The sequence below is a fragment of the Molothrus aeneus genome, chromosome 1 (assembly GCF_037042795.1).
Source record: "Molothrus aeneus isolate 106 chromosome 1, BPBGC_Maene_1.0, whole genome shotgun sequence".
Classification (NCBI taxonomy): domain Eukaryota; kingdom Metazoa; phylum Chordata; class Aves; order Passeriformes; family Icteridae; genus Molothrus; species Molothrus aeneus.
In genome coordinates, this window is record NC_089646.1 from 23,857,680 (window position 1) to 24,132,886 (window position 275,207).

The 275,207-nt window shown below is 38.9% G+C and overlaps 5 protein-coding genes across 7 annotated transcripts; 1 reads left to right on the plus strand and 4 right to left on the minus strand.

The window, feature by feature from the left end:
• Positions 1-321: 321 nt before the first annotated feature.
• On the minus strand, positions 322-24,050 carry PEX1 (peroxisomal biogenesis factor 1). Its single transcript, XM_066553346.1, has 24 exons — positions 23,923-24,050; positions 22,194-22,337; positions 20,116-20,199; positions 19,762-19,876; positions 18,900-19,672; positions 17,424-17,543; positions 16,582-16,705; positions 16,216-16,325; positions 14,921-15,021; positions 14,181-14,313; positions 13,506-13,602; positions 12,255-12,425; positions 10,833-10,987; positions 9,339-9,528; positions 8,979-9,145; positions 8,060-8,194; positions 7,407-7,471; positions 6,454-6,596; positions 6,273-6,376; positions 5,168-5,344; positions 3,402-3,632; positions 1,755-1,952; positions 1,275-1,405; positions 322-614 (listed from the first exon to the last, which is right to left on the minus strand). Exons 1-24 carry the CDS (start codon positions 24,040-24,042, stop codon positions 530-532), a joined length of 3,873 nt encoding a protein of 1,290 aa, XP_066409443.1. The 5' UTR covers positions 24,043-24,050; the 3' UTR covers positions 322-529.
• Positions 24,051-24,295: 245 nt separating this feature from the next.
• Positions 24,296-30,798, plus strand: RBM48 (RNA binding motif protein 48). Its single transcript, XM_066553360.1, has 5 exons — positions 24,296-24,409; positions 26,289-26,479; positions 26,611-26,756; positions 29,101-29,636; positions 30,606-30,798. Exons 1-5 carry the CDS (start codon positions 24,296-24,298, stop codon positions 30,687-30,689), a joined length of 1,071 nt encoding a protein of 356 aa, XP_066409457.1. The 3' UTR covers positions 30,690-30,798.
• A 146-nt stretch (positions 30,799-30,944) lies between these two features.
• Positions 30,945-35,930, minus strand: CLXN (calaxin). The gene is made up of 6 exons (XM_066553372.1): positions 35,802-35,930; positions 35,415-35,570; positions 33,843-33,947; positions 32,723-32,874; positions 31,811-31,915; positions 30,945-31,237 (listed from the first exon to the last, which is right to left on the minus strand). The coding sequence occupies exons 1-6, from the start codon at positions 35,857-35,859 to the stop codon at positions 31,190-31,192; spliced, it is 624 nt and encodes a 207-aa protein (XP_066409469.1). The 5' UTR covers positions 35,860-35,930; the 3' UTR covers positions 30,945-31,189.
• A 2,424-nt stretch (positions 35,931-38,354) lies between these two features.
• Positions 38,355-51,728, minus strand: FAM133B (family with sequence similarity 133 member B). The gene is made up of 11 exons (XM_066553385.1): positions 51,562-51,728; positions 47,861-47,958; positions 47,077-47,155; positions 44,798-44,872; positions 44,558-44,590; positions 44,095-44,163; positions 43,403-43,498; positions 42,152-42,199; positions 40,409-40,504; positions 40,080-40,124; positions 38,355-38,568 (listed from the first exon to the last, which is right to left on the minus strand). The coding sequence occupies exons 1-11, from the start codon at positions 51,583-51,585 to the stop codon at positions 38,482-38,484; spliced, it is 750 nt and encodes a 249-aa protein (XP_066409482.1). The 5' UTR covers positions 51,586-51,728; the 3' UTR covers positions 38,355-38,481.
• A 17,380-nt stretch (positions 51,729-69,108) lies between these two features.
• Positions 69,109-194,559, minus strand: CDK6 (cyclin dependent kinase 6). 3 transcript variants are annotated; one of them, XM_066563166.1, is made up of 8 exons: positions 194,475-194,559; positions 191,961-192,447; positions 163,135-163,270; positions 137,175-137,342; positions 100,115-100,224; positions 76,736-76,786; positions 72,742-72,877; positions 69,109-71,084 (listed from the first exon to the last, which is right to left on the minus strand). In XM_066563166.1, the coding sequence occupies exons 2-8, from the start codon at positions 192,191-192,193 to the stop codon at positions 70,938-70,940; spliced, it is 981 nt and encodes a 326-aa protein (XP_066419263.1). In that variant the 5' UTR covers positions 192,194-192,447; positions 194,475-194,559; the 3' UTR covers positions 69,109-70,937. The 3 variants fall into 3 exon arrangements, with proteins under 3 accessions (XP_066419263.1, XP_066419338.1, XP_066419421.1); XM_066563241.1 differs by lacking the exon at positions 194,475-194,559 and adding an exon at positions 193,468-193,577; XM_066563324.1 differs by lacking the exon at positions 76,736-76,786.
• Between the last annotated feature and the right edge of the window lie 80,648 nt (positions 194,560-275,207).

Here is a 275,207-nt window from a genome sequence, read left to right on the forward strand (position 1 = left end):
TGATTAACAAACAGTGGCAGAAAACAAGATGCAAGTATCTTGGTCTGGTTTTCCTGCTATATTCTGGAAATATTAGTCTAGTTGCTTGCTAATATACATATGAAGTACCACCCTCCTCTAAGCCCTCCAAAGGCCCTTGGAGAATGGCTTTATAGACTATTTTAAAAACATATCCCCCATTAATATTACAGTCTATTTGACCAGTTTCCATTTGTTGTGAGGGAGTAAGCAGGGACAGGAAATCATTGCTAGATTGTTGCAAGTAAATGATAAAAAACAAAATTTAAAAGTTTATATGATAAACAAGTGGACAGAACATAATCAATGTTCTCTCAAAAAATTTAATATCAATCTAAAGGAGGACAATTTTCTTCAAAATAAAATGTGACATAATTTTACAGCATATTAGTTTAAAAGAAACTTATCTTCAACTGCTGCATTAATAAATCTATATGAATATAAATAATCTGATTTAATCACATCTGTCATTTCCAGTTACAGTTTAGCAATTACAAGCAAATACAAATCACTAAGCTAGAGTAATTTTTTGTCCTGGTCTGAATGTTGCGCCAATCTGTACTTTCCTCTTCTTGGGATTCTGAAAATTATCATACCTGGAAACAAAAAAAAGACATTAGCAAATTCTTCTGAAATGTGGGTTTTTGTCTCTGCCTCTTCAGATGCATATTAATGCACCACAGAACTCCAGATGTTCAAGTAAATGAAAAATACCTGTCTCCTCAGACCTGGGGACCTGGAGAGTTATCACCCACACACCTAATTCAGAGAACTCTCTGCCCTGCTTCCTTTGGTTTTTTTCCCAGCTTTTGGTCTCCAAGTCCAAGGAGACACATTCTCCTTTTTAGTATGTTTATACTTCTACAGTTTATTGCCTTTCCCAAACATAGCAGCTACAAAGATCACTACAGAGGGCCAAACTCCAGCCATTTGAAAATACAAGGAGCTACTACTAAGTGGAAGCAGGAAAGACCTAGAACCTAAAGATCCTCTTTGTACTGTTATAGCTCTTAACATAATATTAGGGAGTCCTGGTCTGTTATTTCTAGGTCCTACAAGAATAAGACAATTCACTGGTAAAATAGTTTCTCTTTCTCACTATGTAACTTAGTATTTCTTAAAAAACTGCTGTCAAAAGCTATCAGCTATCTGCTGCCAGTCCCCACATTTATTTTAAACTATTGTGTTTCTGATGTATAAGGAATGTGGTAAGACCACATCTCCACTGAATTCAAAATTAACAAGAAAATACTTACAATTCAGTAAAATGCTTCCAGTCGTCCTGACTAATGGATGGTCTCATACCCTGCAGAGCAGCCATCAGGTGAGACTGGGTGACAGTTACAGTGGTCTTGGGAAGCACTGACTGATTAAGGGTGCTGTCCTCCTTGAAAAGAGCCATGAGCAGACAATGAAACATTTCTACAGAAACACAGTGCCATCAATATCATTAACTATGGAACCTCCCATTACATGTACAGGCAAATGCATTAAAAAACAGTCACAACTTTCCCCCCTCCATATTAATAAATAACAGAAATAACTGTTGAATTACATGAATGCTAACATCTGGCTTATTTTCCTCAAATTAAGTATCACTTATCTTTGCTACTTTCATTACACAGTATTTAATATTATTGCAGAAGTTATTTACTGAAATACCAAGAAGTGTGGAAAAACAACAGAAAAGCATTAAAAGCATTAAGACTAAATAATAATTTTTAAAAGTGCCATACTCCATTCTTGCTTCTGTAATTGGCCTTGCTAGCATTGATTTCTGTCCTCAGGTGCTCTGCTTGCTGCTCCTGGTTCTCCAGGGAGCCTTCTTGAGAAGCTGTTCTAAGCATTGCAGGCTGTGAGGATGCAACATCTCTCTGAGTGATGCTGGTGAAGTCGTAAGTCATGGAGTTTGGACCAGACAAACACAAAGAGCTCTAAATTAATCACAAGAGGAAATACATTAACTCATTATGGACCCAAAGGAGCAACTCCATTATTAGGAATTAGCCTACAATTCAATATAAGCTTGCCTCCACTGGAAAAAAGAGTGCTTTCTCTTTAAAATATATTACATATGAAATTTTTTGAACAGAAAGATTTAAGTTAATATGCCAAAGTGTTTGGGCAAAAGGCCAAATTTGAAAATGAAGTGCTTCACATCTGGAAAATATGTAACTGTTTTTGCAATCTGAAAAAGAATAAAAGTCTGCAAAGTCCATTGCTTTAATTACTTAGGAAAATCAGTGGTTCTGAAATCTGGACGAGTAGCTTTGGAATTTAAATATTCACCACCTCCAAATTCCCTGTGCATTTGATAAGTAAGTCCCTTTCTAATTCAACAACTTCAAGAGGTCAAAGTCCTTGTGTAGAATCCTTGCTGAAGAATTTTCACAGTCAGAGGAAAACTAAGTCTTTAAAGTTACATTAATCGAACACTATCACCCATAACGCAAGATAAAACGTACCAAAGCACCTTAGCAGTCAGTAGTTCTCTAATGTCAAAGTTATTTTTGGCTTTAAGAATCAATGCAAGACAGTTTTGAAAACAAGAGACTAAGAACTTTGATTACTACTTGTAGTGACAGTTCTACAACAGATTGAAGTTAATTTTGATAATAAGTTTCCTACAGATCACACACAAACTCTGAAATTGTGTGCTTACTGTAAGGAGCTCAGAGGCAGCAAACCCTGTTCTGCTGACTTGCCGGCCAAGAGATGAGCTGATCACTGTGCAGGTGCTGGGCAGCCAACCTGCACATCCCTACCTGCAAACTGGCCAGAGAACATGCTGCTTTATGTGCAACATGATGCAACATCAGGAATTCTGCTTAAAGACAATGATAGAAGTTAAGGTTTAGTTCTGTTCTTTTTCACAATTCCATGGTCTGACTATTCTATTAATACACGTTTTGTTGGGAACCGAAAAAGGTTCATTGATTCTTGAGACTGTAACTTAATTCTTGAAAGCTGGGTTGTCACTCTTTAGCAATAAAACTAAGTTAAAGAAAAAACAAGCAAACCAACCACCAAAAAGTCGAGAACTTATTTTAGTGTTTGGAAGAACTCCGGAAGGGAGCAAGGCACTTGACCAGAGAGTAAAATCTAACATGAAAGTAATTTGCTTAATTATAGGGTATTAAGCAGTATTTTGTGATTTTGACTTTAAACTCCTCCAAGGTTGCAGAGAAGTCCATATTGTATTTTCTCAGATCATGTCCTTCCATCCCCTTCCTCACTGTGGACTACTAAGTATAATCTGAAGACAGTCTGAAGGTCAAAGCAATATAATTGTATTTATAAACAGAACCAGGCAAATGGTATGTTTTTTCTGCTTCTCAACTAATAATATTTAGAAAATTCAAAACTTTAAGTGAGAAATTTACCAATTCTGAAGGAGTTCCATTCCCCAGGTCTGATTCATAAGAGCTTCCAAAATAAAGACGATACATGTTGGACCTTGGATCTTCAGGAAGCAAATCAGACATATCTAAAGAAATAAGAGAGTGCTCTAGCCCTGCTTCTCCATCTGTTGCTGAATCATCTGAGCCACTGCTGTGATTTAGAAAAACCATGGAAGAGAGACTGAAGTCACTATCAGAACTAGATCCAAAATCCTGTAACAAAAACCAGAACATTACAAGAGTTAACTCATAACAAACTACAATCAGAAATACATTAAAAGATTTGATATACAGTGCAAATGAGAGCATCAATTTACATTTGACTCTAGTAGTAATCTGTCTTTCTCTAGGAGTATATTTCTAAATATTTTGCTGAGAAAATCTAATACCTTTAAGAACTTTCTGTCTTCATGCTAGAAAAATAGTTTCAGGAGGTAATTTTAAGGTTTTATTGTTTCCACTGCCTCACACTCTCAGTAACAGCAAGCATTGGGAAACTTCATGCATGTGCTGTGTTATAGAACTGCACCACTTCTGTCTCTACTTTACCTGCCAAGCAAATTAGTATCTTGTGTAAAATGCTCTGGGAGGCTGAAGTGAGTCTACTTTTATAGTGCCGAACTGCTGTACTAATTTTTAGTCTATAGCCAATACACTTTAAATACCGATGTGGAAATCAGAGCTGCTGCTTTAAACTGGTGTCTGCAAACCTCTCTGATGGTCTCTATCAGTCAAAAATTTCTGAGCACACTCTACCAAGCAAATGGGTATTATGTGTAAATTATACATGTACCACTGAAGCTCTAATATTTTCCTCCTGCACATCAATGGACTGCCTTGTGCTTTCTCTGGGGTGTGTGCACACCACTCTGGACACCATTGCTTGAGACAACAACCTCTTCCTATAATGGATAATCATGAGGTATCAACTACTTACTGATGCTACAAGTGAAGGGAGTGTTAAGGAAGACACTCTCAATACTAAGAGTCACATCTTCAGAGCCCAATTCCTTGGTAACAGCTAGGGCAAAAAGAATTCAAGAGGGTCTCCTTCATTGTGCACCCCTGACCCAACCCTTCCCTTTGGCCACATAGTAGTGGAATCCATGCCTGCTCCTTTCCAGCTAGAACCAGAGGCATTAAAAATGTGAGCAGAGGTGGCTGAACAGAGGCTAAAAGAGGAAGGATCTGCCAGTGAGTCACATGAGGGTGGAAACCAAGGGTGGAATCCTGTACTTTGGAAGTTCAAGTACCAGTTGTTACCTGGAAGATGAGGCAGAGTTGGCCATTTCAGTATTGCCATCCTCTTGCCACTTCTCTCCTGACCTCAGTCAAACCCAATCTGCTGGAACAACTCCCCCAAATCCACAAATTTCCCATTTCCTCCATCATCTAAAATGTGCCATCTCAAAACTGAATTTGCTACCTGCTCCTAAGAAATTCAGTGTGGGATCCCTCCTGTCAATCCCTCCTCACAACAGTGATGAACACATTTGGGCTTACATATATCTATTTAACAATAAATACCTATCATTAAATGAGAACAACCTCGTGTTTAAGAAGTATTTAAACCAATTCATTACATTATTCTTGTATTTTTCTGCAAACATTTTAAAATGTTAATGCTCTGTATAAAAATATAAGAAAATATAATTTAGCTAAAAATCCCCATTGATACAATTAACTCTTTCAAACATATCAACATAAAAATAAACAGGAGAGACTTCTTTTATATTAGTTTTATTTACCTGTGTTAAACCTAAATTTAAATTAGTATGGATTGCCTCTAATTGGGCATTGTACAATAAAGCTTTTAGGTCAGCCCCGGTGAACTGTTCTGTTTTTGCTGCCAAATCCTGAAAGTCCACATCATTTGCCAAAGACAGGGAATGACCGAGAGCTTTTAAGATTTCATAGCGTGAATTCTGGAAAAAAGGAAAAAAAAGCCAGTAAAGCAACCTGTTTTCTTCCTTGTCCTGACTGCTAGATGGTGCTTTAGCCCTGTCACCAGCCACTTCCTCTCTGAGGGAGGGAGGATCTTTTTTCAAGAAGATACTGCCCTAATACTAGAAAGATACTGCCTTAACCAAATGTAGTATACAGAGAATATACTTCTCTAATATATTGAGTCAATATCTGGGATTTTATATATGAAATACATAAAAATATGAAGGTGAGCTCTGCTTCTCATATGTCCTTTTGTAAAGAAAAGTATGATGAAAGTGAAATGCTTCAGTTTATCTGAATGATCTTACTCTAAACCAGAACTTTAAAATAGAAAAAAAAGGGGGAAAAAAAAGAAAAAAAAAAAGAAAAAAAGAAAAAAAAAGGAAAAAAAAGAAGGTGGCACAGGATGATCATATGTGTTTCAGAATGAAATGATGTGGTATTTATTAAATGTATGAAATAATCTGAAAATAAGTAGTGCTAATATTTTCTCATAAAATGGGGAATTGGCAACACACATTGTACAACCTCTGAGGACTGGATATGGTTTAAGCAAATGGCAAATCCACTGGATTGATACTTCAAAGTAAGGTGGAAAACATTATACACACTACACTGCATCCAGTTTCTTTCTGCAAATTAGTTGCCTATTTTTTTTAAAATCAGCTAGATCCACAGGATATGACTTGATCCAGAAGACTGTGCTAAACACCTTTTCTTTCCCTAGTTTTATGCGAACACACTGACATTAAAATCAGTGAATTTATACTGTTGTATAACTGGAGCTGGGAAATCAAGTCCACTTTTTCCAAGTTTGAAATGCTACTACATATAAAGAAAAGGAGAATAAAACCCCTTAGTCTGTTTTTTTCCTTGCCTCTCACATGAAATTATTTGTTTCCTCACCTGATCAGGAGGTGGACAGTACAGGCATTTATCCAGTCGACCTGGCCTTAACAAAGCAGGATCAATCAAATCCGGGCGACTGGTAGCAGCTAGCACATAAACTCCTTAGGAAAGTGCAGAAAAATGCCATTAGCATCTGCTTAACTTCTGCATAAACAGGAAGACACAGGTGAATTGGTACCTTGCAGGCCTTCCACACCATCTAACTGAGTCAACAGCTGGTTAACCACTCGGTCGGTGACTCCTGTGTTGTCGTGGCCTCGGCGAGGAGCAATAGAATCAAACTCATCAAAGAAAACAATACAAGGCTTAGCTGCCTGAGCTCTAAAATGGAAAAAAAATGAGCAATACTTATTTTTCTGTCAAAGTTTCATTCAATGGTAGAATTGCTTAGAAATATTGAAGGTAGTTGCTTTTTGCTTCAGAGAACAGTTGTATTTAATGACAGAATAGAAAATCTGCTTTCTGTAAAATTTAGGAGGTTCTGAAAACTGGGCTGCAGTAGAATCACTGCTCATTTTTATGACATACTTAGCACTCACTTTATCATTTCTAAGTGCTCAACTGTCATATTAATATACATGAAAGCTCTAAAATTCAGTCACTGCAGATGAGTTCTTGGCTTACAGACAGCTAACAAAAAGACTGCTACGTGATAAGTTGAGAAGCAGAGGCTATGTAGGATATGTTGGCATTAGGGAGCACTGAGGGCCAGCAAGAGCACATCTGTAAAAAATAACTACTGGTATTGAGGACTTCAATACCCAGTTTAATATGACCCTAGGTATTGAGTGTGCATTACTACATGGAGTACAGTCAACTGGAGTACTATCTTCTGGAAACATCTGAAAGGAATTCAGGATGTGTTTTCCAAGATAATTCTATGATGTGAACCAATGCACTGTAGCTGGAGAGAACTGGGAGTTCAGCTTCAAAAGCACAGTCCTCACTGGAGCCAAAATGGGCAGTTCTTTAACAATGATGGCCAGGTTGAATCTGCCAAGATACACCCATCTGGTTCAGCACAACTGATTATTTCAGATGCTCTTATCTGATGCCTCCTCAGACAACAAAATTATTTATTTCTGCTTCAACCAGTGAAATGTATAGATCACAAATCTTTACAAAACAAACCTGTTAAATATATCTCGAACTGCTTGTTCACTTGCTCCAATGTATTTGCTGAGCAGTTCTGGTCCCTAAAAAGATATAATCAGAAAACAATACTCATGACATGTTTCTTAGTTTTAATGTGTAATCCAACATCAGCATATACTTTGTGTACTAGACTGAATTTTCTTGCAACCAAGACAGTGTCATCTCTGAACAGAAGAGCCAAGGGGTCTAGATAATCCAGAATTTTTCAAGGATTTCAACTTATTTTAAAGTAATAATTTCCACTGTTGTACCGTAACAGAACACGTGTTACATTATCTCAAGGCAAAGGTTTACACTGTATTTTAAAAATGTTTAAAATATATTGCTCAATTTCACTGTCCAGTGGAATCAAAATCTGGGATCTTTTCACAAAAAAAAAAAAAAGAGAAACTAAGAACACCTAATTAAATTTTGTAATTCTGCCTAATGAATAAGTATACAAAAAAAATCTCAGTAATAAAACTGTGAAGTTCCAGGAATCAGATATCCAGAGGTATATCCAGAGACTCACTTATATGTGAGTTTCTTATTGTACTATTTTGCCCTCACAAGCACATAGTTTCAGGCATTATGTAAAGTGATTTCATTCAATTAATAAAATGAATCAATTAAGCTTAAACTGTTGCTACCTTGATGCTGATGAAATTCATTCCACTCTCTCTTGCAACCACTCCTGCCAACAGTGTTTTTCCTGTTCCAGGTGCTCCATACAGCAAAACCCCTGATCTCTGCCGTATGGGTAGGTTTGCAAATAATTCTGGATACTGGAAAAGAGTTTCAATGTGATATATTCTAAAATAAGCAAGTATTCTGTAACGTACTGGAACATCACTGACTAGTGATAATTTTTGTCTAAAGAGAATGCATCTGATTTATTATATTCCCAGTATTATCCCAAGAGCTCATTTGGACTGCTTTTAGTTTACCTGGGCCTGAACTAGATTCCTAGGTGTAAGAGGTACCTAAAATACAAACAAAGGGGATTTTCTACCAAGAGGAAACAGGCCGGAATAGGGATGGACTAGAGCTTTATATTCTCCATACACTAGTAGCTCTAAATTCCTGTTTTAATTGCTGAATGATATGATCAAATATACCATTCAGTCATTTCTCTGAAGAGTCAATGCTCAGTGACTCATCTCAACATTAAAGTTTTAAGCAAGGCAGAAAGGCCAAAGTAAAATGAGACTGATGGATTGGCATTCATCTGAAAGAAAATACTCCTCTAGCAAAAGCACTGTAGAAAACAGATGGAAATGTTGTCTTTACAGAGCCTAATCACAAGCCCTGCAAGCAAGTATGGCAATACTCCAATATTGTAGAGCAACACTTGCTCTGTAGCAAAGCTCAGCCATTGCCTTTTGTATTTGGAAGAGAGAAGGGGAAGGAGAAAGTGTTTTCTAGTAGCTGAAGACAGTTGAAGTTTGGAAAGCTACAAAATCATGCCTGTCATCTTTCTATCCAACACTTTCCAAACCTTAAAAAATAATTCTTCCCTACTAACATTATGTGCAAAATTCAAGTAACTAATTTAAAGGAACTTAGTACCTTTGCAGGTAACAGGATGGTATCCCTGAGCATTTGCTTCACATCTTTTAAGCCACCAATCCTGTCCCAGCCAAGGTCTTTAGGTTTATGAAGGTTGACATTTCTCAGAGCTAATGGAGTAAAATCTTTTAGAGCTGTTTGAAAATCCACAGTTGACAGGTTCAAATCTGCTTAAAAAAAAAACAAAGAAAAAAAATCCTGAAAAAAACCCCAAATAAACAGGCTGCCAGTAACAAACTTCTTACAATACTCAACAATTAAAGAAACTTTAAACATAAAATATAAAACCTGGGGGTTTCCTTCTGCATTCTGGATAACAGAAGTAAGATTATGAATGAAGAGATTTTGTTGTCAACATACCACCATTATCTGATGCATTCTGGTTAGCAGCACAGGTATGAATGGCACGATCCACCAGCATAGTAAAATCTCTAGCAACAAAACCTTCTGTTTCCTTTGCAATACACTGGAGGTCAAGATCAGAGAAGTCCTTTGGATCAGAATTCAGTTTCTTCTTTATTATGGAATACAGCACTTCATATCTTTGCTTCTGAAAAACAGAATTGTGCAGCAAATGTGTATTGAGTTTACTATATGGAGTTTTTATATGGAGTTTTTTATTGAGTTTTTATATGGAATTCAGGAATTCAAAAAGTAAAACAGGTATGACTTACTAAAATTTCCTTAAATATTTGTACAACACCAACCCTTTAAATAACCAAACCTAAGAAATATAAACAAATGCTAGTGCTTCAGGTGCACTTCAATAAATTCACCCATTTTATAACTTTAAATATTCACCTCACCAGAGCTACTTTAAATTCAACATTAATAATGAAACATCCATCTCTCCCCAGATTCTACTGTTTTACATCCTTTTTTTCTGTTTCACAGGAAAAAGAACACATTTATTTTTGTCACCATGAGCAAAGAATATGTTTGAGATGCAATGTATTGTGCTAGATAAAAAAACTTCAAGTAATAGGGTATCTTTTGAGATCTTGACTCATCCTTAATTTCAGTATTAGTATTAAAAACAATAAAAGCAGACTTGCAGGAAGTGGGAGAAAGTTAAACTGCATCTAACACAGCATCCCCTCCTGAGTGGCTTTTAACAGCTGGCCTGTGACTGAAGACACACAGACAGCAACAACTCATGCTAAATACAAATAAGTCATTGGGGGATGAGGGTTTCAAAGTATCTGCTTTCTCCTGCATGAAAGTTAATACTGTTCATTCTTCTCTTTATCCATTTTTTTTTCAAACTGGACTATGTTCAAAAGTAGAGGAATAGTATTAATATGGAAACAAACCTAAAATTGTCCCATCAAATTAACATTTAGTTTTAATAACAATTTTAAAATGCATGTGCTAGGGACATACTTATTTCACCCAATTTTAAAATGCATGTACTAGGGACATACTTATTTCACTGAGCTGTGAAAAACCACACATTTAACTTCATTTCTCTAACTGGATGACTTACATGTTTTACAAAGCTGCTCCTTCAGCATCCCCTTGGAGGTAACAAGGAGACATGCATATCTCACCTGTGTTAGAGAACCTGACTTGTTTCATGTTGAACTGAAACGCCCTCTGAATACACCCTTCTCTTACCAGTGAAGAGTGGGGCCAACTGTGCCAACTCTGAGTTTTTACTGGATTACTCTTACTTTTTTTAACTTTATAATGACAGATTCTGAGGTACTTAAGTATCATGAAAGAACTTCTAAGATTTCCAGATTTTTTTTCTCATCTTCAGGTATAACCTACTATTTTTGCAGCTGTTCCAGCATCGTATTTGAGGCTGCTGAGAAGGCAAACAACATTTTAAGCATTTTTATTTGAATTTACCTGATCTGGAGATCGGATACATTTGAAGCACTGAAATACATGAGTTCCTTGTGCTGAAACCAGGGAACGATGAAGGGAATGTTCAGACTGACTCGTGGCAATTAATGCAATCAAACTCCCCATGGAAATAACTTCTTTCATCAGATCTTTCAAAACTAAACACAGAAGATATTGCTCCATGAATTGCAAAAGAACAAAAATAACCCTAACCTGGAGAGCAGCATTAGTGCACACAAAATACAACGGCTTTGTAACGTATTATTTTTATTCCCATGTTTACAGTTGTTTTTTTAAACGAAAAAATAAAAAAGAAAAAGTGATTCTCTCTAGGACAGCATATTCCATTAAGAAAATGCCATCAGAAGTGCTTTTTAAAAGCTGATTTTGTAATGTCACCGATGGCATCTACTTTTGTGTGCTATTACTCCCTCCATGCAAATGAAAAAAAAAAAAAAGTTATAGGAAAAAAACCCAGATCTTAAGCCTAGAAAATAAGCACTCCAGGAGAAAGGTATTACATAAAAGTTAAAAAAAAAAAATTAAGGATGCAAGGTAGATCATCAAGAAAAAATCTTTAAAACTCTAAAGCTCTGTTGTATGCATTATACCTTTAAGTAAAAGTAGTAAGAAAACCAAACAATTCTGCATGCAACTTAGCACATTTTTTAGAAAGAAATTATAGTAAGATTTTCTGATTTTCAGAAGTATTTCAGTAAAAATTATTCTAACTCCCTCAAACTGTGCTAAGGAATGGAAGGCTATGGCTTTATTAATCTTGGTTATTTAGATTTAATTTGCAACTTAGCATTGTCTAGACTTTCAGGAATAAAAGGGAACCATATACAGGATGTCAAACTACAGCTGATCATCTTGTTTTTAACATTTGTGATTTGTTACATTGTAAAACAGAAGTTCTACAAGGTATACTAAGTAGGATGATAAAGAAGATGGTACTCATCTAAAATGAGCTGGTTCTCAACATCAGTAAGTATCAAATTGATGTATCACTGTAATTATAAATAATAATTACGGAAAACAAAAAATCAGTTTATCAGAAATGATCAGTTAAAGGTTTAGCTGCAGTTTGTACTCAATTGCAACTACTTGGCTGTATAAGTAATAAGAAAAAGAACACAGAAGCCTCAAGCACTGGCAGTGGTACTGACAACAGGCATTACCAGCAGCAGTGGTGGATGCACATTGGCAAGGACTACTCCAAGATCCAGAGTGCATTGTTTTGATTCAGCTAGGGATCAACAAATGCCTACATACCATAATTTGTGAGTCCCTGCCTGAATATCACATGGTCCAGAGGCAATAATGATACAGACAGAATTGTTCAGGTAGGACAGTACAACTCAAGTGGTAAGAAATTCTAAGTTGCATTATATTTCTATCTAGACAAAGGCAGAACAGTATTACCATAAGCAAGTCTATTGCTCTGAACAGTTTCAGGGCTGTTCTCATGCTCTGGTGTAGAAGGTACTCCGACAATGTGATCAAGATCATCCATCACAAGAATGGATGGTTGTCTCCATGCTGCCTCTAAAAAAGCTTCTTCCACATGTTTCCTTATGTTTACTAATCTTTTTCCTAAAACAAAATACTATTAGAATGACACAAAATATCAGGAAAAAAATCAGAGTGACTACATCTTGTTCAATGTTTTATTTTGTCTATTTTGACTTCACATCTATAAATCCAGATACCAAGATTAAACCAGAATCAACAAGCACTAAAGAAGAGAGTCCACACCTTCAATCAAAAAAGTACTAGAAGGCTCCACACAATCTAAAATGAGATTAATCATCTTTTACTAACCACTATAGAAGCCTACAAGTCTAATTTCCAGACAGTTAAAACCAGAGAAATATTAGCAGCATTCTAAAATAGCTACTAAAGAATTCTGCAATTGGAAGAATTTTCCAGAGCAAAGGACCTAGTTCATCATCAATCTTTCCCCTTTTCTCTGGTGCAAGGAGCTCCAGCTTAAGCAGTGATTTAAGCAAAAAGAGTAGGTGAGGAAATATAAGGGCTCTGTAAGAAAACAGTTGAGTATTTTCTGCCCTTGTAACAGCAAGACTATTTAGAAAACCCAGTGAAATGCAAGAGCAGAAAAATGTCTCCTTTGTGCTCTTCCATCCTTGCGTAAAATATTTTGAACTCACAAAGCCTAAGGAGTCATCTCATCATCTCTAATCACGAGTGTTAGATGCCTAATGCCAAATACACTAGGTTAGTAAACATGCCACCATAAATCAGGTTTCAGTTGGTCATTTGATCCTTTTTTGGTGCCTGTGTTATCCTCTCACTGAGTACAGGTATCCTTTAAGACTTACGGTTTGTTAACAAAACATTTGTTCCAGCTAGCACAGCTGAAAAAACAGTTCAATTTTTGCAACTTCTTCCTATTTTGTAACAATTAGAAATTAGCATGGCAAGCATGGTTTGAATTGCTGGTGGTATGTGGGACAGAAACTGATGGAAATGTGAAATAAACTTACAGTAGCTGTATTTTCATCAGACTGTTGAAGATAGTAATTGTGGGGCATCAAACATCATTGTGAAAACAGCAAAAACGCTAAAAAAATTATTCAGACCAAATACAGTACTTCATAACTGTGCCTCTACTGTACAGCAAAGATTTGAGATTAAAATAAACTATTGTCATACCTCTTAAAGCTTTACAATCAATTACTTCTACATGAGCATCCAGTCTAGTGAAAGCTTCTTTGCAGATGGCCTTTGCTAATGTTGACTTTCCACTTCCCTACAAAAATAAATGTGAGCTAAAGTAAATTGACAGAGGCAATGTGTTTCTGTGTTTTTGTCACAGTATGCACCAGTCAACAAGCTGGGGAAGCTGTACACACACTGGGTTTATTCCTCAGGTTCAGTGGCATATGGTATTAAATGGATCACTGTAAGAGGCAACAGCCAAATAACAGTATCAACCCCACTGCCATTTGATGTTAGAACACAAGAGAAATTACATGCTTATTTTCCTTTAAATACTTCAAGGACAAGAGGTGTTTATCATAATATAAAGTAGATTAATCCCCTATTAAAACTGCATTGGTACCAATCTTCAATACCTATGCATGTATATATACACACACACACATACGTTTGAAGATTGCACACATTGTGTGTGTGTGTGTGTGTGTGTGAGATAATATTTTACTGAATTATCTCTGTTCAGTTAACTGCTCTTTTTTTCAGCTTGCTCTTTATTCTTCAGAACAAAGTATCTTCAGCGCAAAGTATGAAAAGAAAACTAGTGTCAACCAGTTTGCAACCATGGAAAACAATGTGCAAGGGTTTGCAGGTGAAAGCAGAAGTGAGTACCTTTCCTCCTGTGAGAAGCACTCCTCCACTTCGCAGTCCCACAGCATTAGCAGCCAGCTTTTGAGATAAAGGACGCCCCAGAAGACTGTGGCTTATGTGTTCAAATAAAGATGTGCCTAATTTTTCCACTCCTCTGTAGGGGAAAGGAAACAGTAAATGACCTAGGGGTAGCATCAGTGCACACTCTGTAGGCAGTAAATCTTGCACTATGGGGGAGTTAGAATGCTGACAGACTGCATTCTCAGCTGCCTTTCCCAGCACTGACAGCACGCTATCACAACACTCCAAGCCTCTCATGTCTCCTCTGCCCCATCCCTTCACATTAGCTACACAGTACTGCTGTTTTCCCTTGTACTTATGACCACAGCACTCTGCATTTCTCTCCTCAGCTGATGATAGCAACAAAACTTTTAGGAACTACAGTTCTTTGAGATCCTTACTATTAAATGTAGCTGAACAAGTAAATAGGTGGAAGTTACTGGAGGGCATGCATTGGCAGACTGCAACTTAAAAATTTTGTATATTTGAACACCCCAGCTAAAACCACCCCACTGTCCCTTGCTGCTATGTAGAAGTCTGTTCATGCTACTTAGAATAGCAAAAACTGACACAAGCCAAAAGATGCACAGTTTTGCTTAGATCTGGCATAGTTTCCAAAAAGTCTGCTTTCCCACCAATGCTATTTTTTCCTAATTCTCATTCCCATTCCCTCCCATGTTTTTCCTACAAAAATGTCTCACCCTAAATCACTTAGTTTGTGATATGGAAGGTTCTTGTCTCTATCAGGCATAGGTGGCTGCTTGTCATCATCAGCTTTTCTACTTAGAGGATGTAAAAGAACCTACAACAAAGGAGAGTTAGGACTTTAGATGAAATATAACCACAGGAGAAGGCTATGGAGTGACCAGCCATTTCTGGACTTGTGCAAAGATAACACTGCATGTATGCTTTGCTGTGCTTGAAACAAAGTGCATTGTAGAAATGGAAGAGATACAACTACTTTCAAAATACAATCTAGTGTTGACAGTAATTTAATAATGTAAGATTAGATTCTGGGCCAAGTGCTGTTTATAACAGACTGTGCAGCCCACTATCTCCTCCCCTACCTGCAGCTCTCCCCGTCCTGCTGGCAGGAGAGCTCATGAGGCAGAATAGTGAAATTGATCAGGAATCTGACTGGGTGAAAAGTAACTTGACAATGCACCTGGCATGAATTTTTCCCTCTTGCTCACCAGGGAGCTAGTATGGAAAGCTGGGCAGGCAAACAGGGGTTGCAGAGGGTCACAGGTAAGAACAGGCAAGTTGACACAGCTCTTAAGAAATGCATTTTACTCTTTCATCTTCGTTTCAGTCACTTGAACAATTTCTAGAAGCCTTCTTATAGTTTAGTACTAGTAAAAAAAAGCTCATTTTATTATTTTCTTAACAGCAATTATAAATTTTGCAGGTAAGTTATATTTGAAATTGCCTTTAATTCTCCACTAAAATTCACTGCATATTTAAAAATGAAGAAAACATTATCCTACTCCTATAATCATAACCCTAAAGCAATGGTCAGTGGGTCAACTGGAATTACTAATGGAAGCAGTAATTCTCATATTAAATAGAAATATTTATTCTCCTGAGAAATGAAATATGGAAGAAACAGAAGGCACACAAACTATACTAGAGAAAAGGCAGGCTGAGTGTGGTAGGTAGTTACCAAGGGAGAGAACAACTACGTATAAGGATGGTACATATACAAGTAAGTGTAAGAATGTTCAAACATGGACAGTACTGATTCTCCTCTCTTCTAACTGATTTTTCTGAGAGTTTGATGTGCAAACTCTATGACACTCAGTGACAAGCATGGCATGCCTAGAATTTCAGCAGGCCCTCAAACTACAAAATGACATAGAGGATGCAGATATAACTTTATTAATAGACTGACATTATTTACTTTAAAAGGGAAACTGAAATATATACAAAATGCAATACATTTTAAACAAGTATAACAATTTAAATTACTTGATACCTGATACTATGTGATATTTACTTGTATATTTGTCTTTTGCAGCAAACTGGGACTCAGTATAAAAATATTCTCAGACTTATTTTCTTCAATGTGCACGGGATGCGCTGCACTAAGGACAAACTCCTCTATTCCTGTAAAAACACAATGAACAACTATTAAAACTCCAAATACATTGAGCTTTTGTTCCTCACAAGAGAAGACAGATTAGAATATTGCTACAATATAATCCAAAATGAAAGACTAAAAAAGATTAATCATTATTAAGGGGTAACTCAAGCTTACACTTTCAGTGTGAAGAGGTATCAGTTATGTTAAAAGGTGTATACAGAAATTAACTGGATACTGGCTAAGTAAATTTCACAGTAGACAGGACAGTATTATCCTTGCCTTCTTTAACAGACAGATGTACACAGTCTGTGCTTGTCATTATCCATGGGTGATCATCAGTAGTGGAATCCTGCAGCCAAGAACTGAATGCACATTTAACATCATCTTCGCATATATCTTTATGCTAAATAGGAAAAAGGAAGCAGGTAAATAAAAAAAAAACAGGTATTTGTAAGTAAAAATGTTTTTTCTTCCAATGCATGAGGCATTTGTTTCTCTTACAGCAGCAGAGAGATGGAAGTAGGAGTTTTCTTGATTTAGAAAACAGCATTTTGCCCACAAACGCCATTTCTATCAACTGCTCTAGGGAAAACATCTGTGCAGCCCCTGCTATGGCCACAGCTGAGTGTTAGACCACCTCTAAAGACTTTTCCTTCAGAACACTGATATGAGGGTGACAAAAAACTTCTATTTTTGTTTTACTTATCTGCCTTCCCAGATCCAAGGGCACTGCTCAGACTCAGGGTTTGAAGATATGCACTGATAATGACCTGAGACTTATCTCAGGTGCTCACTACATCCCTCTCTTTCTCATACACCCTTTCCCTAAAAAAAGAACCCTGTTCACAGTACATTAATCAAAATACAAATACTAGATAAGCTCTGTTTAAGTAGATCATAGCAATATATTAACTTAAATTTACATAGTCAAAAGAAAACACAAGAAATTATACCCTCCAAAAAATCCTTTGGAATTATTTCTATAGAGAACATCATCTAACAAATTAAAACAAATAAACACAATGCCCTCCTTCCCACCCCCCCCCCCCCCAGTTTGACCAGAGCAACATTATCAGTTTGCCAATATATGAACAAGTATGTTACCAATAATATCAACTCACTAAGTTCTGTTTGGGTTGCAGTATAAGAGATACAGGAATTTTAGGAATAGATTCAACTGACTTAATTCGGACTGTTGAATGTATTGCAATATTTAGTTTTTTCCTCAGGCCATCTGCAATCTGAAAAATTTAAAATAAAAGAAAAAAAAAGCATTAGAAAGTAAGCTAGTTATAACATTGCATATATAATACTACACCAATTTCTTCACTAATGGAACCTCAGGAGAATTATTGACAGTAATATCCAAATCTTACTCTTACATGCACACTTCTAGTTACCTTTCATCCTATTTGTAAAAGTGCTCAGTACAGCTGACCTTCTAACTTAATAAACTCAAAAGCTCAAAAAAGAAGTAGAAGAAATTCTTACAACATTGCAAGAATGCTCTTAGTATAGGAGAAAAATAACAATTTAATTTCATTTGTTGATTAAAATTATTTTACATGGGTAAGTAAATACACATAGAGCATTACAGAGACCAAAACTAAGCACCCCTGCAGCAGAGAGACAGAAAATGCAGCGTCCCTAAATCATACTAGTCAGTTTGCCCTTTTAAGGAAACTCCTTTTCAATCTATGTTATTTTAAAACTTACACCAATTTGAAAACATGTCATAAATATTTCTTAACTGTGAGAGACTTTATGATAGCTGGCATTCAGAAAATTTTTACATCTGTCAAAAGATTTCATGGCAAAGACCATTGCAGGCTCTTGTTCTCATTCTTAACACAGCAATGAGTGAATGGTGAGAATTGTATTATGTCAAAATAGTCAAATGGTGATTTGAAGCACATTTTGTTTGTTTTTGTTGATCCCACATGTGCTTCCAGGAAAGAAAGAACAGGCAGTAGTTCTATCAGAACAAGCTGAAACATCAGTATCTCCATATCCAGAATTATGCCACCTGGCAAAATGGCATATGAAAACTAGAACAGTTTAAATTATACAAGCTGGTTATTGGATATTCATCTTCAATATATATTTTAAAGACTGTATAAAAGGATTCACAAACATTATGCAGCACTAGGATACACCATCCCATTACTTTACCCTTTGATGACCCCTAGGTCAATGCACATTTCAAAGAGTTAACTGATGAAGAGCCACATAATAAAGTAGTGAATGTATGTAAATAGGTACTTTCACTTTCTCATTAATACAAAGGCTACCCACAGACTGTGAAGAAAGCATATATTCCCTTCAGAAATGCTGAAGCATTTTCCTCATTTGGTGTAAAAATGCTACAGAGTGCAGAAACCCAGAGTACACTGTACACCTTGGAGCATGATGGTAAGTAATATAGTCCAGAATGAGTACAAAACACAGCTCTAGCAAACAGTATTTGGTTCTAGTAAACTCAAGAGATTAGCATAAAGTCTACAGCCCAACACCACATGTTAAGTAGCCAGTTCACAACTATCCACTACAAAACATTATAAAATACATAGCCCAAAATATGGTGTACTCAAACTGACCCAAACTCTTCCAACATGCAGGGCTCCCCCATCATGGCCATACTCTATGACACTCTTTAGGTCTTCAAATCCATTCCAAACAATTTGAACAACAGATCCCTCACTGGATGCTTCGCCGCTAATAGAATTAGAAGGGTTTTTGTCTTGTGCACTAGTCAAATGATTTTGCTTTTCAAGTGGCAGATTTTGTTTTGCTTCTTGATGACGCTGTCTTGGGGAAAGCAGCTCATTAATTTTCCCATAAGATACTACAGGATTTGGATCCAAATCAATATATTCTAAATTCCATGGAAAAACGTGAACAGCATTGTGTTTCAGAAATTCATGAGTGGTGGATACATTCTGTACGCTGGGAGGCTGGGACTGGCATACTCTAAAAATGGAATCCATGTGAATTAAGTTCAGCAGCTTGTCTTTGAAGATGCTCATTTCATCGTTATCACATGAAGTCTTCTGTTTCTGCTCAGATGTATTAGCAAAAATGTTCCCTATGAAATTCCATATATTTGGAAGAACATTTGAGCCAAATGTCATGTTTGCATCAGTCTTACTCTGCTCAAGGGCTCCAGGCTTTAAGTAAGGTTGTTTGGCAAAAGGATCCTTTAATGTTTCTTCTTGTTCCATGTTATTTTTCACAAAATTTTTGAGCAAGATGTCACTTTCTGTGGCAGGTGTGCTGGTGATATTCTCCTCAGGTCCATGTGTTTTGGGACATACCAGAAGCTCCGTGCATGGCTCTAATCTCCCATATGGGGCTGCTGGCACAAGTGTACCTAAGTATGAGCAAAAGATGCCAATGAATGCATCTACCCCTGCAAAGCAGCTTCCTGGAGGTGCTCCGAGAGCCTTGAGCGCTGCTTACCGATTCTGATGTAAACATGGGTGTGCTGCTCAACCCAGACAGGAAAGATGGCTCCTGGAAACACCACTCGAATCTGGTCCAGAAGGTGTCTTTCAAGGGAGGAAGCGTGCAGTTCCTGGGGAAATGTGACACCATTATAAATTAAATACTGCATACCTTTTTAACATCTGTTTGAAGGAAAAAAACAGTATGTCTCTCTCTAATACACCATTTGAAATATAAAATACAACTAAACTCCACCACATTTAGTATTCCTTAGAGGCTGAAAGGAATGGGGCATTGTGCAAAAAACTGCTTGAGTCAGAATCTCTGCCATCTGCAAGACAAGAACATGAACAATGGAAGTTTTATTACCAGAATTTCCCAATCATCTGCTGTGAGTGGTTCCACTTCTACTTGCTGACAGGAGGACACATGGGAACAGGGTTCAAGAAACACCTGGCAAAAATAACACCAAAATATTTAACTCCTTATTTTTTATATAAAACCTCCATCTTTATTTCAACTAGAAAATTGACTTCTCCTTCACTGTATGTTTTCACTACTTGAAACACACACCATCCTGAAGACACCAGGTAATTCATAAGCAGATGAATGCTCAATGGATGGGAAATGGATTCCATTAGGCTCAGAGATATCAATAAGCAGTGAATATTAAAAGCACCAGGAGTTTATCAGGTGATAACAAACAATCCATTTTTAATACACCTTGATCACATCACCATCTTTCCATTTTTAAATCTTTAAGTCCCCAGGATTTTAGAAAGTTGGAAAAATTAATTCACTTGTGCATAAATTTAGAACCAGCTGAAAATAAGGAAAAAAGTACAATAGAAAAGCAAGCCCAACTCCTTAATGAATGGTTTCATAGGAAGCAGCCCCATCTCCACAGAACAATTTTAGTATCATGTGAATCAGGAGGAATGTTAAAGCTGTTGTGGCTTAGGTCTTTCAGAATGCATTAAATACAGACTTCAAAAGTCAATTTTTGCCAAAGGTTTCATTAGGTTTTATTTGACAAAAAAAAAAACAAAAACAAAAACAAAACAAAAAACAAAACAAAAAACAAAACAAAAAGCCAAAAAACAAAAACAAACAAAAAACAAAACAAAACAAAACAAAACAACAAAAAAACCTTTGCAATTAATTTTCAAAGAAACATTACTAATTTTTTTCCTGATATAAAACTAGTTACCTGTTCTCTGAGAGAATTACGTTAGGTCACCTTTTACAAAAGTAGCAATCTGTTTTGAAATCCTCTATGTCCTTAGTTTGAAGCAATAATTGAGAGGAATATCTTTTCCCCAGCCCAGCAAAAAGAAGATCATACAGCAAACATGTAATTCCTGAATCCAAAACGATGGTGAAACTATTTAATAATGTATTTATTTGACTGTACAGATGATTATTCCCAGCAATACCTGGCTGAGGTTTTCTTAGGTTTCCTTTGTCAATTGCTTTCCTGTTGAAGGCTATTAGTTGCTAGAAATAAAAACGGTAGATGCCTGGTTTCTCAACTACTGAACTGGAAATTTATGCAAACAGACACATAATTTCTAGAGAAAATATGTTTAAAAAGTAAACAAAGTAAGATAATACACTGCTCTGAGTCACACTCTTTGATGTCTTCTATGATGGTGAACAAAATTTTGTATACAAGAGAATAGGCAAATATGAATATACTACAAAATGACACTGTGTAAAGCAGTACTTTTTTATTCTTGTTTGGTTAAATGTCTTGTTTGGTTAATGCATTCTGAAAGACCTAGTAATAGAAAAAAAAAAAAAATCCTTTGATTTTGTGATTTTAGTAGTTCCATGTCAGAAAACTCTGTCTGCCTCTTGGGCATCTCTAACTTCTGCTCAATGAAAGAGTAATTTATGAGAATTTTAACAGTGTTCAGGAGTAAGAGATGAATGTACAAAGAGTAGACAGATAAACAGACAGACAGACAGATATATCCATAAGAGGTGAATACAATTATTCAAAGAGAAAGGGATATATGGTGAAGGGGTGAAAAAGGGATGAAAGTCTAAACCCCAAGTAGGTTAAACAAGAATATGCAGAAAGTCAATAGCTACTTTAAAATTACAAGAGTTCCAAATCAAATATTCCCATTCCAAGTTTTTCAATTGCTTAAAAGTGCATTTTCTGAAAATTAATGTCACTGAAGATAGTTGTTACAGCCCTGCAAAGACCTACCCAGAAGCCTATCCTAACATTGTTTAGGCAAATGTTAATGGTTTGATGAGCCAATCTTTTCATATTCGAGATATTTCATGATAGTAAACTTTTCTCATGAGCACAGGTAAATGAAGAAACTGTCTAAATACATGAAATAAGGTCATAGCTAACTCATGTAAAATTATCTTTTCACTTTTCTTCCAATATAATCTTTATTTAAATAGAAAACTAAGGTAGCACTTCAAACCTGTTCTCCATCTGTGATGCCAAGTTTCTCTGCCAAATGTCTGTTAATCTCTGCAATATTTTCACACTGGTGACCTCGATGCCTGGTTTCCATCCAGCTCAAAAATACTGGCTGATGACCACAGGATATTTTCACAGCTTGGCCCTATGAGTTTTAAGAAAAGAAAACAAATTGGTATAAAACCATCTAAGTGAGATGACTACTAGACAACCTAAACTGTATTTGATTAGAGAGATCAAAGGAATTAAGCTATTATCTGCATTTTACACCTTGTTTGCACAGCTCTCACCATAGAACTGAGTGCTGGTTTAAATTCTTAAACAGCTTTCCATTTTTATGGACTATTTTTAAGTAGGAAAATTAATTTTTTTTTCTTTCTTCTGCATGATGATATATCAAAAAATATTTTACAGAAATGTGTAACCGCATGTTTGCATTTCCCAAATTAGGTAAATAAATAAACGTACACTTTGATTTCATGAAAATTATAACATTTACATGGTCTCCAAGAGTGCTTCTGTGACATATTTAGAATAAGTCAAAAATCACATTAACTCAGACAAAAATGATTTAATCAATCTGTTTCAGAACTGCTCATGTATTTTGATGTCAAACTGAATAACTTTTCTAATATCTTCTGCAATTAGATTCAGCTTTTGGAATGGAATAATTTATCCACTTTTAAACATTTTTATTCATGAGATGTATTTAAGATACTATTTCTATCAAGTTTTCTGAGAGCCTATCTTTTCATTTAGCAGCTCAGGTTAAACAAAAGCAGGAGTCCACCATAACAAACAGTGAACAGAATGACACTGTAAGACTTCAAAGCAACTGCACTCCTTTCTTCTCTCTCTTGACAACAGACCTGTAAAACATTCAGAAACTGCAGCTGAAATGAAGCTCACATTTAATACCGCATTTCTTCCAATTCCACCAACCTCCTACGACTACTCCAAGGGTGAACGAGCAGGTTTTACACGCCTATGTTGTTCTCCTGTTGTGAAATGCCCTTTTTGGCCTTGAGAGCAGGAGGTTACCCACGCGAGGGAGGCCTGCTCGGCCCAGGGGGGCTGTGCCAGCTCTCCTGAGCTTTGCTCGCATCCTTCTGGGCTCATTCCTGCCCTTTTCCACCCTGTCCTGCTGGCACTCAGCTCTGCGAGCATGGCACAAGAGGCACACAGTGTCTCTGCTCCCGTTTCCACGTGTGAAATGTTATTTACGCTGTAAGGTGCACTCCCCGGAGCTGACCCCGCGTCTTCAGCAGGGCTCTGCATGACGGGAATGCCCTTCTATAGTGACATATTTTATTTGTGTACAGGAAAAAGGAGGATTCTGCATGGATTTGTCACCTCTTCTCCCACCTGAATTAAACATTTACACATTATTCGCTTAATGCTAGCAGGGTACGGGGAAAACTGGTATGAATTAGGGAGTGATGATGGAGACGCAGATGCCCACAGTGCCAGACCACGTTGGGGAAGAAAAATTCCCGCCTTTTATTAGGAATTGATGACGATACTGGGCCAGGCAGGAAGCGAGGGAAGGAGGGGTTCCCCGACGTCTCCCTGTGAGGGGTCCCGGTTGCGGGGGGGGGGCTGAGTCGTGAGGGAGGGGAGGAGGGCGCGGTATCGCCATGGTGACAGAATGCGGGAGTGCGCTCACGTAATCCTCCCTGCCTGCCTGAGGTGTCCCTGCGCCCGGGCCCCGAGCGGCGACGCCCCGGTACCTGCTGCAGGCGGAGGAGCGAGGCCAGCGCGGGCGGCAGGTGCAGGAAGCAGTCGCGGGTCCCGCTCAGGACAGTGGTAGCGGCGGCGGCGGCGCCACCGGGGTCGCCACAGCCCCACATGGCCGCCGCCACTGCCGGCCGGCCCTGCGCGCCCGCTCCGCCCGGGCACGGGCCCGCCTACCCGGAGCGGGCGCGGGGGTCAATGCTCCCGTCACCCCCGGGGCAGTGGTACAACCCACTGCCGGCCAATGCGGGCGCGGCATTTCTCCGATGCCCGCCTCTGATTGGCTCCTTGGCTGCGGACCGCGGCTCCTCCTCCCCGCCGCACGGAGCGAGCCAATGGGGGTTGTGCGTCGCGGGGGGCGATGGGAAGATGGCGGCCGGCAGCAGCGGTGGCCCGGGCGCTCCGTGCCGGCACCACGCGCAGCTGGGAGCCTGCGAGTCGCGCGCCAAGTACCGCGAAGGGTGGCGGCCGCGCGCCGTGAAGGTGCTGTGTCTGTGTGTGTCTGTCTTTGTGTGTCTGTCTGTGTGTGTCTGTCTCTGTCTCTGTCTCTGTCTGTGTCTGTTTCTGTGTCTGTGTGGGAGGGCGGTGTCGGGCGGAGCCGCTGCGGGTGAGGGGCTGGGGGGCGGCCGGGCCTACGCTGCGATCCCCGGGAGAGAGAGAGAGGGGCCCTGGGCTTCGTCTGCTGCGCGGCAGGAGCTTCTCGTTACTGCAGCGGAACTGCGAGCTTGGGGTATGTCTGTGTGCGCTCAGTGTGCAACGAGCTGTAGCGGCACCTTAAAGGGCTGGTGAGAAAGGAAGCGCTTAGTTTGGAAAAGACCTTTAAGATCATGAAGTCCAACCCGCATCTGTTTCCAGCCTCTCGTCAGGGAGTTGCAGAGAGCGATAAGGACTCCCTGAACCACCTGTTTTCCAAGGTGAGCCTTCGCAGCTCGCTGAGGGTGTTCCTCATCAGACCTGTGACCCTCCACCAGCTCTGCTGCCCTTCTCTGGACGTGCTCCGGCACCTCCGTGTCTTGGAGAGAGGCCCTGAGCTGAACCCAGCATTTGAGGTGTGGTCTCACCAGAGCCGGAACAATGGTTACTCTGTGCCCACGCACATAAGGCACATCTCTTTCACTACCACCACCTTCCTGTAGAATGTCAAACTCTCCGTACTTCATGAAGTCTCAAAGTCTTCATAAAGTTCTTTTATTCTTCCAAGTGTACACAGTGGGCCAGAGGACAGAGAGCCTTGTGCATCTACAGAGCTCTGGTCAGCACAGGCATCTACCCATCACTGGGCACTGGAGGATACATGCAGGAGAAACAGTATGGATGTCCCAAGTGTGGAAAAAACCTTATTTGAATCTTTTCTTCCCGGACGAGAAAGAGGTAGAAGGACAAACCTTCCAAAAAAAACAACAAAAAACTGCACAGTGAAAGAATCAGGTTTCTTCAATCCCTTGTTCCCAAAAGAATGTAGGTGGGAGTGTGCTGCTGCCACAAGAAAACTTATATGACCTGCCTGTGGAGACTTTTTTATAGCAGAAGTTTGAGAGCTGATTTCCCAAGCAGTTTCCGCTTTGTCCAGAATATGTTTTTTTAAGAAATATATGTAACTTGTGCAGTCTAAATGTTTGTGGCTTGGGTTGTTTTGTTTTTTTTTTTAACAAACTCAGAATAAATTTCCTTTGATCTCAGGGATAAGCTGTCTGGCTGCCTAATGTACATAGTGTGAGCCATTAGAGTCTGTTATGTGACAGTCACTACACAAAGCAGAAGAGAATGGTTGGTCTGGTTTTTAATCTGCTGGAAGAAGACCTTGTTTCTCTCAGCATCTAGATTGTATCTGTGTCATAAAAATGTATGCTGTTGGATCACCATGGCAAGGAGACAGCTCTGCACACACAGGATTTGCCCCAGGGAATTGTAATTGTTTTTTAACTCCCTGTGTGGAAAAAAGCAGTTTTCCTCATCTGCATGACTTCTTTGCCAGTGAAGAAGACCAATTTTTCAGGGTTTTTTTCTGTATTTTGGCAGTACCTCCTATGAACTGGTTACTAGTACATCTTGCATGGAAGTTGGCCAGAGACATAAGAGATTTTACTCAGCAATTGGCATTAGTACTCTTACCTTGTGCAGAAAAGCCAAGTCTCATCTGTGTTTTACTATGCATGAGAGGCACGAGTTCAGCTCTTGCTCAGTGATGAAGAGGTCCCAAATAACCATGCATTTTACTGTTCTGCAAAACAGAGTACATAGGGGTTTTCAGCATCCTGAGAGGATTTGGAGAAAAACAGAAAACATGGAGAAAATGTGTGCCTTTTGCAATAAAGCAAGAATGGGAATGTTTTTGAATAGTCTTTGTTTTTGTTTTTTTCAGGTTTACACTATCAACTTGGAATCTCGCTATATACTGATACAAGGAGTTCCTGCATTAGGTGTTATGAAGGAATTAGTGGAACAATTTGCATTATATGGTGCCATTGAGGAATATCATGCTCTAGATGAATATCCAGCAGAGCAGTTTACTGAAGTGTACCTTATAAAATTCAAAAAACTGCAATGTGCAAGGTATTGGACAGGGCAATATATGCCTCTTGCTGTCTTAATCTTTTACACCTTCTGTACTTGGCAACGTGTTACGTTTCTAGAGAGTTGGAGTAAAATCCTCAGTTTTGTTGACAGACTTTAATTCCCTTCAGGGTGGCCAAGAAAAAAATGGATGAACGAAGTTTCTTTGGTAGTTTGCTGCACGTGTGCTATGCTCCAGAATTTGAAACAGTCCAAGAAACTCGAGAGAAGTTGCAGGATAGAAGAAAGTATATAGCAAAAGCAACAAATCAAAGAGGTTTGTGGTTAAATTTCCTATAGAATCCTGACTGAATTTCCTGTACAATTTTAATGTTCTTCAGGACTGGGTGGGGTTTTGGCTAAAGTGCTCGTTAAAGAAAACACTTTTTACCTACGTCTTTTAAAGCTGCTATAGTGTGTTGATAGTGGCCAGATGCCAGGCACCCACCAAAGCTGCTCACTCATTGCCCTCCACAAACTGGACAGAGGAGAGAAAATTTAACAAATGGTTCATGGGTTGAGATAAGGTCCAGGATAGCGATCGCTCATCAAATACCATCAAGGCAAAACAGGCTCTACTTGGAGACATAAAGTGAATTTATTACTAACAAAATCAGAGCAGGATAATGAGAAGTAAAATAAGCCTTTATAAACACCTTCCTCCCTTCTCAGCTCTACCCCCTACCCCAGCAGTGCAAGGGGACAGGGAATGGGCTTTGTGGTCAGTTCATGATCCATGGCTTCTCCTGCTGCCCAGGGAGAGGAGTCATTCCCCTGCTGCACCGTGGGGTGGCACAGGAGACAGTTCTCTGTGAACCTCTCCAATGTGAGCTCATCTCACGAGCAGCAGCTCCCTCTGACTGCTGCAGTGTGAGTCCATCCCATGGGGAACAGCCCTCCCCAGGCTGCTGCAGTGTGAGTCCATCCCATGGGGAACAGCCCTCCCCAGGCTGCTGCAGTGTGAGTCCATCCCATGGGGAACAGTCCATCCCATGGGGAACAGCCCTCCCCAGGCTGCTGCAGTGTGAGTCCATCCCATGGGGAACAGCCCTCCCCAGGCTGCTGCAGTGTGGGTCCATCCCATGGGGAACAGTCCTCCCCAGGCTGCTGCAGTGTGAGTCCATCCCATGGGGAACAGTCCTCCCCAGGCTGCTGCAGTGTGAGTCCATCCCATGGGGAACAGCCCTCCCCAGGCTGCTGCAGTGTGAGTCCATCCCATGGGGAACAGTCCATCCCATGGGGAACAGCCCTCCCCAGGCTGCTGCAGTGTGGGTCCATCCCATGGGGAACAGTCCATCCCATGGGGAACAGCCCTCCCCAGGCTGCTGCAGTGTGGGTCACTCCTCCACGGGGTGCAGTCCTTCAAGGACAGGCTGCTCCAGCCTGGGAGCAGGCCCCTCTCCAGGAGTCTCCCACAGGATCACAGCCTCCTCCCAGGCATCCACGTGCTCCGGGCTGGGGCTCCTGCAGGGGCTGTGGTGGATCCCTGCATCCCCATGGCCTCCATGGGCTGCAGGGGCACAGCTGCTGCCCCCTGCCTGCCCCACGGCCTGAGGGGAATCTCGGCCCCGCGCCTGGAGCAGCTCCTGCCCCTCCTGCGCTGCCCTCGGTGTCTGCAGGGCTGCTCCTCTCACGGTCTCGCTCTGCTCTTCTCTGGCCATAGTTACAAATGTGCAACCACTCCTTGTTTATTTTCTTCCTTAAATCTGTTAGCACAGAGGTGTTGCCACCATTTCTAATTGGCCTGGCCTTGCCCAGCAGCACATCCATCTTTGGAGTCACCAGGGATTGGCTCTGCCAGACGTGGTGAAAGAGCCTGGCAGCTTCTCAAAAAAGCCAACCCTGTAGCCCCCCCACTACAAAAAAACAGGCCATGCAAACCCAATACAGATGCATTTTAAGTATGTTTACAGGGAGACATCTCTCAGAATGTAGAGAACTATATCCTTTTCAAAGTAATTTTTTGGCTTTGATTAAGACTAAAATAATGAAATTATTAAGCTTTAACAATTAAGTATTTCCTTAACTTTTTGTTTTCTTTCAAAATGTTACCAGAAATTTAAAGCACTGGGAGGAAATTTGACATTTCACCCTTGTTCCAGCCTCCTCAGGCATGCCAAAGGACAGTTTTGGAAGGAATATGACTATACCAAAACCTTCAAAAAAATTTCTCCAGCCCACATCTTTGCACTGGGAGAATGTTAAGAATGGACTGTGTTTAGAAAGGCTCCTGTACCACAGAGTTCCCAGTCAGCGCTGAAGGCTGGGCAAGCTGAGGAATAAGCAAATTGCTGAGCACAAGCTTCTCCTTTCTTGTGCTCACATACTTGGGTATCATTATTCATTGTCTGAGGATTTCTAAAGGGAGTAAACCCACTGATTTTTAACATCAAAACATCTGGGTTTTTTTAATGTTATAAACCAGCAAGGCACTAGACTGGGAAACTGATTTGAAAGTTGAATTTGTTATATTTGAAGCTTAAAAATAATCACAGAAGGGTAGTTGGGAATCAAATATCACTGGTATTGTTTCTGCATTTATATCAAAAGTTTTGTTCTTGGGTATTAGAACTAATAATTACATGAAATAGTGAAGGTGCTTCTTTTTTGTTGTTTTAAAGATTGCTTTATGTTAAAGAAAGTAGAAGGCCCTAAGAAGACAGCCTCAAATAACTCTGAGCATGACTGTCCATGGAGTACATCAGGATCAAGTATAGCCAGTAACTGGGATCCATCCTGCTTTACAAGTTCTCCTGGGGTATCCCACAACACAGCATATCCAGCTGGGAATCAGAATCAGAGCCTGTTAACACCTCCACACTATGATAACAATTGTGCTGAAATTTCTGGGTACTTTGGTCAAAACACATCTTTAACTCCAAGTGTACATCCAGGAGTGTGCACTCCACCAGCTTCCTTAATGCAGCACAGAAAGGTTCCAGCTTGCAATGGAATTGACAGGTTTATGCCTCGTACAACTCACCTACAAGAACGTAAGAGGAAGAGAGAAGAAGGTAACAAGTTTTCCCTCATTAGAACAAGTGAGGACAATACTGAAGTTGTTATTGGTCCACAACTACCAGAAATACCTAAAGTGGATATGGATGATGAGTCTTTAAATACTTCAGCTACATTAATTCGAAATAAACTGAAAGAGGTATGGGTTCTTAAAGTTCTGATAATTCAAACATAGGTGCTTGTTATACGTAAAAATAGTGACTATTTGATAGCTTTATTCAGCATTTACTCATTATCTGCCACTTAAAGCTAGTGCTCTTACTATTTAACTTCTCCACAATCTAGAATATTGCAGGCAATTCTACTCCAGACCTCTTACACTACACTTGAGAAAGTGCAAATGTCAGTGCATGTTCTTATGTGATTTTTCGTAAACCACTTTTTTTCCCACATGTGAAAGCATGGTAATTTTGCAGGTAGTCCTGCTCACTCCAGTGTGCTACTTGTATCTGGTTTCTGAAAGGAAAAGAATGGAAGTCAGAGTTCAGTGTAATTTTGCTCCAACATTTCTTATGCCATTAAAAGCTGTACAGAATCATTAATTCCATGCTGAGAAGCACATGTTATGTATCATTTTATGGAGAATATTAATCAATTAGCAGGTCAGACATTCCTGATACAACATTTCATTAAGATATGAAAAAGCTCCCTTGACTGACTAGATTGATTTGCAAGTACATATCTTATAAATTAGTACCCTTTATATTAAATACCTTCCTAAAATACATGTCAAAATGCAGGTTTCTGCTTTTCCTTTGTTTCCTGAAATACCTGAGTTTATAAAGCACATTAAAACTTGCTTAAAAACACCTGTTAGGAAGAAGGGAGATGACATATGTAATACTGTATCACTGACTATCTGAAATCAGTTTGTGTAGTTAAATACAAAAATGGTAGTGCTGAATCTTCTAAGTTTCACCTCTCTTGTGTTTAATGCTGCCTTTGGTGTTACTTTCTTCCTCTAGTCAGCAGGAAATTCAATACAAGTGTGATGATAGTAATAAATGGCTCCCAATACTCAAATCTTGGAGATATGGCCTTACTCTAAAATGAGCATAAAAAAAGTAATGGTTACAGGTTACTAAATTTTTTTCCCCCTCCAATTTAGGTAGCAGATTCTGTTTCAACATCTGTGGAAAAGCCAGAGAGCAGCTCAGCCAAACCAGTTGTAAAGCAGAGAAGAAGAATATAGATACTGCTGGCAGCATCTTCCAACAGTCCTTTTGTAAAGAATATAGTTTAAAATATGTATTTTTTTTATTTAAAAAATAAAACTTTCTTTATACTGTGTTTCCTAGTGATTCCCTGTTTAAAATGGTGTCATTTTGTTACTTGGAATGAAGAAACCAATATACTGTATTATTGTTGCAGTGTTGTCCTGCGTACCTCATATTGTAACATATTTTATAATATGAACAGAATATATGAATATAACAGAAGAACTCTATTTAGGTACAGTAACAGAAGTAAATTCATTTATTCAACAGCTTTAACAGCAAAGGAATACAGAAGCTTAGGAGCAAAGGTAGAGTTACAGAAGTAAATTCATTTATTCAACAGCTTTAACAGCAAAGGAATACTGAAGCTTAGGAGCAACTTGAAATATGACTGTTTTTACTATATGACGAAGAAATGGTGAAGACCACGACCCCTTTTAATAGTATTCAGCAGTGGAGCTACAATTTGGAGTTACTATTTAGGAGTTTCCCGGAAAATTTTCTGCTCAAATGCCATACTGCTCTGTTAAAAAAAAACAAAAACAAAACCTGCAAGTTAATTTTCAGTTAACTAAAGGATTTCTATTTAGTCAGAAAAGGTCCTGAACTGAAAGGTATGAACTGAAATGCGTATGCAGTGAAGACTGTCTCTTGCTTTTTAGCTTAGAAAAGGTAAATCCATAGCGTTAATGGTGTCATCACTAGCAGACCAGCCAGAATTCAAAGTTGTAGCTGGAGGAGAAATGAAAATTTTAACGGCTCAGCAGTAGGGGTGTGTCACCAAGGAATGATCTGGCATGGAGGGCAAGAAGGCCCAGCTGCAGAGTGGAATAAACTGGATGAAAACAGGAATGCTAGAGCCTGGGATGACAATGTACAGGACTGAAATTTCCCTTAGTGATGAGATTAATATCTGCAGTATTGTGTTGCAACAACCCTGGAGTAGGAGTGCTTAGGGGCCACCTTTGGATAGCAGAACTGGCACTGAGAGGATGAGCCCAAAATTGGCCTAAGATACTGTGACATTCACAGGATTGGTGCAAGTGTCTGTAAGGAATTGGCTTGTGCAGTTTTTTTGAACCCAAGTGTAATGTACCTTTATGTCTGGCAAACATGGTCCAAAGGCTTCTAAGAGAAGATTTTCATCTCTAACTGCTTTTTCAAAGTCCGTAAAAGAAAGTTTGCCATCATGATCATAGTCCTGCAAAAGGAAGGGAACACTTCAGTAAAGGATTATTACTTGTAGTTTTGTTTAACAGATGTTTAAAGAACATGGATTCTATTTTTAGTTAGATTTGCGAATTGGGGGTTATCAGTTTAAGCTCAGAAAAGATGAGAGTGACTTGCCTCTACTTAAGGCAAAAAGGGTGGGATTGAAAAATTGAAAAGATGGGCTTAAATAAAAGGAGTTGGGATGCAAGCCCTGGTTTGAAGTGAAAATTTTTGACCACCACCATGGAAGGGGAGAGTATATATCTCGATTTGATTAAAATATTGACAGACAGTCTCCGGCTGCTCTGATATTCTAGATTAAGCACTGTAAGACAAGCCTTACATTAATAACCTTGAGTTTAGTATTCTAATAGAATACATACAAACAAATTGGATAAAGACATTTCATGATCAGTTGATAAAACACAAATGTACTTAAAAATGAAGTTTCTGCAGATGCCTGTACTGATGGAATAAATGCAGCTTACACTTTTGAGTTTTCCACTTCTGACTGGGCTTTTGCTTTGACTGGGCATGCACAGATGTATATGCACATAAACACATGCCAGTTTATACATAAACTTTATAGTACATTCATGTACTAAATTAATGATTTCATATGAGAATACTGGGCTGGGATTTGTTAGACCTGGATTATATTTCTGGCTTTTCTCAGGAGACTTGAAGAATCCTACTTTAAACACGATATCTTATTTTGTTACCTCATAGAAAGGTTTTAAGTTTCAGTTAGTGAATGTTTGAAAGACTTCAAGTATCACAATAAGTAAGTACTTGCCATTTTCTTCAGTGCTATCTCTACCAAGTCCTTAACTCCCTCATCAGGCTCTTCATCTGCTGGTTGTATGAGAAGGCTGTGTTTCAGCATTTGAAACATTTCCTCTTTCGAAATGTATCCATCACCATTCAGGTCATAAATGGCAAAACAGTCTTTTGAAATACAAATAAATTTCAAGTTGATTACAAACTACAAACACATAGCATTCAAGCTGTTACCTACAGACAAAAAATGTGAACTGTACATTATCAACTGAGCCAAATTTATCATATATATGCTGAAACACTCCTGGCAAACACTTGTGACAGCACTGCATCACTATGCACTAGTATCTTCTGTGGTGCTTACAGCAGGAATGCCTATTTTACTGTTTGTGGTTTACTGACACACTGAATTACAACCTGGGTACACATCCTAATGGTGTGACACCCCTGACCACTTTCCAGATGAATTTATATAATGCTGTAGGATTGCTAATGCTGCAACCTAGGAGCTATGGAAACAACATGGTGTCATTCTCCTTTTTCTATTGTTTTTTTTTTTCACCCCACATGCCCTATTTCTTCCCCTGCTGCTTAAAATTCTAGAGTTCTTGCTATTTTTTCTCCTCTATCTTTCTCATTACTGTGGAGGCTCTCATTACCATCTTGCAGTTTTTCCATCTGTGCTTCCAACCTGAAGAACTGCTGGAGCTAATGCAACTGCTACTGTGTCCCCACTATGCCAGTAAATCAATGTTGGTACTGGTCTTGTTTGGCTCGAGACTATTAATTAGCCAAAACCACACTAGAGATTCATCTGCTTCTTTCTAATTTTGTTTGTGAATACAAAAACATGTATTTTGTTGAAAATGTATGCTGTAGAATAAACTTCAGTTTAAATGCAAGATTTTGTAAGCAACAAAAAAGGTGGTGGCTGTGGTAACAGCAGTTTACACAGAAAAAAACTTTCAGAGAAGCCATTTCAGAACTCAGTTTCATTGCATTAAACGATACAGAAGAAAAATTTTCCATTACCAAATACTTTGTAAGAGTAACTACTAAATTATAACAAAAGCAATGTGTTATTTGTTATGAATTCAATCATTACTACTAAATATTAGTATACAGATCAATCTTACATTTCATCTTCTCTTCCAGTGTCCCTCGAAGTAACACTGCTAAGCCTTCCACCCATTCCTCCACAGTGATGCAGCCAGTGTTGTCTCTATCAAAAGTGCTGAACACTAGGAAGTGTATCAGACACATTTCAAATTTATATGGTAGGGAAGCACAAAAAAGCAATGTTTTCTTAAATTCAGTGAAATTACAAATTATCTTTCTTCTTAAGATGATTGTCTTTCACCAAGGTAAGATTACCATTCTCGACTCTAAGATGTAACAATGAAAGGGATTCTGCCCCTCAGTTTACTGATCTTCCTCTCCAGAATCCTGCCTGGTAAGATTTGGTCTGATCTGTTGCCTTCCTGACTTAAACAACTACAGGAAGTATGCTTCCATGCAGATGTAAAGCAAATAATCTGATATCCCTCAAAATAAGGGATAATTCTGCATACAGATTAAGATTTAAATTACTAGGTTTTGTCTCGGGAAATCTTGGACAAAGTAAACCTAGAAACAATATATATTAAATCTACAAAGAAAAATAACCTCTTTTCTGTCATGTAACAAAATATTTTTTTTTCCCTTCCCTAAGCAACTTTCAATCTCACAGCTTCATTATTCATATAGCCTGTAATATAGTAATTCAAAACCAAGGATTTCAAAGCATCCACTAGCATTTGTAATAATTTGTATTTTAGAATATTAATTAGTAACTTGGCTGAAGGAACATCTCTCCATGCAGAGCCAAGCATTTTTGACTTAGAAGACAATAGGTTTGCTTTTGCAAACTGAAATCAGCTCCTTTGCATGTAAGCATTAAAATAATTTTTAAGAATATATAAGGTAATGCGAGGTATCTTCCAAGACACACTTACCATGCTGCATAAAATTGCAACAAGTTTTTATTTTATGGCATGTAAGTAGCTCTCCTGCTAGAGACATGGAGAAAGTTGAACCAAGGGCTGGCTCTTGGCAGCCCAAGACTGAAGGAAGGGCAGACTCATGCCTGCTCTGCATACTCCTCTAGACACCTCTCCATCAGAGATCATTCCTTCAACTTTCACAGTGACTCCAAATATGTCCCTTGTTACCAATCTGTCCAATCACTGTATCTTCAAGGGGTTATCTGGCTCATTACTCTCACCTCCTTGTACTATCTGCCCAGGCCCTTCAATGCTGTTCATAGAGCCTCCATTCCCAGAGTTACCCGCTGTTATCACAATGCCTTCCTGGGACTTCCAGGTCTGAGCTAGAGCTGTCGCCCAGCAGCGACCGCAGCTCCCACTGGGACCACCGGAGAAAAGAGGAAAGTGACACTGCCCTCCTCCGTCACGACCCTACAGAGACTGCGACAGAAACAGCCACAGGGCAGCACAACAGCCTCTGGCTGCTCTGCCTCGAACTAGAGCGTGAGCTCTCCTGACCTAAGGGGAAACTGTAACGCACAAAGAAAGAAAAGATGCCATTTTCCCAACAGCTCCTTTGCTGTCCTGGGACAAGACGGCGCTGTTTGGTACGGACACACTCGTCGGGTCGGCAGCGCCATCCCAACCCCTTGCCCTGCGCTCAGAGCTGCGTGCCCGCCTCACCTCGGTCCAGCACCACGTCATCCGTCATGCCAAAGGCGTTGTACAGCGTGTCTCGGAACACGGTACGGTCGAAGCCGACCCCAGCAAACTGGCTGCTGGCCTTGGCCACCAGCGTGTCGAAGAGCTTGATCAGACATTCCACTTCGCTTTTGGTAACTGCCCGGTCCAAACACAAGCAAACACAGGTTGTAAGTTAAGCTGGTAAAACACGAGGCAGGCACAGAACACGCCAGGGCCGTGACACCAATAGCACCCCTCGGCCCCAACCGCTGTTCCTAAGGGGGCGCCGGGAAAACGCCTCCCATGGGAGGCGAACAGGACGACGCAGGACGAGCACGGGAAGAACGGGGGGCGGCCGGGCGGCTCCTGCAGCCCGGGGAGACTCACAGTGCTTGGCGGATCGGGTCAGCGAGTCCACCAGGAGCTTTCTCCCCTTCCTGCTCATGGCGGCCCGGAGCCGCTCCCGCCGCCGCTGCCCTGGCAACGCGGGGGGGCGGCCGCGGCCTGGCGGTGCCGCTGGGCCGCACGGGCGGGTCGGACATAAACACACGCAGAGGCACAACAGAGATCGAGTGCTAACACGCATTCAAAAAAACCACAGTCGTAAAAAATAAAAGAACTGCATTTCAAATTTCTAAAAATATTTGTAGGGAAAAACAGCTAAAAGTTATAAATACAATAGTGCTTGTTCATCTTCTGTCAGAAGGCGAAAATATATTAAACCACTCTAAATGCGACATTGCTCGTTTTCTACTTTGTCCCTCTGCTGAAACTTGGAACGTGGGTGTAGATGCCACCCCAAACCCCCATCACTGTCTCACAACCTCGGTGTGGGCACATGGGGAAAGCTGAAAGGCTGAGACCATCCTCCACCTTTCCTTCAGGAAAAAGGGCATGCAAGACCCAACTCATCGTATTTGTTAATGTATTGCAAACTGAAGCAGTTCCCTTTCAGTACTAAAGCAGCTTTGTTGGGAACTGACAAAGCCCATAAGCCCCTTAAGCGGCTACACCCCTTCCCGAGCATGACAGCAGCACTCCAAGCCTACAGCTGAGCAGAACAGATAGTTACAGTCACACAAAATTACATACCAGCTTAGGTATTTGGAAGACTGGGTCTCATTTCCATTTTTATTTCTTTCTGTGGCAGGTGGTTGTGTAAAAGTCAAAAAAGGTATCACACAGGACAGAGCATTTATGCTATGGTTCATTACAGGTTCTTTTACCAAAACTGCAACACCACAACTTAAAACAACCCCAACAAAACTAAACACAAACCCCAAATCAAACCCCTCTGTTCACTGCATATCACCTTTATTTTAACCTCACTGACAAGAGTGTTTAGAATTGGTAACATCAAGCCCAAGAGTATAAAATAGTTGATGAAAATATTACTATTGTTTAGATGCACATTGCTGCAACTCAATGGTTGTATTCTCCCAAGAACTTGAAGACAATTTCTCTGTACAATGGCAATATGAAATCACCTTTCTCCCACAGGTTTTAGTTATGGTTTGCAGACTAATAATGTCTTGAAAGTCCTGAAATTCTTGGCAACACAACATTTGAAACATCATATGCAATAGAGGTAAGTTCTAAGTTAGCACCTGTGCAATGGAAAAAAGGGATAGATCAAAAATACAATCTATATTTGACTACCTGGGATGGATGGGCATTTGTTAAAGGCTAACAGAAGGCCCAGCAATCAGTATTTCAATGGAAGATGTAGTGAGAATTTCATGTAAACTAAAATCAAATGGTTGCTCATGTTTTCTTGTGGGCACATTTAATTTAAAAAAGCTTTTTTTCAGTTATCTAAAGCAACTAAACTAAAGTAAAACAGCTTTATGAGTTAGGTCAACATTCTGTAGCCCTCAAGTACAAAAATATAAATACAAACTGTTTAAACAGTATCTTTAATGAGATTCTGGCAGTAGTTTTTTTATCTAACAAGACACGTCACATAACAGATCTGCCACTGAACTTGCTCAGAGTAAAATCAGCTTCAATATGAAGCTGTTAAGGTATCAAAACCTTGCTTTTTACATGCTAAATAACTTCAGCAAGTGTGCACTTAAACACAGCAATGAACTTAACTATAACTAAATACATACATGAAAATCTGCATGTGAAATGTAATTCATAGAACTGGTTACAACAAATGATTACCTGCATTTTGTTAATTTAAAAATGGTACAAATCATGCAAAACAATTCTAAAGATAATGCAAAGAAAGCTACCAGTGTTTGCAAGAAGTTTTCAATTAAATCAAAATTACATTAAATGAAATATGCATATTTATTAGCAAAGGTCTATCGCTGTTTTGAAAAAGCAGAGGTAAAATTTTCAGGTTTTGACTGTCAGTTATACTGCAAAATGTCATTGCTCTTGCTTAATGCAGAAGCACATGCTTGGAAGCTCAAAACTGCTCATTCAGAAAAGTCTGCCGGCAATAGCTCTAGCTTCCCAGGAATGCAGAGATGCATGGATTAAAAGTAGCAAAGATTTGCAAGAATCAAAGGCAAAGGCACCCTATTCAGGTAACCAAGCATTCCCTTTCTCATAAGCATGGAGATGGTAATGGGGCAGATGATACACATTTCTACAAAGGCAGCCTTTTAAATGTTATCATTAATTTTCCATTAGCAGACACCAGCTTGTAGTTTATGCATAATATTAACCTGCAGGATGAACTTGGGATTTAATTTGTCCTGATTTACAAATAAAGACTTTGACTAATGCTTTAAAAGACTATTTTTACTATCTAAAAAGTTTAACTCTTATTTTCCAATATTTTACCCCTCAGGTGGCCTACCATCTCATATTGCCTCAAACATCTAACACTGCTTACTGGAATCTTATCAAAGTTGTACCTCGTGTATTAAGCAGCAGGCAATAACAATGGTCTTTCCCAGCACAGCTGCATCTGGCCGGCTACTGAGAGATTAGGAATATTTCTAAAACACAGGAAAACTCATGCAGTTTGGTAAAGTTTGCTGTCATTTCACAGTTTAAGTTTCCTTTAGTCATTGCACTTCTGTTGATAGTCTCCGGTTGTTTTAAAATATTATTCTGAATCTGAATTTGAACCAGCAGTCTTCTTTTTCTTCTTTTTACCATGTTTCTTGTGCTTCTTTCTCTTTTTTGTCTTATCCTAAAAAAAAAACCACAAACCAAAGTTATTGTATAATACAATTGCCATCTATTACATTCTGCTAATGCAAAATGAGAACCCAGAAAGGATATCTTTTGAAAGACATTTCAAAAGAGATTTCTACAGAAGCCTATTCAGAAATCACAAAAAGAAATACTTTACCTGGCAATTTGCACTATTATGAGCAGTCTTCAATTTAAATTTATCTCCACCATGGTATGGCTATTTTGATCACTCTGATCACTGTCACTATTACATTTCCTAATATTTTAAATTATTTTCAGAGCATTATAGATTACTGAGAAAGTAATAAGGAAGTGTTGACCAGTAGGGACAGATTTGGGAATAACCAGGATCTTTATAGATTTTAAAGTAAGTGCTTAAGTTCACTGTGTAAAATTAAATAGCTCAACTGCACTTGGCTAGACTATCACTTGTACCTTGTTTAAAATAAAACAATTATGATCTCAGCTGTAAATATACATACACTCAAATTAACCCTACTCTATTCAGTCCTAAAGGTAGTACGCTGATCACTGTAATATGGAAGTTCAAAGATGCAATCTTGTCTTTTTGAAAGCAGAATTTCAATTGAAATTCTCAAATAGGTGTGGCATTGCATAAGTGGAACAATCAGTATTAAAGCTTTGTTTTATACATATTCCTTACACATAAAAATCTTTTATGAAAAGACCAAAAGCAATCACTAAAAATGTTATGGCAAACAGTTCATTTGAGTCTGAAAAAACAAGCAAGTTCCATGGAAAAATGTGTACTGAGTATCACTGATACTCCTATGCCTGTATTTTTAGGTACTAATGTAGACCTTCCCTTTGCCCTACCTCATGTGGACAGCTGAGATGCCTGATAAAGAACACTGCTGCTGACAGGGGAGACAGATACAAAGACATCTCAAATGGGCATTTAGGATCCCAAACCCACTATACTCCTAACTGAGGAATGAACCTCAGGTACACGTGCTAAATCTGGATTCCATATAAATCACTGCTGAACCTTCCTCTCACTTTCACCAAAGGATACAAAGAAAAAATATTGAGAAAAGTAGCCAGTTGCTGGCAGCTTTTTTTCTGGTTGGGAGAAGAGTTATAATGACATAGATGCTGCAGCAGTTTTGTCCTAAGGCCCTTTCCATGGTGGCAGAGAAGGCTTAGCAAGGAATTACACACAATGCTAATGAAGGAACAGCCCTGATGTCTGTCTGTGTGGCAAACTGCTCCCCTACTTGATACCACACAGGTATTAGTAGTTCTAAGCCGCTGATACAGAATAAAATATGTTCTACAGCGCTCAAGTTGTATATAGGTAAAAGAGTGGCAAATTCTTCTTTAATTCAACAACAGAGAAAGTAAATAGAGAAACTTTTAATTTAGATGTAACAGTTGACTATTGCTATGAAACATTTGTATTTGTGAAAAATGTGAAACTGGAAATTGACCAAGTACAGAGTATTTATATCCTAAAACTACAGAATGAGTAAGAGGGATACTTGCTGTTTTCTCTTTTTCCTCATTGCTTTTCTTCTTTTTCGCTTGCACCTAAAGAAAATTAAACCAAATGTAGTATCCATAAAAAGTTGATTCTCAAGAAAATTAATTCAAAATTACTCTTAGGTGATAAAAGCTAGACTTCTAAACAATCCTTAGAAGTTTATTTTAAAAGGAAAAATACAAACAACTTTAAGTGTACTGCACTCTTCAATTCACTCGTACAGTGCAGAACAGTTGCAACAATGTATTAAATCTAAGCTAGTTCATTGATTTGCTCATGAATCACTAAGCTACAAACACTGTAACATCTGAAACTGAGGATTCACACTGACCTCCTCTGTCTGGTCTGATTCAGATACAGATTCTGACGATAAAGGTGCATCACCACGATCTGCCTTCTTCCTTTTCCTGTGGTGATTTTTACCTTCCTACACAAAATAATACATTTGTGAGTAAAGTGAGACTTTTCACATTTTATAAAACTTCTGCTTAAAATTTAAGATTGAAATATCACCTCTAAGTTGTGAAATATTTTAAAATATTAGTGACATTAAACTAATTCCATCACCATCATCAAATTACCATACCAAACTGTTAAAATCAACTTTTAGTGAAAATAATAATTTTCTGTATACTCCTTTTCCTTGTTACCAAGATACAGCAACTGTCTGAAAGCAAGAGGAATAATAACAGTCTCTTATTTTAAATAATAACACATGGAGGAGTAAGCATTGGAAAATAAAACATTTCACCACTTTTAAGTAATAGTAACTGAAGATGTCTCAATATATACATACAAACGCTTTAGCTTCAGACACTTGCTTTGTTCATGAAAGAAAAATTTACCTCTGTATTTGTGTTGAACCAGAACAAGCTGTCCCTGCCAGCTGTACTTTCAACACATCATATTTCACTCCAGTGCATTTAAAAGATAAGTTTTTTAAAATCCTGATGCTATGTGAGATTGTTCTGATGAGCTACTTATCTGCTCCCTGCAGTTCCTTTGCTCTGGACAAGGCAATGTGTTCCTAAGACTGAAGGTACTTTCACTCAGTTTCTAAGACTAGAAACTTCTGAAAAAATCTCATGACCAAGTACAGGATGCAGCCCATCTGACACATGGGGCATCTGCAGGTAGGGGAAGGAAAACCTCTAGTCCCCAAGTGCCCTTTCCTTTCAGGGGATGTGTGAAAGAAAGTAGGGCTACAGTAAGGGACCATGGTAGATACTTGGTATTCAAACAGAAGCCATTCAAAAAGATGAGATTGGAAATGAACACTGTAAAATAGAAGCAGGAGCAAGGGGGGAAATCAGTACCTTCGCCTTATGCAATGGAGAGTTTGTATATCAACATCAATACTATTCACCAGAGCAGGAGAGGCCAACGTGATAAGAAAGGTAACTGGAGAGAAAGACTAGGGTGGACTCTGAAAGCATTTTTGGTTTATCCACAGTGTACAAATAACTAAAACTGAAGTCAATTAGATTGTTAATATTAAAGATAATGGATGAGTGTACAAAATGGTGTGGTGGTGGGTAGGAGAGAGGATTTTCATGCTTAGAAAAATGGCAGAATAAGGTAATTTTTCTTAAGTTAATATATTTTTCTCCCCAATTCTTTGAAGCTGTAATAAGTATACTATCCATAATTATTACTACATTTAGATAAAGAGATTCTCTGCTTATATTTCTTAATTTACAATAGCAAGTCAATAACCTACCAGATGTGCCACTGAAAATATAATCACTCACATTTTTAGCTCCATGTGACAGCTAAAGGTAAGCCCCAAAACACTAAGGATGCAGCTGATCTGCTATAGCAGATTAGATACAGTTCCAATTTACCTTTGTAACAAGAACAGATCCAGTGGTTTTCATACAATAATTACTAAACCAGGAACTCAATCCAACTAAACCTCTACTTCAAATTGGGTGCACTGAATACCTTCTGACTGTGTGGGTTTGGACAGAAAATTTCCATAGATGTAAAGTGAGGCATTCAATATTAAAATAAGAAATATCTATTATGTATGCAATATGCAGTTCTGATTGAAGGATTTGAAGAATAAAAATACCTTCTCTTTTTCACAGTCTTCCTTTGACCTCTTCTTTTTTGTGCTATCCTAAATAGAAAGGAAAACAAACACAACAAAATCATTTAATGAAAAAGGAAGAAATCTCCAAACAGTCTGACCAATAGTCTTTTTATGTCTGTTGAAGGTAATTCAAGATTCTTTCTACCTTGCAGTTGACTGAAGAATAATAGAAAAAGCTGTAATTTTGATGCAGCTGCTAATCTCCTGATTCAGCAGCATGAGAAGGTCTGTATGGAATAAGGTAACAGCATCCTTGCAGAACACTTAGAGAAGCCTCTGGGAACCAGCTATCACTGCTGTACCCATATGTAACATGTAACAGTTGGGAATCTTTTTTCATTTTCCATGTCCATCTCTGTTGATCAGACCAGGTTAAACAGGTGTTTTCCCAGAGTTTTTTGCAGTAAGGGTATCTCTGGGTCCCTTTACGTAGCAGAAGTTTTAGCACAAATTAGCACAAATTCATTCAGGTGTCTGCAAACAGTCATTTGTTACAATTTATATCCCACCAAATTAAGTATTCCAGTAAATATATCCACCAAATTAAGTATTCCAGCCTGTGATTAAGTCTACACAAAGAATCTTAAAAACTCACTGTATTATTAATATTTAAGCAAGAAGTACACTAACTATACACTGTAAGACAGAAAAATGCTAACATAACAGAACAAGCTGCCTTGTATATCTTCACTTTTTTGTTCATTCAGTAAGCCCATGTACCTACATTGCTATACTTCAGAAAAGGAAAAAGACAACTTCAATTTAATATGCATTTGGGAAAGGCTCAGCTGTCCAACAGGAAAGTACTTAGATATTTAGAAAGGCAATGTTCTGGCCACTGCTATCCAGCAATACCTGCATTTTCAGATATGGTGTTCAATTACATTGCATATTCAGAAGACATTTTAAGTATTAATGAAATATAAAAACTAATTATTTGAGCAGCAAAAAAGCGGCATATGTCTGGATTCAGAAAAATGACTACAAATTGCTGGAATAAAGCCCGTTCATTTTCTAAAGATCCAATTACTTCCACTAGGCATGTGGCCAGTGGAGGCAGATTCCACACTGCATGTGGGAGATACAAGGGCAGCTCAAGCCCCGTGAGAACACACGGCTTATAAACGTGGAAGATGAAAATCCATATCAATATGTTAAAGTCAGAAATCTTTATGGTTTTATAACACCAACCAAGAAAACTTTCCAAGAGCAACACATCTGCATATTTACCTTGCTGTCTGACTCAGATTCTGAAGTTGTGCTTGCTGAAGATTTCCGTGAGGAGCGATACTTCTTCTTCCTTCTTTTCTTCCCTTGCTTTTTATCCTATCCATAAATATTGTAAAAAAAGAAGGAAAAACACGAAGTTGAATTTATTCTCACTAGAATTAAAGGTTTACATTAAATGTAAAGAAAAGGAAACATCAAATTCCTACATGTTACAATGTTCTCCTGAGGAATAAAGCACACTACAATTGATTCTTTTAGTGGAGGACCTTAATAACTCTTCTGCATTGAATAAATGTAAACTAATGAAAAATCCAGGTTTTCTAGATTCTGTTTATTATTGAGATGTATGCTGCAGAATCTGATTATCTGTAACAAAGATTTTTGCTAGAAAGTAAAAATGGTATTTTTGCATTTTATTGATTAGATAGGGGATTCTATTAGAAAAGCAATTCAGTGTTAAAATGGATCCAGTTTACAAGCCAGGATGCAAAAATCTGTAGTGTTCATACAGAAACTATTAACCAGATCCATATGTCTAAAATTCATTACTTTATTATAAATACCAAATTCATAAAAACTAAATGGTTTTATCCAAACCAGCCCCTCAAAATATTCTAAAACATATTATCAAAATTTATGTTAAATAAACCCCATGAACAACACATGATAGATTCCAGTAGGTTAGCCCTTACCTCATCTTCTGAATCAGATGAACTGCTGGAAGAATCAGAGCTTGATGAAGAAGAGGAAGATGAAGACAACTTGACCAAATACAACAAAAAGTGAAGCTTGTGAGATGCAGCATTTTGTCTGGCAAATACTCAAAAGCCTATTCAAACACTCCCTTTAAAATGTCTTCATTTTCAAAGCATAACCAATACAATTTTACTTCTGGGAAGCTGGTCTTACATAGATTTTTCTTAAATAAACATCTAAACCATTTCTATTATTTTTCTTTTAATAATATCTATTTAATGCCCTTTTTCTCCCTTTAATTTTCCTTATACAAAATATATGCAAACCCTTTTTAATAAAAGTTAATTTATCATCTAAAATAAAAATTACAGCTATACTTTCTCTTTCCAGGAAAACTTAAATGACATACAGGAACAACCCCAAAGCAAAAAAGCTCAGAAAACTGAAAATTTTGCTCACCCTATTAGACTTCTTCTTTTCCTTTTTCTTTTTCTTAAAAATAGAACAAAACAAATGTTACTTTAGCATATTTTTATTTTTTCATGTATTTAGGTTTATGAACTTTGATGCTGGCTTTTAAAATGTATTCATGAAATTCTGTGAATTTCAATTGGCAATTCAATTCTGTGAATTCAATCGGCAGCATTGGTGATAAATCCAGTCCCAAACACAGAATGTATACAACTGAAAACAACTTACCTCTTTTTTTTTGGAAGAGCTCTCATTTCCACCCAGTAATTTCTCCCTGTGTTTTTCCAGTTCTTTCCTCCAATTCTGAAAACAAAACCAAACAGAAACAGTAATGGGAGGGTCATTCTTGAGCAGTATTTTTTAAGCTCTCCTCTACCTGACATTATAATTTTAACAAAACCCGTTTTTTAACAAAAAAAAACCCCAAAACAATATATAATGTAAACTAAAGCTGTAATACACTTGATTTTTCAGAAGATTATTATTTAGCAAAATACAGTGTTAATGTTAACACAATGTTTAAGTTATTTGGCTTTAAGAGATTGCCATTTATCTTGAAGGTCATCAATTATGGAATTTTTGCTTTTGTATCACAGTCTTCTTGTTAGAGCACTTTAGAAAACCAGGGTACCCTACCAGAAAAACTATGATTTTGTATTAGTTCTAAAAATCACCTGAAACAAAACTTCATGACAACTTCTCCTGGCCCTTCTTTAACGTAGGGTGTCTCTAGTGTGTATTCTGGGCCTTGTTGGTGTCAGCAATAATTTTATCAAATTACTATACACATCTTCATAGAAACACTCTTATTTGTTAGGCCAAGCACACCAAATGAATGAATAAAAATCTCCTCATTCCTCCTCTTTTCAGTTCCCCACCTGGTCTCTAGGTTTACCTAAAACGTCCCCTCTTAAAGAGCTCTGAAATATCCAAATTGCCCCCATGAAATTCAAAGGCTGCTAGGTTCAATCTCACTGTCAGACACATCATGTGCTCCCTTCTTTATTATTCTGATCCTCACAATACAGCTGTATTGGTACTGTATTGGCAAAACAACGATGATCCACATGTTGTGCTGAGGGGACAGAAATATCAGGAGTCAAGTAACTTGTGCAATGCAGGATGATACATAGATCCCCACATCAGCACACTGTGAATTAGCTGAACAGAGCTGCTGAGGGACTGGCAGATGAGCCAGGGAGCAGTGCTGTGTGTAATGTGGTGTAATGTGCTTCCATGGACCAAGGCAGCATCTGTGGGTTGTGTACTTTGATATACCAGGTACCCAGAGCTCTCTGAGGGGGCTCTCACAACAGCCTGTGCTTCATCATTTTAAAGACTGCGCTAATGTTATGTTCTAAACAGAAATGTCTGACAGCTGTCAGACAACTCTCCCCAAATAGGGAGACAGCAGCTCATTCAGAGACTTGTGATCTTTTCAGGCATTCAGAGATTTGCTCTTATGAGCTTCAGGAATAACTCATGGCCATTTCATGATTCTGTGCATCCCATACTCAAAGTCTGGTAGCTTCTCTGCATGCCAGTTTCACTCATTTCACATTAAGCAAAGATAAAATCAGGAAAGGAATATTATAGAATACTAAACCAAACTCACCAAGCTAGAACTCAGTGCAAAACAACTGATCCTCCCAGAACAGCACCCCATGGCCCTCCACATCCTGGTACAACTTCTCAGGCAAAAAGGTACAACAAGTACTATGGGTACTATGCCCTTCCAGTAACAGAGGAGGAGTGTAATCTACTTCAACCAGAAACTTATACACAATGATGAAGAAGATTACTGAAGCTTATCTCAAGATACCAGGACCCAAGAAGGAACAGAAACAAAATAAATTCATTGTATACTAATTTCTCCCTTGTATACAACAGGAGTTACATGTGAAACTTTCTATACTGTGCTGATCTTCAGTAGGTAAATAACACAAACATCAGAACAGCTGCATTTATATCAGGAAACCAGCACATGTTGTAATCAGCTTAGGATGAGAGAAAAACAAGTGCTTCATAGTCCTATCTGACTGAAAGCCATTCTTTGTGCCTTCTCCCATAATAATATTACATGTATATTCCTTGCCAAAGACATCTGTTTCCAGTAATGCGCTTTTTTTCACTGTACTTGGATTCTGTGACCTTAAACAAGTGAATATTAGCACAACAGACTTTGGCTTATCATACCTGAAAATGCACTGTTTAATTTATTGATACAAGCACACGCATTTGTATAAATATATTTACATTTGGGACAAGGTCAGGTTTTATTCACCAGCAATCTAAAAAATGTTTTATATCGTTTTTTCTCTGAAGTGAAAGTAGCTCTTCACTGGTTAAGTTGTAAACGCAATTTCCAACATAAATGAAACAAAATAGTTACTCATTAGAAACTCAAGAGAAGTGAAATATTATGGCTACTTGATATTGTAAATAATAACAGAAGTAGCATGTTAGATAAAAAGAATCATGTATTAATAGCTAATAATATTACCAACCTCATTCATCTTTTCTTCAAACTCAGCCAAAGCCCTGGATCCTTTCTTTTTCTTTTCTAGTTGCTCTTTCACTTCTTCCCTGTATGAAAAAGATGAAGATCACGATTTTTAATTTAAAAATAAATTTTTAATTTTACAATTAGTAATACCTTTTAAAATGTCTAACTTTTCTGTAGTTTTTTTTGAAGTTTAGCCTTGGTTGAACTTCCAAGAGAAGAATGAAAGCATCTTAGATGTTACACATATGGTAACCTAACCCTAATAACTTAAGTACGGTTGTTAAATCCCTCCAAAAGATCTAAAGCTAACTTTGCAATTAGGTAAATTGTTCTCTAATGTCTCATGAGGGCAAGCAAAGGGATTGAACATAAAGTAAGTTGATAATATCTCAAAGTGATGGTTTTGTTGGGTAGGGTAGACTGGATTATAGGTAGATAAGAATATACCTGCAAAATGGTTCTTTTAGAGATTAATTTGTTTACAAATTAAATATATCTACAAGGTTTAGGTATTACAATTTGAGCAAGAGGTAAAATGACATTTTCCTCTTCTGAGAAACTGTTGCAAAAAATATAGACAAATGAGAAATATACATTTCAAAATTATATTCTATTGTTTTTAAAAGAGGAGATTGAATACGTGTTTAGAAAAAAAATAGCTTGGCCAGCACAAGAAATCTTTTAAAATCTATTACTGGATATTCTGGGAAAGATGTAGGCACCAGTAAGAAGGAACAAATCTTTTACTGAAGAGGTCAAAAAGGTAGACAGGCAGTCCTACTTACCATGTTGGTCTTGGCCTGTTCAAGTAGTCTTGTATTGTTGGTCCTGAATTTGGGGCAGGACCTCGTGCCCTGGCCATAGCTATGGGATTCATATAAGCCTTGAATATGAAACAACAAGAAGAAATACCAAATTTATCAGTTACACTATGATACCAAAATACCTTGTTCTTCACATAAACTTTCTATCACACCTTGAAAAAGAATTCTGACTTGTTTCTAAGAATATAAAAGATTTAGCTAAACTAAGTTTATTCAGTCTGGCAGAAAGACTTAGGTAAGTGCTTTCAGTTGGAGTCATACTGTGGCAGAAAGAACTGATCCCCAAAAAGACCATGTTCCTTCCAACAATTCCCTTCCTTAAGCAATGATTTTGTAAACAAGAATAGTATTGTGTTTTCTGAAATACTCTTCCTTAGGATATAGAAAATGTAATTAAATTTCAGCTCTCCCTCTCTGAGACAACTGATCTTATGCCTTTAAAGTTCTGTTCAAAATTGCTGACGGGAGTCACTAAATTCTGCATGAAATTTCTTGCACCAAAACAAGCAAGCAGTGGTGCTTTGATACAATTATACATGTATCAAAATTCTGTGAGGTATGGTTACTTAAAGGAGGAAAAAACTCAAAAAACCCAAACATACATAATCCCAATGTTATGAGGTATTCCATCTTTCAAACCTATGCATCCTCTCTGTGTTACAAAAGATTAAATTAAAATTTAGAATTCATAGTCTACCTCACCAGTTAATGGAAAAACTTCCATATTTTTTTATGTCAGTAATATTGTTTTCATGTGAAAAGGAGGTACATATACCCCCTTATCTCATTTATTTTTACCACTATGTCATCCCAACACTTTACTTCTGCAGAACATAACACACACTGTTATTACTGTTCAGTTTGGAGACGAGGAAAAAGATCAAATAGCCAAAAAAAAAGACTTGCTTTGGTTGCCCAACCTGAGACAATTTTTTAAAGAGTACATTTTGTATATCCAAAGCAAAGATTTGGCCATCTGTGTAGCTCTCACATGTCCAACACTGCTTTTTATCAGGCATTCAGAAGCCACCATGCACCCCAAGTGAGCATTTGTGAAAGCTGTCAGAAGCAGCAGCTGCTGCCTCCCCTCCTGCTGCTCCCACTGCAGCAGCAGTGACCACAGCAATGCTGAGTTTCTGGACTGGACTGCAAGCAGGCTGCTGGCCTTCAGCTCTTGGGGACGCGTTTGGTCCTGGAAGAGGCACTCCAGGCTCTGCCTGGGATGAGGCATCTGGCTGGAAGGAAGCACTGCCCACATAAATTTAGCTCAGATCCACCAGCTGGACCACTCTGAAGCAATTCAAGGACTCCGAATTTCAAGCAGAGCATTTTGAGACTCAACTTGACTTTGCAACTCTAAGGGGACATTTACTGCCATTTCTTGGGCCTTTGATTTGTTGCTTTAATTCACACAAAAAGGCTAACTAACATGGCAAATCAACAAGGAGGTGTGCCAATTGAAACAAGTAGCAGATGGAAGTATGCACTCAAGTAGTTACAACACTTAGAAAAGCATTTGCACGACAAATCTAAAAATGAATAATTGAGTTCAGCTTTGAGTGGAAAAGGAGCTCCTTTAGGAATGCAGGACAGCACTATCTGAACACTGTTCACTAAAGAAAATGAAAGTTTCAATGCATTAAATCCACTTGAAACTTAGTTTACTCCAGTGAGCACACTGACTTTTGGTTACCATTCGAAAATTTGTATCTGAGAGCTCTTCTTATGCAATTATTTTCCAAAAAAATGAGGTCTCTTGCTGCTCTTAAATAAAAATAAGCTACTTTCCTACCTGAGCTAACAAGTCATGAATACCTCACCACTTCCCAACAAAACTCTTTACCTGCAGAAGAGGCTACAGCTGTCAAATGCTGATTTTCTACTTGCTCAAACTGCCCCTGGATAACTGGCTAGGAATCATCCTCCTTTCATTGGCTTTCTTTAACTTTACCACAGCAAGTACTTAATGACTGTGTACTGCTCTATATTCCAGGATTAGGAAATTTATGTCTTAAGACATGTTCTTATGATTTCAGTCAGGTTTGTTTATGAAGAATTATTTCATCAATAGACATTTCTGAAAAGTATTTACACTACTTTGCCAAACTGCATGTCACTAGTCAGAAGGAGCATGGAAATGCACCCTCAATAAAGAAAGTGATTGTCTGTACATCAATTTTCGTCTTTTGGTAGTTTGCTCAAGCAGGTATTAACCAACGTATTTGCAGCATAGCTTTCTTGCTCATGGGAAAATGTAAGTCAGGCAGGGTTCTCTGGGCAAGCAGTACTATTGCTGCCTTGCAAGTACCCTGTAGATGTGCAAAAAGCATGTTTATTTTCCATCTCCAGAAAGTAAAAAATGATGGTGTATTTAAGAAGGGACATGGCAGAGAATAACAGCAGAAATCTCTATGATCATACATGAGGAGCAAAGGGTCCTATATTATAACTTGTCTGTAGTATGTATTATGCCATGATGGCATAATAAACCTTATATAGGAACATAAAGATTTGCTGGCATTGGTATATCCCAGGTGTCCCATTAAAAGAAAATTAAGAGTAAATAAATACACACCTGACAACATTACAGGACATTTCAACCATAGATCCACTCTTGAAGCGCAATACACTGTCAGCTCTTTCTTAGCAGACTCCATTTTTTTGATAGGTCAACAAAGCCATAAAAGGGACTTTGCCATGTATCTATACAATATCTGAGTCCTTCATGTCTATTACTATACTATTCCACCAAGGTTTGCAAAGATGTGAATGGATCTGAGTACGAACTCATAGCATATACAAGAAAGAAACAGAGAAAGGGAAAAAATTAAAAGTATTATGATTTGTGTTTAGTCTTAAAATTCAGCAGCAAACTTACAATGTGTAAGTGGTTATGAATAGGTGAAAGGCTAACTGGTACAAAAACATTTAAAGAAAAATAGAAGGATGAATATGTTTCGATTATGTATGAACTGAGGCTCTGCAGTCAGGTGTGTAGAAGTGCATTTTTTGCCTGCTGAACGCTGGCTCCCGAGGCAGCAGAGGGCTGTGTAAAGCTCAATTTCACATCTCTCAGGTACAGCTCAACGCCAAGTTTAAGGAAATGCGACTTAGATAGGATCAGAGCTACTTCAGTGACTGCTGCAACTCCCATTGGGAACATTTTATTTTTGTACGGACCAGGCCAGCATCTTAATCACCTTCCCTCGACAGATCACAAAGCAGGCGTCAGTCACGATGCTGCAGGATTTGACAAGGCCATCAGAGCTTCTGCCAGGGAGCCTCGAGCAAGTGCCGAGGGAGGGACAACCCACCCGCATGGGGCTCCGGCAGATCCCAGGGCGCCCCGGGCCGGGCGGGGCGAGGCGCAGGGCACGGCCCGCCTTTGTCGCCCCAAGCGCGGCCGGACCCCGGTCCCGGCGCCGCGTACCCAGCCGGCCCCCGGCAGCCTCCGGCCCGCCGCGGGCTGCCCCGCCGGCACCGGGCCGCTCCTGTCCCCCGCGGCGGCCCCTTCTGCCCCTCCCGACGATGGGAGCGCGGCGGCGGCCGGACGGGCCCGCCCGGGCCGAGGCAGCGCCCGGCTCCCCACGGCCTCCATGCCGGGGCCCGCCCGGAGGTACCGCGGCTGCGGCGGAGCCCAGCCGGGTTGCCGCGTTACTCACCACACGGTTATCCCGCTTCCCCATGGCGCCACCGTGACTTCGCGCCGCCGCCCGCCGCCGCCTTGGCCCAGCCCAGGGCCCTTCCCCGCGCCCAGGAAGCCGCGGCCCCTCTCGGCCCCTCTCGGCCCCTCTCGGCCGCGGAGCTGCGGGAGCGGCGGGAGCGGCGGGAGCGGCGATGGCGGCGGCCACACAGCGCCGCCTGCCGGGGCCGCGCGCCTCCGCGCCGGGCCGGCCCCTCGCTGCCAGCGCCCGCCCCGCTCCGCCCTGAGCTGCCCCGGCGGGGCCGCAGAGCGGGGACCCGGCGGGAGGAAGGGGATGGCAGCGGAGTTTTACTGCAGGGCTTCGGATGGCCCAGTGGCTGTGGAGGGGAGACACAGAATCACAAAATGGGACAGGTTGGAAGGGCCGCAGTGGGTCGTCTGGTCCAACCTCCCTCATTAAGCAGGGTCGTCTTAGAGCACATGACAGAGGATTGTGTCCAGACGGTTCTTGAATATCTCCAGTTAAGGGAGACACCACACCCTCTCTGGACAATGTGTTCCAGTGCTCGGTCACCTGCACAGGAAAGAAGTTCTTGCTCGTATTCAGGAGAAACTTCCTGCATCAGTTTCTGTCCATTGCCTCTTTTCCTATTGCTTGGCACCACTGAGAAGAGCCTGGATTCATCTTCTTGGCACCCCCGTCTCAGATATTTAAACACATTAATGAGGTCCCCTCTCAAGTATCTTCTTGAGGCTAAATAGGTCCAGCTCCCTCAGCCTTTTCTCCTAAGAGAGATGCTCTTGTCCCTTCACCACCTTTGTAGCCCTTTGCTGGACCCGCTCCAGGAGCTCCATGTCCCCCTTCTGCTGAGGAGCCGCCGGCGGGGCGAGCGCCGGGACAGCCTTGGAAAGGGGAGCCCTGAAGTGTAAACGCTCAATTGTATCCCGGGGCTCTCGTCTGGAATCTGCCTCCCAGGAGAGGGCAGGATTTCGTAGCGAGAGGTTTGTCTCTTGATCCATCTGGTGGTCAGTTACAGAGGGAACCGCAGTGTTCGCTTTTCCGTTTGCCTTCCGTAGATGCATAGACTAAGGTGTTATGAAATAGCAGCCCGTCCTGACATAGGATGGGACTCTTATTTCGGCGGGAGGGGGCAAATAAGAAAAAGAGAGGAAAACCAAAGTGTGTACTCATCCCTCGCTAGCCATCTGCACTGCAAAAGAAAGCATTGTAATATCGGCAGGGTTAATATTACATTAGGTTAACGGAAGTGCTAAGACAAGCCCGGGAGTTATTGGGATCTGTTAACTCAGAATTTCAAATGTCCTTTTCTCAAAGCATTACCATTAAACATTACTGCACATTAGTCACAGCTTTGTAAAAATGGAGGAAAGTAATCACATGTTAATATGTTAATCATAGCAAGCACAAATGAGTTTTGTTACTGAAATAGCTTTGCTGTCTTCATACTTGGGAAGAGCTGGAAAAATTGGTGAGCCCACAGGAATTTGTGATACAAAATTGCTTAGTAAAACCAAGAGCAGCCTGTGAGGAACTAGAAGAAAACTAAGAAAGTGACTATACTTGATTTGCAAGTAAAATTTGTTCAGTTTCAAATTAAATTTAGTGCTCAAAATTGCAATGTAGTGCATAAGGGAAATTTTATCCCTCAGAAAACAGCTGGCATGTTCTAAAACAAGGATGGCTACTTTGGAAACACACCAGGCAGAAATTCTCCCTGAGCTGCCTTGCAATGCTGGAGAAATGCATTGAAAACGAAAAAAATTAATTGCATTAAAATGCACAGAAGATGAGGAGTATTACTAAATCTATTATAATATCCTTTTTTGTGAAGCATGGAGAAGTCCTTGCCCCAAATGCATGTTCAGATTTGGACCATTCTGGAGTTACCCGTTTCAGGTGGCTGGCCCATGGCACTGCACACGTGTAGGCTGTCCCAGTGCTGTGGCAGCCGTGGGAGGCTCAAGAATGGCCCAGGTTTGGAGCAGAGCTGTCTGTCTGTCCCCATACTGGCACAGCGGTCAGGCTCTGGGACTCTGGGAGCTTCGGCTCAGCTGAAGCAGGGGAGGTAATGCCTGGGCTGCATCAAATCTGCCATGACAGAATGACTCTTCAGACATGTTTTGACCAAAGTTGAGCTAAGAGAGTTTATTCATGCCACACTTTGTGCTGTGAGGCTTTGAGCCTGGTGCCTGGGAAATAGAAAGATTTGCCATGGCAGGAAAGCAGGGGTGCAAGGTCCCTCCCTATGCAGGCACTGGGGAGGAGGAAGTCCTCTGCTAGGCACTCCACAGTATTTTAATTAGACCCCAATTAGCTTTTCTTCCCTGGGCTGGGAAGGCTTGAAAGTCCAGCCAGACAAACCAGATTTCTAAAAATGGATGAAAATACTTAGGGAAAGGACTTCTGTGTGCTAGGAGACTAAAAGATGATCTTGTTTATCAAAGGGATGGGAGGTGGAGGAGCAACACAACTGATGAGTTCAAAATGAGAACTCACACAGATACTGTAAAAATCTTACTTTCCCTTTTCAGTAAATGGCAGGCAAATGATAGACAAAGACAATGCATTTAAAATTATTTTTAAATGAACATTTGTTTCTATGGTGCTATCAGATGTGACACCTAGTGTCATTAGATAATTTTGAGGCAAAGAGTGAAATAACTTTTATGTGGGTAATGGGAAGAGTAACATTTATACTTTTTCCTACCTTAGTATTTTGCTTACAGGATTTTTTTTTTTTACTATAATTTTCTTTTCCATAATTGGGTCTTAGGAACTCACCTTTTCACAGATGAGGACCAGGAAGAAAATTCCCATATGAAGAATTTGTTCCATAATTGTCAAGACTGCTGGATTTTCTTCTATGGTGGCTTGCTGTGAGCACTCTCAGAGATAAAGAACAAGACAGTATCTAGATCCCTATAGTAGCTTTTATGTAATGTTACGTATTTCCATTATTTTCCCCTTTTTTCACAATTAGCTATGGCTAATTTGGGTATTTGTGACTCTGGCCTCACTGCAGTTCACTTTGTGTCTGTCTGGACTGCTGCTCATAATCTTATAATGTGCTTAAAGACTAATTTGGAATGTCACGTAATGTAAAGGTAGCTTTTTATTTGTCTGTGTTGCACCTGCAGTTTATGTAACTAATGGTTAGTTTCATGGTTCCTTCAGGTTTCCAAGGGCAGCACAAAGTTTTGATTGTAAGTTTAAAATCCTTAAAAATTTGAGCTTTAGGGTTTGATTAGCTTTGCAGTAATGTCTGTCCTTGTGTCAGCTTTCATCCAGAAGCTGACATGTCATTGAATGCTTGAGCTGATAGTTTTTAGATTCCTGGATCTGGTGGCTGTTGGAGGCCACATTAGTAGAAGATACTTCTTGTATCCTGCTCTAAAGAGAACTTAATGAACATTACAATCAGCTGAAGCTGTATTTAAGGTGTTTTGATGAGGATTTTTTGGTTGAAGTAAAACCAGAAAAAATGCAGCTTGTTTTGGAGCCTGATAAGTCATTTTGTGTTTCACTCAAAACATAAACTTTTATCATTTCTATATACCCAGAAGTGTTACTAGTCACATTTATAGTTTGTGTTGATTTGGCATAGACTGATTTCTGGTAGTGGGGGGGCCACTGAAGTGGCTTCTGTGAGATCCTGCTAGAAGCTTCCACTATGTCCAAGACAGCCAATCTCTGATGGCTCTGAAGATGGATATGCTGCTGGCCCAGTGAGAGAGGCTGGTAATGCCTCTGTGATGACATATTTAAGAAGAAAATCAAAACACGGCTGCATATTTTTTTCCCTGGGATGGTGAAGTCTGCTGCTGGGGCCATCTCAGTGAGCCTTGCGTGCCTGGTCACCCCAAGCTGGCTGTGCTGCAGACACAAGGGCACAAAGGAAGACGTTAAATGGCGCCAGCGCTGTGGCGGGTGGCAGGGCCGCCTGGCTGGCAGTGAAAACACAGTGAGGAACTCTCTGGCACAGAACCTACACGAGATCGACCTCTCGGCACTGCAGGATCCTGCAGGAATCTTTGAACTGGTAGAACTTGTTGGCAATGGTACCTACGGGCAGCAGTTTTTCTTCTAGTCAGAGAAGATGAGGAAGTGAGGACATGTGAGGCAAAACAACATGGTGGCACCAAGGTCAGTGGGAAAAGAAGGGGAGGAGCTGCTCCCAGCGCTGGAGCTGAGATTCCACAGCAGGCCCTGGTGAGGACCATGGTGACACAGGCTGTTCTGCGTCCCATCAGGTCCATGGGGGATGCAGAAATCCACTCAGCCCATGAGAAAAACACTCACACCAGAGTGGGCGGAGGCCAGAGAAAGTTGTGATCCAGTGGGAGACTCAAATGGAGAGAGAGGGCCCTTGCTTCCAAACTAGAGCAGCCTATCCTTATAGGATTGCACCCTGTGGACGTGTGACCCACGCCACAATAGTTTGGAAAAGACTCTTTGTCTGTGGGAGGGACTCATGGTGCAACAGTTTTGGGAAGATTGCTGTTTGTGAGATTGAAGCCATGTTGGAGAAGTTAATGGAGAACTGTCTCCCACAGTAATGCCTTAAGTTTTAGCTTTCATATTTTCCAGATTCTGTACCGCATTAGTATATAACTCTGAACTTCATATAATGTGTTAACAAATTCTCTTCACAGTTTAGTTAGACAAAACAATCATTTTCCAGCCTGAGAACCAAAGACACTATTGCACCTTCAGGCCTAAAAAGTACAAACAACAGCAAATTGAGGAGAGCAATCTAGGAGGATGGGACTTCTTAACTTGAAACTGTAACTGGACAATTAACCCCAATATATAAGTGGACCAAAATGTACAAAAGTGTGAAAACGTGTGATCCATTGTCCATCTTGGGTGTAGCCTTTGGGGAGGCTCTTGTACTGCCCAAGGTGTATCCTTTGAAGGCCTTTTTTAATAATACCCACCTTATTCCTTTAACACTGTCTAGCCTCTGTTCTACATAGCCTCTCAAGGCATCAGTGGGAGGGAACCGATGGCATAGCAGAGGAAAGACCTCTCCCTGAGTGAACAGAAAAAGTTCTCTGGTGACAAGCTGACCAAACCCCCCCGGCCCTGTCTCCCTGCGCTGTTGGTGGGAAGGAGGGAGGGATGGGGGAGAAAAAAGGTGTTTTAGAGGCTTATTCTGCTTCTCATTATCCTCCTCTGATTCTGTTAATAATAAATCTACCTTATACCTTTAAATATGAACCTGTTTTGCCCTTGGAGTGTTTTCTCCCAGTCATTATCTCAACTCATGAACCCTTAGTGATTTTTTTTCCCTCTCCTCTGCCCAACTGTAGCAGAAGAGGGTAAACAAATGGCTTTTGTGGGTGCCTGGCCTTTGGCCAGTGTCAAACCACAACAATAACCAATCAAGAAAAAACAGTCAATCAATAAAGTGTGCTCCGCTCTTTAAAAGATGAAGATGAAAATAGCAGAATCTAAAGGAATACAAAACCACCATGCATATTTAGCACAACAGTTGGATCAAATAATTTTGGGAAAAATAGCGTATTTCATGGACAAATGAGAGCCATTATAGCTGAATTAAAGCACAATTTGCCTACACCAAAACAAAGATTTCAGTAAAAACAGATCAGTGCTAAATCATACAGCATCCCCAGCAACTGCAGCAATGTTCTGCTTTTGAAAGAAAAAAATAAACTCTTAATTTTTTTAAAATGGAATTCATCATAGGTAGGCAAAATACCTAGGAATGAGAAATTGTGATAAAGGAGGGTAGATTTTTATAAAATTGGTATATAGTAAGGTGCTGGAAAGGGTGTGCATGTGCTTATGTTTCTGTGTCTGGTTGTGTGTGTTTGCTGATTTTCTGGAATACACAGGGTGTTGAGAAAAACACTTGGAAACAAAAACTAGAAACCAACATTGCTAATTTTCTGTATTTAATATACAATACTTACTGCATTTGTATTCATTTTACATTTTTAGATAAAAGAAAAATATAGCTAGAAGGGTGAAGCAGTTTTAAATACAAAACTAATTTTTTGCCTTTTTACTTTTCAATAATTTGGGAATTAAAGAGAACTAGACACTGTGAAAATTTTTATTATATTGATTTTCATACTGAACCCTCAGCACCCAACAATAAATACACAACTTTGCTTTTCTTGCACTGCCAGCAGCAAAACGTTCAGTTCCAAAGGACTGTAATTCTGATATAATACATTATTGATAACTTTCTGTGTGCCTTAATTTAATTCTGCTGTATTGACACATTAGTTTTGCAGTCAACCATCTTTACAAACTTGTAAAAGCTAAAGAATATGTTAATACGGTAAGGTGCATGCTCCGATGAACTTCAATGCAGTCAACATAAAGTAGCCCCAGCTGAGGGTGTTCTTAAAGCAGAAAGCCCCATAGGGTGAAATTTGGGACACAGAACAGGCATGCAGTTAGATCAAAGGGCTTTGTTTGAAAGCTTGCAAAGGGAGCTCTAGAGTTTCCAAAGTGTCTGTGTTACTTCCCAGCCATTCTGTACAGCAGAAATATACTTTTTCCCAATGCATATATCAGCAGCTGTGTAAGAAGAGGAGTCTGCAAGATTTCCTGTACAGCAATGGTGCAAGACTTCTATATACCACAGTTCACATGCTGTAGCCCCTTGATGTCATATTGATGACTAAAAGGTAAACCAGTATATTTGAGTAACAATTCAAGAAATCGCTGTTACATTTTTCTGTACCTCTGCAGGTGATACTGTATTTCACACATAGATGATTTAAATGCTGAATGCAAAGAATGTAAAGAACACTGACTAGTAACTATTAAGCACACAGAATAAAAAAAAATGATGCACCTTTAAAAGAAACAGTAACACACGCACCTTTTCATGTTTGTACCCTGATTAAAACAGCATCATGAATTTCAAGTATGAAATGATACAGTGAAATCATGTCCTGTGAATAGATATCAATGCTAGTCTAGGTAGTACAGTTTGCACTGTATAACTTTCCATCTTGCAAAACAGAATCCTACTGCATATGTAGGTAAAGTGACTTGAAATGCTAAAACCTGACATGCCAACTGTTGCACCGGTATATACTGATACAATGCTGTAGAAGTCAACAGGACTATGCTGATTTTCGCCAGCTGAACATATGCCCTAAGGTGAATGAAGAAATGTACTCCAAACTGCTTTGCATGCTTTCCTTGAATTAGCAAATCCTAGACAACTCCAGAGCAAAATGGTATTTTATGACAAAAAAGGTGGAAAAAGAGAGAAAAGAAATAATCCAAACAGCATAGAGGCTGTTTTAATTTTCTGAAAATTTTTTGTCTTGTTTCTTGAGGGTTTTTTTTGTTTTTTTTTTTTTTTTTTTAATAAAATTATACTGAGAAATGAAGATACTGAGAGAGATTTTGATTTGCTAATGAATGTTGGTCTGGTGTAATATCAATTAATAAAATTACTCTGGATGTGTCTCAGAAGCTGTCGTCACTGTTCATAGTATTCTGTAAACCTGAAAGCACAAGTTTAATAATGCCATTTGAGAACATAACTTATCTTGAAGATTCTTAAACCAGTATCTTGTGAGAGTTACAAACAGACTTAACTTGATATGACTCCTGTTAACTTCAGTGGGATTTGTCACGTGTAAATTAGGCACACATGGAGCACTGAGAACTGAATCTTATTTCTGGTACATTTCTGTACCAGCATCCTGCTTTTCTCCATACATCCCAATGCCACTAAGAAGTGCAGTTCTGACTTTTGTATACAGAAGCAATGAATAGAGATTTTTAGAGAAATAATGTTAACTAGAGTTAAGATTTTTATCACACATTACAATTTATATAGTATTCTTGCTGATTTACTAAGCTTAAGTATCTTTATATAGACCTGAGCTGCCTGACACTGAAATTTGTAGACTTACAAGGCCAAATTCTTGGTTTAATTTAACTGTAGTGAGTGGAACTACAACAAGAGTAACTTATGCTAAATGATTTTAAATACTTTGACTCTCCAACTCTAATTAACGTAATTGTCCATGCACAAACCCCCCCCCCCAAAAAAAACCAGCACCTATATGCTGCCTTTATGCTTTTGTTTAGGCAGCAATCTTACTTCAAGTCCAGATGGGCAACTTTATCACTGCAGAAAACTTTCTTCAGTTACAAGATGCTGCACAAACTTGACCCCTGGCTTAAGTGTCTGAAATCAACAGATACTTGCTGGGCCTTCTACAAACAAACTGAAGCCAAAGGCAGCCTATGTAATGTTTTCTAATTTTAATTTTTCAGACATCTCCCCACTATGTGTAAAATTAGCTCTACAATAGCATTTCAAAGTAATCTAGTTATTCCTCTACATATTAAAACAAACAAAAATTCTCTAAAAAATAAAAATTGCTAAATCTGAACACATATACTACTTTAATTGCAAAACTCAATGCACAGTATGACGCGTATTTATGATTTTTTCAGGATGTCCTATCTTCCTGCCTCTCTAAGAAGCTAGCTTCACTTCAACAACCAAATGTATACTAAATGCAAATAAACAATAAAGCAGCAAGACTCAACACATTTTTTTGCAACTACCCTTTCACAGGACTAATGTGTTTTCATACAAAATAATACACTAAATCATAATAGCAATAATTTAGAATAATATCAAATAACTTGAAGATAAATGTGTCCACATTTGCAATAAACACAGACCCCATTTACTGTTGTCTTGGTGCTGTTATTAACCATGTGTCCTCACAATTAAAGTCAGTTCCTAGAGGAAAGCCTTTTTCTGCAAATACTTTTTATGAGCTACTACACTCCCACGAGTAAGCCCTCTCTGCTCTGTGAGACTGCTCAGCTGAGGTACAGTATTCATGTCTTTGCAGATTTAGGCCTTCAGACTGAAGAGTATCAAGTTAGTGAGGAAGTACAAATACACACTGTAACACAGAAAGTAGAAGACAGACATACAGATGAAAGCACCCTGTGATGCCTTTGGGCGTTGTAATATAAACATCACTTCCAAAGTATACAGTTCCAACTTGTAACACAGCATTTTGAAGGCATAATTTTTCTTTAACTAGAGCATCCAAAGACACTATACTTTTAAAGCTGTTCTAAGTAACGCAGCAAAATATTGTATTAACAATAAAATTCATATGAGATTCAAGGGCAGATATAGACCACTTAAATGAACTGGAATGAAATGGACCACAAATACATTAATCTGAACGCTTGTAAAGAATTTACAAGGAAATTAAAGACTGCAAGGAACGAATCAATGTTCATCTATGGTCTTGGCTTCAGTGCCAAAATGATACAGTATTGTGCAGAAAACAGATTCTATTAGAAAAAAAATGGCACCTTTTTATTTTCCCCATCTTAAGTGTTTTAAAATGTATTTCTTTCCCTAGCAGAAGGGACTGCCTTGCCTATTAATGGTGCTTGGCTAAGAGTCCTTGAGACTCTTTCAGTCCATGTGTCAACTGGAACTGGCTCTCACTTCTCACCAAAAAGCACCATCATAATGTAAACTTTGTTTGCTCACATTGCTATGACTCCAAATGGGCTGTAGGAAGGGAGTTCAAACTCCTGGCACAGATTTTGAACACTGTGGAGAATGACAGGTTTTTAACAGTGCTTAATGGAAAGGCAGATGCTGTGGATATTGAATTCTGTTTGTTGGAACTAAACAGAGACAACTTCACACTCATGACCAGTGACAGGACTCAAAGCTGAGCCAGGGAGGGTTTAAGTTGGATATCAGGAAAAGGTTTTTCACCCAGAGGGTGACTGGGCACTGGAACAGACTCCCCAGGGAAGTGGTCACAGCACCAAGCCTGGTTCAGACAGAGTTCAAGAGGCATTTGGACAATACTCTTAGGCACATGGTATGATTCTTGGAGTTGGACTCAATGATCCTGATAGGTCCCTTCCAACTCAGCATATTTGAGATGGTAAACTATAAGGTAATGCTTTTCTTTTCAACTTACTACACACAATAGGAAGGAGAATGGCAGTGGGGAGGTGAAATAAATCAAATCAAAACAACATAGAGCTGGAACACCACATGGTTGCTAGACATCTAAAAAGAAAAAGCTTCTAATCTCATAATGCTGCACTCCTTTGATTATATTCTGATAGGTAGCTTCAGTTCAAAATGTGCATGGCAACCAATACTTTCACACAAGCACATCCCCCCTGAGCTTACATTAGGCCACCTTCTACAGCCTCACATCCACAAACGTCTTGCCAGCATCCAATTTCTGAAGTACATTTTGTTGTACCCATGGTTACAGCCACCTTTCTTAAAAGGGACTCCAATAAAGTCCCTGCAAGAAATCATGGCGGATTTGGGCCTTGCTAGAAAAACACTTATTTAACTAGCATGCTGCAGACTCAGGCTACATTTTAAACCCAGTTTGGTGGATTATTTTCTATCACAGATGAAGGATGACTGTTTGACATACATATAATCTACCTGGAATACAACATTTTGTCTTTTCCCACAGAATGTCTATAATTCAGTATTGTCCCTTTTGTGCAGTGGGAGAGTTTTCTTAGGGGAGTTCTTATATCACTGCTGTTTAAAATGCAAAAAGTAGAAGTCAACTGTCATAGAAACAGTAAACATACTATCCCCCTTTAGATCCAGGGAAGACTTTCCCTCAGGAGAGTATTTTGGTGTTGAAGGTCTGTTTGTGCCTAGTACGTGTGTACAGGGCTCTGTACTTTACACTGCCATAGCCAAAAGGGAAGGAATGAGCTTGATTATCTACATGAACACAACCTATCTTGAGAGCTGGGGACTGTTTCACAGTTGCTCTACCCAATGCCGGGAGGAATCCTCTTCCTGGGAATAGCCATCTCGGGGAAGGTGATGGGAAACAGGGCAAGCAGTTGGAGGCTGGCATTTCTAGTCTTGTATCCATCAAAAGCTTCTATAACAGGGGCATCATTGTGTGTTCTTGTAAAAATGTGATCACAGACAGTTGTTCAGGGATCTTCTGTACTTAGTAAATGATCTTCTGAATCCAAAATTGTTTTTCCTGATCAACTGGACATTATGTTCAATCTAATATATTCTAGCTTATTGCTTTGCTTAAACCAAAAAGTGTGAAAGTAGCACACATTTTGCCATATTCTACTGTACTACTACCCTGTTTCTAATGAGAAGCAAGTCAAAACTAGAGTACAAATCACTGGCTGGCCAAGACTGGAAGCTTGGAGTCACAAGGCAGTAATTTAGCTCACAGCTATTTCAGTGGTAGTGGAAGAACCAGCAGAGTCAGATACAAATGATAGGTAATTGCTGCTGCAGTGAGAGGAAGCAGGAAAGCTGGAAAACTACTGACGAATAGCCTCCTCAAGGCTTCCTTCACAATGTCACAGAAGGATGATCTGGGATAAGGAAAGGACTGCTTGAATGGCTGAGTGGTCTACCAGTATATGTATTTAACAAGAGCCAGAGAACTGTGGAGAATTAGAGGTTTCCCATCCCTGGAACTGTGAAGTTTGTCTCTGTGCCAAGCCCAGTTGCTCATGCTTAATGGAAGGACCAAACTTAGCCACTCTGTGCCAACACTTACCCTGTCACCCATGCACATAGACTGAACACAACAAAGTGTCATGCAGGCTTTCTATTCTGCATTTTTGGAGCTGGCATAATAACAGTTAACAGTAGCTCTCCTGCTGGCAGAGCAGCTCAGAAAGCTTGTTCCTACTCTACAACCTACAAGAAGTCTTTTCTTTTCCCATGGCAGATGATTTTGAATTATTATTAATGCTGGGTGTCAGACACACTTGCTAAACCCTCAGACTTGCCCCTGTAAGACGGTGAACCATCTTACAGGATGGTTCTGGACTGATACCATGGACTGATCCAGCAAAACTTGCATGTGGATAACCTTGTCAAAATCCAAGTGTGCAAAACCATGCCATTTTGGATGACCAAAGGATTTTCAGTTTGCAGCAGGAGTCAACTTCTAATGCAGAACATTGCACACTAATAGACACTGTCAGTGCCTCTCCTGCAGCAGAGCTGTACATTCTCCAGTGCCTGCAGCTGAACTACAGGCACTGTCTCTGTGGACAGCTTAATCTGCTGTCAAGCTGTCTCATAAGACTTTTTTTTATATCTACCCAGAAAAAGCTCTAGCTTATGCAAAATTAAAATAAATAGAGCTGTTGCTATGTTGAAGAAGTGCACTGTAACTCACGACTTGAGTTGGCATAAGTATCTGGAACCAAAATCCCATTCCTGAGTCTTGCTTTATCATCTTATGTGACAGGAGAAAACAAAAGAACTGGAAAAAAGTCTTCCCCCTATGTTCATAAATAATTTTTCCATGTAGTCAAACTCACTTGCCAACTCTCCTGCTCTCTGCCCATTTTTTCTCTTTCCATCACATCACAATTTTCCTCCTTCATCTAACTACTCAAAATCAATCCTAACATTAAAGAACTGGGGTTTTACTTTTTTTTTAAAAAAGGCTGAGAATTAGCATAACATGATGTACGTGTGAAACATGGAATAAAATGAATGCTGACAATTGATTTTAAACCCTTTAGGAGCAATTGTACAAAGGAATCTGTCAGTCTGTGAAAATTTATTTTCCATTCAGTGGCAGAGACTTTCCCCTGTTAGGATTGAACATGAGCATGTCAATGCAAGCAAGTATGCATGTAAACACTAGAAAACATGGGTTTTTTTAGGCATGTGGATGGATTCGCAGAAAGTGAATAGTGTGAATGAGAATTCGGCTTGCTCAAAAATGGATACTGAGCTTGAGAGCTTTACAACACATCCTTGTAGACACCAAAGTAAATCACAAGTTTAACATGATGTGTTTTCCCACCTCCTTTCAAACAGTACAGGTTGCTTTAGTGCAAATGAACATTTAAGTGGTAGTTTGAATAAATTCATACGTGGATGCTTTTCTTCCATAAATCCCTATCAACTTTGCAAAGTCAGTGAAAAAGTATCAGTTTCAATGCATATTTAATACACATTGATTGCATTTATATCTCTCACATCAAAAATATGCTCCTTTTCAGTCATCCTGACAATATTTTCCAAATAGTTTCTTAAAAATCTCCTCTCTAATCTTTACCAAGTGTCAGCTGTTTGTGGGTGCTTTTTTTTTTCTTTTTTCTTTTTTTCTTTTTCAAAGAAGGCAGTATATTTTGTCTGAACCTTTCTGGAAACAAAAAAAATCTGCCCTACTACAACCACCAACAATCAAAATACTATAGCAGAAGTTCTTTTTACTTTCTCTAGCCTTGCAAAAGTCTCATTAACATTGGGCTGGATAAAACCCATCAATTCATCCCAAAACAGATAAAATATGTAATGTGAAGGGGAAAAGACCATAAGGTTAAGGAGTTTTGATTTATCTTTGCTGTTTTGCACAGTCTTTCAATGAAGGCTGGAAAACTGAATATTGCAGAAGCTTCCACAGGACTTTTAAGTCAAAGCAAATTTTCCACTAACTTTATCAATAGTTTTTCTGGGTTTTTCTGCCCAGAAAGCAAAAGGCTCATCTAAGAATGGTGCTGGTTAATTTTAGTTTCTGATGAGTACATGAAGAACTGATGGTATTTATTCAGCCTGGAAAAATCACTTTTGAGAACAAGCTCCCATTTGATTCAGTTCTGTTTGGGTGCCTATCACTGAATTAAAAACATACACATAATTTTTCAGGAATACTTTTTAATGGAAAAATATATGAGTTTCAAGATTTTGAGTGTTACAGCTAAAGTAATGATTTTCAGCTGGTTTCTCAAAGAGTCTAATGAGCCATTTTTCATATTATTTGTGCACACTACTCTTAAGTGGTCTTTATGGTTCTTACATTGTATCTGTATTGCAGATCAGTATGCAATACTTGCTAAGCTTCAGACGAAAGGGAAGAAACAACACTTGGCACAAGTATATTTGTCAGTATGTCTACATCTCTCTCCTTTTAATGGCCTAGATAATTAGAATCTATGAGAAAGCCTCTTTCTGTTTTACATAAATTATTGAGATTTGATGGTTACAGAGTCTAGTCCAGAAACTAGAATTGTATTACAGCCATTATCTAATGATTTGCAAGACACAGAGAGATAATAAAATAAAATAAACAGCTCACAAATAAAACCTCAATTTGAGTTGTACAGCCTGTTAGACTGCTAAGATTGTAGTCATGTTTTTGTACATCTGAACTGTACTTGCATAAAAAAAATGGATATGGAAATAAAACTTGGAAGCTTAAACATATAAAATCCCATTTAATTTTCTAGAGATTCTGATTTTTTTCTTCATTGAAAGTAACCTGTATACTCAAGGCTTAGTAATCAAAAGGAAGTAAAAGTACAGCTTATTGATAGTCAGTTATTGAAGAGTTCACCTCTCTGTGAAAGTAAAAATAAATTTATTAAATTTTCTCCCACTAATGCAGTTCGGAAAAATGCTATTTCTAACATACTAATTTCAAGAACATAATTTACACATTAAAAAAAAGTGTGAAATCCTGTTAAAATCAAAAGAGATCTTGATATTTAGAAGCAGTTTTGAAGCAATAAAATAAATATGTTACGTTCCTAAGCTTGCAATCAATTCAAGCTTCAAGCATAAAACAACAAAATCACTCAAATAGCCTAGTAACTTCTAATTCACATTGTATATAAAAGTCAATCTATTCCTGAACCTACTGTATATGAAAAATACTAGCCAAGTGGTTCTATAAAACAGAGTTCTTAGAATAAACTTCCTCATTATTCAAATGTATCTTATATGTGGAACATAATTAATTTATGTGGCCTTTAAAACTGAACTGTGTGGTTTCTGATTCATGTATGTATTTGACAACTGATGCGTTTTCAGTTCTGAGTCAGGTAAGTGCTCCTAGTTTGCTGGCTAGAAGACCAAACCAGCACGTTTTCTCTTTATTTTCCACATTAAAGTTGGTCTAATACCTAACAGCAGAAAGAATTATATGTATAAAACTCAAAGACAGTGAGCGAACCTGTGAAAAGCAGCAAGGCACAATATTTTCTTCTTATTCACCAAAACAACCACTGAGTATAAAAACCAGGTAAGAGTTACCATGCTGGAAACCCTCCCCCATGTAGAAGAGGTTCAAATACTGCAATTTAAAGATTCCTTTCATTAAAAATGCTCTGTACACATAGCCCAAAATTTAACTTTTTTGCAAACACGATGCCCTCATTTTTTGGTGTGTTTTAGAACAGAAACAACAGGGAAAGATGCTCTATTATTGATCATTGTCGACTAATAGGCTGAAAGAAACCTGGAGCGTGGACACAACCTACATAGAAATATGCACAAATCCTATTTTTAGAATTTTACTAACCACACAGAAGGCAACACAGGGGTACACAAAACTAAGCCTAAGCAAGGAGGTGCACAAAGTTCTTGTCTCATCACTGGTTTAGACTGTGAGACTAAAAGAAGCAAGATTTTAGTAATAGGAATGGAGAGGACATTGACACTATGTGCAGCTATGGAAAATTTGGAAGAATCTTGCTGGAAATAGCACCTGTGAGCATCACTGAAACCTGTTTACATAAGGGAGCTGAAGGAGACAAATGGGAAGGCTGGTGTGAGCATGGACGGGGGAAGAGAAAAGGGCTGCACCAGATGGATTGCTGTGGTTCAGCAATTAGCACTTCACTAGCTGCTTGTGGTGATTTTTTTCCTTGGCTATTGGGTCTGTTTTTTTCTGCAGAGTTATGTAGTAGTGATTAAAAAGAAAAAAAAAAAGGTTGGTGGGAGATAGAAATTTCTCCTTCCATTACCCAGAACACCCTGTTCCCTGCTAAGAAGAGCACAGTGCCTGGCTGTGGGTGTTCTAGGAGCTATACTTAATACATCTTTTGTTATTCAGCATTTTTTAGCTGCTGATGAACCACTCCTGTAGAAGAGAACACATACAGGTTTAGGTATCACTAAGAAGAATTGCACTCTGAAGTCTTCTTTAAAGGTGTACAAAGAGTTTACATCACAGCACTTTCTTTTTCACTTACACAATTCCTAAATCCTACCCATACGGCAGTAATGAGTAAAGGTACAAAAATATTAGAGCTATACCAGTAACATAAGAAGAGCAAGGGCATGGGTTTGAGCACAGTCCCACAGCTGTCTGTGCTGTCTAATTATAAATATGATTCCTGGCATGGTATTAGCCAACAACAGTGCTCTGCCCAGCCAGAGAACAGGCTTTCTCAGTTTACTAGTGTAAGTGAAGCCCCACATGGTTTGGCAGGGAAGACTGGAATATGATTAAGTCTATGGCATGTCAAATGGAATTTCTTCCTGAAGAGATTTGGAAAAGGAGGTAATTTGAAAAATTGTTGGTCCTTTGAATCCAGGCCCTTGCTACCACAAGGACCCCATTAGAGAAATATTTTCCCTAAGCCTGCTAAGATTCTTAGATTTCTTGGTTTTGTTCCTGCCATTCCCACTGGAAAGATGTTCCAGAATGTGACCATTAATGCAGCCCTTTGAAACTGGTCTCCTCAATGCTCTCATTTATAACCTGATCCTACTATATTAGACAACATACAGCACCATGTTGCAGAAGCTCTGCCTCTGACTCCATAAGCCAGCCCCTGTTTTTCTCTGCTGCTTGCTTAGCTCTTTGATACTATGATTGGGAAATACTGCTCCAGTAGTTAAATTCCTGGTGATTTCCACATTCTCATTAGTTTTTGAGCCAACACTAACCTTTGGCTTTAAGTATTCTCTCCCTTCCTTTCTGTTTTTACCCTAATAATATTGTCAGCAACCATATTGTCTACTTTTTAGCTTTGCTAAGCTTAATAGAACAGACTCTTATGTGGAACAGATGCACATTTCTATCTGAGAGTTTTAAGCCTAATTAGGAAAATATCATCTCCTTCTCTACATTTTCACTCTGTATTAGTTGGTGGAGAGCTCTGGGAGAGTTCCCTGAGCAGTTGCTGGGAAGCCACACCAGCTGAATGCCCTGATAAGGTATGGATGACAGATAGCTACGTGCTAGGTAAAATGTGGAATGTTTTCAAAAGCGCTAAACTCTGTAAAAAAGCTTTTCTAATTACTACTGTTGCAAGAGTCTCCTGACTTTTGTCTCTGTTTGTTGTTCTACTTAGTGTTTAAAAATTGCTAGCAAAAAATTCACTCTGCTCCATCCTACTCTGTGAATTGTCAAAATTATTCACACTTGGGTCCACTAACCCGTACAGCAATAGGATTGGGACAACACCAGTGCAGTAGGTCTGCAGTTCCCTTAGGTGTAGGAACAAAGAGCATGACAAAGGCAAGGCCAAGATTAGGTCTGCTGCTGTGACAGCTCCTTGGCCTTCAGCTTCCTGCTCACAGAGCTTCTGAAATTCTGATGTTACAGATCTGTGATATCTCTGTGTGCAGATGCTTTGTGCATGCTCTTGCCAGGCCTAATTTGCAACTTGCCTGTTCATGCTGCTTAAGTTTTTTGCATAGGCTCATTTTGGGCTTAAAGAAAAGCACAGGCCACTGCACGCAAGCATGCAAGTGGTCCTTTTAAACTCTGGCTTGTTTAAAGTAGACTTAATTTAACCGTGTATCACACATTTAAATGTCTACCAGTAACAAAAAGCTTTATCCAGGAGACAGGTAAGACCCACTTACTATCCTATCAGCAGACCATGACCCAGAGAGCGCAGATACCTGAAACAGAGTTAACAGTGAGGGTCGCCACAGGAGCAAGAGACCGCCCGTGAGATGGCTGCAAGTTCCCCTGTCACAGCTGGAAAAGTTACACTGCCCAAGTCACTGCTAAGGACCTGCTTCTGCCAAGCATGAGGATATAATGCTGGCTCACCACATAGACAAGATGAAATAGAGATGAGGAAGAGAAAAGCCTAAGGGACTGTCACAGGAGAAAGCAAAGCTGGCTGCCTCACTTAGCATCAGTTATACTCATTGGACCAATATTTTTCCCCAAGTCATGCCCAAGTAAATGCACTGAACAGCTAGGGAACAGCTTTTATGGATTTAAAATACTTCTTTTTCCCCAGTACAGTATTAAAAAAATAAAAGTTTCTTTTCAAAATACTGAAAATATATTTTAGTTAAGGTAAAAATACTAAATATAAAAATTTCAGGCAATATTTAAAATAACTGTGCTATAAAGACAAGTAAATTGCTTAGTTATTTTGACATTCAATAATGGCACGTTAACCTTAGTGGAGAGGCATGTGCTAGTATCCCCACATGGTGGTTTAGGAGAGAAGGTCATGCATTTCTGCATAGAAAACAAGCCTGCTTAGTAAGTGACATGTGAGGGATTTTGAGCATTAATGTTCATGCACTTGTGATGCACTGGGGGGTGTTGCAGGTAAGGCAGCACAGTATACAGAGTACAATGCAGCACAAATACTTCTCTGTGCTTATTACACTTACAGGATTCTCTGCTTCTGAACCAGAAATATTTTTTCTATTTTTGTTTTTGGCTGACAATGAGAACAGGTTGAAGGTGAAAATCTGTATTGATTTTCATTGGCTCTGCTCATGTCTTTTGAGCTGGACATCTAAAAATTATTTGGAATGAGATGAAGAAAATATGCTTGCAGCTGTTTCCAGGGGGGAATTATGGTTTAGATGATGGACTAGAACATGTCTGCATTTCAACACAGAAAGACCATTTGGAAATTGAGACAGTAAGAACAGGACAGCTTTTTGAAACATGCACACAAACATAGCTAGATAATAACTCGTTTGTGTATGAAAAAACCTAAAAGCTGAGACATTTATTATGATCATCATCATCACTGTTATTTTTATAGAGCAACAAAATGATAAATTAATTAATCCATGTTTTCAAGTGGGGAAGCACCTGCATATCTGCTATGAATGAACAGTAGCTGGATGTATTAACGCATGTATCAGTTAACTGCAGGTTGCAGAGATCTGGTATTTCATTGCCATTCTTTAAATGTCACAGAATAACAATAATAAAGTACCAAATCATGCTTCAGCAGCTAGAGAGAGAGAGAGATTGAATCGATGGCAGTGACTTGATCATGAAACACTGGCAGCATTCAATATTAGAAAGATAAAACGGCAGCAAAACTGGTCAGCAGCTTCTCTTCGTCTGGAGTTTTCCCAGGTAGATAAACAAAACAAAACCAAAACAAACATAAAGCTGCAAACAGGAGCAGGTCAAATCCCTGGCCCTTGCATTGCTCTGATAAAAGTAAACTAGATTATTTCCATGGATAAGCACATCACAATCCCAAAATAAAAGATAAGTGCATAAAACCTCCAAATAATGATCTTGCTAGGACAGCTATGTGGTTTGTTTGGGACAGTGGCCTTGTCAGCTACATGTCTTGTTCATTTATGGTTCATCTTCAGTCAGCACTTATGATGCATTCACCTCACTGGAGTTTTGGCTGGATGACACGTGACAGTCCAGATTCTCCTTGAATTTCTCCAGATCATGGAAATATGGGTGAGAAAGGGCAACATATGCAGATATTCTTTTGGCTGGGTTGAACGCTAAGCATTTCTGAAAGTATGAAAAGAAGTTAGTTTTAACTACAATGTAAGTTAACAGTGCTGTCATTCATACATACATTAATGCATACCACCTTCAGCTTATGATCAGTATGAGACACAACAGGGTCTCAGAAGGTGGTGCACAATGCCCATCCATACTAAAACAAGCAGTAGGGTCACAGTATAAGAGTATGGCCACCTCAAAAATTACATGCTAGAAAATTCAAGTATTCCTAATTTATAAAATCACAGAATACAGGTTTTCTTTAATTCACATGCACAGGACAGCCTTCATCTGCTTATGCTGTGTGTTCAGTTTCTCCCTCATCTTCCTAGCTGCACTTTGATGGCCCTCCTTCCTGATCTGTATCCCAGCCTTTGTACAGCCAGCACTGAAATCTCTACCCTAGCCTTGTGTTTATACCTTGTTCTTTATGGCATTCACCTCCATGAATTATTCTTCGTACTGTTCTTGTCTAACCAATTCCTAGTCCTACTTTCTTTTCTTGTATCAGAATTACTATCATTTCACTCCTGAAATTTAATTCAGTGACTTCCAGTTCTACTCTCCCTTTTCATCTGTGGCTCCCAGTTATCATCTCTTTTCCTAGCAGGAACAGATCTCTTTCCTACTTCACCTTCTAGGCACAGATATTAATCTCCTTCCTCCCTCCCCCTCTCCCATCATGCCTCAGACTCACTGAGCTCTTGGCCATATATTATTCCTTCTTCTTCCTAGAATCTAACTCTTGCCCCATGTCTAGCTTCCACTTCCAGGCTGTCTACAAGCACAACAGATTTTTCTCATAGCAGTGTTTCTCCCTTGTCATTTCAAATGGCCAGATGTAGTCCAGCTTTCTGCAGCTGGGAGCTGCCATCATGAGGACACTGCAGGGACCATCTGCTGCTGAGATAACCTTGGCCAGAGACAGCAGCTCCTGAAGAGATGCATCAAGTCTTTCAAGAATTGCACTCTACCTAGCTCACATGAATCAAGATCTTTAGAAGACTTCCAAAGAACAAATATAACTAGATTTCAACAAGCACAGCATAAAGCAAACTGATGCAAGGTCATTTCCCTATATTCCATTTCAAGACTGAATTTCAGGACTGGGATTTCTGATTTATCTATAACAATGATGGAAATAGCTGTACCAGCCCAATTCTTTTGCTTCTGTTCAGCCTTGCCATTTGCAAGAGGCAATAATTGGTGAATTCCAAGCATAAAGTTTTCAGCATTCAGTAAAAGGCTAGCAGATGTAATCTGCCACTACAGTCTACTTCCTGCTTTATGCTGGGTCCACAACAGCACGTGAATGGTAGATCCATTTTTGTACTCACATCAGACCAATACTGTAAGGGTGGCTGCTGCAGTGGCACTACAGGGGTCAGTAATGAGGATCTATCATAAGGTCTAACGACAGGTCAAACACGTATGTCTCTGACCTAGTTTCCTAATCTTGAGCTATTCTCGGCTCTGACACCTCTTGAGCCAAAGGCAGTGTCTTTGTGCTGTTTTTTCACAGATTAACACAAATTGTCTTATCTACTTTTGACCTTTTTTTTACTAACTCCATTAAATGGAAACTTCATTTTTTCTTGGCAAGCTGCATGCACAGTGGGAGCCATCAGTCATGTGAGGCAGGGAACAACAAATGGAAACTCACAAGAAGCAAGTCTTTGCCTACTTCATCGATATCTGGTACAAATTTTTCAATAGGTTGTGCGGGTCTGGAAGTAAAAGCATTTCTTGGAAGGGCAACATCGTTAGGCCAGTCCTCTTCTTCTGGGAGTCCAATTACACTGCAAAATGAAAAACAATGTTAGGTCTGAATATTTATGCAGTTTTCCCTTCATATTGATTACACTGAGTGGCATTTTGTAAGTATTTTACTTTAAATGAGTTTAAAAGTTTAATTCTACAGTAGTACAATAATCTCTGTGAATAGAAGCTGATAAACATATGCGCTCAATGTGCTCAGTTGAAATAATTTTGTGGGTAGCACAATTTTCTGGCCTAAGTCTCAGTTTTCCGAGTATTTTTATTGAAAAAAAAAAGCTGAATGCTTTAGAAAAAGGTTGTTTAGCTCTTGACTGCATGGTGCAACATATGTCACTCCAGGATGATTAAAAGCAGTAAGTTTCAAAGGGGAATTGCGTGCAAGGATCTTTTTTCACAAGAATAGGGACTGAGAGAAGAGTGTGGGTCAAGATGAGGGTAAGGCAATAAAAGGGATGCTTCATAATGCTTCAAAGCTCTGTGCAGTAATTGTTGCCCAAATTTAAACAATTTATTTCCTTCACAATACAGGTTTTAAAGTCTCAATTTAGAAATGGAAAGGCACTTGAGTGTCTTTGTGGTTTTGCTTTCAATTGTATTTTAGTTTTTCTTTACTCTTTAAAAGAATATTTTAATTTCTTTAAGTATTGTATTTCTTTATTCTTTAAATTATGTAAGATATTTATACTTTTAAAATAATCATGCTGAGTTCTAAAGCTCAAATAAATTAAATAGGTAAATCACCAACAATGAATTATGTCTCACACATTTCACATTTTAGTCTGATGTTAATATTTATGGGGTTGAAAGCCAGTTTCTGGTGGAAATTATGAAAAAGATCATACATTACGTGTTTGGTTTCAGGGAAAATAAATTTTTATAACCTGTAAAATCGAGATTTTCAATGGAAACACTTACAGGGTAAGGCAAGAAAGAACAGAAAAACGATGTCACTGAATACTTGGGCTTGCAGAAAGGCCAGTGCCACTAGGGAGCAGCATTGACCTTTTTTCTACTGAATTTGTCACAAGACTGGGTGAGGCCGTGGGCCAACCACATGGACGTAAATCATAGGGTACCTCAGCAAATGTAATGGAATTGCTTCACCTCTACCTATGTGGATTTTAGATTGCAATTTGGCTTACCTAAAATACATCTGAAAATTAATATGTCCTCGAAATAACAGCATGGTTGGAAGGGCAAAGCAATTACAATCTCAGGACAATTAAATCCTACTACATCTGGACATATCACACCTCTTGGGAAATGCTAAGCTGAATCTGTATGAGAAACCACATTTGCAATTTATCAGGTGCAGTGTGGCTATGGGGCAGCCTCCTTGGCCATGGCAGTTCAAGCCTTTTGATTAGATATTTCAGGATCTGGTCCCATATTAAATATAATACAAATAGCATCAAGGATGGGAGAGTTAAGTATTTGAAATAACAATGACGTTTATCTCATCATTCAAATGTGTTTGGTTAGTCCCACTGCTTTGTACGACTGCATGGCAGAGCAGAATGGGGCAGAATAAGCACAGGCACAGGCAAAGCTAATGGCAAGAAACCAGGAGGCAGCCTGGCAGAGAGGTGTGGGCTGGACAAGACAGAGTGCAAAGGAGAGACATTTTTAGTTACACACATGTAGTACTCAAAACCCCTTAATAATGAATGTCTGAGGAGCTGCTCCCACTCTAATGGTCTGGTAGCATCACCATTTCAGTGACTAAGTTTGGGAGTAGCTTGGGAAAGTTTCACCTCCTGCCAAAGGTTCAGGCCTGGTCTTGAGAAATGCTGAGTACTTTCCACTCCCATTGATCACAATGGGAGACAAGCCTGTTCAAACCATTGCAGTTCAGCCTGAAATCTCTGAGGATATGCCACAAGCTGGTGGTGTCCCGGAAAAGCAAGAAAACATTTCGAGCCACGTATGAGGGATTTACCCTCATACACACTGGAATTTTACTGACACAAATCACAATGCACATGCAAAGCAAAGGCAGACCATAGCACCATTATCTGAAAGAATACATCAGTCCAGACTGCATAGAAATCCTGAAACTTCCTTCTGTCCAAACTGATCTCTAGAATGAGTCACAACTGCAGAAAGGAACAACCCTCCTACAAAAAGAGCTAGGCCTAACTGTGGGGGGTTCTCCAGCTGTGAAAACACAAAATAAACACTATTTGGCATAACCCCTCAGAATCCAAGACAGAAACTTCTCAACTATTTAGGAAGAACTGTACAAAAGAAGCAAATCTGAACTTTCTCTTTAAGTAGATGTGCAATAAGGAATTTCTTCTAAATTTAGCACAGCATTTTCTTTTCTTAGTGAATTCTTTTCTGCACAGGTAATCTCAGCCCCTAGGGATGGAAAGATCCCTGTTGGAGGCTGCCACTAGCAGCTATGCATTAAATCCTAGCCCAGTTAATTTTAATTTTCCCCTTAAATGTCACAAATGAAAGAAATCATAGCTATGTCTTTTTTTAATTGTAAAATATGTTGTATGTATCAAAGCTGGTTTCATTTATTAAAGCAGAATATTGTAGGACTAAAGTAGTAGTTTTGGCAGAAGAAGAAAAAGTAAACTGTAAGGACTGATTTTTCTGGATTGGGCAGGAAGAGCTATTTAGCGCATGACAAATTAACCACACAAATGAGTCACATACTCATGGTATGGTATGCAGGAAAGGGAAGTCAACTCTGTGAAATCAAGACCTGTAATTTAGAAACCCCACACTGAATAATGAAAATGTTTAGAAACAGATCTGTTATGATTTGAGAACTGGAAACAGGATTAAACAGAGAAATTCATTATTTGTTCAGTTTAAGCTTTTCTTAGAAATTTTACTATCTTCTCTTTGGAATATCTTCAAGAAAATAACATTTTGGAATAATACTTCTGTCACTCTCTCTGTGCTAGCTACTTCTTTTTTCATCCAGATCCCTGTATCCCTGCAGCCCCTCCATACAGAAAGGGAAGACAGAGGTGCAGAGGCAAACAGGCATTTGCTCTCTGGATTGGTACCAGCTCTGTGTGGTTTTGATTTCCTACCTACATGATACATATATACATCAGATCTTATATTTACATGCCTCTTAAAAATATAAAAATGTTCCTTCGTCTGAAGAGCTTTTACAAGAAGTAATATAATTCTACTTAATTATCATATTGGTAATATCAGTAACTGAATTTTGGATGAGAAGTATTACATCTCAGAGAGTTTAGAGTCTACCTGCCTCCTAAACATATTTGATGTATCTGAAAAACACAAACTCCTAGAACTGTAAAATGGTTTTAAAATAAAATCATCTCTGAGAAAGCACATATTAAAATGCTGATATTCCTCAGTTCTCACAGTTACCTTCCAGACCAAAATATGGACTGTTAACAGGCTACACAATAAATTTTAAAAGCTAACACATTTTTTTATGTTTGGAAGTCTTTTCTGCAAAGATGCTGTTGGTAATGATCTTAGAGATTTCAACTTTTAATGTATTCTAATATTGTTTTCTGCAATGCACAAAGAAAAAATAAAAAAGAATACTGTGTCTGTTTACATGAAGAGAATCTCTTGCATTTAACTGTTTATGAATATGTATGAATGGTACATGCACAGTAAGTTTAAGACACTTAAAAAGCCCAAACCCAGAAGTCTCCTAACTTCCTGATGATGGCTATCAATTTTGCAGAACTATATTCCATGTTGCTTCCTCCTTCCATTCTGACACAGAATACACAGAAATATCATATTGCATGCCATAGCAATAGGAAATATGGAAATTCTAGTCACATTATTGCATAAAAACCTGGCAAAGAAATCTCATAGGGTTTCAATGTTAAACAGATACTGACATAAGGCAATTAGTTATTACTTACTCAAAGATTTTTCCTAGTTGATCAACATCTGAATTTCCACGGAAGAGTGGTCTGAAAAAATAAAATCATGTTTTTAGGATGTGACTTGCTTTAATTAATATAAATTTAAAGCTGACAGTTCCAATGTAGGGTGAAAACGTGGTGAAAACGTGGGGGCTTTTTGAGACTTCGTCTTCTGCTATCTTCTGCTTCCATGCTTTATCCAGTCTGCAAGTGAACCTTTCAAGTTTCTACTAAAACTGGTAACAAAAGGGGACAGATGATATGTATTTTTGAATACATTACTTTTGAAAATTTAATTGTGCCTTTTTGCATGAATGACATAATTTTCCCTCAACTAATACTGTCCTATGAATTATATCATTAACAAAATCATTTTCATTACAAAGAACACTAAAATAGCTGCTAAGAGAGACAAAAACAGAGAATGTCATGCAATTCGTTAAAACATAATAACATTAGAGATTAATTATTATGAATATAAATTGAAAATTAAATTTCTTGCATACTGCATTTTTGAAATGTGCTCCTAGGTTTAAGGGGTCAAATAAATGACAATGGATTCATGAAGGTCTGTAAACAATGGGGTGTGAAACGGTACAGAATTTACCTTGAAGTAGAGGAATACTTCTGCTGCATAAATAAAGATACATTCAGGAAAGAAACAAATTGTTAGGCTGAATGTCCAAAGGTTTCCAAGAAAAAAAAAAACAGTGACAAAAAATACTTCCAGACACACTTTTTTTTTTTCAAAGTGCAATTTAAAATATTTTCACTCATCATGTATAAGATGCTATCACCCCACAATGCCAATGTAAAATATGAAATTCTGATTTGTACGGCAGTATGGCTGTATTGCCAGCTTTGTGTTGAACAACAGTGCAATTTTATGTCGAAACTCCCAATATATTCCAACATTTTACTGACAGATGAATAAAGATCCAGCCAAGAATGAGGGATCTGTGAAGATCAGGCCACAGATGTAATCTACCACGTTGGTTCAACAAATGGTAGATTACTCCAAGAAACACACCTCACACACACTGCAAACTGAGATAGGAACTTGGGTTGACTGATAGCCAGGCTGCCCTCTCCTCTGGATCTCGGCTAAGTACAGAGTATGTTGTAAAGTCATGGTTACAGTTTCTAGAACTGTTCAGCTGTTCAGTGACTTGACACACAGTGCATAACCCTCTGCTTCCACAGGCAGCCTTTGGTTTTGGAGGAACACCCATTCTCCTGCCTCTCTCCACATACTCCTGTCTGATGCAAGTCCATGACACCTGTGACAGCCAAAGGCATCATTTCACTGCTGCTTTTCACGGGAGAAGATCTCTCCCATCTAGACTGGAGAACAAAGAGCAATCAGCTATGGTCCTTCCCCTCTCACTGCCCATATGCAGGAGCAGCTGTAGGATCTGGATCTCCTTTTGCTAAACCTGAGTTCATATTGAGAAGTGGCAATTTCCATCTTGACACTCTCACAAAGGCACCAGAACTCCATGTCACTGCGTGTCTTGTGGGTCCATTCCAAATACAGTAAGTGGACACAGAGCACTGAGACATTTCTTAGGCATAACAATCTCTGCAGAAATCTGGGCCATCAAGAAAAAGCAATGAACTGGCAGCCATGCTGTTCTTTGATGAACTAAACATGCATTTTGCCTCCTTCTTGTGTGCTGCCATTCAGGTAATGTCATATCAACTTATACTCCAAACTGCTTTGTGCAGGGACATTGAGAGAACAATTTAATCAAATCTGATTTGAAACCATCTGACATGAGATTTGATCTGATGAAGTAAAATGTGGTAGCCTGTTACTTGTCCATAAAGGGCTTCATTTATCTTGATTGTGAATAAACCATAAATAACGGGATGTTTTGTTTCCCAGATACACATGATATTTACTAACTGTAGCCACTTTGAGAAGACCATTGCAACTCATACTTTGGAATTTCTGGGTTTAAGCTTTAAGGTATATAGCAATACTGGCTTCTGCAAAAACCCAAAGCTTAACCCACTCAGACAGGAGCATCTATTCCTGCCCTAAGCTTTCAGCCTGATTTTCAGAACATTCAATAGCTACAATCCTAGCATTGCTTGTGGCAGCAGACACACTCTGTATCTCCCAAAGTCAAGCAGAGACATTTTTTGGAACTACTGCTTGAAATTATTAACATACAGTTACTTTGAATTTTTAATTTTGGCTCCAGCATTAGATTATTGGGGCCCTTTAAACTAACAAAATCTACACAATCAAATAATCATATCTATGCAAATGGAAAGTTGATTTAATGTTTTAAAATGTATGCTGAACCTTGCATTAATGTGAAAGCCTGGCAATGGCAGCCTTGTTTGCAAATCACCTTAGGCAGTGTCATGCCAGAACAAGTACAATTCTTGGGATTTTTAAGGAAGGTTTTTCCCATCATTGCTGCTGTCTCAAATTCACTAAGGGCTGAAGCAAGAATTTAAGTTCTTTTGAAAATATAATTATACAATACAAGGTGACCTTCCACCATACTTTGATATTTCATCAAAATGAAGTGTTATTAGTTCATCCTTCAGCCTCCTATCCATCTCACCATCATGACTACAACAGGATGCCAACTCTACGTTAGGCATCACTACTATAATGAAATTTGCCTCATGAATTTTGGCTCAAGGTTCAATTGGAATATTGGATGGATGATTGGGGAAATAGATTCAACTAATCAGCAACTGCACAAAGCTCTCATTTCACATTTTGGCACTAGTTACTCTTTTGTAATGATTTGACAGCTCTGCAAGTCACATAAAAACTTTCACGTCAAGACACCTAAAGATTCCTAAAGGTGGACATCAGCTGTCCCACCACCTTTGAATTGAGAACACTCAGCAGCCACAGAAAAATAAAATTTCACCTTTGTTCTTGGTATCTTTCACTTGACTCATACACCCACTCACTCCCTGAGGTTTATTTATGCAAGCTTGATCCAGAAGTTCTTTCTTGAGCATATGTTCTCCTCTCTGTGATCATAATTTGTTTAAGACTGGTTAAACTCTGGAGCCTGATTTTGTAGAATTCCTTCTTTTTTTCTTCAGAAAAGGCATGGAGCTGGGTTTGCATCCTGTGGCAGGGGATGTGAGTCTGCCCTCTGGCTTCAAAAAACACCTAAAATCTGTGAGTACATCTATCTCAGGAAAGAGGGACATTCCCATGGATGAAAGAACTATCCATGGGGATGTACTTGCCTTTTTCGTGGTTCCTCAATCCTCTCAAACATCCCTGACTTTGCTTGCTACAAAATCCACACTCTGAAGGCTCCAACACCATTGTTGTTATGGAACACACACCAAGTAGGGAAGATAGGACAAGAAGATTTGGAGTGCACCTGTGGCATTTAATTTCCCTGTTTGCTCAAGGGGTCTCAGATGGTCCCCACGTTTGTTGGTTGTTGCTTCTTTGATTTTTCAGGGCAACAGAGCAAAGAAACATGCAAGTGTCCATCTTGTTTGGCTACTCCTTCTCCTGGCTTTGAAGCGAGGCCGTAATCCACTGCCTCTGGAATGATATCCACTGTGTGGAGGAAAAGCCTTTTGGTGTGTGCCAGAATGCCATTAGCTGACAGAGAGGAAGATATGATGGAGGCATTGTATTGCTTACGCTGTCCTGCTGAAAGAAACCCCTCCTGAGCCAATAAGCAAGTACCTTAGGTCCTCAGGTACAAAATGTGCAGCTGCACAATTTGGATATTAGCTATGAGTCTGCATTGTGAAAGCAGAAGCACAGGAACACCCTCTGAACATAAAGAAACTTTTTTTCTTTTACTGTGGGGGTGACCAAGCACTGGCTTGAAGAGGTTGTGGACCCTCCCACCTTGGAGATATTCAAAAGCCATATGGAGATGGTCCTGGACAACCAGTTCTAGGTGATCCTGCCTGGGCTTGGACCAGATGATATACCCAGAGGTCCTTCCAATCTCAACCATTCTGTGATTCTGCGACAGTACAGAAATAAAAATACAGATCACAACGTACGGTTGCAATGGAAAACCTACAAATCCTGAAATGTTACCATCTGCTTATAGTTTAAAAGGGCTTGCACCATTAGTTTTCTGGCCAAAAGACTCCCATGCTTATATACCGCTGAACAAACTAGTTTTAACCATTTACTAACTTTAGGCTCTTTTTCTCTTGTCCATGCCTTAGCTCAGCTTTTGCTCATGCTCATGCCGACTTTCACCTTCACTGAATATTCTTTCTATCTGAACTAGATATTGCTGTTTGAAAAGTTGAGTTCTTTATTTCACAGACATTGTGCTTCATGTCTGCACTACTCAGTAAAAACTGAGATATAAACATTTCCTAAGCAAGTGTCCATGAAAGAATTTTCCCTGGTGCAACTCTAGAGACATGCCAAAGCAATTTTTAGAGTATTGTATACAATGACAATGCAATGACATGCAAGAGATAAATGAGTTTTAACAGTAAACCAGCCACATTACTTCTAGATTTTATTTTCAGACTTTGGTCTACAAAGCAAAGAGAATCTAAAGCTTTTCATAAGGAAAGTTAGAATTTTCATAAAGATTAGAATTAAAGATACTGATAAGCACTGTTCTAGTCAAATATATAATGCAGACATCTATAATGCAGACACAAGGAAAAAACCTAATAAAACCACATGCATTGCAGCACAGGAAAAGACTTCTGCAGGTTTCTTGACAGTGACTGACATTTTAACTAATTGATGACATTCTGATTGGAAACTATCTTTCCATTTCTGACATTGGTAAAATGGACACATGGAAGAAAGGTCATGTGAAGAAAGAATGTATTGATGAATGAGAAAAGGTAAGAAATTCACTTTCTAACCAAAACATATTACTGAGCTCTCATGACAGCTATGGAATTGCCAATACAAGGGCTTCCAAAGCTAGACAAGCCTAGCTAGACAACCTTTCCAGAATGTAAGAAATAACATAAAAAATAACTACCTAGATTATTTCTGCTAGTCCATTTGCTCATTGTGACAACAGAAGTTAGAATTCCATCCCCTTCCTTGTTATCACAGAAAAAATGATAAGGATAATATCTTAATTACTAACTTGAATATATACAATATTCTTAGGCTGAAAAGCCTGTATATTGGTGATCCATGTGTACTCAGGGAAGTACTACAAGAACTCCCTAAAATGAGAAGAACATCATGGGTGGAAAGGGTACAACTTAAATTTGGGCAAGTGGGGCTTAGACACTCTGGTTGAGAAGATGCTGAGTTGTTTTGGGAAGAAGAGCAGTGAATTCAGAATATGTAACTGAAGCTTTGAAGGCATTATGCAAATTGAGGGAGGTGTTGAAAGTCCATGATTATTTGACATAGTGAAGAAAAAAATATAAATAGAAATGGTATAATGAGGGCACATGGAAGTTGTACATGAAATTTTAGAATCTGATTGTGTTGTAGCAGTTAAGTCTGAGGAGTTTGTATGTCTGTGTGTGTAAGAGCAATAAAGTGATGGTGAAGAATCTAAAAAAGCTACAGCCAAGTAACATTTGCCAAGGAATCCTGCATCATGCCATGGGAAACCTGCCAAACTATATAGTCAGAGATATATTAAAAGGATGGGATGGGTTTTTTCTTTTCATATTACAAAATGTGAATAGCTAGTAAATAATTTTGTCAGATTCTTAGTTACTTGTTATGAAGAAAATATTTTCATTTTAAGGATTAAAGCCATACATGACCTAAAACTGAAATTATGAGATGACTAGAAATAACAGGATCTGGACTGTCCTGTGGAAACCTTTATTCAGAGGGATTATTTCTGAGCTGGTTCCTAGCCACTCTTGTTGCTACCACTGTTTCTCTTTGACAAATTGCCTACACAAGTCTGTACTACAGGTATGAAAAGAGAAAGTAAAGAAAAAAAAAGTACCACCTTTTAAAGATGAAGATCATTGGCCTTCTGGTATGTAAGATGAATAAGGTGCAATATGAAACTTTAGTCTGAAAACAGGCTATGCTGACAAGATTTCACACTCTGGACAGTTACTCACTTCCAGTCAAAAGTGACTTGCTCAGCTGTTGTGTAATTCAGAGTTCTCATTTTAAACCTAACATTTTCTTGTACTTCTCTCTCTCCTTTCCCTTTAATAGTATCTCTGTGTGGGTGGGTGCCAGACACTGCATAGGAAGAAGTTACTTCATGTAGAGGTTATTATACTTGATCATAAATTGCTCAAAACTTTTACAAAACTTATCTTCTCTCCTCCAATATGTAAGAAGAAAGATGACACAGATAAACATTACAACAGATGAAATACTTTTCAGCTAAAATCTGACAGAAACCAGATCAGCCATCTTGAGTTTCTCATTTTAGTCTTTAAAAGCCCAATTTCTTTTATTCAAAAATCTCTCATTCTTCAAGTTTGATAGTATCACAATTGTGAATAAGAACTCTAAGATAGGCCTATGTCAGTACTGAACTATTATTAGAACCAGATCTAATGCATCAAAACCTACAACAATTATTATTTTCCCTAGAGCTTCTCATGTCACCCAGTACACAGAAGCAGATAAAAAAAAGTGGTAGTTTTGCAAACTTCCAGTTCTGTAGTGTGTTGAATTTGCTCCCTATTGCTATTCAAAATGAAGCAAATTAATTCTAGGACTAAAGATAATATTCTGACCCCCAAATGCACATCTAGTCTAGTTCGTAAGAAACATATGGGGTCTCTTTCTTGAAGAAGCAAACCAAGAGTTTTCAGAGCTGGGCGCAGATACAAGCCAGCAAGGAAGGACCCAACTTCAGATGTTCCCTTTGCATGCATACCTGAAAGGGAAATGTTAATAAAAGGGAAACCAAACAGAGGCACCATGTATAGCTTTATGACCAAAGCAGGGCAAGCCTACTGTGTAGAGTGAAGTTTATTCAATATACATAACGATCTCCCTAAGTAAGACAAAATACAGCCATCTTTGAAGCTTCCTTAAAAATGGCAAAGGAAATCTTTTTCTGGGTGCTTAAAATTTGCTTGATACCCTTCAGGTAGGCATAGTCCCAGCTGGCCTTGGAACAGAATGATGGTCTTGTCCCCCACCACTGACATAAAAGAGAGCTTTTCCACAGACATCAATGACCCCAGGTTCAAGCCAACTGGTATCTGCTTTCAAGCCTTTATTAAGAAATAAAAATCATGCTTCAAGAGAAGGACACATAGATTATATATATGTGTACACATATATACATACCCACACATATAAAGTTCCCAAAAGCAAGATAAGTGTAGATACGATCTTTGACACGAATATGCTCTAACACAGGCAGCTCTCATTTGTTCCTGGGCAGAACTGCTTCAGAACTCATCACTGAACACTATTTTTTGAAATAGAAGAGCCTTGATAGGTTGAACGTCCTTCACTTACCCTCTCCTCACGCACGTCACAGTTCTCTTATCTGTGGACATTTGTTTCCCCACAAGATTTGTAGGTTTTTTCACTAGGGCTTTAAGGGTTCTTATCTCAGCTCAGGAAGCATGATATAATAGTGACACCTTGAAAACTGTGGCAACGTTTGAAGCAAATTTTGTAAATACATACACAACTGACCTTGGAAAAAGGGAAGGGAAAAAAAAAAGTGTGGTCTCTGTTCAGCGTGGAAAAAGAAGCATTCCTTTTGTTTTTACTGACAGTTCTACCAGCAATAAGTGAACTATGTATTAAACACCCATCTCATCATTGTGCACAGTAAATTACATCTATTTGTCCATCAGCAGTTTGAAATTTAATGACATAACTAAACTACAGGCTTCTGCCTTTTGAAAGCAGCCTGAAAGAAATACTGATATGACACATACAATATGGTCATGGTCTTCCCTCAATCACTTGTTTAGTTCGATGCATTCTCTTCTCTTACATGAACTTATTTCATAACCTAGTTTTAAACATGGACTGTTTAAAATTGTCACATGGTTTTGCCCTTCTCATGCAACTCAGTTGTGGGGTTTGAAGGCAATAACTGAGGTATGGATTAGATAAAGGCTGTCCTATGTGGAAGGGTAGGAGCCAAGAGGGCTCCTCACTCTCCTGTTCATTCAAACAAGCAATGGTGCAAATCAGTGTGCAGGACACTGTGCAGGCAGTGTGTGTGTTTGTGTTTGTGTTTGTGTGTGTGTGTGTTTGTGCAGAAAACCTCATGCCTGTGAACAGATTTGCCCATATTTTCCTTGAACAGATCTCCTTCCAGAGCATGTCAGAGCTGTTTTTCACCACTTCTTTAATTAAACTTTTAATTTACTCCTCATTTAAAAATGTATCAGACAGCACTCCAAAATGCCACATTTTAGCCAGACTGAAGATGCTCTTTAAATCCTGTATTTTGAAGAAATGGTTTTAGAACACCAATATCACAGCAAAAGACCAAACTTCAAGGTAAGCAAGAGGAGTTTCAGTCTGTTCCTAGTCTTTATCAATGATGTAAATGAAATGAAAGCAGACTTCTACATCAGGTATCTACTCCTTTATCCTGCATGAAATTTCACTGTGAAAATCTTTTCAAATCACAGTTTTCAGAGATACAGAATTAATTAATTTTTTTGTAGTTCTACAATTTTTCTTGCAATGCCAAGCTGACTTCAAGAAAGCTCCGTTGACATTTACCATCTTTACTGGTGTAAAAACCCCTTTTAAAATGGGCTTTGCTCTAGAGTGCCTCTAATGCTGAACTAGTTTTAATCAAGGGGATGGATACAGAACAGGTTTTAAAGTCTGAGGCCCTCTCATTAAAATTCAGTAATGTTCCCCAAACTGGATATATTTTCATTCAGATTGCTTTCATGGCACAGCTTTAGGCTAAAAGGTTTTGTGCCATTAGGTTGACTTCTCTTGGAATAAATTCTTTTAAACCAAATGTCTAACCTCGTTACCATTCTTATATCAGGTGAAAGACTATGCACACATAACTACTGCCCAAAGGAAACTAACTCTTACTTACCTGGGATTCCTCCTTATCAAAGGGAAAAGAAAGTTACAACACATACACCAGTCTACATGCTGGTTCATCTGACCTCCCCAAAGATACTGAGTAAATTAACATCCAAGTATGTGTTCCCAGGTTTTCTTGGGCTTTATTTCTATCTTAGTAATGCTAAGCAATGAGCTTCACAGATTAACGTTTACTCAATGGATAAAGAGCTCATACTCGAAGCACTTAATACAAAATAATGTGAAAGGATAATGTCATAAATGATGATTTATTTTCACCATTATAAGCAACACAGAAAATGGTACCTCTATGTGATTAAATTACTAGTCTAACTTTGAAAAAAACCCCACCAACAGACTCTAGAACTGGGAAGAGTAAGGCAAAAAAGCAAGTATCTGACTATAAGAGTATCAGAAAAACTCTGTAAGTCAATCTTTTCAATCATCAGCATTAGTACAGTGACACAGTGATAATGAGGTAATGGAGGCTGCACATGGGCACTCTGTAAGACTTCAGAAAAGGGAGCTCCAAGAGATGGCAAATTTCCATGTTTGAAGGGAAATATAGAATTTGAAGATGTTCTCACAATCTAGAACATGAAATTCTCAATACAGAATAAAATCTAAGGAAATTTTTTTTTCCCTTCTGGAAAAATATTAAAGGCTAAGAGACAGAATCCTCGGGTTTTCTCTCCATCTGGGCTTCAGCTGCTCCTGTGTAGTGTCAAGTACATGTTTTGATTTGTGATCACTTCATTTGCTCCCACACTAGGTGTTAATGGCACCTGTTGCTCTAAGCCTCTCTAAATTTTCAGATAAACCTGTAACATCAGAACTGTGCCCACCCACAACTAATACGTCTCATCACCCTCAGCTGTAATAAAACACCTTTGGTCAGAAAAAAATTCTGTAAATGGATTATAACCCTTCAGACAAGAAAGGCAGGGAAAACATTTCACCACTAAATGGCTAACTGTTATGTGAACAGAGGTTAAATTTCAATTTCAACCTTTTTCCCCAGCTGGTGAGTCTGAGTGTCAAAAGACATGAAAGTGGATTAGAAGGATGGTGTGAAGAAAATACTTTAATTTTTAGCAGCTGTGCTGGCTTACAGTGAATTGATAAACACCTGCAGAAAAGCTTGAGATAAATACTTAAGGTAGAAAGTTATGTACAGCAACCATGCAAGGAAAACTGATACAGTTTTCAAAGGCCAGTTAAACTAGCTACAACTTTGCCCTAAGCAGTACTTTGTCCCATGCAATACACTTTACTCAGGCCACAGAAGCTGTGAGATTTACATTCGCTGGCCCATGACAGTGCACAGTTCACCTATTAGGAGCTCTCTGGTTATTTATACTATTCAACTTTTAGTGATTTCATGTAAGATTTTTTTCCCCGCTTGAATCCTGACCAAAAGAAAGAGTAAGTTAATTTTTCTATTAAAGAGAAAACTGAAAACCTAACTCCCAGGTGATGACATGGCTCAGATGCCACTCTCCCCTCTGCAACTGCAGTACATTTTGTGCTGTAGACTTGTGTGTTACCAGGCTCCCCAAAATTTTTTTTGGAACAATTTTTATGCTATTATCTCTGCTTTGCCGTTACTGAACCATAAGCCTTTTATTTTATCTGTGGCACAGCTCTATTGGTTTTTGACATCATTTTAATGGGAAAAGCACACAACTCCATCTTTACAAAACAAACATTCCCTCAGTCTCTGAAATACTGAGCACATGCAGGCTCCTTGAATGACCCATATCTTGAACTCTTCTTTCCCCACATTACCACAGTGTTCATCACCTTTATGTCCACTACAAGGAGTTCCTCAAGATCCACATGGAGATGGCTGTCATCCCAACCTAATTTGTTCAGAATTAAAGAATAAAACAGAATTGTCTTCTGGAGCAAGTGAATAATCAAGTAAAAGCCTCCTCCTGTGGTAAGCCATTTTATGCCTTGCTTTTCATACAGTTGTGGCTGGCATGTTTGCCAAAAATAAAGAGTTTGCTAAAAAGTCTAGGCCCTCTTTAAACTCAGCTCGCACTTTCCAGCAAAATGCCCTCAAAATCAAACTCTTAAAAGATCCAGGAGATGAGCATCACCTACCTCTCCTTTTGCAATTACTTCACAGGAATGGAAAAATGATTCCAAGGCAGGAGAGAAGCAAGCAAGTTTGTTTTCTATGCTTGAGTGGGTAGGACACCCACCCAGAATACAGTTCTGAGTCTGTACATGTACCCTTTCTCTGCTAATGGTCTGATGAGATCTAGATTTAACTGAGCACCTTCATTCTTACAGCAGCACAGTATGATTCATCACTGCCAAACAGGCTTAATTTAACAGCTACAGATAGAAACATTACACAAAGATCTCCTGCTATGTGTACTTCTTTAGAGGCTGAAAGCTTGCCCCAAATCTTTTGGATATAAAGAGCACTTAAAAAATTATTAAATTGTGTAGAACAGTGTGTATGCTGTACTGACATAATCATAAAACCTGTTTCATGGACATAATCTAATAAAAAAGATCTGATAATTCAGTGTAGTTGGTGAAATTCTGGATGATATAGCTCATTGAGTTATGTACCTTTAGGTAACTGATTCAGACTTAGTGAAAATCAATAGTAACTGAATCTTCATGCCAATTTACTCCAGTTCAGTTGAAGAAATGAGTGGAAATTAAGTAATCCCTTGGATGAAATTCGTATTTGACAAATGTCTGTATTCCAAAAGCACTTACTACTCGCCAACTTCAATATGTTAGGAGAGAAGCTACGAATATGGAGAATATTTAAGTAAAAGAAGAAATACTTTCTCAGAGTTTGTCTTAAGAGTTGCATCTGGATGGAATTCATTCAGTGCATCTATAATAGGAAAGTAGAGCAGATTATGTATGAATTTCTGGAAGAAGCCACATGGTTTGACCATGCCAGATGGATGGTTCCTAAAACACTGCAAAACTCAGCATGCCACAAGCACAAGAGAACAGCCAGGCAGGTCACATGCTGACACCAAGAGCCTGTCAAATCCTGGCTCTGCCTCTAGCAGTCAGCACACCATGGTGGCTCTGTCTCACATGGACTCATTTGTACAGGGCCAGCAGGTCAGGCAGAGCAAGCAAGCAAATGTAATGGCAGTGCCACAGGCTGTGTGCAAACAAAAATCAGAAGCAAGGCAACAACACGTGCTTTCATATCACAAAGCAAACTATGGCTTCAAAGGAAGAAGCAAGCGACAGGAATTGCTGTGACTTAGGGTGAGCTGTATCCTGCCAACACCAGGCCCCTGATGGCAATGGCAGCTCCAGCTACATGTGGGTAACACGTGATGGCACATACAGGCAGGAGAGGCTGTGGCCACCTCCCTTCCTCACCAACTTAGCACTCTATCTAGGTTTTGACATCTGCAAAGCACAGACTGGCAAGTTCTCTCCAGTGGCCTCAGCCCTGCAATACAGAGACAGTGGGGAGCTGCCTTTGGGCACTATGATTTCCTTGGAGAAATTGCTTTTCAGAAATCTAAATACTTCCTTTCTCATTGACATTTTGAGGTCTTCTCTCATAGCCAGTTATTTACTTGGTACAAAATAGTACGTCTCAGAAAGCTGTTATGTTTTGCTCTGCTATCCTTAGCTGTTTTTAAACTCCAGAGATTGTTCCTTTAGGTCTGCTTTCCACTTCTCTCATGCACATTTATGGGGTTTTATTGGATATAAAGAACATTTAACAGCCTTGGTGACCAATACATATGGAGAAGGGCTAGTCTGAAGTTGTTGAAGAACTCAAATATGAGACAGACTAGTCCTATATACTTCTCAACTAGTACATATTGTCTTTACAACTGACCAATGGTAGCTAATTATTAGACTTCTTTTCTGGACAATCAAACACAGAAAATTCAGTAAAGGCTGCCTGGATTCAAAATGTCTGACTAGATACTTAATTTGGAAAAAAATCTCCCACACTGGGGAGCTCAGCAACATGAATCACAGTCTAGTCTTTTTCCCTCCTCTCCAGAGTGCACCAGTGTCCAGGAAAGGATCCCAGGAATTTAAATACCGTTTTGTAGCCATTTTCCTATGAAAGAGAAAAGTAAATAAAAACAATGTTTAGTTGTATTACGAGTCAAACGAAAGTACACAGAGGTTCCCCCAGCCAAACTCTAGGCAGAAAGCAAAGTCTCTCCCAGCCAAGTTCCTGCAGAGGGAAGCTGTGTGAAAGAGCCAGGAGACCCTTTCAAACAGAAAGTCTTTGGGCAGTGTACAGCTGGCTATCCCTCCTCAGGCTAGAGAGCAAGGGGCATGGATGACATTGCTCTGTTTCTCTCCTGTTCTCTGGCTGGTGGAGTGACTGCTAAAAACAATCTGCAGCTGGGGATCTCACCAAAGCAGCCCTCAGGCTGCTTGGGTTTATTGCAGGTATGAACTTGTCTTGGAGATGCTCCAGAGGACACAAAGGTGTTCACACCAACTGGCCAGAAACTGTGCCCAGCATAGCTCAGGTCCAGATGTTTCTGCTGCCAGCTACATTTCCAAATATCCATTGCAAACACTAGGATGTTAAGACCAAGGACTTGTGTCATGACTGACATGTTGTGGTCTTTCTCTTAACCTCAAGCTCTTTTCCTCTGACCTCTGGCAAGACTAATTCAGATTGCCACAGACTGGAATATTGAACCTCTAAGGAATGCATGTATTTTTAAGGACTATGTGTTCGGGGGGATTTCAGACTAGTGTTGTGCCACCTGCAATGAAGAAGCTACAAGAAGCCCTCCAGGAGGAGACCTCTCTCATGAGGTGCTATCTGGGCTGTGTGCAGCCACTGGCTGCCAGCTCAGAGCCACCCGGTCCTGGTCCTGGTCCCTTGGCCACTGCCTTGCCCGACATGACCCCACACCTGAACCAAACAGTCAAATTAAACTTGGTCACTTAGCACCATTTCTGTGGGGCTTTGTACCACTGCTTCAGGGTTCCCTTCTGGGTTTTTGTCATGGCTAGTGGCAGTTTTTGGTTTCTATGGTTTATCAACGGTTTCCCTTACCAACAGATCTATTCCTCTGACTGAAAGTCTGGCACAGCTGGAAACTAGAAGCAAAACCACAAGTGAATGGCCTGGCACTACCACCCATCTCCAACCACAAACCCATACAGTTACTGGATTTGACTAACGGCTATCAATCACCCCAACTGCAGACAAACAGATATCAGCTAGAAAAGGCTTGAGGAAAAATGTGAGCTAAAAACCAACATGGTAATTTTCTTTTAATGAGGTGATGCTGTCTTGGAAATGCATTTATTTCTTACTCAATACTTATGGCATTACTCGGACTGTTTGCCCTTCTCTCTATTAAAGTGTGTTTGTCCTCTGCCTAAAGCAATGCAAGTTCTGCCTTGGAGGTCAGGTTAAACAGAAAACAATCCTCATTATCCAAAAAACTGGAATAACATGGACAAGTGCAGTCTTCTGCTTTCTTTTATAATAATTTTCCTTAAGTGTGAAGCAGAATGTCACTGTTGTTCTATCAGATCACTAAGGTCACTAAGTTAAACTGTGGCTTGTGTCCATTCAATCTTAAAAATACTTGAAAAAAAATTTCATAATAAGGTGGCCACTTATCTGCGGAGGAAGAAAAAAAACCCAGTTTATTAGGTCTGGTTTGGAAAAATGATCAGCCTCCCACACACCCCTATGCACATGAATGGCAGAAGAATAAAGGATAAAAAGTGCAAAGCACAGAATTCTGAATGCTGACAAGATCTTTCTAAGGAACAAACCTTCTCCCAGTACAGTTGGTCTGGACTGTGGTGAACTTTTATGGCACTTGCAATTTAAATCATTCTTGTAACAAAATAAGATAATTTCCAAAAATGGCAGAAACAAACTCAGGCCAGAATTGTACAGTACTTTGGTTCAAAGGTTGCAAATTAAGCTGTGTAGCTTTTACAGTTCTAAGCTGCAACATCCACCACTGCTTGATAGAACAAAAGACAAACCAGAAAAAGTAAGTTGTTATTTTAGTTCTTTCTGCTACCAAGATCTAACTGTAAGCAAGCACACAAGTGAATGATTACACTTTGGAGCTCTTGGTCCACTAGATATGTTGGTTTAAGGTTCACTGGAAAACAGCAGATAATGTGATTGCAAAGTCTGTGTTTAAATTGCTGTGTGATAAAGAGACCAGTTCTCTCTTAAACCACATTTAAAATGTTTGGCAGTTTATATGGAAATCCTAACTTATAAGCAGCATTCATGGCTGTACTTAGTTGCTTTTTGCCATGGCTCTACTGTCTTGGTTTTATTATACCTTCCCTCCCAACATCCAGTTATGCATCCTAATTTTTCTTTTCTTAACAGAGTCCTCTGCTTATCTCTCTAGATTTCTCTTCTTTCCAACCTAAAGAAGACTGAAAAAATATTACAGATCTTTTCTCTGCTTTTGAAAGACATTTCAGAAATGTGCTGAAGATAAGAGAACACAGCATTGGAACAAAAAGTTAAGCTAAGAACTCAAAAGAAGTAGAAATTTTCCAAATGGAGGAATACAGGATCTAGTAGGCAAAGCCAAATATTCCTACTGCTGCATAGCTACTGTGCCCACTTAAAACAGTGAGGACTAAATTATCAGATATGCTGAAGCACAGGAAAATAACTGACAAGGAATTAAGATGCATCTGAAATGATACTGTGTCATAGAAATATGCCTCACAATTTGTTGCATGGCAGTATTCATATTTTAGAGGCTCTTTATCATCTTCAGAGCCTCTTTTCAGACTGTGAAAGAATGTGTTCTTGGTACTGTTCTTGTATGTGCAGAAAGGTAAAATAAAACTGAAGTTTTCACTACTATCAATCAGAGTTGTCTTTCTTTCTCACATTCAGTAATTCCAGGATTTCATCTGCAATATCCATACACACAGCAAGAACTTAAAATACCAGAGTGTTGACACCTCACAATGGCATGCAAATAAAGATAATTTTTAAAAGACAAGGAATATAATCCTTTCCTATAGAAATCAGGCTAAGTTTATCAACTGATTTCAGATTAAGACAGTTCTGTTTATGGTGGTTTATATGAATATGTAGTCTCTCTGTTCTGCTCCGATCCAAACCCAAGTATCAGCAGTCACATCACTGATGCACTTGGGCTGCAGCAGGAATACATCCTATACCAAGAAAAACAAGCTCTATATTCAATTGCAAAGTATTTAGCTGACAATGTTTCAGTATATGATACTTTACTGTTGATTACGGGCTTTAAACAAATGTTTCTGCTTTCATAAAGGTTTGGATAATTGAATAATATTAATCAAAATAAAAATTAAAGTAATGACATACTGCTACTTAATGTGAAGTGAGGGCCATTTAGCACACATAAACACCCCCCTCGTTGGGTATGCATTTGCGAAGTTACAAACTGATTATTCCTCAAGACCATTCAACAGCAAAACAACTCATTATAAGGAATGACTAACCCAGATTATGTCAGGAGTAGAGGACACAGTACTTTTAAATATCAAAGCAATTCTCTGCAATAGTAGCATTTCTGTGAACAGTTTTCCCCAAAGCCCACTGTCCTCTTTACTTCAGTCAAGAGGACAGTGGGCTTTGGGGAAAGAACACACTTAGCTCATTAAGAACCTGTGGCTCTCTGGCACGTTGCCAGATGTATACTTTTTTTTTTTTTTTTTTTTTTTTTTTTTTTTTTGCACGTGTAAGCTTAAAAGCCTGTATCTGTGAGAGATTAGCACCTACAGAACAGCTAATTCAGACCAAATGAGTGCATGATGAAACTGATGCTAGTTAGGACAGACTCGGGAAGAACTGGACTGCAGATCTCTCCTGAGAGAAAAGCTGCCTGTCCCATTCAAAGCCCCAGGGAACTGCAGGCTCTGTTACAAGTTATCACTTTGTTGCCTCTGGTAACAAATGGGAACTGAACATTCTCTGGGTAAGGACATGCATACAGTAGCTCACATGCTCATGGCTTGACTTCCTTTGTAGATACCTTTTTGTGCATGTGTTTGTGTGTGTAGTATTTTAGCAGACAGGTAACAATAATCATACTCCTAGAGTGGCTTTAATTCGGACAAATTTAACTTATACGTGCTCTTTTGCTTATGTCATTTATTGGATGAAGATGATCAAGTGGTTGCAGAAAGAAATAGCCAAGTGAAGAAAGTGGTTGCAGAAAGAAATAGCCATGAAGCCCAGAAGAGACTGTGAATTCCACCCTTAGCCTCAACTCTCAGCTGACAGTTCTTCCTAACTCCCACATATATTGTAACCCTTATTTTGAACAAAAATCTCACAGTCCGGGGTTCATATCACAGATGAGGCAGGTGAAAGCTTGCACAGCATCACGGAAAGAAGTGCAAGGAGCTGGGGACATCACTATACAACACCCTCTCCTGCCTTGCCAGTTTGCACTCTTTTACAGAGATTGCTTTGAATGCTGTACTGTGCACATTAACAGAGAAGAGCTTTGCCACTCTTTGTGCAACCCTGTCACACTGAATTTTTTCTGAAGAGGTTACAATCCCCTTTGAAGTCAGGGTTAATTTCAACAATGATTTCAGTGAAGCCAAGACTTTACCATATGATCCTGCTAAAAAGTTAGTCTTTTCACTCAATGGCAGAAGTTCAAACTTCCCCATCCACCTTCAGGTTTTGGAGACAGCTTAAAAAAAGGTGTTCTTGTTACACTTGGCTATTTCTTTCTGCAACCACTTGATCATCTTCATCCCACAAAGCATTAACTGAAACTTCAACTGCAGAGCTGACTCTGCTGCTCTTCCTTTGCTCACAAGTCAGGGAGAGGTAGAAGTGAGGGGCACATTTTAGTGGGTCCTCCTTCTCAGAATCACAGGAACATTGGGGTTGGAGGAGACCTTGAAGGTCATCCACTCCAACCACCAATCCAGCAGCACCATAATCACTCCTGAGCCATAGCCCCAAGTGCCACATCCATCTCTTGAACACTTTCAGAGACAGTGACTCCACTATGTACCTGGACAACTTATTCCAATGTCTGACCACTCCTGGACTGGATTTTTTTTTTCCAATACCTAATCTGAACCTTCCCTGGCTTAGCCTACTGCCATTTCCTCTTGTTCTGTCACTTGGGACATGGCAGATGAGACTGGCCCCCACCTCACTACAATCTCCTTTCAGGCAGTTGTAGAGAGCATTGAGGTCCTGCCCCAAGTCTCCTTTTCTCCACAACAACCCCAGTTCCCTCAGCTGCTTCTCATGGGACATGTTTTCTAGACTCTTCACCAGCTCCATTTCCCTTTTCTGGACACCCTCCAGCACCTCAATGTCCTTTTTGAAGTGAAGGACCCAGAATGGAACACAGCATTCAAGGTGTGATCGTACCAGTGCTGAGTACAGAGGGACAATCACTTCCCCAGTCCTGCTGGCCACACTCCTTTTATGATCTTCTTTCACAAACCCATTCTACCACCTGGTTCTGTAGTTGACCCAGGAAAGTACATGCAATGGATCTGATGACTGCACTTCAAACTGTACTAATAATTTATGGCTTATTTGGAAAGGGGAATAAAGATTTACTATATTTTAGTGCTTTAGATTATCTACAATTACTCAATACCCTAAGACATTGTAGCTAAGAATGAATATGTGTACTGCTAGTTTTTTAAAACCTGATGTTCTGTGATTCTAGGCAGCCTGCAGGTCCCAAACCCAGTGTTCACATCACCAGAATTTTGATATCATCACATCTGTATACATTATCTACAACAACAAAGTCCCAAGCTCATGCTTTTTCTACACAAATGATGTAATTCCTCTAATTGGACAAATTTATACCATTGAAAGATGACTTATATGCCAATAGCTTGTTTCCCTGTGTCTGCTATTTATGTCCACCAGGGAACTTGGCCCACCATAGGTATTTCAGTACAGTCACACATCTCTTATCTGCTATTACAATTTTCAAGCACAGTTGGTAATGCAATAACTGTCTCACATATATTAGGAGTTGACAGCGTAGGCTGAAAAATGAGACAACTGCTAAAAACATGATTTAATATTTAAAAATGAGTAAATAATAACCTCATACTATTCATGCCAATCTTGCGGCTTACGAATTTCTGGGACTCGTGATTTTACCAAAAGCAGGCTGATTAAAACACCATGGAGCCAGTGCATGAACAGTCTCAGTAAGAAACCCATGTGAACAGAATTAATTCCCTCCTGGATAGATAAATCTTGTTGCACTGAGATAATACTGTTTTACTTTTGATTTGGGAAGGTGGAAAAGGGTTTTGGGAGAGGACTGTCTTTCCAGTTTTGGATTTGAATTGGTGCCTGTAAACATGCAGTCATATGGCCACCCTCTAGTATGACTTCTTCAGTTGGCTAGGCTGTGAATATAACAGAGGCTACAAAAACTAATAGTCTCTTCTGATGATTTTTAGCTTTGTATTTACTCCAAAGGGAGACAAACCCAGTTGATTGTTTAAATTATAGTTAAATGTGCCCAGCTGGAATTGTTACATAGATAGCCTAACTCCTGAGTCCCATATGCACCTCTACCAACCTCCTAGTCAGTGCAGCATTGAAATCATACAGGAGTGTGGTTTTGAAAACTGGGCAGGTATAGATAAAGTAAGACGAAGCACCAAAATATTTTGACATATTTTCTCAAGACTGACTACTCAGAAGGGAATCCATGATTGGTGATCTGAGTTTTCTTTTACAGAGCATTTCACCAGATCTGAACCTGGGATTCCAGTCTTTTCCCCCTTTCACCCTCATTCACCTGGATTAAGTATTACCTAACTGCAGCAAGAAGACATTCTCTTCTTCCCTGAAACACTGCTCATGGCTTCCTGCTTAGGAGCCACCCACACTCCTTGAGCCAGCTGGAAGAGTTTTATGTATCCAGACAGAAGTACATGCTACTCCCATTTCTGCCTTTCTCTTTAATGAGGTGTTCACCGAGTAGAAGGTACAAAGCCCTTGCCTATTGGCCTGGAAAATGCTCAGCCTCAAAGTATAGTATTTTTATAAGTAATTCAAATCTTTATCTAAACATTAAAAATAAGCCAAATGATGTCCCCATGCCCTCAGGCCCCGGTCAATCCTGCCAGCTCTATCTCTGAAGGACTCTGATACAGTAGCAAGCCATAGCATAGCGTACAATTTCCCCTACTGGTTTTTACTATCCATGCACCAGAGCTTTTAAATCACAAAGAAAATAGGTACTATAGACAAATACATTTACTCTCCTGTTACATAATGACACTCCATCCAAATGTCTAGAACTCACTGCAAACTGCTTAACTAAACAGGAAATTTAAAAACTGGAATACAAGGAATTTTTGAAGTAATGCTTTATTTTGGGAGTGCTGTCATCAGCAGTGCATATGGACAGAAAAGACAAACACAGCAGAAGAGCTTTTGTGTACATAACACATACACCTGAGTACTGAGCAGTTTACTGCTGATCTGTAAATAGAATAGGATCCTTGGGAATCTAACTGAGGGATTTTAGGATACAAACTCTATGTGTTCATCTCTGCAGAAGCCTATAAATCTGTACCAAAATTAAAATGTGCAGTTTTAAAATAGCAATGACTTTATACAAACCTCAGACTGTGGGAGGAAAAGAGCTGAAAAGTGTCATTTGTTCAGCTGAATCAGCCAAGATGAGAGAAATGTTCAAATTTACTCTAGGTGTGTCTAGACAGAGATTTATTTATTTATTTATTTTTTGTGTCCAAGTCCTTTACACACTTCTGTGTATTTCTGATCTACTTCTTAAATAAATACTTGGCTTGCATTTGTCTTAAAAATTGTTTAGATTAAGGGTAATTTAAACTGAGGTGCCATCCACTTAAAACACACAGTAAGTAACCTGTAACATACAGACTGGACCATTCATACAGAGCTCACTTTTCTCCTGCACCTATCCAGGCTTAAAGCACCCTCACCGTGACAGCCTACAAAATTCCATTCAAGCAAACTGAGACTGTCCAATGTCTCCTTGACATAAACAGGATTCTGGTATGTTTTGTGATGCTGTATAGTGTTTTATTATGAAACCCATTCCAGGGAAGTCCCTGGGATACAAAAATGCCCACGGAAGTCTCAGTATGTTTATTAAAAATGACAGACCCTTAAAAAAGACAGACTCTTAAGGGTGCAAAAAGAGAGAAAGCAAAAGAGAGTAGGAAAAGAAGGCAAAAGTACCCAGTAGGACAGCAAAATGAAAAGATTGCTTTAATATCAAACCCATATCTATCACACAAAGTTTTAGCTGCATTCTCATACACTTATCCTACCAACACCAGTAGAAATAGAGATTGGTGATTACCCAAGGGCACTACCATTTCCCAGTAAAACTGCTATTGCATTTATTCAATCTTTTGGATATACTCCACGGAGTTTGCAAAATTTTACATTTTATAGCTACCAAGGTCACAGTAACATGGGCTTTCTTTTGCAATCCATCAGAAGAATCTGAAAGACAACACAGATCATGCAGAGAGTATTGCAATGTTAACCCACAGAGCCACCATCAGGGCTGCTTGCTGTGGCTTATGGCAAAGACCCTTGAGAACAGTCTTCCAAATCATGCTTGTACACTGAAGCATGTAGAAGTCACATTGTTTGCGATGTAAAAACATAGTACATACAGATTTGGAAGATTCCTGACCTCTACAGTTTTTGACAGTCTCCCAAATATAAAAGTGAGAATGTCAGACTGACCCTATCTGGCAAGAAAAAGAGAAGTCCTGGTTTTATTGAACTCTGGTTCAAATCAGATTCATTTCTATAAGAAAAAAATACTGGTTTTGCAGTATTAATGTAATATTTGCATTTATATATAAGTAGAAAATTTAATTTACTGCATGAATATGGAGACTCAGAAAAGCTCATACACCATTACAAGAAAAAATAAAATTAAATTGGTGGAGTTTGTATATGGCAGTATTTCTTACCTGTCAAAATGCTTCAAATTAAATGAGAGGAATAATAAAGTTTTGAGCATGTAATAAAGTTCTGCATTCATTTTTTGGCCTGTATCACTCTTATTTCAAATGGTAAAATGAAGCTTTTGACTCTCCTTTTTGAATCAGAAAAACTAGCAGCAGCTTAATACTATTGTGAACATATAGAATATGTCAAATACATCGTAATAAGTATTGTGAATAGGTGAATATGTGAATAATATTGTGAATATGGGCCAAGACTGAATCTTTAAAGGTTTGCAATGGAGACCTTAAGTGATATTCCTAAAATACTCGTTCTTTTTTTCTCTCATTTTCTGACTTCATTTCTGAGTCAGAGACAGAGAGGGTGGAGGATAACTCTACCCAGGCCATTTAACCAGGCAAGAAGCCCAAGAAAAATAATTTTTCCATATAACATTAATAAGCAGTAAAATCCCAAAGTTATTTTGCAAGACTTCAATTAGTATTTGAACTTATTGTATAAATTACATAGTTGTTTCTCAAGGCCCTTATAGCACTGAATCCCCTTCTAAATTTCACTGATTTGGGGTTTTAGGTTTGACCCAATATATATTTTTATTTCAAATTTTTGTTCTTTATATCCTTTGGCTTCACCATGGGTGTTAAAAAACGCTATACAGTTTCTACATGGAGATCACCTAGGTGATGACAACATGCACTTTTTGCCTTTAGCTCAACCAAAATGCAAGTGATTGGGTTAGTATTAAGACAGATTTACCCTGTTAAAACTCTTGCAGGTTTGTTCCTCTCCCCACCCTACATGGTACAACTTGCACATCAGTGTCTTTCCACAGGCAAAGGCCAGAACTTGAATTCACAGCTCACCTGCATCCAGCTGTAATATTTTGTAGTGAGATAGTTCTGATATCATACAATCAGCTAAAAAAAAGCCATTTATCTTGAAGGATGGGGTTGACTAAACTTATCATTTCTGTTACCCTACCATCAGGCTACATAAGTTATTCTTAAAAAACCCCACCTCTAGAAAACAACTTTACAGCAAGAGCAGACTACAAGCAAACACTTGATGCTTCAATGCACAAACTGCAGAGGAAGAAGACCCTGCTGACCACAGTGCCCTGCCTTCCTCAGGGTAAATCCCTTCCAGAACCCAGCTTTACTCACATTGCTCAACAGCCTCTCTCAGCCAGTTTTATCTGCATTTGGATTCAGGTTCAACCAGAAGACCACGATGCTCATGCAGTTTTACCAAGAGCTGAGACTCCCATCAAAAGTAACTTCAAGACAGCAACAAGTATGACTCTGCAATGGACATTTATATTTTGCACTGCAAATAAAACATTCTATCAGGCCTTTCCAGTATAAACGTGATTTGGTGTATTGTAACAGGCACTACTGCACATTTTTTTCAAATGAAAAACATGAAGAGAATAAAACTGTATTCTTACTTTCGACGGAACATTTCTGCAAATATGCAGCCAACACTCCAAAGATCAACTGCTGTTGCATAACTGGACTGAAGCAAGACTTCAGGAGCTCTATACCACAAAGTAACAACCTGCAAAACAAAAAGGAACAGAAAAGAGAGCGCTTAGCTGCAGAATTACAACTTTGTAAGTGCTCTATGTAAAGCTTCCACTTAGTTTAATCTATATTGTAAAAACTCAGATATTAGGCCAATTGGTTTAGCCAGAACAGAGAAAAGGGTCCTGCATGGAAAATCCCAGTATCCACAGCTGCAGTGATGATGACTCAGGATACGAGAACATTTCTGGTCAAGAACATTGCAATTCAGGGTACAACAAAGCTATAGTTTCAGAGCACAGCATTGGTATGACAATCACATTACCACAACACACTATCAGCAAGTCTTTGAAGCTTTTGCAGCTTACAGAGCCCAAACGCTTTCTAGTGGAGATTTGGAGTCTCCATGGGGCTAATGTCAGTCAATTGAACAAGGTTTTTTCCTAACTTTTGTGGATGTAGATGTAGTCACCAGAGCCAAAGTAGAAACAAACAAACCAGGGTTTGTGGGTTTACCCATAGGACAAATCAGAATCTGTAGCAGGTCTGTTCTCAGCCCTTTATAGTTTATGTACTATTTTCTGTAAGAGAAATTGGGTTAATTCAAGTGCATGGGCCAATTATGGTAAACATGTCTGACCTGCCTCAAAAGTTGTCTCAGAAGAAACTGAAGAAAATGAAACTTTTTTTTAATCAGTTGGATACAGATTAAGTCAAACTCTTCTCCAAGCTGTCCCTTACCAAAGGCATCAGTTCTGTCTCCTGTGGTTTTCTTAGACACAAAGGAACCCTAAACTGTCAGTTTTTAACTAAGCAACACAGCACAACGGTTCCTGGCAGGCAGATTCCTGACCTTTACAGTTGTGTGACTGTCTCTGTCCATGTGCTGCTGGTCAGACCAGCAGTAACTTCTGGTTGCTCTTCTACAGTAACACTGTATGTTCAAGTGACACACTCCTTCCCACGGACATATGCCATGTAAAGTGCCTGCTTTTACTCTACTCTTGTCCTGGTGGTTATGTCACAACATGTTTTAGGGTCCCAGTGGAAATTTTACTGGCACTGCTCCATCAATGTACTTCCATAAGTCTTGCTCACTGGATCCACAACAGAGATGGAACAGTTTATATTTATCCTTTTGTATCTCACAAGTAGACCAAATACAGATGAGGCTGACTGTCTCTTTAGGATATTTGCAGAAGAATGCAAGGAGCTTCTGCAGGGTCCTGTACGAGCTACTATCTTGCTAGAATATAATCTCAGAGCCACAGGAGTACTCCTCCTGAATACAGTAAAAATCCAGCCATAACAACATATGACCATCAGCTAAGTGCCAGTATCTTCTTACTCTGTGCTATGATTTAAACCTCTGCCTATTAATATGGGGGCTGGCAGGGCCTCTACAATTACTAGTGTTTTTTTCAACAAACATGAAAATGGGAGATGTAACATTCAGGAGGAGCATGAACCAAACCAAACCTCTGGAAAAAAATAGGATAGAAACAAAGGAAAATATAAGAATGAAAATAAAATTTTAAAATTATATTAACTAGGATAGTGAGTTCTGAATTTCAAGACCAACACAAAGAAATGTGTAAGAATAGTGCATTTTTTAAATGATAATAATGTAATCGTCTTCTAAAGAAAAATAACAATGGAAGTAATCAGCTGAATTTGCTGGACAAAGCCAGATGAAACAAAAGCAAATACAACATTTATTACAATCGTTAAATGCCCTGACAGCCTTTGGAACCACTGAATGGCTATTGAAGGGAGGTTCATGGATATTTGCAAGAGTGGTCATATTTGCTAACTGTTCTTTTAAACACTTTGATGTTTCTTTATAAAATTTGTCAATGAAACAGTTCAATAACACAGTACAAAGTACTGTGCTGGCAAGCTACGTTTCCAGATACCGATCCACAGAAACAGATTCCTGTGTGGAAGCTGGGCTTTACTTAGCTCCATTAGTCTTGTTCCTGATTTGCTACCATACCAGTGATGCTTTTATGAAACACTTCTCCCTACAAAAACCAGAGATGTTTCTTCAGAGATCCACTCCAAGGAAAGAAGACAAATATATCTGTAGGTCAGGGAATTCTCTCTGGAGATGCCCTGTCTGAATCAGATATAATTCCTCCTAAAACATGTTATTTTTCCTAATGCAGATATATCTCTCAAACTGAACTATGCTTTTATTCTCGCAGTACATTTGTGGAAAAGCTTACTGAGATGATATTGCTTTGAGAAATTAGATATAACAATTTCAACCCATTACTGTTTGTGAATGGCTGGGTGTAGTGTCAGGAGGAAGAGCTGTGTGATCTCTGATCTTTGGGAATACCACCAAACCTCATGATTCCTCATTTAAGGTCCACATGGGTTTTCTCACACAGAGATAAGATGATTTATAATAAGGATGATTTATTTTCCCCAATCCCACAAGCTCTACAGCATTAAGGTTCTACACTCTCATAGGCAAAGAACCAAGGGATGCATGGCTGTGGACCATATGCCCAAACTGAAGTCCCTTCCAGATGAGTGTGGACAGGACAGCTGCTCCCTTCCTGAGGGATGCACCACAGCTCCTGCCCATGCCTGCCCAGGGGAACAGCGCTGTTTTCAGAGGGCTGAGGAAGCGTGCAGCCCCGTGGCTGCTTCTCCCATGTGACCCCTCACTGCCAAGTTCCCCAAGCATTTGCACCCTGCTATGCTCCATCCATGCATACACAGTGCACTGGGAGATTTTACTTGAGTAATTTGGAAAGTTAAACCTGTAAAATGTAAGATTTTCAAAAGACTAACAGTTAACTTTCAGCTAATGCCAGACTGCATTCTAGTCAGAAGAGAAGGAATTTGTGTTGAGCTGTTTTGATATGCTCTGTCATTAATGTGCCACTATAAAAGTCATCAAATAACCTTTATGGTTTGTAACACGCAAGTCTGTGTTTCAAAATGTGAATCTGAAAGGGATCAAAATGTACTAAATATCAGTTCACGTACAAGTACTGCCACAAAAGGATGACTCCTTTTGTGGTCAGGGTCTTCTCCTGAAAAGCACAGGATGATGAGTATGATGCAGTGGTTTTGACAGTTTCACACTCTCTCTTACCATAGAAACCAAGAAAATATTTGTGGACATTCCATTAACATTTGCAGAGAAGTAGAAATGAAAATTATTCTGAACACAGGATATGGTGAGGCTGAACAAGCAGGTCATCACTTCCTCTTTAGCACAGCTCTGAGTGAAAAAATGCTTTGCTTAGGTAAGTCACACTACCAGGGAAACAAGGCCTCCCTGAGCGACAGGGCACTTCACAGAGCTGCTTGATTAAGTCCCATTTTTAGGATGAAAAAAGCATCAGTACCTACATCAGTACATCTCACTTAAATCCTGAAAATCTGGCACATATGAAATGCAGCACATGATGACTGCTGTGTAGGAGAAGGATTCATGATCATGTGCTGATGGAGATCCTAAATTGTGCAAGACTCCAAAACACTTTGGAGGTTGTAGACTTTAGTGACCATGTTGCATTTTAGTCCTCTCTCCTAAGGAACTTCACTGCCTTCTCCTTGCTTCTGCTCACCCTGGCTGGTCTCTTCAGTTCCTCTCTTACACCAGCCAGGTTTCTACCATGTCCCATGACCTCCTGGCTTCTTTCTGCTGCCTTCCTGTCACACACACCAATGGTCCCCTGACAGCATCACCAAACATATCTAATTCCCTGCTGCTCCTGTGAACCCAGGTGAACACAGTCTGCTGCCCTACTACATCCCACGGGCTCTGCTTTCCCTCACATTCCTCATCAGCCCCTCTGCACCTCCAAGCTCCCCCAAATTTCACACCCTGTCCTCTCTTCTTCCAACTCCCTCCAAATGCTACTGGGCAAAATTATCTCCTTTTCCCCCTTTAGCTTCTTAGCTAAAGAAGTCTGTCCTGAAGATACCCTGTAACATTTGTATTTAATAGACCCAGCTACATATCAAAAGACTGAGAAGATTCACACACTGGAAGAAGTAGGTATCTAAATAAGTTCCTTTTCCAGTGCACATTCTATGTTTCTACTATCCAGATAAGATTGGATGGTATCAGGCAAGAAGCAGCTGCAGATCACTACTTCCAACTATTTTAAAGTTAATAGATTTAGGCAGCACTTCATGATGAAAATAAATGATGTGTATTTGAGAGGCAGTAGAGAGGAAAAGAACATCTGCAAAAGTCTACTGAGGCTGTGTCTGACTCTCTGAAGAAAGAAATGTGCTCAATGTGAAGCAAGGGCAGAGGTGCAGTTAGAGTCAGATGAAGAAAGAGAACTTAGTTTTGAAATAAAGCTTTCTGCCTTTCAGCCACCTGACAGATGTGGCTATCAGGCACCACCTAGCCCAAGGAGTTTCAATCCTTTATCTCATGTTACTTGTTTCTGATGAAAAATCAAATTAGTGGGAAGTGTCTACTCACTGGCAACAGAACAGAAGATCTAGGCATTGTGTCAGTCTCATATAGTTTCCATTTACTTTACAGACCAGATTTTCATTTTTTTCATGAAGCACAACTGCTTAATTTAAATGGATCTGCACAATATACAGCCCTTTCCAAATATAGTTGCTGTCTGAATAGCATTCAGTTATAAAAAGACAAAGACAAACAGTGGTTTAGGGATGGGGCTGAGTAACGCAGACACAAAAGACTACATTTCAGTTTGCCACAGACTTTAAGTACAGACCAATGCCCAGTTGCACAGCTACACGAACAAAGCAGGGATCAGACTGTAACACAGCAGCTATGTCTGTGCTAGGAAATTAAATGGGACAGGAAATGTTCCTTTGGCACTGAGACCAAAAAGTACAGAGTGGCCTATGTCCATATTATTGAATTCTCAGCCTCCCAAAAAAGGTGACCGCATGCAAACTGCTTATTGGGAATGGTCTTCGGTCCATGCTTAGCTGCCAGTGCCTAGGAACTGTCTGGGGAAGGGCTAGTTGGAATAACTCATGCCAGGAACCATTCTAATAATTTAACAGTATAGACAATTGAGCTCCAGTACCCACGAATGTTTTCTGGCACTGTTTAATCTACCAGCCAGTGAGTCACACTGTGGCCCCGGGTCTTCCTTTCACTCCAGAAAGAAGGCATTTTGCTATGCTTCTCTCATCTCCTCTGATTCAGAGGTGGCTCCACAAGAGTGATAGGGTGGGGGAGGCATGGCCTACTCCTCATCTCACCCAGCAACTGGTCTTACATTATCCTAAATGTGTTGCACAGGTCAGATGAACACACACTGCATTTGATTGCCATCCACGGGGAGAATCCGACTGGCCCATATGTAGATATCTTCCTTTTAGATATCCAAAGCCGGATGAGACTAATTCTATACTAATTAGTTCTGAAGGGGCTTGGAAGAAGCCTGTAAAACCTTTTAAAACACTAACTTTCACAGAAATCATGCCACAAAAGAAATTAGCAGGATGCTTAAATTCACATCAAGTATCTTTGAATCCAAGAAAAATTCTTTCTGTAAATACTTTTCTTTTGTGATTGTGGTTTCTTCTCTGCTCTTCCTGTACTGATTTTGTTAATTATATTGGCCATTAGATGCTGGTTCATTTTGTTACTTAAAGTATTTAAATCTCATGAAAGATTACTCGCAAATGTATTTTTAATGTTCCCTACAATAGCTCTTAAACTCAGTCTAAGAACTTAAACTCAGTTTAAGAGCTTAGTTTTTTTGTTCAGTTCTCACTAACAAGGCTTTCACATGATCTTCAGGACATCTTTTTGACTGCTTTTTAATTTATTTTTGTCCTTTCTTTTTGAGCAAAATGAGGGAACGTACCTACAGAATATACAGTACAGTATGCAGAGTCAAACTCTTCAGCGTAGCTTCATGGTCTTCCAATTTCACAAAAAATCTTTTGCTGTTCACAAGGATTGAAAGTAGAATCTTAGCAAATTCACTATGAACCTGCTACTTCATGGCTTATTCTTTAGGTCTGAGACTGTAAAACAACTTGAAGAATTTTCTTGAAGCTTTGTAAAAAATGTCTTAGCTCTATGACTAAGCTTGACACATTTGCCACAGACTAGCTGGAGAGCACAGAATTACAGACAAGCATATTGACTGAAGCCTGGCTTCAATCCCTACTGCAGAGAGAGACTGTCTCTGCCTAATCCACCTCCCTCTCACTTGGTAGAAACACAGCTGAAAAGACTCCACAGAGACTGAAAAGAAGAAATGTAATTTCTGAACTGAATATGCTAAAATGGCTCACTGGTCTAACAGTGTAACATTGCTTAAAATGAAGTCAATGTAATATTAAAAACTGCTTAGGAAAAGAAAGCATTTGTTTAAAAACATTTCATTATCTTCAGTTTGGAGTATGGACCAACAGCCAGGACTGAGCAGGGCAGAAGTGTCAATCCAGAGGGCTGGTGACACTAGGTTGTGACATGACGGCATTTCTGCAGGATCATGGGCCCTACACTTGTCCTGTGTGCTGCTCTGAGTCCTCCTGACAGCCCAAAGTGGCCCCACTTTCCAATCCTCTGATGTAACAGATCCACCACCACCTCCTCACCATGCCCTGCTCCGCTCCAGCAATGATGATATTCCCCAACTCCTCTTCCATGCCCCCTAGGAACACTCCAAAGACCTCTGGAAGTGCATCACACCTACCCCACACAGGGAAATGATTTTGTGTGTGTTTTTGTGTGTGTGAGCCCTGGGAAAAAAGGGAGGAGGTGGTGTGGGGTGTGCTGGAGGCAGGAGCAAGGGAAAAAGAGGTGAGGAAGGGAGGAAAGACAATGCCTCATTCCAATCTGCAGCACAACAATTCCAGCAGAGACAGAGAACACTTTCAAAACCCACCTGTACCACAGGTGTAATGAGGACAAGATAGGGGATTTTAGCATGTGCTGAATTTTAGCCTTTGTATAATGGTTTCTTTTTCATCTCTGGTTTGGAACAAGGGTGTGTCTCCTTTACTTGCTGGCAACTGTCTAACTGTTTTCCTATCACTATCCTTAGAGCATTCACTGAGCATTCTGCATTTATAAAGCACATCTAGGCATCTCTTTAACCTATCTCTGAAGACCTATTATTATTGCTAACTGTGATGGAGAAGGTAGTAATTGCTACATTATATGATGTACGTTAGTTTCCAGGGATAGTATCTGCCTGAACAATTACATTTGTTTAATATCTCTTTTGAGTAGTGGTTCTTCCATTGTTATTTAACTGTTTTCAGTTCCATCACAGAGATAGGTATGACTGGAGAGAATGTTTCTTTCTTAGAGAAAGATGACCATAGTTTGTCTGTTTATAGAAACATTAAAATAGTTTCCCTTTTAAAGTAAGTGTGTATCAAACTACTCTACTGGCATTTAAAAAGCACTTCACTTCTTGACAAAAGATTTAGCATGCAAAACATGAAATCCTTTCTAGTGCTCTGGGTCTGACGAAGTGGACACGGTAATACCAATTTTATCTCTTTATTCACATTTATCTCCATTTTGGGCACAAGCTTGACGAATTGCTTTATGAAAACCAGAATGAATGTTGTTGTCATTCCATGAGTTAGATCATCAAGCAAAAGATTATTTATTCACAGAAGACACAAATCCCAATCACATGTACCACCCACTATCAAGTCACTGGTTTAGAATGGGATCTCCTGGTTTTGATGCAAAAACATTTGTGATTTGAAGGAAACATGGTTTAACATCTACTCTAAGATATCATGACAAATAAAGAAGCCATTCATTTCTTAGATGTTCTACACACAAAGCTAACCAGAATTTTCCCTTTTTAATTTCTAGGAAGAACCACATCACCCAGTGTGACAGTGCTGCTGAAGAGCATTTCTAGGTACATCCGTTTCAGGAGGCATGAACGTGTGTGTGTGCGTGTTTGCACATCATGTGCCTAGCTGAAGATACTTTACCTACATTCAGTGGTTTTACCTTAAAAGTCTCTGTGCGCTAAACATCTGTGTGGAACAGCTACTAGAAAGGAAACCTGGCTCTTAACATGAGGTAATATTTCAACCACTAGTGATTCAGACCTTACCTCAAAATTCATACAAGGAAATATATTTCTTCTAAGCAGAGTATTTCACAGAATTCTCTACAGAGACGATATAGAGAACATTTCTGAAAGACTAGAAACATTCCTGAGACTTCAGGTGAAAAGTGTTTTATCTTTATACAAAAAGAAAGGAGCAAAATAGTATCAGCAACACTACTCTACTTCATCCAGATCCCATGAAAGTCAGACTTGCCAGGCCTTGTTGTATATTGAAATCAAAACCATAACTCTCTATTCTCTGAGCTGCAGTGCAGCCTTCTATGGAATATGGGACAACTCAATTCTTTACAGAAATGGTCCTCTTTGCATGCAATGAGACTTGTGCTTATATTGCAATGTATTGACAGATAGAGATACTTAACACTGAGAGTGACAGACTTTAAATAGAAGTAGCCATTCTTCAATCATGATTCAAGACTCCAAATCAAATCTGTAGACTGAAACAGCAAATTCTAATAATCTATCTCAGAACTAAAAAGACCCACAAAGGCAGACAGAAAAAAAAATCACTGTTTTCTCAAGCAGATCAAGTCAAACACCTACTGTAAGGAAGAAGACATTTCCTTTCACAATTCCAAATGAAACTAAAGCTAAAAAACCCTAAAAAGATATAAAAGGTGACAGCCTGAGACTGTGCCTTGGAGTACAGACCTTGTTCTGGGTCTGGCTGCAGCAATTTGGCATGCCTCCACTTGCTCGGTCACCTGTTGGCATTAGCTAGCTCAGGGAACAGTCCTAACTTCTAGAAGGACATCTTGAGCTTTGTTACAGTTGCTTTGCTCTCCTGTACATCTTTAAGCCACAAAATCAACTCATCTAGCGTCCTGCATATTCCCATTGGATGGCATCCACCTCTTTTACAGTCTCTCACATCACTGATGCCCTGTCCCTGGGAGTAGGAGAACACACAGCTCTAACTTGTGCCAAGGACCAAACTGTGGCTGTCTCCATGCCAAGATCCCCCAAAGCTGCCCTTGTGACTGCCTGGCCTTTTCTTGAGTTCATCAGTCTAGAGAATCTGAGCCTTACCACCTACAGCTGGACTTGATAATGATGACCAGCTTTTCACTGCTACCAGAAAACCAGAGTCTGGACGACAGAAAAAAGCATTCCCACTTCCTGGGGTGCTGTGTTGGACTCCAGTCCTGAACAGAAAAAGTCTAAATGAAGCAAAACCACAAAGGCTACCACAGCCCTCTCTCCCACAGAACTCTGGCCCACTTCTGCCAAGCCATCTTGAACAAAAGGAGGAGATGCAAAGAGAAACCACAAAGAATGGATTAAATTGGGCCAGTTCTCCAGGTGAGAGGCTTTACTGTGGGCAGCTTGGGAGTCTAGATAGCAGAAGCTTGGTGCAAACAAATTCTACAAGATACTATTTTCATTCAGTTGAGAATGAAACCTAGAAACTATTGTTGTGTCTGAAGGCAAAGTACCAATTTCACTGAGAGCCTGATATAGTAGATAAAAGGCTGGTGGAGCAACATTGTCAGAGATGGTCATGTGAAACAATAGCTTAAGAGTAAAAACTCCCAGGGTTTGGGAGTTTTTAATAACCCAGGGTTGCAAACTAGTCAGCTTCCCTGCAGTAGAAGCTTCACTTGGGATGTACCTGACCTCACTACGTGTAGAGCTCAACTGGCTCATCATCATGACAACCATCAGAGAGCTGGGCCTTCCTACCTATGGCATAAAGCAACTCTGAACACTGCAAATCTGTTCCACATTTGAAGCTGAATGCAGTAGATTTTACTATGGCCTTACACAAATGTATGGCTTTAAACTGAAGTAAGCAAAATTGTAAATGATTCCACAGAGATGAAACTCCTATGAAACAACTTTCAAGAATTCCTTGAAATTACATTTGGGATACAAAACCCTCATGAAAAATCCTTCTTTCTAAAAAAAATAAAAATGTGAAAAGAGATTTGTAAATACAAAGAAAATAAGAAAAAGTTGAGCTTTCCATATACAGATGCAATATATGCATAGGTTTATGCATTCATACATACTTATATATATGTTTACATACCATAGATCATTAGAAATTAGTTGAGTCTTGAAATAAACATCACCAGCACAAAGACATGTAATTTCCAGACAAAAGCAATGACTGGAGAGAAAGGTCAAAAACAGTAAGCAGGGTCTTCAGGCTGTCTGAATCTCACATTTAAGTAGCTTTGTGAGCTTAAGACTAATAAAATGCCAGGCACAAGCCACTGAAGTTCTGAAGCTCTTTGTAGGCATCTTTAGTTATCAAATTCTTCTTCTTACTCTGAAAGCATCTACAGGTCTTACATGTAGATGGTCACATACATCAGAAAGATCTGTGCTGCAGAAACAAGCAGCTGTGTTTGAGCTAAAGCACTACTGTGAGTGATGCACTTTTGGTAGACAGATATCCTGGGTAAATGGATGTTTTCAACAGAAGTCCACACGGAGCCCTACCTGGTGAAGCCGGTATCCAGGAGTGGTGGTAGAAGCAATACATTTTTGCATCTACATGAACATCTTGTGCAAATGTTATTAGGTTAATCTCAAAGTGGAAACTCAGCCAAAGGGGATTTAACCGGTACCTCCTACACCCAAGCACATTCTTTGACCACTAGGCTAGGGGCTTTTTGGGTGACAGCTCTTTCCTTGCCTTTGCTGAAGCCAAATCACTATTCTGCCAGGAGTATATGAGTCATGGGGCAAGACTGTGTCTGAAAGCAGCTGAATGCTTAAGAACAATCAGCTGGAAGGGGCAAGGAGCCGAGTTTCTGGATACTGCTCTGGAATGTGTATGCATTTTACATTAGACCATCACTGGATAAAAATAAAAGCAGGCATTAATTACATTAACCAGGCTGGATTCTACTTTGTATCTAGACAGACTGTATTCCACTCTCTGCTTCTAATGGATGGAACTCACAAAAATTCTAGAAGACAGCACTCAGCTTTCATCTGTGAAGAAAGAAGAAACATCTCTTCCCTTGGTACTTGATACACTACTCAGTAGCCAAAACTAGGGTTCACAGCACTAAGTGAAGCCCAAGATTTTGAAAGAAACCAAAAGAAAATTTCTTACACTTATAAATGTTATAGGACTTTCTGAACTGCTATTAACTATCTGAAGATTTAGCAGAAAACCAGCATGTTACAGTTGGTCCAATACTAGACCTTCACTAACATTACCTCCCAATTTTAACATTAAAGATTGTATGATTATGTTATTTTCAAGAAGCCACATTCTAAGGAAAATTATTTATAGATAAGATATTGTGTTTGCTCGATAAACAAGACCTGAATTAGTCTAGATCACTGAAGACTCTACACCAGAGTGGTGACAGACTTATAAAAATATAAATTGTTTTATTTGTGAAAATTATGTTGTAGATCAGACTTCTATAGATAACACTCTCAAAACTGATACAAAGCATCAATTATTTAAGCCAAAGAGATAATAGCTTAAGACAATACAAACAAAAATGTTCAAGGTAATGAGTGCTTTCATGTTACAAGTTCTCAAGTCTGAGGGCACTGCATCAAGCTAAAGGACAATAAGATAAGAGCAATATTGCTAGTTACTAACAAATAGCAGATAAAAGACCTCTTCTGGATTCTGATTAAGTGACAGCATTCTACACATTCCTGTGAGTTGAGAAAGTTTGCCTGAGAACAGCAGCTATGTTACATGTGAAGCACCACTAAACAAGCGTATCTCTATGTTTTCAAATTCCAGCATGAGTAATGGCTCTTTCTCCCATCCCTTTAACTTGAACAGAAGCTTCCTCTCTCCTTCTGGACACGCAGGAATAACTTGCCGTGCTTCAGTTTCCATTAAGACATATAAATGTATATGCTGCAAATAAAGAGGAGTTCTGTAGGACTCCATGGCTGTGAGCCAATGTTTACAATCCCCTGGGTGGGAAATGACGGGTGAAAGGCTCTCCATGGCAGGCTGGAGGAGTCTTTGCTCTTGCCGACAATGACCTTCTGCCTCTATTTTCAAAGTAGCTCCCCTGTTAACTCCTTGAACACTGTGCTCAGAGAGGCCTCAGAGAGGAAACACTTTCCCTCACAGTCCAAATCCACTTTGAGGCATCTGTTTGACAGACTCCAATTTCAGCAGTGGTTAAGGGAATGTGGACTAATATGTGTACTCTGCATCTGCTGTTGGAGTGTGGCATTGAGATGCAATTTTAGTAGTCCAGAACTGGGCTTAGCTGTGTTCTGCATGATACAAAGTGAATGTTCTCAGCTTCAGGGAAAGTACATCAATTTACAGACACAGGGGTTTCCCAAACACTGAGCATAATGAGTCTCCAGGACAGAAGGAAAAATCCAATTTATAGATATATGTTTTAATTCTCTCTGGCCAGTCAGTAGCAATGTTGTTTGCTGGTAGTGGCAATACCTTCTCTTGGGGTGTCATTGAAAGAGGAATGATGCTAAGAAATTGAAGACAGACTGAACCACAGACTGCCATTGTGCAGTGAAGTGAAAACACACAACAGAGCACTCACAGTGGAAAGGAGATGTACTGCTTTAAAAGGTTTGCCCCTCTTCTGCCTGACAATGTAAAATACGGTATTTAGGAGATCTCTTCTTGTGTCACATCCTTTTTGTTGCTCTGTAAATTACTCACGGCTCCTAACAGTTCAGGAAGAGTCCTTATAAAAGAAGATAAAAATGGACTTACAAAAAAGGCCTGCCTTCTAAAATGCTTATTGCAATATATACCCATCTTTGAAAATAAGAGAACAAATCCAATGGAAACTAATTTTCAAGCACTAGTGTAGATGCTTTAATGGTCTACAAGAGTCAAGTGCTCTTGTGAAAACCTCAACCTTACTACCAGTTAACCTTGGAATGCTTTCCTGTCTTTGGCACTTGTTTAAGTCTTTTCCCCACAAAGATCCATTCTCAGAAACAACCACTGCATGTGAAAAATTCTCTACATATTCCCTGAAAGGGAATAAGAGTGCTTGCCATCTCCAGAAGACATTCACAGTGTTAAAAGCTACATAGAGAGAGCAACATCTATCCTCTCCTTGAACTTTTAGAGGAAGTCCTGTAAATAACATCCTCATGTGGTCAGGAAATACTTGTGTAACATCCACGTGTGGCCCCATGGATGCTGACGAGGAGAGAAGAGAAGCAGCACCAGAAGCCAGAGCTTCTGCAGAGCCACCAAGCCCGAGTATCAGCAGCTCTGAGACTGACACAGGTCAGCAGCCTCTAAAGCTGCTGCATTGTCTAAGGTTCTAAACTTAACGAGGAACAGACAAGCTGGTAGGACCTCAGCTGTTCTTCGAGGCAAGAAACATTCTGCATCAGAAGGGTAATGTTAGGCTGTGTCAAAAAACACAACTGGACATCTCCAAAAGCTCCAAATACGCACGTAATTCCCAGTGATTTTAGTCAATGCTCTGGGTGCTTAGAGGAAGACATCTGCAGGCAGTGAAATCACTGATATTTAGATCTATGCTTGTTTTTAATTGTTAGTACTTTAGAAAGTAGTCTTAAAAACAAAAAATTAGAAATACTCTATGTTTTCTAAAGAGTATATAATTGCAGCTAATAAATACTATTTTTTTTCAAGGAAAATTGCAGCCTGCAAGGGAAAGAATTTTTGATAATATCAAACAAAGAACTTATTTAGATTGGAATATTTTTCTTTTCTGTTAATATGAGGTTGTGTCACTGATATTTAAAATCATTAATGATCCTGGGATCAGAAACTAAATGTTTTTAAGAGCTACCAGTATTGTTGTTTTTAGAAGGATACACTCAGGCTGCATTTAGAGCAAGTTAGTTTTTGTAATATGAAGCTTTTACAAAACATGGGTCTAAATGACCCCTCCTTAAGCTTTCCTATTTACAAAGCATCTTGAAACACCAGATAAACTTTGTTTTGTTTTGGGCTACTGCGTGAAAATCTGAAAATGAAACTTCTTTGAAAAGAAGTAGGAACAAGACCAAAATAACCCATGAGCACAATCCAGGAGAAGGAAAACAGAAGTGAACAGCACAACTAATAAAAAAAAGAATGGATTTTTAGTTACAGCAAAGGTGTTATTTGGATCAATAAAAGAGAATTTTAGTACTTCTGAACAACTGAAGTGTTAGTCTAGCAACATGCCTTGAAATCACTTATGTGGAGACTAACACTTCTTAATACAAGTCTGGGTGTAATCTTCAGGCTGAAAAACAACGTAGAGGACTGGAGATGGCCTCTCTGATCCATTCTGCCATTCCCATATGTAGGGCCTGGGATGCACAACAGTTGACTGGGAAATGCTGAACACAAGAATGCTATCTATGTGTTGTATCTCACATGTCAGGCACAAGTGTAATTTCAATCAATTACATCTCAGGCAAGTACAAAATAGATTACATACCACTCCCATAATAAGTGATCTTAAAGTCAACTTATTTTTCAAAGTTTGAAAGACTTTCATTGTCCTTGACTGCAGACAGAAACAACCAGTGTACTGATGAGAAATGAAGCCTATTCTAATTAATCTAACTTCCTGTGAAGTTTTAAGTATTTTATAATGAGTAGCAGCTCAGTACATGCAAATATATGATTTTTTATTCTTATGAGGAAAAAAAGGCAAATCCATAATTTGGAAGGTGATTTTTGGTACATTTATGTTGCTAAGCATGAGCCTGCTCTTGAACTCTGCTAACTTAGGGGACTTAAGAGAGTCTGATGCCAGTGATCAGGAGCAAGCTGTACTTATCTCTCCTATAGATCTGACCCTTTTTTTTCATCTACTGCTTCTATACCACTTTGACAGCTTGTTTCCAACTGACATCCCTAACCGTGAATAAATTACATATACAGATTTTACTAGGGACTATAATGTGTGGAGCGTCTTTAAAGAGAGCAACAATCTGTTTCCATATGTGTCAGGATACAGTGGTTGGTTATAAGGGTATGAAGAAGGTATCCATGCATAGGAAACAGCACAATTATTAGTAAAAATCAAGTAATTTTGCATCAAGGGCCACTGGTCACTGGAAGACAATCCAAGTACATCTAAAAATGCTGTATAAATATATGAAAACTTAAGGTCATAATAATAACTTTAATAATAACGTATTTCTCATCAATTGAACCCGTTGTAGCTGCAAACCCTGTCACTGCCTAGTGCAGATGGTCCTCCTCTCCATACAGACTGACAGCCTTCACATCAACTTGCATCTTCTTTGGAGAGGTGGCCTAATGCCTGCAATCTGCTCTTGTTTCTTTTCTCTGCTATGTACCAGTACAGCAAAATGACTTACGACATTGCATATTGTAAATCAGGAATATAAAACTTCCTTAAAAAGATGCCAACACCTTAACTGTTTATAAGGACAAAGAAAATATAAAAATGATATCAAACTAGCATGTTTATGCAGCCTTCTGTTTTTATCCAAATGTTAATGCTATACTGTGGGCTTTTCCCTAAACCAGATAACTGTAAAGTCTGATTTAATTGATGAGTTTAAAAAGGCATCATTCACTGCTACTGAGGGTCTCCTTCTTGCAGCTGTTGCTGTGATGGGTTGTATTTAATGAAATTTTCTCTCTCCACCCTCTGAAAACTTAACACCTTTGATTTAACATATAAAACTCAGCTTCTGTTCAAACACCTCAAAACAATAACAATGCATATGCATTGATGTAGTTTTATTTCTTGTAACAAAATCATTAGATTCATGAAGCAACAACTGAACTGCTCCATACACAGTATATAGTTAAAACTGCAGAACTGAAGCCAAAATATGCACAGCTAAAAGGAATGTTACAGGGGGGCCTCTCTTAGTGAACAAAGCAGGCTCAGTTTGGCTCTTTTTCCCTAGCGCTACCACATCCGCACATCGTTAGTTGGAAAATTCCAGATATATGCTGTAATTTTTTGTGCTTTTTTTTCCCAGTACACTTGAGGCTTTAGTGTCCAGATGCCATTTTCCCCCCCTTATCTGTCCCTGCTAGTTTGGGTCTTTGCCAGTTGTGGTCAACAATTAATACAGCAAAAGAAAAATACAGTACACTCCCTGGCAACTGGCAGAGGCTCACAGGAAATACCAAATAAAAACTTTATTATGTATTGTTTAACTATTTTGTTTGCCTGTGGGCCACCCTGTTGTTGGTGTAATTTAGAAAAGCAAGCTCCATCTGGATGATCTGTGCGCAGGCTCATTGTTCCCAGAATCTGTCACGCACAATCACTGCTTCAGCCTGTGGCCCTCTGCAGAAAGAAGCAAAGGCATGGCAGCCCTCCAGCCTGCATTCCTTTTCATTAGACAACTTGTGACCAAATGTTAGAATAGAAGAGTAACCTTTTAATATTCATGTAATTAATTTACTTTCCCCTTTAATTATAAACCTTCACGTGAAAAGAAGAAAATAAAAAGACTTCCCTTCATGATTCTCCTCCCTCCCCCATCCTTTCTATCTGCTTTCTGGGACATGGGAGGTGCTGGTTTCATTACACATAGGTACCAGTACTTCTGTCCATTGGGAAATTTGCATGGCCAGAACATGTTGGCAGCCTTTTAGTTTATGTATTAATTGGTCTGGTACATGGAATAGGTTCTGAATTATAATAAAATGGGAGAAATTAAATTCTTTCCTCTGTACGCCCTTGCAGCATCTGCTTCCTTGTCTTAATCAGTGGGGTAATCCATTGAACACAAAGCCATTCTTCTGTCTTTGAAAATACAATAGACATCTAATTGAAGTTCCCTTTCACAGTAAGGTCAGTATATGACTCAAAACACTGTGTCAGCTGGGATTTTGGCTGTGCAAGGTTAGGTGTATAGGCAGTGCTTTGTCAATTCTGCTTTGCTGGAAAATGGTGGCATTTTTTATCTTAGGTTAGACCAATGTTGAACTGGCTACCATGATGCAAAAGTCTGCCCCTACAATTCAAAAAGTGCATTTGATTGCAAATGCATCTGATGCTTTAAGGTCTCATCATATGAGTTAATTTCAGCACACTGAACTGGGGCCCTACATGGGTAGTTCCCCTTTTAGTTGCTACAGTCCCTTCAAAGGAATCCAACTGTAGTAGGTAATAATTTGAGTAAATGAAGCTAAGGTGGAAACTGCCTGCCTCCAAGGCAGCATTTAAGTTCTTATTGCCTGATTTTGATTGCAGTTTAAATAGGTGATGAGGACATTAAGGATTCACAGCCACTTGGCATGTCAAAGAATGGGGGCCCAAACACACTCAAGTATCCTGTATGAGATGCAATGGTTTCCATGGCAACTGAGGAACTGTTACTGAACTTCATTCATTTTTCTTTTATTAAATAGGTATACTGCCATGTTAGGTCTGCAAGTGATCAACATATATGCTAGTGGTTTGATTAGTTCATGCATCAACCCATCATAGGAATAGAAAGCAGCACAAGAGATTTTCTGTTGCGGTCACTTCAGCAAAAAAATAATGCAACAAGTCAGAATGTTTTAGACGAGGGCAAGGCTTAAAAGTGAGAAGTCTTTCACTTAGTAATAAAATAACACTTAATTGGGTTGGAACAATTCTGCCTGTTCAATACCTTTAGTAGGGAATACAACAAAAAAGATGGCATTTTTCATATTAATTGCATATTCAGGGTATAATATTTCACATACTCACTATGAAAGAATTCAAGTTATGTGTCAAATTAAACTACTTGCATATAAAAAAGTAGCATCTTCTGTCCAGAAGGCAAAGCAGAAACTGGAAATAAAAGTGAATTCAAACACTCCTTGGCCTAAAGCAACAAGAAATTTAAAAAACCCAACCAAGTATAATGCAACAAAAAAATCCTTGTCATTGTACTTAGTACGGCCTAATTTTTCCTGTCAATGCATTGACTGTCATTTATACTTCCTCAATTTCTTTTTGCTCTCTTTTCTCCTAATTCCCTCTGTGTACTGTATGGACTTATGGGTGTGCCACAAAATATAGAATTTTTGTGGGAAAGAAAGATGTTAGAAACTGTGATAAGCCAAAATCAAAGAAAGAAGTAGGATGCTGGATTCAAAGGAAGAGTTAGGATGGACTGTATGACAGCTAGAACTCTACAATTTTGGAAAATTGCAGTATCCTTATGATGAGTAATTTAAGATGTAACAGAGGTCAAGGTCCTCCAGATTCTTCCCCATTTTCACTTCCTGAGCAAATAAGCTTAAATAGTAATGTAAAAACTCAGTAATTAAATCTACATTAATTTTAATGACATTGCTCAGAGGGTAAAACCATAAGAATGAAAAGCAATATGCATAACTGCACCTGGGTGCTTACAAATATCAAAGGAGAGTAATACACTCCTATAAAGAAATCTTTTTTCCTCTTAAGAATAGGAGATAATGTTAAAATCCTTGATTAAAATAATTACATTGACTAATTGAAAAAATTAGTCTATTAGCTAGGAATTTATCATAATGGAAAAATTTAATGCTTGGCCATAAATATATAATATGGTAAAAAGTCTTCAAAAAAGAAAACAGATCTTGATTCAAACAGAAAACCAGATCTTGATTCAAATTTGAACAGCTTGTAACACAATGATGTTCTGTTCCACGATGACGGAATTTCAAAGGAATCATCTCTGCTGAGGGGATTATGATGCAAAAGCTTAACTTCAGACAAGTTCTTTCCCACTGTCAGAACAGAAATCCATAATTTCTCCAAATGACCACAGCCTGACAGGACATGCTGTAACTTCCCATTCCAGTGACCAAATCTGAAATCCCTTACAGTGTAAAAACTGTAAAACTAAAAAAACAAAAACAAAAACCAAAAAACAAAAACAACAAAAAAACCCCCCCGTTCTACCTGAAAACTGTGGTGGAAGCATGCAGGAACAGTTCTGCTGAGTGTCTCACCTGGACCAGGTGCCTATAAAGACCCACTAATTCTTGGAAATACCCACAGCAGTGTTCAGAGCAGGATATCTCAGTCCTGAAAGGAATGTTCCATCAGGATGAAAGGGCTTCTCCATCTTAGCATGCACCTCACCGGGAATTAGTGACACGTTTGTGTTCATACCTCTGAATGGGTTTAGAGCCTAAGGGATATCTAGGGAATCCTCAGAAGAAAAGGAGGGTTGTCTATTTAACACTCATGCTGCTCTTTCAGACTTCTGAGCTTATCTGCATCTACTGTCAATGAAGTTATTCATGTTTATCACAGAATCATAGAATCTGCTCAGTTGGAAGGGACCCATCAGGATCATTGAGTGAAGCTCCTGTGTCTGTGCAGGACATCCCAAGAGTCACACCAAGTCCCTGAGAGCATTGTGCAAACCCTTCCTGAACTCTGTCAAGCTTGGTGCTTTGACCACATCCCTGGGGAGCCTGATCCAGTGCTCAACCACCCTCTGGGAGAAAAACCTTTTTGTAATATCCAGCTTAGATCTCTCCTGACTCAGTTTCATGCCATTTCCTTGAGCTCTCTCACTGGTCTCACAAGTGAGAGATCTATACCAAAACCTCCTCCGCTGTTCCCCCTTGTAAGGATGTTGAAGACCACAATGAGGTCTCCCTCAGTCTCCTCTCCTCTAGGATGAACAGAACAAATGACCTCAGTCACATCTCATAAAACTGCCCCTCCAGACCTTTCACCACCCCTGAGGCTCTCTTTAATACCTTAAGGTCTTTTTCACATTGTGCCGTCCAAAACTGCACACAAGACTCAAAGTGAAGTTGCACCAGTGCTGAGCAGAGCATCAAAAGAAAACCTAATGTGGACATTTTCTCAAGGTACAAGGTGAAAGCTTCTCTGTCATGATGATTTGACTAGCAACATGGAAAAAGAAAAATAAGACCTGAATACCAAATGTATAAAAACCATTACTTACTTCAAAGAAAGCAGCAAATGATCAGAGATCTTATTTCAATGCATATGAAATACAAAAGGTACAGTTTCATCCTTCACTTTCAGCTGTTCTTCAAGACAGAAAAGTTCTTCCACTTTTTAATTCTATTACCTTGTACTGTAGCCTACTACCACTGCTTGTGAAGCTACTGTAGGCACAGAGGAAAATAAAAACCCTTTGATTTTTAATATGACTTAGAAAGCCTCAGGCATTTTGTACATTTTTGACTGCCTATGATAAGGGAAGATATTAACAGTCCTCTAATTAAAAAAATTATTTCATCCCTTGGCATGAAAGATAATAAAAAATTACTAGTGAGTAGCCAGCATGAAGGGTAACAGTACACAAAGGTTACTCAATACAAAGAAGAATTAGCATCCACTTATCATGAATATTTTTATTTCTAGTCAGTCTAATAGCTTCCTCAGATCAGTATGAATCTAAGAGTTTTGGAAGGATTTATGCATTGTACTTGCTAATAGTGTGAGGGTCAGATTACAGTTGTGGTGTATCAGCTGGAGGAAAAGTAAATTCTACATAAGCACAGCAGTTCCCCTCTCAGACAACCTGCTCTCTGCACACTATGCTGCACACTAATGACACAGACAAGAGTAAAAAATAGCTCCTTAATCCTTTCCTGGTGAATCCATTCTCAAGAACCAAATTTCTTTAAAAAGATGAGGGCTGGAGCTATCAGACAGATCTGGATGACAAACAGCACTGAGAACAGAAGGGAAACAAGAATACGTACACATAAAGTAAAAAAAAAAAAAATCCAAGTTGGGGGATGAAAGTATCTATTACTGCTTGTAAATTCTAAGAACAGCTGTAGTTTCTGTCCTTGCTTTCTGAGTTAATGTCCAAAACTACAGAACAGGATAATCTGTGCACACATTCAGCTGTGTATGACTTCCATTTTCAGAATTTGATAGTTCGATACTGAAGCAGTGCAGAAGGCAATGTCACATGTGACTATACATAGAAAATACACAGAGCCTCCTCACAGCAGGGTGGGAACTCCACCCCCTCGAGGGCCTCAAAAAATCTCTGCAGGGTAAATATATAGCTGGATGTTGTAAACACAAAGTAGAGCGAGACAGAATTCAGGAAACTCAGGCTAACTTCAGAAGATGTTTACATTGACTATAAAAACTGAAAACGGTCTTTACATTGAGACAGGCTTTCTTCTTTTCTGGATTAATATAGATTCTTTATTCAAACTTGTCAAAACCTAATGTATACACATTCTAATTTTTAATCTGAATTTACCTGATGCACACATTTCATTTTTTTAAAATTCACTCATTTTATGTAAATTCCTTTTTAACAGTTGCATCTATTACTGCTTGCATCAAATTTCATTTTATATAATGGAAATATAGCTCTCAGTAGTTTTGCTGAAAACTGAAGTTATGGATACATTTTCACCTTTATGCAGCAATAATTCTCAACTGGCTACTACAGTTTTAAATGATGCACTCAAAAATACTATTCAACAATATCTTTCAATGTTATTTCCCATTCTTGAGTGATTGTAAGATTTTTTCATTCTCTTTTGCATTAAAAAATGGATCACTAGCCAGGCTTTAAGAGTTTTAAAACATGTTAAGTTGTCACTTTTTGTCATGTCAAAAAGAAAAAGGGAGTTGTGTCCAATGAAGTACCAATGAGAATTCTGTGGTCAAAACCATGGACTGGATAAGCACTTATACCAATACCATGTCCCATAGTCCTTGTTGTTCTTTGTATACTCCACTCTTCCAAAGCAGCTTGAACATTTGTTCACAGAATGTGTTTGTATTTTTTAAACAGAATATGAAGACCTGGAATGAGAGTCTGGCCACAGTGAAGTTAAAAGGATGTTTTCCATCAACTGCATGGAAGCTAGGATTTCATAGCATGGAGATTCAGGATTATTGCACTGGTTTACCGTGCCAGTTTCCCGTCAGCAAAATTTGAAGCTAAAACCAAACTGACATAATTTTCTTCTTCATTTGCATCAAAGGGTCCTTGGTAGTCAAATTACTATATCTGCAAATACCAAGCTTTGCATTTAACACTTAGTTCATAATATAAATACATTTTTCCTAAAAACTCAAAGTTTCTACTTTTTTGGAGACTGATAGAAATACAAATGGCCTTGATTTCTGTTGAAATTAATTTACTTATGCCCTAAATGACTTGAATTCACCTGGCTTCATTGTATGATATTTTTCAATGTAAAGTGCTTTTAATGTCCTCTGAAATCACAGCTCAAACCATGTTTAAACCTCAAAGCCAACTTCCAAAAAATCAGGGAAGTGCATATTAGAAAAACAGGGAGGAATTTTGCCCACTCTGTTCAACCAATGTAATTTTTTCTCTGTAAAGTCTAGCTGCATTTTTCATACACTGATTTTTTTTTTTCATGGACTGGTGAAAACTAGTTTTCCAAAACTAGGTTATGTAGTGACTTTGGTCCATTTAACAAGGTCAGACTGTTTATTCTTGACCAAATTCTTTCCCACTGTAAAAAGGTACTTTTAAATGCTACATTCCAAAACAGTGCCAGTAAGTCAATGAAGCATATTTTCCCACAAGAACTGATACCATGCACAGGCCCCTCCTTATTTAATTATTCTAGTGATTAAATCACATAAGGTGCACGATATCTTCAGTGTCCCAAATAATTTAAATCTATCAATCTACAATGCCAGCTGTGCTTTTATTAACTTAAATAGTTTTACTCATTCCAAAGCAATACTGTCTGAGCACCATCAGACAGTAAAAGAAACTAAAAGATATGTAAGTAAAAATTCTAAATATAAAAAAAAATTAACCAAATGCAAAATTCACTGTTGATTTAAAGACAGGCCTTCTTATTTGCCTCATAAATTGGCTTAGTTCATTGAAGCCTTGCTGATTTACATGTGACCTACTGCAACAACCATAAGAAAATAATAACCAGTAAAGTATTTTCAACTTTTAAGCTATGTTTGCAAGCTAGTTTTCACTTAATGGAGCAAGAATATAAATATGTAAACAAAATTAAGGAAAACACCATTACATTAAGAAGATACAGATCTACCTCTGATGCCTTCTGTTTAGATGCTACAGTGAGCATATTCTGAGATGTGTTTTTTCTTAATGTATCATGGCACCCAGATCAACCCAGCATACTAAACGTCACAGCAAGATTTTCAAATTTTCCAGTAATCTTCTTTTGCGTTTTAAGAATTTACTGATTGTTTCTGACCTTGCAAATACAGTATGAAGCAAACTCTGAAGAATTGTGTGGAAAGATGTACATACATCTAAATAAAACAGGGTTAAAAAGGCTTCAGCTACATCTTTTTTTCTGAGATGTACTGTCAATGGAATTACAGCACCAGTGGTGGAACACATTCTTTGAAGTGATCAGTAATAGACTTGCAAGGTAGCCAAAACTCCTCTGCCTCAAATGGACATAAGAAGTAGATATTATTCTTACAGCATATTAGAAGAAATGGACTCAAATATTCACACTGAAGGTGTTAAACATAGTACAGGAAAGTGTGCTCGATTATAATTTGATTCCAACAGAGCACCTTAAATATTCACACCCCTCTCCCCCCGACTAATAAAAAAAATTCAAAATCTCTCCTATATGTCTTTCCACAATGTATACATATAAAAAACCTTCCCTGTTTTTCAAAGACACAACATCCTCAGGCTGTATTAATTTATAGTATCTTTTGCCTGCAAATTTAATCAAAATAGGGAATTTAGTCATTTTTACAGTATAGATGAGGAGGGACAAGAAGATGTAAAATGATGGTGGAAGTCATGCATGTTTTATTAAATAAAAAAGGTGAAAAAAGTCCTGTTTTCCTGAAAAAATCAAACAGGAGGATGTAGTTTTCCTCTAGGACTTATTTCAAGTAATCCATCCAGAAGCTCTCAGCTTTCTTAGCATTTTGCTGTATATTTTCCTGTTGATGTCTGTGACTTTAGTGTCTGCATTTGTGCACTGCTTCCCATTGCTCCTTCCACCAATCTTTCTTCAGAAAGAGGAAAGCTCATAATCTGATTCATGTAAGGCAAATTGTGGTCCCTGCAGATCCATGCAGTGTAAATGACGTAAATGTAGATTATTAGCTCATACCTATACAAAATGAATGCTGAGGCACACTATAGGTTCAATGACTTCTTTGTGCTATCAGAATGAGTATTAGATGATGATTCCAATGCCTTTTGTGCTGGTCTACAAAGGTACACAGCTAAACTCTTGTTTTGTATGAAAAGCTTCAAAACTGCAGATTCTTGACATAAGTTTTCTCTTATGTTTGTGTGCAGCTTGCCTGGGATCCCGTAACTAGTGAAGAATGAACTCATTACAATGTCCACTACTTACAGGTCTCTTGGCTCCTTGCTTTGTGTATCTTCAGCTGTCTCAAAAACTTGCCTACTGCTACCATTGAGCATGATGGGTTTCCCCAGTCTGAGCTCCAAACACATCAGTAGCTATGCACTGCACTGTGGCTCTCAGCGATACAGTAGCAAGTTGGATCTGTCTTTTGGGAAGCTGCTTAGGGGCTGAACAACCATGGTGTACATATTCTGCACTTGTTTTCCATTTTCTCTGTGCCCTCCACTAAATGAAACTCTTCCTCTAGGTCAGAAAGGGATTTCCCAGTCCAAAAATGTGGTACGGTTTAAGAAGCAGAGCTGAATTTTTCTTTCCCTGATACCTGTAGTTATCACCTGATGTTTCTCCACACTCCTTGTAGTCCGTATCTCATCTTTAACAGACTACTATCATCTGCTAACATCACTGTGCTATCCAAAGATGATTTTAAATTCCACATGCCAGAAAACTTTTCATCTCATGTATCATAATGCTCTTGTCTGGAAACTTCTCATAGAGCAGAGGTTCATTCCAGCTGCCCCAGTGGATCAGCCATACACATCCATCCTTCTATAAACTACATGAAAAGAGAATATAAAAATCTTTTGAGGATGTATTTTTTTTTTTTTTGCCAATGTATTTTTCATGGTTCTACTTAATGTTGCACTTGCAATCAGACCTTCACCCAGGTGCTCAATCTGTCCTGTCCTCAAACTTTCTCTCATACAAATGACAGGGAAGATACTGTAGAGATTTACGTAACACTAATTAAATGTCTGGATTTTGCTGAGCGGTGTAAGATAGGATCATCATCCAAACTTGTGGCATTTCTGAATCAATACCTCCATGGAACTGTAAGCTCTAGGATTTGTAACCAGTATGAACAGAAACAGCTCTGAAAGTTTTGAAAAGTAACAGGTGAAGGGAGAAGAACTCATAAGAACTATTTCTAAAACTGAAAATTAAACACTCTGACTCTTGCTAACTTATACAGTTTTTCAGCTCAAATAATTTTGCAATGTTGAAATGCATAAATAAATGTTATCTAATGTCCAGTACAGGCGAGTGGCTGTGGAGTTGACAGTTCTGTAGAGCTGCAAGTTTCTTGTCTTCAGTGGAAACTCCCCCAGTCACAGATTGTGTGTGCAAAGTCAAAGATCTCTTTTGGAAGCATTTCATCGTCCACTAAGCATTTTTCCCCCTGTTCCACAGAACAGAATATATGCTTTTTCAGATCCTTTGTGCTAGGAATAATGCTGTTAAAAATGTTTCTTCCAAACCCAGGTCATTTACCCTAAGTATAGCAGAAGAATCTGTGCAGTACAGGAGAAAGAAATACTGTGGACTGTCTTTTCCACTACCTACTCAACTGTTCCTGTCCCAGCCAAAGAACTCTTGCTCTGAATTGCCTCCTAGGTTTTTTTTGATAGTGTATTTTTTTCCCCATGCTTTGGACTTGCTTGACACTACATACTTAGAACAGTTAAGGTGAAAAGGAAGTAGTACAGCATTTATTCACTGTAATAAACAATTCTTATAAGATAAGGGGATTCATTTTGGATGATAATAGCCATAAAAAATATGGTGCAGTCATTTCTGAATCATAGCTAAGGGTAAAACCCAAGAACTAGCTGAAAGCACCTCTCTTTCTCTACATATTTCTTCAAAACTTATTTCTTCTTTCCTGCCAGTGAACAATGAACTAGCTGTTTACATTGCAGGTTTCCACGGTTACAATCTTGCATTTAGGGCCCACATGGTACAACCTATATCACTGTTAAATCAAAAAATATCTCCTGCTTCCTAAGCACATAGTCCCTACTCTTGTTATTCCTCGTTTAAATCCACAACGTGACCTCAGAACTCAATCAGCATGAACTTGCAGGTGGTTGTTTTCCCTCCTTTTTTTGCATCAGTTTTCTCCTGTTTCTGTGCTTAGTAGATTAATTGCTCATGTTTCTTAATGCTAGTTTGTTTTGGCTTTTTATCATCTGTTCTTTGTCATTCAGGCCCAGTAAATGATGAAAACTCTGAGCCTGTTTCAAATCACTCTTAACTTTAAAAGCAAAAATGTACTGAGTCTTCAAATAGCATACAGTCATTCCATTTTTTAATTATTTTTTCTTCTTTACTGGAAAGCTACTACCAAGATGCCGATGTCATTACGACAGTTGCCCTGGAGAGCAGAACAGCTTGCTGACTGCAAACGAATTATCCACAGATCAGCTCTTCCATGCTGATCACAAGTTTAATGGGTATTTTCATAGACTGCATCTGTAGAACAAGTTTTCCTTGCATTCATTACAGAAAGAGCAAAATCCAATGCAATGGTTAATTTATCTGCTCCTTTATCTGTTCTGATTCACACTTGAATTCTACAGACTTCTGCAGTAGACAACTTTGTGCATTTTAGAACCCTTTTATCTTCAAATCTCCTTGTTTATTCAAATCTCCTTTAACAAATCTCACACTTAATTTTTTAGCACGTCTGATTCAGTAACTAATCTATGACAGTTTTGCATATTTCATAGAAGCAGTTATGCATTTTATTAGACCAATTTCAACTACTACCACTCCTCTGACAGACCTAAACAAAAACTCAAACCCTTGCTTGTACCTCCAAGGTCTGGCTTCCAGTAAGATGTAATTTACTGAACTATATTGGGAGTTTTTGATATATAGTAAGATGTCCTGGCTGGTTTTGTACTTTTGAAAAGCATTCTGCACTCATCTTTCATGACACTTATATTTCACTGAATTATTTCTTATTCTTGGCACTTACATGACTTTCTCCTTTTTTATAAACACGAGTATTTTTACTACTTCCAAGGAAATGTAGTTTATCTGATCAGAATCTCTTTTTCCATTGTCTATTAAACATTATAACTGTTCTGGAGTTTCAGAGAAGCAGATTCTAACTGTATCATCTTCTGATTCCTTTCAATAAGAAAACATTCCATCTCCATGGCAAATCTTACAAATCCCCAGAGTCCTTTTGGCTTCTTTGCTTTACCTTGATTACAAACCCCCATCACTGTTAGCCTCTGTGGTATCTGTGTGTCGTAAGAATCCAAGTGTCCTTGGGTGTCTCTCTCTTCTTCCTCTCTGAAGCTTTCAGTACCCAATCCTGCTTGAACTGATGGCTGTCCTTGACATATTATATCACGGCCTTATAGTGGACCTGAGCAGCTGAGACCAAGTATAAATGCTCAAGTGCTGACAGAGCTGGGCTGCTTAGAAAAGTTACCAGAAGTCTCCTTTCTGTTCCTTTTCCTCACCATACATATAGTATGCAATGCTGAAATAAGCTTCCCTGGGATCTTCACTAGGCATTTCTATTATTTGAGCTGGGAAAATATAAGTCTACAGGATGCACAAAAAGTAACAAAATTATAAACAATCTTCTGATGGGTTCATTTTTAGGTCCAGGTGTTTACTTCCACAGTAGTCTATGTTCCTGCTTACTTGTGTGTGCTGATTTTTCTGCTCAAGTCCTTTCTGAAGGTTATTTTTTTTAATGACTTCCAAGTTTATCCAAGCTTTTCTGGCATCCCCGGTTTCATGGTAGGTCTGACCAGGTTGGTTGTCATTTATTGATGTGACTTGCCAGGATCATCCCATTTCCAGATGGGGAACATTGTAACCAGACTTCCCATTCCATCTGGAATTTTTTCAACTTGCTCTCCCAACAAGGATTCAATTCTTGCTTTCAGATCATCTTTCATCCCTACCTGTGAAACTTTTCAGGTTGTATTTTTGCTTCTTTAGTGATGGGTCTCTCTTTTACACCTCATTTTAAGTTTTTGTTCTTTCATAGCCCTTATTTAAATTGTAAGCCTCCTCTGGTTTTGAAGACTATCTCCATTATTTGCTCTGTCTCACCTTAATAAAGTTTCATGAGTTCTTTCTTTGGAAAATGAATTTGGCTCTGACATTTATGCCAATCCCTCTGGCCTGCTGAAGGCTTTTTCCATGACGAGTGGAGCTCATGAAGTACATTTCTGAAAAAGCTGGCTATATAATGCACATCAAATCTTGAAGGGGCAAATACAGAGATGTGGAACTGGAACAGACTACCACAGTTATCAAAATTTGCCAACTTGCATCACAGAAATTTGCCATGCTCCCTCTCAAAGTTATTTGTATTTCTTTCCTGCAGTGGCCCTACTGTAGGATGTTTCAGAATCTCACTACTTGTTTTCTAACTTCCTGACAAAGGTTATTTATTTGAAGTTATATAAGTTACGATAAACTAACTAGCTCTCATGCCATCACTGGTTTTTTTAACGCGGTCTCACTATCTGGGTCCTTGATGACATTTTTAGGCACTAATTGTATTTACTGTTATGATTCATTTTATTAAAGTAATTCAGATTCTTCTTGTCTGACAGAGTGTCCCTTGATTGTTACACAGAAATCTGTCCTTCCTCATGACTGGTCCTGTCCAAAAACATCTCTCAGCCACAGAGAAACTGAGCAGCTTACAGTATTCTAGATGAGGTCTGATCAACTAATTTGTGTTGTGGCATCAGTATTTTATTATTTCTTATAAATTATCCTACATGTAACACTCTAAATTTTCATATGCTCTTTTCCTGCACCTAAATGATAACTCCTAGTCCATATGTGATCTCTGCAGCTTGCTACCAAGCCATTTGTAAGGTCCCAAAGCTGAGGAATTAATCTTGTAGCTCAGTAAATCTTTTACTGTAACCTATCTTCCTCTGGATTTATCCACTGAAATGCTGAAAATGGGAAATCTAGAGAAATCTAGTTGAATTCTTTGGTGCCCTGTGATTTACTGAAATCTGGAAAATCTAAGGCTAATATACTTCCACTATTTATCAAATTACTTATCTCACCACATTTTGCAAGGATTAATGTATTACAGCTATAGGTAACTGACCTCTTTAATGCAAATACAAGGCACTGGTCATCTGCTACCATTTAGCCTACAATAACAAGGAATATAATGGAGTTAAATTAAGAATGGGACATTGAAGGCTGGACATCAAGGAAAAAGTGATCTGAAAGTGATTATATAGAGGTTTTTGAACAGGCTCCCATGGGAAGTGATGAAAACCCTATTTCTGGGCACATTAAAGTTATGGGCAAAACATTACAAATGCAACAGAGAACAATCTTACTTGTTTCACTGGACTAGATGATTTCTCAGCTGTTCTTCTGAGCTCAAGACTTCCATACCAGCAATGCTGAACAAGTACTAAATATTGTTAGGCTAAGGGGAATTTCCTGGGCTGTACCTGTACAAGGGAATTCTCAATTAGAAAAGCCTCCTACAGCAGGACTTCGGCCAGCCTGAAGAGAACATTTACAGTTACTTCCCTGCCACTGCAAAAAAGTGCCAACAACTCATTTTTATTACACATTAAGCCCTAAGAGCATTTCTGTCAGCACTGTACAGACACCTGCCTTCACTCTGGAGTAGCAGGAGCTCCAAGGACAGTTTGCTACTTGGTCTGCTCCTCTTGCTTTGGATGTCTCACATTCAAGTACCAAACAGGCCCATGCCTGCTTATTCTATGTGCTCTGATAAGAACATAACCTCAGGCTGTATTTTAGTGTTTCAGGATGGTTTGAAATTATGTGGGAACAGTTTTGTAAATACACAGGGAGAGACCTTGTCAAACAAACTGTTTTTACAATCCAGCCCACTCAATTATCTCTGGGAGTAGATGTAAAAACAGAGCCACTTAAATCAACGGAAAAATTGTACAAAGAAGATGTAAATCACTGGGTGGGGGAAATGCACCACATATTTTTACATCTGAAAACAGGAGACAGAAGTATGGTCACACAAAAGCAGGATGCTCTTTTATAACATAGAGAAAATAGGCAGTAGTGATTTTCTCCCTTCCTTTCTCTCTTTTACAACCTCTGCCCTGATTTTTTTAGCAGACTGAGCATGGCCTGTTCCTTATAAAGTCAGTTCTACGTCCTAAAGTCTGTTCACCAGGTATTTCTTTGAAACTTCTAATGCAGTACTGTACCATTACTAACATCTACTGTATCTTATTAAGTGAAGGAGAAGAGAAGAGAAGAGAAGAGAAGAGAAGAGAAGAGAAGAGAAGAGAAGAGAAGAGAAGAGAAGAGAAGAGAAGAGAAGAGAAGAGAAGAGAAGCATGCTATTTTATCTTAACATCAACATGTGAAGGCCTATTTCCACTGAGTACATTTTTCTTGCACCAGTGGAACTGTGCTGTTGCAAAATGACACCAAATTTCACCCTGAGGTGAAAAGGCAATGCCTCAGAAAAGCAGAATTAAGAGGAACCTAAGTAATACCAGGTGTCAGATTTAAAACAAAATAAAAAGCTTTTCTCACAGTGCCGAAGTAAACTGCATCTCAAAGTAGAAATGGTTCAAAAAGTAAGCAGATTAGTTTATGAAAGATGAGTACTTCACTAATTTTGATAGACAATGATCTAGATACAACCTCTAGCATTGGAAATTGCTACATTTCTGATTGTTGAGAGCTTTATCTTCTCTCCCTCCTGAGCATCCTCTCTTAAACATTAACCTTTGATAGAGTACATAGTCAACTTTTGGTCCAGCCCCAGCAGAAACCTCCTTTGTTCTGATATAAACTGTGCTCAAAGTTGCACTTCTTTTCCTTTTTTTTTTTTTTTTTAACCAGGATAAGGTAAATTTATTCTGCAGGCTTGCACTGGTGCAGCTGCAGGGTTCAAAACATGCAAAACTCAGCTCAGTGTGGACAACCTCTGTCCTCACATACCATATATTCTAATCTCTGCAGCTCTGGAAAGGGGTTTTCTGGAAAAGGGCACAGAAAATATTCTCATGTGAAGCCAATTTGCTTGTTTACTGTGAAATAATTTACTTTCTTTGAAAGATTAAAAGATAGGCTTTTTGTGGTTCATGATAAACCTGGGTCTGAATCAGAGCAGAGGGCTGCATTCCCTGCATTCCTGACAGGTCTCAGGGGTGAGTCCTTTCATCAGCTGCAGAGGAACAGCACAGAGCACCGAATGCAGGTCTTGGCACCGTGGGGGTAAAAAATACTTCAAACACTGATACAGACGCCCTTAGAAGTTTTGTTACAGTCAGATACAATAATAGCCTTAAATGAACCAGCTGGCAGGTTCATCTAACACCTTCAGAACAGGGTAAATCAGCATGAGCTGTGAGGTTTTGAAAAACATTTCTATCTTTGAGTTACTTTAGTTACTCAAGGCCTCAGCTGAACACTTCAGATGTGGTTTCATAACTGACTCCACCAATCTAAGATGGTGGTGCCCAGGGAGTGGATGACCCCATCTTTCTGCTACCCCTCCCTGTGTGTCAGTGCTTTCAGTCTTGTGGCCATGCAGTGATTTGCATCTACTAAGCCACCTGGAAATTAGTAACTACTTTATACAGGGTTCATTTTCAGTCAGACTGCAAGGGAGCAACCAGTAATGCTAAAGAAAGGGAAGTGATGGAAGTGTGCAGTCAAAAGCAGGGCCACCCTTTTAGTACCAGTAGAAATGTTACATCTACTTACACTGTGAGACAGCACCTGTAGATTATTTCTAGAACATGTCTCTAGAAGTACCAACCTTGTTATAAATCCTCTGTCTCTGTGAGAGCAGCTAGTACAACTCTTCCAGACAAGCCTTAAAAATGTAAGGGTTCTTTTGATGAGCAACAAAAATTAAGTTGGTTTTGAAAATTATCTTACATGATTATAATGTAAATAAATAAGAAATTTCTAATTTATTTTCAAATAAATCTGGGGTTTTTTTAGAAAATCTCATCTGAGTCAAGGCATCATAAATATATCTTAAAATGTTTTTGGTTATCTGCAGGCCTTACAGTCAACATGCTGATAATGATTTTTGTTCTTAAGATGACTCTAGAGATAAAATGACTCATTTTATGTGATGGAAATAACCTTCCTAGAGGGTGTTGGAAGGATGCAATAAATCCCATCAGATGTTAAAATATCTGAAAAATTCACTCATTTTTTCACAAAGCCAGACACATAGACTTTTCATGCAGAACTGTGTATTAGCAGGGAAGACAGATTTTCCTTAAATGAGACAACAACTTTGATCTTACTGCACTTCTAAATAGCCACAAACTCCCAGCAGCAGCACTGAAAAGCCCAAACCCACTTATTTTGATCCAGACTGGATGCCTGTCTGTGTCTCATTTTCCTTTTCAGGGACTTTTGGGTGGACTAGACAAATGCACCATAATGAAAGAACTGGAGATGAGGGCCCAGACCTCAGGTGACATGCTTCCCCACGACAGTGAAGGGAAGGGCATATCAAAACAGTGCAACTTCCAGCAGTCAGAGGGGAAAGAGTTATGACCTTCTTAAATCATGCACAAGATGATTAAAATCAAGTATCATTGTACTGATTTGTACTGAATTCATTAGGACACTCTTTACACTTAGTTTAACCAGTGGCAGGTGATTGCTTAATTTCCATAGGTCTCCTCTGATGTCTGATGGTAACTGGGAGCTTTAAATAGATTGCTTAATCAGGTCCATTTAGGGATCCTCAATGGATCTCAGGTTAAAGCTGCACTTCAAGAGACTTGGAGGAGGTGGCCATAAAAAAAGAGGAAAAAAATGACAAAAAACTAGGCAAAGAAAAAAAAAAATTTGTCTGTGCTCTCATCAATCATATTGCCCCAGACAACCATTTACATTTAGATTATTTACTAATGGAGAGCATTTACTGGAAAACTACAATGCAACAGTGGGCAGGAAACAGACAAGTACTCATTCGTTTTTGGAAGAGAGTTTTTCTGTCATTTTTTGGGTTTGTTGCTGTAACTAACTTACATATTTGTTTTTACAAAGTAAGCCCCGTTAGTGAAAATTATTTTATGCTCCCTTGCTACTATACCAACAAAATGAAATCCAAGTTCTTGCATGATGTGACATGTAAACCATTTGCCCTGAAGTGACTGCCAGAAATGGATGGAAAGTTCTTATCCTGAAGAAATACTCAAATAAAATACTAGCATAATCTAAAATTATTTACTGAAAGTAACTGCAGAATATTCTGTGTCCTCTCTTTTCAGAAAATTTATTTAATTGGGTCTAGTACTCAACAACTTACAGCATCAGCAGAAAAAGTGATCTATTCTCCCTTCTGTGTTGGGTAAATCTGAAAACAAGTGGTTTTTTTTAAAAAAAGGAAGACATAAACCATTTTTGTTGGCATTTCATGGGGAAAGAAAACCATTTAGTGTGCTGACATCTAAGGTAAAGCATGCATGTTTTCAAAGAAAGTATTTTAAGTGTGTTACAAACACTAACATTTTGCCAGTTTCACTCAAGATCCTGATACAGGCCAGGTTTTAAGAGCTGGATAGCCCCAGCTCCACCTAGATGCTCTGATCACAACTGCATGCACTTATCTCACTTAACATTCCTGTATGCCATGATTCAGCTTCATTCCCTTTCTTCAATGCAGTCAAAAGTCATCAGAAATAGATAAATGGATTATTCCTTTTTGATAACACAACTTCAAATTTTCCAGACACCCAATTGCTCCTTTGCTCAGAGAAAATTAGAACTGAGCACCCATTTTTCGGCACCAGGAAAAATGTGACAGTTCATTAGCTTTTGCTATCCAACTCTAAAATTACAGTCACATCAATCTACCTCCTCTGTCCTATGGAGCTTCTCTGTTATCACAAGGCTATTCAAAATTTCCCCAAGGGCCAAGACCAACACTTGGAAAAGAGTCTAACCTTGAACGAAACCAAAAGCATGCCCTGCCCTCCACCAGCTCAGACACCCCCGCCCAACCTCATTCTTCCTAGTGCTGTTATTTCAGCCTCATATCAGCTCTCAGTCTGAACACAGCTGGGAGCAGTGATCTCCACCCTGCCCCCCCAGCCTGTGTAACCTTAGTTTCAATCTTTTATTCATTCATTCATTCACTGACAGAAATATCAAGAGGTTTCTTTAAATGACAGCAATATGCCTGGACTACCGGTCTGCCAGAAGGATTCTTCAGCATTGTGTAAATAACCAGCTGTTAGAGAGAGACTGCTTTGAAGTTACCACTTGCTGCACCCACAGCACTTGGGCTGGATCAGTTTTTACTGGGCTACTTTCGTGGCAAGCTCTTTTTGTCCCATCTGAAGAGTTTCTTTGTGAGCAATGAATGAGAATGCATCTTGGGAATGCTCTGATACTTCAAAAGATGATTCTTGTAGTTTATCTTGCAGTAAGCTTCTCCTCTGAAGGAAACGCTGCAGAGCCCTTGTATTGATCACAGTCTTTTATCACTGGGCTGTCTCCCCTATCACTATCCAATGCAAATCTTTGCAAGCTTTAGCTTTTATTAATTGATATATGTATATTCTGTCTTTTATAATGCAATACATTTTTTCTGCAAATGCTTCAAAACAAGTTGGTCCTGCTGAAGCCTATGAAAGTTTGCTCCCTGCCTGGTGAATAACTGCAATTTAGTCTATTTTTGGGATAGTAAAGTCAAGAATGTCTTTATGTTTAAAAACCAGAAGTTTAGGGAGTTGGAGCTGCTTTGTTTAGCTGTGTTTCCTCTACTAGGTTTCAATGGAGGTAAAAATAAAGCAGCATTTGCACACCTAAGCAGCCAGCAAAAGGTGGAAGTTAAAATCAGAAAAGGAAAACTGAAAGCGAAAACACATTTAATAAAAATTTCTAACCTGCAATCACTTTGTAGGAGCAGTGAAGACTGACATTTAAAACCATACCACATTTATCACATTCTAAGCATCCCTATAGTTTCCTATGTACTCAGACACAAGTTTATTCCTAAGATGTTGAAAATTGTTTTAAAATACTTATTAACTTTTAACTGAACTTTGAAACTATTAATTTCTTAACTTAAGAAGACCAATGTCATAGCTGGTTTTGTCTTTTTTTTTTACTTACATCTATGCCCATATACTTGATTTATCCCTGGTCACAGAATAATTCAACTATTTTAATACTCTTTACCTTAGCTGCAATGACACTTGGATGCTTATCTGAACACAGTACTGACTATGGATAATCCCTTAGGCTGAACATCTCTTGCTCACAGCAGCACCAAGAGTACCAGCTCATGGGTTTTAACACATGATTTCTAGCAGGCACGTATTAGATATTTGAGCAAATGTACATACTTTACAAAGCAATCCTGGCAGCGTTCTCTTTTGCTGTGGTAGATTTCTGGGTGTTTTAAACTTCCTTCCTAAGAAGGTTACATGGTCATGGAAAAACTCCTGCTCAGTTCTGTAGGTATTTTTTCCTCATTTCATGCAGAACTTTTCAAAAATGCCCTTCTGAAAACCTTGTAGCATTCTGCAATTTTAGCTTAAATGATTTTATGCATCAACAGAAACAATCACTGAAGCTGCTACTGACTGGTAGCTGGGAAACAAAATAAGAGCAATTCAGGAAGAACCTTTCTGTCCTTTTCTTCTGCTTTGAGTTACACTACCAATCTTCCCAGCCAGATTCTTTCACCTTTGGATTAGAGTACATCCTACAGGCAATGAAAAAAAACTAGCCCTAAAACACAGGTTTACATCTGTTTTATGTGACAAGGATTTTTCCCTATGTTTAGCAAGATGATGTAATTTTCTGCTGCTTCCTGTCTTCGTTCACTCTGAAGCCAGATGGCCAAGTTACATCACATGACAATGGGAAGACCCTGGCACAAACTAACAATGAGAACGAATTGCTTATTATCAACATGAGCCAGGTAATTTTTACAGTATGGTGTAAAATGCAAAGTGGATCCTTTCAGTTTCTCTTTTCAGCATTTCTGCCTTTTCTGTCTTTATTATGAGAGTTACTGTCACGGCAGTTGGGATACTCAGAATAGAAAAAGAAAACAAAAAAATTGTGAGCAGGCAACAAACCCTAGAGATACCCAACATGCACACAGCATGGCAGCTCCTCAATATGCTCCAGAGATGCTGTGCCAAGCTACAGCAGCTGATTCTGGGGGCAGGGCCAGCAAGCGTGGAAATGGGGTCAAAAAGCAAGGAGCTGGCAGGGTTTCTCCAGCATTAATGGAGGAGAGAGCTAAATCTAAAAGTGAGCTCATGTCTGAGCCAAGGACAACCAAGAGAGCTGGTGGGAGAGGGGCAACAGTGGAAGGAGACCTGGTGATACTTGGGGTCCTCTTTAACAGCTGGCTTGGGAAACAGCTGTGATTTTGGCTCCCAGGTCCACTTGAGCTTCCTCCAGCACAACCCTATTCGGAATAATTCAGTACATATGGAAGGAAGCACTGAATGCATATCAGTGGTGGAATCAGAGGTGGAAAACCAAAGCATGATGGTGTGGCATTTTCACAAGTATCTGTGGGTTTTTTTCAGGCAAAATACCTGGGATTCAGCAAGAGCTTTATCTCAAAATGGATACTTCAGAAACGTTAACCATACCTGTCTGACTTAATTTACACAGGAAGACAGTATCACTACAGAAGTTTAACAGATGGGAGTTTCAGAAAACTAACACATACTTATCCCTCTGTAATCAGTCACGATGGAATTAGAGCCAGTAGTCAGTAACTGATTACCTGATTACAAGGTAATGAGTACAAGTTCAATCCTGGCTGGAAAGCAATTGTTTTCAGAGACACAAGTAACTTCAGTTGTAGACATGGTTCACACTGCTATGCTAACAGAAAAATAAAAGCCTTCAGAAACTTACCACTGAGGTAAGAGCCATCTGAAAACTGTAGATTCGTGCAAGGCCAAAGTCAGCTAGCTTTATCTGCCCGTTGCTGGTTACAAGGATATTCTGGGGTTTCAGATCCCGATGCACCACACGATGGGAATGCAGAAAATCCAGTCCCCGAAACAGCTGAAGCATCATATCCTATATATAAGGAAGAAATCAATATGAAGTTATCAAGACAAGGTGGCAGGCAAACAAGTAAATCCCCTGTCATAATCTGAAAAACTAATTTAATAAACATTGACTTAAATACGTGCACAGGACATAAAGCCAACTATTAATATAAAATGGACAGGATGTTGCTAGAATGAATGGAATCAAACCAATCTCCTTATCAAGTTATGTATGGTTTCTAGTTGAATTATCTGAGGTTGATTAACAGTATAAAGATTAATCAATATACTTTCAAAAATATCAAAAGTATATTTCTAAATCCCTGGACAACTTCAAAAGAATGCTGTCCAAGTAAGAAAAATACATAGCAGTTTTTGCTCTTAACTTTAAACCACACGCCACTTTGTATTCTCACCAGCTTATGTTCTGCCCTTCCATGGTGAAGTGCATTTTTATCATTCATTTTAACAGGCACAATGACCTATTTCAAACAGAAAAACTGCTTAAATGGCAAATTTAATTTTATTTGAAGTTATAGAGGGAAAAAGTTCACTTGGCAAAACTTGTTGTATAGAATTTACTGAATAGGACAGAAATTACCTTTAGATGAAAATTTAGCACTAGAACAGTGTAATAATCATAATTCTGATTCTTCTTTCTGTTTTTTTATAGTGATACAATCTTCCATGACATTTCCACAGCTGAAGAAACTATTTTATCTTACTCATGTTTTGACAATCTTAGTAATGTGAAAAGAATGAACCAGCAGACTCAAAAGCAAATACTAGAAATCCCCTGCATTCCAAATTAAAAGGATACTGTCAACTTGAAAATTATATTTGTGGAACAGGCAGCTACAAGAAGATGCTGCAATAAGAAAGAAAAAAAAAATTGAGAAAGAAGTTTATTTTCTGCATGCAATTGACTTGAGCTCATGAAACTGCAGTTCTGTGTATGCTGGTGACATATGCCTTTTCCATAAACCATGCAGCAGGGTGTCCTCCAATCCTGTTGTTAGCAACCAAAATCATCTTGGAGAAGGGCATGGCATGAAAAAGAAAAGGGAGGAAGGATAACTTGAGGTCAGTTGCTTTTGTTCTTCTCTATGGACTCGGGGATGTTGCAAGTAAACATTCAAAGCACACTACTGAAAGGAATTATATCTGAACATGGGTATAAAAATAGCTCAAAACATTTGGCTTGATAATATTGGTTAAGTTGAATGCATTTTTAAGGTAGGCTTTGGAGATATTGCTAAGTAATTTAATACAAAATTATTCCTTTCTTGTAGTGTTTCCTGATCCTTTACATAGAAAATATTACATAATGTATAGATATTAAGTTTGGAAGCTCTCACCTGACCTCTGATAAAACAAGGCCATTTCTGTATACAGCCAGCTCATAAATCAATCAGCTTTTATTTAAAGATCCCAATTACGGAGATTTTACCATGAAATTATGGATGCTGTGACAGTATTAAATTATGATCACCTCTGAAGGAAGGTGGTGAACTCCACTTCCTGCTAGCTGATGCCTTTTATTTCCTTTGCTTCCCCAGAAAAAAATTGGGAATAGATAATTTTGGCAACTGGTATAATAGGGTTTGGACTGTAAAAGAAATACACAAACTATACTGAAACCTCCTGTATTTATACAGGTTTTTTTGCAGTTCAGAAATTCGTAAGAACTTGGGCTACAGCTCTGGAGGTTTCAGTCATCAGCAGAATTAATGTATGTAATATCTGGTCACTCTGTGCCATTTTTTTACCAAATCCCAAAAGTCTTTGAATCAGTCTTGCAGACATGAAGAACATGCCAACAACATTTAGGCATATGGTTATTTTAAATATGAACTTAGTCGTTTCACTGAATTTGGGCCAATTTTTTCTTTTTTATTCCATGTTGACATAGTATCAATAAGAAAATTATTTAAATAACTGAAGTATTAGTCAGTAGACCCTGGCAAGTCCCTTTCTGGTGACTTTTATGTATCCTATTCATTTGTAAACTCATTCAGGCAGTTACCAAACATATCAAGAGTATTTTTTCCAACAACTGATGCTGGTTTTGTTTCAACTTTCTTCCTCAAGCTCAGCATAACAAAATTCTGCTCTGCTCATTTCAAGATTCAAGCAATGTCTTCAGGTTCTAAATTCAGAGTTTTCTTCCAACCACAGGTAAAAAAAGAAAATATTTGAAAATGGAAACTGGTATATCTTCCTCTCTACTCATAGGACTCAAAAAATGAATATCATTTATAGAAGTTCTCTTCACACACAAAAAATAAAATATGCTGCAGAAAAGTGAACTGGGAAAGTGTAAATTTAAAAGGTGTTAGAAAGAAGAAGAGCAACTGGAGGGAAAAAAGTGCCATATCTCCTCTTCCAGGAAATTCAGGGTTAGTACATAGAAACTGTTTTCCAGTATTCAGGTTGGACTGTTGATTACACTCATTACTTTCTATGATCAGTATTAACAGATTTTGGTTCAAAATTATCTGGAAGAACAAGCCAAAGGTTTGTGTGTGTAAAAAAAGGCACTTGGATGTAGAAAGACTGTTTGCTATTTGTGATTCCCTGTTTTTAAACGCTCAGCAAGTTAGAGCAGAAGCCAAAATCACAACATAGGCTTATTATTATGAACTTTAAATAAAGAATAACAAATGCAGAAGCTTAAAATTTTGTGATGCACGCAAACCGAGTCAAAAACCATCAGGCCTTGCTTTTGAAAAATGATTTCATTCACTTGGTCAGCCACTTGCAAGAAACATAAGGCAGGGTCTGGGATCTGTGCTTTCTTTGACACTGTAACTAATATCAGAAGATACTAACCTTTGCTAGCAAATTGGATAAAGGCTGTAAACATGCACAAGCCAGATCACTACCTAATTAAATCAGGATAATTTCACTCATCTAACGGAAATGCATCCATTTTTATTAGTGACGAATACCCAGTATTATCTCAATTACCAAGTTCTAGAAATAACTGCAGGAGAGTCTTCATGTGCCTCAAGGATTATTTTCTTCCATGTCTGTTTTTCCCTCAGAAATTTTCTGTGGTAGATAGGCATACCACACTTTGGAATTACAGGGACAATTATATTTCAAAAGCTAATTGAAAAACAATCAATTCTATGCAACAAACAAAAACCTGTGTGTCTTAAGAGATCGAAGGAACAAGCTCTAATGAGTCATGAGCAAACCTCTACTGATGTTTATCAGTGCTCTTTGGATATTGTATGTTTGCAAACAAAGACACAGAATGTGCCTGTTGATTCAGATTAGAGATTTCTGCCATCACAAAACCTATGATAGTTAGCTGTTGCTCAAGTTGAAGACACATGCACATATTATCCCACTGCAATTACTTTCAGACAATCACAGGTTTATTTTTTTTTTCTTTTTCAGGTTACATCTTCAATGCCATCTATGCGCAAATTTAAAATATTCACCTGTAACTCAACTGAAAACTGAAAATTGTAAACTGTTTTGGGATGCAACGAACACGTACAACTTCTTTAGAGGAAAATATGTGGTTTTAATTTTTTAAAAGTCTCATAATGAAAACAGGAGTGAAATTTGTTATGGAAATGCTGCATCTCTGCTTGTTCCACCATATAAGGTATTGATGATGATTGCTCAGTCTGACATTTACTGAACTTATCAGCTCTGAATGCCAGGACCAAATTCTGATGAACTTTTCAAGCTACACCATATTATGTCATGAATCTCAATAATACTCAGAAAAATATCCTGCATACTCTTCCTGTGTCATCAGTGATGATGGGGCTGTGCTTGGGCTAGGCTGAGCAGCTGCTTCTGCTGCCTCTGCCAAAGGCAGTACTCATGGCTCATGTTTCCTGACTCAGGCAGCAGCCCTGATTTTCTATACATTTTCATCTCCACCTTGTCCTAGCCCCACTCTTGACTCTATGCTTCACTGACCCCTCTTAAACCTCTTCAGCATCTGATCCATAAATCCCTTCCCAGCTATTGGCTTTCAAATACCATTCTGATCCTTTAAGAGTCACCCAACATCTTGACTCCCAAGAAAAACACCTGTTAATTATCTGCAGCAACTTTCTGCTTGTTTAAGACCTGCCAAGATTCTCTGGAGGACTCTGCCTGGCTAACTCAAAAGAGGATGGCATGGCTGTCAACCAAAACATTCAAGTATCTACTCAAAGACAAAAGAAACCATGGAGCTGGTCTCAGTGTCAGTGCCTAGGACCAGCAGCCAGGACTGCAGGGGCTCAGCCAGGGGACACCAGGGGCTGTGCCCTGCCAGACACACTCAGCTCCAGCCAGCTCCGACGGACCCAGCCAGGACCGTGGCGCCTCCATGAAGATAAGTTCAAGGGCAGAAAAGGCTGCAGGGGAAGAGAAGAGAACAAAGGGAGTGAGAAACTGCACAGGAAAAACCAAGGTGAGAGAGGAGGAAGAGAATTGAGAGGAGAAAGAGAAAGCAGTCCAGGGTGGAGCAGTTATCCACATGGCAGATGCTCCTGAGGGAACTGCAGCCTGTGGAGATGACCTAGGGCACAGCAGGCACAAAGTGTGAGGAGGAAGGAGCAGGACACAGAAGCTGCTCCTGTGCTTCTTGGGCTGGGAAGATTCAGAAGTGATGTAGAGCCTGGAGAAAGGCATGAGGAGGTATTACTTGAATACCTGTTCTTTTTTTGCCCACCATTTGAACTAGCAAGTATCTACCTTGACTGGCATTAGACTAAGTTGATTTTCCCCAGGATAAATCTATTTTGCCCATGATGGTACTTGGTAAGCAATCCTTCTCTCTTATCCCAGCCTATGAGTTTTCGTGCTCCTTGTTGCTCTCTACTTTCTATAGCTGAGATGGAAGAAGTCACTGAGTGCCTGGATGGGAGTTTGACTGCTGGAGTAGGCTAACCCCCCACCATGGTGAAGTACGGATGCTAGGTTTTGTCTTGGTAAAGGGGAAGAAAGTGAGATGCAACCTGAAGGAAAACACCAAGAGTAATATATCTTCAGAGAATACATGCACCCTGAGGTAACATACACTTAGGACTGGCTGCTCGTTCTGTGAAGCTCATGCTTTTCCTCCACTGGCTACAATGTGAAGAAAGAAAAACCTTTAAGCAGGTTGCCCCTCATTAGAGTGATAGGAGTTCCTAATACCAAAGAGAGTAATTCAGTGGAAGCCACAAATATACTCAGTTGTGTCATTAAATAAAAATAACAGTACAGAGCCTTGCAAACTACAATAGACCCTAAATTTGTACTAACACACAGGTTTTATACATTTTTGGTTTTTTTTTAACTTGCCTATTTTCCTCTTTCTGCTCTATTTCTATGCTAATATTTTGTAAAGCACAACAATCCTTTGGCATCTCCTAACGCTTCTCCTACTCTTCTGTGGAGTATCTCATGCACCTTCACAAGTTGCATCCTTCACCCAAAGTTTCTGTCTATCTGCAACTCGTTTTTCTTTTTGCTGAGCAGAATGGAATGTCCCTATTTTACATGGCAGGTGTTGGAATACTCATCCTGAACATTTCCTGTAGGAGTGTTTGCGCAAAAGACAACCACAAGCGTAAACAAGGGGATGAGTTTTAGACAGCAATTTGTGATGAATCAGTCAAGGTAGTTTCATTAAAAGGCTCACTGCCTCTCACTGGAATAGGACCTCCTCAGAGCAGAAGGGGAGAAGACGAGGCTTCTTTCATACCCTATTCAGTTATATAGAATCCCCAATCACTGAATTGCTTCCAATTTAAAGGGTGATTTTACACATGCTGGAATGAAAGTTTAAAGAGCTGTCCCATTCTCTGAAGCCTATTTTTGAAGCAGAATAATTACAGCCCTTCTATGGTGATACTTTGTAACAAACAGTCAACATTAATTAATGCCAAAAAAACAATGGCATTCCTGAGGAATTACACAGTACAGATACATGAATAGCAAAGGACATGATTAATGTTGTTACACTGAATCCCAAAGGCATTAGCAATAATGTAGTGATTCCCTGTTAAATGCAGTGATTCTCTTTTTTAATTTTTGTCCTCACACTGGGCTGGGAACCCATCACATCAACCTATCTAGAATGCCATGACTGTGATGGTGGGGGCAGATGCAATTTGCCACTGTCTGTGGAGCTGCAGGAGATTCTTCTCCATGCAGCTGGCTCAATGCAGTGGCTGGGGCTCAGTAAGAGGCAGACAGATCCCTGCCCTCATGCCCTGCTCCTTTTCTCAGAAGAAAGCTATTCTGATCAGCTCCCTGCAGGGCATTCAGAAAGGGGATGAAGAGGCTGTCTTTTCCTTCTCCTAGCCACATCACAGATTCTCAGGACTCAACCATGAGCCAACCAAATATATATGGGATACAGAGCTCTTCATGTTCCTTACACTGGGTAACTACTTATCTCAGAGTAATCCTATTGCTTTCCATAAAAGTATTCACAGGGTAAGGGTCATTCCTCAGACGAGAAGACTGCTGTGCTACTCCTGTCAATTAACTAGGAAGTACCAAGAGAATGTGAACTTCACAGCATGTTCAATTTAAATATGTTTACTGTTTTGATAAGAGAACAATAAATCTAAATGATCTATTCACTTCGCCCTATTAATCAACCTTACCATACAAGATAACATATTCATTTTCTGTTCATAGAGTGAAATACTGTGCAGAGAAAGATACTCTCAATTTATTTAGTGTATTATTAATGTCTGATAAGCACATGCAAGGAATTGGTTTAATAATTGGTTGTGTTTTCTATGCTGATACCCTAAAGGTAAATAATTTGTTGAAAAATAATTAAGTTACATATATTTTTAAACATGAAGTAAAATACTTGTGTAATTATCTTAAATTGTAAAACTATTTTAATCATATAAAAGGTACTTTAATGCACTTGAGAGTAGATTAAAAGATATGTTAAAATATATTCTGATTATCAGCCCCTAATCTATTTTAAACTGCTTTTGTAAGAAAGCAAGCACAGCTTATAAAGGGATTTTGGATTATCCAGTTGTTAGGATGAAGAACCCTACAGACATGCACACTCACAAAAGTATGCATGCATGTATACACACATTATCATGTTTTGAATAATCCCATTGAAGACAATGCTATCTATAGTAGTCCACTGCAATAAACACTGAAATGAATATAGTTGTGTTGTTTGTTTTTGTGTTTTGTTGGTTTTCCGTGTTTGGTTTTTTTAATGGCTAGAATTATTTGTGCAGCAATTCAAAAGATAAAATACCTGAAGGAGTGGAGTCTATAGAAGACTGCTTTTGTTGCTATTGGAAGTAGCAACGTAATCAAGATTAGAAAGTCCTAAATAAACTACTTTGAAATACGATAATTGATCAGGTAGTTCAGAGCCAGCCTAGTAAAAATAGCAAATATCACTATTATGCATAGACCTGCCTGTATATTATGATCATTATCTGTCAGTCCCAATCAAAAGTACTGCATCTGTGCACAAGATTCGGGAAAAATGCAAAATTTTAGCTGAATTACAAACGTCCACAGTAGTACTTGAAAAGCTTTGAGGCTCGCTGACGCTATTGCATTGCTGTAAGCTTATGACTGAATTCCATGAATGTATATCATAGCTTTCAGTATACTGTTTTCCCTTGTTGTGCACCTATACATAGACTGAAGTCAACCCACAGCCACCACAGCAGGCTTAACATGTTCCTAGTGCCTTTGCTTAAACTTGCCAACTGTTCCTTCTGAGGTAGAAAAGAACTGCCACAGAAGAAACTGACTAAACATATTTTGGAGTGCTCCAAACACTCCTCAAACACCAGAGCTCAGCAGCAGCAACAAAGGCAACGTAAGTAGGACTGGACTATGACAATTGATGCACCTGACTGTGTTGAAGGAACTGCTCTGAGTAACCTTCTGTTTACCCTCCTTAATTTAAGCACTTGAATTCATATTTTATGGTTGGTAAAAGTTTCAATCTAAGCACATGTCTGTTTTACCAGAACCCTAATGCTGATAGATTCCCATGTTGATCTCAGTAGCTGTGATCCAAAGACCAAATTCAGTATATAACATGTCTACTTAACATCTCTGGGGGATGTATGTACATACACATGCTTGGGCACACACATGGATGCATTTTATTTAAGTTGATTTAAGTCCTTCCACATCAATTTCTAACTTTATAGTTCAACACCTGTCAAGTCAGTTTGCAATCTAGATCCTTCAAGTTATACTTTTTCATCGGCTATTTTTCATATTTGATGAGAAGAACATGCAGGACTGAAAAGAAACCTACATAATTATTGTTCTACTTATGTTCAGTCATTCAGTGTACCAAAAATTCCTGTCAAAGTGGAATTACCAGACATGCAAATGAAATACACAGCATTTCCATGTGGCTACTGGTATTTGTCAGATAAAATACATGAGAATTGAACAGAGGGGAAGTTTGTTTCAACATTCTGACAGAAACTGGCACTGTTAGCAAGACTTGTCCTGTATGGGAAAATTTTACAGCAGGTAAATGTAACTTTGTGATTAACAGTCTTTTTCAGTGCTCAAACCCTTCAACTCTTTGTGCCCTGCACAAAAAACACAAGGCACAGCTTTTAACAGATTTTATGGATCTGAGCCTAGATAAGCAAAACACTCATGTTTCTTTCTTGTATCTTTGGATGATGATATCACAGTTTTAGACATCCCCAAATACCTTCTGGGAAACTTTCTTTCTTTTATTACAAGCTTTTTAAAACTGTACTGGAAACAGCAGTTTCTCACAGAGCTTCCTGGTTTGACAAGTTGTTACTACTCTGTTCTTTTATTTCTCATACAATCTGAAAGAGAGATGAGAACTAAAATGTATCATGAAATCCTGCAAATTCTTTACTACCTCACCCAGCTGGTAAAGTTCCATACAAATGACTTGAAACGGCATCTGTGATTTGTATGCATCGGCTGTGAAGATCTTCTAGCACATCTACGGAATGACACCAGCACAAATTTGGTATATAAGCATCACAGCAGGTCACACTGCAGTTTGAATTCTGGAGCACACTTTCCATATAATTACAGCTTCCTTAATTATGTTTCTCAACAGGGTAAGTCACATTTTTCCTTCAGCTGATGCTGTGAGCCTCTTTCTTCTGAGATAAAATCCAGACTTTAGCTTGACTAAATCAATCTGTTCTGGAGCATTGTGTTCTGGAGCACTGTGATAGCACCCCTATCTCTATCACCTTAGTACTTTCAGTTTTTAAAAACAGATTTGAAATTGCTCCTAATTGTACATATTTCCTTTTCTCATTGTGGGCTATCATTGCCCCTTCCTCTTCAGAATCTTTGTTTCTGCATTACTACCCATTTGTATTTTGGGACATCATCACTTGCAATCCTTGTGGAAGCTCTCCTGATGTAATCAGACAAATGAATCCACTCCAACCATCCACAAAGCTGGACATGACTCCCTTAAACACTTCAGTATGCTTCGGGAAGGAGCACACAGAAATCACTGCCACACTCTGCCACAACCTACAAACTACAGTAAATTATCAATCACTGATGAGTTGATGGTCCTCTTGTGCCTCTCACACCAGTCCTTATGAGGAAAGGTATCAACAAACAAACCCTCTTCTCTAAGAAGAATGCTGCTCCAGCAGCACTACAGCTCTTTACCAGCACTCTCCTGATGCCATTGGCCATAACAGCTCTTCCTAATTTCCCCAAACTCCAGGAAGAGTCATAATATGGCATATGCTGACAGACAACACTCCTCACTAACAGGAAGGACACGTTGCTGTGGGGCCCAGATCTCGCCTTCTCCTTCCCTGCAGCTGTCTGTGGACAGCAGCTAATTGTATCCACTTGTTTAACCTCGGGGATAACGTCTGGAGGGGACCAAGTGCCACAAGCGTACTTTTTTTATAACGGTCATTTCCTCTCTGGTGTAACTTGCATGACAGCATGTGACAAGCAGAAATTAATGGGGACACTGCTGTGCCAATACCTCTTGAATTGCTTTGACACTGGCTGCAGGCTGCCTGCTTGGCCACCCAGCCAAGACCTCACATGAAATGTGGCAAGGGGCCCACAGCTCTATTCACTAACAAGCCAGCTGGTCAGTGATTAGAAAGCTGAAACAACGCTGTGCACATACATCAAGAATGCTTTACAAGCAGCTTCGGACTTAGGTGGTGAAACATCTCAGAAGAGTAGATCTGCAAATTTATCTTAGGGACTGTTAACTTAAGCTAACATTAGAAATAATGCAGAAGACCCTGGAAGATGATGGCCTACGCTGTCGCCTAAGTGCAAGAAGGACTGACCTCAGAACAAAGACTAACATCTTGATGTGCTCAAAATCATGTGCAAACAGCTCAGACCACATGGATTTTGGTCCAAAGGAGAACTCAAATCATGTAAATATACAGAGATTTATGACAGACTACTCTTCCTAATGGTCTATCAACACCTTGGCAACATTACTGACATTTCTAAAGAAAGTCTCATTGAATCTGTCTGCAGTGTTTATACTGACTTGTTTATACGCTGATACAAAACAACAAAGGATGAGCCTTTAGAAGCATTCCAAGGGATTTGGATGATCAGATCTCATACACCCAAGGCAGCTTTGTACCTTTCAGCCCAGACTTTTTTTGAAAACTGTCAGATCCTTGGCTAGACACAAAAGGCTCAAGATTGTTCCTTTAACTTCTCTCTTCAGTTGCCTTTTTAAACAGTAGCCACTGAAAGGGCATAGGCTGTTACCGAAACACCTGATGGCAACAAGAAAACAAGTTATGCTTTTTTTTAAAACTGAGAAAAAAGCAGTCAGTAGGATCCTAGGGATTGGGAACACAACTGTAATTTAAAATCAGTAAGACTTAGTCACTTAACTCCTACGGCTCCTTCACAGTTATAAACTCATTCAAGCAATTTTTGTTTGTTTAAACTTATTATGACACAGTCCTGACCCGGAGATTTCCTGATACATAAGGAAATATATCTGTGGCTTATAGACATACATCAGGCTCAAGGCACTGTAAAAGGAGGTGGCTGGACAGCAGAGTCACTTTCTTGGATTAGAAAATTAAGGTTACTGTAGAGTTTGGACCTAAATTTGAGAGCTTCCATCATAGAAACTTTGAGGAATTCAGCACAGTCATGAATAGCACTTGCACGCTGAAGAAAAAGATGGCTTTGTATTAGGCACAATGAAGTCCAGTGAAGTTACTGGGACTCTACCCATCAATTTTCAAAGACCTAAGCTGATCCCACTGCTTTTTATTACTCCCATTTTCCTCCCACAATCGCTGGAACCAACAGCACCTTCAGAGAGATGTAACCAACCTTCACTGAGACAAAAATGTCAGCATGACACCGGGCATCAAAATACCACTATTCTCCAAAGTTAGATGCTCCTTTAATAAATAGTTAACAGCTCTTATTAAAGATGCAGACACAGAGGACAGTAAGAAGACATTCCCTTCCTAATCTCTCCAGGGAATGTATAATAAATAAAGCTCAACTGTGTACTTTTTAAAAGCTGCTTCAATATTGTATTTTTCTGCTCATAAGGTACTTGGCACAGCAGAAGAATCATGATGCTCCTAAGTGCTGTAAAATGGCTCAACACTGGGGTCCAGTCACCGGACTACATTTAACTTTGCTGCCTCTTTTACTCTGTATTATAAATTTAGGGATAATGGTTAACTAATTCATGAGTGTTGCGACGATTAACTAGTTAATGTTTGTTAAATACTCCAAAGAACTAGATTTTGCTTTCAGTTATAAAGGCTCAACAAGCTTGAAGAAAATGAAAGATATACAGAAGAGGGAAGATCTGCTTTTTATACAATTCACAGGAAAAAAATAGGTTTCAAAGAAAAACCTGAGAGGGGTCAGTGGCCTACTAGAATCAGCTTGCCCAGAATCTCCCATCTAAGAACTTTACATATAGATTTGCAATACTGTTAGAGGATTGTCTGAGCTCTCAAAATAGTCTTCAGGATGACCATCTTACTGATGCCTTCCTACACCTAAATTAAAAGTAGAAAATGAGATAATAGTTTCTTGGAAGCACTCAGCAGATCAAGTTGCTCTCCATGTTTACAGAAGTAATTAATTTGCAATTCTATTAACTTGAATTAAAAAAACAATGGCTCCTGAACCAACAGCTTTAAAAAGGGAACAGGCAAGCCCCTCATCCTACAGACAAGGCAAAGAGAAAACATTTTGCAAGAGGAATAGAGCATATACATGAAGACTTTTGCTTTCACTGAAAGAATGAGAAGTTTGCTGTTAGCTACCAGACTAGGAGAATGGCTACCCATTCCATTGCTCTTGCATGGTCTATCACTTTCTCCTTTCTCTTCTTATTTCTCACCTTTTCCTTCATGTCTCTCTTTTCTCCCTCCATGAGTCCTGTTGCCCCTTCCTTCCCCATTCCCATTTCTGACCCTTCTTGCCATGCCTGCTCCACCCTGCTCCACTTCACACTCACTCCCAGGGCCTGTGGCCCTACTCCATCTCTTTGGGTTGCTGCCTCCACAACCCAGGTGACAGCCAGGCAAAGCAGGTCACTGGAAGATGCCAGCTCCTAGCATTCCTGAGCAGCCCCTCTCTGGATTTCAGACAGAACAAACTGCAGCAGGCAGTGACCTGACTGTGATCTCTGCTGTGGCTGCAGCGGTGGGAGATGGTCCCACATATCTGCTGAGTCTCTCCGAAGTGACATGTGCCACAGCCCCTGCAGTTCTGAGCAAAATGACTCTGATTTACATTAGCACACATTTGTGTAAACCTTGCCTTGTTTTCTTTTGAACACTTGACTGATTCTAAAAAAAAGTACATATCTTCAACTTACAGTGACACAATGAGCCATGAGCCTACTTATTTCCTAATGTTACCACAGCAGACAAGAATCAGCTCTACCTTGGGGGAGAGAGCTGACAGTCTTTCCTGGGAGGGGAGAAGATGGCCTTTGATGTTTCACAGGCAGAGGATATTTCCTCCTTTCACCTCCCCAAATATTAAACAAAACAAACTCCACAACATTATAAATAAAAAGACGCTGCTATGTTAAAAGTTAGTGTGCAAAAAGAACCAATCAATGGAACAAACTTCTTCAATGAAGATATGTCTTTTGAAAATGAAGTGTCATAAATGATGCACATGAGAAATGCAGCTTGTGGCAAACACAACATTGCTTCTCAAAAGGGTAACCTGTGACAAGTAGAAAAGTATGCTATTAATTATGAAACCTGGAAAATAAAACTACATGTATTTCTGTGTGTCTTTACTGTAACTATTCATGGAGAACCTATGAGAAAAAAAGTAGCAATGATCCAGACAACCTGGACCACATATGTCTGTGCTTTGCTGAAACAGGTCCCAGAAACCTAAGTCTTTTGTTTTCCTTACCAACAACAACAAAGTAATTACAAATCATACAATCCAATATCAAATTCTACGTTACTCCAAAACTACAGTCAATTAAGTAGAAACAAACTCTATCATCAGAAGGACAAATGAGAGAGGCTAGGGATCATTATCAAAGGACTTCTGTTTTCCTTTGTTTATTAAATAGCAACTGTATTATTTACTGCAGCTTTGCAAGCTAGTGAGCAGCTGGGTGTGACACATTTTCATGCTCTGTAACCTCTCCTTATGCTTCGTTAGATTCCTTATCAGGACCAGAAGAAAAGAAATCTCTCTGTTATGCTTTTCCTGTGGCAAAGGAAAAGACAAGATGATGACTTTCCAGCTCATTTCACTTGTACAACGTTCTCATCAATCACCATGGGGTAGGTCTTTGTTATTTTCACTGAAGGACTGTTCTTAGTTTTCTGTCACAATAAAGCGTGACTTCACTAATTAGCAAATCAAGGTTACCTCTACCACATTTGAAAAAGAACAAAATGCAAACATAAGGCTAAAACTACTTCTGAAATATTTTCCAAGGCCCCAGCTTCACAGAGATAAACCGAAGTCAAGCTAGGTGTAAATTCCTTTCATAGAAACAGAAGTTAAGGGCTGAAACACTCAGAGTAGATGTAAGGAAGCTAAACTAACCATTTCATCAAGAACCAGAAGTTTTCTGCTTGTTTTGCGACTTTCTGCTCCAGAAACCAAGCAAAGAAACTGTGGTTTATTTTCATATTAAACTCTCTGTGAAGCATGCATCTCTCTGCAGTTTTGGTTCACTATAGCCCACACAGCTTGGCCTCTATTCTCCTTTTCCTATGTCTTCAGTAAGTGTTTTAGACATCAGCAGGAATTATGTGAGCAAACAAAAAGCAACAAAAAATGGTATCTTCTAAGCAAGGCAAAAACATAATACAAAATGCTTTGTAACATGGTCTCTCCTCTAACTTAATGTTTTTATACATATTTTCCCTTTCAGTCTGTGTTGTTTCTCACTGAATGACAGCTATACACAACATACTATTGTAATAACAAGCATATGGCTCAGAGATCACTGTTGACATTTCCAGAATTCAATTCTGACATTTTATTTAAATGCATGAAAAACATCTGTATACTCTTTCATTAACTGCATTTTACATTTGTAATGTTCTACGTATTCTTTTGGAACCATTTCCATTAAAATGCCAACTCTGTGTTTGGATAGCATGTATTTCCTTTGTAACACTAAGGGAGGAGTATGTTACTGTCAAAATTTCTCTCTAAAAAGTCCTTGCTAAAATATTTACCCTGCTAGTCAGAACAGGAATATCTGAAGTTAATTCCAAATGAAAGAATATTTTAGAATTAATAATAAACTAGATGTTAAAAAGGGTAACATGCTGCCATTCCAATGCCCCTTCCCTGTTGTAAAACTAAATGAAAAACAACCCTGCACTTCCATCCACAGAATACTGTAACATTTTGGAGTGTTCTGAAGTTTCCTAATTGTAGTTATGCAACAGAACTATCACAGCCTAAAACAAAGGACAAAAATTCAGCAGCTTAATTTATTGGCTTTGAAATTAAGCACTCTTAAGAGATGGTTAACATGTCCTCTTGATTATTTTTGGTATTTTAAAGTGACAGTGCAATGCTTCCTACTCTATAGACAAAAGAAGTGGAACATTTTAGAATACTTATAATTTTTATGGCATTGTTTGTAAAGTCACATATTTAGCAACAGTGAAAACTGTTGAGCAGTAACTTCATTTACAATTAAGCCACTAATTTCAAAGGGCCCTTTAAGGTATAAGACACTGCTCAACATTAATAAAGACAGAATGCAATGGCATTTGTTGAATTGGTCACAATGGTAAAATACAGCATCTTCTTGGAAGTGGGTATTCTCAAGGGTCATTATTTTCAAAGAAGGCAAATAGGATATTCTGTGGCCACAACAGCTATGATATTAATGAACACCAGATATAAACAAAACGATCCACCAAACCTTGTGATCCTTGGAGCCCTTTGCCATTACTGAGTCAATTTACCATGCTGACCAGCTATGACACATTTTTGTGAATAGTCAGGAGTCTGGTTCCAAATGCACAGACACTGCTTACACATAAGTCTTTTGAGGGAAGACTACTTCTTCACTCTGAAAAAGCATTTAAACACAAGCAAAACACATGTTTTATGACTAATCTGAGACTAAGGAAACAATGGTTTCAATTCTTCTTTGTTCTAACCTTTGAATTCATCAGGTCAATAGCACAGGATAACAACTGATTCTCCTCTGTTATCTCCTCTAATTCAGTCTTTCAACCTCATTTTTAATACTGGAACAATCTGTTGACATAAAATTAGGCAGAAGTTTAAGAGCTTTGCTGAGGAAGTGCCTCTGCTCCCTTTGGGATTGAAGTTGAACCAGAAAGTGCAAGTACATATTCCAGCATGAATTTAAACGTTTTAGGTGTACAGACATAAGTGTTGGTAGTGTATAGCTATAACAGCAAAGGAGAAGTAAAAAAACCCTAAAATAGTGACATTTATTAAGTCTTTGGATAAGGTTCCCAATCCAAAAATGAAGGACACATTTGATCCAGGAGCTTGAACCTCTGTAATTTGCTCTTTCCTAGTGGCACACTATTTAGGCTTAGCAGTAAAAGAAATGAAGGCTGCATGCCCACTGCTGCTAACATCATTGCCCCACACCCACTCCTAGCAGAACCCTGAGAATCCCAGTTACACCCCAGAAGGATTTGACCTTCTGTGAAGGATTGGTGCTTTGGAGTACCAACAATGGCAAATGCTACCATATCACATCTGATTTGTTAAAACTAGAAATAAATGAATCATTTAAATTTTTAAATATTTTCCCTTGCTGTTGCACTAAGAACAAACAACAAGCACTATTTCTGTTATTTCACTCGCATTTCCATTCTGAATTTTCTGTCTTCTGGCAGCTGCCTGTGAATTTACTAATTACGTGTCTCTTTTGTTAGGACTTCTTAAAAGGGATATTCTCAAAATGGAAGGAAGCTCATTTCATTTCACTTTGAAACCTGAGAAACCTGTAACATGAACCATACGCTGATTACAGAGCATTGATATATAAAGGAAGCAGTTGTGTAAATGTGTAAAGGGACTGTGGTGGGGAAACAGCAATGCAGTGGTGAAGTTCACACAAATAATGCTGTTGGAGGATCTCACTATCATGACTCATGTTTAACAGGGTACTGTGTAAAGACCAGTCAAAAATGAGGACCTATTATGGTGGGAACCAAAGTCAAGACTTTTCACACAGCCTCCTCCATTAAAAGCCCACAGATAAAATGGACAAGACAGACCCCAGGTGGAGAAATTGTGAGACAGTTCCATGATGCTGCATTTCTATGGGAATAGTCAGGAGGACAGAGGAAAAACAGAAAGAAAAGTGATGGAGAGAAAAGTTCTAGAGGAAGGGAAAGAACAGAAGACCGTGTAAATAGGAAGTGAAAGTGAAGTGAAAAAATCAAGGAGAAAGAGAGGGATGGAAGAGAAAAGGCATCAAAAAACAGGAATTGCACAGGCAGAGAACATGGAGTTGAAATCACTGAAAGCAGCTCTGGGTGTCAAGAGGTTTTGGTTGCTCTAGCAGCTGAATGTAGTTGGCTGATGCCCCAGGCTGGTGCTTCTCTGCAGTTTCATGCCTGATGGCCTGAGGACAGGAAGCAGGGAGGAACCGTGTCTGCTCTGGTATCCACAGGGGTGGGTGGGACAGGGGCTCTCCATGTGTCTCTCATCTGACACACTGAATAGGAGGAACAGGCACAGCTTCAGCTGGGTCTCGTTTTATTCCCTCCCTGTAAGTGTAACAGCTCAGCTGTCTTGGGTGATGAACTATTGGATGGACTCTGGGGGATCAGCACATCCACATCTGTAAATACACACACACACATACATACATACATACATATATACACATATATATATATATATATACACACACATTCATACATACACACACACGTGTGTATGTGTGTGTACATATATGTGTGGTGTGCTTTCATGTGCACACACATGACCACTCTACAAGCACAGCAGGAGAACTGGTGCTACCCTTCATGGATCTGTGTACTCCTTAAGCATCTGCGCTGCCAGTTCTTGCCTTTTCTGGGCCACACCTATTTTGAGAAAATGAACTCTGGAGACAGTAGAGTGATGATCATAGTTTCCCTTTCACAAACAGCAGTATTTTTTTCCTGCAAATGTTAGAGGACTTTTGCAAAATACACTTATATATGCATGTGCATGTATATATGTTTATGTGCCTATGTATTCATAAATAACAGAAAATTCTTGAAGCTGACTTTATGTTCTACATATGAAAACATGTAATACAAAAAAATTCCATCTCTGCCCATTTGTATGGAACTTTGTTTCTGGCATAAGCTAAATACATCTGCTGTGGAGGAAAAGAAACAAACAGAACATATCTTGATTAAATCAGTATGCCACTAAAGTAACACGCTTCAAATTAATTTTTACTGTGGGATACAATAACCTGCCTATTCACTGGCATAAAACCAGTGCATACAGCTAGTCCAAAAGTATTAAATTTCTCTTGGGGTGGAATAGAGAAAACAGTTTTATGGGAAAATAACTTACTTGATTATTATATCGTCTTTTATTAGCTATGAGTTTTCTGTGGCCAACTTTTGAATTGTTTTACACTATGGCTCTATAATTGCTGTGAGTAAATATAAACACTTTGTAAATATTCTAGTTTAGAGAATCTGAGCTGCATTAACTTGGGTTGACTAAGATGGTGAATGTATTCTGCTATAATGCTTCTTGTCCCAGATCAGCCGAGTTCAACCCTTAGAATCCTGAGTTTAGTAAAAAAAAAATGTTGCCCAGTTTTCCTAAGCATCTACCTTTGTCACAATTTGTGTTGTTGTCTACTCTTCCCCATCTCTATGTGCTTGTTTTGGGATGAAGAACAATTTTGGGGTTACTGCACAGGGGACTGATTTCCTTCCTTCCTAGTGCAGAAACTACTATCAAGAAAGTGATTCTTATCTGTCCTGGCAAAAATCAAGAATGGCTCTTTGAAATTCTTCTCTTTACCTCACATCTGCTGCAGTCCGACCTTCAAATTACTTGACAAAAACAACATATGGCTTGTAAGCAAATTTTGAACATGGGTAAATCAAAACACTTCAGTGTATTTTTCTGCCACTGCTTTATGTACACCATCAGCTGCAAGCTTTCTCTTAATTACTTTAAATGTAGCATGTCGTGTTTGATGAAGAGAAGGACTCTGGAAACATGAGTGACACTTGTGCTGATCACTGAGCCAGGATGTGCTTGCAGAGCAAGTCGTGCCTGAGCACCATCACCATGAGACAAAAGAAGGCATCTCAAAAATACTCCCCACTTGGAGGAACTGTCACTGGCTGGATGCAGAACAGTGTGGCACTGTCTCTGAGATGCTGCCTGGCAGCTCAGCCCCACTTCTGTACCTGACTGACAATTATTCCTACCACATGCTCCCTTTCTTTCAGGGTCACCAAAGCATTTCACATAGCAATTGGTACTGTACTCATGTTCCAGTAGCAAAAAGCCAGTGTCATTAATAATCTGAGAGTGTCTCAAGGGAATGCAGAGCAGTAGGATCCATAAACTTTTTTATGCATCACACCCATGTCCAGCTCTGCTGAACTAACAGAAATTAAATGAACTGATAGCGACATTTCACTTCCAGTGTTTGTAATACTGCAATTTTGCAATGACTTGATCATAAATCTGCTCTACCAAGGCTCAATCACCTTCCCTGCCCACAATTCAGAATCTCTTCAGTTTCTTAATTTCCTCTGACTTTTTGAATAAAGATGATTTCTGGCCCTCCATCTACTGAAAACAATAGCTTCCTTCTGACTTCAAAAAGGATGTGTCCCTTAGGGCCCTACTGGACTGTGCTGCTGCCTTGAGAGTAGGGACCACAAAAGAAAAGTAGGTTGAGATGTCTATTTACAGAACCCTTCATAGACATCATTTCACAGTGACATTTCTAATTTAGTGTCATTGTTTTGGAAGACTAAAATTATTATTTCAGGCAGGTTGCTTTCATGCATTATGCTCCAGTGTTGCTTGACTGCTTTCCAAACTGGAACAACTGAAAAAATGTGAAGCGCTCCAATGATTTTAAATCACTCTAGTCAGGACAGAGTGATTTAAAATTATTGGAGTGCCTCACATTTTTATGAGTTCCCAGTTTGCAAGCAATGGACGTCCTAGCAGTCCTAGGCTACAGCACTGCAAAAAACAACTATACATTATCATCAGATTGAAAAGGTTTGCATTAGAATTTGGAAATGATAGGAATTAGAAGATATTTAACACCACCATAATTGAAATCGGTGGCTGTACACGAACAGTAAAAAGACCCAAGCTAAAGAAGTAACTGCGAGGATACCAGACTATATTGTGTGACATCCTGTGAGCTGCAGTCTCTTTATTCACAGAATCATGACTCCTCCTAACACTTTGGTCAGCTTCTACATTGCTACCCGCTACCAGCCAGAGATGTGGGTGTGCCTCTACATGCAGCACAGTATGGGAAAGAAATTGCACCACCTACAACACAGGGAACTGCCACTCTGGAGAGTGGATATTCTCGAGAATATCCATTTTTTAATGTTTAGCTCCTTCAGCGCTTGTGTGGGACACCTACTCTCTCTTGCTACCCTTTCATGCAGATGGCAGAGAAAGAAAAAAGATTTATCCCACATGATATATCAGTTCAGCCCTTTTGTTTTTTATTTATTTGTACTGGCTACTCTTCTTTAATTTATAATACAGATTCAGAACAAAATCTGTTGCAAAATAATCCACAAAAAATGAAACTCTTAGCACCTGTAAATGGGCACCATTTCACTGAAGCTAATGGATTTACACTTGTTAGTATCAGCTGGGGATCTGATCCATTATTTGTACACTCCAAATTCTTCACTAAGTTTTGCTTCTTTCTTTACCATAAAAGTACTGCCAGGAAAACGATAATAACAGCTCTTCTGTTAGTATCTTTCTTAATAATTCAAGCAGGTTCGTTTCTTAGCGACTTTTAACTTTGATGTTGTTAAATGCAGCCACCCTCTGAAGACTCAGTACTAGTGAATCTGTTTTCCTGGAATATCTTGCTTTATTTTCAGAACTGCACGATTGTGTGACATCTGCTTCACATCTCATACGTGACCAACTGAGTAGGTACAAACCATGGCATACGGCTGAGTTACCTCACAACAGTGAACACTGGTCTGCTTTCTGAGAAACAGCTTCTTCATATTAATTTTCTAAGAGTCTTGCAAAGATATCACCAATCTGCCTGGTCTGCTATTACAATAGCATGTAATATAAGCTAACAGGGATGCAACAATATAAGCTAACAGGGATGCATGTATTCCATGACTGAGGCAAATATTTGAAAATTCAATTTATGGGCTACTATCTGATAAGCCCACAAAAGAGAATTAGGTTCACTGCTGTACTTTATAAATTTTAGGCATCTAAATATCAGAATCTGTATACCCGAATCAGATGGGTATATCAGCTTTCTATGCAAAGAAGTAAATATCCAAAAAATATTCACAGAAGCCATTCACTTGCGTGAGGAACCAGGACACAGCAGAGAAAAGCATACACATTGAACCTTGCTCACTCTGTGATCTGGCTGCCCTGTTCAAGGTTGGAGGGAATACCATGAAGACTCACAAATCACAGGCCTGAGTAGAAAAACATCCCAGCTTTTGCAACATTCTGTGATAGGTAACATGCACCTGCTGTACTGGAAACCTTTTTTTTGTTCCTTCCTGTGTTGACTGTCAGATTGACACACGCACAGCCCACTTAGCACATGTAGCCTAAATTCCAGATTGCTGTAAGAAAACTATTGCAAGAAGCCACAAGTCTACTTGTAATGACATTACCACACAAAGTTAACTTTATTCATTACTAAAATTAAATTTGTTGTCCCCTCCCACTTTTAGAGACTCTGGTATAGCAGTACAAAATGACTGGAGGGAACTCCAAAGAACCATTCTGCAACCGCTTAATGTACAGCTTTATATACAAAGCCATTACACGCATAGAATAATTTAAAGCTAAGTATTATTAAATACATTGCGGTATCTTAAAACAATAAACATAATCTTGGTTGCATTGTTTGATGCATATGATTTCTACATGAAAAATGTAGTTAGTGTTAAACAACCATAACCATATCAAAATTAATTAGAATAAAAAGAAATGCCAGCACAAGCATCAGAATGAAACGTGACCAGGCAGTTTAAACATGCTTCAGTCCCAAAGGCTAAGACATCAAAATGCTTTAGTGGTCTGTTAACTATTTAGAAGAAAATCATGGTTCTGTGGCATATGTGTCATTCCCACTTCCACTACCCTTATGTCAGCTAACAAAAGTTTCTAATGAGCCAAGGCTCTTGGAGGCTCAACTGCTAAGACCATTAACGTTACCAAAGACCTGCGCATGACTAACAGCTGTGACCAAAGGAAGCTGAACTCATACCTTGCATTTCCACATAAACTACCCTAAAGTTAAAGAGTATCCCAGGAAGAAAAGAAGGGAGGAGACAATGGGTAGAGAGGAAAGAAGGAAGATGTTGTCATTGCTGATTCTGATTCACGCCATATGGAACATATAATAATCAGGTCTGACAGAGGAAGCCAGCAAGTGTGAGCGTGACTACAATCCAGCAGCTACAAAGGCTGACTATGGTTCTCTTTCAAAAGTGAACATTATGTCCACAAGTATTTGGAGTAGTGTTCACCATCCCTCTAGCTCAAAGTAGACTCAATTAAATAATAATGGAAGGGCTTCAGCAGAAAAGATTTAAAACTGCTCTGTCCAGAATAATCTAGAACTCAGAAGCCAGAGCCACAGAAATGGACGAGAGCATCCACACTCCTGGTGACAGAAAGGGGAAGTGAGCATGTCTGCTCTAGATCCTGTATGTGTATTCCCACTACCAGGCAATGTCTCATAGGAAAACTACCTCTCTTCTATCATGCTATGGACACCTGTCTGTATCTTCCTAAAACACCCTCTGGGGTGACTCCTACTGCAGGGACTTAGGCATTAGAAAGGCATTGTTGAGCAGCATTAAGACAAAAGCTCTAGCTGTGTTTGAATGATCAATATGGCTCACTTCTCTGAACTGCTACAGTCTGACAATTGACTGCAAAACACAAAGAAAGTTCATAAAATGGTACCGGAGTCACTTTTATTTCTTGACAGGTGGTAACCAAAAACCCCAGCATGCCCCAAACCAGCAGAAGCTGAGCCTCCCTTCCCTAAATGTTATGTAACGATGGTGGTCAATTCACACAAAAAAGATCTTTTGGGGCTGATGCTTCTCTCATAGTAATTTTATGTCATTCAAGGTCCACTAACAACTGTTGATTTTACACCAGGGTGCCAAAGAGGTATATTAGATCCTTCAACTTCAAGCTATCCAGAGCTTGGCTCATTTGGCACTTCTGTGCTGCTGACACACACAGAACTTTAACAGATGGTCGTACAATACTGGCAGCTGTTTTGTACTGTGCTGGCGGTGAGGGGAAATACTCTACACAAATTGTCTGCAATTCTGGAAAATAAATGAAGTACAAATCCATATTAACCTCAAAAGCCAAACTATAAAAAGTCAGATTAGTCATTTAACGATGTATGTGCTCTGGGTTAAATGCTCAGCTGCTACAAAATTGTAGTATTTTCCTGCAGCCAGGAGAAGTATGTTTTGCTTCAGTTTCTGTCAGGAATATCCATAAAGATTTTATAATTACAAAGGTATTGAAATATACTAAAAATAAGCCTTGAGACCCTTCCTCATGTGATCAGCCCTGACTATCAGCGAAAGTACCTCCATAAACTGGATATTTTGACATAAATGTGAAGCAACAGGATGCAACTTAAGTTAACTGAATCTCTCTCTTTTCCTGTGCCAAACAGGATTCAAGAAAAAACACATCAGCTACTGTGAAAATGTTGAAATCAACAGCGATGACCAAGTAAACAGCAATTTTACATTTTTCCTCACCCATTTAAAAAGTGATTATGTACCACAAGCTGAATTTTACAGTCACTAATTTCACTGTTTGCAGTGGAACTTGCACTGTACATAAAAGACCAAAATTGCTCCTCCTTGTTTCTGTGTGGCTTTTTTACTTTATTCTGCCAAACTATCAGATATAGCAACTAGGTTAACTAGTAAACCATTTATGCAGAATAGTGCTTTTCAAATGTAAGCACAATGATTTCCTTCATCAGTATAAAATCTCCATGAAATGTATACCCAAACATATATTTGACAGTCTCATAGTGCAATTTCTATTTCAAAAATAGAATTTTTGAAAATCATAAATACTTTAGTACAGTGCTCATGTCTTGTATTTCCTTTAAATGAAACATAGATCAAAAGATACTTCAAACTGAGATTTCAGAGGCTTGGTCTTTCAGATACCATCAATTTCAATATATTTCGTTAAATAATAAGCCAGTCACCTTACATCTTATTTTCACAATGTTAGTTCAGTTGAAATAGAGTTCATGTAAGTAGCTTCAAAGTCCTAAGAGGAAAATAGAACCTTAACAGCATTATAATAAAATAGTCTTACAATATAATAGGTACATTCCAGTCTTCTTCTGACTGAATCAAAGCTGTATCCATTTTTCAAAAATTTTATTTTATCCACTACGTTTGGTTAAAAACATGGTTGCTGGAACTGACTGGTATTATACATATGTGACCTTGACACCAGTGAATAGATCTTTATTCACTTTAGTTCTAATTTTATACTGAAAGATCATACACCTCCTAAGTCTGAAGCTGTTAAAAGACTTATTAAAATAACTAAATTTTCAAGAGTTTTCATGTTTTCTTTTCCTCCCTGGCTGGAAGTATAACTTTCTGGAAGTATGTTGTATCATCTTAGTTTGGCAAGGAAAATCCTTGCCAGACTAAGATGATACAACATACTTCCAGAAAGTATTTATACAAGTGAAAGATAATGGATAATGCATGTCTGAAAGCATAAATTATTTCTCCTCACAAAAATGAAAAAAAATCAGAAGAAATGTTAAACAGACACTGTCAAAATGTCACAAGATCAATCCCTCTGCTTCTCTTCCCAGGTATAAACCTTTTGTCAAACACCTCAACCTACGATCCTCAACATGGCACTTTGCTGTGAAATTCTCAGAAAAGCAGAGTTGGTATATGCATTTTAGTAACAATAACACAGGCACATCCTACCCTAGGTAGGGGTCCTCCCTTACAGATGCAGAGTATGAGATAACACGACAACAAAATTTCATTATTGTCCTCCCAGTTACTGAGAGCTTTCCCAGCTTCTGTAACAACTGATCATGACTCGCCCCATCCTTCAGCCCACCCTCTGCAGAGCGCACCACAGGCCCACAATGAACATTTCTTGCTCTCAGAATGTACACAAACTCTCCTGGCAAGAAGGACATAAAGCAAAAGTAGTCTCTTGGGGAAATAAAAGGCAAAGGAAAAGGGATAACGAGTACAGGATTTATTTTATCCATTCTAGCAATAACCAGCACTTCACCTTTAAGGGAAGGTTCAAGTACTCTCTGCTGAAACAATAACAGAATCATCTGCCTGCAGCTGGAAGCAAAGGTCTTTCTTAATGATCTCCCAGAATCATGGAATCACAGAATGGTATTACTGCTATTGGGAAACACCTTAAAAATCCCACTGCCATGTACAGGGACACCTTTCACTAGACCAGGTAGCTCAGAGCTCCATCCAACCTGTCCTTGAACACTACCAGGGGTGGGGCAGCCATGACTTCCCTAGGCAACTTGTTCCTCTGCCTCACCACCCTCACAGTAAAGAATTCTTCCCTAATATCTAATCTAAACATACTCTTTCAGTTTTAAACCACTCCCCTTTTTCCTGTCACTACATGCTCCTGTAAATAGTCTCCATATTTCTTGTAGGCTCCCTTCAGGTACTGGAAGGCTGCAATCAAGTCACCTCTAAGCCTTCTCTTTTTCAGGCTGAACAATCCCAATTCTCTCAGCCTTTCCTCATAAGATAAGTGCTCCATTCCTCTAATCAACTTGGTGACCCTGCTCTGGACCTGCTCCAACAGGTCCCTCTCCTTCCTGTGTTTGAATGCTACATTTGGTACAACAGTAGAGATTCAGTAAATTTAGAACTCTGAAAGAGGAATAAAATCACAAGTGCAGCATTTTTCACAAAGAGATTATATCTGTTACTTTGTGCTGCAGTTCATGTCCCAAGCTGGGCACTACTCAATTTTGATGCAACAAAATCCTAGGGATCACAACACAGTTTGTCTGATTTATCTCTGAAATACGATCTCCTAAAATCTTTCTCCTTAAATACCTTTATAGTTTCAGTAGGCACTCCAGGCTCTGGAACTTTATCCAAGTAAGTAGTCAAGTCTTGATCCACATGTTCAAACACTAATGTTAACTTGGTCTCTCTGTCTGTTCGTGACACGGTGCACACATCAAACAATCTGAGAAGAGGAAAAGAACAGAAGAGGTAAGTATAGAAGGAACCAGTACAGATGTAACTTGCATCTCAAGCATGTCCATTTAAATTTCTTACAGTATACAGAATGGAAAAGAGCTTTCCAAAGGCAGACCAATCTTTGAGCTCTTGATTCATTTAATAACAGCTGATATATCAAAATTACCATCTCAGTCTCTCATTTGTGAATTCTGAAATAGGATTAATATTAAGAACTCATCAGCTGTTAAATGTAAAATAATTATATGAAAATAATTCATTTTTTTGACACAGCAACCTGAGTTACTACAGAAAATTACATGACATTTATACACATTCTAGGCTCCAGTATTTATAATCATTTAAAAAAAAATAGCCGGAAATATTTTTGAAAAATACGTAAGAGTGTTTGCATGCACCTTCAGTTTCTTTCCACAGAATTCCCACGTATACCATTACACAACTTTATATCTCCTTCAGCAGAAACAGAATTTTTTCGCTGATTCCTCTTGCAAATTCCTAGACACAAGGAATACCTCCAGAATCAGCGTACTGTTTGAAAAAAAGCTTTGTGTACAAGATGTCACTACTTCTTTCATCACTTTTGGTCATTCTTTTACTGCAACTTCTTTGTCATTTCACCTTGTTGCACAACACCCAACTAATCGACAAAGCTCTTCATAATACCACATTCCTATCTGATTACTCTACTTCTGGTTTTAAGTAGGATTTCTCTCATCCTCTCCATCTACCATACCAGCTTTAATCACTGTTTTACCTTTTTTGAAAACATCTGCTCATCATTCTGTGCTTCACACCTATATTCATACCAGTGATTTTCACTATCCTTCTTCAAGTTCCACTTCTACAAAATCCTAATAGGAAACCATCTGAACAGCCAGAAGGACATTTCTTCCCTGCTCACATACTCTACTCATGTGCTTATTCATTTACACTACATGATCAGATCGCATTTCTCTCTGAGGTGAGGCAGAAAAATGAATCACTACTTTTACTAGGTGACAGTAGTTTTAAAAAATGAATTAAGTTACTAAGAAAAAGGTCTAGACAGTTAAACTGAAGAATTTCTCATTGATAACAGACCACTAGTGTTGATACTATGGCTTATTTTTTCAACATCATATCAGTGATGCTGGTGTATTACTTTTATCTTTTATACACTTTTCTTAGAATTACTTTATTAGAATTAAGAAGTGCAGGACTTCTGGTAATGTTATCAAGTGGTATTTTTGTTGTTTGTTCGAGGACTAAAGGCTTTATATGCAGGATTTGAAAACAACTGATCACACACAAAGCCTTGAGAGTCCCTTCTTTTCCCAGAGGACATCTGACAAACAGACAAGGACAAGATGTATGTGAGATCTTGCACTGAGATTTTACTTCTTAACTTAAATCTCAATGTATTGCACAAGAGAAGGAAACACTAGAATTGGCATAACCACTTGGGAAGAATGTAATTCGGGTTTAAGAGAGCAGTATTTTTCACTTGGCATTTACCATAGTAAGGCTGTGCTCTCATTTGACAGCATTTCCTAAATAATCATTAGTCTTACACTGAAAAAATGTTTATTAGCTACCATATTTTGAAAATGTATACATGCACATTCATTTTAGGTTAAGGACGCTATTCAGTGAGTAATAAATTAGGAACCAGAATTCCAGAATATGATAATAAAACTGTCACCCTACCTCTACTTGAAGACTAATCTGTACTTAATCTCTAATCATAATCTGAACAAACAAACATTAATTATTATGGTAACACAGTGACTGTAAGAGAAAATGTGTTTGCACATTTCTCGTAATGACACATAACGTTCTCTGAGATTCCCTAAATGGGGTGTACATGTCCTGTACACGGTAAACAAGTTTTGTGAAAAGTCACAAACCTTCCTGAAAAGTGAAATTTACTGGTATTTGGCTGGAGATTAATAATCTGCAATATATTTAAATAAATCAACGTGGAATGTAGCCGGACTGCCTATAACCCCAACACATGCAAATAGAGAGGAGCCAGACAGGTCTCAACATCTGAACATAAACACTGGAAAATATTTCCAACTGTATGATTCCTTTGTGTTGACCTACATTCACCTAAAATGTTCTAGAACACCTCTTTTGCCAGGTATTTAATACACTGGCAAAACCCCCATATTTTCAACTATAGCAGAGTTATAATTAAAGAAAAAAAGGAAAAAAGATTTCACTGTATTAAACTTAGAAGCAACATGTAATTTCCAACTCACTGAGGAGGAAAATGTTGACTCTGTTAATTCTTCTGTATGTAGGTTATGTTGATTCTGGCATTTTCTGGCACAGCAAAACAAGGAACTCAGAGAAGCACAATTCTGGTTTCCTTTTACTGAGTAATAATATTATCACCGAGTATTCATATTATCTTTCCTTTCCATATACTCTTTATGTGAAACTCTAAATGCTTTACTATCAATCATAAAAGCTCCAGATTCTGCACTGGGCCAGGTACAAATACATTGTGTTTACTCATAGAAAATATAGCTGCTACCTTAGAAAGATAATTTAAATCACAGGTTATATTAATCCATGATATTACAAAAAAACAACATCTGGCATTGCTCCTGCTAATCATTCTTGAAATAGATTGAGAAAGACACAGCCTCTTTATTTAGTAGTTTCCACAGGGATAAATCTACTTTTTATAAATTATACTCTCTTCCATTCACTGTGAGAATATCACCCATAAAATTGTCTTTGTTAATTAGGAACATCTCTGCTGCCTACATTGCATATCTCTGAAGCCATTTCCTCATGATTTTCTGTATGTGACGCATTAACATTGCACGTGACTGCCTCTCTGGAATAGGCAACAGCAAAAGGCCTTTTATTTAAAGAGTTACTATGTGGACACTGTCCTAAGTGAAGTAAATGTACCTCAATTAATACAGGATTTCCATACTGAATATTTTGTAAACACAAGCCCTGCCCTTCTATTGTACTTACAAGAGAAATGTTTGAATTATTTGATTAAAGTAAGATCAGCTATGGGAAATCCTGCAAGTATTTAACAAGATGTTTGGCTGGGAGTCATACACCGCCCAACGCGACCATCGGAACTGAACACTGTTGAAGAGACACTAACGGAGAACCTGGGTTTTAATGCACACATTTTTTTCAAGTTAATTGTACTAAAGCAGGAGCTTATCAGCTACAAATCTCTGTCTCTGTTTTATGTGTTTAGTGCCTAGTGGATCTTCCTATAATCCAGCAGAGTACCCGCCTTCCTACAAAAATACTTTGGGATTTTTTGCATGCAGAAAACCAGATAATGCTCCTTGAAGTCTCCATAGCTTCTTACAACACAAAATCTGACAAATGCAACCTCAGTTCACTTTCATTTTACAATATGAATACCTAATGCTTTTAAAAGAAAGACAGTTATTACTTTGAAAACTATTGCATCTACTGAGTGGTAGATTGTAACTGATCCCAGAAAGTCCCTAAATGTAACTAGATTTGCTTTTGAGATGATCTGAGAATTGCTATGAAGTTTCCCGCTTTCAAGTAGCATAAACATTTTTTCCAGAGCAAACTGAGATAACAGCGATGGAGATGAGCCCAAGACACCTGCAAGAAATACTGAAAGACAGATCTGACTGTAAGACCTGAAAAAAATGTAGGACATAATTTCTCTTGGCTATTGTCAAACAGATGAGTAGGTACATCTGGGAAATTAACTGGATCATAGTCAAAAGGAAGAACCAAGAATTAGATAGTTGCTGCCAATGCATCCAAGGGCTTACTGTTATTTTTCTGCAGTAGGACTAAGCCAACATGAATACATATGTATCCCTGTATGGTCACTCACAGCACTGAACCAAACCAGTCCTCGCCTCCTAAAGATTTCTAATAACATGGATTTACTTTAATTTTCTTTGGAACAGTGTCTTCCTCAAAAGAGTTACTTCCTAGCTTATACATAACAGAGCAAGAGAATTGGAGCCTTTGATTTGTAGGAGAAATGCTTTAGAAGACTGTGGTTACGTAAACAGTGGCATAATAATATGCTACAGTTTTAAGATTTCACAAGTCTGAGCAAATACACAGATGAAAAGAGTTTGGGGTGGCCTCAACCTAACTCTGAAAGCTATTTATCTGCATGACAGAAAACGAGCACAGAACTTATGTACTGACAGTGTTTATGTAAACACCACAAGACTGGGATACCAAGATTATCACAAGCCATGACTGAGGTTTATTGGTTTATTGACAAATAAGGAGAGGAGGACCTGAACAACTTCTGCTTTTACTGCCTTTGACTTAGGTTAATCCTGGAAGTTCATAAACACAGAAAATTTCTGCCTCTCATACCTGGAAGCATTGAAGAATGACAGTTGGTCGTCCTTTGTCCTTTTAGTCCAAATTTCAGCAGCAGCCTCAGACTCCTGAGTTCTCAAGAAGTCACTCAGCAGCAAGCCCTTTGTACAGCCCAGCCTTATAAACTAGGTACTCCTTAAAAAAACCAGTTTTACCCCTACTTTTAATATTAGCTACCTTTTCCTTTCTTGATTTTGATGCCAAAAAAAAAAAAAGACTGCTGACAGAAACTGGTCTCTACTTGGAATTACAAATAAATACCCAATGTATTGGAACAAAGGGATCATCTTTTGGATGAAGAAGACAATAGCTGGGCAACTGGACTGGAACAGGTGCATTAGGAGAACCAAGTTCCACGTAGCAAAACAGGAAATAGAGTTTCCCACTGAAACATATGACAGAGTTCTTTCCCCCTGTTCAGGACATACTGCTTTGTCTCATTTTAATCAGCAATCACCCACTCCTCCAGGCCTCTGAACGCTGGTATTTCAAATGTAGAGTTTTCTTGCTCAAAGGAGCTTTAGTAAAACACTTTTAGATGGGAAAAAAGTGCATATGCAGAGGAAGAGGCCGCTAAATTCAAAGTATTTAAATGGCATTTTTCCTGATATAACAACTCTAGAACCACACAGTAATGCAAAACCTAAGTTCCACTTTCAGAGGCACATGGGGTCTTCGAGAACTTCACAATGTACTTTAAACTCCAGCTGCAGCTGCCCCAATGTGTATCAGTGCTTAAGGTATGGCTCCACAGCAGATTGCAACATAACAAAGACTCTGACTGCACCAACAGAACCACCTCGGTACTGGAAACCCACAGCATGAGGGCACAGCACTGCCTGCAGCACAGCCAGCAAGCCCAGAGTCAGCTCCATCCAGAAACAAGTCAGATGCCCAGAGCCAAACTTGATTAAATAATCTTGGCTATGTCTACAGTGTTCATGGCAACTTTATGTCTTAAATCAGTATTCTCTACTTTTCTACTGGGTTCTTGGAGTTTGTGAACATTTCTCCTGCTTTGCTACCCTTCCAGGGAAGAGTAGCAGGATCACCTTTTGTCTCCAGGAGAAATCTCTTTCAGGCAAACAGTAGTAAAGGTAGACTTAACATCAGGTAAAATCAATTAATTTATCTAGGACAAGCAGATGTTCTGTAGATAGATGTTTTCAATTCTGAAGTCACTCATTCATTATCTGCTGTGCACAGAGCAGAAAGAGCTACAGCAGAGAAGCAACTGTAGAATGAGAGAAAAGCAGCAGAAAGTCCTGTTCTGGACACCCACTCCAGCAGAGCTCAGCCAACACTGCTGCTCACAGCCCACTCACCAGTGAGGTTTAAGGAAAGGAAGGGGGACATTAGGATGACAAGGCAATCGTTCATCTGCAAGCTGAGCTTTGCGCTGTAATTTTTTCCAGTCTCTCTCCCTTTCTGACTTGGAAAAATTATTTAAAATGCTTAGCTGTATAAAAGAGGTTTTTGTTCTTTAAATGTGCGTGAGGAAGAGAGACAGAGAAAGTGACAGAGAGAAATAGATGCTCGTGAAAGCGAAGTAAATAGCACTGGCTAAAGTCCGATAGAGTGGGCTGACTGGGCAAGCGTTCAACGCTCAGTCCCGACTGCAGCCCTGACCTGCAACACCCCTGCTCTCCTGCACTGGGCCCCACTCAAGCAATGACGAGCTCTGGTGCCAGACTGAATGGTTTTGTGATGCAGACAAATGTCTGCTCCTATGAAACCACCAAAACCAGTTTTCATTTTCAACAAAAACCAAGATTTGTGCCCAAAAGATGAAAAGGCTAAGGACATTTTCTCAGTGTGCCACCCAAGCCACTAAAAGATGCAGTTGTTAAAAGAGTTTTACTTCAAGGAAAAATAGGCCTGACAAGATGTTCTCTGCACCTTTCTTTGTTTATAGCCGCACACTGTCTATTTCAACCCTCACACCGTCATTTCTCTTTCACCTTCTTCACAGAGGGAAATTATCTTTAACAGACAAGAACCATAAAAGGATCTCCTAATACTCCGTAATTCAAACTATATCCTGCCTTGCAGAACTCCTCTTCAGGACTTATTCGACAGTTCACCAGTTTTTAAAATGCTTAATTCCTCACCAGTCAGTCCATGAACAATCTCACTGCAACTGATTTTATCCAAACTGGCCACACACGGAGCCCTTGACAATACGGAGGGAAAATCCCAGCTGGGTGGTGCCGGAACACACGCCTGTGTGCTGCCCTACCAAACACTCTGTCCCAGGGCAGGCCAGGGACACGCCAAGTCACCCCCGAATCAGAAAAGTAACATGGCCTGTTATGAAGACAGTCGTTGACAGATTGTTTAGGATCAGCAATAGCTGTCTGACCTATTCATAGTGCTCTCATGTGATCCTTCAACAAGCAAATGTACACTGCCTTTCCAAGTCATGTACACTGCTGCTATACAGTGCTGTAAGCTTCCAGCAAGCTTCTGTAAGCTTCCAGTTCAGAGTACAAAATAAAGATGCTCCCATTCATTGGCAATGTGTTTGCATCTGTTGTTTTTAGATTTTCTTTATAATACCTTCCTCAGGGAATAGCTGTATTCCTGTTTAGATTCCCTAATTTGCTCAATATGTAAGTAAAACTTATGCCTGAATATTGATTTTGTTTAATTCAAATGAAATGAGCCCAGTTGTTATCCTGGACTTCCAGCTGTACATGGTGTAAGATGACATACAACAGAATCCAGTCTTTACTGTAGCTCACAAACTGCTTGTTACAGACTCCACATTTCAGTTTATATTTTGAATTAATTCTTGTGCCAGACCTACAGGATATAAATCTAAGAACAGCTCCTAGGTTTAAGTGAAAACAACCCATCTTCAAAATTTATATTTCACAACAGTAAAAATTATCATTCATTCTTCAGTGGCTTAATAATCTAATCTATGTACACATGGGATTTAATCATGATGCCAACATGTCAAAAATAACAAAGGAAATAATAACCCTTCACTCCACAAAAAAAATATTCATTGCAAAAAGTCAAATTCGAAGTACTGTTCGACACTCTGTACAATCTCATATCGTTTTTTAAAAGCTTGTAATATTACAGCAGTACCTGAGGTATTAAATTCAATTTTTTAAAAATTGTATATAATTCCAATGCAAATTTGAGTACAAACTCTTGCTTCTTATAGATTCATAGGAGAACCTAAGAATAACAGAGCAGCTACTGTAGACAGTGACAGAGGAGGTCCTCTGTTTTGATGTTTATCATCAATCCAGGGGCTGCTCTTCCTGAAAGACCTCCAAGTTACTCCATGGCCACAATTATTCTGGATGATGGTGGATGCACTGAAAACTCATGTGCTGCTTGAGCCCTAATTAATCACCCAGCACAGGCTAAGCCCTTGGGAACACAAGCAACCTGAGAAGAAGCAGCCTGAAAGTAATTCTGAAGGACCTAGCTGTCAGCCACTGAAAAGCAAGCTAAGGGGGCTTGCTAAGGGCTGCCAATACACCTGAGTGCTGATGATGTTGCTGCCACTTCCCAGGATGGACCAGTAGTGGCACCACTTGAAAGGAGTCCAAAGCCATGATGTGATGGTGAAGAGCAGGGGAGACAGAGCAATAGATGTAAAATATTTTGCTCTGGTTCTGTTGCTGGCATGAAGTATTGTTGTAATTATCTGTGAGACACTGACACATTAAAGCCTTGTAAGAAAATACATTTCTATTTTTCATAGGTAGAGTTGGAACCAAACAGTTTGTCTTTCTCAAAGAAGGATCAAGAGATGACTTTTAGAAGGGGAAAACTTGCAGTTTAACAATACCATGAATTCCATTGCAAAAGCCAAAGAGCACAAAACAGAAGAAAAAAAAAAGCCTTACAAAAAACAAAAGGCTAAATTGGCTAAAGCTGACAATACTATTCATGCACAACATAAATAAGCAGCATATATGTTAGTAAAAAGAGATGTTAATAAGGAAACAAAATTTATTATTTTAAATTATTTGGATTGTGTTGCTCTAATGTATTCAGGAAATACTATTACTAAGGGATTCTAGAGACCTTTTAATGTAACACGCTATATATCCATGTATTAAACAGAAAGCAATTAGCAGACAAAGGAGTAAACCACAGTAAAACAGTGCATGGTTCACTCTCATGCCCATTTGTTTATATTTGGGCTTATTATTATGTATCATTCCTTAAATAAAAAGTTATTGTCTCTCGAAATGACATTATAAAAGGAAATCCTTGGTAAGAGAATGAAACCAACATCACTGGGAAATATGTGTTTACTGCTGTTTACTGCTACGACAGCATGGCCAGTTGACATGACAACACAAGCTTTGAGTGGTATTGTGTTAAATTTTTTAGGCCTGTCAGTAGAAGAATGCATTTCTGAAGCCAGAGTATCAGCGTGCAGAGTAAACCTGTCATAGATCTTGACCTTGCATGACCCACCAGCCCTGAACTACCAAAGAACTTATGCTGCACTTAACCTGCAGCATGCAAAGCACCTGGGTGATTTTTAAGTATGCGCATCACCTAAAGCTTCATCTGCCTTATCTGCCAGCTATCTTTCCTCTTTCTTATACTCAGCCAGTCATCACCTGGATAGAAAAAAAGTAACCCCCTGTCTGCCATTTCAACCTCTATCTGATTTTTACCTATGCAGTGAGAACTCCACAACTTGGGGCCCAACATGCATGGTCCCCTTCTTCACTTAAGCATCCTTATCTGTATCACAATCTCTGCCCTGTAAGTTTTTAGTTACCCTTTAGTACTAAATTCATGAATATGGGCATTCATCTCTGAAAATTATGGTCATGATGTATTCTAAGGCATTCATCACAGTATTTGTTTTTCCTTAAATTCTGAAACTGTGAACTGTTGTTTTCCCAGTCTTAACCCGGGGGACTAGAAAACAGCGATAGATGTGAGTAGTTATTGTTATCTTAAAAATGGAAACAGCAATTTAACACCAGATATTGAAACCGAATGAAAACAACTTTTAAAAAATGTCTGCATCTGTTGAAAGAACCTGTTTATGGATTGACTAGAACTGCTTAAAATTTCCTGAAATGGATCAGACATATCTGCCCACTTTCAACACAAGTGGTTAAGTGGCGAATGCAGTTGCCACATTCAGGATTAAGTCAAGTGAAAATCCAAAAGGTGTCTTACACTTTGTGTGTTGCTTTCCACAAATTTGTCCTGCATGAGATTGTATCACATAAAAACAGAAATGCAGTTCAGAGTGCTTTTTGTATACACGTGATAAGGAGAGTGACTTCCATCAGGCTTTGATGCCAAATGTATTCCCAGTAATACTCCTGTGTGCCATGATGCCAGCAGCACCATGAACTTCAGACAAAGGGAATTACTCATTCACTTCAGCAAAACCTGGAAGGGAACACAGTGAACTCAAGCAACCTTGCAGTGCCACTGTACTGTGTCCACTCACCACTACTTCACATGCTACAAATAACATCCCATCTACCAAAAAGTAAACAGCACTCAGCTGATTTCCAAAAATCAAAATACAAAGGCAATTGCTCACATGGGTAAGAAAAACAAACAGGATCTGGCCAGGTTTTGTTAGGAAACCAGATCTACACACAAAAACACTACCCTCTTCTTTTTAAGTTGCAGATGTAACAAAAAAACTGAGTGGCAGAGCAACAGATAACTTTATGAGGAAAAGTGAAGTGTAAGAGGATATTTATGCTAAAACTAAAGTATCAAAACTATGGGACTACAAAGCACTTAAATTCAGCAGAAGGCAGATTTAAGGCTTGTAAGAAAACTATCAACTTCATTGAACATACCAGTCTTTGGCTAGCCATCATCAGACAGGTCAAATGCCATCCACCTACACCACAGCCCCGCACAGCAGCCTGTGAAGCAATGGGTTCTCCTCTCAGATTCCATGGAAAAGATACAACTCCTGTGATAGAGCTACTCAGCAACTGGGGGTTAGTTTGAATGGGTCATGTAGGTCTTCATTTATTCAGGAGAAAGAAGTAAGTTGACTGAATCACTTTGGGGAGGGTACTGTTTCTCCCTGCTTGCTATGGAAGATGCTTAATGACTAACTTAAAAAAGATGTTTTAATTTAACTGAATTTAGAAGATATTATTATTTCCCAGAAAGAATGTAACTGATCATTTTTACTTGGTGGGAATGCGGATTCTGTTCAGTTCATTTCTGAAGTTATTTTAAAATATTTCTTCCATGTAGAAGTTAAAACAAAATGGGAGACAAGTCAAAACAAAACAAAACAAAACAAAACACTAAAACCACCTCTGCCCTATTCACTCAACCCTCAAAGACCAGCATCAATCCTAAACAGACCCTTTACCTAGGCCTCGTGAAGTTGCTACATTTATTTAACTGGCTTTGGCACAGGTCCAGAATTTCCTTTAATTTGAAAGGGACTTTCACCTGTGACAAACTTGCAGGATTGAGTTTAATATTCATGTTCTGAAGAACAGAAACAAATGGGACTAATAAATCTTCAATAGAAATTTACAAGATTCTTCTGGCTTAATAAATTTAGCTTGGGGCAATTGCTCTTAAACACTCAATACATAAAAAGGGATCCTTTTTTCCATTAGCATGCAAATTCCTTACACGTTTCATCTGAACTACATCTTGCAAGTGTTTTAAGAGCTGGACACCAATGTGGTCTTTTTCCCATTTGTGGCCATTCAAATGTGGCCATGCAAGCTCCTTCTTGTCTCTCTTGTAATTTCTTCTATGAAGCTGTCTTTTTTTTTTAAATTAATTCATAGCACATGTAAAGTAAACCAAAAATTATCTATTTTTGTAAGATTCTCAGGTGCTGTCATCCTCCAGTTCTTAAGGTAGATGTCTGATACACATTTCCTCCCTTTCTAGCCCATTTACATGGCACAGTGAGGCAACCATTTAAAGATTAACACACATGCAGTGAAGTATTATACAGACTACACAGATCTTTAAGTATTTCCTTTAAACTCTTGCACATATATGTAAAAGAAAACAAATTAAAGATTATTTGAAGAGTTTGGCAATGAAAATGAGGTGTTAGTAGCATTTTGAGCTGGCAATAAATTTTATTCGACTGTTTTATTACTACAGAGCAAAGGCAACTATTTCTTTTGGGGTGTCTTTCAGCAGCATGAGATGAAGATTTAAATTTTAATGTATTATGGATAGTTTTGAAATAAATTCCGCATTTTGTAAATTACAGTTTACATCAGATGTAAATACATGGCAAAACTGCTTTTTTATTGTTTTGCATACATCATCTTGAACATATCTGAAAGAAATGAGCAAACTGTAATAAATCTCTCTCTGGTTCCTGGAGTGCTTAAACATTTTTACATGAAGGCAAATGCAAACAAGGCCCATGTAGCCAGGTGGTGCCAGCAAAGCAGGCTGTGCTCTGTGATGCCCAGGCAGACAGTGTGGGTCTGGCTGAGCTGAGGGAAGCCTGAGCACAGCAGAGCCCAGGGCTGAGCTCGGGGGCAGCATGGCCAGCATGGCTTGGCGGCCGCCAGCCAGCTCCCCGCATCAGTGAGCTGGGAGGCATCTGCCTGGGAGTGAGGCAGGACTGGCTCCCATCTGCTTGCAAATGCTGCAAGAACTTACAAAGCAGTGATCAGGGATTACTTAAGATCATAGAGAAGTCAGTGAGAGCCTTAACTTGCCAGAGGTTATCGCTTCGTGTCTGTCCCACTCTTACACTCTTCCCTACACCAGGAACCACCTTTCTCACTTCAGACTATAATTACTGGCTGAGACAGAAATTGTTCTAACCCTTTCTAAGCCATATATGAATTGTTTTATTAATGTAATTATTTTAATTTCAAGAATGAGTCAAGAGACAATGAGGGCTGAAGGAGTTGCTCCTCAGTATTTTCTATATTCCATCCCTAAACTCCACAATTTACCTCTGTTGGGAGAAACAGCACAAAAATACCCCAGCTGATGATCTTAAGCCTTTGTAGAGTTAACTAAACAGGCAAGGGCGCACACCACACAGGCCCCAAAGAACCACCACAGTCTAGGGAAGCCTTTTCTGTGGTCAGCCAGCCTATTCCAGTGACACACTACTTTTTTTGCCTAATCTTCACCTTTTTCCCATCTAACAGAAACACTTACTTCTCTTAGTTCTACTTTAGTGCTTCTCTTTATCTTCAACTTTAAAAAGCAGTCAAGGAAAAAACAAATTGTCACAAATATGAAAAGTATGTAATCATACTGGACATCATCAGAAAAAACAATTTTTTAGGTGAATCTTCAGGTTCACCTCACCACAGGTACTTAATTATGGTGTCACTGAACTACCAATTTTATCAATTGCTATATCATATAACTTCTGAACTTTTGCGTGAGTGAACAGTTACCAGTGATTCTAGCCTACAAAGATAATTTTTTTTCACTGACATGTCAACACACAATGGAAGAGAAAGAGGCAGGAAATAAAATAAGATTCTAAACTCAAGGACTAATTAAATTGAATAGATACAGGGAACACATTAAGGGAATGGATGACCACAGACAGTAAAGATGTGGCTCCATCAATTTAATGGAGAAAAAAAAATCATAAAACTGTCAAGATAAGTTAAGTGATTTAGGAACAAATGTCCCAAATTACAAAATAATCTATGTATTTAGGGTAATCAGTACATTTGGGAATCACTTGTTATCCAAAGTCTCAGAGATTCTCAATGACTTCTCAATAATTTTCAATTAATATCCTAAAGCCTAAATCACAATATAAGACTGAAAGAAAAAACTGAGACTAGTTGCCTGCTTTAATAAGCACTCATACAAAAGACATTTACATTGAGAATGTGTAGATACTGCAGGCCACAAGATGTTTCCCTGTCTTCCAACAGCAAATGCAGAGCTAGGAAAGATCTAGCCCTGGAGCTTTTCCTTACAGTGCACTTCAGTTTGAGAGCCTTTCCATCACCCCAGGTCCCTGAAGCAGTAGGATATTCGTGAAATAAAACTCCTAAGTTATTCCAGGAAGCTGACCTCTACCATTTTACACAGGATATTAAATAGACCCCAGCTGTCTCCACTTAGGAGTGACTTAGTTCACATGTTTTATAAAGGTCCATTCAGCTGCTTTCTGAGTTATCGTAGAATTGAAGTGACTTTCTGCGAAGAAAAACAAACTATCCAGTGATTTCCCTTATCCACTTTTCATGCAGGCACATCTCAGTTTTCAAACATCACAACTGGCATCTAGATGTTCTGATGTAAGAATCTGTGTCTCGATTATGAAAATATCTGACTGACAAACAGCTGTCTCAAGTCCGTTGGAAGAAACTTACAAAGGAAAGCTTTATTTTTTGCTAAATCCAGGTAGACACAGTAATCTTCAATTCTATGGATGCCTCAGTATGCAAGCACTTATGGTGTATCACTATGGATCGGAACACAGTGCAGTTCACACAATTTCACCACAGAAGGCAGGGAAGTTACATGGATTTAGATCTTTCAAAGCAAAAGAACATTTCTTCAGGCTTGTGAAAATAATAGCAATGAACCTATTAGAAAGTCCATGATAATCCATGTCCATTCTGAAAATTTTAGTTTTATTTCAAGAACTCAACAGACTTTTCAAAAAAGCCTCCATTTAAAAGCTGACAAATGTTACTTCAATATTTTTGTATAAAGGATGTGCTCTGGGATGACTGAGTTCTCGAACTGAGTGACTAATCCTAATAAGGGATGGCAATTTCATGCTTGAAAGAAGAAAGATTAAAGTGATCTTGAATTCTGCAAGATCTGAAAACTTTTAAAAAGTATTAAAGGAGATACATAATCACACAATCTAAATATTCTCTAAAGCCCCTAAAAATATATATTTGTACTGTGAACAAGAGGAGAAAAAAGCCATCTATTAAAAAAACCTAATTGTGCTGCTTTTAAACATTGACATTCCCTGTTCAGTTGTCCCTTTTGCTGCCCAGGTGAGGTTAAGCCAATAGATGCCAAAAGATGCCTGGGCTCTTTGCCACTGATATTAATATTTATAATTTATATTTACTCTTTCTAGAACACATTAAATAAAATGTATTATTTTATTATACTTAAGAGTGAGATGGCATTTCAGTTCCATGTTCCAATTTTCAATATCATGCAACTTTTTAAAAACCATTAGCTTTTGGGATGGTTTATTCCCTGACTTGCCCTTATCCCTTTCAATTTTTTCTAAACTTTAAAAAAGAAAACTGTTCACACATTTTTAAAGTGCAGGCAACAAATGTCTAACAACCCTAATCCATGTTACAAAATAATAATTCTCAAGTTAAATGGAGTAAAATCTTGACATTTTCATGGTTTTCCTTTTCCACATATACCCACATGTGTAATATGCATATCCAAACAGCTTAATAGAGTAGATTATTTACTTTGCTACTACTATATTGTTTTAGTAGATCCATAATAAAGAAAACTGTTTTCAAGCCTATGTCAAGTTATGCCAAATTATAAAACAGACACTTCACATAAAAAATCATGGAGCAGAATCTTTTAGCAGTATTGATTGACTGATTTTAATTTTGAAAGCTATTACTGAGCAATGTGGGCTGACATGTTTTGAGTTTATGGAAAAATATAAATCCTCCCAAAATTATTCCAAGAGATAAAGGTATAGCACCGCTGCTTTACAAAAACTCAGGTCTTGGATAATTCAGACCAGAATGTAAGTTAGACACCAGAGTTTTCCAACTATTTGCAATTGTACAATTGTGCAATTTGCCCAAAATTAAATCGAGGCAATGAAACTATGTGCAGCACCAAAATTTTTTCAATAATGACATAATAAACCCACTTAGTGGCAAATCCTGTATGAGATCAGTATGGCAGAGTGAAGAGTAATGACAAAAAGAGAAACCACAACTGAGAAAGCTTTGAAAGGTGACTTAAACTACTTGTAGACCGCGTGAGCAGCCATCTCCACCACACATCATCAGTTACTTTTTCTGTTGTAAAGCATTAACGATTTTTGACCAAAATGGCTTCTGCTGTAGCTTAAAATTGGGTGCAGGGTAAGCAGGCAATGCCCATCCATCCCAGCTACTATCAGCTTCCTTTAGCACTTTAATGCCAAACACAAACTAGAAGCAGACTGTCTGAAGCCAGTAAATGTCACAGATACCCACACTCCCCTGTTACAGAAAGTGCATAAATTTTGCCCAATGATAAAAACAAGTGCCTTGTACGAGTTCTTACCAACAGTCCCCATATAATAGACTTGGGTTAAAAAAAAATTTCCCCTATAATACTCATTTTGTCTTCCATCTAAATTCTTGTAGTCCAAGTACCCTCTGATTTCTATACTAACGTTTTGTTCCCCTACACCCAAAATAATTTCCTATTTGATTTTGTGACATCTGTTACTTACTGCACAAACTCTCTGCTAGCAATTCCACTTTTCACCTTCAAACTTTACAGACTGGCATTAATCTCATTGAGATTGAGCAAGCTACATTTGGGTGGCCACCCTACACTGGAATCATGAACGGGTTTGGGATGAAAGGGAACTTAAAGATCATCTACTTCCAATCCTCCTACCATGCACCCTTCACTAGACCAGGTTGCTCAGCTCCATCCAGTCTGTCCTTGAACACATCCATGTGGCCACCTGCCACTTTTCTGGGCAAGCTGCTGAGCGAGTCACCTATCCTCACAGTAAAGAAATTCCTAATATCTAATCTCTCCTAATATCTAATTCCTAATATCTAATCTAAACCCACCTTCTTTCAGTTTGAAGCCACTCCCTCTTGTTCTGTCACTACAAACCCTTGTGAAAAGTCCCCCCTCTTTCATTTTTGTAGGCTCCCTTCAGGTCCTGGAAGGACACAAGCAGATCATCCCAAAGCCTTCTTTTTTCTAGGATGAAGAAACATAAATTTCTCAGCCTTCTCTCACAGGAGAGGTGCTCCATCCTTCTAACCATCTCAGTGGCCCTGCTCTGGACTTGCTCCGACAGGTCCATATCCTTCCCAAGCTGGGGACCCCAAAGCTGCATGCAGTGTTCAGGTGGGGTCTCTCTCACCAGAGCAGAGGGGCAGAATCCCCTCCCTCACCCTGATGGCCACACTGCTTTGGATGCAGTCCAGGACACCTCTGACCTTCTGGGCTGTGAGTGTACATGGATGAGTCATGTCCAGCCTTTCATCTACCAGCACCCCCAGGTCCTTTTCCAAAGGGGTGCCCTCAATCCCTTCATCCCCAGCCTGTGTTGATACTGGGGGTTGCCCCAACCCAGGTGCAGCACCAGTACTTGGTCTTGCTAAACCTCACGAGACTCCCCATGGCCCCACTTCTCAAGCTTGTCCACCTGGGTTCCCTCTAGAGTCAAAATGAGCATTTCCAGAGAGCAATTCATTGTACTCCAGCATGGGCACCAAGGATGAGTTGGATGAATTATTCTCCTAAAGCACATGCTCACTCTGCACTCAGTATGGGGAAATCCCAAATGACTAAGATGGAATACACTTTTAATATTCATATGAATAAAGTGTCTAATCACAATTATCTCACATCCCTATCTTGTTATGCATGGCTGTGTGTACCTTCTGTGAGTCCATCATGATACTCTGGAGCACAGCCATGAAGAAAGTCTTCCGTCTCCCTCAAACATTGCCCATTCCTCCAGAGAGTTTAAGAATCCAATACCCTTAAACTGTCCTGCTGTATCTAGCATCCAGGAGGAGGATATAGATCAAAACAGCAGCCAGGATTTCAGTGACTGGAGAGAGCATGGATGTCAAGGAATGGTGTATGACCCAAGTGACAAAAACTGTGCTGCTGTAACTCTCTATTTAAGTACCCACCATTACAAATCTAAGACTTCGTATCATTCCTCTTGACTGCTAAATTTTTGAATTACTTCTTGTTTCTTAATCTCTCCATTCTAAAGCCTATTGTTACTATGTCAAGTTTGGGAATCATCCCTTTTCCAAAAAATGTCAGACTTAATTATTGTGGGCACTGTGTGTCTTGACTATCAGAATTTCTTAAATCAGCTATTCAAAGTTACTTCAGGCTGTGCAGAGAGTGATCTCTCTTTTCTGTACTCCAGGAAGAGCTACTTCATTAATTTTATCTCTAAGTGTTGTCCTTAAATCTTATCTACTTGTCTTTAAACTTTGTCTACTATAAACAGTGTTTAAATTGTGCTTTATGAGTATTTTCATGAACTTAGTTTACTTTACTGCTTCTTCTAGAATCACAGGTTCAATATCCTTTCATTGATGTACAGGACAGCGAAAGATTATTTGTTTTTCATGACTTAATCTTTGCTTCTGCAGAATAGTCTTGTTCACTCTCAGCTTTGGGTTACTGGAAACCAAGCACTCTTTGAACTGTATTTTCTTACAGACATCACAATATCCTTTTGATTTGGGATATTCCAGTATACCTTAAATGTCTTTAAATGTCTTCTAGGAAAACTCCCTCATCACTGTCATTCACCTGTGTGCCATTTATCTATATCCACAAATACCTTTCATTTTTAGTCAAATGGATTACCTGCCTCTTCTGTGCAAATCCTAACTGTTCTTGTTCTTGTCCTGCGATGATCCTCAGTTCTAGTCTCACTGCTGTATTTTTTCACTTCTGTACAAATATTTGCTTCTGAAATAACTGACATCTCTAAGCAATGTTTTAATTTGACCAAATAAAATTTAAATAAAATAAAATTCTTGAGTTCTTAAGAATAGAGACAATATGAATAATAAGCAACAGAGAATTGAGAAATGCCAGGTAATGCTTTTTTTTTTTGAACTATGCTACAAACATAAAGTCAGTAGGATGAATGGGATTCTATGCAATGAGGAGATACAGGTGCTCAGTTCTGCAGAAGTATTAACTTGTCTGGGCTCTGCCTTAAACTTAATGAGACATATCATTCTAATTTTCAGACCATAGTCATTGATTCCAACCTGTCTGGATATGGGTATTACTGCTTTGATCAAAACTTGTTGCTCAGCATTTTATAAAAAGCAGAGATAAACAGTGAGGCAACAAATTGATTAAAGATGCCTGTGAGAAAACCACAAAGATCAGTGGGTAGGCCTATCTCCATTAACAATCTAGAAGGTTATCTAAGGATAAACAACACAGTAATTAAAGCGCAGATGTTGCCTAATCTCTATGTCATAAAGTTCACAAATACAAACTATGCTGATAGATAAAAGTCGGCAAAACGAGATTCACTTTATAATCTACTTCCTAACACTGAGAAGGAATACAGGTCATTGACTTTCACTGTCCTGAAAGAACCTGGAAATCAGTAATAAAGGTTCTAGAGCTGTATTAGTGAGTAACATTAGACATTAACTTCAAAACAGTACAGGAAAGTCTCTAACTGTAGCTCTAGAAGCATTTGCACTAGAAGCATTTGCCCTTGAAGAAAGGACATGTACACTGCAGTGAAATCACTGTATCTGTGATGCAACCTGGAATTTGAGAGATAATGTTGGACAAGATGCTCAGGTGACAACATAGACAACAGAAGCAGACATCAAGTATTTAAGAGGATACATACTGAGTTAGAGAGGAATTATTTCTGGCACAAAAAGGAAGTGTAATTAGGAGTGAAACAGAAATGCTAAATCTAATTCAGTGAAAAACCTAATGAATTGTTATACCCCAGTTTGGTGAACTCAATAGTTGAAGCATGTAAACTCTGAATGGTGAAGTCTCAAACATGCATGCTTGATGGGACACCTCTGCACAGTCTGCCTGTACTGTGCATTTCTGTTCAACTTAACATTAGTCTGCCTGTACTGTGCATTTCTGTTCAACTTAACATTAGGACTTTATGATTTGAACAACCAAAACTGTTTGAATCAGGGTAGCTCCTTTAATTCGCCAGTGGAAACTCGAGCCCTAAATTTGCAGCTTGATTCTTGGATTAGCTGGATTAATTGCATATGTGTATGCAATTCTGCCATTAGCAGCAAGCGTTAGGCTGATGACACAGATGAACACCTAACTATGCATATTGCTTTTTGGAACATAATGCAAGAAGCAGCAGAAACTCTTCCTTCAGCTGTAATCCTCTAAAATACTGTATGATGATGCACTATCACAAAGTCAGGGCACTTAAAGATCAGAACTGTATTTTCTAGAGAATACCAGCTGACTACAATTTATTGAATGTCTGTCATTTATTATGAGACATATTTATATTCTAGACAGCTACGAGAGTTTTTCTAGGAAAATGATATGATCATCAGTGAGGGAAAGCTGAAAAGCTGAAAACTGAAAAGCAAAAATCATACAGAATATATAGTACTGTGAATCTTAAGTATCTAACTTGATCTTTAATATGCAACATAAAAACTACCCCAATATGTTTATATGATATGGGAAGAGGTAGAAAATCAAAACACCATGAAAAAAAGTGGGAATCTTACTAAGACTTACTAAAAGGGATTAAATTTTAACTTGAATATAATGTATTTAAGAGAATCCCACCATATTTCTATTTATATGTTGGATTTTATTACAACTTTATTCAAAATACTGTTGCTAGGCATGTTTTAAATATGTTGTAAATGTAAGACTTTCATATCCTATGTATGTTTTTAGTATCATGGTGTTTTTAAAAAAATTATGATTCTGGATTTCTGTGCATTGAATCTTTCCGATATTTTTTGGAGAAAAGGAATTCAATTCCTTGTCACAATGAGGGAAAGTTAAATGTGACATTCAAAGGCTTCAAAGCCCTCCCTTTTTATTGGGAAAGAGCATAGTATGCAAGGTCCTCTGAGGTTGTTTCACTTCAGCAAGAGCTGTGTAGCCAAACGAGTCCTCCCCCAAACATCTAAGCACAGTCAGTACATTCCCAACTCCTACAGCCAAGTTAAAGTGAAAACGGTCTTAGTTCAGTAATGATTGAGGTGGTTTGCTCTAATCAAATTAAACCAGCCAAATGTTCTTTTCAAAGGTAACTGTCTACTCTGCAGCTGTATGCAAAATACCACATCAAATGTGGAAAAAAAAAGTGATAGAATTCTATCCTTACAGTAGAGCCCTGGCTCCACAGATGAAGAGAAACAAAAGCACCAGTGCAGCTAGGAATTACGATCACAGAAAGCTCCCAGAAATATGCTAACTTAAGAAACACTGAACAAAGTACTGAAATTTCCAGTTTATAATTAATTGATTTCGGGGAAAAGGGAGTGCTCTGGCATTGTTAAACAGCAATTTATCACACTGACCACACTTCAAATAGATATTAAAAGACTAGCCAAAGTTTCACATAAAAGAGAGAAAAAAATCACGCAGGCTTTTCCACTCTATTTCTCACTTCATTTCTCTGTTTCTATCAAAGTATGTAATATTAGGCACTGAATAATGTTTCAAAAGTCTAAACTCAATAGGTTTCACTTAAATACAGTATGACTCATTTACACTAGAACTGAGTTTTCAATCATTAAATACGGGAAACTCCTATAAAGATGAATTCATGTCTGAGTTAGTTTTTTATTTTCTTTTATTAAAAGAAGATCAGTCACCTGTTAATGATAATCCAGATTAATAACCAGTCAGTGTTGGTATGAACCGTTTTAACACAGTACCGAACTTTTTGCCAAGCTCACAGATTGTAAGCTAGGTACGCCATGGGAAACCCACCCAAGGACAACTCTACCAATACCAGCAAATTGGCACACCCTGTTTTTAGCTGTGAGAAACATTCACCTCATCCTATCAGAGATACTTCAGAGAATAGAAACCCATCTTCTTCTGAAACCCTAAAAAGACATCTAAAGCATCATATGAAAGAGCTTCTTACTACTCATATAAAATCATTTTTTATGCTGCCTAAAGAAAACACAACTGTGTTGTTAGAAACTTAAGGTCGGATTTTAAAGGGACTATTTAGGAGACTGTTTCCTTTTTTTTCTAATGATGGGGCAAATTTTCAAAGGTAAAGGGTAAATAAATAAATATAAAAATCAATACAAATAATTTGGATGCAATGAGGTATTTTGAAAAGAGTTCAGAAATCAACAGTCACATTTCCATTCTTTGACAATCATCTCATCAACAGCTTCCCAAATGGCAGTTTCCCAAATGGCAAATGTCAAAGGACATGATGGGAAAAAACACTCCTGGGAAAATTCTGAAGAGGTTTTTTATTAAATACCAATTCTTGAGAGTTTAAAGGTATACCTGTTAAGTAATTGTGCCTGCATAATTGGAAGTATTTTTCAGATTATAAGAAGATATGAAGAGCAGGTAAAAGTGGAGGAATCTTCTCTCTTTTAAAAGAAAAACACAACTTAGTTATATATGTATATGGGTACACTTACCTTCTTATAATTTGTTAGATCATTAAGGATCAACTTGTTCAGCAATACTGGAAAATAACTGGACTTCATGCCAAGCAAACTAAATCTTATATATAGAGAAGTTTTGGAATGAACTGCAACCTCTATTTTCTTTACTGTTACAAAACTTCATAGAGTAATTTTAAAGCTTCAGAACTAAATTACATCACCTAAGAATTATTACAACGACAAATAATCACTCTTGATGTCAAATTCATGTTACTGCTCTGTCAGGATAGTTCTATTACTTATTCTGCATGATTCATTTTAACTTCTAATAGAAATATTCTCTAGAAATAAGGCTTTAATCTAATACATGAATAAGAATCAGTATCTGTGATTTGTATTCTGATGTATATTGTCCCTGAACTCTATCCAGAAAGATGTTTTAAAATTCAGTGCATTCTTAGCATCCTAGCTATTTCTATTTGATAATGCACTTAGATCTGTGCTAAGCTTCAAACAACAGCTTAAATCCCACCAAGCCCACCTGAGTGACTTAGTCAGTGCTTTGCTGAGTCACAGACTCCAGGTCCAGCCTGCTCTCTTTTAAACCCTGGGACAGCAAGCAACTTTTCTTCTCCTTGCTCTGTTCCACACTTCAGCCAGAAGTGAGTACCATGAAGCAAACTGGAAAGGCCCAATGAATCTACCTTGGCCTTTGTCTGTAAGTGTGGACTATCCGCTCTCCTGGCATCTAAACATTTTCGAAGCTCAGTTTTGAATCCTAGACCCCACTCCATTCCCTGGAAGTCACAGCCTGCCATCAGCAATGGTTATGGTGGAAGAAGTTGGTTTTTCCTTCCAGGCAGGACCCAGCAAGGCTGTATCTCTTCAAGAAGAGCACAGACATAATCATTCACAGATTCAAAGAAGGAAGAGAGCACTGGACATAATCTAAAATGACTAACATTTACTCATACAAAGACTGGAAACGTGGTTTTTCTAAAAAACTTAGATTTAGAATGAGATAAAATACTTTTTAAAATGGTCTTGTACTCATTCCAGAAACTGAACTTCCTAAGGCTCAGAAGTCTATTCCATACTCAACCCTTCCTTCCTGACATGCTCTTATCTTGTCCTGTTTCTGCCAGATCATGTATTAAAATTAAATCATCACATCCATAACTAACAAACAATTCATATGATTGGCAAGAATATCCTTGTCTTCTCAGTACATGTTCATTCTGTGGACTGTAAGGTTGCAAGCAGATGATGACAGGCCAGCACTCATGTTCACTCTGCCCAATGTCCTCTGACAACAAATTTCCAAGACCTATGTGCCCTGTTCAGTGGCAACCATATCGTTCCCCTTTGCCCTCCAGCCATCAGAGAAGCCAGTATTTGCAGTCCCTTCCTTCCCAAGACTTTTGCAGTGTCCCTTGCAATGGCCAGTCCGTACAGGGATGATCTCCCTTGCCTTCTGATCAAAACTGCTCTCCAGCCTGGAAATGCCTTTCCCTGGCCAAGGCACTTCCCGTCGTCACATCTGCCTTGAAGATGATCCTGTTTGTGTGAGACTAAAACTGACTCTGAAGCTCATTCAGTTTTTCCTTCCCATTACTCATCCATCATTTCTACCTCAGCTGAGATTCATCTGCCACACAAATACTTGGCAAGTTTCAAGTTCAGTTTCTTCTGCTCCACTCCATCCCTATATCTTATTTTACTCTTTCTGTCTGCAAGACAATCTTTCTAACTAGCAATGCAAAGATCACCATTTCTTTGTCTCTAGGGGCTTGCCAGATGTCATATTGAGTGATGCCACACAAAAATAAATTGTATCACACAATACAGCACACTGCTGATGTGCAATGACCTCACAGACTAGAAGTTTAACATTAGCTTGGCAGAAAAAAGAAGGAAGGAAGCAGAATTCACTAGAGACAAACACCCCCTAAAATAGAAATGTTTCACTTGACAGGATGGAACATCTCAATGATTTTGAGAAGATCATCCTTTGAACTTATTAACAGTACAGTAATAAAGCCAGAAGCCAGCATCAGCATCACCAAAAATTAGAAAGAGAAATAAAATTAGCTACTGCCTTCTGAAATTTTTTCCCTCTGTATGCTTGCCCATAATTTCAGTTTAAAAACAGAAAAAAAGCAAAACAAATACATGTTCAAATTATCTTGCAAAACGTTAACTAGGTATTAATGATCTGCTATTGATATGTCCTGAATGCTCTACCAGGTCATACAGGGAACTTCAAGACACTTAGAAAAATACCTTCAAGGCACAAGGAAATTTTAAGCCCCAAGCCATTTCTACACTTCTGGGACCTCTGGGCAAGGTAAAGCAAGTGCTGGTCTTTATGGCAGCATATGCAGGGATGGGGAGTGAGTGATGTGTGTGCCAGCCTCTCCCAACACTCAGGGGGCCTTGCCAAGGCAATCAGCTGAGGGGCTCCACCAAGCACTCAAGTGCAAACCAAGAGACAACACTATGGACCACAGGATTGCAAAAGCAGGGAAAAAGCAGCATGACATGACTGCTGTACTACAGTCAGCAGTTTACAGTGTTATTTATAGTTCAGTGGATATAAAACAACATAAAAACTTGAACATGGCATAATTGTGCAAATAGTCATAATTACTGCGTTTCCCCTCACTGATTTGTATACAGAAAAGAATGAGGAATAGATTCAGACTTCCAGGTGGAAGTTGAACCTAAGTCAATTAGCTGGGGCACATATTCTGCAAAGTATCAGAAAAGAGAGAATCAAGACTTTTATTTCTTACATGGTTATGATCACTTTGAATGGAACTTACTTACTCTGACACTTACCTTTGACATAACAACCCAGACTAGACTATATTTTAATAGGTCATATTCAATATCATTTCAGCTATTTAAATACTGAAAGTTAATAAACCATGAAAATACTGAAGAAGTTGTATTTATAAAAGAAAAGTTATGAGATAGGAAGCAAAAAAATACAGCTTTGCATTTTTGTTCAATTTGCTTATAGTTTTATGCTATTAAAACTGTTAAATAGAAATATGATAGAAAACAAGCATGCCAAGAACTACAGTAGTCTGTCTTGCATATCACCTTCCCAGAGTGCAAATTCACAGTTTGATGATGACTAAGATATGGGGGAAATTATTCATCTGATTACCAGCAGGAGAGAGATAAAATGAGTGCAAGATACAGCTGAATTTAGCATTATAATCACAAGAAGAATTTTTACAGATATCTTGCAGCAGAGTTTTACACATAGGAATTTCCTGAATCTAGTAGGTCATTTATTCCTGGCAAAGTCTGTTCTTTATTGACATATATTTCATTTTTCCCAACTAGAACAGCACTAAGCTATGGAACTGCTGGACCAACTTTTGCCAGATTTACCTACTGTATTTAATAAAGTTTTATTCAAGCATTATATCTGAAAGGTGAGCTAGAGGAGCACCTTGATCATCCTACCAGCTACAAGGGACTTTTCCAAGCCCATGACAGTTACTTTCAGATTGATTTACAGTAAACTTTACTCTTCGAGATTCTATCTTTAACTTTGTTTCGTGAAAATAAATAGAAGAGAGTAAGGTGTCCTGTCAGAGAGGAGCTCTATAAAAAGGGTAAATGTGAACAGGAGAGGATTTTAAGCACATAGCAATTATTTTAACTGCCTTTTCCCTATGCTTTTCTATACACTACTCTTAACAGTCTTAAAAATTTTTAGATCAGTCCTCCTTATTTCCATTACAGTACAGAGATTTTCATTACCATCACTGTTCTGATGAAGATTATATTTCCCTTTGATGCTTTTCTTGCACTTGGAACAAAGAAACACAAAACAAAGCTCTCAAAATTAGCAAGCAGTAGCATGGAAAAATATGATAAATATGTTTAAATATGATAAATACGTTTAAAATTATTCTGGGCTATTTAGACATCTCTCCCCTATGGAGAAAATTCTCTTCCAGCTCTAGTGCCAAGCACTGGAAACCAGTTTTGGCTCTAATTATTTCTCAGAGGAAGTGATTCTACAACTGTTAAGACAAATCTGGGCTGGAGGAGCACTGCTAGTCCTGAACCCTGGTTCTATGACCAGCAAAGTCATGGAGCTCTAACCAAAATGTTCTTCACATTCAGCTCCACTTCAGGGCAACAGAGAAGCCCTGGGCTGCTGACATCCCTACTGCACTCTCTGGAGAAGCCCAGAGGTGCCATTTGAGTTGAAAATGACACTCAGCCTGAGTTCATGTGGCCTGAGATCTCTGCTGTCAGCTGATGCCAGAGCACCACAGCAGACCACAGGGCCTGTGCAGCTCATCTGTACAAAGTCTGTCTAAATCTTGACTCACTGAATGGCTGCTGGTTTGCATTGAGCAACTCATGGATCACACATGCCACTACTCAGAGGTAACAGATACAACACAGTATTTGCAGTTCCAGCATAGTTCTCTCAGGCTAGCTGCTTGTAATATTTAGAAAAAAACTAGAGGTCCCCTCAAAATCAAAAAATTTTTTTTTTAATTTTTTGTGCTGTTATCTCAGTGCTGTGAAAACAATGTACATTTTAATCCAGTATGCAGGCAATGCATTTGTAATTGTTTGTATTTATTAGCCTGGCCATGATATCAGTTTCCAGAATGCATGCCCAAACAATTAAAATATTTTGATCGTAATATGTTCAATAAGTAAGTACATTTAGATCAGCTGCTGAAAATTGCAGAACTTCCTTTATAGTATTTCCTTTTCTGAGTATATTTACGTAACACAAAAATAGACGTTTAATTTCAATAAATTGCAAACTCTTCTACCATATTTTGTAACAGAACTGGGCCATTTAAATGTTTTCAAATAATTTGTCCATTTGAAGGATATGATTCTGGTCTCTCCAGAGGGCTCCTTATCTGCCCTACAGGTTAAAAATATGGACAAAGGACATGATAAAATGTGAGGAATAGCATTCCTCACATTTTAGAAGACATAATGTTTGGAATTGCTTATCTTCTGCCTTTTTGTTGAAACAGGTGTGAAACCAATGTCCCAAGCACCCTGATACATTACCAGCCAGCCCCTTGTGTCTCAAATGCTGCTGAGGACCTGAAACACATTTTCACAGATTTTTATATTAAAACTACATTCTCATATTGCTGGTTGAAATACTCACTGCTTTGCAGAGTTTTCATTCAAACTTGTAAAAATATTTGAAGCTTCAATGCATTTATGCAATACTCTGTTGAGATTCAACTGCACTTAGATCAAGCAAAAGAAGCCTGCAGTTGCATAGTCAGTTCATCAAATAGCTCTTTGGAAAACAAGAACTCTATTTCAATCATTTAGCTGCATTCAAGATTAGAAAGCTCTTAAAAACATCTTTTACATCATATGGAAAGATGTTAATGGTAGAAAAATTCTCAAGTATTATGTTCAATTATTCCCAAACAAGATTTAGCTTTCAAATATATAAATGCCTAAGCCTGGACAACTGAATTCTCATTTTCTCCCATAAACTGATGGGCTGCATTTCAAAGATTTTGACAACTCCCAATTATTCCTCTACTGCCAAGGACCAACTTTGTGTGTGCTCCTCTAAACCAAGTCACTTGATTCAGTGATCAAACACAGGATGCCCACTTTTAAAGTATACTGACTAAGCCTCTGCCATTACTAGGTGCCAGCCAAGATAATGATTATTAACTGAATTGTGGATTTGCTTGATGAGCAATGGAAGTGTGAGCTGCAGCCTCTGTGTGTCCCATTGCTCTCTAAAGTGAGACTGATGACACACACTCCATGATCAGCATTTCAGAATACATACACTCTGCCTAGTCAGTTTTGACATAAAGGAGACTGTCACATTACACTGCCTTGAAATGAACAAAAGTGAATTCATCTCTAGCAATTGGCTTTCGTAACTTAAACATTATTCTCTGTCTCATCTTTCCTCTTGCACCTAATCAACACCCCCTGATCTCACACCCTACAAAAAAGGATGATTACACATACAAGGCATTTTGAAATTCACCTGTGAGTTCAGAGTATCTATTTCTCCAAGACTGAAAGAGTATTGGTGTTAGCGAAGTACAAAAATATTTTCCTTTTGCTGTGTAATATGCATGTAAGCAACACAAAGAATGGAAATACTCTTGCTAATATAGCACCACCAGCAAGATGCTGACCAGTTTCATTGTGAGTATCTGCAAAGTGAAACTTACTTCTTAAAGTTCATAATTTTAATAAAAGATGCTCACAGGCTGCTGAAGGCTTCAAGCTAGAGAAAAATGTAAGAGGTTACAATAGGGCTAGCTTTATCATTGAGAGCACAGGCCACTTATCCAGGATTTATGCTACTGACACAACAGAAAGGAGGACATCCTGGGGCCACTGCCACCATTTTGTGAGAAAGGTCTGACACCTGTACTTTTGCCCTCTTGGTAGCAGAATCAACAGCTCATGGTGAAAATTAGTACCAAACAGTACTCAACCCTAAGGCTTCTTGAAAAGCTTGAAGTGTTAAGCTGTTGCTTCTTTTTAACACTGTAATCTAGAGTTCTCTATAAAAGCACCTAAAAAGGCAGAATGTACATTCCACTACTACTCTCATTCTTGCACTTTCTATAATGAACAGAGCTGGTAAAAATCAGCTGCAACTGGCAGTACTAATAGGTCAGACAAAACCAGGGAGAGGTTGGGGTTTTTTTCATTTTCTCTCATGCCTGAGGAAATAGTATGTATATGGCTCCTTGCCCATCCATTCCAACACTTAAATCACACACCTATGCCTCTGGAGATGGGTGTTTTGTGTGTGTGGGAGGCAATGCACAGGGATGAGGTGAGGTCTGGCAGGCAGCACCATGGCCTGTTGAAACCTCAAACCACACTTCATGCACACAGTTTAGTGCTCACTTCAGCCACAAACCCAAACTAGTGTCCATTCCATTTATGCCCCCAAACTCTCGCTCACCCAATTCACATACTGTACCCAGGACCTCACTGATCAGGACAGGGGTCCCACTTCCTCACCTGACCACGTTGGGGTGTTCGAACGTCTCCAGGTGCCTCAGAACTGCCACCTCTCGGATAGTGGACAGCGGCATCCCCTCCTCGCTGGTCTGCACCCGCACCCGCTTCAGCGCAACAAAGCGACCTCCGTTCTTCAAGTCTCGGGCCTTGAACACCTTCCCGTAGGCTCCTTCCCCAATCTCAGCCACACATTCATACTGCTGGTCAGCCAGGTTTGTGCTGTCCTTATCCATGCTGGCACCAGTCCTCTTCCTCCTCTCCAAGTGCCCCGAGGTGGCTCTCAGTCTCACTTACTTTTCGAAAACCAGTACTTTGCTGGGATGCAGACAGGCCACGCACTTGGTGCCTCTGCCAGAGAGGCAGTAGGAAGCTCCTTCCCTCCTGTTCTTGCTCCTTTTCTGTACTGGCCACAATGCGCCTCCGCTTTTGGCCACCAGGAATTATCATACAGTCTTTGGGAGCATTGCCTGTGTAAAGCCAAACAAATCTGGAGGACAAACCAAGCAAAAAAATTGAGTTTAGTTTAGTTTACTTCATGACTTTGCATTGTTAAAAACCTGCTAAAATTAAGCTAATACAGATATGCAAAGCAAAATCATGGTGGAAAGGAAGACGCGAACCATGAGGGTGACATATGTATCAAGGTCCCGGAGTGGCTGATACACTACAAAGTTATCCCGGTCTGCGCAGAAGGCAAGGTAGGCATTCGGCTACAGAGCAACAGCATCCTGAGGGGTTTTACTGAGAATGGGCTAAAGATGATGGCGCCGTGACACATGGGTGATGGGGATGGCAGAGCTAGCTAGGCTCGTGTGAGAGGAAGTGTTCCTCCAAGAACTTATGTCAGGATTTCAGGACTCAAAGTTTTCTTCATTTAATGCGGTGGAGTCCTGGATATGTATTTTGCTATATTACTGACACTTGCTAGTAAATAATAGCATTTGGAGGTTTCTGCCTTGGTCTGCTCTCTCCTGTGCTAAGGCCTTCATGGACAGATCATGAACACATTGCAAGAAACAAAGCACCTGTGCAGAGAAGAAATACATGCAGACTGAGATGGCAATAATACGCTATGAAGCTTTGTGTGCTGAAGTAGGTTCAGAAATATGCACTTTAGCAAATTTACTGACAAGCAAGAGTATTGGCTGTGGATACTGCTACATGTGTCACTGGCAGCTCTTTGCAAAGCAGCATGGTGAAAGATGTCTTCAGGAACAGCATGCTCTGCTGCAGAGTGCATGAGGCTGGAGAGCAGAAGCACTTCTGCATCCAGTTTCATCCACTTTCTGCAGGACTGCGCAAACCCTCTCCCCTCACAAAGCTCCACATCAATTCCTCCCTTCCCCCTGACCCTTTTTAACACAGCGATAGAGTGACCTCCAGGATTGTAGCCCCCGCCTACACCACATTTTTACCGCGCTACGATGAATGAGTCCCAGATAGGTGAGTCGGGGATCTCTTATGTGGAATTCAAGCACAAAGCGCGAGGGCTATTCCGCACACTTACGCTGATCTTACACCTCAGCTGGAGATGAAAAGCGCAATCTGAAGGAAACCTGTGCCCACTGCTCAACCCTTCTCCTCGGCTGCAGCCGGAGGCGGCTCCCTGCCTCGCCGGCTTCAGTTCCCAGCACAGCTGCCACGGCACCGCACCGCCCCAGCCACCGGGCAGCCCTGCGTCCCCCGCCTGCAGCATCACTGGGCGACACCGAGAGCGGGCCGGGCCGCCGTGGGGGGCCCCCGGAGCCGGGTGTGCGGGGGGGACCCTGCCCGAGCCGCGTGTGCGGGGGGACCCCAGCCCGCCCCGCGCCCCCGCCGCGGCCGCCCGCACCCCCTCGGGCCCCGCGCCGCGGGCAGGGCGCCCCCGAGCGGCGGGCAGCGGCGCCGCGCGTGCGTGGCGGCGGGGCCGGCGGGCCTCTGCCCCGGCGCGGCCGCGTGGAAACTTACCCGTGCTCGCCCTCCCCGGGCACGGCGGGGCACCGGGGCCGCCCCCGGCCGCCGCTGCCCCCGCCGCGCTCCCCTCCGCGGGCGCCCCGCAGGCGGCGGGGGGTGGCGGCGGGGGACACGCGGGGAGCCGCGTCCCCGCGCTTCCTCTCAGCGGACGGGGCGGGGAGGGGGGCCCGGCTCCGCTGCTCGGCAGAACGCAGAGAGGACCCCCCCGGCGGCTCCCCCCTGAGGGCACCCCTTCCCCCGCGGGCCCCTCCGCGGCCCCGCACCGACCCCGAGGCGGCTGCGGCGGCACCGCGGGGCGCGCTGCCCCGGCCCGGCCGCGAAGGGACGCGTCCGCGGTGCCGCCCGCGGGGAGGGGGGGTGAGCGGCGTGGGCTCCCGGGCCGGGCGGGGAGGGGACGGCGTGTGGGCCACGCCGCGGGGCCGGGTGCGCGGAGCACATGGGCGCCCCGCGTTACCTGGTGTGCGCCACGGCCGCCTGCACCGCCACCAGTTCCCCAAATAATCCTCAGCCCCGGGGGGTGGAGGGGGGGGAGGGAGGGGGTGAGTCCTCTCTAACACAAACCTCCCATTGAGCGAGGCGGGGTGGAGAGCCGGCCCGGGGTCTGCCCCTTCACATGGCGATGTCTCCGGCAGGTCCCGGCAGCGGCCGCCCGGGCCACACAGGTAGCTGATCCGCGGCTCGGCCGCCCTCGGCTCGCATCCCCCTGCCGCCGCCGGGCTGCACCTTGGCGCAGAAGGAGCTCGCACTCGTCCCCCAGCCCGCTCCTCCCGCCCCCACCCTGCCCGGGGAAAAGGAAAACGCGAAATAAAAATCGCGGCCGGCGGCCCCCGGGGAGCTGCAGCGCCACGATCGCAGCCCCGCCGGCCGTAGCCTGCGGTGCGGGGCGCGGGCACCAGCCCTCGGCGCCGCCGCCGCTCCGCCGCTGCCCCGGCGCTGCGCTGCCGCTGCTCGCTCGCTCCCCCGGCCTCTGTTCTGCCTGGGAGCAGCAGCAGCTTGCTGCCTTTTTTTTTTTTTTTTTTCCCTCTCCTCAACTTTTTTTTTCCCTTGCTTTCCCACGCTGGCTGAATGTGACTTGACCCCGTTTCAAAAAAGTTTGACATAGTGCTTCAACATTTCCGCATTCCTCCCCGACTACAAAGGCTGCAGCCGCCTCCTTCTGCTTTCTGTCTCTGCTCTCTGTCTTCACACTCAATGAAATCCTTCATGTGCCCCTGCCAAAGGCAGCCGCATACCGCAAGGGTCGCCGCGAGCGCCGCGGCCAGGCACGGCCCGGGGCGAGCGCCCCAGGGGGTCCCGGCAGGGCCCGGCCCGGCCCCGGCCCCGGCCCGGCCCCGCCGCGCTCGGCGCTGCACGGGCGCGGGCTCAGCCGGCTGCGGCAGCACTGAGAGCCCTGACTCATTCCTAGAGCTCAGCGTGCGAGGCGCTGGGAAATAACCCTTTTGGGGTTTCTGTTTCCCCCCCCGCCGCCCTCATCATGGGAAAGAAATATTTAAATTTTTTTTTCCCCTCCAGAAAAACGCGAATTCTTCTGTGTTTTTTTATTTCTTTCTTTTCTTTTCCCTTCCTTTTTTTTTTTAATTAAAAAAAAAAAATTTACTACTTTCCATTCACAGCGCAGAGCTCCGGCAGGAAGTAAACACCCGTGAATGCTTTCGGGAAGCATCAAGAAACTTCGTTGTTGAAGAACCCCCAATCACAGCAAAGTCTTTGCCCCGACAGAATTGCTGCTGGAGATGCACGGGGCAGGGGGCCAAGGAGAGCAGGGTGTGCGAGGAGTAGGTTGCACCAGCAGCCTGTTTTCTGATGCAGAGAATATTCTGTATGGAGCCAACTCCTGCAAATACTGAAATTCACCACAGGGAAAAATAAAGAAAAAAATCACAAAACAAATACCAATCAATTCTGTCTCCATGGGGAAAAAGCATATGGCCTAGTTCCCAGTTCTCCCAGCTGGTACCCTACCCTCTAGCACATGCTCTTCTGGACCTCAAGGATGATTATGATCCAGCTCTTGAACCACCAGTTTAACTGGGAAGGACTGGACCCAAACCCCTTTACAGAGAGAAGTGTAATTTAACTAAGTGGTTTTATAACTACAAAAAGTGTATGTCTAGAACTTGGCACTCTACACTGATTTAGAATAACTAAATATATATATAAAATACAGTACAAATGAAAATAATCCATATCATAAAAGACCCATATAATTACTCCAGCTGGGCTCACAGTGCTAACCAGCCTATATGAAATTGTATAGGTTAAATAAAAACTGACTTTGAAACTGACCCCAGCAATTCCTCATGCCCTTCCTATTTCTTAGAGGTTTAGGAGCAGCACCTGGAGGGCCAGCGAGGGGAAACTGGTTAGTTTTAGATTTATACTTTTAGTTTAAATCACAGAAATTCCTCATCAACTTCTGAAGTCCATGATTTCTCAGAAAAATATGCTGAAGTTAACAGCAAACCCCATAATATTTAAATGTGAAAGTGTCACAGATTCAAATACACAGATCAAATATTTGTTCTTAAAAGATGTGAAAAATCACATCACATTATAAGGTTCGTATGTACACTATTTCCACTTCATTTTTTTGTTTTGTAATATTCATGCCTTTCCTTTCCTTTCCTTTCCTTTCCTTTCCTTTCCTTTCCTTTCCTTTCCTTTCCTTTCCTTTCCTTTCCTTTCCTTTCCTTTCCTTTCCTTTCCTTTCCTTTCCTTTCCTTTCCTTTCCTTTCCTTTCCTTTCCTTTCCTTTCCTTTCCTTTCCTTTTTTTCTCCTTTCTCCTTTCCTTTCTCCTTCCTCATCCCCTTTCCCTGATATTTAGGCAGCTGTAACAAGCTTGGTACAAAACCCTCCCCGGGTTCCAAAGGCATTTATTGTCTCACTTTACATGCAATAGGTTTCACTTTTGGGAGGGAGAAGTGAAGCCTTGGTTGCTGTCTCCTCCTGGATCTTTAAATCCCTGTCGGGCTCTGTTAACTGTGCTGTTCCCAAGGAGGGGCTGAGGGGCACCGGGTCCTTTGGCCAGGTAAATATGCGGCCTCACATTCAGGGTGAAGGCAGAAAAGAGATTTCTGCAGTACCCTGACATTTGCCTCTGGGCTCAAATGTGCTGGTTTATCATTCTTCTACTGAACAGTATTCAATGCAAGATCACCTTTTCATCACAAATTCTCCCAATATTTTTGGGGAGCATATGTAATTGTTCTGTCTTTTAAAAGTGTTCTAGCTGCCTTTCTGTGTGGTGATGTCAGAAGAGATTTCCATGGTGTCAGATGGAATGAATTTATAACGGAAGAGTGTCACATAGTTAATGTGGCTTTATATGCTCCTCAGAGTTTTTTGAGGGACTTTTTAAAAAAATGATGTGACTATTTTTTTTCCTTCCCATCTGAAGTGGTCAACCTACTCTGTGTCCCAAAGTATAAAGAAGCTATACAAATCTCTAAAATTACCTAAACCAATTTTCTCAATTTTCACAAGTTAAGTGATTTCAGGAGGAGATTTACAAACATGATTAAATATAAATACCAGTTAAATATATTATATTAAAAACAACTTGTTGTAGAGGCTGAAATTATTACCTGAATTGTCAGAATTATTTGAAAATATAAATTCTACTACATTTGTTTGAAAGTTCAAAATCAAGGAGATGCTTCAAACAATATACATTTTAGAATAGTTATAAATCAGAAAAAGTACACTGTGCATAATAGATGTTTTCATAACAAGCTTTAAAAAGGTTTAATCTTTTGTGTTTGTGATTAAAACATGCTTCTTGTAACATTTCTGTTTTGGAAGAGGTAAATGTACATTTATTTTTTATCAACAAAGCTAGTTTTTACATACAGAAATTAAGAAATCCCTTATTTCTTTTAAAATTGACAACATTTTAATTTTTAGAAATTGAAAGCTAATTTTTGAAATTGATGTTTTAAGAAGCTTATTAAATATTGTTATGAAATGAATTCTGACTACCATTTGTAGCTATTTCTACACTTATGTAATTCTAAAGTATTTTTTGTTCTAGAAATACAAAAATTTGGGAAAGTGTGTTGGCAGAGGAAGAAATTTCTTTCTGCACCACTGTTTTCTGATTTTACATCAAAGTTTTCTTTGTGAAATTGTGTTTTTCAATGCTTTTCAATTTCAGTATTTTAAATTCCAATTTATTTTTTAATCACTATAATTTCAAAGAAATCAAGAAAGATAGAATCCACTTATACTGAAATTAATTTAGAAAGGAAAAATTTAAAGAATTATTTGAATTTGAATTAAATTTCGATCAAACTCCATTAAAATTAAAAAGAAATTATGTTATGTGCTGTACACAAATCACTTCCATAAAATGAGGTCTGTACTGTTTTGCTGTAAATAATGAATAAGCCAGTGGTGTGGAAATGGATAACAAGCAATTACCAGAATGAATATAAAAGCAGTTGATTAAAAGAAGCTGGTAGTGGTGGGCAATACCAAGAATTGTGATGAATAGACCAAGACTTTCAGAAGGGATGAGACACAAAGTATTGTTTTGCTTTGTGCATTTTATCTGTATTTCTGGAACAGCTGAGGTTCTGCTGGGGATTCACAGTTTGATCTTATAAGAAGTGTTCTGCAGAACAACATGAAACTTCCTTTTCAAAGAACAGATTTTCATAAAGGGTTTGGAAAATAGTTTGCTTTTATTGGGGTGTTATTGTTGTGTTTTGTTTATTAACTTGCTACTTCAATCTCAGCTAAAATTGTTTTAACCCATTTTTCTAGGCATTTATCCTCAAGAAAACACCAGAAGTGATAAGAGACCAACTATTGCTGAAGTAGAGATACATCAGTCAATTATTGTGAATTTGAATATTTAGAATTTGTTTTAAAAGCATAACTTATGACTTTTTAGAAGTTCCCTTTAGCAAACCAAAATAGGTTCTTTAAACAAAAAAGTAGTAATTATACTGCATAGAAAATTATTCCTGAGAAGAAATTTCAGATATCACATCTAATACCAAATTTGGGAAATAATTATTCTCACCTATCATTAGCCTTGTTATAGCTGTGTGAAAATGAATTATAAATATATAGTACATATTTTAAAGCTACTTTATGTGAAGCATAGGCTTAATGAGAAAGATGATATAATTGAACACTAAGAATTAATTCCAATGTCAAACATCAAAATATTTTGCATATGTAACTTCTTAGTTGAACACATAAAAATTATAACATATTTTCTAACATATTTGCAAACAAATAAATCATTACCATTCACACAATGTTTTATCTAATTTAAGTGAGAGAAAGTACTATCTAATCCCTATAAACCATAGCAGCCACAGCATAATTGGCACTGATTAAGGCATCTAAGCCAATTACAGTATGATTGTTTAGTTTATTTTTCTTTCAGTCAGAAAGAAATTATCTGCTTTGTTTACAGCAGATAATTTTATGTTTTACAAATTGTCTCTTTCTGTCCTTACAGTAATAAACTATACTGTGGGGCTATTGTTTGTTAGTACAAAGAACCATAACATAATGTCAGAGTTTAGGCATACACATATTTCCCCATATTTGTTTGTATATGCACCGGTGGCAGAAGTGGCCAAGAAAGTTGCCATGAGAAGAGCACACCTAACACAAGCCTGTTTGCTCCAATAGTCTCTGGATATTCCTAAGAATGCACCTGAGAGAATCCAGCAGCTGTATTTTGCCATCCAGCTCTTAAGGCAAGAGCCAGTGAATTTCATTGATTGCCTTCAGAAAGTTGACTTTTGGGGATTATCATGTAATGGATGATCAAGGGCCAAATGTATACCTACTTGAAGAAAACAGCTTGCTATCTGTATTTGCCTCGTTCCCTGAAGCTTTAGCTCAGATGTGGGTCCTGTCTTGGGCTCCACACTGAGCAGCTTCATGCTGAAAGGCAGTCTGCACCAAACAGCTTGCAGTCAGAGCCAGGGAAATGGAAGGAGAGGGGAGGGAACACATTCAGTGACAATTACACTGCAGGACAGTAGTGAAAGAGTACAGCAAGAAGATGGATCTTCACCTGCAGCCCTGCTCCTGTGATCTTGCACAGGGCTGGATACGGTGTATATGCTGCAGACAGTGTCAGAGGCGGTGGGGTCCTGATGGCGTGGTTTATGCCACAGGGCTGGCAGCCAGGCTGTGCCACCATGGAAGCTGCTAGGTAATCCAAATCCCTGAACAGGAGTGACAGTGGGGAAATGAGCCAGCAGAGTCTGTTGTGATGGGCACTGCCAGATCATCCTGGGACCCTGCAGCATGAAGCACGAGGTGGAACTCCCAAGGAGCTGATGCCATCTCCCATCTGTGGTCTCTCGCTGACACTCTTTCTTTCAACCCAGAGCAGAAAGTGTATCTGTCTTGGCCTCAAGATCTAGATTTTTTTTGAAAGGGGGCTTATTGGGACAGAAATATCAGCCACCCTGAAGCTGGCAATAGCCAACAATTGAGGGACATGGTGGAGAAGGGACCTGTGTTTGATTTACTTCCAAGTGTTTCCCCTAATTTGCAGTAATTGCTCATTGGTGCTATATTCTACACTTCTTAATAGCAATCTTTGGCATGGGTGAGGTTCTTCCCTCTTCCTTTTGGCTCTATTTGTTTTAGTGACTTTTACATCTGCTCAGGTAAGTGTATATACATCTGTGTCTATAAATTCATTGTATAGATGCATCTTTCTTTCTTCATGCCATTTGCAGAATGCTTACTCTTAATCTCTGTTCTCCATTCAGTATAGAAAAGAAGCAGAGACAGAGTTTTTGCTGTGAAAAGTGATGTTGACTGTGGAATATTTCAAAGAACACCACGTTTGATTTGTATGCCATAATCCTAAACCTTTTGTGTAATTCACATCTTAAAAATGTCTCAGAATATGACTTACTTTGGAATGCAGATATGATCAGGAAAGTTAGTCACAGAAAACAGGATTTTACTCAGCTGATCTGGTGCCAAATAAGCTTAGTCTTATCTGTTGGTAACAGTGACTAAAACAAGATTTTGTATATTTTCCTTCTGTCAGCATTTCATAGAAAGGGAGTAGACTTTGAATGCAGATAATGCACAGACCAGGTTCTTAAGCATGTTCCAAGTGTGGGCTTCCTTCTGTCATGCAGGAAGACCTATCTTACCCCAGAGCCCACATGGCATTTATGTGGTGGATAGCCAATAAGCCCTTTTTTGTGTTGAACTTGGGAATTAGGTAAATTTGATCTGGTAAAATTGCCAGCTCACCAAGAACCCCAGCATGCCATCTGTATTGTCCCATTATGGAGAGAAATGGCTTATTTGCTTCTGCTTAATGAAAAATATAGTAACATTATTTAAAAAAACCCAAAACGAAACAAACCTGGTGTATGAGAAAGGAAACTACCCAAAGTATGGTGCCACTGTAAATTAATTAATATTTATCTAAAAAATCAAACAGAAATATGATCACATATGATCTCTGGTATCAGTCAGAAAATATAAATACAATGAAAATTAAGTTGCAACTAGCATTTGACTGCAGAAGACACGATTAGTGTGGCACTGCCAGGAGCTGGTAAGACATTGATGTCTAACCCTCTAAAGCAGCGCCGTGTCCTAGCAGTCAGGTGATGAAGGGATAAGGAATGGCTGCCCCTCAGCAGCTGCAACAGGAAGCAGTGTTTTCTTTGTTAGAAATAACTGAGAGCTACATTGTATCATTGATAGATTTATGCTGGTCTACCACAGAATCACAGAATCATAACACATTTAGGGCTCAGAATGGACCTTAAAGATCATCTAGTCCCAACCTCCCCTGCCATGGGCAGGGACACCTCCCAATAGACCAGGTTGTTCAAGGCCCCACCATCCAACCAGATCTGTGCTGGTTATTGATCTGTATCAGAAACAATTGGCTTAATTTACAGCACAGACCTATGTTAGGCACTAAGAAACACCTTTTAAAAACACATATATAGTTAAGTACAAGTATTCTAGTGTAGGATCGGGCAACCACAGGAGCTAAACATCTTTTGGGAATGATCTAATCCTGCTCCAAAGAACTGGGATGGACCAGATCATTCTGAGATCATCTCCCATCTATCTCTAAGTGTTTCTGATAATGTACCATTTCTGAGTACAAACACAATAAAAGCACATAATCACCAACAGCTATAACAGATTTTTTTAATTTATGTATTCTGGAAAAGCACTGGGAATGTGGGGACCCTGCAGCTAGCTGCTCTCTGGCATTTAATAGCAGGTGTTCAATGCTGTTCATTCTGTCTATGGTGTCACATCAATGCACCCACTTCTGTTTTTTCCAGTTACCTGGTAAATACATAGCAGTGATTTCCAAAGGGGAGAACACAGCCTGCCTTACACAATTCCATGGATTAAAAAGTGGGATAAAAAAGAAGACAAAACTTTAAGAACAATCAAAATCAGTAGTAATGCCAAAAATATACCAGGCAGCATGGTTTGCCCATATTGGACATCTGGTGATGACACTTTTGTGTAAACTGCCATAAAACACAAACACAACGTTGTGAATATTGGTAAATGATGCCAATATAATTACCTACCACATCATCTAAAATAGCCACGCACTTTACATTAGAAACTCTATTGAAGATAAATTTTTCTACATTACATTTGTAACACTGCCTAAAAAAATTACTATATTATTCTTATTGCTATGAATCCTTCAACTTATACAATCAGCTCTTCAACCTATACAATGTTGAAAAATAATTCTCTTTTGGAGTAGAATGGCGGCTGTTGAGGATTATCCATATCACCATGCTGCCATAGGGTAGGAATTGGTAGCTTCTGGTAAACAATCCCTTAATATTGTCTATAACAGAGACTTAGAAATACAGTGCCATTGAATCCAAATTGTAACTGTTATTGATTTTATTATGCTGAAAATTTGGTTAGACCTCAATATTCCTAGAGCAGGCACAAAATGCAATGCATGCTGAAGTCATCTAGATAACTGTAGTGGGTATAAAATGTTGCTGTCTACTGTTTTAAAGGAAAATTAGGCCTTGCAAATATGGGCAGCTGTGTTTTCAGGAGAAAAACACTTCTACTGGTATTCTCTAGAGTATGATGTGATCTCATTGCACATAGATTTACACACAAAACTTCTATTAAAATCAATCAGCATTCCTGCCATAAATCCTCTTGCTTGTCCACTGGAATACTGTATCCCTTAAGGCAACAATCAAGTTTAATCTTTTAAATATAATATTTATATTACATGTAATAAATTACTATATTTAATCTTGTAAATGTAATATAATACTACAGTATGAAAAAACTTGGGAAACTAATGTTGAGCATGCACTTACTCATTTTAGGAACATTCCAGATTCATAGATACATGAGCTTATTATCCACACATACCAGAAAGCTTCTATCAAATATGATTATGCAGGAGATTATGTACAATGGATGGCTGCCAATATTCCCTACTTGTATGACCACTATTATAGAATGGTCAGTTCTGAATGTGTATTCTGGCCTTCATCAAGCTGCTTTAGAAAATTTATTTTTTGTTTTCATGCCTGATGCAAACAATGTGCTGTGGTTATTAAAAGCCAACACTGATGTCAGGATGTTGCATTTCTAATTTCTCAGCAAACTTGGAAATCAGGTACTAGATAATGGCAACAGATAATTAAAAAAAAAGAAAAAAGAAAAAAAAGAAGAAAAAGGAAAAAAAAAAAAAAACAACAAAAAAACCCTAGCTCTATTGGGTCAGAACAAAGATCTCTGTAGTGCAATCCCTGACAGTGGTTAATAATGCATGCTTAGGAGAACACTATAAGCACAGTACTCTAAATTCCCTACTCTACTGTTAACATTTTCAAGACAAAGGAAATTATCTGATACCTAGAACTAGGGGTTAAACCCCCACAGCTGAACTTCCTGGCCTTGCCTCTGCTTTTAGCACATAAAGCTGAGCAAATAAGAAACAGTGTGTGCACTACCCCAGCCATTGCTAACGTGAACACCCTATCCCTGTTTCACAGTGTGAAGACTTTGAAGGTCCTCCACAAGAGAGCCCTGTCATTAGTCACTGTCATTATTTCTGACAGGTAAGTAAAACCATTATTTACCTCTCCCTAGCTAAGAATATTCCAAACTTAAATGGAAAATTGCATCACCTTTCAAGCGTGGGTGTATATAGGTGCACATACATGTATACACACAGCTCAAATATTTTTCCCTGAACAAGATCTAACATTGCTGACAAAACCTCACCAGATATTCAAAAGAGATGGCGTTAAAAGGCAAAATAATTACCTGATGGTTAAGCTCCATAATTGCATATTTTGTGATAATGTATATATATTTAAATCAGAATTAATAAATGACGAAGTTATGAACAAAATTGTACTGAATACTTGGATTTCTGTGCTGAGAGACCTGGGAGAGCTGCAGTACTCCCATGTCAGGGCAAGACTAGGGTGTGTACAGCTCCCTCTTTCTCTTCCTTTCCCTATTCTCTCTGCCTCATTTTTCTGCAGAAGGTAAACTCAGATTTCTGGGCTGGACAGGACTGTGGAAACTTTCCACCAGAACCCAGTAACTTACTGGGGTTCCTCACTACTCAGATGTGCTTCTGAGATTCCTAACACCCAACTAACATACTTAACGTAGTACTTCTTTATTTTGTAAAAGCTTTGCTATGTCATAATCTACTGCACATATTTTCTAAGTACTTAGAGAAAAAACAAACCAGAGGCAAGACTAGAAGCAAATAAAGGAGATAGGTGTTCACAGCCTGCTTCATCCAGCCTGTCCTTTATTGGTGTAAGAGCAACTCCTATTGAAATCTTTTAAAATCTCTTTGCTTCACTGATCTGTTTCCATGTCACAGCTGAAAACATCAGCCAGCTCTACCCTTTGACACAGTTCAGTAGTGAACCTCTCCATACTAACTCTATGACTGAATGTTTCAGTTTATTCTTATACTTGGCTCCATTCCAGGAAAGACTAATGCCTCAAAATGAAACTTGCAAGGAATTTGAGTGTCCAAATCACAGATTTATAATCACAGTTCCAAAAACTCCCACTTTCCTATTGTCTAAACTGAAGCGCACCAAATTCAGTAATTCAGCTTTCTGCATTTGGGGACAGGGCTGTTTCCAGAAATGTCCAGTAGTAATGTAGCACAGAAGTTATTAGGACAGTAATTTAAAAACTCTTCAAAGAACAATAGGCTTGTCATAAGTCTATCAGAAGTTAGACTGGTTTCTTTCCAAGTATACATTTACATATTGTTTCCACAGTCCTTGAAAGCTCTTAACAGTTATGAGTAACAGCTTTGCCATAACACCTGCCATTCAGAGAAAACCAGATAGTTGTAGTTAAAAGCTAAAGGTGTTCTTGTATTTATTGTATAGAGTACTTTCCCTGTACTTTAAACTACTGTTTATCAGAGACTAATTATTCAAAGGATTCTGTTGCAAGATAAGAATCTTATTGCATTTTTCACCTCTTTTATTGCATTGCAGAAGCACACAGTAGCTGAAATACAAACATATTCTGCATAGAACTGTGTTTTCTCTTGAAACCATGCCTAAAGGAAAAACAAAAAAGAGTCATGTGGCACCACAGAAAATATTGCTTCAGTCAAGGTTCCTTCTGTCAGCTTCAGTCTCCTTAGAAAATGAGGAACTGTTTTGTTTGCTGTCCTAAAAATGGTGTAAAAGTTTGGGATCACATGACAGATGATTTTCTTACCATGCTTTGCATCAGCAAAGGATGCATTTCCTGACCTCCTTGCCATGTTACAGTTGTGAAAGCAGTGAGAAGATCAATGTTTTTCTTCAATGTTCTTAATTAAAAAATTGACCGTGACCCTTGAAGAACTTGGAAACAGCTTAAAGCTCATAGATTTGAAGCTTTAGGTAGAGAGGCAGTGAGTTTTGAGGGCCAGGTAATGGTCATTCATACCTAATCTCAATGCACTCTATAAAGCCCTGCAGAACTGGTCAACTTGGGAAAGACATTACATGACATTTAAGGATAGGAAAATGGAACCAAAAAGACTAGTGCAAGGCAGAGACAATGGAGGGCAAACTGAATTTTGCCATCTTAGTCTGTAAAGGGGTTGCTCCTGCCACAGAAAAGGCAGTGGCAGGGCTAAGGGACAAGCTAGGACAGGATTCTGCCAAGTTCAGGTGGATACAGTTGCCACTGCAGGAGGGAAGGGGAGGGACAAACAGAGGCACTGGGGGCCTGTGGGGCTTGGGGCCAGCCTGCCCAGCATGGGCACCAGCAGAGCCTTGGCACCCCCATCTCCTGGCGAAGGCAAAGCAGGCAGCGAGGCCACAGGCGCGGCACTGCACCGTTCCTCCCCTCGGCACGCACTCCCATTCCCCCATTTCGCCACTTTGTGCTATACTAGCCTTGTGGAATAAAAGTATTCCTGATAGAGCCATTCCCTCCTCTTCTGCAGTCATGGTGATCCCTTGCTGCTGTTTTAACATTCCTGTGTCTTATGTGCATGATTTTCCTGGGCATGGAGCACACTGTCATCCCCCAAACACAAGCTGTGTGTACGCTTCAGAAGCAGCAGTATAAAAACAAGTAAAGGTGCTGAGTGATGGAGAGGAAAGGAAAGGGTGCTGGTGTATGGCGCAGGCTCTTTCACTTTATACAGAGTCCAGCAATGATGCACGAGAGTAAAAGAGGTCATCCTTGAAGAGTTTGGGTTCAGCCTGCCATAAAACTGTGCTCAGGGGAGTCTCAGGCTGCAAGGAGGAGCTGAGCTACCATTCACTGAAGGCAAAGAAAGCTGAAGGATTTTGCACCACCAAAAGATGCTCAGTACCTTTTTGGACTTAACCTACAATTAATTAAAAGGGCTGTTTGCATTTATAGTTATGATGGTTTTTTTGTTTTTTTTTTCCCAAAGTAGAAACCACCATATTAAGGGAATAAGGCACGGACTTGAGTGGAAATCTACAGACACCAGGATGCATTAAAAGTGACAGCTTTTTTGTATGGGATGTGACAGCTTCTCTAAAAAAACTGTTTAAGGTTTGAGGGAGAATAGCATGCAAATGGGATGCCTGGTTTTCAAAAGTCCGTCCAGCAGCTTGCACAAGCTTCCAGGGGAGCTGCTGGGAACTCAGAGGTTTTCAAGGACTCCAAAGATTTTAAAAATCAGGTCTATTATTTAGATGTCTATCTTGAGGCTCCTTCTTCCAAAGTCATGTTTTATATCTCCATAATAGGTTGAAAAGTTATTCATGCACCAAAAGAAAGAGATCTGAGGGTAAAGATTACTGACTAATTTCACTTATTATCCATCAATGAAATTTCTAGTGCTCATCATCCAAAAAAAAAAATTAAAAAGATGGGAATTTAAGAGTGTTGCAACAGACTCACTGTTCAGTGTTTAATCAACCCTTAATTTTTCATCACAGAAAAAAACATAGGAACGAAACCAGTAACTGTGGTTATTGCTTATCAGCTACAGAACAAGAAATTTGACTCAGCAAAGTAAGCTATCAGTGGTGCACACATCAGATTAAGCACACAACTGCCTTTTGGCTGCTGGGTAATAGCCAATGTACTAACTTAAAATGAAACTACAAGGTGAGTATTTGGAAATTGATTTGTATTTAGTTGTTCAGTCTTTCAGTGGAAAGGAAAATACACATTGTTCTTGAAAAAGATTAAGTTTATGTGAGTTTTTGCTGAATTTATCCATGCAATGAATATGTAAAATAATAGTTTTAAACTAAATTAACAAGGTTACTCTGAATTCAAGCATTTTACTTGACAGGAAAAGAAACCTAATAAGGACTCTTGCAGTATATCTGTACCACTCAGACATTCAGAACACAGAAATTGAGCAAATTACTACCAATAGGAAACAATATCACTGGAAATCTCTATAATAGTATCTGAAAGCTTTTAACTGCAAAAGCTGAATCCATGGGTAAACATATGAGAAAAAATGGCTCTGGACAGCCAGGCTCCCACTAGCTCTGTTGAAGTCCACTGAGTCATAGGCTAGACCTTCCTTGTTGCCTTGGAAACACATGATAGTCCTAACTAATTAAAATAGGCTTTGGAAAGGCATAAAAATAACTGAAATGCAGAAAAATGTGAACTTGTTTTCCCTAAACCTCAGTTTCCCCATTTGTGTTTTGAAAATATAATACAAATAAATAGATTTATAAATTAAATAAGCATTTTGATGCATAAAGGAGCAAGAATAGATCTCTTAGATGTGTTCCAGCACAGCAGATACACATTTGCCATGGTTCTGCAAATGTGCTTGTGCTGTACACTCGGGAGCTGGTCAGACCCTATGATGCTAAAAAACAACATTTTCATCAGGCAGAGGTGCCTCCAAAATGTTTCCTGTAGTTGCACATTATTGTCTGATAGGAACTGTCTGCCTATGTTGCTGTGCTGAAAGACACCCAGAGCAGAAAGACACTATGGAGAGGTCCATTGTCCCAAATTCAAGCTGTCTGAAGTTTAGATAGCTACTCCAAAGGAACAAGCTGTTTTCCTTCCATAGTTACTCGAGGCTAGGCACTTCCTGAGAATTAGTCACACTACTGCTTTTAATCATCTGGTTTTAAGGCCAGATGACTCATTCTATAAGTATCCATGTCTTTCTAAAGACCTAGCACCTATCTATGATTGTAAAAGGGAGGTGAGATGCATGCCCTCTTTGGTGTAGGGGAATGGGCCTTTCCTTAAGGGAATTGTGCCTAACCAAAAAACACCACAAAAAGTTCTGTGCCCTCCCAACTGGAGTGGGTGGTGGTAGTTAAAAGCAACAAGTTCATCTTTTTGGGGGTGGATAAACTGTAGGATTTTAACCAGGAAATCAACCTAAGCAGTTTAGTTTTGGAACCACATCCTCAGGTTGTGAACCCTATGTCCCTAATAGCAGAGCCATCTGCTCGTTATCTAAGACTGTGATAACGAGATTTAAGGGAATTTAGACCATGGAAAAATTTAAGAGACAAATAAGGAGACTTACTATTATCTTGGTATAAACAAGATGTTTCTAATGGCTTCAGTCTGAAAAACCTTCAGTGCTGGCAATACTCAGCTTGAAGAAATGATGCATGCATGATTATAACCCTAAAAAACAAACTTTTTTGAAGGTCTACAATTAGGTTATTCGAGGTAGCCTCTGGATTCCATGTCCAAAGCTTTCCATAGTGTTCTGTTCTCTTACTCTTGCAGAAATCTCTTGATTCTGGGCTGCTTCTGATTTTAATTAAAAGGAAATAATGATACAAGGTATCTTCTTTCAGAAGGGAGAATGACAATTATAAAAGGTAAAAAATACTTTAGACTCAAGGAAGTAGGGATTATGAATTACAGGAACTATACTATGATATTAAACATTCTTTTAAATCAGCATGTTTTGTTTCTTATCAAAGGTTTGCTTTTTAGCTCCTAGTTGCACTATCTACCTTTAGAAATGGCTGCCAGGACTCTCCATTCTTTTTGTATTAGTTCATTTTATTGATGAGTTGGAGATCAATGTTAGAAAACAAGCAAAAATACCATGCATCAAAGTGTGACATAAAAGGTAGCTGAATATCATCACTCTATGGGCAAAATCTGTACTGACTACATTTTGGGTAGAACCACTGACTGCAATAAGAGTTGGAATGAGTACAACTCGAAAGTTGGCTCCATTTAATGTAAGAAGGAAACCTCTTCTGATTTGTACCCATTACTGTAAAAAGTCTGAATTACAATGATTGAGTGAATTATTTGCTTTTTTGGTAGGTATTTTTCATTGGAACAGGCTTTATTTAAATAAAGTCTTTAAACCACAGGACCCATAATTCAAGACTTTTTTCAGTGTCATACTTCCACAAAATGACATTCTTCAATCAGGATTTTTCAGTGAAACTTACAAGGTAACAGTTGGTGGTGAGAGGCAGTCTTGCAAAATATTGTAGTAATTTAAAACACACAACTTAGAAAATGCAAAACGCTTTAATTTAACCTTGAGGTCAGTTTCCTTGAGCATCTGAATTACTGTTGAATCTGTTAACACATCCTCTGATCAGCTTGGGAAAGAAGCTATTTCCCAAGGGAGTTTTGCTATATAGTTGGGCCAGACTCCTTCTCAGCCCTTTTGCTCCTGAAATGCTGCTGCAGTATAGAAAAAATAAGGATTTCTATGCTGCTGCAGTATAGAAAAAATAGACAATTTTAGTTGGGTCAAGAATGTTGTCACAGAATCATTCTTGTGGAATTCTGATATCTGATATGTAAGAAAACTAAGAAGTAGGGAAGCAAAAATGCAACAAATAAGCAAGAGAAAGTTTAACATATTTTCAATACAGTAAAAAACTGCAAACCAGCATAAACTGAGGAAAAAGCAATCACTACCTTTTAGCTTCAATTAAATTTAAATTATACCTGTTATTCACAGAGTCACAGAATGGTCAAAAATGGAAGGTATCTTTGGAAGTCATCTGTTCCAGCCCTCCTGATCGAGTAGGGTGCCTTAGAGCCAGTTGCCCTGGATGTGTCCGGATGACTTCTGAATATCTCCAAAGGTGGAAACTCCATGTTCTCTCCAGTCAACCTGCAGCATTTGTTCATGGAAAGAAATGGATGAAAATAAAGACTTTGTTCTTTTTTCCTGACAGGTCTTCCAAAATTACATCTCGCTTCTGTGAATCATTGGCTGCTTCTTTACCTCTTCTTTTCCATGTTTAATTGATATTGATGACCTAATGGTCTCAAGATACAGGGAAAACTGATTTTAGTGAACTTCACATCTAGTCTATAGATGCTTGTTTCTGAAGAGGGAACATTGTCTCCCACCATGCAAAATAATACCTAGTCTGTAGCTCTGGAGCCACAAATACAGCTTCAGGGCTTTATGTGTGTCTGATGGAATCCAGAGGAACCAAGGGAATTCCTCTCTGTGGTTGGAGATGGCAGGAGAACTGTGCTTTTTACAAGAGTGTTCCCTGGAACTCATATATAACAGGACAGGGACAGCTGAGCAAACATGATACCAGGGAGGACTCTTCCTCATTTTTGTGAGTGGCCAAAATAAGGAAAAGGACAATAAAGAGAAAAACCACACACTATAATAAGGATTCAGCTTTGAGACTGGCAAAAATTAATATTATGAATAGAAACACTTTTTATTCCCTGCCAATATATACAAAAGAAGGTGGAACTATGATAAGTGAAGTGGTTGAGATCCACAGTAAAAGGCTGAGCTTTGCACTATGGCATCCTTATGTCCTCTCCAAATATGATGATCAAAGGTCAATGCATTCTACTCTTTGATGGTACTCTGTTTAACAGTGAAACTTGACAAGGAAGTTATTATCCCCATTCCTATGTGCAGCTCTATTGTGGAACAATTATTAAAAAAATCAACCAAACCAACACAGAAAAAAACCCCAAAACAAAAAAACCATGCTTAAACCCCAACAACCCAGCCTAGAAGCTAGTGGCCAACAGAGAAGAATGTTTTGCTCTCTAGGCTCCCTCTTCTGGCTCTGAACTAGTAGCTTTCTAATGAGCACAGTTGCTAGAATCATACTTGTTTCTGTTAACTGAATAACTACTTCAGTGCACAAAGAAATAAAGAGGAAATAGTGGAGAAGTGGAAGAAATGGCATTCTTGCTTAAGAATAGAACTGATTTGATATCCCAAGTAAAGCTTAGCATTTGTAAGGTGTGATGGGAAACAAAATTTAAAAATTATTCAGTTACTAGTAAATGTATGATATTCAGTATGTTAAGAGGAGATAAATGTTTTAGTAGTTATGCACTAGGTTCAGTAAATATTTAAACCAATATCCTTCTACAGCTTTTGTGACTCATTTGTCATTAACAGGTGTCCTTTTCCCACAGTAGCTTCAGTAGACCATAAAAACTATCTTGAAGCTTAAAAGATGTTAAGCCTGTGAATTCAGAAATTGTTGACAAACATAAGAACAATGAAAGACCTGGCCATGTCAAAGAAGGGAATGACACAAAGCTGCAGCAGAACACAGGTGCATATTTGGCTTAGGACATGCCTATTTTTTTTTCCTCTGGTCATAAAATTTAGAAAACCAGCCACTGCTTGAGGAAAATGAAGTTTTGGGTGTGTGACCTTCTTCCTCCTCTCTCAAGGGCTTTAAATGTGTACAGAGGTAGAAACTTTAGTAATGGTATACCATTTTGGGTTTCTGATCACTTTTTTCAACTAACAGAGAAGCTAAACAACCAAGCTTGCATGTTCTGTAGGGTTTTTTTCTGTAGAAGTTCTTTACAGATTTGATAAATGTTAAAGAATTTAAAAAGTGCCTTAGAAAGGCACTTTTAAAAGGCCCCTAATGCTGTGGGAAAATTTACAGTCAATCACTCGCTAGTTCTTGGGGAGTGCTGGGTAGTTGTAGCATGCTATCCCACAGTAGTCAGAAGGAGCTGTGGGTACCTCTGAAAATGAGGTCAGAATTCTTTCAAGCCAGAACTGCCAGACCTCAGGTATCAGATTAATTCTTGGGTTTATCATGCTATTGCACAATAAATAGCTTATATTGAGGAATTAATTTGGCCAATGTTTGTTGGCTGGGTTTGTCCCTGTAGCTGCTGAATCCATCTTTCTAACCTGATGGAGAACTTTTGTCCTGATCAGAATTGCCAAGCAGTTACAAAGATATCCCATCACTTGGCTTCCAGGCTGCTGGGCTCCCACTGGGATAAACTGAAACCCATCCTGTCATTTCAGTGGGGGGGACAGGGAGCACAATGACTGCTATGAAAGACATTGATTTGAAAATAAAAGAAAAGAGGGGACCCCTCCTTAAAGAGAACCATGAAATATAAAATGAAAGGGATCCTTTTCACTGCAGATTCCCTCTGCATTGCCTGATTTGCTTGCTATTAATGACCTGAGAGCAAAGTGTTCTTGACTTAAATGAGTTTCATCCCTGAGCTTTAAACAATATATCTATCCTTTTACCCACCTTTTCAACATGTGCTTTGCACTGCTGTATGCAGATAAACATGAATATGTCTTTCTCAACATGGAACAGAGCTGCAATAATAGATTGCTTATTCTGGATTTGAGCAGCTCTGAAAAAAATCATATGTACAATGCCTACGAAGAGGAAGTACATTGTTAAAGGATCTCTGTGTTGTTTTGTAACAGTTGAACTAAAACACAGGGGCAGTATGATTTCCCCTTATTTCTAGGATGCCTAATACTTTCAATCACATTAAAATATCATTAATTTTCTTTGAAAAGTTCACATATCTCTGTGGTTATCAAATAGGCTTAGAAATTTGGTGGCAAAGTAGTCTAGGAATCAAGAAAATGCTTTTTGTGGGAACCATGTGGATCTGTTCAAAACCAGCCAAATTATGAAATCAAAATCCTAATCTTGTCCATCTTTCAGATGGCACAGCTCAGTTTTGGCTCAGTACCAAAGTTCTCTGAGATCTGCTAATGCTGAATGTACATTTGTCCAAACTTTTAGCTCTCCTGTCAGCACCTGGAACAAATACTCAGCTAGGACTCCCTAAACAGATCCTTCTCCTTGTGCTTCTGCCATCACTTTTATGGGCATCCATTCATTCTGGATCTTCTCTCACCAGGATGAATGACTTATTGTATTTTCATGCGGATGGGTCGTTAACCTAGGACTGCAGAACCTGCAAAAGGATTCTCATTCTTTTGGGCAGCCAATGCTATCTTGAGATTTTGCTGCTGGCTCTCACCCAATCCAATTATTGAGTACTGGCATACTTAGTTATAGGTGCTTCTACAGATAAATGCTGCTGTGGTTTGAGTAAGGGAGAGAACTGCTGTCAGCTAAAACATGTCAGGACTATGTTTTACTGCTCTTTGTTGTTTAAATTGAGAATATCGTTTTCCTCTCTCTCTTAAAATTGTGGTTGTCACCTAGAGAACACTGCTGTGATTGAGATACTCCAGGGTCTGGAGCACAACTCCTATGAGGAATGGCTGAGGGAGCTGGAGTTTAGCCTGGAGAAAATGAGGCTAAGGGAAAGCTCTCTATATATAGCTGCCTGAAAGGATGTTGTAGCCAGGTGAGGGTTGGCCTCTTCTCCAAGGTAACAAGTGACAAGATGAGAGGAAATGACCCCAAGTTGTGCTGGAAAGGGTAAGGTTAGAAATCAGGAAAGATTTGTTTCGCTAAATGGGTAGTTGGGCATTGGAAGAGGCTGCCAGGGAAGGTGGTGGAATCACCATCTCTGGAGGTGTTCAACATGTGTGGATGTGGCTTTTATGCACACGGTTTAATGGTGAGCATGGTGGCGCTAGGTAAGAGTTGGACTTCATGATCCTTAGAGGTCTTTTCCAACCAAAATGATGCTATACTTTTCAAAAACTGTGTGGGCAGGGAGTTTTAATCTTAAGCACCTATGCCCTGAGGTGGGAAGTTGGTACACTCTTATCACAGGGTTGACTTGTAAAATATTAATGCGCAAACAGCCAATGAACAATCCTTTCGTAAGATCCAACTGCAGTCTTCAACTACCGCTTGCAGTACTGAATTTCAGTCTGACTGCATACTGCTGAAGGAAACATTTCCTTTTATTTCTTGGAAAAGCACTGCTTTTGCATTTCTTTTTTTTTTTTTTTCTTCTGTTGCACATTTGGGGACAGCAGATGGGTGGGCTGTGAGTTTCTGTGGTTTTCCTAAGAATTCTCAATATTTCAGTCAGGAGCCTTTAAACTTTGTATTATCTTTGGGATTAAAAGACTATCCACCTTTACAAGCTCTGTGTGTACCTGAGACTATTTATCCTCTATGTTATCCATCATTTCACTCTATAGTAGAGGACTGTTAAGGTAAGTTTATACACAAGAGACACCTTAGCAGAACTGAGCATACAATTTCTAGTTTTTTGTTCTGTATCTTGAACAACGGGTAAGTTTTGCTGCAATCTGCTATGAGGTAAGACAGAATTGCATTTAATGCCACTATACAGGCAAATGACCATTGCTTACATTAGTTGCTGATAAGAAATAAAAATGCATTTTATTGCAATTCTGTATCTTCCTTTGAAAAGAATCTAAATTTATCTTCAGAAAAAAAATGGTTTTAAAGTATTATTTCTCATATGTTTATCAAAAAATGTTTGTACTCTCCAGTATTCAAACATCTTTAGCCATGGTACAAGAATTCCTAGAGAACGTGCAGCAGGAATTGCTGCTCCCTACAATATTTGTTCATTTTTATCTTGTTCTAATGAAGAAAACAGCTGTGAAAATTAAGATTATTTTATTTCCTTCTTCAGGTGTTATCAGAACCTTTTGAGAGCCACTTTGCTTTTAATAAGCAATTACATCTATTCTTCCAGCTGGTGTTCAACTTTGAATACAATATATTTTCAAAATAAAACTTCCTCTTTCAAGGCACAAGCTCTAAGTGTTTCTAATAACATCATGCCCATAGCAGCAACTGGGAAATCTAACTATTATTTTTTATCACCCGAAAGTGCACCTGTTCATTATTACTTTGATTTTATAATTTAAAAAAAACTTTAATCCAAGCAAGCCGTTTGCCCTATTATCCACTATTATTTGACTTCCTTATTAATTTATTATCAAAACTTCTTGAAAACCACAGAAATTACATCTCCCACATTGTTTTTTATCTATGGATTTATAACCTCCCCAGATCCTGACAGGTTATATAACGTTTACTTGCACTTTGTAGTTTCCGTCGGATTCTGATGAAGCCATGTAAACATGTTGTTCTAAATCCCTTCTTTGATCTTTTTTTTAACATCCAATGACAGCACTGCAGCAGTTTTAAAGATTCTGGATATGACTTGTACTCTGAAGAGTATATTGTTCATGCTGTTTAAATCTCAACTTTTTTACAGCTTAATTTCTTGAGGTTTCCCATCCTTACCCACTCCAGTGAGTTATATCAGCTGATTTTTTGGATTGCCCAGAGTGTCTTCCAGGATAAAATGCACAAAGATTATTAGTCTATGTGCCTTTGTTATAGTACCATTCTAGATTTTTCTGCTCTGATGTTCATATAATATATTTTACCTGACTTCTCAGTTTGGCTAATTTATACCCATTGACATGCTCTCAGCCTTCAGTTAGGGTAGGATAAAACTGAAGCATGAGGCTGCCAGCTATGGTGCTGAAAGACAGATATTTCAGTGGTGGCTTCTCTGCTTTTTTGTTCACTGTTGGGACAAAGCTAAAGGAGACATGCTGTATCTTTTGAATTAGAGCTAACTAGATGTCTTGACCATTCATGCTATGACATTCAGTTAAAACAGGGTCACAATAATTTGATTTTTAGCCAAGTTTTGATTGCATGTTCTGACTCTTCTCTGTTTTCATAGTGCAAAGCTGGGCTTTAACATGCTTTAATTACAGGCTTTAGCAACTGAAGGGGCACAGGGGTTTTGTTTGATCTCTTAGTACAAGCCTTTTTACTCTTTTACTTTTTATTCTAGTACAAGTACATCTTTTTACTCTTACTACCTGCACCACTGTGGGTGTCACTCAGCCTGTGCTGAATGTAAAACTTGTATTCAACTGTATTTCAATTTTCACCTAAACATCTTTTAAAAAAAAATTTTAACAGATACACCAAGAGGCTGAGAATCAATTATTTGTGTTGCACAAGATTAAGCCATGAACTCATGGGCAGGGTAATGGGATTTTTAATCTAAGAGGCTGAACCAAAAGCTTTCAACCTGCATTTATGAGGATTTTGTTCCTCTCTATATTCATCATTTCTTGGCTAGGTTTTTTCCTCCCATTTCCTTTAAAGACTGTCTGCCCAAGATTAACCTGCGAGATAAATCCCAACTCTGCACAACAGATGATTATTTTTGAAAAAACAATAAAATGTCATTTACAGGAAAAACAGCATGTGAGAATTTTGAAATTTTCATTTATGATGCAGTTTTTGTTTTTTACTAGCAAGCTATTGAGTGCATTGTACAAATTGCAATATGTTAAGGCAGGAAAAAATTTGTAAAAAATTTCAAAATAATTTATTTGTAATTTTTTACAAATCATGTGATTAACAAAAAAACTTTGAAAATGCCAATGTTTTCTGAATTTTGCCATCATTAGAGTAGGGTCAAAGGAAAAGGAAAGGAATGAAAAATAACCCAGAACAAAGACAGAGGGAAAGAGGGGAAAGAGAGGAAGGAAGGGAAGGAAGGACTAGATACCTTCAGTTGTATCTGCAATTTATTTTAGATAAATGTGGGAACAAATGAGGAACTATCTGCCTTCTTCCAAGAACTGTGAACATAAAGATAACATTCCATGCTGCACAAACAGCGAGGAAATATTATTAAAATGGTATGGTAAAAAATAATTAGCAAGGTCATTTTATGGCACTCTGTAGTGACTTAAACCTTTGTGAATTTTCAAACTTATGCCAGTTAAACTACATACAGGTTTACCTGGATCAATTAAATAAAATTATTGAAAAAGTAGGGTTTGTCTTATTAGATAACCTATCAAATGGATGTCGCAGTACTTTTTTTCCCTTTCTATATTTCCCTTTCTCCCCTGCTCTGATTTTGCATTAACTAGAAGCTTGGAATATGTTAAAACTCATCTGTAAGAAAACAAACAAACAAACAAAAAGAAAATGAATAAAAATTTTTAAAAAATCACAGGACCTACAAGCAGGGGTAGGACCTACCAAAGATTTAATGAATACTCTACAGAAATTTGTTATCATGTTTTTGATAGATTAAAGATTTGCTTGGAAATTCTCCATTGAATGCATTAGCTAAGCTAAATTTGGCTTAGCTTAAAATTAAAATTTTAAAATTTGGTTTCTAAATTTTATCTGGAGAAGTTGATGCAATGTGTGGTATAGTTACAGTAAGAGAGAACTAACATCTGAATATCACAGTTCCTCTCATGTCTTTTTGGTGGGGAAATTAATCATCAAATATCCTGGTCTATTTGATTTACTTTCAGTCATCTGAGCATTTCAAGCATTTCCAGCTATTGATTGAAAACTTTTTTCTAATAGGAAAGCTTTTCTTTTTTATTTTTTTTGATTAACCATTATATATTCAGAAAAACAGGAACCTATTCCGTAAAAGGTAGGTGTAAATATGGGTATAATTATCTGTGACTAATCACAGAGACTTTGTGAGAGTGAGTGCAATTATTAAAATATTTGGTATAGGTGCATGGGTAAACAAATACATGGGTAATGGATTTCAAACGCAATATATTATGTTCCATTTTACCTTTGGGGGAGTTGCCACATACTAATTTGAAATAATAAAGGAGCTTTGTAAAGATATGTGATCTTCTGATGACATATCTTTAATGATGCAATCCGCAGAGCATTGCTCCTATGAACCTCACAGGAAAAAGGAATTTTTCATAGGATTTTCCAGCTGAAAATTTTGGCTGAACTCCAAAGAATACTGCCTGTCATGCCAACATCTTGGGAGATTAGATCAGTTATAAGCAATCAGCAATCCTATTTTTTTACTTTCTTCAAATGAGTGTCTGGACTGTATAATCCAAATGTTGAGTCACTTCTTTGATCATGATAATGTTCTTGTGAGAAATAAATAACAATAAATTACCTAAATAACTAGGAACTAATTTCAGATCCTTTGGCTGCTATTTTGTCAACCAAACCATTAAAACATATGTCAGACCTAATGTTTACTTTGTTGATATCAATCACCAAGCCTATAACTTGAGATGAAGTCTGGAAGGCAGCCTGATGTCTCAGCATAGCTTTCTTGGGTAGATAAATAATAAACCACATCAACATAAATAAGCCATTTAAAGAGAGTTTATGCCTCCCCTCCTGCCGCATTTATTAAGTGTAACTATGTATTCCATAATATAAGAATATAGGAATATTAGATTCTCAAGGATGTCCACATTTGACTATTCATTTGTATGAAAATAGGATCTGAATTAAAGGCCATATAATTTTTCCTCATATTCTTGCAATTTGGACAGGAATAGGTTTAACTCTTCTAGTTAAACCTATTTTTTTATGGCCAGAATTAGATTAATGATTGAATTAAATAAAGTTAAGAAAATCCAGTATTTCGTACTTTATTTTATATATGGGTTAGATAAAGAGTATTCATGTGGGATGTATAGCAGTTTCACTGATTATCCAGATCTTCTTCTCCATGGCATCTTAGCTATATGCATGTACTACACATGGATCTTCACAGAGTAATTTAGTCATAGCAGAGCTCTTTGTAGACAAACCCTGAGCAAACAAACAGAGAAGCCTTCTTCAAAAACCTATTTTGAACGGGCCTGAACCATCTGATGATCTGGGCTAGAGGAAGAAGGAAGCAAAACTGCCTGTCAGCTGCTGAGTAATGGCCACCATGCCACATGTGGTTCTGGTGCCCATGGAATCAGGGCTGCCCTGCACACTCCCAGCTGGAGTCAGTTTTACCATTGCACTGTGCCTTGCTAAGGCAGGGTCAGCCATGGCCACTGTAAGTGACACCAGGGGTACAACACCTGCTGAACAACCATATGTGGTCAAAGAGAAAGGAACTCAGACTTCTTTAGCTCTCTCTGGGAAAGCTGTCCCTAACACAACCACTTAAAATCCCAGCAATTTGGGAGGCAAACTTCAGCATCTCATTTGTGCTCCACTCCATTATATTCTCCTCTACAGGTATCAGAAGATCTCAAATACAAATGGGAATTTGATTTGCTATTTCTTTTGCACCCTGCAGCACAACTGGCCTTAATTCCTATTTAGATCTTCTTTGTCCTTTTCTGCTACTTTTTCCTGCTGTCTCACGAGAGTCTGAATTAGTCAGCCAGGACAAATCTAATCTTGTGACACTTTGCTGTGATTAGTTTGGCAGGCTACAAACCATTCCCAAGCAGTGCGACCTTGATTAATAAAACCCTCTCTGTTTCCCATAGACTAGCCAAAGGGAAAGTAAGAGCCAGCCAGCCTGTAAAGCCAGCAGAAGAAAGCTCTGTCCAAGAATGGCTAAGGGGCTTGTGTGCCACACACTGTACCTGAGGTGATTCAGCAGCTGAACTGAACTGCACCATCAGGGTTCAAAACTTTTTTTATTTACTTGTGGTGGCTCTTTTTGCTTGACCTCCCTATATGCCTCCATGTTACAAACAAGGATGGAAAAAATCTCACCTGGAGATTCTGATAACATGCTAATGTATTTTATTTGGGTTAAAAAAGAGAATCCATTTGAATTATGAGGACATGTTCAGGTAAGGTTATCCCTCAGAGAAGAATTCATACGAATACTGTGAGGAGGAAGAGGACAGCAACATGTGGAATAAATCAATATCAAGTCCAAAACTGCTTTTTTAACACCCCTGTATGCATGAAAGTATTTATTGGGCTATATAAAGCAGTCTTTTTCCTCTGCTCTCTTTCCCTCGAGGGTTAAGTCATTTCCTCAAGGAGTGTCAGGAAGATGCTTCCTTCCCTTTATAGCTGAACCCTCTATCAGGGTAGCCTTGTTCTGGGAGAGTGTTGCTACAAACTTACCCAGTTAGCATTTTACACTCCGTCCCAACCTACCCAGACCTAGTCCTCTTTCAAAGACCTCATGGAAACAGTCCCATAATAAAACCATCTCTCCTTGGAGAAAGGTCAGCATGGGGCTTCTGCACAGCAGTGGACAAACAATTAGTATGAGCTACAGCATTTTACAATTTTCAACTTTTTTTTGTCAAATGGGAACATTGAAGAAGGCTTAAGACACGTGTTGGTTAGACAGCACTAATAGCAAGCAAGCACTGACCAAGTGGATAAACTCAATCTATCCTTCAGACACTAGCAAGATCTTCCAAATTTCAGGTAGCCAATCATCATGAACCCACTTCCTTCCCTTCAGAGCTGTAAGTTCACAAGAAGAATTTCCTTCCCTTCAACTGTGACTCCCTGTCCTCTAAGGCAAAGCCTTTTTATAGCAGCAGCTGCAACTGCACACAGCTGGCCAGCTTCCTGCCCCTCCCTGGGGCTGCAGTTAACTCCTTCCCTGCCTCTCTGTGTGTGTGGACTCTACATGGCTCCTCACTGTCCTTGGCACTGCCCTGCTCTCCATGGCTATCTGAGCTTTCACAAACTCTCACTGCACCACTATTTTTTTATCTCCTACCTAAAGACTGAGTATATTCCCTCATAATTTAACTTGCTTGATTAAATAAACAACTTTTCCCATTGAATTTACTCTTTGCTTTTTAAAGACTGAAGCTGGGGAAAAAAGGCATAAATAATTGACTATGTAATGATGCTTTCCAGAAAGGCACTGGCACCTGGCTGCAACACCCAGAGTGTTGCTGTGAAACTGGGATTCCAGAGGCACCGGCAGGGTCAGTTCAGTCCAGTCGTATCACTGACATGCATAGGCATGCTCAGGTATACGAGCATCAACATCAGTCTTCAATAAGTGGTTCAAGGAACAGGATATCTTCAATTGTGTCATTAGGGGTCATTAACATCCAAGCTGTGGAAAGACTGACATTTTCAAGGGAAACTGTTTGTAAATTGGCTGGAGTATATCTGAGAAATGTTTCTACATGTAAAAAAGAAGTGTAGCCCCTACATTTTTACTGTTCCTATTCTGCTTAAATTCTCCAAACTATCAGTTCACGTTTGGGCAGAAATACTGTCCATTTCAATCTGGTGATCAATTTATTTTAAAGGCATAGCTAATTGGAAAAAAGATTAGATGAATAGCTGAGGATTTTTTTTTCTAAAGCTATCAACAAGAAAGCAGCCTCACATTCATACCCCAGTACTGCAAACAGTCAAATATCTGATAGCTCCTAGGAATGTGGATAGTGAGAACTCTCCACAAAGTGTCTGTCCTTCGTGCATATGCAATTCCAGCTAATTTATCACCCTAAGATCTCAAAAAATCTGGGCCTGAGTATCTGCAAAAGGGGTGACTATATTAAATAATATAATTTATATTTATTTAAAGTTATTTTTTCTAGACAGGAGCTCTTAAAACAACCAAACAAATTTTCACAATTACATAATAAAGCCAAATACGAGTTTGTTATTAGACACTGAAATCTGCACTTTATTGCATCTAAAAGGGGAAAAAAGTCTAAAAATAACACTTAATTATCTGCTGGTTATTTCCAGACACACAAAGTGCTGAGGTTTTGTCCTTCTTAAGAAGATTATCTTCGCTTTTTCCTCTGGAATGCATGTAAAATAGCTCTTGCCTTGCTGCAAGCTTTAGGAAAAGAGTTCACTGCTAAATTACCTGTTGTCTGGGGACTTAACATTTTGCAATAAGCTGCTGAAATTGCATTTTAATAAGGAGTCTTGACCTGTACTTTTTATTTCCCTTCAAGGCTCTACAAGCCATTTTGATTATGGAGGTCCTGACCTGGGAAGCTCGACCTGGATAACCACAGCCAGAGGGGGATAAAATGCAACACCTAGGAGATTTCAGTAAACAGTAAAACCATTCCAACTTAATCTGTGCTAAAATGCTTGGAATGCGAGAGCCACCGATGATGCCCCTTGTCTGTGTGTCTGACTGAATCCTTTATTTTCTGGGAGGAAAGCAGAGCCTGGGAACTAGGCCAAATGCCTGCCACTTACCTTAAATTGATCAGCCACTTTAAGATTAAAAACACTGAAAACTGCAACACCATGAAAACAAGGCTTCCTTCACATTAAATGCAAAATGCAACATTGGGCTTGCTGTGATCTCTTTTTCCATTTTGCTCAGTGTGCAGTTTTTTCCATTTCTGCTCAAAGGTAGAAGCCAACAGCATCTTGGCCAAGTATTCATTAAGGTTTATATAAAAAGAAATTTATGGTTATTTAGGAGTTGGCACAAAAGCATGTTGTTGCTGGAGAAGAAATATAGTTTTGAAACAGTTTAAAACACTGGATGTCTTATTCGAAGTAAAAGCTACATTCTATCTTTGCCTGTTGTATTTAAACAAGTATTGAAGTATGTGATTGGGATAATCGGCAGGTAAATTTCTCAGTGGTTTTATGTACTGTAAATATTTAGTCAATTCAAGAATTTACTTTGTTCTGCCAGAATTATTTCATTGCTGCAATAAAGATAAGTGTAGAGATAAAACAATGGAACAAAGTCATCATTCATTGAAGCAGGTGCATCTACGTAAGATTGGTTTTTTCCTGTGTATGTCTTTTCCGGAAGAATTGATTAAAAGAACAGTATCAAATGCCTATTTGACAGAAAAAATTAAGGTTGGATTCATACTCAAATATGGATACTTCCAGATGATAGTACTGGCAAAATCTAGTAGATTTTGTATTATAGATTTAACATAATTTCCTGGATTTAAAAAAGAAAATCAAAGATATCTTTGAATAAAAAATATTGCATCTATGATATGATTTTTCTTTGTGTGGAGGTACCTTCTCTCTAACACATGTTGGCAGAAGTGCCAATATGAAGCCTGTGATTTCACCTGTTCTTAGTGCTGCATGCTTTAATTAAATTATTTGAACGGTTTCTCTCTGCTGTGTCTTGACACAGTGATAACAATCACCATCATGTAAGACAATGGTTATTCCTGTAACATCACAATGCTGGTGCTGTGCATGTGCAGGCAGTGCTGTGGGCACAGTAGTGAGCCTGTTCAGCTGGGCTGTGGTGTCCAGCGCCCTGGGGACCAGCGCCCTGGGGAGCACCCTGAGCGTGCACTCAGGGGCCCAGGGCGAAGGCAGGGGGAGCACACTCCTGCTCTGCTGCTGCTGCTCTGTGCCTGCCAGCAGCTGGATTTTCTCCCTTCTCTCTTAGGGGAGTAATTTGCTTGTTTTTAATCCTTATCCTCTCATTTTAAGGTCAGAGCAAGCAGAAAAGACACATGACTTTCTGACCATGGATATATTAGAAGCTGTAAGATGCTGGCCTCCAATGAGTTGGCTTAATTAGGGGGAGTTCAGCCAGCTAAAGGAGGCCAAACATAAAACAGAAAAATATACTCCCATGGAGGCAGATTAGATTGGTTAAAAGAAGAAAAGCTCATGTTTGGTTTACAAAACCTAATACTCAAGAGTGTCTGATTTTAGATTTGTCTGTACATATTTCTGCTTGTGTAGCAAGCTCTGAGCACTATGGCCATGGCACAGGAAGACAGACAGTTCTATGGCCTGGAGATTTCCACTCTTTAGTGCACAGCTACTTGGGAGGAGAAAGAGCAGAGACATCTACCCTCTGAACCTTGAAGAATTATTCTGGTGCCTTCTTTCCCCCTTCACAGAAAAAGTCAAAAGCAAAAGAAAGCAACCATTGCTCCAAAGAATTTATAAGATAAACTTATAACAGTAGCATCAATTTCCTTTTTGAAAATGCAGCCAGTAACCTTGGAGACCTTTTTCTGTTTTCCACCAAGATAATACATAAGCCCACTTTTGGATTTTTAAGCTATGTTGAATGCCTCTAGTGAGAAAGTTTCACCTGAAGGATGGAAGGCAATAAAGAATACATCAATATACTTCAGTATGCATCCTGGTGTGTGGAGATCTCTCAGAAATACATAAGGACATTGGGTTAATCAACAGTCTCACAAAACACATAGCCAAAGGTGTGAACTGTGGAAAATAACAGGAGTATTGCTTTTGGAAATCTGTGGATTTGAAATTCCTGAGACATATGATGTATCTTCATCATAAATTGTCTGTAGGGGCTTTTTGAAACCTTTTAGACTTTTGGTACTTAAGGCATCCTTGGACAATGAGCTGTAAGATGTAATTAAGTGCTTTGTATTCCCCTTGTTTGTTTTAAATCTGCTATCTGAGAATTTTACCTGGTGATTCTTTATTCTTAGGATAGGTGTAAATGAGAAAGTTACTGTTCCTATGCATCCTCTCCTTTCACTACCCTCTGAATTTCTACTGCACCCTGCATAAATTGTTCTTCACCAGGTCTAAAAGTCACAACCTGAGCAATGTCTCCCTGTATAAAAGTCTTTCCATACTCTGATTATCAATATTGTGTCCCAGTACCTCTTCTAGTTATGTCATAAATATTTAGGGAAGACTTTTCAGAACAGTAAATAATACTCACTTTTTTTTGGCACAGGATGATAACATAGTAGCATAATGTTGTTTTCCCACTTTATTCTTTCTTTATTTCCCAAGATGTTTTTGTGGGTTTGTTGGTTTTTTTGAGACATCTTAGGCATGGAACCAAGATCTTTGGAAAACTAACCAAAATTAGTCCAAGATTTCTCTTTTCAGTGTCCTTTTTAGTGCACACTTACTTTATCAAGGACATTATTTTTTCCTCCTTGTATTACAGCTCTGTAGAGACCGTAGGTAGTGAAGACTAACTATTTACTTATAAATTTGCCCCCTAATTGCTAATTATGTTTTTAATTCATGGAATTACCTTCCTCCAATGGCATTTAAAATAATTTCTGTTGAGGAGCACTGTCAAAGATTTTTTGGAACTTCACTAAACCATCAGAGCTTTTCTAAAATAGAGTCAGGCAAAAATCTTTACTGGCCAGAAGAGGTGTGATTTTTCTGCAAAAGGTTTGTCAAAGTCTCTTCTGGTAGCTTCTAATATATTTTAATTCAATCTTTTCCTGCCATTTTTCAGGTGCTGAAGAAACATTTGTTCAAATTTTACTAAAACAAGTTTAAAAATTGAAACATATTGGCCAGCTTTCATTCCTTTAATTTAGCTTGTTGTTGGGGGAACTTAAGTGATGACCTAGCTAAATAGTACATCTCATAGTTCAGCAACATCTGGTTCTGGTGATTTGTCCCTGTTTATTGGATAGATTTGTTTGAAACTTCTGCTGACACATGAATTTGATACAGTGCCTCAAATTCTTCCCTTCTGAAGAAAGGCTGTGTGGATTCTCCCTAAGGCTCTTTGTGATGAATATCAATACAATAACTCATTTAGCGACTTTGCCATGGCTGGATCTTTCTCAAGTGTTTATTAAAATTGTGATAACCTATTTGGCAGGGTCTAACAGGCTTTCTGCTTCTGATATATTTGAAGAAGTTGGTAGTCTTAGTTATTATCCGCTCAACTAGCTCTTCCTCAAAATATTATCTGACCTGGTTTATCATGGCTCCATTTGCCCCATCTTACATACTCTAAGGTTTTCCTTACCTAAACACAACTTTCACTTGCAGAACCAACTGCTCTCTTTAAATTTCTAATATTCTTATCTACTGTTTAAATACGATGATTTTGTAGGGTAGGGTCAGTCAGACTCTTTGTGTGACTGTTAAAAAATCTCTTTGGATTGATATTATTTGTTGCAGTGTGATGTAATAGCCTGTCTCAGTATCCCGGTTCTTTCCTCAGGTGTGCCAATAACCTCTCCCTTCCCCTCCTCTTGCCTCCTGCTGAGAGCTGTCCGTCAATCTTGGTATTCCAGCAAGGGCGTCGTGTGATTGGCAAAGTTTTGCAAAGGCCAATGTGCTGGCCAGTCTTGTACTGGGATCACTGTGCAGTCTGCACCCGTGTCTACAAGCATCTCAATGCGTTTTGACTCCCCACTCCCACTGACATTACACCAGATTTTGGGTTTGTCTTTCCCAATAACTTGGACCTGGGCGACTGTGGGCCCTTGTTTTTTGGTGCCTTCAGATAAACACGGTACTGGGATAGCTTGTGCAACGATTTGTCCTTTGGGAAGAAACAGGGGTGGGTGGAAACAATTATTCAATCACCTTGAGATTATAATATGATGCCAGTAAACAATCTTCATGCCACATGCAAACATTATACCCTTTTAGATTACAGTTATTGAATTAATTTTTAGAAGTGCCCTCAATTTAGTGAAATGCAGTTGAAGAGGGTAGCATATCTTTCAGGTCCCGTCCAACCCAAGTTGTACTGTGATTCTGAGAAACTTTCAGTCTTGTTGCAAAAAGGATTTTGAATTAAAAAATGTTATCCCTTCTGTCCTATGGGTCCTTCATTGCTCCTCTTTGTACTGCTTAGGACTCATTGAGAGTTGCCTTTTCTCTTATTAATTGCTAATTAGTTGGTCTAGGAGGGTTACAAAAAACCCAGTCTCTGTCCTGTAAATTTACTTATACAATATACATGGATATAAATAAACTCTGCAGATATTGCGATGCTTTTTGTCCTGTTGGCTCCCTTGCCTCCCTTATGTCTCCCTCCCGTGTCACAGTCATTGTTACTCTCTGAGCTGGACAACTGCTGGGAATGACCTGATGTAATACACTTAATATTTAATTCTTGTGGCTTTCACCAGTTTCTGCCTTCTACCTGCTTTTTTAATATCTTAATTTCTCATTTGGTATTTCAGCTCATTCAGCCATTGTTAAACTTGTAGCATATGTTTAGAAATTCTTCTAAGTTTCTTGCTAGCCTGCATGCCTGTTTTTACATCCTCTGTTTAAACAATACTTTACTTGAAGCTGTTCTTTGCTGCTTTCTTCATTAGTTGTATCAACTTCTGTTCTTTTATTTTATTTAAGGATACACGTGTTTATAACTTCCTATCTTGAGGATGCAGCCATCCAAAATCTCCCTCATTTGCCAGCATTCTTTCAAACTTAAAAAATTTCCATTGGATCTTTTCTATTTTTGGTGTCAGCAGCCTCATTCATCTTAGTTTAAATGAAGATTATCCTTCCTGCTATATTCATTTAAAAAAAATCCCCTCAGAAATCAATTCCTTCTTTCCTTTATTACTTTTACTGCCATGCACTGAGACTTAGTTTGCTATTTTTCCTGGTTACATTGATGGTGAGAAAGAGGCACTGCCACAATACCAAGCACCTCAGCAGGAAGAACAAGAATTGCTTTTCAGATGTTGTAAGGTTTGAAAATTGTATATAGAAAGTTAATACCTGTATTTGAAATCTGTGGATTTTATTTTTTAATCTATGATGTTCAACTGCTAGGCTTTAAAGCTACTAAAACCTAACAGAGCAGAGTTTAAGCTCTATTAACTTTTTCTTTCACAAAGCCAAATTTTATTCTTAGCATATGTATTGGTTTTGTGTGGCCTGGTTTTGGTAGTGGAGTTAGAAATGCTGGTAACACCTCTGTCATAAGAGATTTAAGAATGTTCCTAATTATATAAGAATGTTCTATATTACCGCCATTTCTAATTGTCCCAGCCTTGGCCAGCATCACATCCATCTTTGGAGCCATCAGGGGCTTCTCGCAGAAGCCACCTCTGTGTCCCCCCAGTACCATAAACCAATATGGCATATGTCAAAATTTGATCAAACCTGGAGCCTAGAAGCTCTCTCTGAAATTAATTGTTAAAACATAAATGCTTCTGAAACTGGTCAAGATGTAGAAGTGAACTAGAATTTATCTTTGCAGGATTAAAAAAAATTGTTTAACTCTGAAATTAAATTTAATGCAAATAAGTCTGAGACTAAATTTTGAAAGCAGAGGTCACTGAGGAGTTTAGTTGGAAACTCCTAGTTTATGAGTAGCCAAACTACAAGTTCACCTAGGCTCCCTTAAGAAGTCTAAACAGAAGATACTTAATTCACGAACAGGGAACACTGTGTAGGTGAAAATGCAAATACAATGTCCCAGTTCACTTTTGCCTTTGCCCCTTGCCCTACTGAAAGTGAAACAAATGCAATATTTCTGAAGGCACAAAAGTTAAATATCTGTCCATTAAATGTTAATGAGAATTGTATCCTGTATGTCTCTTGAGCCTTTGACACACTTCCTTTCAGACTCCAGAATGACTGATGTGCTTCTGAAAATGTTACCCAGATGTCACTTTTTTCTTAAATAATATTATATTTGAAAGAAGTAACAATTCAATTGCAGAATTATACTTCTGAGATGTAAGCAGAAGTGCAACAATCCAGGGGCTCATAAAAAATATCTCAATATCCCAGGGACATAAAGAATGTATCACAGGAAAAAGAAGAAATCTTCTGATCTCATCAGTTTTCTATCAGCAACTTAAATTTTTAGTGATTATCAAGGACCTTGTAAATTGTTATTTGCAATTGGATCTACCTCCAGAAAGTTATCTGCAAAGAAGCAGTCACAAAAATGATCAGAAAAATGTTATTTGCTCAAATAAGGAGCACATACCTGCTTAAACAAAACTCTAAGAAAAAAAAAAAGCACGGCTTTAGTATAATACCAAAAAGGTAAGTGGGATTCATTCCAGGAATCAGAGTATCAGAGAGTCAATCATAGAATAGTTTGGGTTGGAAAGTACATTTAAAGGTCATCTCATCAAATCCCCACTGCAATCAGCAGGGACATCTTCGACTAGATCAGGTTGCTAAGAGACCCATCCAACCTGACCTTGAATTTTTCCAGGGATGGGGCATCCACCACCCCTCTGGGCAACCTGTTCCTGTGTTTCCACATACTCATTGTTAAAAAATGTACATTCTTATATCTAATCTAAATTGACTCACTTTTAGTTTAAAACCATTAGCTCTTGTCCTATTGCAACAGGCCCTGCTAAAGTTTGTCTCGATCCTTCTTATAAAACCACCTTTAAGAACTGAAAGGCCACAATAAAGTCTCCCTGGGGCTCTGTCTTCTCCAGACAGAGCTCTCCAGCCTTTCCTCATAGGAAAGATGCTTCAACCCTCTAATAAACTTGGTGGCCTTGTTCAGACCCACTCCAACAGGACCACACCTTTTCTGTGCTGGGGACCCCAGAGCTGCATGCAGCACTCCAGGTGGAGTGCAGAGCAGAGGAGCAGAATCCCCTCCCTCACCCTATTGGCCATGGATCTTTGGATGCAGCACAGGACACGTTTGGCTTTCTGGGCTGTGAGTACAAATTTATGGCTCATGTCCAGCCTCTCATCCACCAGCACCCCTGTGTCCTTCTCTGCAGGGCTGCTCTCAGTTCCTTCATCCCACAGCCTGTATGGATACTGGGGGTTTTCCTAGGTACAGCACCTTACACTGGGCCTGGTTCACATGGGCCCACTCCTCCAGCTTGTCCAGGTCCCTCTGGATGGCATCCATCAAGTGCACCACACAGCTTTGTGTCATCTGCAAACTTTCTCAGGGTGCACTCAATTTCTTTGCCTGTCCCCCTGATGAAGACATTAAACAGTGCTGATCCTCACATAGACCCCTGAGGGACACCACTTGTTGCTGATTTCCGTAAGGACATTACATTGTTGAACCACTGCAGTGCCTTGTACCCAAAGTTCCCTGAATATATTAATGGCTGCACGCCACAATTTGTCTACTGTTTGTGCTGTACACAGGGCAAATGACAGTCAAACATTTTAAAGTTCTTACATAGAAAAGCACTAAGCAATAGGAACAGCAGGGGGGGGTGTGTGTTTTTTTTTTTTAAAGGTCATATTTTAAAACTAAATTTAAAAGTAGAGAAGGAGATAGGAAAAGGAGAACAAACATGGTTATTACAGCTCTAAATACAGAGTAAACCAACAAATAACCTGCAATTTCTGCATAATTTTCTATGGGAGAAATGAATGTCTGTGGGTCCTGGACTGGACTTTTTTGACGTTTAACTAGGCCTTCAACTAAGGACATCAGCAGTATTCTTCTCCAACATCATTATCCTTTGAACCCCAAAATTAGGAACAAAATGGACATCTTCTACCTTGGAAACAAAAGAAGTGGTCCTATGTTATAAGCATTTCATTGCAAAATTCCAATAGCTGTCACCTTTGACATCCTCCTTGTGTGAGCTGTGGAAGGGAAGGAAAGACGAATGTTGAAAAAGAATCTGACAGGCTCCTGAAGTCTCTTTGGTTTATCCCTGTTCAAAATTTGCTTTAGGAAAAGGAGTGCCCTGTACCTGCTTTGAGAAAAAGATAAAGTAGCTAAAAGAAAATTTGCTTTAAGTAAGAAACTAGTATTTTTCACTAAAATTATCAGTCTGGAAAGAGTGATGAAGCTAATTTTCTTCCTATTTTGGAGAAAGTTGGCCAGGAAAGTAATGAAGGTAGGGAAGCTCATCCAGCCCCCTTCAAAAACAAACCCCCCAAAATAGGGTAAAGCTGGGGCTGTCCTGTGTTTTTCCCAAATGTTGTTTTGCTGACATATGTCTAGCCTAGTGTGATTATGCCATGTTTCACTGAATTAATCAGCTAGAATGACATGAATCATAATAAGAATTGACAGCCTACTCTGTTTTCTTTGTACAGGCTTCAAAATTCAGCAATGAGCACTGCTCAGAAGCAGTGGATTGAAATCACACACATATTTTGGACAGTCATGAACATGAACAATTAAACCCACAGAATGGACTTTCAGAATGAATCGGAACAGTGAGCCAATTCTTCCCATTTTCCCAACACCGAATGGAGTTCTAGACACTCATGATGTGAATGTTATTCTCTAGATAGGCCAAAATGAAGCAATACCAGAGAGAAGTAAGAAATATATTTTGCCTACTTTCTAATTCATGTGTCTTCCAAAGTAATATGAAGGTAGATCATAGCATACTCAAAAGTGAATAAAAGCAAAAGTTGGGAAAAAGTAAAAATTTTTGCTTAAGAAATCTCTTGAACTGTGTGCCATTGTAAAGCTCAAAAATTATCTTATTTATTTATATGAGTTCTTAAAATCAAACCTTGCTAGCTCTAGAATAAGAAATATTTTTACATTAAGTACAACAAAAACTTTAACTAACTTCTCCCATTAGAAAGATGTGATTGAAATAGATCTAGAACAAAACCAGTTCTATATCCAGCCCACTTTATCACTGCGCAGTTATTTATTTAAAAATCATAAAAAGAATCACTCTTCAAAGCAGCATCAGATAGACTTGTCTCATCAGTACCAGATGTTGTCTAACCTGTTTTTTCCTTCAACAGCAGGGATTCACACTTTCCAGGACAATCTACACTAGTACTTCCACAAGTTTTGAATTTTTTAGCTTCGCTTGTTACAGTTTTTTTCACTTCCCTTAAGTCAGAATTTGTTCCAGCTCTGTCTGTAGACTATGCTTTAAGTCCTCTTTGTCATCTTTGTATTTAGACATCCTTCTATAAAGCCATGAGGTATCGTAACTGTTCACACTCAAACGTTCCTCAAAGTGCAGCCCTCCCAGAGGTCTTCTCCACACTAGCCTGCATATTCTCCAGACAGGCTTGTTAACAACCAGTAAGACAAAACTACAATTAACAAAGTAAAGACTGCAGAATTAATGAGCTATGCTATTTAACTCTCCCTCTTTTGGTAATTTATTGTCCACTTAACTTGCCTCTCTGTAATCTCTAGCATATACAAACACCTACTCCAGGCTGCTCTGGACAAAGAAAACTATTTTCTTCTCTGTAAATCCCTCAGCTATTGTTGTCACTTTGCAGTGACAGGAGTAATGAAAAACCCATACTTCATTTATATTGCGATGAACTTTTTCTCCTTTCTCTGAAGAATTGGGGAATGTGACTTGAAATGTGTGTGGCCAGGTGGCCAAGGTGCCTGGGAGGCGCCAAGGCCCCCGGCATCCTGGCATGTATAGTGTGGCCAGCAGGACCAGGGAGGTGACTGTGCCCTGTTTTAGCACTGACAAAGCCATACCTCAAATACTGGGTTCACTTTTGGGCCCCTCACTACAGGGAAGACATTGAGCAGTGAGTTCAGAGAAGGACAATGGAGATGGTGAAGGGTCTGGAGCACAAGTACTATGAAGAGAGGCTGAGGGAGCTGGGGGTGCTTAGCCTGGAGAAAAGGAGGCTCAGGGGAGACCTTATCACTCTCTATATCTTCCTGAAAGGAGGTTTAGACAAGTGTGGGTTGGTCTCTTCTCCCAGGTAACAAGTGATACCACCAGAGGAAACGGCCCCAAGCTGAGCTAGGAAAAGTTTAGATTAAAAATTAAGAAAAATTTTTCATGGAAAGTGTTGAAAAACATTGAAAGACTGCCTGAAGAAGATGTAAAGAAATCACTGCTGGTGGTATTAAAAAAATGTCTGGCTATAGCACTTGAGTACATGGTTTATGGTGACCGTTATGGTAGTGTAAAGATGAGGGTAGGACTTAATGATCTTAATGATCTTTCATAACCTTAATGATTCTGATTCTATGCAAATGCAGAGAAGAAGCCTTGATAGCTGTGCAGGTGGTGAGGTTACCTGAACTGTGCTTTGGAGGATTCTGGATGCATTTGGTGTGGTTGGATTTTTCTTTCAAATATCTCAATAGTTCCTAGTTTTAGAGAAGAAACACACTTTTACCCTTGTCATGTTCACAATAGGAACCCTACAGTATGACTGTCAAATCACAGGGGAAAGTGAAAACATAATGTCCATTGCTGTTTGGAACCTTTTGCAAAAGCCCATGACGACCTACCTGTAACATAATACGATGACTGAGAGACTGAGGCTGGAAGAGGCTGTCAACAGAAACACATAAAAGCAAGGAAGATGTATCTGTCAGGTAGATTTACTATGTTCAATAAAGCAAATAGGCAACTTGTGTTTTTTAATTTGTTGATCCATGCAAGTAAGATTTCCTTGCATGGCCTATCTCTAATCTAAGATAGAAAACAACTATCCATAAAGTAGGAAGAACTCTACAGCAAAAAATATTTTGTTAATGATATATCACTGGCAATACAATTACATGCATTGTTTTAGTACATGATTAAATAAGTGAACAATTATAGCCATTTTGAACTGGCAAATTTCCTTGGTCACCAGTATCCCTTCAAAGGAACTCTGGCTGATAAAATGTCAATAAAGTACTGCTGCTCAGGCATATCAGATTGCACTTGATTACTTATAAAAAAATATTTGCAGTTGTGGTTTGACATACAATAAAATGGAATTACAAAGGAGACCGGTTTACTCTTTGTTAGCAGCAGCTGCAGGTATTAAATCAGCTGCTCCAAGAAGAGCATAGCTTACAGAGCACTTCAGCTCATTTTTCTCTACCCAACTGTTTGAATATAGAGTATTTGAGCCAACTTATTAAAACCCTTTGAGGTTTTTACACTGAAAAAAAGAGGAAAGAATGAGGTGACATGTAAATTAGACCTAGGATCATCAAGGCTCAAAAAAAGAAAATGTTTTAATAAATTAAAATAAATAATTTATATATAATTATATATTATATTATTTATTATAATAAATTAATTAATGTCCAATTTAAAAAAAAATCATGCTTTTTGGACCATGGTCATCTTCTTCCACTCTTCTGTAAAACAATCTTTCTCCACTGATCTAAACTGAACTACAGTGTATTTTGTAAATGACAAAGCACATCTCTTCTGGTAGACCTGCAAATGAAAATTAAAGTCATCTATGCCTCATTTTTATTGTGGTTTGCATTTTTCATCCCTTTGTGACAAAATACAGAAGCCTGGCTTAACAAATATTAGCAGTTTGATTTAATGTCAAAACAATAGCAACACAAATACATTAAAACACACTTTTGCAAATAAGCACACTTATGCAAACAAGGACAGGCAGCTTTTCAGTTTCTTTCTTTTAAGATCCCTTCTGTGCTCAGATCAATTTTTTCTGTGATGTGTGACTGTGGACTGGAAGACAGCTCTGAAGATTTTATTGTCCAGGTCACAGAGCTGGGTGTAACACAGTGCAACATTGATGGAAAGCTATTACTATCTAATGAGCATACAGCAGCAAAATGAAGTCTGTGTTTCAGTCCAAGTGTTCACATCACAAACCCACACTGGCAATCCTCTCTGTGTTAAAATCCAAAAACAGGCGTGGAATTTTAGCTGGTTTTACTCCTCAGAGATAGCATAACCTTTCAGGTGTGAGAGATGTTAAAAACATAATACAGAAAAGTTTACTGACTCATTTAGTCAGTTTATGTACACATAGACATCAGCAGAGCTGAGTAAATACTGCAAGGAGTACTCGTGCAGAGCTCTTTACATTCTGAATACCTCTTTATTCGTGCAGCTACCCAGGCACTTTTGAGGGTTTTGCCTGTTTGTTTCTCTTCTGGATAGGAGGAGTGGGGTCCAAAGGGCTAATTATCACAAAGCAAAACTGCAAAATGTGAGCTGAATCTCCTCCTAGTGAGCAGCAGTAATGAATTTCAACTACCACGCAGAGAGTGATGGTATTTATCATGCCTAACTTCTGCCATTTCAGAGCTGTACCTGGCTGTAGCAAGGCATCTAGCGTCCTTTTACAGGCACCTGGAGTCTTTCTACAGTCAATGCACAACCATGAGTAGCTCCTGAAGGTAGTTTATCCTGCTCACCTTACACTATTACCTTAGGGAGCTTCTTTCTCTCTGATCACCAGAGAGAGAAAGTGTTAAGGATGAGCTTGGACTAGACACAACACCTAGGTGGCTAAATGCAGAAGTGGTGAACCACATACACCCAGACAAATGTATTCCATCAAGAGCATTTCAGTTAATAATCTGATATAAAAAGTTTGATATAACTCAAACCTAAATCAGTATTCTGGAATCAAGGCAATCAGTTTGGTAGCTTGACAAACAGGTGCAATATTAGACAGGAAATAAGGACAACAGGCCCTGTTCTGTAGGGAGTGACAGCAAGCTTGTAATTTGGCAGTTCCTGACCATGAGCACATGTGAAACTATGCCTTCATTATCTAAATCAATAATTAGGCCAGACAATCCCACTCTCAGAGAGATTTAAAACATATCATCATCAGTGCTTTCTTTAAAAAATATTCTTTTTTAAAGATGATATTTTACTTGTCTCTCTCATTTTCTGTAACATTACTGTACAACATTTTGTGTAACATTACTTGAACCCTCAGATCCTATAAGAGGGATAGATACTGGGAGGATGGAGGGGTACTCTGTGAGCCAAAAGTTCCTGCTACAACACTTCTACAAAGTGCTTTTGCCAATCTTTCCCTCTTTTTTTTTTCCTGCACCTCTACTGGGAACATGTTTTGTAGCTTCATCATAAAACAACAACATTATTATTCAGGTGTGGAGCATATAGTGTCCCTCCTACACGAACCTAAATGATTTTTAAACCATGAGCTGACTTTTCAGTGTCTAGCTCTAAAAAGCTTCTTTTTTATCATGTCATTGGGGTAGATGTAGAAGTCTCTTGGCACAAGTGCATGTACCTCCTTATTCAAATTGCTGAAGAGTAGCTCCAAGTAAAGAATGAAATTATATTATCTGTCCTCTCTCTTTTGAAGAATAAATGAGGGAAAGGACAGGAATCTTTTCAATTGTATACAACATAAACTTATGTCTCATATCTCCTAAGCAGCACTATAGAGCTGTAAAATTTGAAGAGTGAATGAATCCTATACAACTTTTTAAGAGAGTTCTTTTTCAGCATACTACCACACTATAAAGCCCTGATCTGTACTTCCCCCAGCTTTTTACTCTAAATAAACTACTCTACCATTCTAGTTTTCACTTTGCTTCTTATGCTTCACTTCTAAATGCTCTTCTACCCCTAAATAGATAATATTTAACATTTTGAGATTTTCCTTCATTTTTTCCTCCCCTTATTTCCTCAGTTCTTTGAGTTTTCAACACATCGTTTAGAAGTGGTAAAGTGTCTCTTGGAAGGGTTAGGAGGGCCCTAAAAAGGAGGAATTCAAGCTGAAGGTACTCCTTGAAGAAGAGAGAGTAATGTTTGCAGCCGTTTCATGAATTAACTACATCCATGTGGAGGACATTGAAAAAGTATGAAGCTAATGAAGGGTGTGGATCTAGATCAAAGGAAAATAGGACATTTTTTGTGTTTTTGGGAAGATAAAATGAATCCAAGTGGTGGGCACAGAAATGAGATTTCTCAGTGTGAATCCTGTGCAAATCATTAGGAAATGATGTTTATTTCCGTTTCTTCTTAAAAAGCCAGGAGATGTTGGACAAGCCAGCAGAAGTCTTCTGGGAGACCTGAAACTGAGTCCTGAGGTCACATCCTTACTACTGGGCAAGTGCATGAGAAAACATGTTAAATGCTGCAAAATCAGATTTTTTCAGTGGCCCTGGAAGCAGGATTAATGATGTATTGGAGAGACACACCATCTACTCTGACTGAGCAAGCTGGAGATAACCAGGTAAAAAAGAAAAAGCCTCTGGAAAGTCTTTTATTTAAACTCAAATATATACTGTCTACAAACAGCATATATTTTAAGTAAAAATAAACCAGCATATATTGGATTTTTTTTTTTGTTTTCCTTAATAATTATCTTACTAGGCATAACCCCCTGCCAGCACTAGAATGGTATATATTACATGAATTATATCTGCATACTCCTGGTTCACCTTTGTGTTGCACTGGTTTAGTACCTTCACATTTCTGACTAATGTGAATTTGAGAGCCTGTAAAGTACTAGTAAAATGTAACAAAACTCTGGAGAACTGCTTAGAATCTGGCATTAGGTGTACTGAGAATTGTTTTCATAGCAGTTTGTTTGTAAGCAAAAGAGAGATTCCATTTGGTCTATGTCACCTTACCAATAAATGCTATCTTGGCATCCTGAATCCTTGGAATAGAGATTTCCCCATTTGTAAGACGTCCCCAGCATAATCATCCCAAGCAGAAAAAAGCAGAACTAATCAAGGTACATAAAGCACGGGGAAGCAGAGGAAAGATCAGATTTTCAGGAAAAAACCTGAATTCTTTGAAGTCTGCATTTGAGATGAGGAGGCCATTGACAGACATGTAATTACAGACAGAAAACTGATAGATGTGTGATTACAGACAGATGGTTAGCTCAGCAGGAGTTTCTGACAGCTGGGCTCCAGCACTTCTTCTCCTAAGTCTTTATGACCTGATCTTTCTTCAGCACATAAATATTCATGTACTTACATTTTTATGTATGATTCAGGTGTAAACCAAGTAATAGTTCTACAAGGTGCTGAACAGTTTTGCCTTTAAAATTAACCATGAAAACTTATGCCAGGTGATTAAATTTAAGCAGGCCTGCTGGCTTTATTGGTTTTTGTGAATCTTTCTAATGGATTCACTGCCCTGTGTCTCAGCAGTCATGGGTAGGTTTTATTTAAGCTGACTTTGGCCAAGTGAGGTGTCTATTTTAAGAGAGTCTTCAAAGCACTCTTTGACTCCCTAGAGAGGAATGACAACCTTCAGAAGGAAATTCCTTGTGCCCTAGTAAGAAGTCTCAAGCATGTGGAAACAATCATGCCTGTTAAATAGCTTGGATTAATTTTTACATCGGTTAATATTAAAAAAAAACCAACCAAAAACATTTTCCTAAATCACATTCTCTGGAACATTAAAAACTAAAAAATAGAAACTCTTCTTGTTTCCTACAAACTTCTCCAAACCAAAAGCAGTATGATGACTAACTCTAGCTGAGGCTCTTAGAACACTTCTGTGTTCATCAATTTGGGTGTATCATTGAATTATGCACAAAATCCTAGACAGGCACCAGACTTTCATTTCTAGGCAAAGGACCTCAAAATAGGAGGGAAGTAGCAGTTTGTTTTAACCAGGTTTCCAAGCTATATAATCTCTGGTGATCATCTAGGGCAAGTTAAAACAATCCCATGAGACAGAAGTCTGCTCTTCCTGTTCCTTTTTCTCAGCCTTAGGTCCTTTAAACCTCCCTGTTAATTCTTTCACTCTTCATATCAATTTCCTCATCAAAGGCAGGGTGATAGATTTCTTTGATTTATTCTATAAGAGTTGCAAAATTTGAGGCACCTTAGACAGTGATACATGAGACAGATACTTCTCTCATCATTACTTAAACTTTTTACAAGTAGATCAAACATTGTCTCATTTTTCATCTCAGTAGTCTGAGTGCCTTGATAGTTGTAAATTAGTTATTCTGTATATGTGGCTATGAGGTCCATCAGACATCACTTGTCTGATGTTTTAGCTTAAAAAAAAAATAGGCTATTCTTCCTGATTTTTTTACCCCTAAGGTAACTTCATATTTGCTAAAGAAACATAAAACAGAAACATGAAACAGTTCAAGACAAATGTCTGTAGATGGCCTTCTAGTTTTGGACCTCTTCTCACATGTATTTAGCAATTAGTCCATTGTGTTCAGCTCACAGTCAAGTCATGCAGTGTTACATTGTGCTGTGGTTTCTATAGACAGCCCAAAAGCAAAATTAACAGTGTGAATTTGGAAGCAGTAGCCACTTTTGCAGAGCTGTCAAAACCGCACACTGACAACAAATATTTCCATATCTTTAATTAAAATGTATCTCTGTCTTCTCTGCATTTGTTACATGCTAGATCTTCTGCACTTGTCTTGCAAGCTCTGCTGAATGTAGTTGCTCCAGAGAGAAGTAAGCCAGGAATAATTTATACCACTCAATCCTTGAAGTAAGAGCATGGTCCTAATTTTAAATGAAGAGGAGACTAGCCATGAGTGATAGGTATTGTTTGCTCTCATTTAATTTTGACAAGCTTTGTTGCCACTCATTTATAAGATATGCCTTAAAACTAAATGTATCATGTCATAAGGCCCATATCATATCGTAAAAAATAACTTCAGTCTTCTTAATTGCTAATTGTATGCAGTTCTAGACACACAGATCTAGAACGAAACCCATACAACAAAAGCACTGGCATTATTTCAGCTTTCCCAAACAAGTCAGTAATTGTTCCAACTTCTGAGATACAAAGTTACACACTAATACTTTAGACCTGGAAAACTGTTACTCTACTGGAGACAGTGAAGTCATCTCCTGCAAGAACCTGTGGTTAACACTGTCACCTGGAGACATCCAAAGAGAGTCTGTGGTATTCTCCTTTAGGCTCATTGATGATGACCCCCTGAAACTGTGCTCTGTGTTACATGCCATAGGGCATGTTTCCATGTTTTCAAGAGGAGCCCATGGAAATCTTTACTCACCAGCCAGGTAAATATGTATCTCTTGGAATAAAGCAAGAGTGAAAAATCCATGGTCTAGTCCCCAGTATTGATTTTATGGCTCCCAACCATACTATTCTTTTATTCCTTATTCCTACATTGTAAAGTACAGATATCCAATTTTCTAAGTGCGTCTAAATGGCCTTAGAAAAGATGGTTTCTCATCTGTGCTTAAAACAAAAGCAGCAGCACTCTATCCTGCTAGATGTATTTCAGCAGGAATGAAGCTAAAACAACATGAGAAAGAACAGCGCTATTTGAAATTGGTTATTTTTTTAAAAAGCGTGTAACTGTATGTAAAGAGTTCACCTGCGAAGGCCAGTTGGAAAGAGGGGGTTCCTCATGTGCAATTCCTACCTTTATATATGAAATTCCTATCTTTATATATGAAAATGGTTTGATTAACTGCACTGATTGTGACAATATAGCAAAGCAAATTATGACTGAGCCTGGCTGGTAGTTTGTTTGATGCAATGTGATTCTCAATTTCAGGAATGCTACTTTCTCACAAGAATGTAGTGATCTTAGATCTCTGCTATAGTGATAGTGCTTGCTGAAAAAAATCCACCTTTGTCACTTAATTAACAGGTATTTCTTTAATAATCACAACAAAAGACTATCAGAAAATAACTATGAAGTTCATAACCCTCTCCAAAGAGTTGACTTTTTTTTTGAAAGAGAAGTTGGTTTTTTTTTTTCTCTATCCAGTTTCAGTTTCAGGCTTCTGGCCTGGTGAGTTACAAATGTAAGTAGAAGTGCTATTCATTTGCAATTAGCTGCTTAATTCAAAGGCTTTTCCTGGGGTTCTTCACAGCAGAATTCTCCCTGAGCCTGACTGCCAATTCAAGAGTGGAATTTGTAGTGCAGGACATCCAACTGATGTCTGCCTCAATTTTCCTGAATCATTAGACATTTTAGCAGTAGGGGAAAAAAAATCTGTTAACCCAATGATAATTTTAGGACTCCTTCTGAATTGTCAGAAGATTTTCTGAAGGTATTGCTAACTTCTGTTATTTCATAGAAACCCTTCAAGTAAATATGAAAGGCACTGATTGTCCAGTTTCATTCCCTAATCATTTCTAAGCACCAAAGTACTGCAAAATTATCATGTGATCACTTTCTAATCACATTATACAGCAGAGTTTCCACATTCAATGTTTCTGGTCAGTTTTTCTCCCGTGTGAGTTTCCTCATGTAATAATGAACAATTTGTAAAGAGGTATGAAAGGAGATTTGATTTCAGCTTACTTGGGACTAAATAAGTTAGCCAGGTGCAGATCTAGTGCAAAATGGAACCAGTCCCATAAAATGGAAAGAATTCACCTCTCTAAGAATTATTTACATCATAGTATCTTTTGCCTTAGCAGATCCTTGCATTTTTTATTGCAATCCTCTAAAAACAACTTAGTTTAGTAAATATTTATAATTTTTGAGAAAGTGGATATCTTCAACTGCTTCAAACTGAGCTAGAATCTGTATCTTTAAGTACTGGAGATTGCTAAAATGCCTAACACAGTCCAATTAATTTGTAAACATCTGTGGAAGCAGGATTTTGTTCTACTTTCTTAAGTGTTGTTGGCCTATGTTTCTCCTTTATATTGCATTCACTTTTTAATATCAAAGGTATATCAGTAATTTCCTGTAGTCAATAATTTTATTCACATGTAAAAGATGGCTATGTAAAGCAAGATAATGAAGGACTGACATTTTTGGCACATTCTTCTATAAGAGCTAAAGGGTTCAGTATTATCCCCTTTGCAGATACAAATGAACATACTTGTTATATAGGAGCACAATCTTATAAAAGAAGCTCTTGTGAGAAACTAGGCACCAGAAGATGTGTATCCACTGTAAAATGCAGAAGACAAATTTTAGGCTGATTCACTCAAATGACTCTTCAGGATCAAGGAACAACACTTATGAGTTACACTTCATTTTTTTACAATTTTTTACAGCATTACAGAATAGTCTGTTCTAAATTAATTCTACTTGGTTAAGATTAATAAAGCTACTGGGGAATATTTAAAAACTGTAAAATTATCTGCCAGAAGGTTGGGATACACATTTATTAATGGCACTAAATATTTTCTTAAGCAAATACCTGTCCTATTTCTCTAGTAATTATTTTAGGATTTTTCTTATTTTTTGTTGTAAAGGTGCATCATGCAACCCTGATTTGCTTATTTGTCTAAGAACAGCAATTACCATCAATTTGTAACCCCAAAACAAATTACTGGCCTCCCATATAGTCTGAAGTGCTCCTGGTTTTATTGAATTTAATTTCATTCCTTTTCTGCTATGTCTTAATTCAAAAGGTATTTTTTAAATCTCATTTTAAGCATGGACATTCTACTAAATTAAAGTATATAAACCATGATCTTTTGCATTTTAGCAATATTCTTCTGTAGGCTCCACAGATAATGTATTAAGTGTTCATTGATTTTCTTACCTTTGATCAACTCAGTCTTACTAGGGGTATGTCTGTAGTCCACTAAGTCGCAGAGTTGGGTTGTTTTTTGACAAAGTCTGAAAATAGTCCAAGTCTGCTAATAGAGTTGCAATATCTGGGCTTTGATTGTGTGGTTTGTAGACTTAAATAAATTTTATTCAAAAAAGATTTAAAATTTTCAGGGTTTTTTTTTCTTCCTACTAATTTACACTGTTGGTAGAAAAAGAAGTTATTTTGAGTTTAAATTTCTGGTGTAAGCCAAAAAATCCTTATGACTTTCATTTATAATCCAGAGATCCTCACAGCTTTCTTTTATCCTACATGAAAAGTATAAATAATGTATTATAATGCCCCCTGCAGGAACACTGGCAATTTCCATCTCTTTCAACCATCATCTTCAGGGAGGGGATATGAGAAATCTCCTGTTTTAGTTCATTCCACAACTGACTGCTGTATTAGTCAGTTAGAACAAGATATCCTGTTCAGAACATGGAAAACATAAGGAGTTAGGACTCAGGTACCTAGTTCCCTATTTCACAAGGAGAGCACTCTGTTTTTCTCTTTGGGGCAGGTCAGAAAATACATCCTGTATGTATCTACAAGCAGACATCGAATGTGTTCATTGCCTGTGCAAATTTGGAGCTTTACACCAATTTCAGTCCTCCACTTCTCACAGATGTTACTAAGATTGGTAGTTTGAGTTAATGTGCAGTTTAGATCAAACTCCTTCTCTCCAAACATATCTCGGTGTTGGCCCCATGGCTGGCGCTGGACTCATCGTATTTCTCACTGTAATGGAATGGGAGAGCTGGGGCAAGTACGAGGGGGTGTGCTCCTTATACAGAGCAAAACGTGAATCAGGAAGGTTTGAGCTGGTGAAGATGGAATGACCAAATGTTTTACCTGTTATTTCTACAAATGGCACAGTTTTAGGAAAATATACAGCCCCTTTGGAGTCACAGAAAGACGAAAACAAATTTAAAAACCCAAATCAATCAATCAATCAAACAAGCAGACAAACAATACCCAACATAAAAAACCCCACCAACAATTGAAAAACTCACAGCCAAATGAAAAAAAGAAAATAGGGGTAAAAAAATCCAGACAATTCACTATTTTTAAAAAACAACACTACAGGAGAGAGCAACCAAAAACAGCCTCACCTCAGCCTGGTGTCTCTTAATTGACCAGGACACTGGTCTTCTCCCCAGGAGCAGTGGAATTTAATCCTATGCATTACTCAACCAGAAGGATGTGATTTTCTTTGGAAGAGCACTGGTGGGTCATAGAATATTTTTTGTCTGAGAGATCTTCACATGTCCTAAATAGAGACTAAAGAAAGATAGAAGAGTGCTGAAACTGTAGTTTGTCTTTCTTTTATAGTATCTGTATGTGCAGTCTCTCGTTCACTGTGAGGCAGCAGAACAGTGTCTCAGACTGTAGCCTACATCCTCAGCAGTCACCATCTGCTAGTAGACACAACCACTCCCCTTTCTGCATTCTTTTTGGGGTATTTGGCATGATTGATAATGATAAGGAGATGGTACTACAAATCAAAGATGTGGAATAGATCCTGATCAGTGCTGATTTAAAGCAACAGAGGACTTGTCCTGGTGTCTCCTTACCTAGGGAGACACCAGGACATACTTGCCTCCTTGATGAAAACAAAATATTTAAATTCCCTGAATATTCTACTAATATGTGATTCAGAATGACATAGCTGGATGAGCTAAGCAAATTCCTAAAATGGATTAACCCAACCCAGCTCTCTCATTTAAGGATGATTTAAAGTTAATGAAAAATAAAAATTCCACTTTTAAAAACTTGAAAGAATAACTCAATGAACATGTACACCAGTTTTGTGGAGACTAGTTGAAGTTGCTGATCTGAAACCACCTGAATGAGCACTGAGTTTGGAGTTAATCTCTGCTGTAACTCTAGCATGAGCTCTCAGTCTCTGGAATTACAGTGGCCTCAACATGGCTGAGGGTGTTTAGACAAACTTATGCCATGTATTTAAGGAGTTTGTGAGTCAAACTGGTGGAAATATACCTCACTCTCTCACTAAAAAGAATAGTTAAAATCCATTATATAACTCTCAACTTATTCGAACAGAGAGAAATTTATCCTGGCCATCACAGGTATTATCAGCTGCTTAAGCATTGTTGCTTTTCCTTTGATCTGCTTTTAGAAAATAATAGATGATTGAATTCTTCAGATATTTCTCAACATATGGGACTTTTGCTGTTTAAATTCTGAAGAGAGTGAGGAAGAGATGGTCAATGTAATCTTGAAACATTTAAAAAAAATTAAAACCAAAGCACCTGTGTTTTCTGGCTGGACAACAGTGTCAGCCAAACTAACTGGTTTAACAATTCTGCCTGTGGTAAGCTAGCTCCGCATAATTCATTTCATAATTGGGAAAAAATGCAGATTTTCTGACATCATCTCAGTGCAGTGTTGGACATACTGTACTGCAGAGAATCCAACAATAACCACTTATTTTTACTCTCCATGATCTGACAACAATCAATTGACTCAGACTGCATATGGTCCAATATATTTTAATTTGGGTTTTTTGGCTCAAAATCTAGACCCAAATAATACATGTATATTTGAGTACAAATTAAATTGTATCCATGAACTTGTATCTATCTTTCTCTTTTCCTGCTTTTCAAAACAAATCAAAGAACCAGAGGTAGATGTTTCAGAGGCCAGAATCTAAAAATTAGATGTTGGACTCTATGGAAGAGGAGAAAGGTGTTGCCTCCCATTTTGTGGTTTGTAGTTATATTTAAATGTTATCTGTGATTTTTTTTGTTGTTTTTTTCCTCTACAGTCCCAATCTCAGTGGTAACGGACTTGTATCCTATTACTTGTTTATTACTAATTTTAAACCACAGGCCCAATCCCTCAATTGGGCTCACAATTCCTCTGTGTCACATATGAGTAAAATCTGAATTTCAACACTCATATCTCCTTCTGCAGCTGACTGGGTTGTTACAGAAAGAACTGCTTTTGGACAGGAAATGATATATCCTCAAGAAACTGAAAGCAAATCTAGGACAGTAATTACTACAAAGAGTGCAGCAAAACCCTGATTCTGACCTTGGCCATCCTGATGCAAATCCTAAATATGATCCTCTCAAGTTTCTCTGAATGGATAGGCAGAAGAATATAATTTGACTTTTTTTTCTACAGGAGCCCATTCGGAGAGTGCTCTTGTGTTTTTCATCATGTGAGAGCTTTCTGCTGAGAAACTAGCAGGTGGCACTCAGCCTGACATTTCTGCCTTATTTTGCTTTACCTGATCTGATTTCAGAGAGATTAGGGAAAGAGATGCAAATGGACACAGGTCTATGAAGGGAACAGAGAGGATACAGCAAATGAAAAGGGGGCAGGGATGGAGATGGAGCCCATTCAATTCCACCTGGCTGCCTGTCTCCAGGGTGACTGTCATTATTAGAGAACACATCAGAGTCCTATTTTTAACTTGAGTAAAAAAAAAAAAAATTGCACCTTAGTTCATATTGAGAATCAATTTAATAACAAACTCCTATCTGGGAGAGAATATCTAAGATTCTGCAAGATCAACTTGTTAAGAATGGCCCAAGTATTTTAAAAGTAAACAAAAACTCAGTTGTCTATTAACATGAATCTTTCCGTACTCCTTCACTATCCCTCTGCCTAGCATAATTTAGAATAGAGTGGGAAGGAGATATGGAGACAGAAATGAAAAGGAAAGGAAGTGAAAATGGACACAGAAAAGGAGAAGATGAAAGTAAAGAGATGGAGAGAATAACTGCAAAATTCTTCTAAAAAGATCTTAAAAATTGCATGTCACTTCCAATTCTTCAAACACAACCCATGACGGAGACGCAATGTAAACTTTCTCATGATCTAGTCTTCAGTTTCTTCACATACTGCATAATAGGGAACATTCATAAAGGGAATTATAAAGAGTAACAAATGAATAATGACTATTATATGCATGCTACAGACCTGAATGATATGTGCTACACCTGGATTTAGGTGTAGCAGTAGAAATGTTATACACCGTTTAAAGAAATACTATAAATCTCAATTCCTTTATGAGAAGCTTAATTGGTTTTGCAATTCAGCTTCAATGTACTAAGAGTTGTCAAAGATTTAAAGTTTCATCATCTCTGCAACCAAGTAACTGCAGTCAAAAAAAGTCATAATTCTGAGGCAGTATTTTAATTTTTATTGACACTACATCATGTGGTCTAGCTGATATTTAATGGGAACCGAACTACAGAAAGATTTGTCAGCACTGTAGGCAAAACTAAAAACACCACCTACAGCTGAGTTATTCTGATGCTTTATAAGACTGCTACCAGTGGTGTACAATTTCATTAAAATATGACTTCTGGAATGAAGCTATCCATATCCTCTGTTTCAGTCTGGTTAGTCCATGTTGTCAAAGAAATATTTTTGATGTTTCCAAGGAATAGTTCACCAGCAGTATATTATCTTTGCATTATAAATACCTAAAAGGGACTTCATGAACAGATCCAAGTGTCATATTTTGTAGCAGGGATGAGTGAGGAACATAAATTTTAGCATCTAGAAAAAACTTACCAAATTATACCTATTTGTAAGAACTTGAACAACCTGGAGTCTGTTTAAGTTTTGAAATAATCTGTCTCATATGATCATGCTTGAAATCATGCCCATAATAATGATCATAAGCATCTTCTACCTCGATGCTAATTAGACCACAGCTGCAGACAATATCTAAATTCAAGCTTTCACTGCTGTAGCTAGGTACCAAGGCAAGCAGCCCCCAGGGTTCTGCCTATACTCTTTGGGGAACATCCTGGTTGAAGTGACCATAGTGGAAAAAAATATTTATGGCTTATAGGAGTAGCCTTTGAAGGAAATTATAAGACTAAGACTGGGAATCAGGAAGGTTAGAAGCATAATGAAAAATTTGGAGCAGCTCAGCAAGTAGGGGCTGACAGCTGGGACTCATACCAGGAATGATGGGGAAAGACGATGGACTGAGGAAGAGAGAAGAGATGGGGTACTTGTAGAAATGAGGAACTGTGCAAAATCAGGCAGAGTGTAGGCACACAGGGGTCACACTTCCCTATGACATCTGGAGCTGAGCTGAACATCTCTCCCCTGTCTCTATACACAGTGGAGCTCAGTGGAAAAAGGCAGGTATCATCCCATCTTGTGTCTGCTCATGTTAACTTGTCCATTTTAGCAATTGCTCTGTTGTTTGCCAGGCCCAAAGTTAGTTTTGTGTTTGGCAAAGGTTCACTCTTGCCTAAGGTGACCATGATTTTTTAGACCAGTGTGATTTTCTGTGTGAGAGAAATGGTAGAAGGTTATACAGAATCACAGAATGGGTAAGGTTGGAAAGGACAACAGTGGTCATCTGGTCCAACTTCCCTGCTCACACAGAGCTGAGCAATATCTGGGTTTTAGATAGCTTGTTCATTACATGCAATTGCACAGCATCAAAATTATTTAAGAGGTATGGGCACAGAAAATATGCATATTTTCAAATATGATCATATGCAAAAGTAATGAAATTTGCTGTAATAAATGTTAATACTTAGCATCAAATAACATAGAGAGTAAGTAAACTAGTAAAATATGTGTCTCAAAGAAATTTTAGTATAGTAGAGTGTTTAGTATAACTTCCCTCTAATAGAGTAATGATTTTTAAAGGCATGTCATTTATAGAAGTCAACAGAATTAACTGGCATAAAATCCTTACATTAGGCCTATATTTGGAAGGAAGAAATGCTAATGGTGACATAATTTATTTTTTATTTCAGAGAAATAGCTGCCTCTTGATGCTTTTGAACATGTGTAAGACAAATCCAAGACCTTTAACAGAAATTGTTATGGTTTCTAACTTTTGTTCCAGGCAGGCTAGGACTAGAGACACAGAGCCAACTTTGTATCTGGCCTAACTCCACTCACAAAATTTGGCCAAACATAAATTTGTCTCATTGATTCCATGTAAAGGTCGGATCCTGTGTGGTGCTCATTTCTTTCAGAATAAAATGTAATATGGGAAGTCTGTAAAACCAAAATTCAGAACTGAAGGCTCTGAATCACTATTCTTTCTATAATTTCCATATAAATGACTGAGTTTGCATTTTCTAGGGTTGTTACAGTAGCGTATTTATTTATAATAACTATTTAGTTATTTTTCATATTTACTAGAACAATATTTTTTTTCATGGATACTATACAAACACCAGAGAAGGTATCCTATTTTCAAGACTGCCTGTATAGATTCAAGAGACAGGGAAAAAAGACCAAACAAGCCATAATAGCAAACAAATACATCTTGACAATGTAAATTTTGAGAATATGACCCTCAGGTTTGCTACTTTCAACCATTTAGTTTATTGCAGATATAGAAATGGTTCTGGAAACAGCTCTTGCAGAGTCACAGTGCAGAAAATAAAGGTTCTGTGACCCAGATGAGGAGCAAAGCCTGTGAAGATTGCACATAGGAAACACCAGGGAGGAAAGCATGGAAAACAGATTGGAGAGCAGAAGATAACTGGAAATAACAGCCTGGCATGTTTGATGAATCATATGGGTTGATGGGATAACGTAAAAAGAGGCAAAATAATCCTAATACCGCAGAATTGGTAAGCCGGGCCAACAAGTTTGTTTGCAGCGGTTATTTCCAAGATTCATATTGGAAGGATGATAAATATTTGTGAGAAATCTTTTGAATTGCCATGGTTAAGTAAATGAGCAATTTCTTAAAAGATTCACTGTTGGTATGAACATAAAAATCTCTTATTGACCTATATTTTATACTAAACACTATAAGCTTTTCACTCATTGGAGTAAGAGAACTGTGATCTCTGTACAAGTTCTCTATTTTTTTCATTACATCTGCTGACAATTTGATATTTCCTATATATAACTAAGATTTCAGCAATGTACACAGTTGTGCAATGTACACAACTGTGAAAAAGCATGTGCAAAAGCCCTTTATTTCTAGTTGCTTAAATACTTCTACAATGGCAAAAGGAAAATCTTTTAACCTAGTCCACAGAAGGCATAAGCTGTGGTAACCACATCTGCAGAACTTCAGTTTAAGGTGTTGCATTTTATGTTTATAGCTCCGATAATGTCTTGTGTGAGGACCTGAATGCTTAACTGGTTTCTGTAGGAATAAACTGGAAGGTGCAGATGAGTTGGAGGTGAGTAGAGGCTTTAGTTGCTTGGCACTGACCATAAGGAATGCAAGTGGAGGTTTTGGCAAATTCCCCTAGCTCAAGGTGATTTCTGAATACCCCATCTGAGACAGTAACTGGTGAGTTAGCCAAGTTGTAAAAAGACAGCTTAGGTCTAAGTTTCTCTTTACAGGTACGAGTAAGAAAAAAACACCCATGAGAACCCTTGCAACATGTCTTAATATGGAGCAGAAGGGGGGTAGTTTCCATGCTTTGTTCAAGAGTCTTAGTGCCAGACTGCAGATGGCATTAGCATATTTCAGTGCACACCCTTAGCTCGAGATAGTCCATCTCTGCAGCATGTCAATGCTGCAGCTGTGGGATCCTCACCTCTTAAATGCAAGACTTGTTTCCCTCCTACCCAAATACTGTCACATACTTGGAGCAGCTCTGGGATGAAGGGGGCTTTGACTCCCAGTTTTCCTCCTGCAGTACGCTGTAAGCAGAGTGACACAATTGATACAACTGAACAGAATCGTCGCATACAAAGGAGATAAGACACATCTGTGTTATGATGTTGTATGGCATCCACATGCTTCCTGAATGCTTGCAACAGTGATGATGAGAGTTGTGTTGAAGTCATAGGCAGAGGCAAAAAAAGAAGTATGTTTCTTTACTTACATGTGAGCTGAAATAGGTGTATGGTTATCACTTCACTTTGAGCAAGCCTTACCCAGTAGAGCTGCAGTGAAAGGATGTGTGTAAAATACCAGTAGAAATGCTGCAAACAAAATAACTCCCTGTGTTTGTGGAGGATATCATGTGGCAGCAGTCTAAGCCTGCCTTTCTCTCAAATGGAGAGTATCCAAAATTTAAACTGTCTGCTGGGGCCTATATTCAAGATTAAGCACTCAGCCTATCAGCCAAGAGACATGATTGATTCCTAGTTTTATGACCCAAAAATGTTAAATTCTCTCTCTCTCTCTCTCTCTCTCTCTCTCTCTCTCTCTCTCTCTCTCTCTCTCTCTCTCTAAATATATTTATGCTCTTTGTGAACATTTTAATCTAGGAGTAACAACATCAACATGGTTTGTTATGCTGAAGTACCTCTTCTACCTGTTGGTATATGAGACTATTTTCCCCCTATATGTTCAGAAAGAAACTGTAAGGAGAAAAAAAAAGAAAAATAATAGAAATCGAAAAATAGAAAAAATAACAGAAATAGAAAAAATGTTTGTACAGAAGATGGAACACAGAATTCTGAGTTAGCTTGAGTTAGCTTCTTTTCAGGCAGTGTGACTAACATTTACACATGGGCTATTACATCCCTATTAAAGATTGCCACAGTAAACTTTTTGGTTTTAGGAACATTAAACTGTCTTTCTGCTTCCTAACCAGGCATATTTTTAATCTTCATTGCCCTATTTTTGGGGGCCGGGGGCGGGGGGGATATATATTATTATTTTGTTTTTTGTTGAATAGTCAACATTCTGTTCTAGGAACAATTGAAATAATAAAGACTTTCTGGCTCTCTAGAAGTCCTTATGTTATTATTATTGCTTTTGGATAATGGTCACCCTCTGTTTAGATTTGCTGTATGCATTTATCCTGGCTGACAGGCCTTCTGATACCTTTAGAGTTGACTGCAGGGCTGTGTGTGAGGGGGAGCGTGCACTGATTCTAACAAAACACCGTGTTTGCATGGTCTGTCCCAGATTCTAACAAAACACCGTGTTTGCATGGTCTGTCCCAGATTCTAACAAAACACCGTGTTTGCATGGTCTGTCCCAGATTCTAACAAAACACCTTGTTTGCATGATCTGTCCCTACACCCGGGACGTGCTGTTTTCTCTCTTTTGTTTAAGTAAGCATCACAATGACCCGTTAGACCAAACGACCTTATACTGCTGATAACAAACTGCCTGAAGGAGTATTGACCACAAATACCAACCCTGGTATTTGTGACTCTCTCTTTGTGGAGCTTTCCAGAGGACATTCCACTTCCTGCTACTCCAGTATCAGACCTGCACTGATGTGACTGAGTGGAGCTGTGACTGATTTGCTCACAGGCCAAGGACGACCTTGCCAAAGCCAGTGCTCACCACAGATTTGTGTTTTTCTTGTTGTAAGCAAGAACTGGATGAGAGGGGAGGATTTAGAAGCTGATCACTGCGGAACGTGACTGCAGTACACGCTTTGACCCTTCTGAGAGGGCTGTCTCTTCACTAGCTGCTAGGAAGCCCTAGGAAGCCCTTAGTCCAGGTACCTAAGAAACTGAAACTGGAGAATTTAAAACCCAACCTCCACAACACAAGCGAGGTGAAGTATTGGGATCTCCAGCTTAACAGTTGATTTTTGTGGGTGAACTCCTGAAAAATGACTAATGTTTTTTACTATGTAGGATGATCTTGTGTGATTAAATTCTATATAAAAAATATTTTAAAGGTGTTTTGTGCAGTTGGAGCTACCACTGCTTACCCATTACTAAAAGAACACTACGGTAATATCAGTATTCCTGTAGGCAGGGTGACTGAAGAAGAAACCACTTCAGGCTGACCCCTGAGTAAGCAAGGGTGGAACATTTTGAATTTTGCATTTTGTTGAAGCACAATGAAGTGTATGTGTGTGTGGATGTTTGGATTTGTTTTTTTTTCTCAAAGTAAAAAGTAAAAGTAGGTATCCATATATCTACACAAAGGCTCATTTCATATTCATTACTCCAAGCACAGTATTTGCTAGGGGCTATTTTTTAAAATAATGTAAATTAACATTCACCATTTGCTTACCTCTGCAACCAAAACCAGTCATAAGAATTGCTTCTAAAGACATTTAATGTGAAAACAGCTACAGACAGCTAGTAAAAGAATAAATGTCCTCTATAGTTCCCAGATTAGAGCTCAGTTACATCACACAGAAAATATACATAGAAGAAATGACAACAACACCTTCTGACTGGGAAACAGCAAAAAAAATTCAGATGTTAAAGGTTAGATTAGCTGAGGAATTACTTCTTAGAATGAAGAAGAAGAATAACAAAAATATGCATTGGTGATAGCTAAACAGGGAGGAAACTACTAGGGGAAATTGAGAAATCTGCCTGAAGAACAATCCACTATCTTCTTTGAATACCTGGTTTAGCTGAAGACAAGAGAGAGGACAGTAGTGAAGGAGTGAAAAGCAATGGCCTTTTGGCCTTCTCATATCACTGATATACTGATTAGACTGTATGTTCCAATGACCTCTAGAGATCTCAACCATGACAAGACAATGTTCTCAGTTTAACTGCAGGAAAGATAAGGCTCTGATATCAAAATGCTCTCAGTATAAGAATGGAGGAACGCTTATTGGCAAATAAAGTTTGTTCAGACAAGCTGCGAATCTGTTATTTAAAGTTTATTATATAGTACTTAATAGCATTTTTTTCTATAGAGGTAAATTTCTCAGCTTTTTGTGGGTTTGCTTGGTGCTAAAGCTATGGCACAAACAGTGTTTTATTATGGGGTAGGGACCACAGAGAATAAAAAAAAAATTTCTAGAATGTAAGTGGAAGGCAAGTGGTAATAAAGGTCAGATAATTCCCATGTTGGCTTGACTTAACTAAATACTTGACTAGTAACCCCTTGCCTGTATTCTGGAAATGTTTGGTAAAGATAAGCAGTCATTTGTATTGTTAATGTATTAATGTATTACTAAGGCACAGCTTTGTCAATTGTGCCTTGAGAGCTACAACTGTACCTCTTCAGCTTGCTTTAGGGTACAGCAGAGTATGTGTTTGTCCATGCGGACCCCCATACTAGGCTCAGGTCTGCTCTTATTACTTCTCCAACCTTAAAATTGGTCAGTACAATTGAGTTGGTTGCCTTACTGGCAGATGAACTTCCCAATGATCAGCTCTTTTTAAGAAACTGCAGCAAGCTGTATTCATATATATAATCATCAATGAGGTAGTAAGAAATTGAAAGGTGTATAGAAGAAAAGAGCAGAAAAGATTTGCAGAAGTATGTTTGGTTATGCTAACTTCATCACGTATACTTTCAAGGCCCTGTAAATTATGCAACAAATTAGGGACTGCACACAGAAAGTAGCACTAACATAGAGTGAGCCACTTACCACTATCACTTCCAATAAACATGAACAGAACTCTGGTAGCAGGGAATGAATATTTCAGCAGTGAGTACAAAGACCAGAAGAAAACATGTCTGAATATGATGCATACAATGATATACCCTTAATTCACTTCAGCTCCTGATGCATGCCTAGTCCATAATTCACAGCATGATTCACCCTTTTTTTATAACTTCTAAATTAGCCAATCCCTCTTAAGAGAGGACCAGCATCTATCCACTTCAGAAATGTTAGTTTTAAAAACTTTTATAAAACATCACTAGTTCTCCAGGATCAAGGATACTGTTCCTGAATTTTCAGGAGGACTTGCTATGTGATCTGGTATTTAAATCCATATTCAGTTGGACATACATATGAGGTAGATAAAATAGTTTGAAAGAGAGGAGGGGAATTAAAACTCCATCTTATTAATACAATGGTGTGAAGAAAAGTAGGTATGAAATTGTTAATACAACATTTTACGAAAGTCCTTGCTGTGTCCGAGCTGTGTCCCTGTCCAGCTAGTGAAAATGCTGTAACCTCCAATCCACACATGCTGCTCTAACCCTTACTAATTCCTACATTTTTCCCATTCCTCTGCTGTAGTGTTAGTTTCCTTACTAAAGTGTGGGTACCTAACTTGAGATACAGCTGCTACTGTTTGTGAGCCAATGCATAGGACAGTGCATATTTTTAAAACACTGAGGCTGCTGTTTCCCTGTAGAAAGCAAAAGTGTTTCCTGATAATGCACAACCAGCTGGATGAACAGTTTTTGCATATGTACAGTTAAGGTCTATTATTAATTTCACATGTTGTGAGATATTCACCACTGATTACTGTCCCCAAAGAAAATTTACCATCACTTATTTTATTAATTCAGAATTCCAAGGAACCCTTCAATTGTTCATGTTCATCAGATCTTAAAAGAAAATAAGAATAAAAGATGTATTACTATCTGGTCAAAAGGGATTTATTAAAGATATTTCATGCAGGATTTAAATAGATGCTTATAAAGCAAGATAAAATTTGAAAATATTACTTTCTATATTACTACAGATAAACCATGGATAAATATATAAGGAAGAAAAAGTGTGGTGAACTATGGTATAAATACTCTAGCTGTTGCTTAAGCTAAGCTTTAATGTCTTAAAAAGACATTTATGTTGTGGTATGTTTCCTGGACTGAATATCTATGTTATATAAAGGCCACCAAAGTGCTCCCTTCCCCCTTCCATTTACAATCTTTTTAGTTTAGATTGTCATCCACCAGAACATGAAAAGTCATTTCTGATATTTTTCCCTCAGTTTTTTCTCAATCTGAAGCAATCAATAAGAGAAATTTTAAAAAAACTATAAAAGAAGAAATCAATGAAACTTTATCAAGCATGAAATGGTGTTTTGACAAAACAGGGGGATTTGCTGAAGTAATGTTTCAGTAAGGAAGGAAATACCATTGACTTTATTACAGCTGCCTAATGTTTTCCACGAACTGCAGAAAATAATTCATTGTATCTTAGTGACCTACAATAACAGCTGACTGCTTGCACTTGATGGAAATGTGATTTGTGCCTACTAAAAATTAACTATTTAACTTCAAATTCTTTTCTCTGCTCACATTTGTTGCCTTTGCATTCTGTTTTGAACTGCTTTGTGAAATGTGAACTCCAGTAAACAAAACCACCAATTGCTAGGCAATATTACTCCATGAAAGAAGAAAAAGAGGGTCAGACTGCATGCTTCTGAGAGCTGTAAAACCCATGCTGGGCTCTAAAAGATTGCACTTAGATGAGGCCCCTTAATTTTAACAGGCATTTTATCTCAAATGTTCAATAATGTAATAAATATAAAGGAACATTTCTGGCCATTGCACATGTGCCCACAAATGCTTACACACAGAGAAGATGAAAAACCAGTTAAGGTTCAGGGCAGGAATAGATAAAGTGACAAGGTGAAAAACTAGTAATTCGTCTAAGTAGTGTGGAGGAAAATGAGCAGGGATGAGGCAGAAGGAATGGGAACAAAATCTTTGTCTACTGAGACTTGTCAGAAAATTTACTCCCACTGCTGTTGCTGCCTCCAAGAAACTGGAGATGGATCCAAGCTGTCCTGCTGCAACTGACTGTGCTGGAAGTCCAACAAATTTCATATTCACCATGTAATACCATCCCTTCATTACACAACTTACAGACTTTGTTCTATCCATACTAGCTAATAGTACCAAGATATTGTACACACATCAGTGAAGATAATACTACATGTATACACAGTATCTGTCCTCATAATGGGAAACTGTATATGTAGGTACATCACATATACAATACCTGTGAATATTTACATCTACACTGCATGTATATGCAACTGCTTATGGATACTTGTGGAGTTTACTGGGGAAGAAGAATTTGTGTAGGGATCACAAGAAAATTTTACTGTAATAGAAGGTCACCTGGGATCCTTCACGTTCATTCAGAAGAAACAAGAATGTTCACCATCAAATACAAATAGTACTGTATGCCTCAATAATTTTTATGAAAAATAGAGATGAAAAAGAGATATATCCACTTTGGTTTTTATGATATGTAGTTGAAATGCACTGCCTGTTTTTTCTAGTCTTTCTAATTCAAAGAAGGAAAACTAGCATGAGACCAGGATTGCTTCCACTGAAGTAATGCACCTTCACAGAAGTAAAAATAGTGCAAGGAGACTCTGAAGTCTTCATTCTACCATTTCATGCTAGTAGGATTTTGTTTTTATTCTTTCAAATGTGTGAATGGGAAGATGGCTTCACGTTACTAAAAATGAACAAAACTGTAAGCAAGGAAGTGTCAAGATACTACTGTAAGTGAAGATCAGCTCTTTTGAATAGGTTGAAATACTGTATTATTAAATTTCCATCTAAGTCTATGCTTCCATTCCGTATGCTAGTCAGAAAATGCCATCATGAATGTTACAGTGGCTCTCAGCAGCAAGGAAACTGTTTTCAAACTCACTCGTGGCATGATACCAGAGTACTATTCACTGAAACATGAATATCAGTTCCTCAGAGGTTTATGTTTAAAATATTAAGTAGGTCTGCTTAGGAGTTAAGCTCCCTTATTATCAGAAATCAAGAGAATATACCTGCAATCTAATCTAACCTTTCTCTGTAACATCTATAATATCTCTATAAGTTGTCAATTTCCCTCCTGCTGCCTAAAGTACTCTGGACCATGTGTCAAATGCCTCTGGGCATGGGAAGATGCAACTGGGCTCAAAAAAAAGCTGAAATATCAAAATGAGAGGGAACCTATGACTGTCAAAACACAACAAGCTTATATAATGAAAGGTCTGACTCTTCTGTTACTGCAGAGTAGTTAAAAAGAGTTCCCTGACATTATTCACTGTTCAGTTTTAAATTTTTTATCCTTCTTGTCAAAGGGAAATGATTGGGCAAACAATTGGCACTTGCTTCAAGCAGACTTAATGCCTCTTCAAGTAATTTTATATTGAGCTTATTTTTACCTGGTGAAAAGAAGGTTATGTTCATATAGATCTTTATTTTTGTTCTACAGGCATTAAAATCAAGAGAAAATGTGTAAGGTGAATCTTGATAAACAGGTTCACAGTATTGGCAATATACTTAAATATAGTGAAAATCAAATTCTACAGAAGGAGAACACTGATGACTGAGAGATGTGTCACAACAGACCTTTCTGACTAATATACCCCATAACTAGCTTCTGTGTTTCTTACAAAGGTGGATGTGTCTGAGGTATTTTGTCCTAACTGACCTCATAGAAAACATCTATATGAAGCAAATAAATGTTTGAACAATTTTACAAAATAATACTGCAAGGCTTTCTGACTCAGCAGGTATTCCAGTAGCATCAACTGTCAACATAATTGTTTTTAAATATAATTCAAAAGTGGAACTAAACATCCACTTTCTCAAACTACAGCCATTCTTAAATACAGCATGGGGAGTTGACATTATCCTTCAATGAATTTACCCTTGTACACACCAAAGCAAGTGAAAATTAGGGGTGAAAAATTAATTTCTGTAGTGTTGCAGATAGTTAAAAGTAATTCAGTCAATGGTTGCAATTCAGTATTATCTTGGTGAGTGTTTCAGTATTTGATAAATCCACATTTGCTTAATGCAGCTTTTCCCCAGAAGCTGTGTTCCTCTAATGCAGTCAAGAGGCATGTAATCCAGCTAAGGCAATTTCTGTACTGTGGGTGTGTAGTAAAACACACCTCCAGTGCTCAGCTTGGCACATCTTGAGAGAGCTGCCAGCTTTCCAGGCAACTGTGGAAGTCTACAAGGTAGCAAAGAAACCACAGTGGAATGCTATAATGAAAGCATGAAGATTGGAAATACTACAAAATATAAAACATTAATAACTATTCTACAAAAAGCTACTTAGTAAATAACTTATGGAAATAAGCTGTATTTTAAACTTTTATTACACTGACTGATCTTCTGTGGAAATATAATTTTTTCTGTTACTTGTTAAATATATCTAGACAACAAGACAGCTTACTCTTGCTTGCCAGGTGGACTGGACCTTCCTTCCTTCCTTCCTTCCTTCCTTCCTTCCTTCCTTCCTTCCTTCCTTCCTTCCTTCCTTCCTTCCTTCCTTCCTTCCTTCCTTCCTTCCTTCCTTCCTTCCTTCCTTCCTTCCTTCCTTCCTTCCTTCCTTCCTTCCTTCCTTCCTTCCTTCCTTCCTTCCTTCCTTCCTTCCTTCCCTCCCAAATCCATGCCTAGGTCATCACCAATTGCTGGAGAAAGTGATGCAAGTCATATATGCAAAATATCTGCTGCTGAGCCAATACTGTACTTTTCAGAGGCCTTACCTAGAAGAAACTTGAAACAGACACTTGATACAGAAATTGTGAGACATTAAAAAGTAGCTTTCAGGGCGTCTGTCAGGTTTACCAGGGTGCTCTATCCTTTCAGACCCCTGTCACTCCATACACTTGGTCCTCCACAATAAAGTACAGGCAAGTGGAACATATTTCTTTGACATGCTAAAAGGACTCTGTGTACATATCTTGCTGGGAGATGGTGCAGGCAAGAGGGTCCTGGAACGGTGAGACAGATCTTCTGTAAACTGCTTTTGCTTCAGTTCCACAGCTGCAAGAGCAGCAGGAGCTGGAGTCAGATGAGTCCAGAGAAGAGACTTTGCTAAAGGCTGGCCAAGAAACCAAGCCACAGGCAGAGACACTGGTACGTAAAAATGCATTCCAGCGGTTGGCATCTGGGCCCTGCAGCTGCCAAGCACACCCAGTGTGTGGCCATGGGTGTTGGCTTCAATACTAGAACATTTTGAGGGGGAGTAACCAGTAACCAGAGAAGACAGTGCCAAATTACTACAGAAATTAAATTCATGTGCCAATTTGCTTGCTATTTAAAAAGACCAAATTTTATCTTACAAGTATTGTTTTGAACATAGCCACAGAACAGTTAACAGAAATATGCTCATATTTGCTAGTGGGGGGAGGGGGTAAAATACTCATGTAAGTGAAACAATGCTCCTTGGGGCACTGGTTAACAAAACAAAACCATACCCATTATACTATTCCTTAATTAATGCACGAGTTTCCTTAGAGACCACAGCTCTGTTGGGGGACACAAGTCTGGTGTATTTCTTCCCCAGAGACAGTGTAGGGAGAGTTATATAAAACAAAGATAGAGGTGAAATGAAACCTATACCACAAGGCTGAGCAAATTTCAGCTCCAAAGATGGGCTCTGTGCACTAAAAATATGTGAGTAGATCAGAGTGTCATGTAAAAACAAAAAGGTTGTATTAAACCTTTAGAACATAACAGAATTTAACACATGGCTTAGAGTATATCTAATGGCATGCGTGCTGCACAGTCCCAAGCTGTATCAGGCTGTATATCCAGCTCTTCAGTGGGGACTATGTCACAACAGATGATTACATTTCATAATTTGTTAAGATTTAAAAGGGGGTCAAATGTATCTTTGCCTCTCTCCTGTGAGAGCTCCTTTTAAAAATAAAAGCCCATAGGTTCTCAAAATACTTGAGCTGCGGTTGTAAAAACTATATAGAGGCTAATTTACCAATCAGATCACACGTTAATTAGCAAAAGGGATTACTGTTTTAAACACAGCATTCATGTTCCTTTGAACGAGGCTTGAGCACGTTGCTAGTGCATGATTCTTCAGTCCCTGTCTCCCCAAACCCAAAGGCAATGCAGGAGTGCAGTGTGCCTCTGAAGGAGAGCTCTCTAAAACTGTGAGACTAAGATCCCCTCTCAATGACTCACAGACCTCCCACCAAATCTCACTTCGCAGCATCTGCAAATTCAGTTAAGAATCTGAATGTCAATCAATGGTTTTCTCTGGCTCAGTAATCATTCACAATAATGATTTTGTTATTGAAACTCCAGCACCAGTTCTGTTGAAGATTTACAGGCCAGAATGGAATCCAGCTCTCTGGCCTTTAATTATCCTAGCTCTGTAATACAAAAAAACTTGGGAAAAAAGTATCAAAAGCCACTGAATTAGGCAGATATAACTTTACAAACTCTTGGGACACATTAATTTAGAAAGACAACGTGGCAAATCGAAATTAAAAATACTAAGTTTCAATCATATATGGGCTTGAATAAATAGAAACAAAACAAGAAATCTCAAATTGCACTGTCAGCAATCTCGTGTCATAATTTTCTTCTGAGACCTTAGCTTTTAAATGCCTATTTCATTTTGACTATAAATTAGTGGTGAAATCTTCAGAAGTTAAAATGGGCAATATGTAATAGATATCTTAGTTAACATGAATGTTTTTTTTTAATTCTGTTGAAGTCTGGAAAATGAGAAACAACTACCTTAAATCTTAGTTTAACTTAATAACTATTTTGCCTCTGAATAAAGCTGTTGCATATTAAGTGTTTGATTTTAATTTCTTTGTTATAACTGAGAATTTACTCACCAAATTACCATGCTCATGTCAATATAAGAAAATATTGTATGTGTATCACAGGAGAGCCTGTGAATTCAAATGGTAATGAGATCTTTTCTTTTCTGTTTCTGTGTTACTGGACTAGATTGTGCCATACTGGGGCTTCTTAACAGTTTGATGTCTGTGGAACAGATGGCTGAACAGAATGAGTTACTGATGCAGATGCAAAGTTGACACAGAACCATCTCCAGGCTGTGATAATAGGGATGGATGGCTCTAGGAGGGAAAGTTCACACAACGGTGTCTCTTATCAGCACACAGTAGATCCTAAGTCTTTGACATTTCATCTTAATCTCAAAAAAGATGATTTCTCTTTGCTATTATGCTTATTTTATTTCTTTTGCTATTCCCCTTTTCATGGCAACTGCAGATTGAAGAAATTTAACCATAAAGTTTAGTTGTTACAATATAAACCCCCTACTTGTAAGACTAGTTATAAACAACTTCACTAGGTAGGATTTTAAAACACCCTCCCTTTAACAAGACTGTCATTCCTGTTCTGTCTTTGCCTTCTACTTGGCCTTTTGGGAGAGCATATACTAACATGTAACTCACAAATAATCATCATCACTGATCATCATTATCTTGAAATCTATACACTGATGCTAATAGGCATTTAATGAAGGATCTAAGCTGTTTTTTCTTGTTTCTGTTCTCTGCAGTCCACTGGGCAGTCTATCATGAGGTGGTAACTCATGTCTGAGGTATGTTTTGTAATTCTTACTAGGTTTTGTTTTATTGGTGCACACACATCCCATTGTATGCATAAACTGGATCCATCTTGACTGCTTGTACTAAACCAGTCAGTTTGTGTTATTTTCTTATTTCCCTTAGTTAAAAGACTTACACACAGGAGTTATCATTGAAGACAGTGGGAACTTAGCACAAAACCAGGTATCCCTTCTTCCCTCCTTCCTCACTTCTCATTACCATTATTAATTCATAACTGTTACTATATTCTTTGCTATTGTAACTTTCTCCTTTAGTCTTCATGTGCTCAGCAATTTGGCTCAGCAAGAAGTGGTGGACCCTGAACTGCTCTCAGGGAACACAGCTGCTGAGTAGGAAAAAGAATGGTTTTTATTCTGAGCTCTTAAGCAACAGCGAGGAACAAGCAAGGGCCTACAAAGGGGAACTCAAAAGTCGTCTTGTGACAGGTTACATAGAGTGAAGATTTCTGGTTTTAATAGGCAAAGGGAAACCAGAAAAAGTTTTCTGTAGCAGACTCCTCTAATAAGCAATATGGATTTGTCACAGCCAACACTCTTTTCAGGGGAGGGTGGGTTGGTGCTTCTAGCTGGAATCAGCCCAGTGAGAAACTGCTTGTGGTGTGCTGCCTCTCCTCACTCTCTTTGGACAAGGTAAATCCCTCCAGCTGAGCCCAGCCACTCTCAAGTGGCTGGGCTCAGCTGAAGGGACTTACCTTGTCCAAAGAGAGTGAGGATATGCATTAATTCATCGCTCAGGATGCATTAACTCTTGCCACACCTGGATCAGGCCCGTGTGAATCTTCCCAACACGGGTGTTCGTGGTTGGACAAAGTCCATGTCATTCGCTGCAGCCCTGTCGGTCTCTGGTGCTCCTGTTCAGCATTTGCACAAGCGGTGGCAGCGATGGACAGGGGCATGTGCCACGGCCCTGAAACAGGGGACACACAGCTCCATGCCCAGACCCCTCTCGGTACCGCCGCTAGTTACATGGCCGCGCGATGCAGTCGGGAAGGGGAGGGCCCTGTCCCGCCCAGGATGGATTTCGCTCTCGGTTGCCCTTGTGCAGCTTCTGGAGCGATTTCCGCACGGCTGTGGGGCTCCTCCGCGGGGATGGCGTTTTCCACATCGGCCTCACGCAGGGCCAGGGCCTCCCTTGCTGCAGCCACCAAAGTACGTGGCAAGAGCGCTTCTTTCCAGAGGCCATTGTGATTACAGACTGCGACAGTCTCGCCATCAGCACCCCTTCAGCCATATACCTGGAATATATCTCTGCAAGAATCTGAGACCTGGGCAAAACACATTACTCTTTTTACTGGTGTTTCTCTGTACGGGCAGCGCTGGCCGCAGCGCCCGCTGTCCCCGCCCGCCGCCTCAGCGCCGCCATGGCGCGGAGCAGCAGCGCCCCCTGCCGGCCCGGCTGCTCCAGTCCCGACCTTGGAGCTGCTCCTGCGGGAAGCACCGCGCTCCCTTCCCATGGAATCCCTCCTGCGGGAAGCACCGCGCTCCCTTCCCATGGAATCCCTCCTGCGGGAAGCACCGCTCTCCCTTCCCATCGAATCCTTCCTGCGGGAAGCACCGCGCTCCCTTCCCATGGAATCCCTCCTGCGGGAAGCACCGCGCTCCCTTCCCATGGAATCCCTCCTGCGGGAAGCACCGCGCTCCCTTCTCATCACATTTCTCCTGCGGGAAATCCAGCTCTTCCTTCTCATCAAATTCCTCCTGCTGGAAACCCAGCGCTCAACTTCTCATCAAATTCCTCCTGCCATGTTTTCTCCTTCCATGGATGTATTAGGTTATTTGAGCTCCCGAATCTTTTAGGTCCTGTACACATTTGTGTGAGAAAAAGCCCCGAGAACCCATAAATAAGCAGAGGTACATTTGTTCTATAGAAAAACTTGGGCCACACAATTCTCGTTTGAAATGGAAGTGTGAAACGTGAGTACTAGAAACACTGCTTATTGCACCAGGCAAAGGTGAGGGGAGGACTAGGCAGCAGCAGTGTGTAAAATTTTCACATAAAAATACTAAACTATTGTTACATCTGTAGTATGAGTAAATATGAAATTGTTTCATTTCACAGATGGAAATATTGGCATAAAATTGCTTCCCTTATATCACATGGAGACTTAATGACAGACCTGAGATTTCAGTTCAAGCATTACCAGATAACACATGTGGTGCCTATGGCTATCCACCTAAAGTTTATGAAAAGAGGGTTGTGTAAAAAGTCGTTGTAAAGAAATATCCACAAAAAATATTAATATGTGTTACTCAAATATTATACTCTTGCAGAGATATGCTCAAATCTTGAAGTGGATAGCTGGAGTTTTAGAGGTTCTGGTAACAAGATTGTCACAGTCTGTAATCACAATAGCTTCTGAAGAGAAAAGACATGCTCTTGCCGTGTACTTGGACATTGAATTAACTAATATTTTCATAGGCACATTCTTTGCACAAGTTTCATCTCTGCCTCTAAGAGACTATCCTCTGGAGTTGAGCAGCTAAGACATTCATTTGTGGATGCTTTCCCTAGGAATATCCAGCCTATCCCAGTCTATCACTTTCACTGATAACCTTTTTTTTTATTATTATTGTGGTATAACTTGAATCTTTCCTATAGTGTGTCTTTATTGTCAGTCCATGGCCACCTTGGGCATGGAGAATATTTTTCTACCTTCCTTTTTATCCACTTCTTTGCAGAAGCCCTTTATCTGTTAGAAGACCCTGTATGCTCCTCTATTTCCTCTTTCCTTGAAAATCTCTTTGTTCTGTCTTATCTCATGAGTCCCTGCTCTGGCTTCAATCTTGAGAGCCTTCAGCCCATGAAGTCTTCCCTTCCCTTCCCTTCCCTTCCCTTCCCTTCCCTTCCCTTCCCTTCCCTTCCCTTCCCTTCCCTTCCCTTCCCTTCCCTTCCCTTCCCTTCCCTTCCCTTCCCTTCCCTTCCCTTCCCTTCCCCTTGAGCATGATCACTCTCCATATCTGCCTCTTGTTTCATCACTTTCTGGGATCTATTTCTCAGCTCTTTACCTTCTTCCCTAGTCTAGACCCTGCCACAGTTCCTATCCTAAATCTTACCAGCCATGCTCCAGTCTGTTTCCCCTAAGTTCTCCTTAGTGAAAATTTTTCTTTCTGTAACTGCTTGTGAAGCCTCTGCCATGTTCTGTACTTCTAACTCTTTATAAACTGAGAAGATTTCCCAGTACTTTTAACTTCCATCCCCCAAATGCACTCTTCCAAGAGAGGATTCCTCAGTCCCTGTTCCTATGCAGGAGTTCACAGTCCCTAAATGCTATTTGGGCACGGTGGGGACCCTGACTGCTCCACCAGCACAGTGGGGGGAGCTGCTGACAGAGCAGCTCAGTGGTTTGGGAAAGTCACAGAGCTCCTTGGGCCTCCCTGTCTCTGCTCCTTCCTGCAGACCTGCCTTTGGCTCCTGTACAACCAGGTTGGGTAAGGTTATCTCCTCCAGGTTTCTAGACTCAGGACTGACAGTGCAGGGCTGAGCTCTTGGCACTCACCTGGCCCATCACAGCCCAGATCTGCAACTTCTGGGGCTGTCACCTGTGTGTAGACCCTGCTGTTAAATCCTGAGTTTGCATATGCCCACCTAGCCTGCATAGGAATGGCAGTATTTTCTGGCCTTGCAACTCGACAAAATTTGTCAGCCTGTGCAGACAAATTTTCCCTCACATATCCCCTTTTTCTTCTAGCAGAGTGAAGCCTTATTTAAAAATGCTGCAAAAAAATCCTGAGCATGCTGGGAGAAGCTGGTAGAGTTAACATAGACAATACAATATATTTTTTCCTTGACCTCACATTGGCTTTAATTAACATGAAACACATCTGAGGTAAATGTTTGGTGTGGGACAGCTTAGTTAAAAAAAAAATCAATAAATTCAGAAGCCATGTAAAAATGTCTTATAAAGTAGTGGAAAATAGGAGATTCTTGTAAAAAGCAATTCTGTCAGTCTTGTTCTGTGACATATAATTAAATACAGTTCCACACTGTGCAATTGTGATTGTTATTAAACATCTGCATTTACTACTGGACTACTGCTAAAAATACAGTTTTATAACAAGCAAACTACTGTACACAAATAATAAAACTCTATTTCTGTAAACTAAGATAGGCATAGAGTGCAGTGTTTAGCATGTAATACATTGTGCCAGATCCCAAGGGTTATTAGTAAATGTCCAATTATTGCAGGCAAAACAGTCTTGACTTGGAGAGTTTGACTTAGTTTATTGCCAATTGCAACCTTTAACTACTGATTGGGGTATTAAGAAACCAAGAAGACAAACAACTAAGCAAACACAGGGAAATGCCTTTCTTCCCACCATTCCTCCTTCCCATCACAGCTGCTACACTTTCTCAAGCATGTTGGATTTCCTTGGGCTCCCCTGAATGGCAGAGGCTGTTGGGAGACAGGCTGCTCACCCCAGTGCTGAAGCTGTCTGAAAGATAAAATATTTTTTAGGCCTGTTCTAAACTTTTTCCCCTCATTTTGACATTTGGCTGTATCTTTCAGACACATTTGAAAAGAGTTTCCAATGGAATCTAGTTTTTTTTTTCAGTGTCCCAGCCTGCTGTTTAGAATAGAGCTCCAGAATATTCAAATGTACTTGGAATTTTCTGTACTTTTAGACACAACTTGCCGATGGGACTAAGCACATCAGACTTACTTGAAAAATGATTGAAAGCCAAGTTTTGAATTTAATATGATTTCATAAGTCAGCATACAAAAAATCAGCTTGCTGTAGTTAAAGAAGAAAGTGTCACTCTAAGAAAAACAAATGAAAGATGCCCAACACAATTTTTGTTTTTTCCCAGATAAGCATTTGTCTTGACTTTGCAAGACATCCTTACTCTATTATTATTAAAATGAAAACTAGTTATGTAGAAACTACTTTTTAGCCCTACAATATAAAAGTTGTAGCTTGATGAAGACATCAGTGTTGACATTGGACAGTACTTTCCTGAATATTTCCTGAATAAGAACATATGTTATATTTGGTTGGGGTATGCTATTGTAATGAAGTACTCTAGTTCCTAATTACATTTAATTGCATCTGAGTCACGACATCCTCTGTGACCAGCAGTTTGTACCTTGCCCTGGAACACAGCACAGCCTGAGGAGATACATACATATTATCTTTTTAGGTGGAGCAGGATTTCCAACATGCTGGTATTTGCATTTCATGTTTAACTGAACTGTGATAGAGATTTATACTTGAAAGGACTCCTTAGATGTCTAATCCTTTATTTATCTTCTTCGTTCCTTGTCTGTCATATATTTACCACAGATTCTAATCAAGAAACGATCCTCTGCTTTTTTTCCTTATTATTTAATGACACAGCACAACTGTCACTTTCCATTGCAAGGCTGCATCAGTTTCATTTCTTACAATGGGATTCTTTTAAATCTGTCCATGAAATGTTTGGAAACTTTTGCCACACTTCTACAAAAGCCTCCACTTCTACAAAAGGTCTCCACAGAAAGGCAGTGACAGAGCTGCTCCTTTGGAAGAGCTGGGCTCATTTCATACATTTAGGAGTCTTTATGAAGAGATACTTGTTGAGAAAATAATTTCTGTACAAACTGACATGGACTTTTATATTGTCAGCCAGTGTTAAGATTGGGTACTGAACACTGAAGTTTTTAAGAGATGCTTATGAACAACATTCTGAATTTTTTTGTGTGTGATTAGAGAATATACTCAAAAATACATCATGATTGACTGTTCAAGGGCATTAAAAAATACTTTGTTGGATGCAAAAGTATTCTCAATACAGCCACTTATATACCTAGCAAGTAGCTTCTATTAATCAGGAAGCCTCTTGCAGGACACAGCACTGAGGAAACAGTCCCCCTTCAAGTGGACATGATCAATTTGCACATCTGTCAGAAAGTTAATATTTACTAGTATTGTGTCATTTCCCTTTCTCCTTCTCACTGTCCTAAGCATAGTTCCCAGAAACTCCTGCCATGTTCTGTGGGAAGCCATTGCCCTCTAGCTCCCAGAAAGATGTATGATATAAATGCATTGATAGTGCCATACTGGTGACAGATTTCCAAAGGAGTCATGCTAACACTGAAGAAAGTCCACAGAAAATATCTGATTGTATTTTATCTGAGTAAGGCAAAAAGTAATAAAAAGAATAAAGCTACTTTAAAAAGTGCTTTAACCTGACATCATAAAACAATGGGACATCTCCTTTTCAAGGCTCAGCTTTCTACAGGAAAAGCATGGAAATGCATGCATAGTATTGTGTTTGTACTTGGCCATCTTATCTTGCTTAGCTGGCCATGCTTGTTTAAGGAGATGTTTAGTGGAAGTATATATTCTCGTTACAATAACAGGACCTCATTGTGCTTTAACTACCAGGGTCATTTTTGCTGACATTTACCAACTGATCATCTCCCTCCCTGAGTTCACAGAATCACAGCATGTCTGAGGCTGGAAAGCACCTCTAGACATCATCTGGTCCAACTCTGCTCAAAGAGGGGTCCTAGGAAAATCTCACTCCCTGTTATACCAATTAATTGTTGTAATATGAAATTGTACTAAAATGGTATATTTCTTTAAAACATATGTATAGTTTACATTGGATACTGAACAGTCATGCTTAAGCAAGCAAACTAAACAACCCCAGCTTATTGTAAGAAGGACAACCTGGTTCCCAAGATAAGGACTCTGCTTCTTGGAATTTTAATCACTGTCCATGAAGAATAAAAGATACTCCTGGGCAACCAAGATAATGCCAGCATTCTAGCCCCTCTAACATGTGTTTGAAACCCTCCCACCGTCTGTCACTATAGATAAATAAGTATATCAAGACTGATGAGGGTTTAGAGTCTTTCATTAGCAAATTTGCAGATGACACTAAGCTGGGAGGGTGTGTCGATCTGTTAGAGGGACGGAGGGCTTTGCAGAGGGACTTGGAACGGTTGGATGGATGGGCAGAATCCAATGGGATGAAGTTCAATAAGTCCAAGTGCCGAGTCCTGCACTTCGGCCACAATAACCCCCTGCAGCGCTATAGGCTGGGGACGGTGTGGCTGGACAGTGCTCAGGAGGAAAGGGACCTGGGCGTGCTGGTTGACAGTCAGCTGAACATGAGCCAGCAGCGTGCCCAGGTGGCCAAGAAGGCCAATGGCATCCTGGCTAGTATCAGGAACAGTGTGGCCAGCAGGAGTAGGGAGGTCATTCTTCCCCTGTACTCAGCACTGGTGAGGTCACACCTTGAGTATTGCGTCCATTTCTGGGCCCCTCAGTTTAGGAGGGACGTTGAGGTGCTTGAGTGTGTCCAGAGGAGAGCAACGAGGCTGGTGAGGGGCTTGGAACACAAGCTGTATGAAGAACGACTGAGGGAGCTGGGGTTGTTCAGCCTGTAGAAAAGGAGACTCAGAGGTGACCTTATCACTCTCTTCAACTTCCTGAAGGGTGACTGTGGTGAGCTGGGGGTCGGTCTCTTTCTCCGGGCAAGAACAGACAGAACAAGAGGACACAGTCTCAAACTGCACCAAGGGAGATACAGGCTAGAATTAAGGAGGTAGTTTTTCACAGAAAGAGTGGTCAAATACTGGAATCATCTACCCAGGGAGGTGGTGGAGTCACCATCCCTCGATGTGTTTAAAAAAAGACTGGATGTGGCACTTGGTGCCATGATCTAGTTGAGGTGTTAGAACATGGGTTGGACTCGATGATCTTAAAGGTCTCTTCCAACCTAGAAATTCTGTGATTCTGTGATTCTGTGATTCTGTGACTCTGGGTGCATCTGATCAATAGAGAAGCAAGTGGATGATGACATCATAGAAATGTAGTTGCTTTGCAAAGTTTTACTATGATTAGTAAATATTAGTGTGTGTTTGTTAGGCAGCAATAAGTGAAATGTGCACCTGAATGCCTGCCCTGGTTTGAAGGGGATACCTCATGTGCATGACTAAAAGAACTATGCTTGTAATTCTATGCTTTGCATCCCAGCATGTCTCCTTATATGGCATGGTCCAGGGCAAAATTTAGTACAAAGGTCAACTACAGCAGATTGGCCAGGACTGCATCCAGTTGAGTTAATTGTATCTCCAAGGATGGAGACTCCACAGCTTCTCTGGGCAGAAGTCTGTGACGACCATGACAGTGTAAAAGGTTTTTCTTATATTATGAACGTTGGTAACATCTCCCTGAGGCATTTCTTCTTCAGGTCCTAGCTCTCTCAACTCACCATTGTACGTCAGATGATCCTCATCATCACTGTGGTTCTTTGCTGGATTGCTCTGGTGTGTCTATGTCTTGGAGAACCCAGCACTGAGTGGACTCAGCATTCCAGGTTTGGCTTCAGCAGTGTTGAGGGGCAGGGTCATCTCCCTCAGCCTGCTAGCTTCTCCTAATGCTGCCAAGGATACTGCTGTCCTCCTTAATCTTCCTGCAGTCTCCAAATAACTGTGGAATATAGCCTGATGGCCTGTAAGAAGGGGTTAATATTTCAAAGCCATAACAAAGTGTGAGTTGGAGCATTCCAATATGAGCAGTGGTGAAAGCTGATATTCTTCAGTATTCTTGTTTTGAAATTATTTCTAAGATACATAGTAGAAAGACTAAGTACTATGTACCACTTTGTGATATGGTACAAGTGCCTGAAAGTGCTGTGACTGCTGTTACTTCTCCTACACATCAGACTTCCATAGTTATGTCTTATCTTCCCTACCTTTGATCTCAGGTCTACAGCCTCACTTCATCAAAGAAAGCCATTCTTGACTGTCATCAGCAGGCAAATGAGATGGCAAAAGCCTCCACCAACAGAAATGGAGGAAAAAAACGAGACAGGATTTTTAAAATTCCTCCCTGTCCCATTTCACACTGCTGTCTCATTATCCCCATCTCATATTTCAGCTGCCTGGTGTATACATCATCTAGTTCAATGGACACACACTCCATTGGGTTTGGTAAAATCTGGAATAGATTTTACATCAATAAATGAAAGCTTACCAATCTCTTTTGAAATTTGGGGTAACAGTGAGAAAGAGGTAAGGGTACAATATGCAGAGGTTTTCTATGTCATCCATTAAGCTTCTGTGACATTTCAGAATTGTTTTTTCCTTGTAGTTTATTGTTTTTATACCTCCACCAAATGGATTTCCCCACCAAAAGTAGCTCAGTGCTCATTTGCACAGAGCACAGTTTGAATAGGAATTTATGCCAGTGTATTTTTGGTTAAGAGTCAGTAATACACAAGACACAATGAAACAAAACCAGATGAGAACAATATATTATAAGCAGAAGATGACTTGCCTGTGTTTGCTCTCTGTCTGTTTCAATAACATATTCCTATTTTCAGAGCAGGTTCTGCTGCCATAACTAAAGTAATTATTTATGCATTTTTTTTTCTTTCTATAGTAAAATAAATTTCCCTTCCAGTTGAGTTTTTCTCTGTAAATTTTTGTTGTAAGTGGAGAGAAGGAATGTGACAGCCATGACTTGCATACAGAGTCTCTAGGGACATTCTACTTGCAACAGGCAGGTTTTTGTTTCATATTTACAAACTTAATGATGGATGTCCTTTCCAGTGAAAATGCATGGACCCACAGAGCTTTTAGGCATTATGTGATCCATAAACAGAATTGTTTTATTAAATTTACAGTTATTTTTACAGGCACTTTGTAGAAGTTCAAAAGACTGTTAAGGTGGACTTTTGTATTGGACTACTAAAGTCATCTCACATTATTGACAAATGGCTTAAACCAAAAAAGTTTTACCCTATGTTATTGACACATGAGCACAGATTCTGAAACAAAATGTTTTGGGACCTTTAAAATGCACTTAGGAATGGGCTTAAGTGAGCTTAATAGAATGTAGAATGGAGCTGATGTTGACCTGACTTCTTTTTTTCTCCCCCCAACAAAAGCCTAAAAAATGTAAACAACAGGCAGTTATAAATACAGAGGGTCCAGAGTTGAAGAAACAACTTTCTCTTAATTTATCTGCATTTCCTGCCCTGTGGCCTGCAGTGACATCCAATGGGGTAAGATTGAATGATCTCAAGCACTTCACTAATCAGCATACTCCCTTCAGAGCAATTAAAATTATTGCTCCAGCAAGAAAAGGAGGAGAAAAGAGGGTGAAAATCAGACTTTGCAAATCCCAAAGAGCCGTCCTGATTTGAAACACACATGAAGTCAGTTTTGACTGAACAATGGAGGAATTTATGGGGAACTCTCTAAGCTTCTCAGTCTTTTAGAGATCTGCCCAAATGTTTCTACTTAGAGCCTCTGCCTGATGCCTTCATGTCAGATGGTTATTTCTTAGGGAGCAAATCTGGTGACTATGTTATTTTTGAGATCATGTCACTACTTGCATGTTTGGGCTTCATGTGCTGCCTCTGTGTAATGCCAAATCCTATTTTCCTCACATGCAATGGTGCAGTTGTTTTATTCCCTTTTTTTTAGCCTCACAAGATCAGAATGCTGGCTGAAAACCATGCTATTTTTTCCTTGTCTTTGAAAGATGGAGACAGGAAGAATGTTTAGTAAATATGGATTAAGGAGGTATTTTAAATAAGTGCAAATGATTTTTCATAATACAGAGTGCTTTAAATATTAACATAGAGCCTGTCTTAAAGGGTGGACACACTGTCTGCTTTCTCATGACTCACAGTAGTGTCTTTCTGCACACTTAATTGCTCCTGCAGTAACTTTTTTTCCCCCTGTAGATTAATTCAGTTCATATTTCCTCTTTTCCCTGACTGCAGCTAACTGACACCAACTAATAGCTGAAATAATAGTGAATTTTCCTGCAGGATTCAGAAGCCAGCTAACAGAAGCTTCTGGAAGAGTATTCTTCTATTTGCAAAGGGACTTGTAGCACACTGTTTAAACAGAGTAAGATTGGTTTCATTTGCACTGGAGAATTATTTTAATGTACAAATAGCCTGAACTTCCTGCGGCTTTTGGAATTAGCTTGAATATCACTGACTCTCCTAGTCAATGAGAAACAGGCTCTTCAGCAGCAAATACAAAACCAGTTCAAATGCAAAGGAAACAGAATTTAATGAGAACACATTATTCTGAATAATATACATATGTACATTTTCGTAACTGCCTGACAGATCTGGTTCTTTGCTTTAAAATTATGTCACATTAAATGAATTAAAAGAATGACTTTATTTTAAACCCCAAATGTAATTTGCAATCTGACACACTGCATTTATTACTTTTCATGCCAGTATGGAGGTCTTCTCTTGTGAAAGTCAACCCAAACAAAAAAACCCCTTCTGTTTGCTATTTTTTGCTATTTTTTAAATAAAACAAGCATGGATGGCATCTTGGGCCTGGTTCCTTCTTGGGCTTCTGCTGATTGTTTTTTAAAAAAGGCATAGGTTTTATACTGAATTTTTTATGTTATCCCTTTGTCTTTTGTATTCACTGATAATGAAAAAAAAAGAATTAAAAATATCCCTATTTTCCCTAAGGAATTATTACTTAAAAAAAAAAAAGGCAATTTGGAGCACCCCAAGAAAGAGATTTTCAGTCTGAAGAAAAATTGCTATTTCAAGACAAGGTGGCAAAAGCCTATGCTACTCTTGAAGTTGTTGGCATTTCCTTCAATATATTACAAAGAAGAAGTAGTAACTCTGGTAATTTCAGATGCTTTGATTTCCTCTTCCTGTATCTTCATATACATCTAGGAAAGAACATACACACAGATATATATAACACTTGTTCACAATGCTGTGTCCACAATGCTTTCTTCTCTTTAAAAGAGCTGTTGCAAACATGTAAGCAAACCAGCAGCTCTAAACACAATTCTTCAGCCTGAATAAGATCTGTGGGGACAGATTTGCAAGACACTAATTTTTGAATGAATTTTTAGTATGCATAGTATGTCTAGTTCTTAAAAGACAGCACAGGTTTGAGCCATCATGACATAATGGCTTATATAGCATCCTGCATGGCTGCTCTTTCTGTACAGATATTTCTATATTATATTGTATGATACAGCATCATACAGTATGATAGCTGTTCATACTGTATAACAATAATGTACCTGCTAAAGGGTGGTGGTAGCCCTGGACTGAGCCAATGCAGTCCACAGTACAACCCTGTGCTGAAACGCCTGGCAAGGCTTTGTATCCTTATTGCTCTTTAACAGCTGGCAGAGGAGAAATCTGTGAAATGGTTAATGATTGATATGAGAGAAACAATATGGATCAGAGGAGAGGAAGATGATGTAAAATTATCTTTATTTGGAGTGCAAATGAAACCTAAGTTACAAACAGTTTTTAGTGGAACAGTTATGAACTGTCAGTGCTTATCTGTAAAAGCTGGCTAAACCTCTCGCTCATTAGCTTTGGCAGACATCTTTGGATTTCTTCCATACGTGGAAGAACCTGTTCAATTTGTCAAAGGATTTATATTTAGTTAAAAAAAATGTCCAAGGGTGGGAAAAGAATCAAACCAAAATGGCTTAAAAGAATCTGTTTAATAAATACTGGAGTATGTGACAATCCTGTAACTCCCTGTGACTGTGGATCCCAGAGATGGAGCAGAACAGTTGCCTCAAAATCTGATTTTGTGTTTTACCTTTGGTTCTTTGGAAGTGCAGAAGAGGTGAGTCTGCAAAAGACTTGTGAAAAGCAACTAAGGGAAGCATATGAATGTAAAAGCGAAAGCCAGCTGTCATCTCACCTTATGTTTTGACTGCAATTAAGTTATAAGCCTGTCAGTCCAAACCCAAGAGATTTAAAGAACTTAATTATTTCCAGTAGCCCCATTTTTGATGGGGTGCATCAAAAATGTTGTAATTATTTAGACTGTCAAAGGCATACGTGCATGTGTGGATGAAAGGATAAAAAGGCTGATAAAAGCATGACAAAAAGTGGAAAAAGCTATTCCCAGGTGTTAGGCATTGGCTAGTCTGCAAATCTGCTGGTGTTGTCACTGGGACTTCTAAGAGCAAGAGAGAGAACATCAGCTAATTCTGGTGAAGTTACATTCAAAGACAGGATTTGAAAGATTCTCAAACTATAGATCTGGGAATTAACATTGCTTTTGACTGATTTTGCTTTACATATTTATTTTAATAAATTTATGAAATCACAGCAGTTCCATTTAGAAACACTGGGAATAAGAGTAAAGTGATCACTTAACTAACAAATCTGTTTGGCTCCTGTATTATCTGTTCTTTTGCTTTGTACAAAGAAAGATTCCTGCCATAAACAGAGTGCAGGCAAGTTTAGTATCATTTTTCCTGTGAATATTACTGATTATTGCACAGATGACTGCATACTGAGTCTGTGGGATTCATCCATAAGTAATCATTACTTTTCACTACAGGAGTTTGCAATTACTTTCCCAGCTTCATTCTCTGTTTTGTGGTGTTTTGTTTCTCCCTTATACTGAAATGGAAGCATCCTGCTGTAAGCACAGTATTGACTTAGTCATCCTTATTTATTTATCACTCAGGGTGCTCCTTCTCAGCAAGTCAGGAATTGGATAATTCATGAATGTAGTCCTTCTAATCTGAGAGTAGTTTCCCCAGTATCATGCTTAGCAGATTTTGTGCTATTAGTGAAAATTTTTTCCTGTTTCTTTTTCAAAATATGAAATATGAAAACAGCAGCAAAATTGGTTTATGCAAACAAGTCTTTTAAAACTACAGACTATGTTTTGCAAAATTTAAGTTGAAATCTGAACTGTCACAAAGTTACCTTTTTGTTGTATTTATTCCTTTTTTCAGAGGGGTCATGTATCAGTGAGAAAGTTGAGAAAGAAGACATATAAGACGAAAAGTAAGAAAATATGTCTTTATGAATGGTATTTTTTACATCTGGCTTTAAAAATCTTAGGGTTTAAAGTGAAAAATTCTGAGCAGAACAAAAACATCATTAGTAATTCAGTGTTGCTTTCTCACTGACCAGCTTGTTTTGACAGGCATGGCTGTGTGTTAACATACATAACTTGGACACACAGTCGAAGACATAAACTAAGTTTTAAGGACATTTTTTGTAGTGTAAGTACTGCATGGGAATGCAGTCACATAAACATTGTGATTACTCAGCCAACTGATTAGCATATTGTTAAGAGTGTGTATTTTCCTTTTCAACTACAAAAGAAACAGAACACATTAAAAAAACATGGAAAATGAGATATAA

Excerpts from the sequence above, each read along its gene's own strand:
- PEX1 (XM_066553346.1), bottom strand. The coding sequence starts at position 24,042 with ATGTGGGGCTGTGGCGACCCCGGTGGCGCCGCCGCCGCCGCTACCACT. Across the intron at positions 12,426-13,505 it reads TGATTGTAAAGCTTTAAGAG|GAAAAAGATTAGTAAACATA; the intron begins GTATGACAATAG and ends ATTTTGTTTTAG. Across the intron at positions 6,377-6,453 it reads TGGTGTGGAAGGCCTGCAAG|GAGTTTATGTGCTAGCTGCT; the intron begins GTACCAATTCAC and ends CACTTTCCTAAG.
- RBM48 (XM_066553360.1), top strand. The coding sequence starts at position 24,296 with ATGGCGGCCGGCAGCAGCGGTGGCCCGGGCGCTCCGTGCCGGCACCAC. Across the intron at positions 26,480-26,610 it reads AAAAAACTGCAATGTGCAAG|GGTGGCCAAGAAAAAAATGG; the intron begins GTATTGGACAGG and ends AATTCCCTTCAG. Across the intron at positions 29,637-30,605 it reads TTCGAAATAAACTGAAAGAG|GTAGCAGATTCTGTTTCAAC; the intron begins GTATGGGTTCTT and ends CCTCCAATTTAG.
- CLXN (XM_066553372.1), bottom strand. The coding sequence starts at position 35,859 with ATGAGCAGGAAGGGGAGAAAGCTCCTGGTGGACTCGCTGACCCGATCC. Across the intron at positions 35,571-35,801 it reads GACCCGATCCGCCAAGCACT|TTACCAAAAGCGAAGTGGAA; the intron begins GTGAGTCTCCCC and ends TGGACCGGGCAG. Across the intron at positions 31,916-32,722 it reads AGATAGCACTGAAGAAAATG|GACTATGATCATGATGGCAA; the intron begins GCAAGTACTTAC and ends TTCCTTTTGCAG.
- FAM133B (XM_066553385.1), bottom strand. The coding sequence starts at position 51,585 with ATGGGGAAGCGGGATAACCGTGTG. Across the intron at positions 47,156-47,860 it reads AACAGGCCAAGACCAACATG|GGAAGAAGTGAAAGAGCAAC; the intron begins GTAAGTAGGACT and ends TTTTTCATACAG. Across the intron at positions 42,200-43,402 it reads AATCTGAGTCAGACAGCAAG|GATAGCACAAAAAAGAAGAG; the intron begins GTAAATATGCAG and ends CTTTCTATTTAG.
- CDK6 (XM_066563166.1), bottom strand. The coding sequence starts at position 192,193 with ATGGATAAGGACAGCACAAACCTGGCTGACCAGCAGTATGAATGTGTG. Across the intron at positions 72,878-76,735 it reads CAACTAGGAAAAATCTTTGA|TGTAATTGGACTCCCAGAAG; the intron begins GTAAGTAATAAC and ends TTCATTTTGCAG. Across the intron at positions 71,085-72,741 it reads TAGGCAAAGACTTGCTTCTT|AAATGCTTAGCGTTCAACCC; the intron begins GTGAGTTTCCAT and ends TCATACTTTCAG.